This window comes from Chrysemys picta, chromosome 6 (genome assembly GCF_011386835.1).
Source record: "Chrysemys picta bellii isolate R12L10 chromosome 6, ASM1138683v2, whole genome shotgun sequence".
Classification (NCBI taxonomy): Eukaryota; Metazoa; Chordata; order Testudines; family Emydidae; genus Chrysemys; species Chrysemys picta.
In genome coordinates, this window is record NC_088796.1 from 62,359,980 (window position 1) to 62,648,337 (window position 288,358).

Consider the following 288,358-nt stretch of genomic DNA (forward strand, 5'->3'; position numbering starts at 1 on the left):
TAACACCTCTTGACTGCTCCTCATTTCAAAGTGAAGAAGTCAACTGCTATCTGTTTTCCCCCTTACTTTACCAGTCCTGACAAGTAAAAGAAAAAGACATAGAACCTATTCGCATGAATGAGTCACCTTTAAAAACTGCTTTTAGTTTCAAACTCTATTGAAAAATGAATAAATCAACTCTACAATGTCATACATAAGCCACTCTTTATGCTAAAGTAGCTGCTCAACTGTTTCATTATGGGGGAAAACGATTCTAGATGGAAATGAAGCAAACGTTTTCTTTAACGTTGGTTTCTAAACCTGATTTAACCTCCAGGGGTTTTCCCTCCAAGCTCTCTATATAGCAGCATCACAGTATCAATGATATAGTTATGGTTCAGGGAGCATTTTCATTACATGTCCTTGTTCTCAGGCCTTTACAACTTTCATTAAAAAGAAATCCTTTGGGTTGAAATCTCTCATGTTTGTTTTCAACCCATAGATTTATAAAAATACATACAAAGTGCTATCATTATGTTTAGTTATATTGGTAAGTAACCAGCAGAAAGAAAATACTTTCATGCTTGGATAAAACAATCCTTTCCCCCTCTTCCCACCACCCCCAAAACATACCTTCTTCTCTTTAATACATTTTTCACCTTGAAATGGTTCAACTTTAAATCTGAGCAAGTGTGCACAGAACTGTGGAAACACTAAAGTTGAAAATTATTGGTTATAAAATGAAAAGGTTATGAATGAATTGAAATAGCCTTATGTTCATGCACAGTGAATTATTGTGCTGACTGCTTTAAATGTGCGCAGATGGTGAAATTCACCTATAAGCACAAGAGCTGTGCCAGACCTCCTCTCTGGTACCTTTGGGCAGAAAGGATCATAGGCAGGGTGGTGGCATAAGGGAAATGTGATGGGGTGGCCTGCCCTTAAAGCAGTAGTGTCTAGTGGACAGCCCTCCTGACCAGATGACATGTCCCTTTAAGGATTTTGAAAGGCCCAGTAAAGATATACAAGAACCTAAGGAGGGCTAGGTATAGAGAAGAAATAGTCCCAGGAATAAGTTAGGAGAAAGATAGACATTATTTCTTTAAAGGTGTGGGACCAGGAACATGGGCAGAGGCTCCCCTTTCCCCCAACCAAACAGGGGATAAACTGGGAGGATGAGGCCAGCATAAAGGCAGCTGATTCTTCCCTTACAGGGAAGGAAAATACTGATGGGGAAAGGTTGCTGAACCCTCTAGATTGGAAGGCTAATTGGAAAGGGTTTTCAGCTGAGGGAACTGGCAAAAGGCTTGCAGCTGACTATTCCAAGGCACAAGGCCTGAGAGACAAACCCCAGCTCCAGGAAGAGGGCGGAGGGAGAACTGCTGGCTGAAGGAGGAAGATATTGCTTGGGACTGTTTGGAGTACAACCCCCAGGCCCAGAGGGAGGGCAGAGGCGAGCTTCTGTTCAGATGAAGGAGATACTGACTGCTTTAAAGGTGAGAGACAGATGCAGGTTATACATCCTAGCTGTCACAAAGAAGTGGTGGGAGTGGCCTGAGAGGAAAGCACCCCTTCAGAACTGCCTAAGGAGAAGCTGTGACTGAGAAACCAAAGATCCAGGCAGGGATAGCAGAGTCCAGAGATCTGGTGAAGTTGTTGGCAAACAGGGTGAAGGTAGGAGCGGCTTAGATGAGTGGGGGGGGAATGGAAGAAACAGTCCTTAGCTGCCCAAAACAGGGTCCCTGGGCTGGATCCCAGAAGTCAGGATGAGTGTGGATTCCCCTGCTCTCCCCCACACCAAGAGGGAAGATACAAGCACTGGAAATGGAAGAAGCTGAGAAATTCAAGCCCCAGATAGGGGTTGAAGGCTGGGTTTAAAAGGACCCTGGAGTTTGGGGTTTGTTTATTTATTTTAGACTTCTGTGTTAACCCCAAAAGAGTCATGAACTGAGAGAGACCCTAGTTGGAGGGCTAGGCCAGAGAAAACAAGAGGTCACTGTGCAACCAGAATGGCTAAAGGGGGGTACTAAACTGGTGGGTGATGGGGGTGGAGGGCAGGAACCCGGTAGTACTACACCAGAGCTTGTGATACAAGATGGAAATGAGAGGATCATCTACAAGGAATATTTGAATGCTGATGAGGTAGTCCCTGCACCACTACTGAATATGCCAGAGTGCAGTGGGAACAGGATATTGGATAATGCTAATGGTGATGTGGAGGGCATAATGGGAGTGGAGTATTAGTGGCCTCTATTTCCATAGGCTGGAGTAGTGGTCATGGAGGGAAAGTGCAAGACTGGACTGCAGCTGCTTACCTCCCTGTAAGCCTGGGTATGGTAAGAGAAATAATCAGAATAAGGGTGGAAGGTAGGAATGAAAAGAACAAATGAAGGCATTGAAGGAAGCTGGAGGTACAATAAATGACAGCCACATGACGGATTAGGGAAAAGAAAAGTAGGATAGCTTTCATTTCCAAGGAGAATTAGGAGGAGGCAGCTGGGCTGCTGGAATTGATGAGGGTGAAAGAAGGAGTAACTAGGATATGAATAATGTTGCTTAGAGCAGATGCAGTGGGTAATAGTAAAGATGGAAAAGAGGAGGAGGAGGAGAGGATTGTGCTCATCTGGATAGAAATCCCAGCATGGTATTCTGCTCAACATTGCAGCTAGTTCAAATGTTTAAACAGTTTCTAGCTATAACAATGGGACACTTTCCAAATAGTTGAGAATCTATATGAGTGGTGTCCAGATTTTCAGTTTGTGGGCCAAACAACAAGGGGTTACAATCAGTACTTTGAGGCAAATTCTCTGCCTTGGTTCCACTCTTCTTCTGCAAAGGGAACAGAAACTATCTTTTTAAACCCCCTTCAGAGAATTCTCCCTGCATCAAGGAGACATCAGAGGGTGCTGAGCTGGCATAGCTGGTGCAGGGCATATGTCAGGTTTGGGGAGAGCGAGTGTTTGGAGTGTGTTGTGCTCCATTTATTACCAAATGGCACATGGTTCCTGGGGAGCATGAGCAGCCTGAAAGCTGCTCTAATCTGGGATAGTGCAGAAATTCAGGAAGCTGTAACTCATTGGTTCTCAGTAAGGCTGGTCCAAAAATTTCAGTGAAACATTTTCCTGTAATAAAATGACATTAATCCTTGCATTTGCCTGAGCCACTGTAGTGCATCATGGCACTTGTAGCTCCTGGTCCCTCATTCCCTCCATAGGCTGGTCTGATACACAGAATAAAAAGCCAAAATGAAATGTTTTGATTCAGGAATGTCAAACTTTTCCTTTTGATTGAAAATGTCAAAACATTTCCATGTTTCCAAACTGAAGTTTTTTTGAACTTTTATTTCATGGAAACTTTTTTGATATTTTGACTTTTTTGTGGTGACAAATGTCAGAGATTCTCATGGGACAAAACTTCCATTTTTTGATCAGCTCTACTTCGCTTCTTGCCTGTCTCCTGGGCTGCCTGAGTGACTGCGTAGGTAAGGGTAACTATTCTTTGCTAGGTGCGCCTCTGGGCTCAGCCTATCCTGATCTCCTTAGGATTCCCACAGCTTGGTAGGGAACCCCCTAAAGTTCTTTCCATAATGACAGGGCTGGTTCAAACACTCTAGCTTAAAAATTGCCTAGCAGCAATTAGAGAATACATTTTTCCAGTTGGTAAAAAAGTGCTATTTTTTTCTTACTATAGTCACTCTCAAGGGCACAGGTTGGACACCACTGATTTAAATAGCCTCAAGGAAATAGTTTTAATGGAGGAATGCAAAAGTCTAGTAATTCTCTGCTTTCTCCAGGTGTTTACTACAGCAATTTGTGCCATTATATCCAAGTGCATTTTTAAAGAGCTCATTTTAGTGAGTTCAGATGGTCTGGAAATTATATTGTTAGCTTATTTAAGGGAGTGGGTATAGAGGCCTGATTCATCATTTCTTCTCCAGTAAAAGGGCAGACTAAATTAGTTCTGTACCATTTAAAACAGTTTTTGTATATAAAAAATAAACCCAGATGTAGAGCTGTCGTAAATCCTCTGATGGAACATTTTTTCTGTTGGAGAAGGCTGAATCACCAAAATTGAAACTTTTTGTGGAGGCTTTCTTTGTCAAATTGTGATTGAACCCAGGCAGGTTCCGTAGGTTTCCATCCAAAACCTGCCTGGTTTCCAGCCAGCGTACCTGCCTGGATGCTTGGCAGCCTGGACTCCTAGGCTCCCTGCTCTGACAGCACACCTGGCAGACCAATGGGGAGCTCAAAGATTGGCAACCCTAAGCTCCCAGACTGTCATCTCCCCTGCAGCGCTCCTGGTGAGCTGCTGCAGAAGGGGGCTTTCAAGGCATCCAGGTTAATTCCTCCACCAGGTGGGCTCAGAGGAAACTGGAAGCCCTGGGAGTGCCAGCTCCTTAGCTTCCAGGCTCATAGCCCCTCAGCAACCTGGACTTCCAGAGTCTGCAGATCTGGGGAAATCTATGAGGGCTCCATGCCCTTTCACTTAAAATTCTAAAAGTGTGTGTGTGTGGTCCAAATCAGTATGAAATGTCGATGAACTTTTCTACAAACAGCTCTACTCATATGTTGTTTTAGAGACACTTCCACTCTGTCAAAATAGAGTTGAGTTATTTATCAGAGGGTGACATTTAAGTGTTTACCTAAAATATCTGGGATTTTTTTTATTTATTTGTGCTGTCAACATACTTTGATTTAGTGAATGCCACAGTGACTTTTTAAATCTTCTTGTACCAATATTAGTTTCTCCACATCTGTCTCTGCCAGTAGAGACAATAGACTTCAATGTTTCAACCGTGTTTTTCTGGATACATTTTCCCAAACATTAGCTAGACAAAGCAAAAGCTCCTATCTATCCTTATGGAATTGTAGAAAGTGTGAATGAGGAGTTAATAGGACACAGTAGAACATTCACACTTAAAGGCAACACAAAAACAGAGAACAAAGAGCTAAAATTCAAAAACTGCAGTGTTCTGGTTTGTTCTGGCTGAGGGTAAGTCAGAATGACTTTGCACAGTGAATCTTCAAACTGATCTGACCTTTGAAAAATTCAGCTGTCTCCCACCCACAGCTTGGACTGTTATTAACAGCAAATAACAAAGCTGCAGAAGAAGCATGAAGCAACGCTGAAACATGGAGAGAAACTCTATAGGCAATGTTTATAAATCAGTGCTCTGAATGTAAGTTTGAATGTACAGGAAAATTAATAGGACAGTCAGGCAGTCAAAGGAGAGCTCCTCAGTTAGATTCAGGTCTAGCAGTTCCTAAACTACTCAAGAGATAATTCAGTCCCTATACTCCCTGGGGCAATGGAACAACAGAACGGGGGTGAAAAGAGACAGGAGGAGGTAGGGCTGGGATATAAAAGCTGGGGGAGGAAAAAGTGTTGCCTTTTCTGTTATGTAGTAGCAGGTGCATGTGAAGGGAAATTCTTCCCAGAGGCAGAATCTTTCCATGAGCTAATGCGACTCAGTTCTTTCTCAACATGAACCAGTGCCTCTAAGACATGACTGAGCCCATAGTAAATAAACAGAAGGGGCTTGTTTCTCTACTGCCTTGCACCATTTATAGTCATGTAGGGCCTGATTCAGCAAAGCACTCAGTCATTTTCTCCTACATTTTCATTCATTCTCCTTCATTCATTTTTCCTTCATTTTCTATAGGACTGTTCTATAGGGTACATAAATGGTTGCCTATGGGGTGTGGGAGCCTAACCCTAACTGGCAGCCACACTCTTTTGAGACTAAAATGTGCCATCTGGGCAAGAGCTGATCCACTCAGCTACTCTGCTTTAGGGTTGAGTGAGGAATAATCTGTGTCCTCCTTCCCCACCAATACAGTAGATGACAGGATTTTACCAAATGCTAGTGAAGTGCTCTTATGATGAAAAACAATACTGTGAATCTGTTCTAAATATAATCAACATGTCTCTGTAGGTTCCAAAACATGGGAAGCAGTAACACTGCTTTCTCCAGGAGATGTTGTACTGCGAAACATTAAGTTGTTCTCTAACCTCTCTTTCCACAGTATATTATTTCCTAGCATGTGTTTCTCAGTTGCAAAACAATATTGTTTATGAGGTACTTTATTTTAATTTCTTTTCAGGCTTTATTTTAGACTGCCATAAAAACTGAATTAAAAATAACTCCATTTTATTTAATGTGACAATTTAATGCCTCACAAGAAAAGATAAAATCTGTTTTCAACAAAATGTAATATGTACACAATCATCTGAAACAAAATAATGCTAATTTAATGGATGCACCTGATACTGGCCCCGTAGAACTGAATGGTAAAATGTTCATTAATTTCAGTACAATAAAATCAATATTGTTAATCCACATTTTCTATGGGTATAACTCAGTTGACTTCGATAGAGTAATGCCATCAGAGAATCTCACCCATTTTTTCCCTACATCATTCCAAGCTGCAAATCTTTCCTCAGCACTAGTAAGGCCTCAATTCAAGTATTGTGTCCAGTTCTGGCATTGCACGTCTGGAAAGATGTGGAGAAATTGGAGAAAGTCCAGAGGAGAGCAATAAAAATGATTCAAGGTCTAGAAAACATCACCTACAAGGAAAGATTGAAAAAAATGGGTTTGTTTAATCTGGAGAAGAGAAGACTGAGTGGGGACATAATAGTCTTCAAGTACATAAAAGGCTGTTATAAAGACGAGAATGATAAATTGTCCTCCTTAACCACTGAGGACAGGGCAAGAAGTATGGGTTTAACTTGCAGCAAGGGAGATTTAAGTTAGACATTAGGAAAAGCTTCCTAAAAGGGTAGTTAAGTACTGAAACAAATTACCTAGGGAGGTTGTGGAATCTCTGTCACTGGAGGTTTTTAAGAACATGTTAGATAAACACCTGTCCGGGATGGTCTTGATAATACTTAGTCCTGACTCAGTGAAGGGGACTAGACTACATGACCTATTTCTATGATTCTATGTGAGTAATATTTCCTCAGGCCAGTGTTTCTGTTGAAGTCAAAAGGATTAGTTGTGTGAGTAAGCATTACTTACATGAGTAAAGGTTTGCAGGAAAAGGTCCTTTTAATGATCAATTTATAAACCTCTCAAGGAAAGAAAAATCTTCATTTTTTTTTTGTAGTTCGTTTTGTTTTTAGAATTGCAGTGAGACCAAATTAAATCTTCTTTGCAAACCAAACAGCATGATCTGAGGATGCTTTTTTTTCTCTCTGTAGGGAAGCAATTATTATACTGTATGGCATGTATCTTAAAACTAGTGACCAATAGCAGGCAAAATTGAATTTATTTTTTTAAAATAATATTGCGAACAACTAAAACAGAATAAGCAAAATGCAAAGAATTTCTGCTTCACATTCCTTGATAATCTATAATTGCAGCATACAGGAGAGTGGCATTCATTTATCAGGCTTTCACTTACTGCAAACTGAAGTGGGAGAACACACACACCAACAGACATTTGACAAGTTAAATGGACAGAGAAGTGCACCTGAATATAAAGCAGCAAAAAGAAAATATTCCACAACACTTCATCATTTCATAAGTCTAATGGTGCAAGAGCAGCCATCCAGCACTTGTTTCTGTTCCACACAGACTTCCTTGACTGTCAGAAAAAATGATGCTATAAGGGTAAATTGAGATCCATTTTCATAAGACCTCAATTCCAATGAGCATTAAATATATTTTGCTTCTCATAGACCATGAACTAGTTCATAATCTAATAACCAATTTTACTGAAAACTCAGCCTCAGAATATTGTCATATTAAATTTGGTTAAAAAATCCTCACCGTTTTAGGTAAAGTTAAAATGATCTTTTACATTAGGAATGACTAAATTAAGTTTGTTTTTATATTGTTACACTTTGAGATGAATAATGAAGAACCAAGTAACATGAAACAAAACAAGACTGACTAATGATGGCTTATGCCTATTTGCCCTGAAATCCAATTAATTTCTCAAACATTTCTGTTCTGATTGCAGTTGTAGGTTTCTTTGTTATTTTTCCCCCCATTAGGGACTGAATCTTACAAGGTGTTGAACATTCTGATCCTACAAAGCACTTGAGCACATGCTTAACTTTAAGCATGTGAGTAGTCCCACTGACTTCAATAAGACTAATCACATGCTTAAAACTAAGCATATGTTACAATGCTTTGTGAGACTGGGGCCAAAGTTCTTAGCATCTTTCAAGATTGAGCCCAACACCTGTTAAACTAAAGACTAAGGTTTTATTTAAATATCTGTTGTAGAAAATGCAGTTTGAAGGAATCTCTAACAGAGAATATAGAATGTAAAGACTCGAGAGAGTACTGAGCTTCTGGAAACACTTTAAAAAAAATCTTATAAGAGATGATTTAACCCTTAGGCTGCTGCTATTTTTCTCTCTTGCCAGCAAATTAAATGCAACACAAAGTCATCTATAAGTGTCAGCAATTGCCTGAGGCCAAAAGACAGTAAAACTACTTCCATTAAGGAAAGATAGGAACACCAAAGAGAGATTTTTCTTTCTCACTTCCAAATGTGAGACAGATTTCTCATAAATCTTCACACACTATTTCATTCACATTTTTAGATAACCTTTACGTATTTCTAGCCTCTCGGTAAGTAGATTGATGAGAGAACCCATCACTCTGTTACTCATAGTAATATTAGCATTTCATATAGCACCAATGCACAGAGAAAGGGAAAGCATTTTTGGACACCATCCATTTCACATTACTTATGACTATGATAATAGGTCACCTCTGCCCCATCTCTTAGTTTAGATTTATTTTCAATATCCTCAATTTCTCATTGCATTTTTTCAGTCATTTCAATGTTTTGGATTAAGTGATCTAATTTGTGTCCCCTCTAGTTGCTCTTTCCTCATTTTTATAGTATTTCAACTGAGATGTTTCCGCCCCCATCCTACCATAGTCCCTGTCATTATTGAGTTTGTTGTTGAAAATTGAGAAATATTTGTTATTAACTCAGATTTGGAGTCCTCTCTCAAACCCTAACTTTTTGGGGGGAGGGGAAGGAAAGCTCCTTTCGTCATAAAATTCTTATCTGTACTCCCTGCCCAGATATTTTCTTTGGTACCTATTTAGGTATTTTTAGATCAGGGCTGTGTGTATCTTGACTGACTATCAGATCCAGACGATAGTTTTCATGCATGGGAAATTCAGCTTCAAAGCTGAACTTTACAACGTGACCTCCTTTCAGAAAAATGGAAAATCATTTGAGGGATGACATTTTTCACTATTTCAGGCTTTTTCTTTGGTGGTGCATATCTCAGCATATTAATCACATATTGAACTAAAGTGTGAATGGAATGAAACAGTATAACACACAATGGCACACAAATACAAAAAACAGTTAATAAGGATGAACTTCTTGATGTCTCCTTTGGGACAGGTTAGCCTCTCACGTTACTCTAACCAGAAGACTTTATTTAACAGTATTAATGTTTTCTTCTGCTTTATACCACCTTCTTCTTGATAAACTTGTGCCTCATTGTACATGAGGCAAGCCAGTGTTTTTTATCTCCATCTGTCTAGTGCTATGTTTCTTGCTCCATTGTAGTCTGGTTCCATGACAGCAACCTCTTTCTCAATGGCTTTCTTATATCATTTATTATCTTCCTATTGCCTGTCTTCCACCAGGTGGTATTCAGTCTAGGACTTGTGTAGGATATAGCTTTTTGACATCTGTATAACCTGCCCTAACAATTTCAGCCTGCTTTCTTAAATCATTCTCTCTCTCTACAGTCAGTTGGCCAGGTCTCTGTAAAACATCCGTGTGTGTTAGTTTATTCTGTCAGTGGACCACCAAGTATTCTTTGCAACCTTCTCTGATGGAATGCATTAAGTTTCCTGTTGTATGCTTCTAGCATTTGCCAATTTTCAGAAGCATATAGCAATGTAGGGATCACAATTACATTGTATAAATTTATCTTAGTTCTTGTGTGAATCTTCTTATTTTTCCAAATATTTACCAGTCTCGAAAAAGCTCTCCTTTTTCTTCTGAATTCTTGATTCCACCTTCTTGTGGAGCTGGCCATCAACACTGATTGTGTTCAAGATGTACAGACTTGTTAACCAGGCTGTATTCTTCACTGTCAATCATATATGTATCACCATTGCTGACTCCATTTCATTTTCAGTGATCATGACTTCAGAGTTTTTCTTTTGGCTGATTCTTAATGCTATTTTGACCTCATGTTTGATATTGATATTGGTCTTATCCATGGTATGGTCATCTGTGTCCAACAGAACAATGTCACCTGCAAGGTTGAGATCTTGAAGTTTTCCTCTACTCCAGATAACTGTTGTTTTCCTTTTGTTGCTCTTCACATCATGTAATCTATCACAACACAGACAAGAGGTGTTAAGATGCAGTCCACTGATGATCTCAAACTAATCAACCTCTCTACTTTCTGTCCTTACACAGCATTTTGACTCTTCAGACAACAACTTGACTGCTGACTCACTTTCTAGGAAGCCCATATTTTTGCAAGATTTTTCCATAGTTACTCTCTGAGAATAGAGTCAAAAGCTTTGGTGAAATCTATGAAGTTCAAGATTAATCTTTATTGGCAGCTAAGCCCTTTCTCAATCAGTTGTCTCAGGGTAAAGATGTGATCTATATACAGTCTTTTCACTTTAAAGCCTGTTTGCTCACTGCACAGATTTTCATCTATGGCTAGTCTGATTCTGTAAAATAGTATACTGCAAAACACTTCTCCAGGTATGGAAAATAATGTTCTGTCTTGCCAGTTAGGCAAGCTGGGTGTCCAATTTCTTTGGTAATTTACAGATCACATCTTTCTTCCAGTCCTCTGGGTCAAGTTCTTTCTCCCAAAATGTATTATAAAGTTTATGTATTTCATGTACTACTACATTCTCACCAGCTTTAAGCCCTTCGGCAGTGATCATATCTTCACCAGGAGCTTTGCCAATTTTTAGCTGCTTAATTGCTTTCTCTATTTCTGCTTCTGAAATTTTTAGCAGTTAATGTTTAATTCTTCACACTCCTCAATTAGAATTGTTGGCTCTGGCTGGTTGAGTTCTTATTTAAAATGTTCTTGCCATCATTCCTTTTGTTATGCTTCTATTGTTAAGTCTTCCATCTTTTGCTTTTATAATACCACTGTGAATCTGGAGAAGATGTCAATTCCTTACATGCCTGAAATAGTTTGTCACTCTCACTTTTATGCATCTTTAGCTTTTCTTGCTTATCTTTCCCATATAACTTATTTATTTCTTTGTCTTTCTCTACATACTTTCATTGCAGAGTATATTATTCATCTTGTTGTGCCACCTGTACTTGCCTCTTTGAGGAAAGAAAAGACAAACAATTACCATATGTGTGTCTGTAGCCATTCTTTCCTTGGTCCTTTTAGTCCAAGGGAAGTTGTGGCAACCTTCTGGCACCCATCTCTAAAGCAAACCCATTATTTCTCTATCATAATACATTATTAGCCACTGCTCTTGAAATCCATTTGAGAGCTGGCCTTTAAAGTCTCTCCGGATTCCTGGGTCAAACTATGGAAGAGCTTGCAAAAATATGGGCTTCCTCAAATATCACATTTTTTCGTGTTATATTGTCTTTTTAGCTTTATTCTAACTGTTCTGATGACCAAATAGTGGTCACTTCCAACATCAGCACTTGTAAAATATTGTGTCTCCAGCAATGAATTTCTCTACCGTCTGCTTATGGCAATGTAATCCAATTGTTTCTCAGTAATTCAATCATTTGACTTCCATATTAGTTTTGTTTCCTTGGAAGGAAGAGTATCTTCCCCCCCCCCCCCCCCGATACACAGGTTTTACATGTTGCACAGCTCAATGAATCTTTTACCATTGTCCATCAGCCCCTCAATACTCATATCCAAAATTGTTACCAACTTAGGCATTCATGTTACACATAACCAGAATGATATCCTAAGCATAAATCAGGTTTACTAGTTTTTAACTTATCGTAGAATGCATCTTTTTCTTGTTTCTCATGATTATTTGTAGGAGTGTAACACCGAAAAAATTATTTTAACATGATTTGTAACAGTACCTGCTCTTATAATTTGTGGGTCAACTGGTTCCCATTCCTGTAAAGCTTCTGTTGCCTTTTTGTCAAGTAGTATTTCAACTCCTCCTACATGAGAATCCTCTTGCTTTCCTGAACAGACTAGAGTGAGTCTTCCACATTCAGTCCATCTCATTTTGCTCACTCCAAGTCATTTCTCTGACTAGACTCAGTTTTCTATTGTCCCACATTGTATTCACATTCCAGGATCTAATTTTAGTTTTTGGTTTTAGCTACTAAGATCTTTTGTTTCAACTGATTAACTCCATCCTGGGTTTGGTCCAGCACCTTCATCAAAAGTAATTTAATAGAATCATAGAAGATTAGGGTTGGAAGAGCCCCCAGGAGGTCATCTAGTCCAACCCCCTGCTCAAAGCAGGACCAACCCCAACTAAATCATCCCAGCCAGGGCTTTGTCAAGCTGGGCCTTAAAAACCTGTTGACTCATGGATTCCCAAAGGCCATAGAATCATGGAAATGTAGGACTGCAAGATATCTCAATAGGTCATCTAGTCCAGTCCCCTGCACTGAGGCAGGACTAAGTATTATCTAGACCATCCTCGACAGGTGTTTGTCTAACCTGTTCTTAAAAACCTTTTTGTTCTTAAAAACCTCCAGGGTTGGAGATTCCCCACCTAGTTAATTGTTCCAGAGCTTGACTACCCTGACAGGAAGATTTTTCCTAATGTTTAACCTAAATTATCCTTGCTGCAATTTAAGCCCATTGCTTCTTGTCCTATCCTCAAAGGTTAATACAATTTTTTCACCCTCCTCCTTGTAACAACTTTTTACATATTTGAAAATTATTATCTTGTTCACCCCTCAATCTTCTCTTCTCCAGGCTTAACAACCCAATTTTTTTTTTTTTCAATCTTTCCTCATAGGTCATGTTTTCTAGACCTTTAGTCATTTTTGTTGCTCTCCTCTGCACTTTCTCCAATTTGTCCTCATCTTTCCCAGAGTGTGGTGTCCAGAACTGGACACACGGCCTCAACTGGAGTACTGTCAGTGCTGAGCAAAGTGAAAGAATGTGTGTCTTGTTTACAATATTTCTCCTAATATATCCCAGAATGATGCTCACTTATTTTGCAACAGTATTACATTGTTGACTCACATTTAGCCTGTGATGCACTATATCTCCCATCTCCTTTTCTTCAGTATTCCTTCCTAGGCAGTCATTTCCCATTTTGTATTTTTGCAATTGATTATTCCTTCCTAAGGAGAGTACTTTGCATTTATCCTAATTGAATTTCATCCTATCTATTTCAGGTCACTTCTCCAGTTTGTCAAGAACATTTTGAATTTAATCCTGTCCTCTAACATGTTTGCAACCTAACCCAGCTTGGTGTTGTGTACAGACTTTGTATAAAAATACTTTCTATCCACATCATTTATGCAGATATTGAATAGAACCTGACCCAGGACATAACCACTTCCAATTTGATTGTAAACCACTGATAACTTCTATGCATACAGTTTTCCAACCAGTTATGTACCCACCTTATAATAGTTCATCTAGGCTATATTTCCCTAGTTTGCTTATGGGAAGGTCATGGAACACAATATCAAAAGCCTGACTTTAAAGTAAAGATACATCAGACCTACAGCTTCCCCTCCATCCACAAAACTTGTTACCTGCCAACAGGGGCGGCTCTATGTATTTTGCTGCCCCAAGCATGGCAGTCAGGCAGCTTTCGGTGGCACACCTGCGGGAGGTCTGCTGGTAACGCGGATTCAGCAGCATGCCTGCGGGAGGTGGTATGCCAGTCCCGCACCTTCGGCATACCCGCCACTGAAACCGCAGGACCGGCGGACCTCCCGCAGGCATGCCACCGAAGGCAGCCTGACTGCCTCCCTCATGGCGACAGGCAGGCCGCCCCCCGCGGCTTGCTGCCCCAGGCATGTGCTTGGTTTGCTGTTGCCTGGAGCCGCCCCTGCGTGCCAAAGAAGGATATTACATTGGTTTGACATGATTAGTTCCTGACAAATCCATGTTGACTATTTCTCATCACCTTACTATTTTATTATCCATGACCTCCTTTAGGCTGGCTAACTAACTGAGATACCCTTGTATCTGAATTGTTTCAAGAACTAACTTTTTTTTTTTTTTTATGAGGACATGTAATTAGCCTGACTCTCAACCACAGGTCCAGGGCTCCTTATTCAATATTTTGAAGCAACCCGTACCATGCATAGAATCATACCTTGTAGATTAGCATGCTATTAGGTATTTTAAGATTCCAATTATTACCTTACATTTAGAGCTGGTCAAAACTCAGAAATCCTGTTCTACAATAAATTCTGACATTTAAAAATCATTTTTGGTCTGATTCAGACCAATTTTTTTTTTTTTTTAAATCAAAATTGCAAGCGAAATAACATTTTGAATAAAATCATTGTGGGATTAATTGAAATGTTCCATTTTGATAAAATCCAGGTTTTTTTTTTTTTTACTTTTTAATATTCATATAATAGCAAATGCAATATATATCAAAACAAAGTTGCATTAAAATAAAACATCAATGTTCCAGAATGTTATACCTTATTGAAATGCTTTTCATTTAAAAAAAAAAAATCGTCAATCAACATGTTCCCACAGAAAGTTTCACTTTTGATAAAACAGCATTTCTGACAGCAAAATGTTCTGTTGATTTTTTTTTTTCCAGTAAGCTGTTTGTTACAAAATAGATGCTGCTGTAATGCTCCAGAATAGACAAAGCAATAAGTATACTACAGCGGTTCTCAAACTGTGTGTGTTGGGACCCCAAAGTGGGTCATGACCCAATTTTAATGAGGTCACCAGGGCCAACATTAGACTTGCTGGGACCCAGGGCTGAAGCTGAAGCCCTAGCTCCAGCTCCAACTGGGATGGTAGGGCTCAGGCTCTGGCCCCCTCTTCTGTCTACCTGGGCTGGCGGGGCTCGGGCTCCGCCCCCATCCCGGGGTCATGTAGTAACTTCGTTGTCAGAAGGAGGTCACAATGCAATGAAGTTTGAGAACCCCATGTATATTATATCGATCTTCACTAATGTATGCAATTAGTCTGTTAACATGAACAGGCTCCACTTAGCTAATTTTTTGACCTTTTTTCTTTTCTTGTCACATTTCAATCTCTACTCTCATTTCTCATTCTGGAGCTGTAATTCATTATTTGACTGTATGTGTTAGGAATCAAGACTCTGTCTTGATTAGGACTTTTTCATAAGTTCCCTAACACATTGATCCTATTTTCTTTTCTCCCTAGTAAAGGTGCACACTAAAAGCAGGACTGGGAAGCACCAAGCTATAACAACCTTGATTTAGAACCCATATTTAAGAGTCAAGTTAAAAAGCCCTCCAAGATTATTTTACCCTCAGGTAAATCTTAATTCCTTTTCCATCTCCTATCTCAAGTGCTGTTGCTAATTACAGGAAATGTTCTGATTCCCAACACTGGAAAAAAAAATTCTAACAAAAAGTGGCACTGACAAGTCAGAGGGTGTCCTCTTTGGCTATGTGTCCTTGTCCCCATTTTGTCTGCTTCTTTGCTAATTGCGACCCTAATTTATTAGTTCAGTAGGTGCAGACAATAATCAAGAAGATGGCTAATTGGGAAAGGGAAAAAACATGAAGACTGACAGAGAAATTTCCTAATCTGCCACCTCATTTATTACATTTCCTGGAAAGCAATGGGATGTGACAAATTCAATAAAGCTGGAGGTAAATGCCATTCAGTGGCTTTGACTCTGACATTCCTTTCACACATTATCACAAAGCATAAATGCATTAGAGTATTGTTTTTAAAATTATTTGATCATATAATTTGTATCCATTTTTCAACAAGATGAACATAATAAAACATTAAGAATGTAGACATTGATAACATTTGGTATAAAAGCCAGATGCAAAGCAGATCTGTTCTACGGTATAGAAATGTATATTTAAATGTAGTGGATTCTCCCTTTGTACTGATTTTTAACTAACCAGACACTTCTACAAAATGTGCTGTAGCTCACAGAACATTAAAGAAACATGCATCACTTTTGAGAGCGAGAACTAACATAGTTAAGGCTGCTGCATCATAGTGTGTGAGTGTGAGAGAGAGAAATTTGTAGCATTACCAGAAAAACCTACTAATACAACTAAAGAATTTTTCCAAGCAAACAATTAGGTACTCATCACTAGTAAACAAACTCCTGTGCATCTAGGCATCAGAATACTTCGTTGTCAATGTTTTCAAGTTTTGTCAGAAGTTAGGAAAGCAACCTCAATTCTAACTTCTAATATGTGGTTTGTCATCATGTGTGAAATTTATTTATTACCAATTTGCTTGTTTCTACATTATTTAAACCTGAATTTAGTGCTTATGAGTTTAGTGCTTGATAGCTATGGAATATGCTTTCTGCCTGCATTATCCACAGAACAGGTATGGCACAGGCAGTGGCAGCCTAAGCTTGCTCACAGCCCTGTACTAATGTACTCAGTCCTTACCAGGAAAAGGATTATTACCTCTAGGAAGGAGGAGCCAGCTTCTTCTGATATACAGGGTCTTATTTTCAGCCTGGCCTTTGAGCCTCCCCCTTATTTTCATCTACACATCTATGGGCAGTTATTTCCAAAGACAGATTGCAAATGCAAAAAAGACTGTTTTGTACAGCACCTAGCAAAATGGGGTCCTGGTCTGTGACTGTCCCTCAACTGCTACCACAATATGTATAATTAATAATCTGCTGAAAATCTGCCTCATAATACGTTTGCTGGCTCAGAGAATGAGAAAAATAATGAGGTAAAGGCTAAATCAGCTCAGGCAATGATAGTCAGGAATAATCAGCCTCATAGGAACAAACTTTTCTCTATGAGGCTGGAAGAAGCTTCTTCAGCCTACGTCAGCTGGTTGCTAGATAATTCTAAATGCATTTCTGAATGTGAAACTGGTCAGTGCCTGTATGTTCTCCTTCTCACAAAACATCTGTCATTGCAAACATGTCTTTTTAAAGTGGATAGGAAAAAAACAATCTGGCTTTTCAGTTATGACAGTGAACAATAAAACATACCACCAGAATGAATTAAAATCCCTTGGCCAGCTAGGAGTTTGCAAGCTATCTTTTACTATTTCTTATTTCTCAAATGTTGTCACTTTGAGAGGAACCAGGGAAGTCAACGTCTGGAAGTCCATTGATGTGTTTGGTTCAATGTGATCCTAATCCTGCAGTAGCATTCCATAGCAAAAGTACTATTGACTTTGGAGGGAGTATGATTGGGCTCTAAATGCATTTGTTTCCATGAAACACGCAGAAGCTAATAACCATACCTCCCATTCTTGTTTTGTTTTTAATGCCTGTCTTGGTCCATGTGTTAAGTCTGTAAACTCTTCAGGATAAGGGATATTTTTTCTGCTTGGTGGTAGTTGTGAACTATAGAGCAATGGTTCTCAACCTGAGATGTGTGTACCCCTGTGGGTACACAGAGGCCTTCCAAGGAGTACATCAATTCATCTAGATATTTGCCTAGTTTTGCAATAGGCTACATAAAAAGCACTAGTGAAGTCAGTACAAACTAAAATTTCATACAGACAAAATGAGAAATTAAGCAATTTTTTAGTAATAGTGTGCTGTGACACTTTTTTGTATTTTTATGTCTGATTTTTGTAAACAAATAGGTTTTAAGTGAGGTGAAACTTGGGGATATGCAAGATAAATCTGACTCCTGAATGGGGTACAGTAGTCCGGAAAGGTTGAGCACCACACATTTATAATGCCATAAAAATAATTAATAGTTTTTACATAAAATCAGTTTGCAATTTAGTGCAGCTGTTGTTTGTGTCTTATAGGCCATGAAATATGGAGAAAGATTATGTTCAAAACCCCGCTATTATAGTATAATTTAAAGATGTCAGAACTAGACTCCTATAAAATGTTTAACTATGCCTAACGTAAGATAAGCAAATTCTCCATAAAACCTGAAGAACAATCTGACAATTTAAATTTGTGCAAGTATGAGCCCATACTACATTGTCTAGATCAGTGGTTTTTCAACCTTTTTTCATATGGACCCCTAAAAATTTTCAAATGGAGATGAGGACTTGTTTGGAAATCTTAGACATAGTTTGTGAACCCCCCAGGGGTCTGCGGACCATAGGTCGATCCATGCTGTCTCACTTATTGTCTCACTTTCTTCCTTGCTTTCATAATGCACACTTTCCCCTGGCCCTAAATGGTTAATTCATGCCACTCATTTTCAGCTTCTTAGAAAAGATCAAAGAACAAAATCAACCCACTATTTGAAAAAAATACAACTAGATCTACGGTACAAGCTGTCTTCACAAAGCATCCTTGTGCAGATTATAATTTGGGTTTGGGAGAGCTTAAAAAAACCACTTTCCTCTCTCCATCTCTCTAGGTGCACTTCCTGTTTAGTTTAATTTTGTCAATATGTTTTTTTTCCATTGACAAGTTAACTGTCCTTTCATACATCCTAGTAGAATTTCTTCATTTTCCTAACATCAAAACAGCAAAGAGAAGTTTTGGGGAGGCGGATAATATGTACTGTAGACCTGTATAAATTATTCATTACAAGGGAAACTCTGTATTTATAACTTTTTAGTGAATAAAGATGCTTTTGATTTGCTACATGTCTTAATTTGTCATTTGGAATTCTAATTATATATATCACAACAAAACCCAAAACAAAACCCCTATATTAAAGGTTCTTTGAATGTTGCAGACTGAAACACTCAAAAGCTAGAATCCTCAGTCTGCCTCACCTCTTGCAGCAAAGTCTTCAGTGTCCATTTTATCTCACCAGACAATCCCTCTGGGAGTTGAGCCACGAGCACTTAGGACCTTGGAGCAGAGTCCTGGCTGTTTAGGAATGAACTCTTCTTTGCCACTGGTAGAAGTTCTTCCCTCTGTGGGAGTCCACTTTCCCCCAGAATTCAAGCTCATGTACAATTATGGTGACTCCCCAAGTATTACTAGAGAAATGGTGGCCTATGCAAATGAATCTGTCTATGGCAGTAATTTTCCCTTTTAATCAATAGAGCTTTCTCTACTCTTTCGTCTCTTAGAATTTTTGGCCATATTGCTTACATCTATCATGTTACTATAGACAGGAAAGATAACCTAAAATTGAAGGTGGATGTGGCAGATATTTACATGTTCATGGATTTATTTTGGGAATCTCTCATGAAACATTTCTATTCACTTGAGTGAGAGAGGCAATGCTAAGCAAATGCCTTATTTTTTTTAACTCCAGAGGAAATTAGGTTGGGTGAAGTGCATTAAAGATAGATTGCACTGTTTGCACAGCACCTTGGACAATGGGATCCTGGTTCATGACTGGGGCTTCTAGGCACTGCAAAAATATAAATCAATAATAAGGCCATTCTAGAGAGAGTTCTGCTAGTCACTCAATTGCTGGTCAGTATTGGATCCAGTCAAATAAATAAAACCATATTTGAATTGAAATAATTCCACGTAGGCTTACAGTGATGTCAGCTGAAATTAGTAGGTTCCTAAGCTCCTGTTCTGCAACTCTACTAGCTGGAGGAGCACTGGGTAGAGCCAGCCAGTAGGGAATGTGGCTGAGCAGGCACACACCTTTAGAGGTAACCCTGGTGGGGAATACAGTGATTCGTTGTTTGTACTCCATTTGAAAAAGAAAAAAAAAAGTTTCCCATAATAAGTGAAAAGTTTCATATTCTTTGGCTTTCAATTTTAAAAATATAACCTGCATTAAGTATTTTAGCATGTTTAAACACTGAATGCAATTATATTTATTCAGCCATGAACAAAACCAAAGACTCTATACAATTTATTTGGTTAATAAATCAGGAAGGTACCTAATTATGATCAGCCATTCACTTTGGGCATTCTTGATGCAAAGAGCTAGACAGTTGACACTTTAATAAAGAATGCCCTCTTCCTATTCTATAAAGTAAATGCATGTTGACAGGATAACTTATTTATGAAATGTTCAGTGTGGTCTAGCCTTGACATAAAAATGCAGGAGTATAAAGACTAAATAGAACCATTCACTTATTTCTCAATAGGAACATAATGTGAAAGCCTTGTTTGATTTTGTTTCAGAACAGTAATGAATTGTGAAGGGGAGGAATTGTGTACCTTTTGTGCTGGCATTGCATAAGAAGCAATTTCTCCATTCACCTGCTAGTGCAGAGGATTTATAGAGGTGACTTCTTCTTAGAGTAAAGTGGATATATTCTAAGAAAACTTCTCACAATCACTCCGTCCCTTCTATGGAATTAAAATAAGATTGATACACATTCCCTTTTACATTTCTTTTTATCCTATAACACAGCATATGCCTTCCTGAACTCTGATATGAGTTAGAGAAAATAGCTTTGCTTTGCTCTGAAGTGAATGGAGACAGCAATGTTTTCAACCTGTGGGTCATGGCTTGCAGCAGGCCACTAGCAGTTATTATATTTGTTTATGAATTATTTTTAAACATGAACCATGGGGTGAAAACTACACAACACAAAAGTAAGGCTGTGCTTTCCCCAAAAAGCTTGCAGGCTAAAGCCACAGACCTGCAGTTTGTTGTGTGTGGATCGACCCTTCCACCCACATGGAGCTACCACTCAAGTCAATGTGACTCAACGCAGGTGGACTCCTGCCTGAGTGGCTGATCCAATGCTCGTGGAAGTTATTGGGTTGGAGAGGCAAACATAGAGGACAGAACACAATGGGAAGCTCATGGGAGGGAATAGCTTTGTACGTTTTCAAGTTATTAACATGATTATTAACTCACTTCTGTTGGAATTCCCTTTGAGAGCTTTTCCACTCATCTTATCCAGAACACCTTGTCCATTACTGGGAGAACACTTCATCCAGTTCTCTGGGATTCAAAAAACTCAGTTCAACTCCAGATTTCAACACTCAGGTTTCTTTATTTGGCATACAGCAAAACTACACTGAGTTGATCAGACTCATAAAAATGGTAATATTGGGTCAGACCAATGGTCCATCTAGCCCAGTATCCTGTCTTCTGACAGTGGACAATGCCAGGTGCTTCAGAGGGAATGAACAGAACAGGGAATCATTGAATGATCCATCCTCTGTTGTCCACCCCTGCTTCTGGCAATCAGAAGCTAGGGACACCCACAGCATGGGATTGCATCCCTCCCCACCTTGGCTAATAGCATCTGATGGACCTATCCTCCATAAACATATGTAATTCTTTTTTGAACTGGGTTATAGTTTTGGCCTTCAAAAAATCATCTGGTAATGTGTTACCCAGGTTGCTGCCCCTCCCATTATTCCAAATATGTTTATAATCAGATAAAAACATAGGGCTAGAATGGTTTGCCTTGGTAGGCTTATGCATTTAAAAAAGATAACAGAGGGTCCTGTGGCACCTTTGAGACTAACAGAAGTATAGGGAGCACAAGCTTGCATCTGAAGAAGTGAGGCTCTTACCCATGAAAGCTTATGCTCCCTATACTTCTGTTAGTCTCAAAGGTGTCACAGGACCCTCTGTTGCTTTTTACAGATTCAGACTAACACGGCTACCCCTCTGATACTAAAAAAGATATACTTTTTTGTCCATAAAGTCCTTTCAATATTTGTAACCACTTTTGACCAACCTTCCGTGATTGCAGATTGGTGAAATCCAACAATGCTTGGCACATTAATAAACTAAACACTATGAAACAATATTTCCTTAATAGATATAACCCTTAGACATTAGTTGGTTTGTTTCAAATCTAGGGCATTTCAATTTTTTATACAATTGCTTAGTTTTAATACAATTTTTCTTTTTCCATTTACAAAACACTACCATATATGTTTTTGCTTCCTAATAATATTTACTTCACAAAACAGTTAAATGGAATTTTTGGATCACATGTTAATGGTTAAGCTCTATTTCTTATATTCACTGATCTTTCTTGCTGCTGGGTTGGTTTCTGCTTCCCAAGCATACAGCTATCTGAAAAATAATTCACAGCCTATTGCAGGTCCTCTTTGGACCCTCTATAGCAGTGGTGGGCAATCTGCGGCCCATCTGGGTAATCCACCGGCGGGCCCCAAGACAGTTTGTTTACATTGACCGTCCGCAGGCATGGCCACCCGCAGCTTCCGTTTCGCCATTCCTGGCCAATGGGAACTGTGGGAAGCGGCGGCCAGCACGTCCCTGCGGCCCGTGCCGCTTCCCGCAACTCCCATTGGCCGTGAATGGTGAACCGCAGTCACTGGAAGCTGTGGGCGGCCGTACTTGCAGATGGTCAATGTAAACAAACTGTCTCATGGCCCGCCAGTGGATTACCGTGACGGGGCGCAGGTTGCCCACCACTGCTTTATAGGATTTTAATTAAATAGCATGTCTTTACATTTATTTTACCCCCTTTACAATATACACTATATGTTCCTAGGAATGTACCATCCTTCCATAGTAAAATCCTTACCCTCTGTCATAAAATTGTTAGTTGTACTAATTTTCAGATGAAGTGTAACTGTTTGTTTTTTGAGCTTAAAGAGTTCCCATGTACCCTTATCAAAGAGATGGTCTGATCACTCAGCCATATTAAGGCTCAGTGTTCCTAACAATGCTAGTCTTGTGACTGACCCGCCCTTTGCTGTTACTCCAGAGGTGCACTGTCTTTTATTTTTCATTCTCATCCTGCAGTTCTTTCAGATGCTGTATCATTACTACAAAAGGATCCAGAATTTCTTCCTACTATCCTGGTTCTGGCCATCCCTGCCATAGCCACAACCATGCCATCTAGGGCCTTATTTAAAAAGATGTTGAAAATCATAAAAACATTGCCTTAAGAAAGCCAGATAACATCAGCTACTTGGGTTTAGCTTGAGAATTTAGCAAAGACTGCCAGGAAACATTGGCAGCTGCTCAAAAAGTATCTGTCAGTTTTTGCAACTTTGAATGCAAGATTCAAATAGATTTTTAGTTGAATCTTTTAAAGTCAATTAATTTTAGACATACAGAATAGGTTTTTTGCAAGCCAAGCATATTTGTTTAGGTTCTTAAAATCGTGCATAGTTACACAAATGTATTTCCATTTATTTTAAAAATTTTGCTCAGCATCCCTTGCACTATTTTAATTATTTGTTACACAACTGTACCCAGATTACATTCCCTACTTTCACATTCAGAGGTAGCCAAGTTAAAATGTAAACCCCTTATTTCCTTTCAGTAATTTTGACTAAATTGTCCATAGTCAACTCATTCAAATCATATTGTCTCTGCTACACAGGTTTACAAATTTACAATTGATTATTTACAGACCATTCTTTTGGGGAAAGGGCCCATTTGCCTTCAGAATGGCTGGCTGTGAAGATTCCTGGGAACAAAACGATAGCGGTAGTAGTTGTCACCGCCAGATCTCCCCTTGCATAATTTGTTTGACTGCCAGGGTCCACCTGGGTGAGACTGCACTGGGCTGTACCGCCATAACCAGGGTTTATTACCAAACACACATTCTTTTCCCCTTCTTACTGAGGGCTAGTCTGCACTGGCAACACTAAAGCGCTGCTGTGGTAGAGCTTTAACGTGGCTTGTGTGGTCGCGGCAGAGCACTGAGAGAGAGCTCTCCCAGCGCTCTAAAAAACCCACCTCCCCAAGAGGCATAGCTACCAGCACTGGGAGCACAGTTACCAGCGCTGGTGCACTGTCTACACTGGTGCTGAAACTTGCTGCGCTCAGGGGGGTGTCTTTTTCACACCCCTGAGCAAGAAAGTTGCGGCACTGTAAATTGCCAGTGTAGACAAGCTCTGAATGTTACATCCAATACTTTTATTACACCATCCTCCTTAATCCCTTTAGCAGTTTTTAACATCTGCATAAGTGCTCCCTTTTACTCCTCGCTCTTTTCTTAAATCACTTATCTCCTAAAGTGACACATTTCTCAGCTAATTTATCTCAGTGGCTCTAAGCTTATCTTTGTACTTTTTTGCCCTCATTCTTTAGCTATAATTACTCTTCTCTCATGGTCACTCAGAATTTCAGTTTCATTTAACAGACCTTTGCTGTGCTTTGCCAAGCATTACTTTACATAAGTAATCAAAGTTCCTCCCTCTATCCCCCTTATATTACTGAATTTCTTTTTAGGAGAGACTTCTATACTAGAATTTAATAACATGGTTTTCTCTTTCATTTTCTTGCTTTTCTTGTCCAATAATATTTCCTGGAGTTCCTTTTCAGCCCAGTTCCAGTCTCCCCCTATCATTTCTCTGGGGAGACTATAGGGACCGCCTTTTGATCTAACTCCTCTCCTCCAGCACCCTGGGAACTGCCTCAAATCTATACCCTTCTAATGCCATTGCTAAATTGCTGGGTTGTAATCCTTGACAGTAAAGCTACATGTATAATAAACTATACATGATCTGCTCCAGATGAATGGATCCAGGTCAAATCATGGCACCACTAATATTGGAAGTCCCTCTCTCCCCAGGCCTTTTCCAATTGGGTTATCCAGAACACCTCATCCAGTTCTTCCATAAGAACACTTTGTCCTGTTCTTTGGGATCCAGAAAATTCAGTTCAACTCTTGATTTCATCACTCAGGTTCCTTTGACATACAGGAAAGCTATGCAGAGTAGGAGGTGGGTATAAGGCGTATCACACATCCAAAGTTACACAAAAACTCTCCTTTCGTATACATTTATACATTACCGTGCATTTACTATACATTGCATCACATGTTTTTGGATTGGCTTGGTTACTTTGCAGGAATCAATCCCTGTGCAGGATGCTCTGTCCATGCATTGTTCACACTCAACCTATTCTTTATTTCAATTCTATAATCCTAATTTATCTGGCCCACTGTTAGTAAATGGGTGTCCTTTCTCATCTTAGCTAGCTCAGACACTGTCTTTTTAGCCTACTGAGCTATTTGCTTATCTTATTTAGCACAAACATTCTGTTTTCAACCTAATGATCTGTTTACCTCCCTAATTCTGTCCTCCAAGAAATGAGACATCCCTCCACATGTTAATTACTCATGTCAGCAAGGCCTCAGCTTCAACTTCTTGTGACATTTTCTTCTGAAATGAATTTTGAGGAGTGATTTGAATGAGGAGAGGAAGTTGTCTTGCTATACTGGGATTGGGAAGCAACCTGGGGAAAGGCAAGATTGTCTAAGAGGTCATGAGCCTGATGACGTTCTCTCATACCTCCCAATATTTCAAGAGTCTAAAGCCAGACACAGCACCACTTAGGTTTGGCCCATCCTCCCCTCTGTTGATTGAGAGACAAATGGGCCAAGATTGATTGATTGGTTTTGCGATCTAGTGCACAGGGTCAGAATGCCACTTGTTTGGGAGGGCCATATCAAACGGGGCCCAGGGCAAACTGCCCTTTTACTGGGATAGGAAGTTCTGGAGGTCAAAGTGGTTCAGTCGTGCAAAATTTAGGACTATTGGGAAGTCTGATCTGTGGTCTTCCACTGAAGTAAATTATCTCCATCCCTTGCACCTCATGCTCTGTAGATGCCAGCTGTGTGTCTCAAAATATTGTACTTATTTCTGTCAAAACTCCTTTGAACTGGTGAAGCACCTCTTTTGAAGCACCCTGGGAACCAATGCAAAGAATTTTGGGGTGGTTATGGAAAGGAGCAGTTGTTAGTCATTTACTGTGGAATAAAAATATAAATAGTGTGAGAACCTATTGGCATAGGGGCTTATTCTTTTGAAACAGTCTTGCTTCGTTGTTTCATTGCAGTTTTCTAAGTACAGCCTCACTCAAATTTCTGGTGATACATTGATTAGTATTCTTGATGACCATTAACCATAAGGTTTAATCATACTGCACACTTAAGCTTGGCAGGTAGACACTACTATACATAGCGCACAGAGCATTTCAGATTAAAAGGTGGAAATTGATTCCATCTTTTGTTGATATCTCAGAGCTGTAGTATCTGCTAATGCTTTTGATTATTAAGCTTTATTTATTTCTGAATTATTTGAAAGATGCTAAGATAATACTATGATCTCAATACTAAAACAAACCCCTAAAATACTAATTTGCATTTTCAAACTAATTTGTTTTGACCAGGCTTGTGCCCTGATTGTAATCACTTTCCATGAACATTCATATGATCACATTTTACTAGCGTAAAATGCCTACAAAAAGCAAACTTTAAGCTTTCATGCTTGAATGCTCATTGAAAAAAGTTGTTTTTCCATAAACATTCACAACACAAAACTTACTACGAGTTTTATGGTCATCCAGTCAGAAAAGAGAAGTAATTCCATGTACCTTGTGACCAAAGCAACACATCCCACATTTGATTTTTCAGTAGCAGATCAAATTTGCAAAATATTTTGGTGAATGAATACTCCTAAGAATGTCATGATCTTTGTCTCATTTTCTATCTACAAAATATCACAAAATTCCTAGAATAAACACTTCATTATGAGTTGTTTGTTCAACTATATAAACTGTTTTAATCAGGCATCAAAGAATATATAGAATAATACTATCCATGAAGAGGCACTGGTGTTGCCTATAACAATTAATAAAGAAGTGGGGTGGATCACTCCCTCCATAGTCAAAGTTTGACTAGAGTTACTTCCTAATCATTCCATTTGGGTGGGCTGAGTTGATTTCAGTGGCACTATTTATGTAGTAAAGTACAACTTAACGAGAGTAAGAGAGGATAATTGGACTAAATGTTATGAGAGAAACAATGCAGCAATTTTAGAAGATATTTAAATGGCTTCGCAGAATAAAAAGTCCACACTAAACAGTTTTGAAATACAAATGTTTAAAAAAAATAGATGACATGCTTTATCTCTTATCACAACAGCACAGCCATGCACCATAGGGACCAATTATACAAATGGCTTCTTGTGCCATTAAATAGCTCAAAATAGTATTTAAAATGCTTTATGAAATGTTGTAAATTCTAAATGAAATAATAAGCATTTGTCAGGAATTGAAATGTTTTATGTGATTTTTAGGTCACTGAGTTTATCTACCAGATTCATATTAGACATCATAACCTTGAGCAATCAAAATATCATTTTAAGCTATAGTACAGACTTATAGGCATTTCTCTCTATTTTTAAGAGCATTTTTTCTCTCTCCCTATTTTGTGATTTCTCTCATTGTATTTCTTGTTTCTATAGCAGATAGTTCTTTCAATTACTAATACACCATAAATGTTTCAATAATGTAAGCTCAAATGGATTCTGAAAAAAAAAATGGATAGCAGTAATAGCTACTCTGTCCCCTGCCACAATCTAAGAATGTTCCATTTTGCTTAAACATCCCTCTTGGTGCAGTATACTTTGGCATAAAAGATTGAAAAATATCTCAATTGATTCAGACTCTGCATTTTTATATACATTAGTGAAATTACACTAATGCTACAACAAGGCTTTTTGTTTTACAGAAATGACATCAATGACGTGAAATCTGAAGTCCCTTTCTTATCTATTCAGTTTGCTCTGTTTATTTTTATAGGGTGCACTCTCTGGGTTTCTCCACTACCATTTAATTTCTATTGTACATAAGGGCACAGATGATTCTAACTTATTAGACTTGTCTCAACCTCTCTGTTGAAATATCCACAGTTCTTTCACCTTTGATTCCTTGTCATTCTTTATCTTGATTATAGTAATGCTTTCCCACTGTTCTAGTAAAGGTTATGTCAGCACTTCTATTATAAACGTTAATGTTAAAGGGTTTATAACTTGGTCATAAAAAAAATTTCTGTCTGAGCTAAAGCTTGATATGTAAGGTCCCTTCTGAGGCTGAATGGATCTTTGGCTATTTGGGGAATTTAGTTTCATCAGTTTGCTTTATCTGATTCCTTCTATTCATCATTTTAAAACCTAAATAGCCCCAGGTTGCAATATGTGGGCCCTTTTAAAATATTTTGTAAACTTCTTCTTCCATACAACACACACCCTTTTAAAATTTTGCCTGATTATACTGGTATAAATCCATAATAAATCATTTGAAACCAATGGAGTTATGCCAACATAAATGAGGGGAGAATCAAGCTCTTTGTGTATAGTTCCGTCTTTCCCTCTTTATCATAAATATAAAAACTGAGAGGCAAGTTACACAGTGAAAAAGAAACAAAGTGAGTCCATATTTAAAAAGGAGCTTGGGGTGAGTAGATGTTAGGGATTTGCTTAATGAAACATCAGTACCAGAGCTGAGTTAAAGCAAATGAATTAGAGGTGAATGACCAACAGAGAAGGAGGTTAAAAACAAACTAACAAATATGAAATTTACTCTAATTTTAGAGCTTAGTAAAGTGCATAGGAAACTAAGCCCCTGAGTTAGATTTCAAGCTAATGAATTGAGGTGGAGATAGGCAAAACTTAGTAGAGGCAGAATACATGGAAGCAAAATGTTATATATAACATATGTTATCTGTACCCTTTTTAGTTCCAGAAAACTTTCGTTTGGTTAAAACTTTGAGTGAGTTCTTGTGTGTTACCCACTCCTATATAGGCTGAATATTATGGGCTTGAGTTCGTGGCATTTAGCCATTGTTCTGCACCAACTCCATGCAGAAGTGCTCTTCCCCAGCAGAACTAACAAATGAAGAATATCAAAGAGGGCAAAGTAGGGAAGGAACATGGAATTACTGCACCACCTTTGAAGTGTTGCATCATCCACTCTTATCTGCATCCTTCTCTGCCCCTTTGGGAAAGGGTAATGCCAACAGCCCAGCAGAGCCCTTGTTCTCTCTGAGCACAGGGACTCTTAACAAGCCTGGTCCCTGAGCAGTGGGGACACATTAATTGTATGCCATTCCTCTCTGCACACCCACCCAGGGGCCAGGACTAATCTGGACCCAGGTGTCTGAATAATATGGGTCTGGAAACTTCTTTAACAGCAAGACATACAGGGAGACCTTTCTTGCAGGGTAATGAGGTTTCAGATGGATGCCTGCTGTTTCACTCATGCACAGAGAGTCATAGATGGTTGGGTGGATCTTCTAGAGAATAGCCTTTAGTGCAGACAAATCAAGCAAAAATCTTGTGGGGACAAAATCAGATTAGCCTGAACTTGATTAAAAAGCTCTCCAAAGCAAAAGGGATAATAGGCCAGTGGGCAGAAGCACCAGCTCAGGACATTAATTAAACTGTTTTCAGTGGCGGAGTCTCAATCCCTTGCCAGAAGGCTTTCCTTCATTGAGTCAGAAACAAACAAACAAAAAACAAGCCACTGTGAACACTGGGTCCCAAATGCCACCAAGTTTTCCAGCGTCTTAGCCAGCTGGGAGGGGATAGGACACATTCTCTTTCCACCTGGCCTCCAAAGTAGCCACCACTCACCAGAGCTATTTCCCCTCTCTGATCACCCCACCGCTGAACACCTATGTGATAGACAGAACTCTAGGTTGGTGTCTAATGGGTTGGGGTTTAGAATTCCTTCTCACAGGGATCTTGTGGAAGGGGTAATATTGTTAACAGCACTTTAAGTCTCTAGTGAATCATTCAGTGGAAATCATACTTGAATAGCCATCAATGTCGTTTTGTATATTACCTCTTTCATTTAAAGCCAGGAATTAATTGCAAAGCAAATCTTACCCTTTTGCAGTAAATCGCACAAAAATGTGGTGCGCTGATGTTTACTGGTACTTTAGTCAACCAAAAACAATTTTCACACCTCACTGATACAAATAAATGAGAGGTAAAATGAAGTCGTTGGCAAGTCGTAGTAATTCTCTAGACTTTGTGATCACTCATTATATGTGGGATTTTTTTTTTTTAAGGGAGCACATTAGTTTTCCTGTTTTTATCACATGGAAGAACTCAACATTGTTCAAGGCTGCTATATTACAGATATTACTTGAATATAGTGAATCTTTTCTGTTCAGGTATTCCAACTATTTGTCTGAAAACCCTTTATGTGAATTACAATAATTTTACCCTGAGGAGAGATTGATCTTTTAGGGACTTACTGTGTTAGGAGAGGCTGACTTTAGAACCAAAGTGGTGGTTTTCCCTTATGTAATATTAAATGAGCTGGTTCCATATTAATTTTTCAAATCCTACATGAGATTAGATTGTACAACCTAAACTCTGTATTGGGGGGCTTTGTAAGGCCATGCTGCCCCAGAGGATCAACAGAAGCATTCTATGCATACATATAAACAAGCTTATCATATTTAGCAAATCATAACTTTCCCACTGATACCTTACATGGCATATCTTTTAAAAGTTTCATTGCAATTTTGTAATATTGGTATCAATAATATTATTAATGGTCACCCATATTCCATACAGCATCTCAGGGGAGTTGTGTGTCAGGGGAGGTGGAGGTTAGTATAGTGATTTGCACATGTGTGGGTGGTGGTGGTGGTGAGGGTGAGAGGTGTGGTGTGTGTGTAAAAAGAACAGGAGTACTTGTGGCACCTTAGAGACTAACAAATTTATTAGAGCATAAGCTTTCGTGGACTACAGCCCACTTCTTCGGATGCATATAGAATGGAACATATATTGAGGAGATATATATATATATACACACATACAGAGAGCATAAACAGGTGGGAGTTGTCTTACCAACTCTGAGAGGCCAATTAATTAAGAGGAAAAAAAACTTTTGAAGTGATAATCAAGCTAGCCCAGTACAGACAGTTTGACAATAAGTGTGAGAATACTTACAAGGGGAGATAGAGTCAATGTTTGTAATGGCTCAGCCATTCCCAGTCCTTATTCAAACTGGAGTTGATTGTGTCTAATTTGCATATCAATTGTAGCTCAGCAGTCTCTCGTTGGAGTCTGTTTTTGAAGTTTTTCTGTTGTAATATAGCCACCCGCAGGTCTGTCACTGAATGACCAGACAGGTTAGAGTGTTCTCCCACTGGTTTTTGAGTATTTTGATTCCTGATGTCAGATTTGTGTCCATTAATTCTTTTGCGTAGAGACTGTCCGGTTTGGCCAATGTACATGGCAGAGGGGCATTGCTGGCACATGATGGCATATATCACATTGGTAGATGTGCAGGTGAACGAGCCCCTGATGGTATGGCTGATGTGATTAGGTCCTATGATGATGTCACTTGAATAGATATGTGGACAGAGTTGGCATCGGGGTTTGTTACAAGGATAGGTTCCTGGGTTAGTGGTTTTGTTCAGTAATGTGTGGTTGCTGGTGAGTATTTGCTTTAGGTTGGGGGGTTGTCTGTAAGCGAGGACAGGTCTGTCTCCCAAGATCTGTGAGAGTAAAGGATCATCTTTCAGGATAGGTTGTAGATCTCTGATGATGCGCTGGAGAGGTTTTAGTTGGGGGCTGAAGGTGACAGCTAGTGGTGTTCTGTTATTTTCTTTGTTGGGCCTGTCTTGTAGGAGGTGACTTCTGGGTACTCGTCTGGCTCTGTCAATCTGTTTTTTCACTTCAGCAGGTGGGTATTGTAGTTTTAAGACTGCTTGATAGAGATCTTGTAGGTGCTTGTCTCTATCCGAGGGATTGGAGCAAATGCGGTTATATCTTAGAGCTTGGCTGTAGACAATGGATCGTGTGGTGTGTCCTGGATGGAAGCTGGAGGCATGTAGGTAAGTGTAGCGGTCAGTAGGTTTCCGGTATAGGGTGGTATTGATGTGACCATCGTTTATTAGCACAGTAGTGTCCAGGAAATGGACCGCTTGTGTGGATTGATCTAGGCTGAGGTTGATGGTGGGATGGAAATTATTGAAATCATGGTGGAATTCCTCAAGGGCTTCTTTTCCATGGGTCCAGATGATGAAGATGTCATCAATGTAGCGCAAGTAGAGTAGGGGCGTTAGGGGACGAGAGCTAAGGAAGCGTTGTTCTAAGTCAGCCATAAAAAATGTTGGCATATTGTGGGGCCATGCGGGTACCCATAGCAGTGCTGCTGACTTGAAGGTATATATTGTCCCCAAATGTGAAATAGTTGTGGGTGAGGACAAAATCACAAAGTTCAGCCACCAGGTTAGCTGTGCCATTATCAGGGATACTGTTCCTGATAGCTTGTAGTCCATCTTTGTGTGGAATATTGGTGTAGAGGGCTTCTACGTCCATAGTGGCCAGGATGGTGTTTTCTGGAAGATCACCGATGGATTGTAGTTTCCTCAGGAAGTCAGTGGTGTCTCGAAGATAGCTGGGAGTGCTGGTAGCGTAGGGTCTGAGGAGAGAGTCTACATAACCAGACAAGCCTGATGTTAGGGTGCCAATGCCTGAGATGATGGGGCGTCCAGGATATCCAGGTTTATGGATCTTGGGTAGCAAATAGAATACCCCTGGTCGGGGTTCTAGGCATGTGTCTATACGGATTTGTTCCTGTGCTTTGTCAGGGAGTTTTTTTAGCAGATGGTGTAGTTTCTTTAGGTAATCCTCAGTGGGATCAGAGGATAATGGCCTGTAGAATGTGGTGTTAGAGAGCTGTCTAGCAGCCTCCTGGTCATATTCCAATTTATTCATGATGACGACAGCACCTCCTTTGTCAGCCTTTTTGATTATGATGTCAGGGTTGTTTCTGAGGCTGTAGATGGCGTTGTGTTCAGCATGGCTGAGGTTATGTGGCAAGTGATGTGTGTGTGTGTGTGTGTGTGTGTGTGTGTGTGTGTGTGGCTGAATGAGGAGGAAGGATTGCATGTGGGTGGGTGGATGGGAGGGATTATATCAATCCTGTAGAAGACTCTGCAAGCATGGATTAGTACTTGACATATATCAGGGGGCAGCCGTGTTAGTCTGTATCTACAAAAACAACAAGGAGTCTGGTGGCACCTTAAAGACTAACAGATTTATTTGGGCATAAGCTTTCGTGGGTAAAAACCTCACTTCTTCAGATGCATAGAGTGAAAGTTACAGATGCAGGCATTATATACTGACACATGGAGAGCAACACTGGTTCTCCACTTGCGAAGTAACTCCCTGCTCTCCATGTGTCAGTATATAATGCCTGCATCTGTAACTTTCACTCTATGCATCTGAAGAAGTGAGGTTTTTACCCACGAAAGCTTATGCCCAAATAAATCTGTTAGTCTTTAAGGTGCCACCAGACTCCTTGTTGTACTTGACATATGTGATTATGATTTTGCCTCCGTTTTGCAAAGCTTTTTTCTCATCCTGTTCACCTGAGAGTGGATGTACTAATGGGTGGAAAACCAAGCAGGGACAGTTGCCATCTGAATAATTGTCAGTGATGTAGACTATAAATTTGAACACACCATCTTGGCAGAGGACATGCCTTATGAATATTACTCCAAACCACATTAATGCTAATCTGTAAAATGGCTGCCTATAGACTCCTTGCAACTTCTGCTTTATGACCAAGGTGAATTAAGCAAGGAGGGAGTACTCTAAGGATAAGGTAGACTCCAAGTAGAAAGGGTTGCACATGTATGGGATTGAGGGGCTGTATGGGGGTTTGTGCAGGGGGGGGGGGCACCACCCCAGTGTGGCTCCTCCCCAGTATCACACACAAGTCCCTGCACCTGTCCCTGCCATTGGCAGCCATAGGAGCCCAACCAGGAGTCTGTTCAGAGGTGTGTGTCAGACTACACCTTCCCCAGGCTCCGGGTGCTCCCAGGAAGGGGTTCCCCTAGTCACAGTGCTCTCCCCCATTGCCTGTCAGCAGCAACTTTCAACTCCCTGTTAAACCAACTGCCAGGGAGTGCTTTGGCCCCATCTGACCACAGTTTCAGAACCTCTGCAGACCCAGATGGGCAGCACAGAGCCTGGCCAGGTCATTCCCCATTGCTTCTGTACAAGGGGCATCCCATAGACACTGCCTCCTTCCAGCCAGGCTGTGGTGAGCATGTCCTTGAGACCAGAAATGCTACCATACTCCTACCACTGCTAGGAGGTGGGGCCCATATGCACCTTATCATGGGGTGGCAGGATCATAGCAGGATAAACTTAACAGTAACAAGTCATCGGGACCAGATGGCATTCACCCAAGAGTTCTGAAAGAACTCAAATGTGAAATTGCGGAACTATTAACTATGGTTTCTAACCTGTCCTTTAAATCAGCTTCTGTACCCAATGACTGGAAGATAGCTAATGTAACGCCAATAATTAAAAAAGGCTCTAGAGGCAATCCCGGTAATTACAGACCAATAAGTCTAACGTCCGTACCAGGCAGATTAGTTGAAACAATAGTAAAGAATAAAATTGTCAGACACATAGAAGAACATAACTTGTTGGGCAAAAGTCAACATGGTTTCTGTAAAGGGAAATCATGTATTACTAATCTATTAGAGTTCTTTAAAGGGGGTCAGCAAACATGTGGACAAGGGGGATCCAGTGGATATAGTGGATACTTAGATTTCCAGAAAACCTTTAACAAGGTCCCTCACCAAAGGCTCTTACGTAAATTAAGTTGTCATGGGATAAGAGGGAAGATCCTTTCATGGATTGAGAACTGGTTAAAAGACAGGGAACAAAGGGTAGGAATAAATGGTAAATGGAGAGGGGTAACTAGTGGTGTTCCCCAAGGGTCAGTGCTAGGACCAATCCTATTCAATTTATTCATCAATAATCTGGAGAAAGGGGTGAACAGTGAGATGGCAAAGTTTGCAGATGACACTAAACTGCTCTAGATAGTTAAGACCAAAGCAGACTGTGAAGAACTTCAAAAAGATCTCACAAAATTAAGTGATTGGGCAACAAAATGGCAAATGAAATTTAATGTGGATAAATGTAAAGTAATGCACATTGGAAAAAAATAACCCCAACTATACATACAATATGATGGGGGCTAATTTACCTACAACAAATCAGGAAAGAGATCTTGGAGTCGTCATGGATAGTTCTCTGAAGACGTCCATGCAGTGTGCGGCAGCAGTCAAAAAAGCAAACAGGATGTTAAGAATCATTAAAAAAGGGATAGAGAATAAGATGGAGAATATCTTATTGCCCTTATATAAATCCATGATATGCCCACATCTTGAATACTGCATACAGATGTGATCTCCTTATCTCAAAAAAAGATATACTCGCTTTAGAAAAAGTTCAGAAAAGAGCAACTACAATTATTAGGGGTTTGGAATGGATCCCATATGAGGCGATATTAAAGAGGCTAGGACTTTTCAGCTTGGAAAAGAGGAGACTAAGGGGGGATATGATAGAGGTATATAAAATCATGAGTGGTGTGGAGAAAGTGAATAAGGAAAAGTTATTTACTTGTTCCCATAATATAAGAACTAGGGGCCACCAAATGAAATGAATGGGCAGCAGGTTTAAAACAAATAAAAGGAAGTTCTTCTTCACACAGTGCATGGTCAACCTGTGAAACTCCTTGCCTGAGGAGGTTGTGAAGGCTAGGACTAGAACAGGGTTTAAAAGAAAACTAGATAAATTCATGGAGGTTAAATCCATTAATGGCTATTAGCCAGGATGGGTAAGGAATGGTGTCCCTACACTCTGTTTGTCAGACGGTGGAGATGGATGGCAGGAGAGAGATCACTTGATCATCACCTGTTAGGTTCACTTCCTCTGGGGCACCTGGCATTGTCCACTGTCGCTAGACAGGATACTGGGCTGGATGGACCTTTGGTCTGACCCAGTATGGCCATTCTTATGTTCTTTTGATCTTAAATGGCCTTTCTGGGGCCACACAGAGGAGACATGGGTGGGACGTTGCACTCCTTTATTTTTTTATGGAAATATGCTTTTGAGTGTGAATATGATGTAACTGGAATATGCTTTATGCAAAAGGTCTCTTTTAAGGTATCATTACAAAAGTTATAATCTAGTGAGTGTATTCATCCTGTTTGTTTGCATGTATTATGTCTATGTCTGGAGTTAGAAGAATAAGATATAAACTTGTATTACTGATGTAAACACATTAAGTGGAAGCCATTAAGGGTGCTTCAGAATCAATGAACTGTGAAAGAGTTTTATTTAATTGCAAGCCTTCCTGTGTTCATATAAGCCAGCCCAAGAAGAATGGTGGAATCCATCTTAAACCTTGTGCTTTTCCATTTGGAAGGAGGGGTGGGGATCCAGAGAGACAAGAGATTCCCGCCTTGTGGCAAAGCTATACAAGGGGATGGAAGAGAACAAAGTGGGGATCCCAGCCATAAGAGAGCCCCTGCTTTTCACCTAAGATTCCTGCTGGAACTAACAATGACTGTACCAGGGGAAAGGATTGGGCCCAGACTAGGAAGGAGTCTAGTCTGTGAAAGAAGCTTATTGGAACACCTCTGAGGGTGAAATTTACCTGTGTTCAGTTTCTTAAAGTATTAGGCTTAGAATGGCATGTTTTGTTTTATTTTGCTTGGTAACTTGCTTTGTTCTGTCTGTTATTACTTGAAACTACTTAAATCCTACTTTTTATACTTAATTAATAAACAAAAGTGATTTTATTGACCCAGAATAAGTGATTAATAGCTGGGGGAGCAAATAGTTGTGGATATCTCTATCAGTGTTTTGGAGGGTGGACAATTTGAGTTTACCCTGTATAAGCTTTATATGGAGTAAAATGGATTTATTTGGGGTTTGGATCCCATTGGGAACTGGGTGTCTGGGTGCTGGAGATTAGGTGACCTGCTGAGCAGTTTTTGGTTAAAATCTGTAGCTTTGGGGGGTTGGGCCAGACCTGCGTCTGTGTTGCAGCAGGCTAGCATGTCTCGCTCAACAAACAGGGTTCTGGAGTCCAAAGTTGGCAGGGAAAATGAGCTCAGAGGTATTTCCAGCACGTCAGTTGACCGTCCCAAGAGGGTCTCTGGGACCGAACCTGTCACGGTGAGCAGCACAGTTTCTGACCTGCATGGCATATATCAGATTGCTGCATGGCCACACATGCACACAGTTTATAGGGAACATAGCTAGATCATTTCTGACAGGTGTTTGTCTAACCTATTCTGAAAAACCTCTAGGTCAGGGGTTGGCAACCTTTCAGAATTGGTGTGCCGAGTCTTCATTTATTCACTCTAATTTAAGGTTTCGCGTGCCAGTATTACATTTTAACGATTTTAGAAGGTCTCTTTCTATAAGTCTATAATATATAACTAAACTATTGTTGTATGTAAATTAAATAAGGTTTTTAAAATGTTTAAAAAGCTTCATTTAAAATTAAATTAAAATGCAGAGCCCCCCGGCTTGGTGGCCACGACCCGGACAGTGAGGGTATGTCTACACTACGAGAGTAGTTCGATTTTACTTAAATCGAATTTTTGGAATCGATATTGCAAAGTCAAGCGTGTGTGTCCACACTAAGGACAGTAATTCGACTTTGTGAGTCCACAGTAACGGGGAAAGCGTCGACATTGGAAGCGGTGCACTGTGGGCAGCTATCCCACAGTTCCCGCAGTCCCAGCTGCCCATTGGAATTCTGGGTGCAGCCGCAAATGCCTTCTGGGTAAAAAAAATGTGTCCAGGGTGCTTTTGGGTAACTGTCATCATCCGTCCATCACTCCCGCCCTCCCTCCCTGAAAGTGCCGGCGGGAAATCAGTTCGCGCACTTTTCTAGTCAGTGACAGCGCGGACGCCACAGCACTGCGAGCATGGAGCACGCTGCGACCATCGCTGCAGTTGTGGCCGCTCTCAACGCCTTGCAGCTTATCATACACCTTTCCCTGAGGCAGATGCGGACAAGTCAGGCGAGGAGGCTACGGCACCGCGGTGAGGGCCTGAAGTCTGAGAGTAGCACAGACCTCTCAGAAAGCACGGGACCCAGCGCCGAGGACATCACGGTGGCAATGGGTCATGTTGATGCCGTGGAACGGCGATTCTGGGCATGGGAAACAAGCACTGAGTGGTGGGACCGCATAGTGCTGCAGGTCTGGGATGAATCCCAGTGGCTGCGAAACTTTCGCATGCGGAAGGGAACTTTCCTTGAACTTTGTGAGTTGCTGTCCCCTGCCCTGAAGCGCAATGACACCCGGATGCGAGCAGCCCTGACTGTCCAGAAGCGAGTGGCCATAGCCCTCTGGAAGCTTGCAACGCCAGACAGCTACCGGTCAGTCGCGAACCAGTTTGGCGTGGGCAAATCTACCGTGGGGGTTGTTGTGATGCAAGTAGCCAAGGCAATCGTTGATGTACTGCTGCCAAAGGTAGTGACCCTGGGAAACATGGAGGCGATCATAGATGGCTTCGCAGCGATGGGATTCCCAAACTGCGGTGGGGCCATAGATGGAACTCACATCCCTATCCTGGCACCGGACCACCAGGCCAGCCAGTACATTAACAGAAAGGTCTACTTTTCCATGGTGCTGCAAGCACTGGTGGACCACAGGGGACGTTTTACCAACATCTACATCGGATGGCCGGGCAAGGTTCATGACACTCGTGTTTTCAGGAACTCTGGTCTGTTTAGATGGCTGCAGCAAGGTATTTACTTCCCGGACCACAAAATAACTGTTGGGGATGTGGAGATGCCTATAGTCATCCTCAGGGACCCAGCCTACCCGCTAATGCCCTGGCTCATGAAGCCCTATCCTGGCGCCCTGGACAGTGAAAAAGAACTCTTCAACTACCGGCTGAGCAAGTGCAGAATGGTGGTGGAGTGTGCTTTTGGCCGTCTCAAGGGGAGATGGAGAAGCTTACTGACTCGCTGTGATCTCAGCGAAACCAATATCCCCATTGTTATAGCAGCTTGCTGTGTGCTCCACAATCTCTGTGAGAGCAAGGGGGAGACCTTTATGGCAGTGTGGGAGGTTGAGGCAAATAGCCTGGCTTCTGATTACGCACAGCCAGACAGCCGGGCGATTAGAAGAGACCAGCGGGACGCGCTGTGCATCCGGGAGGCTTTGAAAGCTTAGGTTCCTGAGTGAGCAGGGTAACCTGTGACTTTTAAGTTTGCGTACAGAGAAGCTGAACCTGAACATACCCCCTTCACCCCCCTTCCAACACACGTTTAGAAATAAAATCACTTCTACTTTGTTAATGAACACCGTTTTCCTTACTACTGTTTTTGCGGGAATTTTTAAAAACTGGGATGCAGACTGTGGTGGGGAGCGGGTGTAGTGTAGTGACTCAAATGAAGCTTCTAAACTCAAGGGTTGACAGGCTCCGCTGTGGTGGGCTGGTTGTTTCAACGGAGCCTGTCACCCCTCCTGATCGGGACTGTGTGTATGGGGCGGCTATGTGAGTTTGTGGCAGGGGGAAGACGGTTACAGATCACCTGCTGCGTGGCTCTGTGATCCTGCATAAGGACCGCCGCTTAAGATCTGTAACTGCCCTCCCCCCCGCCACAAAGTCAAAGAGCAACCCACCCCCCACCACATAACATGAAAACCACCTCCCAGACTGACCAGGGTAACTAGTCACTGCACTGTGTATGTGCCCTGCTGCTGTACCTGCCCCCGCCTATGTACCCTGCCAAAGGTGACTGTCCTGTCCAATTACCAACCCCCTTTCCCCTCCTCCTCCAAAAGAACATGATGGAAACAGTAGTTAACAGAAACGTATTTTTTATTATCAACTACACATGGAACTGGGAGGTGAAACTTGGACGGGGGCTTGTGTCAGGCGGGAAGGAAAGAACTTGTCAAATTTTGGGGAATGAGAGCCTTCTACTACTAGAGCTCTCTGCAGGGGTGGAGTGAGAGTTAGCACGGACTCTGCCGCCCCTCCTTCTTTGGACTTTGGGTGAGGTGGGTATGGGACTTGGTGGCGGGGGAGGGCGGTTAGAGATAGACTGCAGCGGAGCTCTGCCTTCCTTCCTGCAGAACATCCACAAGGCGCCGGAGCACGTCCGTTTGCTCCCTCAGTAGTCCAAGCAGCGTTTGAGTCGCCTGCTGGTCTTCCTGCCGCCACCTCTCCTCCCGATCCATGTTTGCTTGGTGCATTTGGGACAAGTTCTCCCGCCACTGGGTCTGCTGTGCTGCCTGGGCTCGGGAGCAGGCCATAAGCTCCGAGAACATGTCCTCCCGTGTCCTCTTCTTCCTACGCCTAATCTGCGCTAGCCTCTGGGAGTGTGATGCCAGGCTAGGTTGTGAGACAGTCGCAGATGTGGCTGTGGGAATGGGAAAAAGGGAGTGAATTCCTCAGAAAGATAAATGTAGTTGTGAACAAAGAACATAGTCTTTCTCTGTGAACAAGACCATGCACAGCACCTATCACATGCGCACTCAGCACAAGGTCGAATTCTCGGCCTTCGCATTCAGTGCCTGGGGTCTTGCACAGCACATTTGAGAAGCGGGGCAGGACAATGGAATTTCTGTTGCAGGCAGACATGGTAAGCCGTAGACTTGTGGCAGCTTAAAACTTTAATATTAGAAATGGCCTCCTTTTACATTGAAAGCAATGTCAGTCCCTGCTGCCAGCAATCCGGCAAGCAGGAACTCTGCCCCTGTCCCACCCCCTCTCGGCTGTCCCCGGGAACGATCCCTTTCGGCTGCCCCTCTCCCGCCTCCACCGCGTGGCTGCAAACCAGCGGTTACAGTTCAGTAAAGGAACGGGCAAGCAGTCCCAAAACTAACATTCCCCTACCTAATTCAAAGCAGGTCACCATGAGCGACATCACCCTCATGAGGATCTCTGACAGCGAGAAAGAGAGAATGGTCCGGGAAAGCCTCCAAAGACCAGGGCCGTATGCCGCCCTGCTGTGCAGAGCAATGATTCCCGAGTACTTGATTGTCTCGTGGCGCGGCAACGTGTCATACTACGGAGGACCCAATAAGGCCGCTCTCCCCAGGAACCTGATGCAACAGCTTTCCAATTACCTCCAGGAGAGCTTCATCGAGATGTCCCAGGAGGATTTCTGCTCTATCCCCGGACATATAGACCGCATTTTACTCTAGCTGCAGTAGCAGTGACTAAACAATAGAGCGGCTTGGGCAGGACAATCATGCAAAACCGGACATTGCTAGATTTTTTTTCAATAGTTGCACTGCCCATGACTGAACCGTTAAGCGCCTAGGGCAAACTAATCATGAGAAACCCATTTTTGTTGTTGTTAATATTCCTGTTCTGTTAAAAATAAATGTTTAGATGTTTACAACACTTACTGGCTGATCCTTCCCCAGATTCTGTGTCCGGGGTAACGGCTGGGGATGGTTGGTAGGGGATCTCTGTAAGGGTGATGAAGAGATCCTGGCTGTCGGGGAAATCAGCGTTGTGAGCGCTGTCGACTGCCTCGTCCTCCTCATCTTCCCCGTCCGCTAACATGTCCGAGGAACTGGCCGTGGACAATATCCCATCCTCAGAGTCCACGGTCAGTGGTGGGGTAGTGGTGGCGGCCGCACCTAGGATGGAATGGAGTGCCTCGTAGAAACGGGATGTCTGGGGATGGGATCCGGAGCGTCCGTCTGCCTCTTTGGTCTTCTGGTAGCCTTGTCTCAGCTCCTTGATTTTTCACGCGGCACTGCGTTGCATCCCGGCTGTATCCTCTCTCTGTCATGTCTTTAGAGATCTTCTCGTAGATCTTTGCATTCCGTTTCTTGGAGCGCAGCTCGGAAAGCACGGACTCATCGCCCCACACAGCGATGAGATCCAAGACTTCCCGATCAGTCCATGCTGGGGCCCTCTTTCTATTCTGAGATTGCACGGCCATCACTGCTGGAGAGCTCTGCATCGTTGCCAGTGCTGCTGAGCTCGCCACGATGTCCAGACAGGAAATGAGATTCAAACTGGCCAGACAGGAAAAGGAATTCAAATTCAAATTTTCCCGGGGCTTTTCCTGTGTGGCTGGTCAGAGCATCCGAGCTCGTACTGATGTCCAGAGCATCAACAGAGTGGTGCACTGTGGGATAGCTCCCGGAGCTATTAGTGTCGATTTCCATCCACACCTAGCCTAATTCGACATGGCAATGTCGAATTTAGCGGTACTCCCCTCGTCGGGGAGGAGTACAGAAGTCGAATTAAAGAGACCTCTATGTCGAACTAAATAGCTTCGCGGTGTGGACGGGTGCAGGGTTAATTCGATGTAAAGGCGCTAACTTCGACATAAACGCCTAGTGTAGACCAGGCCTGAGAGTGCCGCTGAAAATCAGCTTGCATGCCGCCTTTGGCATGCGTGCCATAGGTTGCCTACCCCTGTGCTAGGTTAATCAATGGCTATTAGCCAAGATGGGCAGGGATGGTGTCCCTAACCTCTGTTTGCCAGAGGCTGGGAGTGGGTGGTAGGGCATTGATAATTTGGTGATAGCTTGTTCTGTTCATTTCCTCCGGACACCTGGCACTGGCTGTTGTTGGAATACAGGATACTGGGCTAGATGGACCTTTGGTCTGACCCGGTATGTCTGTTCTTATGTTCTGGTCCTCCTAGGTAACCTGTTTCAGTGCTGAACTATCCTTAGCGGTAGAATGTTTTTCCTAATATCTACCTAAACCTCCCTAGCTGCAGATTAAGTGATTACTTCCTGTTCTTCTTTGTTTGCACAGCATGTAGCATATTGTGACCTCAAACCTACCACCATATAAATAATATTACACAATCAGTTCATAGTTTATCTTCCCAAATATAATACAATGTATTTGCTTTTGAGATTTTTGTTTTGGTTTATTGCAAAATATAATATTGACCATAATTGTTTTTCTTGATTTTTTTTTTCTACGTTTATAAAACATTTTCCAATAAATTAATCCCCACTCAAATACTTCAGTGCTGTAACCTATGGGCAATGCCTAGTTACAGCTTGCAAATCCCAAAAAGGGAAACATATTTTCATATACTTGACAGCTACCAAAGTGTAAACAGTGTTACTCAAGAGATGTGGAAAGGTTTTTGATTAATGTTTGGCTACAGTGTATGAGCTGCTTAAAAACTTTATTTTTTCCAGCAAAAAGGAAAATATGTTCAGCATTCAATCTCTCACTAAATAATGAAAGAAATGTCAGATTTCATCAGGCAAAGAAATGCAGTGTAATATCATCCATGTGTTTTTCCTAATCTTTAAAAAATAATACTTAATGGAACTACATTTTGAATGTTTTAAATAAGATATAGCACAATTTTCAACTTGCACAGTGTGAGGGACTCTTAAGAAGTTGTGTTTTTATGAAAGTTTATACTATAGTAGGTCTAACGTTGGCACCAGTGTGGAGAAAAATGTTACGTTAACACATGAGGTAATACAGTAAGTAGACCTCTATTAAGTGCATTACTTTTTCTGCATTAAAAATATTCATTAAACATGTCCATTATTTTAACAATAATATACTTTAAGTAATGTATCATTTAGGAATGAAGAATATGTCAGTCCTACTTGACTATCAGGTGTTGAGGTTGATGCCAGTTGAAAGATAATTTCCCCTTGATTTTCAATTAGTTGTCAAATTCTGCTCTTGGTTTACATGCATGCAATCCCACTGACTTCATTGTGTCCCCAAGACTTCAGTGGTGAGTGCTTGTAGATATCAGAATTTGGCCAATTTGACTGATTTATAACCTCATTGTCACAATAACGTAGCTATACTTAATGCACCCGTTCTTTAAATGCCAACAGTATGCAGATGGGGCACAACTCTATCATTGGCAATTGTGGTAATTTGTCACCCAACAATCCCATTTTCTTGCCAAGATCATTAGATTGATAAGTAAGAACTGTCTGAAGTTAAACTCTAGCATCCAGAGATTATGCTGGTAGGCAGAGGAAAACTGTAGAGACAAAGGCTTTGCCACTGTAATTTACCACAATTCCCCTGACATCAGCAGAGAAGTGCTAATTTACACCTGCAGAAAATTTGGCGTTTGATCTTTGTTTTTCCTGAAGCACAATCTTAACTATCTTGTAGATACAACATTGTAGCAGCTATTATCTGAGTTACAAAGTGCTTGCAATGGTGCTCCTTGTGATCTTCTGATTTATTTGAAAAATTCCTGGAAATACAACTCTAATGAACTTCCGCATTATCCTCTCAGAAAGCAGGAAAATATTGCTCAACAGATTTCCATTGTCTTCTCTCTTGTATTGCAGCATGATACTAAATAAAATGACCAGAATTACAATTTTGTCAGAAAGCTTATCCATTCGTCTTCCTTCAGAAATTACTTCTGGTCTTTAGAGAGACAAGGTGGGTGAGGAAATATCTTTTATTAGACCAACTTCTGTATGTGAGAGAGACAAGCTTTCGAGCTATACAGCACTCTTCTTTGGGTATGGGAAAGGTACTAAGAGTGTCTGGTCTTTCATTATGTTCCCTTAAATCAATTAGTCAAGTTATGCCTGTTTCTGCATTCAATGCTACTATCAGCTTTGTCACAGAGGACCAGATTCTGATTTCACCTGCACTGGTGTAAATCAGAATAGTTCCATTGAGTTGCATCAAAGTGTCCTCCCCACCCCCAAAAAAGGTCAGAATGAGGCCCAATTATTTAAAACTCAGAGACTCCTGGTCAATGAGATAGCACATTAGAATAAACATTTGGTCAGCGTTTTAAACAATATTTATGAAATATGAGGTATTGTTGTTTTTTAAAACAAAGTACATAAGACAGTCCAGTGAGTCTGTTAAGAGTAAAATCCTAAGGATCTGAATTTGGGACTCAATATGGTTACCTCTCACTAGCTAGATGATAACAAAAAATAGCATAACATATTCAAATAATTTCACACATTTCATTAACTGCATTATTCAACAAATATTATTCATCCAGCTCTAAACACCAGAGTAGTAGGAGATGCCCATTCTGCAGAAACTTCTCTGGCAAAACCATAAACAGAACTGATAGAAATACAGCTTACTCTGAAACCTTCCCTTTCAGGTATACAGATGGTTGCCATAAAGCATTTAGGTGGTCCACGGATAGTTCCCTCTAAGGCGCCCGCCTGGGCGGTCGCACACGAGAGAATGAAGGGATACCCACCTAATTAGTGGAGCTGCACAGGGGGTAGGTGGGAGGGGCAGTGGGGTGAGAAGATGGGGTGGGGGGAATTTGGGATGTGCAACGCTGCGTTGGCCAATGAGGCGACTTTCCCCACCTCCAGGGCTGTGGCTGCCGGGGATAGATGGTCCTCCTTCCCAGCACCAGCTCGGGGGCTGCTGCAGCGGGGGAGAGAGGGCACATCCATCACATTAGAAAGGTAAGACAACTGATATTAAAATGAGTTGTGTGCTTTTATTTGTAGAACAAAAAAAGTTTATTAGGTTTTTTTTTTTATATAGCACTTTTTTTTATATAGCACTAAGTGCTTTAGTTAGCTAACGGTACAAACACCATTTGAAAAGATCACTAAGTGGTCCGCCAAGACCCTCAGCAATTTTCAAGTGGTCCGCAAAAAAAAAGTTTGAGAACCACTGCTATAAATATATAACCTGGTTTTCAGTGATACAAATCATTGGGATAAAAACCATCGAAAGACAAATGTGACGGTCCATGTAGAATAAATCCAGGAGATCATTAGTTATTACCGTCTGGTGATTTGGTTTACAGACCTTGAAGAATTGGTCTTTGCATGCTTTTGTTGACCTTGCAAATTTGGCAAGACTGTATGCATCATTGGTTCTAGGGTGTCTCGCCTCTCTAGGCCAATGAAGGGTTGGTTCTCTGCCTCTGGTTGATTTATTTGGGGGGAAATCACAAGGCAATATTTACTCCAGCAGGAGTTCAACTGGAGAAAGTCTGCTTTAAGATTCCATTTGGGCTCCGTAAGGAGTCTTGGCAGTTGGACATTGCATAAGGGTATGCTTATTCAGAGCATGCCTCCTCATTCTGTTTACCCTGGCCAGCATCACATACTTCTGGGGTAGTGATAGTTGTCTGGGAACGCTGCACACCTCAGTGTATACATGGACACCCGGTGCTGCTGACATCCAAGAAGACTTCTTTGTGTTTACAGGGACTTTGCCCCTAGGGGATGTTGACAGAGGCTGGTGGAGGTTTCAGTTCCAGTGTCTTGGAGCAATATGCAGCTGGCTTAAACTAATCATCATGACCCTTCAGTGATATAACCTAGACGCATGATGCTGGATTCCATAAACCTGGCTTATTGGAATCACAGAGACAAACACTGGTGCACCAGATGGGAGTTATTTCAAACACTCATTCTCATGCTGAACTTCAATATCGGGTGGTTTTGTAACTCACATGCTTTATTGGATGTTTTTCCCCCCCTGGGAGGGGGAAAGAAGTGGTGGGAGGAGACGTGGATCTGGTTTGGATACCTGTGTGTCTGCACATTTGCAGAGAACAGGGCAGGGCAACTCAGATCAAAAACGTTCAGAACAGAGTGTGGTAGTTACTAGACCTGTTCGGTAGCTGTTTTGAGGTTATATTGGAAGTTCTCATAGTGTGCAACCCACCTGGCAAGTCATACTCTAGCCAATGCCCTGAGAGCTGAGTGAATCAGAGAGCAAAGAGGGAGGTAATAAATACACGAAGTAAAGATAACCCTGTGGACTCAGCAGCTGATCAACCCAGGTCCAAGAGATGTCTCCTGTGAAGGCTGGGGCCCAATCCCTGTATGACTTTGGATACAGATCTATGCTATTCCAGCTTTACTTACTAGGAAAGCCCTGCATTAGGATAATGTTTGGTCCACCACAGTATGCATTATGGAACTAGAGAGAGCTGTGGGGGAAGCATTTGCCACTCTTAGAGGTCACAGAGACTATGGATCTTACATTTAGCCATCAGCTAACTCCTTTAAACTGAGATGCAGCTTCAGTTATAAAGAGCGAATGGAGCAGCACATAGTGAGGTGAGGGTTTATGAATCTTGCCAGATTTAGCTGGGGGAGAAGATGGTGCCCTAGAGAGTGAGAGTCTTAGAGAGATCCAGGAAATGGATAGTCTATATGCTGATCCTGGCTACAGATTTCTATTTCACCAGCAACTGAGAGGACCAGTCAGCTATTAACCCAAGAGCTGGAGTGATGCTAGCTGCGGAGATTCTGCTGGCAGTTTGTTTGCTGACAGAGTTCTGCAGTGTTTGAAAGGAATGAGATGCTGCCCTTTCTCAAGCTGTGAATAGTGCAGGTCACACACACACACACACACACACACACACACACACATTGTGATCACACTATAAAGACTGAGAAATCATTTCTGAGAGAAGATTGAAGGGAAATATGGTATGCTATGTGTGAAGTATATAAAACCTTATGTTCAAACCTTATATTTGAATATTTGTAACAGAAACAACAGAGGGAAAGCCTGCATAAGGAATGTCTGTAGATTTACTGTCTAATAACTTTTAAATAAAAGTTATTCATGATATTCCAAATACTATTTACAATCTTTTATACTCTTTTCTATGTGTTTTGTATTATTTAAATGTTTGTTTTACTAAGTGCATGGTGCTCTCTCTTTGAAATTAAATAGGACCTATTAGCATCCATTTATCAGGGTCTGGCATATAATAGCCCTGAGGTTTAACTCTGTGTAATGCTTTTAAAAAATCTTAAAAAGACAGAACTCTGGCCTTTGATTCAGCAAAAAGTTAAGCTGAGATGCAGGAAGAAGGTGGGTGGGGTGTAATAGTTATATAGAATGTTGTCGGAACATCTCCTGTTATACTTTCACATTTCAGGATTCATTCAGATGCTGTAGTTTATATTTCTGACAGATTGGTTATATATCTGCAAAATTAGTGAATTGAATCAGCATTCTTTCCAGTTCTGGAATTGATTCATGAGACTGCATTTCCATAATGGCTTTTATTTTCACTAGCTGGAACTTATGCCCACCTCATTATTACAATGTCAGAAAAATGTAGCTGTTTCTGGTGTAACAAGCACTTCTCTTTATTGAGCTGCAGACCCAAAGACTTAATTGTTTTCCGGCTTGCTTGTATTTTTTTATCATACTCCCCTTAGGTCAGCCATATCCTGGGATATCATCCATATAAGCAATGACTCCCTTCAGGCACTCCAATAGCTCTGTTGGTTTTCTCCAGAAGGTCTTTGCGCTAATAATGATAAAGGGGAAATCTGAAGAGATAATATTATCCAAATGGTATAGTAAAAGTAGTTAACTTAGCACTGTATCTGCCAAAAATGACTTGAGAACTTAAAGGGGAAATACCTGGACACCTCCCAATATTGAAAGGATATTATCTAGCGTAGGTAGGTAAGTCTTATTAGTCTCTCTGAACTGCTGGTACAGACTTTTACAGTACTTAACTGCAATTTCTGGGAAAGTTATTGATCCAACACAAAGTTTGTCCCTTAGTGTTCCTGTTGACTCTCCCTCATAATTGTGTTCTACTCCATAAAAAAAAAACTTGTAAATGCTTCTGTTTTCCCAAATGTTTGGTTCATGTGGTAGAAACGTGTCTTAGAATCCATTTGGGAACAGAATATTAATCAAGCATCACCACTATTATTTTCTACTTTCACTCTCAAGTAAGGATTTAAATATATGCCCTCCTTAGGGCTTTTATAAAAGAGCATACTTGTACTTCTCCACTGTCTTCATTCAGCTTCCGCACAATCCTGTAATGGGCACAGCATTGATTCCACTCACACCAGTCCCCTGGATAGATCAAATGTAAAGCCTTTGGTGGATTCAATGCTAGCATCTTTTTACAGTCTCTCTCTCCTCTTTTTCCTCTCTCACAGACACACACCGCCTCACTTCTCCTTATTTTACAGTGTTTACTTCTGACACCATGTAAAGTTGTTGCGCTTCTGCCCATTTCCATACTAACAGGAATGTAATGGCTTGAAAAGGTAATTTCAAATTTTAGGAAATTCCATGCTATTCTTTACTGAAGTACAAAATAGCAGCATAGAATTAAATTAATGCAGTCTCTCCAGCTAGCCAGGAAAACTTCATTATTCTCAAGGTTACTGTCACTGCCATTAAAACTTCTTCTAGCACCCATCAGCAGGGTTCTGTATCTCAGCTCTAATCTGTCCGCTACAGCCTTTGCTGTCTATCTCAACGTGATGACCTAAGAACTAGGTGACTTGATTCTTTTTAGCTTGAACAGATGTTCCTAGACCTATCTACACAACACCCTCACATTGACTGTGGAGGTGAAGATGACCAATCTGGGAGCTATCCAGGACCACCTTTGGCCAGTCTCTTAGCCTATTTTAGCTGAACATGCCCAATCTTAAATTGCTGTGGTTCACTCAATCTTATACCTGTATTTTTTATTTTATTTTAGAAAGCTTTGTTTATTATTGGTTGATCTGTGTTTGATCTCTACTGTACTTTTTTTATGCCTTTCCCTCCATTTTAGGTACTTCCCAAGTGGTAATCCCTGAAGCATCATAGCACTAAGGGCCAGATTTTTTAAAAACACCTCTGTTGAGGTTCCCAAATGGAAGCTAAGTGTCTAGATTTTCAAAAAGCGACAGAGAGTCCTGTGGCACCTTATAGACTAACGACGTATTGGAGCATCCACAAAAGCTTATGCTCCAATACATCTGTTAGTCTGTAAGGTGCCACAGGACTCTTTGTTATTTTTTACAGATCCAGACTAACAAGGCTACCCCTCTGCTACTAGATTTTCAAAGTTGCTCAATACCCAGCATCTCACGCTGTAATACCAATAGAGATCTTTAAAAGAACTGAAAAGCACCCAACATTCACTCACTTATTTTGGTGCCTAAGTGTGAGCTGAGTGCTTTTGAAAATTTTGCTGTAAGAACTTGATTCAAAAGACTATGGAAATTTAATGGAAAGATTCTCACTGACCTCAAGGTCAGAACCAAAGGTTACTCTATAGCTCTTCTTTTTCTGCCCTTAGGATTCTTAGATGGGCTGAATCTGATCCCGGCTTTTGCATCAGTAGGTGCTTGCTGGACAGGCAATGCCACGAGCCACTTCATCTCTTAATCCCATTTATGATGTGGGAACTCCATCTTTGCCAAGTCCATAAATAGGGTTGTTGATGAAGATGTAGACCTGGTCTGAGGAGTGCATTCCTCTGGCACAATGGAACTTTTTACCACAAGGATAAAATTCATGTGTGCAGAAGGCAGAGTTTTCTTGGAGGGTGGGGCGGCAGTCTGAGACTGTGGAGTGAACTCCCACAGGAACCAAGGACCGAGGTGCTGGAACAATGTTTATAGTGGGGGTGGGAGGGGTGAGAGACGTTGAACCAAACTGTAAACCCTCTGTGTAATGGAAACCACTTCAAGTCAGGGGTGCTGCAGCACCCCCCACACTCCTAGTTCCAGTACCTATGCCAAGGACCATTAGCAGCTTCACTTCCTTGTGCTCCAATTGAAAGGTGCATTTCTTTGAACTTGCCTTCTTTAATACTAAGCTGTGAGTGTATGAGAGCTATCCAGAGAATGACAATTCCATTTCACAAGAACTTTTGAGGTTCCTCTCTTTCTATCCTGCACACACAAATACCTTCCAGACAAAAATTCCAACATCTCCATGAAATGTTTAGGCTTCAGTTAAATCATATTTCATCAAAAATGTTCTGAACAGCTGAGCTCTAATATATATATTATATTTAAAAAATCCTAAACTAAATACTCCACTTCACATGCTTCTCCCCTTGGGAGAGGGTGAGGGCTTGTCTTCACTACAATGCTACATCGGTGCAGCTGCGCCAATGTAGCACATCTGGTGAAGACACGCTATGTTGACAGGAGAGTGCTTTCCCGTTGACATAATTACTCCACCTCAATGAGAGGCAGAAGCTATGTCTGCAGACGAGTGTCTCCCCCTGGCATAGCATGGTTGAGACAGCATGTTAAGTCAATGTCACACAGGAGGGTGTTTTTTTTCCCCACTCCTGAGCAACATAAATTACATCGACTTAAGCAGTGGTGTAGACAAGCCCTAAGAGAAGAAACATGTAATGGATGTTTGTTACATTGCTTAATTTAATACTATAAGGCACTCAGATACTATTGTCATGATTGTGGTATAATAACCTACATAGAATAAAATAGGGATAATGGAAGTTATTGGAGAGTCATTAGTAGAAAGTTGCTGCAGTTGCCATGTGGATGTTTCACAATTAATAGTGGGAGGAGAAGTAGTCCAGGAACCAACCTCATTATGGAGAAAAGCTTGAGAACCCCATCCTATTATATTACCACTACCATTACAGAAAGTGGGTCAAATCCTGAAGTCTATACAGCATCAAAACTTCCATTGGTTTCAATGGGCTTGACAGGAGAGAAGTTCTGTGTATAAATGCTATGCTATCCCCTTTTGATGTTTCCAAAAGAGGAGACAGAGGAAAGAAAAATAGATATATGGAAAGAGAAGAGGACAGAGTGAGAGGAAACAGTAGTATAGCATTTTTCAGCATATGACACACACAATGAAAGGTGCAGATATCTGGAAGCAACACCAGCTATAAGTTGTTTTCGTTCTATAGGCATGCTGTCCTTACCAGGGAACTCTTTTTGCTCTGGTATTTGCTGTCATTAGGCACCTGCATCAAATCAGACTTGGTGTGGTTAGTAAATTAACTTTCTAGTGCATTTCAATATACTGTATTTTCTGCAAGGGTGTGATAAATTTGATAGTCTATGGACTGAACTAGTGGAGCCTTAGGAGTTTAGTTGCAAACGTGGAGTCCTTCTGAGGTCTGTAATTTATGTTGTTTAGATGCCTCAGTGCCTGATTTGCAGTACTTAGATGTCCAAATGACACATATTGTGCCCTCAAATACATGCAGGTGCAAAATTGGTATCAGAATTAAAATTAAATTATTGGTAATTGGTAGTTAAGCAGATGGTGGGATTCTTTTATTTTAGTTTTACAAATATTTCTAGTTGTAATATGATGGCATATTGGCTTGGAGAATCCTCCATTTCATAGCTTACCTAAATTGTGCCAAGTTTTATTTGTGGTGGTGATTATTTTTTATTTGTTTTGACCAATTAAACACACAGATCATATTTGGATTTAAGGAGAAAGGAGGAAGTAACATGGTAGCTTGTATATCCAAAGACAGACAAACTGGCCATTCTGATAGTTAATTAAGTGGGGGGAAAACATAGTCAAAATGTGAGTTTGAGGTCTAACAGTGGCTTACTACTAATGAAAATATGCCTAAGGGAAGATTCTTAGGGCAATGGTTCCCAAAGTTGTTCCGCTGTTTGTGCAGGGAAAGCCCCTGGCAGGCCGGGCCGGTTTGTGTACCTGCCGCGTCCGCAGGTTTGGCCAATCGCGGCTCCCAGTGGCTGCGATTCACTGCTCCAGGCCAATGAGAGCTGCTGGAAGCAGCAGCCAGTACGTCCCTCGGCCTGCGCTGCTTCCAGCAGCTGCCATTGGCCTGGAGCAGCGAACCACAGCCACTGGGAGCTGCGATCGGCCGAACCTGCGGACGTGGCAGGTAAACAAACCGGCCCGGCCCGCCAGGGGCTTTCCCTGCACAAGCGGCAGAACAACTTTGGGAACCACTGTCTTAGAGGATGTAAGTGTATTTATTTTTTAAATGACTACATACTGTTACCCATTTTGGCATGAACAGCTATCCAAAAATTTGGAGTCTTGTAGATTATTTCTGTTGGAAGGAGAAATTGGTGATTAAGTCAGATGTTTCTTTAAAGCAATTTTGTTTGTTTACAAAGAACGTACAAAGTCCTGTTTCCCAAACAACAAGAGAGTGTTTCTTTGTTCACAGCCCCAAATAGGCTGACCAGATGTCCCGATTTTATAGGGACAGTCCCGATATTTGGGGCTTTTTCTTATATAGGCGCCTATTACCCCCCACACTCTGTCCTGATTTTTCATACTTGCTGTCTGGGCACCCTAGCCCCAAACCTCTTTTGCCAGTGCCTCAGCCCAAAATCTCTTTATAGGCTTTCCTAAGGGCTGCCTACTATGCTTTGTCAGGCTGTGTTTGCAGCTGCATTCTCTCTCTGTTCTTGTGTGACTCTCTGCTTGTCTCCCATCCAACTCTCTTCAAACAATACCAGGCAAAGCACCTCCACCCACATAGTTTAAATTCCTGAGTGGCCTTGGATGTGCCTTTGTTTTGTGCAGAGACTGCTATTATTTCATAAAGGAGTTTAACTGTTTCTACTGTTTTAAGTGAAGGGCAACAATTACACCCACCAGCTTCAATGAGTTTAATCTCCCCCCATAACAATACTATGTTAGATCAAAAACTAGAATTCAGTTAATGTTATGGCTATTAAAATCCTAGTAATCATGAAAATCCTTCTGTTGCTCAATGGATAGAAATCCTCCTGTCAGAGACCAGTTTATTTTATGTATTATTTATTTTAAAATGAATGCCACATTCCCATTGTTATTCCCATTGCCACATGTGAATGAATTAGGCCAGATCTACACTAGTGTTTCCCAACCAGTGTGCCACAGCACACTGGTGTAGAGTCAGGCTCGAACAGGTTTGCTGCAGAATTTTTTGAAAAACTATGTGTGAGAATAAAAAAAAAACCCTTCCCTTGTATTTTAATTAGTGTCAGAGCCAGATCACATTCTGTACTTTTGCTCTCTGGGATGGGGCCTTTTTCAAATATTATGCATGCGTCACATTCCATTCTCCAAAGTGAGGTTAAGATAGCAAATTTGAGTCCTGCGGGGAGGGGTAAGGAAGGGGAAAAGCAGCTTTCTCACTGGCCATCTGCCTCACCGGCCCACCTCCTCTATGGGCAGAGCAACCAATCAGAGCTCAAACTGTCTCTCCTACCCCATCCCCTCCGGTGAATAATGGATCTCTCCACTCCTCTGTCCCTCTCCCACCCTCCTGCAGCCACTGGCTGGGGGTGGGAGGGAAGAGCCCTTGGATCCACCTCCCCCCCCCCCCCCCAGCCTGGAAGTGGAGTGGGGACCCTGCTGAGCTGCCCTCCCCTCCCATGGTTGGGAGAGGGAAGAACCCCAGGAGAAGCAGAGTTGAGGCGGGGCTGCTGAACTGGGGGTGGAGGTAGGGTGACCAGACAGCAAGTGTGAAAAATCGGGATGGAGGTGGGGGGTAATAGGAGCCTATGTAAGAAAAAGACCCAAAAATCTGAACTGTCCCTATAAAATCAGGACATCTGGTCACCCTAGGTGGAGGGAATGGGAGGGAATTGGGGAGGGGGGGCAGAACTGGTGCGGGTGGGAGAGCTGTGGAGCAGAACTGGTGTGATGGGAGGGCTGGGTGTCACTTTCTCCACTGAGCATGCTTTTGTCCAGAGTATTTATATTTAGCTTTAATGTTCGTTAGTTTCCACTGTTGAAAATGTTAATTCTGGCAAAAAAAGAGATCACAATCTAACATTAGCTGCCATGGTTGTTTTGATTTTAACCCTACTATCCTCCTTTGGATTGACTCATGAATATTCATGAGTTCATTTGGAGACAATATGGTAATGTGCCTCGAAATAATTAAAAGTATCAAGGTGTAATACAAAAAATATCGTATTGCCTCTATATAAATCCATGGTACGCACACACCCTTGAATACTGCGTGCAGATGTGGTCGCCCCATCTCAAAAAAGATATATTGGAATTGGAAAAGGTTCAGAAAAGGGCAACAAAAATTATTAGGGGTATAAAATGGCTTCCATATGAGGAGAGATTAATAAGACTGGGACTTTTCAGCTTGGAAAAGAGGTGACTAAGGGGGATATGATAGAGGTCTATAAAATCATTAGTGGTATAGAGAAAGTAAATAAGGAAGTGTTATTTCTCCTTCTCATAATACAAGAACAAGGGGCCACCAAATGAAATTAATGGGTAGCAGGTTTAAAACAAACATAAGAAAGCATTTTTTCACACAAATACTGAACTCCTTGCCAGAGGGTGTTGTGAATGCCAATACTATAACAGGGTTCAAAAGCGACAGAGTCCTGTGGCACCTTATAGACCAGGGGTCTCAAACACGTGGCCCGCGGAGCTCTTCCCTGCAGCCCGCCAAGCCCCCTGAGCCCCCCCCCAGTTACTTCCTGTTGTCGCCAAATTCCCCTCCCCCCCCCCCGAGTTATTTTATGTGGCAGCTAAGCTCCCCGTGCACTGCTCCCCAATGTTTGGGGCCGGGTCTCTCCCCCAGCCCCACCTGCCGCCCCCACGCACCTCCCCCGAGTGTCCCCCGGCCTCACTTGCTGCCCCTTCACTGCCCCGGAGCCGCTCTGCCGGCTTCCGGCATCACTTCCTGCTGCAGGGTCCTAGTGCCCCCCTTCACTAGGGCCAGGGCAGGCTGCCCTTCCCCTGCCCTAGTCCTGAGCCTCTCCAATGCCCCGAGCATCTCCAATGCCCCAAACCCCTCATACCCAGCCCCACAGCCTTCACCCCTGCACCCCCTCCTATCCCAAAACTCCATCTCAGAGCCTGCACCTCCACTCCCTGCCCCAGCCCGGAGCCTGCACCCAGTACCCAAACTCCATCCCAGAATCTGCACCCCAGACCCCCTTTCCCATCCAAACTTCCTCCCAGAGCCTTAGGCAGGTGGGGGTGGAGTTGGGGGGGGGGGCAGGTTGTGGGCACCACCAAAATTTCTACAAACCTGCCACCCTTGGAAGAGGCAGAGCAGGGGTGGAGTGGTGGTGCAGCCCAGTGCACTGGGGGGGCTTTACTGAGTGTATATATATTATTAAAACCGCTTGGAGGAGGAGGTGGAGAAGAGATGGGGCAGGGGCGGGGCCTCATGGAAGGGATGGAGTGGGGGCGGGGCCAGGGGCAGCGAGGGGGGGTGTATGTGTCAGTGATGCGGCCCTCATGCCAATGCACTAGTCCTTATGTGGCCCTCACGGTCATTTGAGTTTGAGACCCCTGTTATAGACTAAGTATAGATAAGTTTTCGTGGGTGAATACTCACTTCGTCAGACGCATGTGGTGGAAATTTCCAGAGGCAGGTATAAATATGCAGGCAAGAATCAGTCTAGAGATAACGAGGTTAGTTCAGTCAGGGAGGATGAGGCCCTCTTCTAGCAGTTGAGGTGTGAACACCAAGGGAGGAGAAACTGCTTTTGTAGCTGGCTAGCCATTCACAGTGTTTGTTTAATCCTGAGCTGATGGTGTCAAATTTGTAAATGAACTGAAGTTCGGCAATTTCTCTTTGGAGTCTGGTCCTGAAGTTTTTTTGCTGCAGGATGGCTACCTTTAAATCTGCTATTGTGTGTCCAGGGTGGTTGAAGTGTTCTCCTACAGGTTTTTGTATATTGCCATTCCTGATATCTGACTTGTGTCCATTTATCCTTTTACGTAGGGATTGCCCAGTTTGGCCAATGTACATAGCAGAGGGGCATTGCTGGCACATGATGGCCTATATTACATTGGTGGACGTGCAAGTGAATGAACTGGTGATGTTGTGGCTGATCTGGTTAGGTCCTGTGATGGTGTCACTGGTGTAAATATGTGGGCAGAGTTGGCATTGAGGTTTGTTGCATGGATTGGTTCCTGAGTTAGAGTTACTATGATGTGGTGTGGGTTGCTGTGAGAATATGCTTAAGGTTGGCGGAGATAGCTAGTACTCAGACCCTACGCCACCAGCACTCCCAGATATCTCCGTGACACCACTGATTTCCTGAGAAAACTACAATGCATTGGTGATCTTCAAGAAAACATCATCCTAGCCACCATGGATGTGGAGGCTCTCTACACAAACATCCCCCACACAGATGGAATACAACCTGTCGGGCACAGTATCCCTGATGATGCCACAGCACAACTGGTTGCTGAGTTCTGTGACTTTATCCTCATGCACATGACATCTTCATCATCTGGACCCATGGGAAGGAGACTCTGGAAGAATTCCACCATGATTTCAACAGCTTCCACCCCACCATCAACCTCTGCCTGGACTAATCTACACGGGAGGTCCACTTCCTAGACACCATGGTACAAATAAGTGACGGTCACGTTAACACCACCCTATACCAAAAACCGCTATGCCTACTTTCATGCCTCCAGCTTCCATCCCAGACACACCACATGATCCATCGTCTACCGCCAAACGCTGAGGTATAACTGCATTTGCTCCAACCCCTCAGATAGAGACCAACACCTACAAGATCTTCACCAAGCATGCTCAAAATTATGATACCCACATGAGGAAATAAGGAAACAAATCAACAGAGCCAGACATGTACCAAGAAGCCTCCTCCTGCAAGACAAGCCCAAGAAAGAAAACAACGGAACTCCACTGGCCATCACCTACAGTCCTTAGCTAAAACCTCTCCAACGCATCATCAGTGATCTACAACCCATCCTGGACAACGATCCCTTGCTTTCACAGGCCTTGGGAGGCAGACCAGTCCTCGCCCACAGACAACCCGCCAACCTTAAGCACATTCTCATCAGCAACCACACACCGCACCATAGTAACTCTAACTCAGGAACCAATCCATGCATTAAACCTCAATGCCAATTCTGCCCACATATTTAGTCTATAAGGTGCCACAGGACTCTGTCACTTTTTACAGATCCAGACTAACACGGTTACCCCTCTGAGGGTTCAAAAGGGAGCTAGATAGATTCATGGACGATAGGTCCATCAATGGCTATTAGCCAGGATGAGCAGGAATGATGTCCCTAGCTTCTGTTTGCCAGAAGCTGGGATTGGGTGACCGGGCATGGATCACTTGATGATAACCTGTCTATTCATTCCCTTTGGGGCACCTGCGATTGGCCATTGTCAGAGGACAGGATACTGGGGTTGATGGACCTTTGGTCTCACCCAGTATGGCCATTCTTATGTTCTTATGTGTGCCACCACAGATAAAAGGATGGAAACCACTGCTCTAAACTATTCGCAAAAATCAGAAATAGATTAATAGATTCTAGGACTGGAAGGGACCTCAAGAGGTCATCGAGTCCAGTCCCCTGCCCTCATGGCAGGACCAAATACTGTCTAGACCATCCCTGATAGACATTTATCTAACCTACTCTTAAATATCTCCAGAGATGGAGATTCCACAACCTCCCTAGGCAATTTATTCCAGTGTTTAACCACCCTGACAGTTAGGAACTTTTTCCTAATGTCCAACCTAAACCTCCCTTGCTGCAGTTTAAACCCATTGCTTCTTGTTCTATCCTTAAGGTGAACAAGTTTTCTCCCTCCTCCTTATGACACCCTTTTAGATACCTGAAAACTGCTATCATGTCCCATCTCAGTCTTCTCTTTTCCAAACTAAACAAACCCAATTCTTTCAGCCTTCCTTCATAGGTCATGTTCTCAAGACCTTTAATCATTCTTGTTGCTCTCCTCTGGATCCTCTCCAATTTCTCCACATCTTTCTTGAAATGCAGTGCTCAGAACCGGACACAATACTCCAGTTGAGGCCTAACCAGCGCAGAGTACAGCAGAAGAATGACTTCTCGTGTCTTGCTCACAACACACCTGTTAATGCATCCCAGAATCACGTTTGCTTTTTTTGCAACAGCATCACACTGTTGATTCATATGTAGCTTGTGGTCCACTATAACCCCTAGATCCCTTTCTGCCGTAGTCCTTCCTAGACAGTCTCTTCCCATACTGTATGTGTGAAACTGATTTTTCCTTCCTAAGTGGAGCACTTTGCATTTGTCTTTGTTAAACTTCATCCTGTTTAACCTCAGACCATTTCTCTAATTTGTCCAGATCATTTTGAATTATTACCCTGTCCTCCAAAGCAGTTGCAATCCCTCCCAGTTTGGTATCATCTGCAAACTTAATAAGGGTACTTTCTATGCCAATATCTAAGTCATTAATGAAGATATTGAACAGAGCTGGTCCCAAAACAGACCCCTGCGGAACCCCACTTGTTATACCTTTCCAGCAGGATTGGGAACCATTAATAACAACTCTCTGAGTATGGTTATCCAGCCAGTTATGCACCCACCCTATAGTAGCCCCATCTAAATTGTATTTGCCTATTTTATTGATAAGACTATCATGCAAAACCGTATCAAATGCCTTACTAAAGTCTAGGTATACCACATCCACCGCTTCTCCCTTATCCACAAGATTCGTTATCCTATCAAAGAAAGCTATCAGATTGGTTTGACATGATTTGTTCTTACTCATGAATAAATAGCTCATGAATGATATACAAAGCAAAATATAAATTCATCATGTGTTTGTTACAGCTAATGCCTTAGCAGAGCCAACAGGCTTAGCACACTGATTCGGCCATGTCTGGTGCCTGAAATACTGGCACCTTCAAATCCTGCGTTGCAGAAATAACTCTGTCCTGTTGGGCAATGGATTTATACCTCTTGCATAAGTAAGGCGATAAAGTTTATTTCATACCTTTAACATCCTAGTTGGTGATTTGAAATCTAGTTTCTTCCTGGTATGTAATCATCTCAAACATGCTACCCCAGAGGTCCTGCTTATAATATGCTTTTATATTACATGTTATTATCTGGTGTCCCCATACAGCTTATTATTAAAAACAAAAAAACCCAAACCATGCTTACATTTAGTGCCAAATTATCAAATAGTTTTCTGAAGTTGCATATACAAATATTAAAAAATACCCATTTGAGCACACACATGTCTAAAGAAATTGGAAGAAAATGGCATTAGATTCATACTGTTTGGGTGAATGAATACATAATTATGGGCTTTGAATGCACAAAATGGGTACATGGAAAAAAATTGCAATTTAAGAGTGTGTGTGTGTGTGTGTGTGTGTGTGAATATGTTGCCTTTTGTTGTACAGTGGGGACAATGAGGGAGGAGACTTTAATGACTCTATATGCTATTCCTAAAATAGGGGACTCAATTTCCACCTGTCAAATGATTAAAGTGGATTAGGAGGTGGCAAACTTTTTCCTGTTGCTTTTATGGCAGTGAAATACTATAAGGATATACAGTTTTTAGTGTTTTTAAAATGCTGGGATACAGCATATAGGACATGGGAGAATGTAACATGAACTGAGATCTGTGTTCCTCAAACTGGGCATAATAAATAGATTTGCTGTGAGAAAATACAAGAGGAAAGAAATTTATGCACGTGTGTATTGTTTCTTGGAATGTTACTAGTTTCTCAAATATTAAAGAAATTGCTCCATATTGTTCATCCTTGTAAAAATATTATCCCTACACATTGGCTGGTTGTCTGGCTTGTAAATGGCCATGTTGGAATTTAAAGTGCAGTGGTTTGGAAATTGATTTTTGCACAGTCTATTTTAGGCTTGATCCTGAGAAACAGTGAGTATCCTCCGTATCTGTTAGTGTTGGGATCTGTACATAGTTGTCAACTTTTGGGACAATATTTCAAGGGACAGTTGTCCAAATAAGAAGAGGTTTAGGCCCCAAATGGTTTTGTTTACATTTTAGGTACCATTAACACTCACATTGTAGTGTTTTACAAACATTACCTAATTACTCATCACAATATCTCTGTTAGGGTATTATATTATTATCCCCATTCAGGGACCGGTATAGAATACAAAAGTCCTTCTTGCTTTCAACATGTGCCTAGCTGTCTAGACTATGTTGCTTCTCAGATTATTAAACAGTGCCCCTGGTGGCCAGAGGCCACACTGACTGTGTAAGCAGAGTAGAGAGCTCATTTGCAGGCTACCATCTCAGAGGGAGTTTATAGCAGCAGCTCAGTTAGTATCTTGTCTGCAATTCCCAAAAAATCAGACACATGATCGTGATTATAAATTACATGGCCCATGCACAGTTAATGAGGTGGTGGTGGTGAGATCGTGGATAATCTGGAATCTGTAGCAATCCGTTAATAACAGCTTAAGACTTCCAAGGACATCTTTTAAGGGAATAGGCAAAGTATGAAAGACAAAATTGTCCTTAACATTTAAGTGTCTGCAAATTTGAGGGGAGGGGGAACATGGGACTGGAACTATAGCTTTCAGGAGCCAAAAAGTTGCCTCTTTTATTGATCTGATAAGGCTCTGAGCACCCTTTGGGAAGTGCTGAATGCCCTCCATTCCCATTGACTTGAACTTTCGCACCGTACCTCACAGGGTATTGTGCTGATAAATTAGTTAATATTTGCTAATTACTATTTGCTAGTTACTATTGAAAGGTTAGGACTCTCCAGAAGGCACTCAGAATCTTTTATTGGCTGGGGGGTTCATGTATAGATGATTTTGTTCCCACACTGTATAAATGTGTTCACAATTTGGCACCCACTTTGTTATATTCACTAGTGCAGACTGGAAATAAATTCTTCTTTCATATGAATCTTATAAGGAGGCTGGGGCCAAAAGATACTAACTGGAGGCAAACTTGCAGGGAGGCTCCACAACAACTGGAATAAACTGTCTGTTTTTAATGGAACTTTGGTTTTTAAGGAACTTTTTGATACTTTACTCTGAGAGACCTTGTCAGTGTGTGAAATTGGGACTGTTCATTGCCATTCTCTGTTGCTTTAGATTGAATGTTCTGCATTATATTTTATTTTGCTGAAGTTTGCTTCAGTAACACTGCATGACTTATGTTCCCTTAGGACATTCATGAAAATGAGATGTGTAACACACAATGCTATCCTACTTAGTAAAATTTAACATAAATATAATAATCCTTATTACTCTTTCTTAAAACATTTTTAGCCTTCCTTATAAAGCCCAAAAGTGTATGAAGTGGTTTTTGACACAATTTTCTGAAAAGGTCATAAAATATTTTAGCACTAACAGCTCTTGTCAGGATTCCTTTTATAAGAATTACATGAGATAACTGTTATTCATTGTGTTATTGTAACTGTGCTGGTCCGAGGATCTGAGAGAGAGAAGGTGAGTGAGGTAATATCTTTTATTGGACCAACTTCTGTTGGTGAAAGGGACAAGCTTTTGAGTCCCATAGAGCTCTTCTTCAGGTCTGGGAAAGGAAATCAGTGTGTCACAACTAAGGCCTTGGCTACACTCGCGGATTCACAGCGCTGCCGCGGCAGCGCTGTGAAGCGCGAGTGTAGTTGCGCCGCCAGTGCTGCGAGAGAGCTCTCCCAGCGCTGCAAGTACTCCACCTCTCCGAGGGGAGTAGCTTGCAGCGCTGAGAGGGAGCGTGCAGCGCTGCAGGCGCTGATTACACTGGTGCTTTACAGCGCTGCACTCGCTGTGCTTAGGGGGGGTATTTTTTCACACCCCTGAGCGCAACAAGTGCAGTGCTGTGAATTGCCAGTGTAGGCAAGGCCTAAATGCAGTGTGGAACAGATTGTTAAGCAGGAGGAGTTAAACATGTTGCAAGAAACCATTCAACAATCTGTAACTCACTAACTCTTATTTGTCATGTGACTAGAGAGGTGTTAATTGCCCACTTCATTCTGATTTCTTGGCAACACGTTGCCATAACATATTTATGCTAAACAATTTGTTCCACCTTGTATTTAGCCGTGACACCCTGATCACCTTTCCCAAACATGAAGAAGAGTTTTGTGTAGCTCAAAAGCTTGTCTCTTTCACCAACAGAAGTTGGTCCAATAAAAGATATTACCTCACTCACCTTCTCTCTATAATAGTCACTTGAAGATGCCCATATCCCACAGGACTACAGTATATCAGAGACATAAAGTACCATTATTCTAATAGTAATTTCTACAGTATCATTTGATAGACCTTCTTGTAATAAATCATATCAATCAAATCTATGAAAGCAGAGAATTAAAGTTTGTGAATTTTTGCTTCTCAGAGTAACAAACATCTATTGTTAGAGTTTGAAACATATTAAGCCTGAAAGAAAAACCATGAGGTTGGAGAAGTAACCTATTTTTATACCATATCTTGAATAAAATATAAACCATATAAGACCAGTAGCTTCTGAAACCACAGTGACGATTGCACATTTCCATCACATATTATACTCTTTCTCTTCCACTAGATCTAATTGGTCTTATGCTTTCTCTTGACATCCACTCTTCTATTTGATGATCATTTACATAGATAATCCAGGCCAGTGCTGGCTGGGTAACACAAAAGGATAAATTTTCCATAATTCTTACAAAAATACATTTTTTAAAATGTGATTTGTAAAACTACTATAGGTGAGAGGATGTTTTGGAACCTAGAATTCCAAATAATAATGTAGTTGGTATGCTAGCTTTATAACTTTATATCGTGCTACATGCAGCAGTAGGTCATACTTCAGTGGCAGACAGAAATAATGGCCTCGATTCAGCAAGGTAATGAAGCATATTGTCGGGAATGAGGGCCTGCAGCTGCCCCTGCCCAGATGCCAGGCAGCCAATGAATGCAGCTGGGCCATAGCAGAACCACAGCAATCGGGTGGCTTGCTTTAAAGCAACTGCAAAGGCTCCATGACTTTTCAGCACATACATCTGGTGGCATTTCTGCCTCACTGTGCTTGCCTCACTCCAAGCCTTGTTCTTGCCTATATCTGGTCTCGTTACAGTCCTATCCTAACCCTGCTTCAGCCTTCCCTGACTCCAGGTAGTCCAATTCTGATCCTTGGCTCTGATTCCTGGGTTTGACTCTCTCTTTTAGCCCTTGACTCTGGCAGAGGGGGGAGGGATAGCTCAGTGGTTTGAGCATTGGCCTGCTAAACCCAGGGTTGTGAGTTCAATCCTTGAGGGGGCCACTTAGGGATCTGGGGCAAAATCAGTACTTGGTCCTGCTAGTGAAGGCAGGGGGCTGGACTCGATGACCTTTCAAGGTCCCTTCCAGTTCTAGGAGATAGGATATCTCCATTTGGACTCTGACCACTACACCACACTGGCTCCAACCTGGTCTCCTGACATATATGCCTAACTTTAAGTACACAGGAGTCCTACAGAGTTCATGGTACCAATAAGCACACAAAAGACCTTGCATATGAATGCTCTGCATAAGCGCACCCCGTAATTCATATTTGAGAGACTGGCCTTTAATTCAGTGAATGGAAGTGTTTACTGTCCCAAAAACATTAGCAGCTCTGATATGTATTAAACGTAATCACTGTGTTTTATTCCCGTTCAGAATTTTTGACACTCTTCTGTGTGTTTCCCATGTTTAGTAATCATCCCCATTTGATTAATCTACTTCCACTCCTTTGTGTTACACAGAAGCTCACAAAGTGTAGTGTGTGGAACTTTTGGTGTTCATGTGTGGAGAGCTGGCTGGTCACATGATACTGATTTTCCTACTTTCCAGGACAAAGAAACAGAACAGAGTGGAGGGGGAAATTCAACTAAAAGAAAAACAGATGATGGGTGAAATTTATCCTTTCTTCCCTGCCACATTCATAGGGCTGGCCAAAGCCAACACACCACTATAATCCCATTGAAATCCTATTTTTAGGAATTAAATGTGCCTCGAGTGATGGATAAGCCTTGTGCTGTGTGCAAAGGGGTGAATCTCACCCACAGTGATTAACTTCTTTCAAAGCACACAGTGTTTTATCACACTAAAAATACTTTCCTAATATCACTTTTCCAAGACCGTAATTGCTGTAGTTACCACAGGAATGTTATGCCACCATTAAAATATGTTGCACTATGGCCTTGACTACACTTGTGATGGCATAAAGAGTAGGTGTAGCTATATGTCACGGTAAAAGGCAGGCTGCATCCACCCTGGCAGTTGTAGCTATATACAGCAGTAAAAGTCTCTGGCAGGGGGGAGGCAGTGGGGAAAGGCTCTGGCAGCAGGACACCACACTGCTAAAAATAGCAGTATAGACAGGGGATGCACTGCTTACACATGTAGAGAGCTGGGTAGGGTAGGGTAGATACCCTGAGGTTCAGGTGTGTCTGTATTCTACTCACATAAGCAGTGCCTCCCCAGCTACACTGCTGTTTATACCCATGCTAGCTGGGCATTCAATGTCTACATGCCACCACAGACTTACCCTATGAAAGAATTTAAGAACATTTGTATTCAGAAGTTGGTCCAATAAAATAAATGACCTCATCCTCCTTGTCTCTCTGATATCCTGGGACCGACATGGCTACAACAACACTGAATTCAAGTCTGTCCTGGTTTATTATCTGTGATTTAAATTCAAGGAAAAGATCAGACATAAATTCCTTGCTGTGGTTTGTGTGAAAATATTTTTTTTCAGGTTCACTGTGGCACCAACCCTTCAGGGAAATAGAGATCTTCAGGAAAAGCTACATTCAGCAGCCCTGCTTTTAATACTAAGAAGTTACTCAGGGATAGTCTACACTAGAAGTGCTACAGCAGTGAAAACACTCCCATTTCTAAATGGGGAGGAGTCTCTGACTTTGCACAGAGGAAAGGTGGCATTGCCTGGGAACTTTGCAGAGCCATAGTCTCGATGTGTGAAACCATTTTTAGTTAGCTTTCCAGATGTATGGATGACAAAGCAGGGATCTGACCCCATTTGAGGATCCATGGTCTTCCCACCTCTGTTGGCACCATGGCTCTGTATGAGCCGCACTGCCATTTTCTGCCATTGCCCACGTCCTTCAACATTTCCTGTTCCATTTGAAGGTGATTTGATGAGGATTGTGGACAGGTAGCAGCCAACCTTCAATGTGTGGTGTTAGTATAGAGGAGTTTCTTAAGACTCTGGAGACAGCATACCACAGAGATGCTGCTCACAACTCGCATGCTTCCCATTTCTATTCAATTTTTCTCTCCTTCATGTGTAAATGGATGAAAGCACCTGATGAAGTGGGTATTCACCCACGAAAGCTTATGCTCCAATACATCTGTTAGTCTATAAGGTGCCACAGGACTCTTTGTTGCTTTTTACAGATCCAGACTAACACGGCTACCCCTCTGATACTTTAAAATAAAGTTTCCTTTAAAATGCACAATATGCAGAAGCGAACACCAAAAGATTCAGGCACAGAAGTTGTATGCATTATCAGCTGAAGAGGGAAATTTTCCTTAATTGTATTATATAGATATTGGATTCTTTTTCTTAACACTCAAACATGTGGTTTAAGCCATTGATCTGATATAACAGCTCTTGGGTATATAAGTCATAATCCTATTGATCCAATTTCAGATCCAGGGTATAGTAATATTTTGGAGTGATTGCTTCAATAGATGGAATGATTTATAAACAAAATTTAACAATCTGTCAAAGCAGTACAAACACATCCCACCCATGGGGTCCTATGAAGCTGCCAAGGAAACTTAAATCTTCCTGTTCTCTGGGACATGTGGGAGGGTGTTAATGGAGACACAACCTTCAGTGATGAAGCCCCTTGCCCTGAAGGATAAGGATTCTTGGTGGTCCAGGTGTATGTAGTTTGCACAAACAGGAGGCTATTTAACTCTGAAAGTATACAATGCTATGTTTTCTGTGTCCCCGGCGTCAGAGTTCCCCTTTTACTAATCTGATACCAAAATGCTCATTTTTGTATATTGATGATAAAGAATGGAAAAGGATTTTGTTTTATTTCAAGATAAAATCTCTAATTTTTCAGAGTGATTTTAGTATCTTCTTTTTCCAGCTTTACACATGGGTTAGCTAATTGATCACTACCAAAATTAGAATTGGTCTATAGAGTTTCATTTTTTTCTTTGTCTTCTGTATAACATTTTCCCCCAGGCCTTTCAAAAATATGCTTGGTACTTCTGTGGGCAGAAGGGATGAAATAGAGCAGTACATTATAGGAAGCAAGCTTGTTTGGACCACTGCTACCTTTTCTGATCCATAAAAAACACACTTCCAATATGCAGGAGAACTAAACAGCACGATAGTTGAGTGCAATCCTTTATTTGTTGTGACATCAGAGGAAGATAACTCACAATTTATCAAGGTTGGATATTGTAATAATTCCCGAGTATAACACACACTGAGGTGCCATTTAAGCATGGAATTTTCCAAAGTACTTTAGTGACATAGGCGCAAAAGGACTATTGACTTTAAATGGGCTTTGTGCTCATAGGCCATGTAGGTGCTTTTGAAAATCCCTCCCTAAATGACTAGATTGTGTGAACTCAGTCATGGCATTGGCTTGTGTATGTGGCAGCACATTGTTTTACTATCCCAAGAGCAGCTTGAGAGTAGACTGTGACTTTGGCCTGGTCTACACTAGGAGGTTATGTCGAATTTAGTAGTGTTAAATCAAATTAACCCTGCACCCATCCACACAACGAAGCTATTTAGTTCGACATAGATGTCTCTTAAATTCGATTTCTGTACTCCTCCCCAGTGAGGGGAGTAGCACTAAATTCGACATGGCCATGTCGAATTATGGTAGGTGTGGATGGAAATCGATGCTAATAGCTCCGGGAGCTATTCCACAGTGCACCACTCTGTTGATGCTCTGGACAGCAGTCCGAGCTCGGATGCTCTGACCAGCCACACAGGAAAAGCCCCGGGAAAATTTGAATTCCTTTTCCTGTCTGGGCAGTTTGAATCCCATTTCCTGTTTGGACATCGTGGCGAGCTCAGCAGCACTGGCAACGATGCAGAGTTCTCCAGCAGAGGTGACCATGCAATCTCAGAATAGAAAGAGGGCCCCAGCATGGACTGATCGCTGTGTGGGGCAATGAGTCCGTGCTTTTGGAGCCGCGATCGAAAAGACAAAATGCAAAGATCTATGAGAAGATATCAAAAGCCATGACAGAGAGAGGATACAGCTGGGATGCAACGCAGTGCCACGTGAAAATCAAGGAGCTGAGACAAGCGTATCAGAAGACCAAAGAGTCAAACGGATGCTCCGGATCCCAGCCCCAGACATGCCGTTTCTACGAGGCACTGCATTCCATTCTGGGTGCGGCCGCCACCACTACCCCACCACTGACCGTGGACTCTGAGGATGGGATATTGTCGACGGCCGCTACCTCGGAGATGTTAGCGGACGGGGAAGATGAGGAAGGTGAGGAGGAGGACGAGGCAATCGACAGCGCTTACAACGCTGATTTCCCAGACAGCCAGGATCTCTTCATCACCCTCACAAAGATCCCCTACCAACCGTCCCCAGGCATTAACCCGGACCCTGAATCAGGGAAGGATCAGTCGGTAAGTGTTTTTAAACATGTAAACATTTATTTTGAACAGAACAGGAATATTAACAATGGGTTTTTCATGATTTGTTTGCCCTAGGCGCTTAACGTTTTAGTCCTTGGCAGTGCAGCTACTGGAAAATAAGGTCTATATGTCCGGGGATAGAGCTGAAATCCTCAAGGGACATCTCCACGAAGCTGTCCTGGAGGTAGTTGGAAAGCCTTTGCATGAGGTTCCTGGGGAGAGCGGCCTTATTGTGTCCTCCGTGGTAGGAAACTTTTCCTCGCCAGGCTATCATCAAGTACTCTGGGATCATTGCCTTGCAGAGCATGGCAGCATACGGCCCTGGTTTTTGCTGGCTTTCACGCAGCATGCATTCTTTCTCGGTCTCTGAAATTCTCAGCAGAGTGATGTCGCTCATGGTGACCTGCTTAGAATTAGGGGAATGTTACTATTGGGACTGCTTGCCTGTTCCTTTACAGAATGGTCACCGGCGGTTTACAGCCACGAGGTGGAGGCGGGAGAGGGGCAGCATACAGGGATCTTTCCCGGGGACAGCCACGAGTGGGTGGGACAGGGGTAGAGTTCATACTTGCCGGCAGCAGGAACTGGCCAACGATAGGAGCATTGCTTTGAACGTGAAAGGAGGGCACTGCTATAATTTAAGTTTTAAGCAGCCAAAAGTCTACGGCTTACCATGTCAGCTTGCTACCCGAATTCCACTGTCCTGCCCCGCTTGTCTGATCTCCACTGCAAGACCCCAGGCACCGAATGCGAAGGCCGAAAATTTGACCTTGTCCTGAGTGCGCATGTGATAGGTGCTGTGCATGGAGCCTGTCAATCCTTGAGTTTAGAAGCTGCATTCGCGTCACTACACCCGCTCCGCACCACAGTCTGCGTCCCAATTTTAAAAAATTCCCGCGAAAACAGTATTAAAGAAAACGGTGTGCATTAACAAAGTAGAACTATTTTTATTTCGAAACGTGTGTTGGAAGGGGGGTGAAGGGGGTATGTAACTGGATAGGATAGTCAACATTAACTGGGTAAAGAAACGGGGGCAGGTTTAGCTTCTCTGTATACAAACAAAGTCACAGGTTACCCTGCTCACTCAGGAACTTTGCTTTCAAAGCCTCCTGAATGCACAGTGCTTCCCACTGGTCTCTTCTAATCGCCTGGCTGTCTGGCTGTGCGTAATCAGCAGCCAGGCTATTTTCCTCAACCTCCCACCCCGCCATAAAGGTCTCCCCCTTGCTCTCACAGAGATTGTGGAGCACACAGCAAGCTGCTATAACAATGGGGATATTGGTTTCGCTGAGATCACAGCGAGTCAGTAAGCTTCTCCATCTCCCCTTGAGACGGCCAAAAGCACACTCCACCACCATTCTGCACTTGCTCAGCCGGTAGTTGAAGAGTTCTTTTTCAGTGTCTAGGGCGCCAGTATAGGGCTTCATGAGCCAGGGCATTAGCGGGTAGGCTGGGTCCCCGAGGATGACTATAGGCATCTCCACATCCCCAACAGTTATTTTGTGGTCCGGGAAGTAAATACCTTGTTGCAGCTGTCTAAACAGACCAGAGTTCCTGAAAACACGAGCGTCATGAACCTTGCCCGGCCATCCCACGTAGATATTGGTAAAACGTCCCCTGTGGTCCACCAGTGCTTGCAGCACCATGGAAAAGTAGCCCTTTTGGTTAATGTACTGGCTGGCCTGGTGGTCCGGTGCCAGGATAGGGATGTGAGTTCCATCTATGGCCCCACTGCAGTTTGGGAATCCCATCACGGCGAAGCCATCTATGATCGCCTCCACGTTTCCCAGGGTCACTACCTTTGGCAGCAGTACATCAACGATTGCCTTGGCTACTTGCATCACAACAACCCCCACGGTAGATTTGCCCACGCCAAAGTGGTTCGCGACTGACCGGTAGCTGTCTGGCGTTGCAAGCTTCCAGAGGGCTATGGCCACTCGCTTCTGTACACTCAGTGCAGCTCGCAACCGGGTGTCACTGCGCTTCAGGGCAGGGGACAGCAACTCACAAAGTTCCAGGAAAGTTCCCTTCCGCATGCGAAAGTTTCGCAGCCACTGGGATTCATCCCAGACCTGCAGCACTATGCGGTCCCACCACTCAGTGCTTGTTTCCCGTGCCCAGAGTCGCCGTTCCACGGCATCAACATGACCCATTGCCACCGTGATGTCCTCGGCGCTGGGTCCCCTGCTTTCTGAGAGGTCTGTGCTACTCTCAGACTTCAGGACATCACCGCGGTGCCGTAGCCTCCTCGCCTGACTTTTCTGCATCTGCCTCAGGGAAACCTGTATGATAAGCTGCGAGGCGTTGAGAGCGGCCACAACTGCAGCGATGGTCGCAGCGTGCTCCATGCTCGCAGTGCTGTGGCGTCCGCGCTGTCAATGACTGGAAAAGTGCGCGAACTGATTTCCCGCCGGCGCTTTCAGGGAGGGAGGGCGGGAGTGATGGACGGATGACGACAGTTACCCAAAAGCACCCTCGACACATTTTGTTACCCAGAAGGCATTGCCGGCTACACCCAGAATTCCAATGGGCAGAGGGGACTGCGGGAACTGTGGGATAGCTGACCACAGTGCACCGCTTCGAAAGTCGACGCTTTCACCGTTAGTGTGGACGCACAAAGTCGAATTACTGTCCTTAGTGTGGACACACACGTTCGACTTTGCAATATCGATTCCAAAAATTCGATGCAAGTAAAATCGAACTACTCTCGTAGTGTAGACAAGGCCTTACTGTGAGCGTGCTTACGGGATCAGACACACAGATTGCCGAAGCGTATAAACAAATGTTAGATAGAAACAAACCAAGGAGGAGTTGAAAGAGGCAACGAGCAATATGAAGGGAAGGGAAGTTTGCTGCTCTCAGCACTTCAAGTCACATGGACAGAGCTACCGTTTAAAAAAAGAAGCTATTATATTGATCACCCCAGATGGAGATGGTACTTCATAGTGAAATTTTTATAGACCTATATTGCTTTAAACTATGATGTTCATATATTGCTGCCTAGGCCATTAGCAATCAGATAGAAAAAAAACCCCTTCTGAGATGGCATGAGCAATTTACATAGGGCCAGACTGTGGCACCCAGGGTAGTATTTGAATGTAAGTTGCACTTTTGGTCCCTGTGCCAGTTACTCACACAGAGTGGGAGGCAGGGGAGCAGCCCTTGCAGAATTGCTGTTCCCCCTCCTGCCCAGGAGAGCAGGGAGTCAGTATCTGCACAGGGGGATGAATGCAGCCTAAACTCTGCTCCCTTCACAGTGCGCTAGGTGATGCAGCGGTGCTGGCACAACAGGGGACGTACACTCTGCCAGTGTCCTGATGCAGTGTAAATCCCCCTGGAGCAGGCAGATGCCAGGAGGCAGACTGTGATTCAAAGGGTATGTCTACACTATGAGATTTGTTCGATTGTACTTAAATCGAATATGTGGAATCGATATTACAAAGTTGAACGTGTGTATCCACACTAAGGACAGTAATTCGACTTTGTGAGTCCACACTAATGGGGCAAGCGTCGACATTGGAAGCGGTGCACCGTGGGCAGCTATCCCACAGTTCCCGCAGTCCCCGCTGTCCATTGGAATTCTGGGTCGAGCCCCCAATGCCTGCTGGGGAAAAAAAAATGTGCCGAGTGTGGTTTTGGGTAACTGTCATCATCCAACCGTCACTCCCGCCCTCCCTCCCAGAAAGCGCTGGCGGGCAATCAGTTCGCGCACTTTTCTGGTGAGTGACAGCGCGGACGCCACAGCACTGCAAGCATGGAGCCCGCTGCGACCATTGCTGCAGTTATGGCCGTTGTCAACACCTTGCACCTTATCATCCACCTTTTCCAGAGGCAGATGCTGAGAAATCGGGCGAGGAAGCTACGGCAGCGCGGTGAGGACATGAAGTCTGAGAGTGGCACAGACCTCTCACAAAGCACGGGACCCTGCGCCGTGAACATCATGGTGGGTCATGTTGATGCTGTGGAATGGTGATTCTGGGCCCAGGAAACAAGCACGGACTGGTGGGACCGCATAGTGCTGCAGGTCTGGGATGAATCACAGTGGCTGCGAAACTTTTGCATGCGGAAGGGAACTTTCCTGGAACTTTGTGAGTTGCTGTCCCCTGCCCTGAAGCGCAAGGACACCCGGATGCGAGCAGCCCTGACTGTAAAGAAGCGAGTGGCGATAGCCCTCTGGAAGCTTGCAGCACCAGACAGCTACCAGTCAGTCGCGAATCACTTTGGCGTCGGCAAATCTACCATGGGGGTTGTTGTGATGCAAGTAGCCAACACAATCATTGAGCTACTGCTGTCAAAGGTAGTGACCCTGGGAAACGTCAGGTCATCATAGATGGCTTCGCCGTGATGGGATTCCCAAACTGCGGTGGGGCTATAGATGGAACTCACATCCCTATCCTGGGACCGGACCACCAGACCAGCCAGTACATTAACAGAAAGGGCTACTTTTCCATGGTGCTGCAAGCACTGGTGGACCACAGGGGACGTTTTACCAACATCTACGTCGGATGGCTGGGCAAGGTTCATGACACTCGTGTTTTCAGGAACTCTGGTCCGTTTAGATGGCTGCAGGAAGGTATTTACTTCCCAGACCAGAAAATAACTGTTGGGGATGTGGAGATGCCTATAGTGATCCTGGGGGACCGAGCCTACCCGCTAATGCCCTGGCTCATGAAGCCCTATACAGGCGCCCTGGACACTGAAAAAGAACTCTTCAACTACCATCTGAGCAAGTGCAGAATGGTGGTGGAGTGTGCTTTTGGACGTCTCGAGGGGAGATGGAGAAGCTTACTGACTCGCTCTGATCTCAGCAAAACCAATATCCCCATTGTTATTTAAGCTTGCTGTGTGCTCCACAATCTCTGTGAGAGCAAGGGGGAGACCTTTATGGCGGGGTGGGAGGTTGAGGAAAATAGCCTGGCTGCTGATTACGCACAGCCAGACAGCCGGGCGATTAGAAGAGACCAGCGGGAAGCGCTGTGCATCCGGGAGGCTTTGAAAGCAAAGTTCCTGAGTGAGCAGGGTAACCTGTGACTTTAAAGTTTGTGTACAGAGAAGCTAAACCTGCCCCCGTTTCTTTACCCAGTTAATGTTGACTATCCTATCCAGTTACATACCCCCTTCACCCGCCTTCCAACACACGTTTCGAAATAAAAATAGTTCTACTTTGTTAATGCACACCGTTTTCTTTAATACTGTTTTCGCAGGAATTTTTTAAAACTGGGACGCAGACTGTGGTGCGGAGCGGGTGTAGTGTAGTGACGCGAATGCAGCTTCTAAACTCAAGGATTGACAGGCTCCGCTGCGGTGGGATGGTTGTCCCCGCCTATGTATCCTGCCAAAGGTGACTGTCCTGTCCAATTACCAACCCCCTTTCCCCTCCTCCTCCAAAAGAACATGATGGAAACAGTAGTTAACAGAAACGTATTTTTTATTATCAACTACACATGGAACTGGGAGGTGAAACTTGGACGGGGCTTGTGTCAGGCGGGAAGGAAAGAACTTTTCAAATTTTGGGGAATGAGAGCCTTCTGCTACTAGAGCTCTCTGCAGGGGTGGAGTGAGAGTTAGCAGGGACTCTGCCGCCTCTCCTTCTTTGCACTTTGGGTGAGGTGGGTATGGGACTTGGTGGCGGGGGAGGGCGGTTAGAGATGGACTGCAGCGGGGCTCTGTCCTCCTGCCTCCGTTCCTGCAGAACATCCACAGGGCGCCGGAGCGTGTCTGTTTGCTCCCTCAGTAGTCCAAGCAGCGTTTGAGTCGCCTGCCGGTCTTCCTGCCGCCACCTCTCCTCCCGATCCATGTTTGTTTGGTGCATTCGGGTCAAGTTCTCCCGCCACTGGGTCTGCTGTGCTGCCTGGGCTTGGGAACAGGCCATAAGCTCCGAGAACATGTCCTCCCGTGTCCTCTTCTTCCTACGCCTAATCCGCGCTAGCCTCTGGGAGTGTGATGCCAGGCTAGGTTGTGAGACAGTCGCAGATCGGGCTGTGGAAATGGGAAAAAGGGAGTGAATTCCTCAGAAAGATAAATGTAGTTGTGAACAAAGAACATAGTCTTTCTCTGTGAACAAGACCATGCACAGCACCTATCATATGCGCACTCAGCACAAGGTCGAATTCTCGGCCTTCGCATTCAGTGCCTGGGGTCTTGCACAGCACATTTGAGAAGCGGGGCAGCACAACGGAATTTCTGTTGCAGGCAGACATGGTAAGCCGTAGACTTGTGGCAGTTTAAAACTTTTATATTACCACTGGCCTCATTTCACATTTAAAGCAATGTCAGTTCCTGCTGCCAGCAATCCGGCAAGCGGGAACTCTGCCCCGTCCCACCCCCTCGCGGCTGTCCCCGGGAACGATCCCTTTCGGCTGCCCCTCTCCCGCCTCCACCGCGTGGCTACAGACCAGCGGTTACAGTTCTGTAAAGGAACGGGCAAGCAGTCCCAACACTAACATTCCCCTACCTAATTCAAAGCAGGTCACCATGGGCGACATCACCCTGATGAGGATCTCTGAGAGCGAGAGAGAGAGAATGCTCCGGGAAAGCCTCCAAAGACCAGGGCCGTATGCCGCCCTGCTGTGCAGAGCAATGATTCCCGAGTACTTGATAGTCTCGTGGCGCGGCAACGTGTCGTACTTCGGAGGACCCAATAAGGCCGCTTTCCCCAGGAACCTCATGCAACGGCTTTCCAATTACCTCCAGGAGAGCTTCATCGAGATGTCCCAGGAGGATTACTGCTCTATCCCCGGACATATAGACCGCATTTTACTGTAGCTGCAGTAGCAGGGAATAAACAGTAGAGCGGCTTGTGCAGGACAATCACGGAAAACCGGACATTGCTAGATTTTTTTTTCAAAACTTGCACTGCCCATGACTAAACCGTTAAGCGCCTAGGGCACAGTAATCATGAACAACCCATTCTTTTAATTGTTAATATTCCTGTTCTGTTAAAAATAAATGTTTAGATGTTTACAACACTTACTGGCTGATCCTTCCCCAGATTCTGTGTCCGGGGTAACGGCTGGGGACGCTTCGTAGGGGATCTCTGTAAGGGTGATGAAGAGATCCTGGCTGTCGGGGAAATCAGCGTTGTGAGCGCTGCCGACTGCCTCGCCCTCCTCATCTCCTTCCTCATCTTCCCCGTCCCCTAACATGTCCGAGGAACCGGCCGTGGACACTATCCCATCCTCAGAGTCCACGGTCACTGGTGGGGTAGTGGTGGCGGCCGCACCGAGGATGGAATGCAGTGCCTCGTAGAAACGGGATGTCTGGGGATGGGATCTGGAACGTCCGTTTGCCTCTTTGGTCTTCTGGTAGCCTTGTCTCAGCTCCTTGATTTTCACGCGGCACTGCGTTGCATCCCGGCTGTATCCTCTCTCTGACATGTCTTTAGAGATCTTCTCGTAGATCTTTGCATTCCGTTTCTTGGAGCGCAGCTCGGAAAGCACGGACTCATCGCCCCACACAGCGATGAGATCCAAGACTTCCCGATCAGCCCATGCTGGGGCCCTCTTTCTATTCACAGACTGCACGGCCATCACTGCTGGAGAGCTCTGCATCGTTGCCAGTGCTGCTGTGCTCGCCACGATGTCCAGACAGGAAATGAGATTCAAACTGGCCAGACAGGAAAAGGAATTCAAATTCAAATTTTTCCGGGGCTTTTCCTGTGTGGCTGGTCAGAGCATCCGAGCTCGCACTGCTGTCCAGAGCGTCAAAAGAGTGGTGCACTGTGGGATAGCTCCCGGAGCTATTAGCGTCGATTTCCATCCACACCTAGCCTAAATCGACATGGCCATGTCGAATTTAGCGCTACTCCCCTCGTCGGGGAGGAGTACAGAAGTCAAATTAAAGAGACCTCTATGTCGAACTAAATAGCATCGCAGTGTGGACGGGTGCAGGGTTAATTCGATGTAACGGCGCTAACTTCGACATAAACGCCTAGTGTAGACCAGGCCTAAGAGTTTACAAGATTTGTCTCAACAGCACTTTATCACACATTATTTTTCAGATTATTTTAGGTGCCTATCCAATGCTCTAAGAATTTAGGAATATGCAGAGGAAACTATTTTTCAGGCTAATCTCTTGCAGATCACTTTGGTACATATGTACTGTATTTTCTGGCGTATAAGACTACTTTTTAACCCAGGAAAATCTTCTCAAAAGTCGGGGGTCGTCTTATACGCCGGGTGTCGTCTTATAGGGCGGGTGCTGAAACTTCCGATCCGGACTGGAGAATCTGCGGTCGCTGCATATGGTGGGGGGAGCTCAAAAACAGCCGCGGCCGCATCCCCGCCCGATGACGAGGTGAGGGGGCGCCTCACCGGGAAGGTGTAAGTGAAGGGCGGAGCAAGCTGCAGGCGTCCGGGACGCCCGGGGTATGGAAAAAAGAGAGAGAGTGGCGCTGTGCCCAGAAAAACACGCCTCTTTCACCCGTCTGGCCCGCCCTTGTATCCTATTACCGTACCTCCTTCTCTGCCTCTCAGATCTCGCTCCTGAGGACTGCAGTGAAGCGACGCAGGCGCGCATGTGCGAGATCTGAGAGGCAGAGAAGGAGGTAATAGGATATAAGGGCGGGCCAGACGGGTGAAAGAGGCGTGTTTGCGCTACCGCTCTGATAGTCTTGGAGACAGGGAGGGCTGGGCAGGCAGGGAGAGCTGACCAATCCAAGCAGGCTTTGTATACAATAACCAGCCAATCGCCGGTAAGGTACATCGCTTGCCGTGATTGGCTGGTTGTTGTATACTGGGTACCACATACAGTACAGCACCAGTATCTGTACCTGTTCATACAGTATAGCACCAGTACATACAGTACAGTATACAAATGTCCAACAGTCAAAACCCCATCATGGCTCCACCAGCAAGAAGAAAGAAATATGAAGCCAGTTTCAAACTTAAAGTTGTAAACTTTGCCATGGAACATAATAACTGCGCTGCTGCAAGACAATATGGAGTAACAGAAAAGATGGTTCGGGACTGGAAAGCAAATGAAAAAGCATTAAAGAGTATGCCAAGGGGTAAGTGTGCATTAAGAAGAGGCACTCCACATTGGCCAGAACTCGAAAAACATATAGCAGACATGGTGAATGAGCATCGCCAAAACGGTTATGTAGTGACACGAAATAAAATCCATTTGTTTGCACTTCAGTGGGCCAAATCTAACCCAGATCACAGCAACAGATTTAAGGCCACTGTATCCTGGTGTACTAGATTCATGGGAAGGCATAATATGGTACTGAGGCAAAAGATGAAAATTGCCCCAAAATTACCTGCAGATCTTGATAGCAAAGTAAATAGTTTCCATCGATACGTAATACAACAGCGCACTAAACATGGCTATGCGTTAAGTAGTATTGGAAATATGGATGAAACTCCAATGAATTTTGATATGGTTGGAAATAAAACTGTCCATCAAAAAGGTGAAAAAACAATTTTAATTAAAACAACAGGACATGAGAAGTCCAGTTTTACAGTGGTACTAGGATGCACAGCTGATGGCGCCAAACTGAGACCAATGATTATTTTTAAAAGAAAAACAATGCCGAAATTCAAGTTCCCTGTTGGTTGTTTTGTACATGTGAATGAAAAAGGCTGGATGGATGAAGAAGGGGTAAAGCTATGGCTTGATAATGTATGGAGCAGGCGACCAGGTGGACTTATTCAAAAATGTAGTCTACTGGTGTGGGATATGTTCAGTGCTCATTTAACTCCCAGCACCAAGCAAATGCTTGCAAGACTAAACACAGATGCGGCAGTTATTCCTGCAGGATTGACATCGTTGGTACAGCCACTGGATGTGTGCCTAAACAAGCCATTTAAAGATTGCATTCAAGAACAGTGGAATGAATGGATGGTTAGCGGCGAAAAGTCATTCACAAAAGGAGGAAACATGCGTGCTCCACAGTTGGATGTTTTGTGCAAGTTTGTCATAAAAGCCTGGAATGATATTGATGCAGAAACAGTAATCAAGTCTTTCAAGAAGTGTGGCATATCAAATTCATTAGATCGTATGGAGGACGACTACTTGTGGCAAGATGAAGAGGAAGCCGAAGCTGAGACCACACCATCTGATACGGAATTCGATCCATACAATGACTGCCTTACAAATGTATCACAAGATGTCATTGATGTACTTATGATATCAGATGACGAACAGGAGGATTTTGAAGGCTTTTAAAGGGAAACTGTCACGCCAGCAAAACCTGTAAAAATACCATAGCTTGCAGTTATGATGGGCGTTGCTAACTCGCCAGGGACTTGCCCGGCACTTGCTCTCTCTCTCTTGTTTGTTATCTTCCTCCTATCATCATCAGTTCCAGTTTGGTTGACAGCTTAGAAAACAAACAGCATGGCAGCTCCCATGGGTTTATTGTCTTATCCTTCCTTTCAGCTTTAGAGTGAATTAGGAAAAGTTTAATCCACTTGCACTGTTTTATGTTTACATGTTTGATGACAAACAGCCTTATGTTTATAAGTGACAGTTTTCCTGCTAAGTACCTGCATGTCATAAGCATTTGAATTAAAATTACCATATTGAAATCAAATCTGATGTTTTTTTAAATTTTTTTTGGTGTGCGTTGGAAGAGGGGTAGTCTTATACGGCGAGTATATCCCAAACTCTATATTTTAACTGGAAAAGTTGGGGGTCGTCTTATACGCCCAGTCGTCTTATACGCCAGAAAATACGGTAATATAAACAGAAATCATGTTAAAGAACATTATTAAGGTTGCAAAGTCAAATATTCAAAAGTTAGGAAATGTCAGAATTATGGTTGCCTGTACAATCTTCATTTGGCCCCTTTGTGCATATGCATTGTGACTGTCTTTACATACAACATTTTTTCCACAGGGTGGACAATGCTCAATGAATAATCAGTTATTAATTACACTGGTCTACAATTTTTGAGAAGTCGTCTGCTTCAGAGATAAAATGTGCTATTTATTATGTATTTTGATGTGCTGAATTCAAATATGACAATTAAAACAACTGATTGGCTACTGTTTCTAAGATATTTAAGTTTTTACATTTTATGTCTATGTATATTGTGTAGATAGTAGAGTTTTAACCATAAATTGTAAACCTAGGTCTTTTCATGTGTTTATGGTTGCTTTACATGATAATATTTCACCTGTCCTGTTTATGTAACACTTTAAAATCAGCAAAAGGGTTATATAAATAAAATTTATTATGAAACAAAAGGCAAAAAACTATTATGTACATAGTTTAGTCCTATTCAGTGTCTACTCGGTGTTTCTTGGCTTGTCTCTTGTATTCATTAAATGGAGCATCTCTTGTCACTGTCCAGCAATAGTCTGCAAGCATTGATGGGCTCCATTTGCCCTGATAGCGTTTCTCCATTGTTGCAATGTCCTGGTGAAATCGCTCGCCGTGCTCGTCGCTCACTGCTCCGCAGTTCGGTGGAAAATAATCTAGATGAGAGTGCAAAAAATGTATCTTTAGTGACATGTTGCAACCAAGGCTTTTGTATGCCTTGAGGAGGTTTTCCACCAACAACCTGTAGTTGTCTGCCTTGTTGTTTCCGAGAAAATTTATTGCCACTAACTGGAAGGCTTTCCATGCCATCTTTTCCTTGCCACGCAGTGCATGGTCAAATGCATCATCTCAAAGAAGTTCACGAATCTCTGGACCAACAAAGACACCTTCCTTTATCTTAGCTTCACTTAACTTTGGAAATTTTCCACGGAGGTACTCGAAAGCTGCTTGTGTTTTGTCAATGGCCTTGACCAAGTTCTTCATCAGACCCAGCTTGATGTGTAAGGGTGGTAACAAAATCTTCCTTGATTCAACAAGTGGTGGATGCTGAACACTTTTCCTCCCAGGCTCCAATGACTGTCGGAGTGGCCAATCTTTCTTGATGTAGTGGGAATCTCTTGCACGACTATCCCATTCGCAGAGAAAACAGCAGTACTCTGTGTATCCAGTCTGCAGACCAAGCAAGAGAGCAACAACCTTCAAATCGCCACAAAGCTGCCGCTGATGTTGGTCATAGTTTATGCACCTCAAAAGTTGTTTCATGTTGTCATAGGTTTCCTTCATATGGACTGCATGACCAACTGGAATTGATGGCAAAACATTGCCATTATGCAGTAAAACAGCTTTAAGACTAGTCTTCGATGAATCAATGAACAGTCTCCACTCATCTGGATCGTGAACGATGTTGAGGGCTGCCATCACGATGTTGTTGCAGGCTACAAGATCACCTTCCACGAAGAAGAATGGGACAAGATCCTTTTGACTCTTGGGTAATTCCAAATCCCTGACAAGGTCATTCATCTCACCTTGTGTTATGAGGTGTGGTTCAGAGGAAGAGGATGGGAGAAAATGTGGGTCCTGTGACATTGATGGTTCAGGACCAGAAGTTTCATCCTCTTCCTCTTCCTCTTCCTTGTGGACTCAAGTGAGAATGATTCTGGTGCATCAGGAACCGGCAGTCCTTCTCCGTGGGGTACTGGGCGTATCGCTGATGGAATGTTTGGATAATGCACAGTCCACTTTTTCTTCTTTGACACACCTTTCCCAACTGGAGGCACAATGCAGAAGTAACAATTGCTGGTATGATCTGTTGGCTCTCTCCAAATCATTGGCACTGCAAAAGGCATAGATTTCCTTTTCCTGTTCAACCACTGGCGAAGATTTGTTGCACAAGTGTTGTAGCATATGTGTGGGGCCCACCTCTTGTCCTGATCTCCAATTTTGCAGCCAAAATAAAGGTGAAAGGCTTTCTTAACCATAGTGATTATACTGCGCTTTTGTGATGCAAAAGTCACTTCACCACACACATAGCAGAAGTTATCTGCACTGTTCACACAAGTACGAGGCATCTCTGCTCATTTTGGCTAAACAGAAATGTGTCCCTTTGCAAAATCAAACACTGACAAATAAGAGAGCATTACACTGTATGATTTCTAGAGCTGATATAGGGCAATTTGTTCAGCAGAGTGATGTAAGCTTCGTTATGATTGCATCATCCATGACTTCTAGGAATAACATGATGCAATTCATATCATGTATGATGCAATACCAGCTTCAGATTGCATCATTCATTGTTTTGCCTAAAAGCAAGTACTGTCCAAGCCCAGTCATAGATTTATTCACAGATCCAGTCAAAGATGTATTTTAGTCATTTCTGGTTTAAATTGAGATCCCTTCTCTTTATAACTCACTTATTCTCTGCCATTCCCAAGTCAAGGGTCGTATATACTGACCCAATAGCATATCTTGAAAACTAGAGCCAATCAACAGTTTTAAACATCATTTTCGTTCTCAGTGACCCAGAATTAGTAAAGTTTGACTACATTTATTTCAGAAGCATTTTGGCTGCAGAGCAGTGTTGTTTTGTTTTCTCCTCTTTGGGTCTTGTAGAAAAAATAGTATGTGATCTTTTAATTAAAGACTACATTGCAATTAGAACTGAACCCATAATTGATTTTTGGTTCAGTAGCTGAACTGATTAATAATACTTAAAAATAAAAAGTTGGTTTTGAACCAAAACTTAATTTTTTGGTTTCTTGCTGAAACAAAATTGTTTGGGTTGATTGAAACATTTTGAATTTTGATTAGAAATATTTTCTAAATGAAATGGCAACTTGAAATAGACATTTCATTTAAAAAATGTCATTACAAATGAAATGTCAAAAAATTAATCTAGTTCTCAAAATTTGTTGTCATTTTTTTCAACCAAAAAATAGAAATTCTGTCATATTGACACCACATGTTTTGATTCACCACACAGACCTCTGCCACTTGAGCTATTCGAGAATCGCTGATAACAATAGTGGGTTGCCATCCTCTGTGTGAATCAGAAATACAGGGGGATAGGACACTTTGCCAGTGGGTTTCACAAATATTTTTGACAGCAGAGGAATGGGTTTCATTCCATGCTCTGGAGAGGAGTGTTCTCTAGTGGGCATAGCCTCTTCTGTCTATTCCCTCCCTTCAAGGATGACCCTTTCTGTCTGTTGCAGGGTGGTCACCCACTCCGGCCCTGAAGGGGTTAAAACAGCCCCAGGAAAGGGCTGCCCTAGGGAGCCAATACGCTAGTCTGATTGGGGAGGCAGCCACAACTGGGGACATGCCCCAATCAGGCTGCAGCTGGCCTTATAAAAGGGCTGCTAGCCAGGAACTCAGGCAGACTCTCTCTCCAGCCTTGGAGGTTGAAGGACCAGGCTGCCTGGGAGCTCAGGGTGCAGGCAACAGAGCAGGGCTGGGGAAAAGCAGAAGGAGCTGGGGAGCTCCAGCCTGGCAACTCCCCAGGCTGCAGGCCTTGTGCAAGGCCAAAGCTGGTACAGGGGTTGCAGAGGTGCAGCCCGGGCTCAGGCGAAGGCAGCAGGTCCAAACCCCCCTTGCCAATGATGAGTGGCCTTTACAGACTGCAGTCTGCCCCAGTGAGCGGGGGCTAGATGGTGACTAGCAGTAGCCACTGAGGCAAGGTGGGGATAGAGGGTTGGGGGTTCCCCTGGGTGGGGCCAGAACCCTAATGTAAAGGGCACCAGGATCCGGGAGGGACACGGGGGGCCAGCGGCAGGTGAGACACCAGCCTTCAGAGGGTGCTCTGGTCTGGAAGAGCTTATTCCCGAGACAACCAGCAGGAGGTGCCATGCTGGTGAGTTGTTGCCTCACTACACTGTCCCATCCCCTCGAACCTGTCCCTGTCCCAGTCCTATCTCTCCCCCAACTTCTGGTTCCATGGTCCCAGTCTTGCCCTTCTCACCTTGCCAGTCCTGGTCTCTACTTCACAGGATTCTCATCCCTATCCCAGTCTTCTATTATTTCACAGTAAGCTCTAGTCTCACCCCTCTGGACAGCCAGTCCCAGTCTCAGTGCCTTTCACTCCTTGTTCCCATCTCTTTACCCAGCCAGTCCCAATTCCCTCCTTGTACCTTGGCTCCTTTTCAGATCTGTCTCCTCTGCTTCATCCAACCTGTTCCACTGAGTTTCTACCCAGTCTCCTTGCCCAGCAATCTCAGTCTCTCCCCCCCCCCCCAGCCCTGGCTCTTCATCTAATGTCAGTCTCCCAGCCTACTGGCTCCCATTTCTTTCCCTGTTTCCCTCCCTGACCCACTTCCAGTCTATGTTGCCCCAACTCCCTGTTCCAGGTTGTCTCTCCCCTGCTTATACTATATCTGATCTATGAAAGATTAAAAGTGTTGGCAGGCAGTTTGAATACATATGGCAGAAATGTTCTGCTCTGATTTTGATCAACTGTAGCGGAGTTTTAGGTTCTTTCCTTTGGCTGTTGTGGTGCCCGAAAAGGGTTTTCTTCTCCTCCACTTTATGTGCAAATCCTTGACCAGGAAGACTGTTCTGGGTGGTTGACAGCCTAGTGAATCCTGTTGGCCTCTGCTCTGAAACATTTAGGCTTTTCCTGGAATAAGAAATTTTCTATCTTGGGTTAGATCCATATCTGATGGACACAAATGAGGTCTTACGATTTTGGCTAGTTTCCCTCACTGAAGTTCTGAGGGAAACTTTGCTCATAGGAAGTTGTACTCATGCTGCTCATGGCTAGTGAAGAAGTTTAGTGCCACTCTCAAGACTGTTAATGCTTCCATATGGGAAAACAGGGTGCCAGCTTTCTTCACTTGAATTGTGGTTAAATCCTTGACCAAGAAACCATCTATTGATGCTGGTAATCTTCCCAATGATCACCATATCTCAATTATCCCTTTTGGGGGGAAGATTATTTAGAAGATGGGAGTAGCTCAAAAGTTGCCTTGTCATCTGAAATGTCTTTCGTTTGTGCTTTCAGCCTATGTATGATACTAAACTACATAAGTCTAGATTTTTAATAATTCCTCCTAACTGGGCCAAATGGGGTATCCTTGCTTATTTTATTAGATTTGACAGCAGTCTTGCATACCATTGGCCATTAAGTTTTGTTGCCTTGTTTGTGGCCTCTAGCTGTGGTAGATAATACTGATTTAAAAGTTTATTCTCTCTAAGAAGTCCCAGTTTGGGGAAATTGATTAGGGCTCAAAAAGGTTCTACTTTATCTCCCTCTTATTCAACATGTATGTATGGCTGCTGAGGGAAAATGAGAAGATTCAGGCTCTGATGCCATCGGTATGCTGCTGGTGTGGAGTTTTAATTAATTTGCATCAGATGGCGCAGTGTCCATGTCACTAGGACTTGTTCAAGGGCAAGTTGGCTGAAGATTTAAAACCAGACAAGACAGAGGAACTATAAGTAGGTTACAGCAATGATCTTAAGAGTAAGAAGGGTTCAAGTCATTAACATGACTCTCAATATCTTAGCCTTCAGCCTCATATTTGCCAAAGCACACAATAATTATCTAGAAATGCAGTGCCTCTAGTTTTATTGTATAAGTGAAGAGTGGGCAATTGTGGCCTAATGGATATATATGTAGCCTAAACAGTTAATAATATAGATAAGATGGTTTTTAACTCCAAAAGAAGAGAGAGTAAACTGCAAGGCTAAATTAAAAACATGTCAGTGGTAAGTTAGACTTTTGTTGCTAATTCCATGACACTACTGCTACTTTTTTTTTTTAAATGTCCACTAAATAATTTTCCCTGGCCACAAACCAAATTGGCATAAACAGATTAAGCAAAGTTCAAACATGCTAAATTTGAGTGGGAAAAGGTCACTTCTCTAACTAATGACTGTGTACATTCACCAATTTAAAATAGATAGATTAGTGTTTTGGAAATCTGAGCAATTATTGTGTTCTGCTAAGAACTGATAAGATGTTATTGCTGATCTTTACACTACAGCAGATTCTATAAGGTACAATGTATGTTTCAGAGCACAGAATCTACTTTCCATCTACAGGCTTCAAAACTGCATAGGCTGCTGATATATTTTCTAGGGTCAATTTTCCTGGAAGAATGGGAATCCTCAAACTATGCATTGAATTTATTTTTCTGCCCAAAGCATTATTATTATGCATCATATTACATATTTCTTTCCTCAGGATTCAGAATGTATCAAATATCCAAGAAATTAGGTCAAGTAAATATTGTACTACCGTATGTGATGTGAACTTTCATTAACCAATGAACTCCAGAAATTTTGGCAAAAAAAGTGCTCCTCTTCTTAGTGATCCCTTGCAAGCTTAGCAGAATACTTTTACAATGCAGCAGAAACATTTTTTTCCCCTTGGGTTTGAATAATCCCCAATAAGATGTCTGTATCTTTAGGTAAAGCAGATTAAAACTGGCAACCATGGTAAATATATTAACTACTGAATGGATTTTTAGTTTCTCATGAATATTGCCTGTTGAAGACCTGCCAGTATGCCATTCTCTGAGAGACAGTGGTCTTCAGCTTGTCTCAGTCTGATCCATACATACCAGACATTGCAGCTGCTCTGATTAGGAAAAGGTCATCAGCCACAGTTTAAGTGAATAACAGGCCCTGACATCATGTTATGACACATGCATTTTATAGTGTTCTTTGCTATAAGGTTTCTATTTATGAGACAGGGTGAGCAGAAGTGATAGATCTATCTTCTTTCTATCACTCATTATTATGTATACCTTTAACGTGTAGAAATGAAAGGAGACAAATAATGCTGACTACTTTACTACCTTAGTACCCCTACAGAAAACCAGGCTTGCTCCATTTACTACTGCATGTGCTGGGTCCTTGTACACAGTAAATTATACTTGTGAACAATATTATATATTGCTATACAGCACAGAACAAACTATGCCAGCAAAAGTGCAGTTTTTCCAGTATAAGCTGTAACCACACTAAGGGTACATCTTCACTACCCACCGTATTGGCAGATAGCAATCGATTTATCCTGGATCGATATATTGCATCTCGTTAAGACATGATATATCGATCCCCGAACGCGCTCACCGTTGACTCTGGAACTCCACCAGAGCAAGCGGCGGAAGCGCAGTCGACGGGGGAGCCGCGGCCGTCGATCCCACACCGTGTGAACCCCAGGTAATTCGATCTAAGATGCTTTGACTTCAGCTACGCTATTCGCATAGCTGAAGTTGCGTATCTTAGATCGATTTCCCCCCCCCTCTGTGTAGACCAGCCCTAAGACCGCTTTACTGGTGTAGTATAACTACACTGGCAAAGCCTTCCAAATGTAGACCTGGCCTAAGACAAGTATGCTTCCTGTACAAGTAGAGCTTGTCAAAAGTCTTCAAATGGGGGGAAATCGTGGGGGGAAAATAGCTTTTTTTTTTTTTTTTAAATGAACCAAATTTTTTGCTTTGTTTTCAGTTTTTGCTTTCCCTCCCCCACTCTTTATTTCTCTTTACAACCCCCTTCCCTTTTCTTTAGCAAAATGGAAGAAGGATAAAAAGGGATAGGGAAAATGAAGGGGGACCCCAAAAATTTCAAATACATGAAAAATCTGTAATTTTCAAAATCATATGAAGTGCATTCTCATTCTCCTCATTTTCTGACTAATCCATTACCCAGAGACTGATTTGAACATTGCAAACCCTACGAACAGCCACAAATGTGTCACCTCCAAAATGCTGTGTTGGAAATAAAAAGAGAATTCTCTCAATAACATTCTGTCCCTGCATCTAAAATATTTGTTGTGTGCCAATAAAATCCATTTTTAATACCACTCCCTTCACTATGGACCTGAAACACGCCTCTTCCATTACAATTATAGGGAGTTGGTAGTGCTCAGTGCACTAGTGCAGAATCAGGCCTTACAATAAAAAAAATTGGCTTCATAGAATAGCCTTGTGAAATAGATCACTATTATTGAAGATGGAATTCAATGCCACAAAATAAATGCATCTCTTTGAGCCTCCATGCTACTGAAGTAGTTGATTTCAATTTCATTTGGTTCAGTGTTTGCTACCTTAGACTTTTTTTTTCCATATTCTTGAAAGCTTGGAACACTTTCGATGTGAGAGTACAGTATTGTTCAGAAACGGAAAAAATATGACTGGCTTGGAAGGAAGTTTGAAGACACAAGATAAGAGGATGGCAAACTAACACTTACCTTTTGAAAACTAACAGATGCTGCTGCAATATGCAAGCTTTCTATGTCTTTTACAGCTAACCCAAGCCAAGCAGCTTGGGGATCCCTTGCTTATGCTTAGAAATATTGCCCTCTCCAAATTCCATGCAGCATAGTGATACAGTTCCTTCTGGTCAGGGATTTTTATTCCCTTCCCCCCAGAGTTCAAACTGATGGCACAAGTATTGGCGCCTGTCTCTTCTTCATGGGTTTGTGGGAGGCAATCAACACAATCTTTGTTCTTCAATGTTTCACCATGGCTCATTGGGTTTTAATGGGCCTTATGTGCAGGACCAGCACTTTACAATAATTAATGCTTCTTTCCAGTTTTGTCAGTTACATAGTTACAAAGGTTCACAGAACAAACACTCAATATAATGTTGTAGCATGGACTACAGATGTTATAAATGAGATCAATACATGCAGTATTCAACAAGCATTTCATCAAGTCTAGACACTAAACATATTCTTTCAAATTGTATCATTGGTTTTAATGATATTCACACAGATGAACCAGACTGGTTTCCAGCTATGCATTTCTCAGTGAGACCTAGGAGCCTTGGCATGAGCTGCCACCTGCTCTGACAGCATCACATGTGCACTGAAGATTTCTGCCTGAACAGCTAGTCTGGCAAAGTTATAAGCAACTGAAATGGGCTCATAATGGGAGTCCTTAATTAGAGCTGGCACTACCAACTCCACCTGTGTTAATCCTTGTGTAACAACCCCCTCCTCCCCTTCCCTCCACCACCATGGGTTGTCAGGGATGTTAGAACCTAAGGACCTTCATTATGAAAAGCACAGGTGCAGTGGTCAGGTGCTCTATGACTTGCAATAACTAGCATTAGCCGGTAGTGGTATGAGGCTCCTACCCACTATGTGAACTAGCCACTAGAACAGGGGTCAGCAACCTTTCAGAAGTGGTGTGCCGAGTCTTCATTTATTCACTCTGATTTAAGGTTTCGTGTGCCAGTAATACATTTTAACATTTTTAGAAGGTCTCTTTATAAGTCTATAATATATAAGTAAATTATTGTTGTAAAAGTAAATAAGGTTTTTAAAATGTTTAAGAAGCTTAATTTAAAATTAAATTAAAATGCAGAGCCCCCTGGACCGGGGGCCAGGACCTGGGCAGTGTGAGTGCCACTGAAAATCAGCTTGCATGCCGCCTTTGGCACACGTCCATAGGTTGCCTACCCCTGCACTAGAAAGAGACAAAATGCACTTAAGCACCTTATTCTATTTAGATCATAGAATCATAAAAATAGAGCACTGGAAGGGACCTCAAGAGATCATCTAGTCCAGTCACCTGCCCTCAAGACAGGACTAGGTAATAGCTAGACCATTCCTAACAGGTATTTGAACCTGTTCCTAAAAACCTCAAATGATGGAGATTCCACAACCTCCCTAGGCAATTTGTTCCAGTGCTTAACTACCCTGTCAGTCAGAAAGTTTTTTTCCTAATGTCCAACCTAAACCTCCCTTGCTGCAATTTAAGCCCATTGCTTCTTGTCCTATCCTCAGAGATTAAGAAAAACAATTTTTCTCCCTCCTTGTAACAATCTTTTATGTACTTGAAAACTGTTATGTCCTCCCTCAGTCTTCTCTCTCCAGATTAAACTTAACCCAATGTTTTTCAATCTTCCCTTATAGGTCATGTTTTCTAGACCTTTCATCATTTTTGCTGTTCTCCTCTGGAATTTCTCTAATCTGTCCACATCACTTGCTGGAAGATTCTCTGCACCTTGAAGTGTTTAAACCATGATTTGAGGACTTCAATGGCTCAGACACAGGTTTGATACAGGACTGGGTGGGTGAGATTCTGTAGCCTGCGTTGTGCAGGAGGTCAGACTAGATGATCATAATGGTCTCTTCTGACCTTAAAGTCTATGATCTTTCCTGAAATGTGGCACCCAGAACTTGACACAATACTCCAGATGAGGCCCTGTCAACGTGGAGTAGTGCAGAAGAATTACTACTTGTGTCTTGCTTCCAATACTCCTGCTGATACGTCCCAGAATGTTCACTTTTTTTTTGCGATGTTGACTCTCATTTAGTGTGTGATCCAGTTTAATGCCCAAATCCCTTTCCGCAACACTCCTTACTAGTCAGTCATTTCCCATTTTGCATGTATTGATTCATTCCTTCTTAAGTGGAATACTTTGCATTTGTCCTTATTGAATTTCATCCTATTTACTTCAGATGATTTCTCCAGTTTGTCCAGATCATTTTGAATTTTAATCCTATCCTCCAAAGCACTTGCAACCCCTCCCAGCTTGGTATTGTCTGCAAACTTTATAAGTGTACACTCAATGCCATTATCTAAATTAGTGGTGGACAGCCTGCGGCCGCATACAGCCCATCAGGGTAATCTGATTGCGGGCCGCAAGACATTTTGCTGATGTTGACTGTCCACCGGCACAGCCCCCCGCAGCTCCCAGTGGCTGCGGTTCACCATTCCTGGCCAATGGGAGCTGTGTGAAGCGGCGGGCCACATGGACGTGTTGGGAGCTAGTTTGTTTATGAGAAGGTCATGTGAGACATAGTAAGGCTTCTGATAAAGTCAAAATATACCACATCTACCACTTCTCATCCACAAGGCTTGTTACCTTGTCAAAGAAAGCTATGAGGTTGGTTTGCCACAATTTGTTCTTGAGAAATCCATATTGACTGTTACTTATCACCTTATCATCATCTAGGTGTTTGCAAATTGATTGCTTGATTATTTGCTCTGTTACTTTTCTGGGTACTGAAGTTAAGCTGACTGGTCTGCAATTCCCTGGGTTGTCCTTATTCTCCTTTCTATGGATTGGCACTATATTTGCCTTCTTTCAGTCCTCTGGAATCTCTCCCATTTTCCATTTCTTTTCAAAGAAAATCGCTAATGGCTCACATCTCCTCAGTCAGTGACTTGAGTATTTTAGGATGCAATTCATCAGGACCTGGAGACTTGAAGACATTTAAGTTGTCTAAGTAATTTAACTTGTTCTTTCCCAATTGTAGCCTCAGATCCTATCTCATTTTCACGGGCGTTCGTTATGTCAGATGTCCAATCGCTACTAAACTTTTTGGAAAAAACTAACAAAAAAGTCATTTAACACTCCTGCCATTTCCACATTTTTTGTTCTTGTTTCACCCTCTCTTTCTTGAGTAACAGGTCTACCCTGCCCTTGGTCTTCCTCTTGCTTCTAATGTATTTGTAGAATGTTTTCTTGTTAGTCTTTATCTCTGGCTAGTTTAATCTCATTTTGTGCCTTGGCCTTTTTATTTTGTCCCTACATGTTATGTTTGTTTATATTAATTCTTTGTAATTTGACATAGTTTCCACTTTTTGTAGGACTCTTTTTTGAGTTTCAAATCATTGAAGATCTCCTGGTTAAGCCAGGGTGGTCTCTTGCTGAACTTCCTATCTTTCCTATGCAGTGGGATAGTTTGCTCTTATGACCTTTGAAAAATTGAAAACTCTAAGTGTTTTCCCCCTTAGGTAAGATCCCATAGGAAGCAAATCTATCAACTCCTTGAGTTTGCTAAAGTCTGCCTTCTTGAAATCCATTATCTTTATTGTGCTGTTTTCCCTCCTAACGTTCCTTAGAATCATGAATTCAGTATTTCATGATCACTTTCACCCAAGCTGTCTTCCCATTTCAAATTCTCAATCAGTTCCTCCCTATTTGTCAAAATCAAATCTAGAACAGCCTCTCCCTTAGGGATTTTTCCACCTTCTGGAAAAAAAAAATGCATTCAAAGAACTTGTTGGAGAATCTGTGCCTGGATCCATGCTGTGGGCTGACTTCTGGTTCCTGCTCTGTTCCCTGCAATGCTATCTTTCCTCTTCCTGATAGTGTCATACTTTCCCTTCCACCATACTGTAATCCCTTCCTGTTGCAGTGTCTCTTACTTTTCTTTCCTGTTAATACACTCTGCTTTGCTCCAAACTCTCCTCCTGCTTTCTTTGATCCTCATTTCCTTCCTAATGTAGTGGGAGCTCTGCAGAAATGATTCTTGCCTCCTCCTTCAGTGGGATCAGACTTTGCTTCTGGAGTATTTTCCCCCCTGCTTCATTAAGGTAGGGAAGAAGAATGCTGGCAAATTCACGCATGATGCTTCTGTCCTTATGGATGGCATGTTCTTGGCACTCCCATCCACATCCAGTGTTCTAAATAAGCTTTACTTTCAAGATTACTTCTCTGTAGTTAGGGATTAGTGATAACCCCCCAAGAAAAATCTATTATCAGCACCCTAAATTATATTAATCTTGTCATTCAAAATGTTTGTTTATATAATCCATGGACCTGACAATAGAATCTGGTTTGCAGGAGATTTACATATTTTCCTACAGTAAATGGCTGATGGGGAATAAATGTATTCTCTCTTGTATCCCTTTCTTGCTACTTTATAAGCTTCACTGTCCCCATTTATTATGAAGTCAAAACTCTCAACTCTGACAACTGGCTTCTTTTTCCCCTATGAGGAAAAAGCCACTTGACAGTCATACCTCAGCTGTATGACTAGTCTCCTACCTCCTTAGTTGTAAACATATTCATGATTATTTCAGTCTGTTGCTGTTCCTCTGAATTAGAGGTTGGATAATGAATCCTCTTGAGCAATGATTTTCTTTTAAATGCTGCCTTTGCTGTGTACTTTAGATGGGTACAGCACCTATGTATTTAACAATTGCACAGGTTCAACTTGGGATGAATTTACTATAGACACAAACTTCTCCCATATTCCTTCTCTGTAAATGAGTGAGCTTTAGCTTTTTCCTTTTATCTTATGCATGCAAGGTACAATAGCAAACAAATCTACCACTTTGAGGGAATACAGTTTCAAGAGACCACCTAATGAAGGACATGGAAAGCTCTCTAATGTGGACTACTGCAAATAGGACATATTGGGCTTGCTCATGGTCTTGCCAATGAAATATAAGTGCTGTCTACAAAATTAGCTGGACCTGGTAATAATTTTAACTGGCATTCTCAGACATTCTAATTTTTAATGGGTCAGTCTTAATATTTAAAGGACTGCCCCAGATGCTTTCAATTCCCTTTTAATTTCTCTTTTGACTGTTTCCACTTCCCAATACTAGCACTAATGGGATAACTGCAGAAGTGTCCTAATTAAATTTTTATCTTATGATATATGTGATGGAGAGGCTGCTACCTTTATACTGATGTAAATTTGTCAGGAGTGGCTGACTTCCCCAGTCTGAAATATGCAATACTGGCTCTTGGGGCTGTAAATCTGACATTATTAGCATCAAGGTCCAGTATTGATTCTTTATTTTATCAATATTTTAATACAACCTGTACTGCAGTTCTGAAGACACAAGAGAAACAGACAGGATAGCTCTTTGGTACTAAATGTATTTGAGCTACATACTATACAGTAGCTAAAATGAATAAATTGAATGAAAGGAAATGCAGATAACATGGCTTATTTTCCACAGAGCAATGCTCCTCCAACCCATATCCCCTGTGTTTATATCAGTTTCTATCAAACTGCATGCAAAGTTAGTGTAAGGGTAGAATACAGCAACAATAGGCTGCTAAATATTATCAGGAGAAAATTCAGTGGCCTAGGAAAGACTGGTAATTTAAGTGTATTGATTTTAAGTGAAAATGACTTTAAACCAAGGGAGACTAATACGAACAGTAAGCCTAATTGTGGATGCCCCGGTACATTATGCAGATAAATTCTCTATTATCCACCTGGAGGAGTTATCGAGAGAACAGAAGATTACTTTCTTTTGCCACAATGAAAATTAATCAATATTGCATCTTATCTTCCAATCCTCTGACTGAATTAGAAATGATCCTATGCTTCCAGGTTTTATTAATTCCACTAAAATAATTGTCTATGAACAGTTTCTTAATTTATTTGGATTAAAATTAAAAGGCTCTAGTCCACCTAAAAATACACAAAATGATGGAAAAATGCTACCAGGAAATTCTGATCATGAACACTTGTGATTTGATATGCCTTAATCATCAGCATTCATTGTGTCTAAAATGACTGGTGAAAGGCATGAATATATATGAAATAATTAAAACTTATCTTACAGAGTGCAAATCAAACATAACTTGTTTTGAATCTTGGATACACAAAAACTTAGCTATTCTGTGTCATTAAAGCATCAAGATTTCAGTGATATGTTGTAATTACATAATGCCTTCCATACAAACTTCTCCAGGCATTTTAGAGTTACTTAATTTAGCTTGAGAAGCTCTCCTTTTACAGGTGAGAAACTGACGCATAAGTGTTTAAATGAATTTTCCAAGATCACAAAGGAATTGTGCAAACTAGGAATAGAACAGGACTTAGGACTCATGTATTTTTCCCCTCTATGGTTTCCGGACTTTACCTCCTCCTTTCTACTGTGGTAGTATACAGCCTCAGGCTTACACTGGGATCTTCTTTACTCTTGGCCACAAAGATTGCAACAATATTGAGGCCCACCTTGTACCATCTCCAGGCAGGCTGGAGACAGCATCCTTTCTTCTTCCACTTTGATTCATGACTATAGCAATTTAGAAACTTTCTGAAAACAGATTTTTATTGGAAAAATACTGATTTGAAATTGAAACTTTGTGGAGATGTATCTATTTTGACAAATCTTATCAGTCAAGTTGATCAGATCTAGGATGGAATTTGTGATTGAGACAGTGAACCATCTGCTCCAGAACAGCTGGTAGACTGGTGGCTAGAGCACTCACTTTGAACTTGGGGCACTATATCCTGGGCAAATGCCCTAACCACCAGGCTGTTGGTTGGTGTGTTTCTCTCAATCTTTTCTCTTAGACCTGTTCCACTTTGTATAACTAGTCACTGGGCCAGCCTGAAAGAGTGACTGACAATAGCCCAGTGGTTAGGGCATATACCTGTAGAGGAGTGATGCAGGTCAAGGACTTGAACCTGCAACTGACAAAGCAGAGACTTGAACCAGAATCTCTTGCACCTCAGGTGACTGGCCTTACCATGCGACTATGCTGTGGGTGATGAGAAGTTTTTTCTTCTCAATTTCCCCTCCCCCCTCCAAAAAAAAAATAGGAAATGTCTCAGGTTCATCTGATGCAGAATGGGAAAAACATTTCCCAACCAGAGTATCCATTATTTTGTCCACTCCAGATTAGGCTATTGGAACTCATTTCATAGTTAGATGAATGTGAGTGCCACACGTAAATTGCAACAAGCAGCAGTATGCTTCCTAAGCAACAAAGGCTAATATAGACATCACTCTAGTACTCCACTGGATTCCCCTTTTCTTTGAGTATGAATACAAAGTCCTGATCCTAATCTATGGGGCTCTAAATGGATAAAGACCTGGCTTTCTCAGACACCCTCGTCCTCCATGACCCATTAAAAGAACTGAGCTCTATAGGGAGGTTGCAATTTGAGAAGTTCAAGGTCAAAGGGAGCAGAGCATTCTCCAGGCATGTTACCCTACCTATGAAATTCCTTTCTGAAGGAGATTAGGCTGAGCACTATCTAAATAAGACTGAGAGCAAGATGCAAGACCCAACTTTTTGCAAAAATCTTTCCCCAATAATGTTTACTTTTATATGACCTGTCTGCAACAACAGGAATGGTAAACTGCAGATACACACCTCTTGGGTGACTCTATAGGCAGCACCTAATAGGGTCAGGACATGCACCTCTGTTTATACTTAAGGCCTGATATTGGGTATCTGAGTCTTTAAAAAAAAAAAAAAAAAGTGTGGGGAGGCGGGAGGTACTATGGGGAGGCGGGACCAAATCTTCCATCTGACTGTAGGGACTGCAAGATGTATCCAGAGGGAGAGTCCAAACGAGTCCAACTACCTCAAACTTTTCCACCTTATTTATACATTAGTAATAGAATGACATGTCCCTTAAAGAGAACTTGTTAATTAAGCAGTTTCAATGGTCAAGCAAGAGGTTCCTTCTGCTTATTGATTAACCAGGTGTGGGTTTTTCCAGAGTTTGCAGCCTTGAGGCCCCAATAGACATTCCTGGGGCACATCCTGCTCTTCTAAAATGCATGTATTAACTTCAACACAATTCTTATCAGGAAGAATGTGGGGACAAGCTGCCCTTTCTGTGGCACCCAACCCCCCCTCCCCTCCTGCCTTGGTTAAGCTAAGCCTGCTGACTAGGCTGGTTTTTTGTTGTTGTTTTTTTTGCAAAAAGCCATAGTGGCTTCAGGCACTTTACGAAAATCTCCCCGTACACTGGTTCCTGTCACAGTTCCAGTGTTAACTGTATCCCTGTCCTCTCTGTGGCCCCTTCATGGTACCTCTTCAAGTACCAGGCTTCCAACCATCCCTTTCCCTCTAGACTTGGAAGTTAGGCTTGTAGACCCCTTGCAATTCACTGTGTTTATCATTGCAGGTCTGACTTTGGTACAGCGTCTGATACCCTGCTCTCCCTCAGGGGCAAAGACAGGATTACCAATGATCAGCCAGCTTTCATAGAGCACTGAGAACAAAGCATTACAAAGAAAATATAAAACAAACTATCTACACACATGTTAGGTTACTAGATGTCACCTTTCTTCCACATCAAGACCCTAATAGGTTTCCAGTCCTTAAAACCCTTCCAATGAGGTTTTGTTATCTTTGATATAGTTTTTGGATCAAAAACCAGAAGTTTCCCGGCCAGTTCTTGGGCTTCTTGAACCCAGTTTGAACCAGTAGATGGAGTTCCCCTCAGGGGATAGTACTCTTCTGGAGATGATTACTTAGCCAGTAAGTAAGTACTCTTTCATTGATTTTTTTTTAAACTTATTGGGAGAAGTTTTCAGGTGCCTATGATGTCCAGCACATTTCAATATAACAGTCTTGTGAAACCTTGGATGTGTGGAAACTTCAAATCTGCCATAGTACCTCGAACTGGGTCTCTTCTGAAACACAACCTTATTCCTCCAGTTCCATTCAGAATACTATAACATTCTATATAGTAATGTATTTCTTATTGTTTTAATGTTTGGCTTTATATACCATTCAGAGTATCTCAATACGCTGAACATAAACTCTAAAAAACAATTAGAGAATTTCCACATAAGAAGTGAGCAACTAAGAGCTGAGGGGATGTGTAACTAAAAATTCAAAAATGAACAAAAAAAAGCAAGGTCACAGGGATTTACTGGTCAACTAAATTACCATAGTCAGATAAGAGGATTTTCAGTACTCTTTTCACACCTAATAGATCTCTTCAATATATTGCCTTTTTTTTTTTTATCAAGTGGTTTATGTGAGTGAAACAAACTAGTAATTGGGCATGATTGGTCTTCCTAGTTGAATATAGTACAGTTTAAAAATGGGAATAGAGCAACTTCTTTGCAATATTCTGAAAATGGTAAGATAGGGAAAGTTATCATTTACTGAATCCAATGCTATTATATAGTTTAACTATGGGGTCAACAACCTGTCTGATTTGTATTAAGAGGTGTGGACAAACTGCTTAGTGTCACTTTTAATCTGTCAGATCTTAGGGGGAAAAAAAATCTAGTTTCCTTGCTACAATATGAGAGTTTCTTTCAACTACTGAGGTCAAAATAATAGGAAAATGTAATTTACTTTTATTCCTTGTTATACTTAAGAATGCCTTCCTCACAGTCTCTCCTATTGGCTTGAACCTCCCAGCAGCAGATCAACTTGCTTGATTCAGAAAATGATTTGTTTAATCACTTTCTGGGCCGTATGACTCTCCAAAACAGAGGATATGGTTATTTGTCAAAATATATGTCATGCTGCTCCATTGATAATATAATTCAATTAAAAATTTCTCTTACCCGCAAGTCACTTATACCTGCTCTACCAGTTATCCAATTACCTAATAATCCTATTTTTAAATCCCAGAAATATTTTGAGATCAAAACTATGCTTCAGTAGTACTGCAATTCAGGGTGTGGGCTCAGGGCACACCAACAGGGAAAATACATTTAGGAACCTTAGGAATGAATTCTAGTTAGACCATTATGCTTTGACTTATCAAATGAAAGGCATCCACACATTTCATACAACTCTGGGTGCTTTTACAAAATTAAAAATACAGTCAAATATTTAATATCATATTGCCAATTTCATGTAAATAGGATATTCCTCAAACTTACCACTATCAGAGGCAACTAGCACAACCAATAGCCACAGCCATTTTTAAAGATAAATTATTCTTCCCCACCAACCAAGCCTGAGAAAACAGGCTTTCCAATTGCACCTCTGGGCTCTGTTGGCCCAATAGAGGAAGATCTTGTAACTAATAGATTAATAAGATTTTATACCTATCAGGTATTAATAGCTTAAGGTTTAAAGCTGAAATGCAAGAAACATGCAGGCTTAGGCCTATAAGATAGCTAGTATAGCCAAATTGGGCCTTCGAATAAGTTAGCAATATTATAAAGTAAGCGAATAATAAACCTGCTGAGCTTGTCTGTTTGACATGCTGATGTTTTGAAAATAACTGCTGAGTTTGGTTAATAATGTCTGAGAGATCAATAGATACCATGAGATGATTGTTGGTATCCAGGGTGAAATGTTAGACTTCCTTAAGGTAACCACCTCTTACAATGGTCATAAGTTAACCTAAATGTTGAGTATAAGGTGGAACTAATGAGTTACTTTATGAAAAATGGCGCAACCAAAAGTAGCATGGTGTGGAAGTTCAAATAAGGGAAAAGGGGTGAAAACTTCATAAATATGTATGGAGTCACATGACACATGATAAAAGCTGTATCCTGGCCTGCATGGCTGGGGAAATGCCAGGATGACAACTACTGGTTGCAGTGGTGGTGAAGATAAGGATGACTAACACAACAGGTTTTTCTGCAAGGCATGGTGTGAGTAATACACATACTGTGTTTTGTATTGGCCCCTCTCTCCTCTACCAGATTGCAAGGTGTGTATTCTTTGGTTGGCTAATAAAAGTAGTTATTACAATGAGAGCACTGTGTTGTCCTTGTTGTGCACTGCAGGTCCCCCATTCTAAAGGAAGTTGTTCTTCACACAGCGTGGATTCAACTTGTGGAACTCCTTGCCTGAGGAGGTTGTGAAGGCTAGGGCTATAAAAGGGTTTAAAAGAGAACTAGATAAATTCATGGAGATTAAGTCCATTAATGGGTATTAGCCAGGATGGGTAAAGAATGGTGTCCCTAGCCTCTGTCAGAGGGTGGTGATGGATGGCAGGAGAGAGAGTGATCACTTGATCACCACCTGTTAGGTTCACTCCCTTTAGGGCACCTGGCATTGGCCACTGTCTGTAGACAGGATACTGGACTGGATGGACCTTTGGTCTGACCCAGTATGGCCATTCTTATGTTCTTATTGATAACCTCTCTATTGTAGTCAGATTTGGGGCTGAACTCTCACTGATTAAAGACTGGGTAAACCCTCACCTTGGGGTGGGTAACTTGGTAAGTAACCCATAACTATATATAAGGCTATAGGGCTTTTCACTGAGAACACTCTGCCTGACGCACCTGGCAGATTTAAGTCTAGAGATTATTATTGAGAACTCAGCAGCTAACATCAACTACCTTGATGGTAGATGGGGACAAAGGCATTGTGTTATGGAACAAGGACCTAAATAAGGGCTTTCTATCTGAATATCAATATCAGTATGTAAGTGAATAAGGAGACACTGTTGTCTATGCTGCACTGATGTAATGTGTTCCCCTTAGGCCAAACTTACTATCCCATTGGACTGTTGAATTCTGTACCACTGGCTGCTTTCAAGTTGTCATCAGAGTAGCCACATTGCAGTAATCCAGTCTGGGGATCAAAGGGATGGTTAAATGTCAACATCTGAAAAAAAATTACTTTCAAGTTTTCTTAATGGGATGGGAAAAGACACTGTTAGCCTCAAAACAACATAGGGAAATCCACAAGCAAATCAGGATGCAAAATACTTCAAAACTTCAAATTTTCTGAATGAAGTGTGGACAAATAGCCTGAATAATGTAACTATGTACTATCTCTGCTATAGTATCAAGATGACTTTTCTAGCCAGCCACCATCACTTCCATTTTGAACAGATTAAACCTCATCTAGCCATCACTCATTCAGGTCCTTATCTTGACCAGGCCCTGGAAATGCCAAGGTACTGCATCATTTGTGTCTAAGGAAAAAGATATGTGGAAGTGTATATCAAACATACTGATATCCCTGCTATCCAAACAATCTCATTATTGCCACAATAGACTTACATATTGGGCAGGAAGGAAGCAGGATGGAGCCCTTCAGAAACCCTGTGTCTGTGTGATGAGCAATTTCCCAACACCACACTTTATCTCTCGGAGAGGAAAGAATGGAACCCTTCAAGGAATCAGATCTAACCTTGCCAGTATGTGGAGCTGAATCAACAAAAACTCATTGCTGACCGTATCAAAGGCTGGTGAAAGACTGAAAAGAATTAGCATGGAAAGCTTCATTTTATCCATTGCTAGCAGATTAACCAATGAAATTAGAGCAGTTTCTCCTTGATGCCAAATGACAAGGTTTTGATCAGATAATATACAATCTGAAATACGAATATTGCCTCTAATAGTTATGTATACAGCTTCTCTCTATTCTTTAGAAGTTTCCCATTATCTTTTACACTTTTCTCCCCTTCCCTCTGTATTTGTCTAAATTAGATATTACTCCACCTAAGATTACTTCTCCTCTCCCCCCCTTACTAATGACTCTCAACTCTTTCCCCTTCATCTTCCCGAGCAAGAGTATGCTGATAATGAAATTGGAGTGGTGTCATTGTGCAAAATACAAGATGACTGGATTTCCATGGTATTTTTGAATGCCTGGTGTTCAAGAAATACCACAGCATGAGCAATCATGAGATTTTTGCCAATTCACAGGAGTCATAGAATAACATTCTTTTATATAAAAATTAATCAAAGAGCTGCATTTGGGACAATTGTATTGGGATCATAAAATGGTGTGTATGATCCCCCTACAAATAATACAACATTGATCTGGTCTTCCATGGTACTGCATAATTTTTATGAGATTATGATAGGGTATTGAGGGCATGCAATATCTCATAAGAAGTTACATATTTTGGTAGCTATCCCTCATTGTGAAATCAAGTCAAGCCAAAATGCATAAAATTGTGTCTATTTCAATGTTTTAAAATTTCTTGTTTTTCTGTTGGTAATTTTGTTTAACACCAGGCCTAATAAGCCATTTCTATTCAGAAATAGACAGTATCTCCCCAAATTTGAGTCAGCCTAACTGAATGGACACTGCTTGTGTGTCTGAAGAAATTAGACCACAGTGAGGTTATCCAAGCACAGGATGAATGGCAACAGAACTGATCTTTTCCTAAAGTAGAATGATTGTGTTTACTTTTATTTAGTTTAAAGACAGTGTTTTAATCATTTGGTTGGAAGTTAAGGTTTGCACTGAAAACTCCTCTCTTGAGAGAGAGATTTTAAATCCACAGTAGTAGGTCATTGTACTTCAGCATTCATGTTTCTACAGCTGATTTTGGAGGGTCTGTCAGAATGTAACATACTATCACTAAAACTAATTAAAATTGTTTTGAAATTGTCTGCTGTGCAAAATTAATAAAAAGTCAACAGGGGTTAGATACTGCAGCATGTGCAACTTCTTTCTAAAAATGTGAGAAATACACTAAAAGCATTTTTTAAAAAATGCTTATTAGCTATGCTTCAATTAGCCATTCTCCAGGATCTGCAGATTACAATAGACTTCTGATATAATTCAATCTCAGTAGGAACCATGTACAAGATTGGCTGACTGCCAAAGCAGAAGCATAATGCATTGAGAGCCAGTCAAAATAATGCTCATTTGACAGTGCAATCACAAATTCTTGGATAATGAGACTAATTAGCTTCTCTTCTTGATGCTATGCTGCTCCTGGAGGCATTCTTACATGTTTACCAGGCAGAAGGACCAAACAGTTGCAGCTCTTGTAAAGTCCTAGGTGCTAAAAGGGTAGCACTGAATCTTTCAGAAATCAAGACTGATTAGATGGTTCTACATTATTGGCATATACTGTATGTATTATAGCTAAGACCAATATATTAGTCTAGAACAACTTCTATCTTATTTAAAAAAAAGATTTGGAGATAGGTTGAATAATTTAGTTGAAGTCTGAGAAATTCCAAATATTGGGGAAAGATTCAATAAATGTAAAAAGTCTGTAGAAAATAATCCCTTGAAATAAGGATTTCTGTTTCCTTTATTCAGACCTCAGAATACCTGACATCTTTAGCCACCTCTCTCTGAAAAGTCTCATCATTTTACATCTGGTTTTATCACAATATGTTACTTTGGATCAACTCAATCATGTAGTGTTATGCCATTTTCATGTAACATAATAAAGAACAGCTGATGCAACTTGGCATGAAACAAGTTATTTGGGAGTCAGACAAACCAGGAGTTTGGCTGGTTTAAGAGGGGGAAATTCCATTTACAATACATAACAAAATATTATACTCACTACTGTTAGAAAGTCTACATATCTAGATACTACAGTTATCTCCTGTCAAGATTAAGGAAAATACTGTGCAATTTCAAGTACTATAGTGTGGTATATGTGTAAAAATAATTGCTGACACTTTGATGCCACTTAGAGAGAGAAATCAAATTATTTGCTTATTGGTTGTAATGCTAGAAATATTTGTAATGAGGAATGGTTTATAATCCCACCCAGGTAGACTGCAGAAGGCTTGTGTCTATCAGAAATCTCAAATCTGTCACATTTCTTTCTGTTCTCCACATTGTGAGAGGATTAGTCAAAGGAAGTAATACCATTTAGATTCTCATAAGCATGTAATACAAATGACAGTTTGCAGGTTAAAATTATTAGCTGTTAACTAATTTGAAATATAAGAACAGATTTTGAAACAAATTCATGTGTTAAACAAGACAAAGACCCCTGTACAATGCAAGATATTAAAGTCATCTTTGCTATACCTCAGTTAGTCAATGGAGTTACACTAGGGATGATTTAATATTTTAAATAAAATAAGCATACATACAGCAGCACATAGAATAATTATAAATGCTAGTATGAACAGGAGGCAGACAGACAGTATTGCACATGATGATGAAGTAATTTATCTACAGGCCATGTCAATTTTGCCAGAATTTATTCTTTCATTTAACAAGAAGATTTAATTTTCTAGCCCTTCTGGCTGTGAAGAATCCCTTTCAAAGAGAATTCACTCTATGCTGACTGAATTTTCAGACAGACACAGTTAATGGGCTAAGCCCTGCCTGGTAACTTCAGTGGATTTACAGTAGAGGTAGATTTGACTCAGTAATAGTGACATGCAGGTAGCACTTGGACCTAAACCTCATTTTCATCAAACCTGGATGATGAGGTCTCTATGCTCTTCTGGTGACTAACAGTGGTGGGGAAGCAAATGCAAATGAACTGGCTGAAGACAGAAATCTGGATAAATGAAATGATGCTGATGGGTAGAGAAACATTTGGATGAATGGACTAATGGTGTGAGAATGCTTCCTGAGTTGATGTAAACGTCTCTGCTAGACTGAAGTACCCATTATAAAATAGATACTTATGAACTGTAATCAAGTCACCCTTAACCTTCTTTGTTAACCTAACTAGACTGAGCTCCTTGAGTCTATCACTATAAGGCATGTTTTCTATTTCTTTAATCATTCTTGTGGCTCTTCTCTGAACCCTCACCAATTTATCAACATTCTTCTTGAATTGTGGGCCCCAGAACTGGGCACAGTATTCAACCATGGGTCCCATCAGTACCTAATACAAAGGTAAAATAACCTCTCTACTCCTACTCAAGATTCTCCCATTTATGCATCCCAGGATCACATTAGCTCTTCTGGCCCCTGTGCCACACTGGGATCTCATGTTCAGGTGATGATGCATCAGCACCCCCAAATCTTTTTCAGAGTCATTTCTTCTCATGGTAGAGCCCCCCATCCTGCAAGTATTCTTTGTTCCTAGATGTATATATTTACATTTAGCTGTATTAAAAACATTGTTTGCTTGCACCCAGATTACCAAGTGATCCAGTTCTTTGAATCAGTGAATTGTCCCCTTCATTCATAGAATATCAGGTTGGAAGGGAACTCAGAAGGTCATCTAGTCCAACCCCCTGCTGAAAGCAGGACTAACCCCAACTAAATCATCCCAGCCAGGGCTTTGTCAAGCCTGACCTTAAAAACCCCTAAGGAAGGGAATTCCAACACATCCCTAGGTAACCCACAGTGCTTCACCACCCTCCTTGTGAAAATATCCAACCTAAACCTCCCCAACTGCAACTTGAGACCATTACTCCTTGTTCTGTCATCAGGTACCATTGAGAACAGTCTAGATCCATCCTCTTTGGAACCCCCTTTCAGGTAGTTGAAAGCAGCTATCAAACCCCCCCTCATTCTTCTCTTCTGCAGACTAAATAAGCCCAGGTCCATCAGCCTCTTCTCATAAGTCGTATGTTCCAGCCCCCTAATCATTTTTGTTGCCCTCTGCTGGACTCTTTCCAATTTTTCCACATCCTTCTTGTAGTGTGGGGCCCAAAACTGGACACAGTACTCCAGATAAGGCCTCACCAGTGTCAAATAGAGGGGAATGATAATGTCCCTCGATCTGCTGGCAATGTCCCTTGTAAGAGGTCAGACTCACCCCTGAGGCAGCGCCTGCTGGTCATCCAGGGAATTAGCTCACCAGCCTCTGGAGTGCCCTCTGCAGGCCAGTGATCCACCTTGTCATCTGCACTGGCCCCCCATGTCCCTCCCAGGACCCCAGTGCCCCTTGCTCTTGGTGCTGCCGCCTGGCAGTACCCACACTCACTGGGTCTCCCCTCCCAGGGGAACCCCCACCCACTAACCCCACCTCACCTCAGAATAAGGCTACTGCTAGTCACCATCTAGCCCCACACCCAGGGGCAGACTGCAGTATCAGCTACTCATCACAGGCAAGGTTGGGTTTGGACCTGCTGCCTTCCTACCCAGGGGCTTCCCTCTGCAACCCCCAGTACTCCTTGGCCTCCTACTAGGCTGCAGCCTGGGGCTATCCAAGTTGGGGCTGGGCTTGCTGCACCCAGACCCTCTTCTCTCTCACTCTCTAAGTGCAGGGAGAGAGAGACTGTCTGAGTGCCTGGCTCCCCAGCCTTTATAGTGCCAGCTGGGGCATGGCCCAGCTGCAGCTGTTTCCCCAATCAGCCCAGTAGCTGCTTCTCCCTGGAACAGCCTTCTTCCAGGGCTGTTCCAAACCCCTCAGGGCAGGAGCGGGTGTCCACCCCACCAAACCCCTACTTATACAGCCTGAAATGCCATTAGCCTTCTTGGCAACAAGGGCACACTGTTGACTCATATCCAGCTTCTCGTCCACTGTAACCCCTAAGTCCTTTTCTGCAGAACTGCTTCCTGCTTATTTACCGCTACCTTAATTTTTGTGTCGGTGATGATTTTATGTTTTCTTACAGGTCATTCATAAAAATATTAAATAGCAGTGGGCCATGAATTGATCCCTGCAGAACGCCACTGGAAACACATAGACTTGATGATGATTCCCCATTTACAATTACATCTTTAGACCTCTCAATTAGCCAGTTTTAATCCTTTTAATGTGTGCCATCTTAATTTTATATCATTGTAGGGTTTTTTTAATTCAAATATTGTGCAATACCAAGTAAAAGGCTTTACAGAAGTACAAAAAGTGTGGCAGTGTGACACAGTCCCATGGAGTTTATTATCTATTATCTCATTGGTATTTGTAAAAACTTTTCACTTGAGTGAACAAACAAAAACCTGAGCAAATGCAGAGACAGACCCCTAATAGTGGAGTGCTAAATGGCACAAGTGTCTAGTCTAAGTACATATCCATCTAACACAATATCATTCATACCTCAAGGCATAAGATAGAAAAATTATATTTAAAACACTTCAGAGCTTGGATTCAGTTTTTCTTTTTTAGGGAAGGAGAAGGGGTGTATATGAGAGAGAGAGAGAGAACGAGCCTTGACACTGAGCATTTTATTAAATTCTCATATTTCACAAAGAGGCTTTCCTAACCACTCGCAGCCTGATCCTGCACCATTGAAATTAATGGGAGCATTACCATAGACTTCAATGAGCAGAGGATCAACCCTTCAAAGTATAATTCAAAAACCAAATTAAGGACCTGATTTAGCAAGTTGCTTAAGCATGTGCCTAATCATAGATGTAAGCAGGGTCTACATGAACTGAACGAATTCTCCCCTGACAGCTAGCTGGGAGTGGGAGAGACTGTATTTACATGAACATATCCAGCAGATAGAATGGCGTTGCTCAAAATAATCAACTTTGGCTGGCATTGGGTTACAAATCACTTTAGTACTGAATGCAGGGGTAGTGAAATGCAGTTACCAATGTTGTTGGCATTATTGTATGAATACAGGGAATCAGGACTGTGCTTAATGTGTCCCAAATGAGGGAACAGGTGTCTCAGCCAGGAGATGTGGACTGTCCCCCCTGGTATGGTTTAACTTGTTCCTCCCCACTGTTTAAAGAAAGGGCTAAATAGGTTTCATTAGGAGCCTCTTTGTTACTTTAAATGCTCAATCGGAGCTGAAATCACTTATATTGGGACCGAGTTTCTGACCTGCCTGCTAAGAGCTAAAAATCACGAAGAGATTGACCTGCAGATGTCACAGCAGAGAGGTAGGTGAGCAGGTGTCTGGTAGTTGCAGCTGGCAGGAGCAGCAAGCAGGCAGCCAATGGTGGGAGTGGCCGGCAAGAGCCCGGACAGCTGAGAGAGCATGGTGGCTTTTACCCCTTCAACCCCTCGCACACTTATGGCGGGAGGAGAATAAATGCAGATGCACCTCTGAACTCTGGGTCTGCACTGACCAGGGACAACTGTGAGTGGGGTGTTAAGGGGGCAGGTACATTACAGGAACTTTGGTGTTGGTCTCAAGAAACTGATGAAAAAGACACTGCCCCACACACTTTGGGGTGAGTGTCCTGCTCACAGTGTCATGCTTATGAATCCTGCTTGTGGCATTTTCCCTGGTTAATGTCAGGTGACTTCCCTTCTTTCATTAAACATTTCTTTTCTACACTCAGACTCTGTGCTTGTGTAACCCACAACCTTCTGGGTGTGTTGTTCTGTCCCATCTATTGGCACTCAGACCACTTAGAGAGAGAGATTAATGAGTTTGCTCTACAGACTTCACTAACAGCCTGTGGCTTTTAGCTCATGCAGTAGAGGCTCATGCACTAAGCTCTAGAGGTCCCAGGTTCAATCCCGCCTGCTGACGACCGGGGTCAGTCAGTGTCACCCTTGTGAGTGGGGAAGTATTGCCTCTCAGAGGTGCCCAGGGGTGGTGTGTAATTTTCCCAGGTTACTGGATGGGGGCTTGAGCCGGTTCTGTGTTATATTGTTGAAAAGGAACCCCTAGATATTGAACCCAGCCCTGATTGCTGCCGGCTCCACCTGGCAGAAGGGTTACACAAACAAAAAAGTAATCTCAATGACTTCAGTAGAACTATTCATGTGTGTGAGGTTAGGCATGTGCTTATGTATATCTTGCTGAATTGGGCCTAAAACAGTTGAGACCAATCTAACTGGTTGTTCCTATTCCATATTCAGGATTTACCCTCTAAAAATGTTGTATTTATATTTTTCAGCATCACAATTCAAGTGTCACTGCTCTTCTACCTGAACTCAAGTGATCAGTTTTAACTTGTACAGGTAAGTGATTTCTCTGGTATGAAAACATAGCGAATTTTAGAATCATTCTGTATTCTGTGAAGCATTCCTGCTAGAATGCTCTCCCTCTATTTTGTTTGTGTTTGTGACTACAGACTGTATAGTTTTGACAACCTTGGATATTTGTCACATTTCATCTATTGTTTAGTGTTGTGTACATGCACTGTGCTGCATAAATAATACTAGTCTCCTCACTCCATGCACTGCAGGTGGTTTTTCAGTCAGTCATTGTACACATTCATCAGCAGGTATTTCAGCAATCGGAGTTAACCAGAATCTGAATTACTTGTGAAATATTCACTTCACAGCAAATCTGGGTGCCACCAGCATGGGCACAGAAAATGCAGAATGCAACAGTGCAAAATCATTTTTTCTGTGAAGGGGGGGAGAAAATGATGTAGCAATCCCTTGATGGAGGAATGAATCCCTTTGTTTCCTGTGGAACACAATTCTGTGGGGTTCCCTGAACCTCCATTAAGAGATGTGCTCTGGGGACAGGATGTGGGAAGAGCAAGGGCAATGGATATCCTTTGGGATTCACCAGATAACCAGGTTGCCCAGTTCCACCCTCCACTCCCATGGGTGAGCAGCAGCTACAAGGTTCACTGTAGCAGTGAGACAGTGAGGTATCAGAAGTGGCTGCTGAGTGTTTCACTTTCAGGGCCAGCTCCAGGCACCAGGCAACCAAGCACATGCTTGGGGCGGCACCTGGTAAGGGGTGGCCAATCTTGGGGTGGCGAGGGGCAGCGCGGTGCTCGGCGGGGGTGGGGGTTCTGGTGGCGCAGCACTCTGCAGGGAGGGGTTTGGCAGCGCGGCACTCAGTGGGGAGTGTTTGGCAGCGCAGTGCTCCGTGGGGGATGGGGAGTGTTTGACGGTTCTCGCGCGGGGGGCTTCAGCAGTGCAGCACTCTGCGGGGGGTGGAGGTGTTCAGTGGTGCGGCGCTCAGCGGGGTTTCAGCGGCGCGGCGCTCCACGGGGGGTGGGGGTGTTCAGCAGTGCGGCGGGGGGGCGGGGGCTGTTTGGCAATGCGGCGCTTGGTGGGGGTTTTGGCGGCGCGGCGCGCGGCGGGGGGCAGGGGTGTTCGGCAGTGCGGCGGGGTGCAGGGGCTGTTTGGTGGCACTCGGCGGGGGGTGTTCAGCAGCGCTCCACTTGGCGGGGGATGTTCGGCGGTGCTCCGCGTGGGGGGGTTCAGCAGTGCGGGTAGGGGGTGTTCGGCAGCGCGGCGGGGGGCAGCGGGGGGTTCGGCAGCGTGGCGCTTGGTGGGGGGTGTTACGGCGGGGTGGCGCTTTTTTTTGTTGCTTGGGGCCGCAAAAAAGTTAGAGCTGGGCCTGCTTACTTTGTAACTGGGGACGAAAGGGTTCCATTCGCTTTTACCTTTATGGACTTCTAAGTTCTCAACCCCTTAGGTTGTGTTCTTGGGCCAAGTTTTGTCCCTTCATTATTGCCTAAACATTGAACTTGGTTTTGTTATTGAGGCAGTACACAGAGGAACAGTTGTTGTTCTCATTTTTAGCTTGTGCATTTCTCTGTCATAGTAGACGTGGGTTTTTTTTTTTACAATTTTCCCATCACTAAAATTGTTCAGAAATATTATTTCCAGGAAATAGATGCATAATGCTGTGTAGATATGTTCTGCTTAACTCCATTGTCTTCAGTAGTGTGTTTTGAAAAAGAGAGAAAATAAATCAAATACAGATTCACAACCTCTGTGATCTCCCTGAGCCATCCATTCTCTTTGTCCTTGGTTCTTACGCAGAGAGATAATTGTAAAGAGTCTGTAAACACTCCCTCATCCCCGTCAGCCTTCTCTCCTCTGGGTCACCTCCCACCTTTGCTTCCACAGAAGGATTCCTTTCTAACAATGAAGCATTGTTGCTACTGCACAGCTAAGTGCTGCCGAAGGAACCAGGGGGACTTCTTGGGACTATTATAAATATGTCTGGAGTGTGGTTAGGCAAACAAAGTGCTTCCAACATACCGTATCACTGGTCCCTAAATTGCTGGAGTGCTGCTGTGATTTACTTAAGTCAATGGAGTACTAAAAGGGAGCTCCCAGTCCTCCAAAGGATATAAATAGACTTTCTCAGAGTCAATGTGTTACCTAGGGCTGGAGATAGCTTGATGGTCTTGGCCTTCAGAGGTTTGAGAAACCTGAAAGGCCTTAATTCACATTCTGTCAGATACAGCATCCACATAGGCCAAAAATACATTTGTCCAATCAAAGGGACCACCTGATGTAGCATTTTTTTTTTTTTTAATAGAGATATCCCATCTCCTAGAACTGGAAGGGACCTTGAAAGGTCATCGAGTCCAGCCCCCTGCCTTCACTAGCAGGACCAATTACTGATTTTGCCCCAGATCCCCAAGTGGACCCCTCAAGGATTGAACTTGCAACCCTGGGTTTAGCAGGCCAATGCTCAAACCACTGAGCTATCCCTCCCCCCATTTTAGGACCATTAATGTGCTTCACGGAGGCTTGCACTTCCATAGGAGTGAGTGCCAGCGTGATACTGAGAAACTATTAAGGACCTTTCTCATAGAGACTTCTTGATGCAGGGCTGGCCCAGCCATGGATTGTTGAGAGACTTCTAAATGTATGGATTCTTTGCAACTCCAATAACCTAAGAACCTTGGTCACTATAAATAATAAAGAGTATATCAGTCTGAGCTGTGTAGTTTTCTTAGAGTATAAGGCCAGAAGGGAGCACTGTGATCATCTACTCTGATTTCCTGTATATCTCAGGACTTAAGACTTCCCTGAACTAATTTCTTTTTGATCTACAACATGTCTTTTTGTCTAATGTCAAGATTGGAAGTTTTTCTTTTTCAGTGATGCAGAATCCACTACAGCCCTTGGTGAGTTGTTCAATGGTTAATTACCCTCCCTGTTAAAACGTTGAACCTTATTTCTAATCTTAACCTGTTCAGCTTCAGCTTCCAGCCATTAGATCTTGATACTTTTGTCAGCTAAACTGAAGAGCCCTCTTTTAGCTTTTCTGAACACTGCTGGTCTTTTTTCTGTTCATCTGACTGATAACACTAAGAACTGAAGGAGCTGAAGGGAGATACTTTGGAGGCACATGGCTACATACATACACACTCAGAACAACAAAATCAGCCTTCAGTTCAACCAACTTTAATCCAGTCTGCTGTTTGGCAGTTATGTAGTCAAACATATGTTACTTTGCTTCTTCATAGTCAAAAATAAGTCTACACAAAAGACACTGCACTATTTTTATAGGGAAAACAGTAAAACCATCTATATTGCAAGTGCTATTAAATTCACAAAGTAAGTAAACTGAAATAATAGAGATTTTTTCCCCCTGTAACCTTATGTGTTACTTAGAAGAATAGCTGGTGCAATAATTCAGACAGAAATGTGCCCTTAAAGTTAACATGTTGTGAAGGAGCAGAGAAACTACTGCCTGGCACAGCAGGGGTTAAGAAAAACCTGTGGGTTCAGCTAGCCCCACCCCACTATACCTGCAGCCAATACCAGGCCTCGAGGGGGGAGAAAAGAAGGGAGCCTGGCTCAGTTAGGGGCCGACTGGTGAGGAAACAGGACCTATCTGTTTGTCTGCCTGAAAGTATGGACTGGCAACCTGCCAGCCAACGCAACCACTGGAGGCAAGTAAATCTTCCCCTGCAAAGGGGAGCCTGTGGGTACACCTGGACTGTGGGGTAACTGGCCCAATGGGGCCCTACCCCAAACTAAAAGGACTTTCATAGGAAGCAGCCCAGAAAAACAGCTCCTGACCCCCACCCCCTGGCTGGAGAAAGATCCATCTCCCCTGTTTAGAGGTTTGAATGACACAGGACCCTGGGCCAGAACCTGGTGGAGAGGGAGGGGTCAAGTCCCTTTACAGCCCCCTCTCCCCACCAATGATCCAACCACTAGGCCGCCTGGCTACTGAAGGCTTTATCACAAGTGGTGGAGAATGTGGGCATCACCCTAGTCCCTGCTGTAGGGAATTTAATTAAACAAAAACAATAAACAAGAGGACAAACCCTAGAAGGGAGATGGAACAGCTGCTGAAATGGATGGCCGAACAAAATGCCCACCATCAACAGCAACAGCAGCAACTCCTGCAGCAGCTGGCCATGCAGCAGCAGCAGTTAATTTGTGAATTGGCAGCCAGCAGCAGCAGCTGGTCCAGCAGGTGGCCTCCATATTGCGACCTGCTGCTCAAGCAGAGCTGCCTACCCCCACCCCATCAGGTTTGCCAAGATGGGGCCTGATGATGATCTGGAGGGTTTCTTAGAGATTTTTGAGTGGGTGGCCATGATAGCTCGGTGGCCCTAAGACCAATGGGCTGCGGTGCTGGCCCCATACTTAACTGGGGTAGTACAGACCACATATCATGCCTTAGACTCCACTACCACCCAGGAATATGCCCAGATCAAGGCAGCATTCTCAATGCCCTAGATATCTTGGAGGAGACATTCTGACAATGCTTCCAGGGGGGAGCAGTACCTGCTGGGGCCTGACACTGCCTGGCCACCCAGTAATTGTGGGACTCATGCTGGAAATGGCTCAGACCAGAAGCAAAGGTGGGGGCACAGGTCACTGAGCTGGTCCTACTAGAGCAGTTTGTCCAGATCCTTCCCTCTGGGGAAAGAGAGTAGGTAGCGGCATCATCCTGAAACCATGACAGACACCATCCAGCCTATTGAGAATTACCTAGCTGCCAAGTTCCCTGGGATGACACCTTGCCCCCAAGGGGTCGGCAGGGACCAAGAGCCCCATGTCCTTAAAGGACAGAACCATCCATGGACCCCAGGCCCTTGGGGAGTGTAGACAGGCTCCCCAATTACCAGAGCACTGGAGGGCTCAAGGACCAAGAGGCACCAGGGTCCCTAATCCAGAGGCCCAGAACCGTTTACTTGCACCCCAGTTCAGGACACCACAGGCCGGCCTGAAGCTGCAACCATTGTGGGTGTGGGGGAGAGGTGGCTGACCCTGGTGAAGGGACATCTCAGTCCTCAGCGCCAAACTAGCGAAACCAGGCCCTCTCCCAGCCAGAAGGGGAGCCCTCCTCCCCCATTACCTGAATTGGAAATCCTGACTCGCCCTTCTGACTTTGTGGAGGAGCAATGGGCTGATGACACACTGAGTCGAACATACACCGAAGTGGCAGCAGTGAATGGGGAGACTGTCGAACCTCATCAAATGGGACGGTTCCCACGCTTTGAGATTCAGGGTGACTGTCTGTACCACATAGAGAAAGACCAGCTGACCAAAGAGGTTTGACATCAGCTCTTGGTGCCCTGCCCCTACTGGAAAGAGGTTATGCGACTCGCCTATGCCATACCTGCTGCTGGGCACATTGGAAGGGAAAACATGCTAGCCTGGATTTTGGCCCAGTTCTTTTGGCCAAGGGCTTACAGAGACATGGCATATTTCTGTGCCTCATGCCCAAAGCGCCAGCTCACCACACCTCAGCCAGCTGAGAGAGACCCATTGATTCCCCTCCCGCTTGTAAGTGTACCCTTTGAGTGAATTGGAGTCAACATAGTTGGCCTTCTTGAGAAAAGTGTTGCTGAATACCGGTTCATTCTTGCAGTGGACAATGCGACCCGGTACCCTGAAGCAGTGTTGTTACACTCCATACATGCCAAAGGGGTGGCTACGGAACTTATGAATATTTTCACAAAAGTCACGGTGCCCTGGGAAATCTTGACATATCAAGGAACAAACTTTATGTCCCAGATGATCAAGCAACTCTGCCGTTTACTAAAAATCAAGACTCTACAAACCTCTGTATACCACCCCCAAATGAATGGTCTTTAACAGAACCCTAAAAATAATGATCTGAAGTTTTATCCTGATGGATGTCCGACACTGGGACCAGCTACTCCCACCCCTCTTGTTCACGGTCCAGGAAGTACCCCAGTCTTCCACTGGTTTCTCAACATTTGAGCTTGTATATGGGAAGCAACTGAGGGATTTTAGACCTCATTTGAGAAATGTCAGAGGAGCAACCATCCCGAGCTGACAACGAGGTCTTAAACGTGCAGGAGAAACTTGAGGCTCTAGGCTCATTTGCCAGAGAAAACCTCCTACATGCCCAAAATACCCAAGAAGTGGCTTACAATAAACAGGTGAGTCTCTGGGAGATTCAGCCCATTGACCAAGTGCTATTGTTGTTGCCCAGTTCGAAGCTCCTAGCTTGCTGGCAAGGACTTTGAGGTGATCCAATTGTGGGGAAGGTGAATTATGAAATCAAGCAATCTGACAACTGCACGGTATGACAAATCTACCATGTGAAACTTTTAAAACTGTGGAAAGCCCAGTAAAGCTTACTAATAGCTCCCCACGCACAAAAGCCTGAACTAGGCCGGCAGGCTGAAAAGGCTTCAACTCCAGGGATGGTCAATATTGGGGACAATCTTACCCCAGAGCAGAGAAGTCAGGCACAACAACTGATCATTGCCTTCTCTTTCATTTTCTCAATCTGACCAGGGTGAACTCACCTGATAACTCATCATATTAAGAAGGAACAGGTCATTACAGTCAGGAAAAAACTCCAGTCCCCTGCCCCGAAACTAAGAGAGACCATGAAACAGGAACTCCACTCAATGCTAACATTGGGGGTGATTGAGTAGTCCTTTTAGTGACTGAAAGCCCTGTGGTACTAGTCCCTAAACCCAATGGAAGTTCTGTTGGGTAGAAAAGGTTCAATTTATTAAGTGTACATAGTCACCATATTGGGTTGGTAAAAGGACGACTTGTCCTCCATCTTGGCACCCCTTCTCTTTCAGCTCTTTTGGCACTCTTTTTCAAGCATAGTGGCAAAGCAGAGGGAAAGGCGGGAAAGATAGTGTCACATGGTAGTGAAATCTGTCCAACAACAGGGAACATATATAAGGGTGTGTTTGACCCCTGGGGGGTGGGGTTCTTTCTGTGTCTCTGGATGCTGTAAAAGCAGGTCATCCCAGTGATAAATAGAAGCCGTCCCACAGCACCGGTCTTGCTGTTAGCTGGAGCTCCAAGGGAATAAGACCTAAGGTGGACCAATAACACCTAATAAGGTTCCTTTGGACATACCCTCACTCACCTGTTAACTATCACACAGTGTAGTGTCCAAATTCAGTATGCAGGACATCGAGGTCAAGAGTAGAAGGCAGAAGACATCCCGCTGAAGACCTACTTACCCGTCGCAGAGGTTCCTGAACTACAATTCCTGTTGTGATCCTGATCATTCCTTGAGGTCTTGGTTCCCGTCTGTGTTCCTGTTCCTGTTCTTCTATCCAGTTGTCTGCAAGACATGGTATAGTCCTTCTCTGTTGTTCTTGTAAAACCCCACTGTGTAAGGGTTTGGGCTCTGGGGTTCAGCCCCATTGTCGGTTCCACACCATTATACCATCTGTGTTAACAACCAAGCAGTTATTCTTTGTGTTATCTTAAGAGCCCTAGTTTGTTGTTGTGTATCCTAATAAACACCATTGGTTTTGGTGTCCTAATTACACTCAAACTGGTGTCATAACTACACTAAAACACCATTGATAGATGGGGGCGGGGGGATAGAATACTGTAGATAGCCCATCTTCTGTGAAATAAAACCTAGTCTTAGCTGTCCCGGGCTAACAGATCCTGCTTTTGCATCGACTTCCGCAAGATGAATGTAGTATCAAAGTTCAGTGCCTACCTGATGCCGCATATTGATGAGCTGCTTGACCAGATAGGAAAGGCGGAGTACATCACCACTCTAGACTTAACAAAGGGATATTGGCAGATCCCCTCTCACACCTGAGTCCAGGAAAAAGACCGCTTTCTCCACTCCTTTTGGGCTTTTCCAGTTCCAGACCAGGCCCTTCAGTTTGCATGGGGCCCTGGACACATTTCAGTGGCTAATGGACCAAATTCTCCAGCTGCATACCTAGATGACCTGGTGATCTATAGTCGTGACTGGCAGAACCATTTGAAACATGTGACCACAGTGCTACCATTCCTAAGGGGCCAGCCTGATGGCAAACCCTGCTAAATGTCACCTCGGGAAGGATGAGACCATCTACCTTGGGTACACGCTGGGAAAGGACATGGTCCGACCTTTGATTAGCAAAGTCCAGGCCCTCGAGCTGTGCCCCCCTCTATCCTCAAAGAAACAAGTACATCAATTGGTAGGACTGGCCGGGTACTACTGCCAGTTTATCTCAAAGCACATGTTTTGTCTATTAATTATGATACTTGGTGAATTTATTCCTCTAAATTGTGAAGTCTGTTCTAAATTAACATCAGTGTTAAAAACAAGTTCTAGAAAAGGCAGAGCAAGCTAGACAACTAACATCTTCTAAAGTAGGGGTTCTCAAACGGGGTCGTGACTCCTCAGGCAGGGGGTTGCAAGATTAATATGTGGGGGGTTGTGAGATGTCAGCCTCTACTCCAAACCCTGCTTCACTTCCAGCATTTATAATAGTCCTAAATTAAAAAAAAAAGTTTTTAATTTATAAGGAGGGTCGCACCCAGAGGATTACTGTATGAAAGGGGTCACCAATACAAAAGTTTGAGAACCACTCCTCTAAAGTCCCTGGGCCTGATCCTGCAATGGCCAAATGATTGAGGAAATGCACATCTGAAGAAGAAGCCTATATTGGAAAGCATTTGAAGAGTTAATACTGTAGGTCTCACTATACCCAAAAGTAGTGCTAACTCTCCTGGATCACTTATGGGTTTTAAATAACAAAGCATGACCTCTGTTGTAAACACATATGCCTCTCTGCACTATTTCTCTCCTGCCTCCACAACTATAAACATTCAAATCCCCTTTGATAGCCTGATCAATTCAAACGCCTGAAGTCCCACCGCTATACTATTGTGACGGTACCTCCCATAAGACTTAACTGGAATACGTTTTGTGCTGCCTGTGCCATGTAACATATCTCTGTATGGTCTACTATATCTATTCATCCTATTTCTACACATATATCATTTTGTACTTGAGGTTAAGAATATTGGCTGTATACTTGCTTGATTTCTAAGTAAGCTTTGTGAGGCATTTGGTCAGCTTCTTTAGGAAGGAATTCACAAGGTTAAGTACCCGATCAGGAAGCACTTGGGGAACAATGCATCTTGGAATGCTCCAATCCACATAAGAAATCTTCCTGGAGACATACAAGATACCATGTGTACAATGGCTTCTGCCTGTAAAGACTGCGAGTCATGCATGGACATGTGCCTTGCCCAGGTGACTCCAGAACTCCATCTTGGAGCTGGACTTTGCATAGGAGTGAGGAGGGGGGGTCTCCACCCACAAGAGAAAGTCTATTTAAACCCATGGGAGACCCCTCTATTTTGTCTTCAGCTGACTAAAGAGGGAGCCTCTCCACCCAGTAGTATAGCTAGTGGGGTGCAGGGGAAGCAGCCGCTTCCCCTCAGCACGTTTTCAAAAAGCGGCGTGCCTGAGCTGACCTCCTGCAGGCAAGGGGGGGGCAGCATGGCCGGAGGAGCCATGGAGAGGGGGCGGCATGAGCGGAGGAGCGGGGGGGGGGCGCAGCAGGGCGGCCTGCAGCACGGCCGGCAGCCAATGGGGTAGCGGCAGGCGCGGCCAGAGGAGGCGGGGGGGGGGGGGACGCAGCATGGCGGCCCGCACAGCATGGCCGGCAGCCACGGCCGGAGGAGCGAGAGGGGGCACAGCAAGGCGGCCTGCAGTGTGGCTGGCAGCCGTGGCCAGAGGAGTGAGGGGGGGCGTAGCAGGGCGGCCCACACATCGCGGCCAGCAGCCCCTGCTGGAGGAGCAAGGGGGGGGCGCAGCAGGGTGGCCCGTAGCGCGAGCCGCAGCCAATGGGCTGGTGCGGCGGGCGCGGCCGGAGGAGGCAAAGCGAGGTGGGGGGTGCAGTAAGGCGGCCTGCAGCGCGGCCGGCAGCCATGGCCGGAGGAGCAAGGGGGGGCGCAGCATGGCAGCCGGCAGCCAATGGGTGGGGCGGCACAGCGGGAGGAGCCAGCCAACGGGGAGGGCACGAAGCAGCCAGAGGGGGAGCCAAGGGGGGGCATGGCCAGAGGAGGAGCCAAGGGGGGCATTTTTTTAGGTTTGCTCCTCCTGGTCTTAGATCCTGGCTACGCCACTGTCTCCACCCCTCAGGATACTTGGAAGAAACTGGAACAAAGGGGTGTTAGTGATTGCTGGACTCAGACTAAAAGGAGACTAGTCTGTAAAAGGCAGCATTCTGGAACTGGTGAGGATCTTATCTGTATTCAGTTTGATTAGACATAGATTTGCGCATTTTATTTTATTTTGCTTGGTGACTTACTTTGTTCTGTCTGTTACTACTTGGAACCACTTAAATCCTACTTTCTGTATTTAATAATATCACTTTTTACTTATTAATTAACTCAGAGTATGTATTAATACCTGGGGGAGCAAACAACTGTGCATATCTCTCTATCAGTGTTATAGAGGGCGAACAATTTGAGTTTACCCTGCATAAGCTTTATACAGGGTAAAACAGATTTATTTGGGTTTAGACCCCATTGGGAGTTGGGCATCTGAGCGGTAAAGACAAGCACACTTCTGTGAGCTGTTTTCAGGTAAACCTGCAGCTTTGGGGCAAGTAATTCAGACCCTGGGTCTTTGTTGGAGCAGATGGGAGTATCTGACTCAGCAAGACGGGGTGCTGGAGTCCTGAGCTGTCAGGGAAAGGAGGAGCAGAAGTAGTCTTGGCACATCGGGTGGCAGCTCCCAGGGGGTTTCTATGTTCCAACCTATCACAACTATATCTATAGATATAGATATATATACACACACAAACACCATTATCCATACCATATAACCAGGGCAGCCAAGAGCGGATTCGGGCGGATCAGCTAAACAGGGCCGACGAGAAGAGGGGGAAGCTCGGCTCCCTTCCGGACCGCTGGGCCCCGGTAATTTGTACCAGTTTCCCCCCCTTTCTCGTCGGCCCTGCGTATAACCCGGATGTATGATCTTAGTAGAGTGAGATCTGACAAGAATTACTTGAATGGAAAATTTCTAAGGAACACCAGTGTGCTAAAGGAACTGAAGTTGATGTTTAAGTGGCTAGCATTCTCCTCTCCTAGCCAGTATTGAATCAATGTAGTATGAAGGGTCACTGTATTGTAGCAGGATCACAGGTTCTAGGAACCTGCACTAAAATGGAGAGCTACTCTGCTGACCAACTTGGCAGCCAGATAGGGTGACCAGAGGTCCCGATAAAATCAGGACTGTCCCGATATTCAGCTGTTTGTCCTGTGTCCCGACGGATGTATTGTCGGGACGCCATTTATCACAATATTTGGCTTCGGCAGCGCTCAACTTTTTTTTTTTTTTTGCTTTGGCGGCGCCCTGCTGCCCCATGTGTCCCCATATTTTGTTTTTGTCATCTGGTCACCCTACAGCCAGACAAGGAGATCCTATTATCTCCAAAGCAGGGCTTGCACTTCTTTGAGGCACAGGGCAATTAGAAGGAAGGACAAAGTAGTCATGAAGAGAACAAACTTAGAAAACAAGCTCAGGTTGAAATTTATGTTTGTTATTTAAGACAATAAAAGGAAATCCCAGGAAAGTGGTAATTTTGGTCCATAGTGTATGTGTGTTAGTGCAAGAATGCTATTTCCAATCTTCAGTGCCATCTTTCAGATGAGACATAAAATGAAACTTCTGGCCATTGGTAATCATTGAATATCCTCTCATCCTTTCCATGTTATTAGTTTTAAATAGCTGTTTATTTTGAATGAACATATCATAAATGTTTTATTACTGTATACACTTGACAATGCATCAGCTCTGAAGAACTGACTGATTCATAAATTTTAAGGCCAGAAGAGAGATCATATTGTCCCTTCATCTAGATCATTTAGTCTAACCAGCATAACAGAGGCCATACGACTTCCCTGAATTAGTTCAGTCTGCAGTCTTTCATATAAAAAATCCTTGTACTAAACAGTTGCTATGGATGCAATGATATGATATCCTAACCTCACTGAATAACTCATATATCCATTTTTTAAAATGTTGCTTTAGATAGCTTTACTTAACAGAACATAACTTTAGAGTCTATGGGGAAATTAATCCACATTTTAATATCACTTCTGTATTCATTTTAAACAGTTTATAAATTCAGTCGGGGTATTGATCCTAGTTGAGTGATAATAGAATAGCATTACTATTATTTCTACCTACATAGGACCAAAATTGATGTAGACTCAAATGTATTGTCATGAGAATAAATATTAAAACATTATTCATTTTGTGTCTAGAGAGTAATTTATTCTTGCATTGTATACAAATCCATTAATAAGTCTGCTATTTATTGAAAGATTTTCCTTCTTTGGGGCTAGACATTTTTCTTTATACACTTTTTTTTTCTGAATTTGCACAAAATATTCCTTGTATGTATAGACCAATATGAACTAGGGAGCACTTTCAACTCAATAACCTTTACATACAGTTGTTAAAAAGTTAATTTTCTTTCTAGTATTCAAATTGACCAATGGAAGGAGACCATTTCATTAATATATTGGAAATAAAACTCAGATGGGATAAAACAGAGCTAATGTTGATATGTCAGGGGAAATGAGGGAAGCAGAACATGTGATAGTTGCCCCTTGAATGAATGGATTTGCTTACCTTTTGTTACTCGTGACCAGGGGTGAAAGTAAGTCCAGTGACTTACTGGTACGCTGGGGCCAGCTTTGGCCCCCGGAAGGGGCGGGGCCTAGGACGGAAGGGCTGGGGCTGAGGAGGTCAGAGCCAGCCCCAGCCCACCCTGTAAGGTGAGTGCCCTCCCCCTCCTCCTCTCCCACCGCGGTAGCAGCAGCCCGTGGCTCCGGGGGCTATTTAAAGGGGCCGGGGCTCCCCTGCTTCTACTGTCCCAGCCCTTTAAATAGCCAGCGGAGCCTTGGAGTAGTGGCTGTGAGGCTCCGGCCGCTATTTAAAGAGCCAGGGCGGTAGAAGCAGCGGGAGCCCCAGACTTTTTAAATAGCCCCCAGAGCCCTGCAGCCCTACCTCAGGGCTCCAGCAGTGGGGCTCTGGTGGCAATTTAAAGGGCCTGGGGCCCCAGCCCCTGCTGGGAGCCGCAGGCCCTTTAAATTGCTGCCAGGGGAAGCTTATCTGCCCTGGTACGGTGCATCGGCGAGTACTGGCTTACTTTCACCTCTGCTCATGACCACAGTTTAGCAATCTTGATTGATCAGCACCTGCTTCTGGATGTTAAGATTGCAGGGATGTCCTAAGGACTAGCTGGGTAAAGAGACTCAGACAAGGAGTCAGGGTAGGGGCACTCAGACTTGACAAGGAGCCTGGGGAGAGAGATTGTCCTACCAAGAGTCTCCTTTGCTACACAACCCTGATTCATCTCCAGAACATGGGGTGGGGTAGGGGCCCCGGGGAAAAATAATATCTGACTATGTAATTAAATAAAGACTTTATCATCATCATGCATACACAAAAGGGAGCCAAAATGAGGTTACACAGGCATCTGTAATGCTGCCATTTTCTAAATGTTAAATGCTTGTCTTTGCAACCTTAATCATGTTCATTTTAACACAATTGTTGTACATGTAATATACAAATACTTTAACATAAACATTGACTGTGGATTCACTTCTAGGGAGTTCCCAATTCCATAAAGTGGACAGTGATTTACAACTATTGAAAGTATAAATAGGTTTAGGATTAGTCAATTTCTTAAGGCGTAGCTGGAGATAGTAGGCAGAATCCTCCATTCCTATTCTGGGATTTCTTGGAAGTTTGGGGAGTTTTTAAAATACATACCCATTGTTTTTATGTGTGTAAAAGATGACAATTTTCTCCAGTTAATTCTATTTGTCATGCAATAATATGCTTCATCTAACTGAAGCATTTCAGTAATTCCTTCTGATGAAGAAACAAAGCATATGAAGACCCCATTTTAAAAAGTCAAGGCCTTTAGTAGTTGGGTGTCTTAAGGATTCAAAAGGAATAGAATAAAACTCACTCCTTTCAGAGAGTTCTCTGGTCACTAAGGTATGGGTTATTCACATGTGGGGCTCCCTCAATCTTTCCTATTAAAGCTGTTTCAGTGTGGATCAATAATTAAAGAATCATTAGAGCAGGGGGCAGGGGAGGGGGGACTGAACCCTGAGTCTCCCACCTCTGGCCCAATGACTCTATATGTTTATCCAAAATGGAACAGCTTCAACAGGAGAAAATGAGGACCCTGCCATCTAAGAATATCCCATATCTCAGTGGTTAAAGCACCTACCTGAGAGATGTAGGAGACTGCTGTTCAAATCCTTCTGCCCACCTCCTCTTTCTCTGCCCCAAGCCAAGGGAGGAATTGAATCTGGGGATCTCACATCTGAAGTAAATGCTCTTACCACTGGATTAAAGGTGACTTCTTTCTGTGGCTATTTTGTGTGGAGTGAGACAGGCATTTAACTCAGTCTCACAAGAAATGACTTAACCATCTGGGTCCAGGATGGTTAGTCCTAGCTGTGGATTGCAAGGAACAATAGGCGCTTCCCTGCAGCCTAGATCTAGGTGCCTCTGTCTGAGAGAGAAAGGGCTTTAGCACACATCCCTCTTGTCGGCCTCTTCCATTGGCTAGCTTAGGCAGCACCTCACCTAGCATGCTGCCTTATTGTGGATTGAATTCTTAGGCCTGGTCTACACTACGGGGTTAGGTTGAATTTAGCCGTGTTAGGTCAATTTTAAAATGACTGTCCACACAACCAACCCCATTCCGTCAACCTAAAGGGCTCTTAAAATCGACTTCTGTACTCCTCCCCGACGAGGGGAGTAGTGCTAAAATCGACCTTGCTGGGTCAAATTTGGAGTAGTGCGGACACAAATCGACGGTATTGGCCTCCTGGAGCTATCCCAGAGTGCTCCTTTGTGATCACTATGGACAGCACTTTGAACTCCGATGCACTAGCCAGGTACACAGGAAAAGCCCCGGGAACTTTTGAATTTCATCTCTTGTTTGGCAAGTGTGGTGAGCTCAGCAGCACAGGTGACCATGCAGTCCCCCCAGAATTGCAAACAAACTCCAGCATGGACCGAAAGGGAGACACTGGATCTGATTGCTGTTTGGGGAGAAGCATCTGGGCAGGCCGAACTCCGATCAAAAAGAAGAAATGAAAATATATTTGCCAAAATCTCACAGGACATGTTGGACAGAGGCTACAACAGGGACACACAGCAGTGCCGCGTGAAAGTTAAGGAGCTCAGGCAAGCCTACCAAAGGAGGCAAACGGTCGCTCCAGGTCAGCGCCCCATACATGCTGCTTCTATGATCAGCTGTATGGCATTCAAGGGGGAGACCCTACCACTATCCTACCACTGTCTGTGGACACCTGCAAGGGGGGCGTCTCACGCAACAGGGAGGAGGATTTTGTGGATGAGGAAGAGGAGGAGAATGCGCAGCAGGCAAGTGGTGAATTTGTTCTCCCTGGCAGCCAGGACCTTTTCATCACCCTGGAGCCAATACCCTCCCAAGGCGGGATCCCCGACCCTGAAGCCGGAGAAGGCACCTCTGGAGAGTGCACATTTGTAACTACAGTACAGGGTTTAAAAGCAATAGTGTTTAAAGTTTGATTTGCCCTGAAGAATTGGGATGCATTTGCGGCCAGTACCTGAGGTTATCACAGATTAGAAGGCGAAAAATATGCACTCACGATGACATGTTTTCCGAGCTCATGCAGTCCTACCGCACTGATAGGGCACAGCTTAATGCATGGAGGCATTCAGTGGTAGAGGCCAGGAAAGAATTGAGTGAGCGCGAAGAGCGGAGGCAGGACACGATGCTGAGGCTAATGGGGGAGCAAATGGACATGATGAAGCATCTGTTGGAGCTGCAGGAAAGCCAACAAGAGCAGAGACCCCCGCTGCATCCACTGTATAACTGCATGCCTTCCTCCCCAAGTTCCATAGCCGCCTCACCCAGACGCCGAAGAACATGGGGAAGGGGGAGGAGGCTCCAGGCACCCAGTCACTCCATTCCAGAGGATGGCTCAAGCAACAGAAGGCTGTCATTCAACAGTTTGACTTTTAGTGTGGCTACAATAAACAATGTGGCCTTGTCCTTCCCTCCTCCCCCACCCCACCCGGGCTACCTTGTCCATTATCTCATTTTTTTTATTAATAAAAAAAGAATGCATGGTTTCAAAACAATAGTTACTTTATTTCGAAGTGGGGAGGGTGGTTGGCTTACAGGGAATTAAAATCAACAAAGGGTGTGGGTTTGCATCAAGGAGAAACACACACAACTGTCACACCAAAGCTTAGCCAATCATGAAACTGGTTTTCAAAGCCTCTCTGATACTCAGCGTGCCTTACTGTGCTCTTCTAATCGCCCTGTTGTCTGGCTGCTCAAAATCGGACGCCAGGCAATTTACCTCAACCTCCCACCCCACCATAAAAGTCTCCCCCTTACTCTCACAGATATTGATGCTTGCTGTGTGCTCCATAATAACAATGGGAATGCTGGTTGCACTGAGGTCTGACCTAGTCAGCAAGCAGCACCAGCGAGCTTTTAAATGTCCAAAGGCACATTCTACCACCATTCTGTACTTGCTCAGCCTATAGTTGAACTGCTCCTTACTACTGTCCAGGCTGCCTGTGTATGGCTTTATGAGTCATGGGAGCAAGGGGTAGGCTGGGTCACCAAGGATAACTATTGGCATTTCAACATCCCCAACTGTCTGGGAAGTAAGTCCCTTCTTGCAGCTGCTTGAACAGCCCGGAGTTCCTAAATATGCGAACGTCATGCACCTTTCCCGACCATACCATGTTGATGTTGGCGAAACATCACTTGTGATCCACCCTTGCAGCACCATTGAGAAGTACCCCTTGTTCATGTACTGGTTGGCAAGGTGGTCCAGTGCCAAGATGGGGATATGCGTTCCATCTATTGCCCCACCACAGTTAGGGAATCTCATTGCAGCAAAGCCATCCAGAATGACCTGCACATTTCCCAGTCACTACCCTTGATAACAGAACGTCAATGATTGCATTGGCTACTTGGATCACAGCAGTAGACACAGTAGACTTGCCCACTCCAAATTGATTCCCGACTGACCGGTAGCAGTCAGGCATTGCAAGCTTCCACAGGGCTATCACCACTTGCTTCTCAACTGTCAGGGCAGCTCTCATCTTGGTATTCCTGCGCTTTAGGGTGGGGTAAAGCAATTCACAGAGTTCCAGGAAAGTGGCCTTACGCATGCGAAAGTTTCGCAGCCACTGTGAATCATCCCATACCTGCAACACTATGCGGTCCTACCAGTCTGTACTTGTTTGCCTGGCCCAGAATCAACGTTCCACTGTATCAACCAGCCCCACTGCCGCCATGATGTCCCAACTGCCACATCCTCTGCTTTCAGGAATGTCTGTGTCCATGTCCTCATCAAAATCCTCCTCGTGCTGGTGTCTCTTAGCCTGGTTCTGCATATACTCCAGAATAATGTGCAAGGTGTTTACAATGCTCACAACAGCAGCGGTGACAGTGAGCGGTATGGCGTCTGCATGGGTAACCAGGAAAAAGGCGTGAAACTATTGTCTGCCATTGCGTTCACGGAGGGAGGGGCGACTGACGACATGTACCGAAAACCACCAGTGACAATGTTTTTGCCCCATCAGGTATTGGGAGCTTAGCCCAGAATTCCAATGGGCAGCAGAGACTGCGGAACTGTGGGATAGCTACCCACAGTGCACCGCTCTGTAAGTCGATGCTAGCCATGGTAGTGAGGACGCACTCCGCCGGCTTAATGCGCTTAGTGGGGGCATACTCAATTGACTGTATAAAATCGATTTCTAAAAATTGACTTCTATAAAATCGACCTAATTTCGTAGAGTAGACATACCCTTATGCACCTATATCTCCACTTGCATTGTCTCGGGAGCCTGGGCACTTAACTGAGGCTTTGTGGATTGGAGTGCTGTTTCTGTGATTTTCTAGGTGTCTAAAAGTTAGGTATTTCAATGCTTAAATCCCTTTGTGAATCCAGGCCTAGCTGATGTGTCTCTAGAGTGCTCAGGCAGAAGACTTGGAAGAGAGACCTGTTGGAGGAATTGTAGCCTGTGCATCATCTTCCTGGCTCCCTATGCTTCTTTCTAGCTCTGTGCTGTTCTCTGGGTAGCTCTGCTGGCTCAGTGTGCTCCCTGGCTGCAAACTGGACTTCAGTGTTGGTTCCCTGATCCCCTCATGCCATGGAACAGCGCAGAGAGCATGCACTATAATCCAATTAATTCTCCTCGGGTGGGGGAGGGGGAAAGAGTAGAAACTGGAGAGCAAGAGGCAGCTGCAGGCAGCTCCTCATAGGTCAGGGAGAAAAAGAACTTCTTGGGTGGTTGGCTGGCTGCAATAACATCATGGACCCCTATGGCAGAAATGCTGTATTCCATGGTATTTGGGGAAAATGCCAAATTCGGCGGTCAAAGAATCACAGTATCCCTGGGACCCATTCAGAACTATTGTTTCAATCAATCTGCAGACTCGGGTAGGCATCATTGTATTGGCTACACTCTATTCATGCTTTTTAGGTTATCTTTGTAAATATAAGTGTTACAAATATGATATCTTTCAATGAAACCTGAGATTTGGAGCACAAATCTAGAGCAAGGGGTAAATTACACACTCATGGAATTAATAGGCCCTTTGTAATAATGAATGCTAAATAAGATTTTTCTTTATGTTGTCTATCTTTTTAACCTTCCACAGCCTCAAGCACACCCTTTGTCTGGTAGAAATATGTTTTTTGCCTCTGCCTTGCACACAGACTTTAAAACATTTTCAGTACATATGCACAACTCCTTCAATATCATTTGTATGTACATCTCACAACAATTATGAGGATCAGTATGAAATAAGCTTTCATTCGACGCCTCACGTGACATAATTTATGGATTAATATCATGAAAGGTGTGTGGTAGGTGTATGAGTTTGTCAGGCCTGGTAGGAGTTGCTGTTACAGAACAGTGAACCCTTTACCAGCTGGCACCAATGGGGCTCTATATCACTGGGACGGTTTTCCCTGAATGGATAATTCAGGTGCTTCTTAGTCCATTCTCCTGTACCGGCAAGGCTCTGTCCAGGGCTGGACTATATCTCTCATGATCCATCACATAGATTGGTAAGAGGGGGGACCATGATGCATCATGGCATGTCTGGTCACAGTCAGTCCCCTGGAGGTTGGGGACATGACCCACCTGATCTACAACTGCCATGAGACACATGGCACCATAGGCAGATGCAGTTTAATTTGGACCTGACCCAAAATGAAACAGTTACTTCAGTTCAACAAACAGAAATATTTAAATTCCAGTCAAACCAATCCAAAACAAAATATTGTCTTTTGATTTTTCCCAACTGGAAGTTTTGGTAACATCAAAATTTTTCCAGGAAAAATTAATTTTACAGAAACTACATTGCCCATCAAAAAAATCATTTTTACAGAAAATTCCCAACCAGCTCTAGTGTTTAATCATTAACAACACAGTAGTCCCTAAGTATTCCTTGGTTATCTCCCATATAAGAGCTCAGTTTTGCCCTATCACTATAGTCAGTGGAAATTGCACACATTTAACTAAGCTCTAAGGGCCAACTTCTTTGTTACACCAGTGCAATAACATTTGTTTCAGTTGGGTTTCGCTGGTAGAAATTAGAGGAATATTTGTTCCTTATTTATCTAGCCCAGTTTAGACTGTGCACTCTGATGTGATGGGATCACAGTACAATGAGATATGGCTGTAGAACATCAGTGTTTTCTAGTCTATGAATAGGGTAGATCCCTTTTGTTGAGATTTATTTGATATTGAAGCCATAGGGCCAAATCCTTGGCTGGTGGAAATTAGCATTAGAATTTGGCCCATAATTTATTGTTGAGTTAAAATGGATTGATTTGTGTGTGTGAACAAAGCAGAGAGAACATTAATAAAAGCTTATATAATGCTGCACCAGTGTTTGCAAACAGCTAATGACTGTAGATAGGTTTTATCAGTAAGTATTTTAATGTGTTTACTTGGGCAACTGGACAGGCAGCATAGTGCCTACTGCATGCTTATTTGGGGCTAAATTTAATTTTAAAATGAATGATCTGCTAGAGGTTGAACTAAACAATAGACATTTTTACTGCATTTCCAGGGGGCCTTAAGAATGTTAAAGAGTTCACATTTAAAGCTGCTGCTGTTGTGCCCAGACTGACTAGTGTAGTGCCAATGTCTTCTGGCTACCAAAGTCAGCCCATATTTATCATATCTATTTCTGTCTCTTTGACCCTGCCCTAGCAGCTGCACTACAGTAGCTGCAGGCTAGAAAATTAGCCAAGAGATCCATGTCTCTGTCCTTGTCTGTGTCTCTCACTTCATTAGGCCTGTAAGAATGTTTAACTAAAATTCTTTCTCTGTTAGTTTCCCATGTCAAAGTCTAGTAGTACATTGTAAGGACACATTGTGAGAGAACTGAACAGTAATGACTTGCTCAGACACTTCTCATTAGCTCTACAGCAACATTTTACTTTCATTTTTCTCCTCTTGGCTATTACAGATGTGTTGCAATATACTTGCATTCTCACATTGATTTGTGGGTACCACCATGTATGAATTATATTGTGAAGGTGCATATAACTCCATTGTCTATTGAATAATGGAAATCATAATCTAGGTGTCATTTATTGTTCTCTCTTGGGGGGGGGGGAATCATAGACTTACCTTTGGAACGAAATCTCAGGGTCATAGATCTGTTGGCTGACATATTGATAATACAGTAAGGTGACAGACTGAAAGAATCAGCTCTGTTTTTTTAATATAATGAATAGCTTATGAATATTACATTTAGAACCAGAGGGGCCCCTTGAATATCAAATTTCTGTCTGAAAATATTGTACTTGGTATAGTTACAAGTAACACCTAAGATTATTATCAATGGAAAGTTAGAATAACAAGCACTGGATTTTTTCTGTTCATTTATTTTGTAAGTTTGACAGCACTTTCAGAATGGGCAGCATTCCTGTTTTCCCTGAATGGATAATTCAGTTCTGATCCTACATGAGGATCCTGTGGGCCTGTGCAGATTTCCACTAAATTCAGTGAAGTTCTGTATGAGAGAACAAATCTACACTAGATGATTCCAAAGCAGAATTGGAACTTTAGCTCGTTTGTTTCTCTCTCTCTCCCTCTCCTTCCCCACAAAAAAGGTTCTGCTCTATACAGTCTCATAATCCCCTCATGGCTGTAGTATCTGAACACTTTCCAGTAGTGCATTCAGCAATGTGACTAACATCTGCTATGTGTGGTTTGCTCTTCCTCATCCTTACCCAGGGATAGAATTGCGAGTTCAGTCTAATGTTTCGTTTTGGTACTTTAAAAAAAATGTACATGCTGTGGGTTTATATTGGTGAAGGGAAGGTCAAAGAAATGCACCTTGTACTTAGAGTGGAAGGTGGTATGGTTTATGATGTTTCCTACTTCTTCTGAGAGTTTGTTCCACAGTCTTGGTCCAGCCTCCAAGAAAGCCCAGTTTCCTGCACAGATGAGCTTTACCCTTGTGGTACAAAGGTACCCATTGTACATGTGGAGCAGAATTTCTGGTCATGATCCATATGATCCTGGAGGTTTAGGCAATCTTTTGGATATCCTGGCCACAGGCCATCAAGCAATGATGATGAGGAGGACCGAGATCCTGAGCTTGACTTGATATTCTATGAGAAGCCAGTGTAGGGAGGAAATGACAGGTTGGAGATATTTATGGTAACCCATGTTGCTGAGGAGATGTGCTGCAGTGTTCTGAACTAGCTAGGGTTTCCTGAGTGCTGATGGCTTCATGCTTTATTTGATAAATATCAAAGGTGAAGGATAATAGCCCAACAGCATCAAAAGCAAACATGATTCTGGGATGCACTAACAGGTGTGTTGTGAGCAAGACACGAGAAGTCATTCTTCCACTCTACTCTGCACTGGTTAGGCCTCAACTGGAGTATTTGTGTCCATTTCTGGGCACCGCATTTCAAGAAAGATGTGGAGAAACTGGAGAGGGTCCAGAGAAGAGCAACAAGAATGATTAAAGGTCTTGAGACCATGTCCTATGAAGGAAGACTGAAAGAATTGGGTTTGTTTAGTTTGGAAAAGAGAAGACTGAGATGGGACATGATAGCAGTTTTCAGGTATCTAAAAGGGTGTCATAAGGAGGAGGGAGAAAACTTGTTCACCTTCGCCTCTAAGGATAGAACAAGAAGCAATGGGCTTAAACTGCAGCAAGGGAGGTTTAGGTTGGACATTAGGAAAAAGTTCCTAACGGTCAGGGTGGTTAACCACTGGAATAAACTGCCTAGGGAGGTTGTGGAATCTCCATTTCTGGAGATATTGAAGAGTAGGTTAGATAAATGTCTATCAGGGATGGTCTAGACAGTATTTGGTCCTGCCATTAGGGCAGGTGACTGGTCTCGATGACCTCTCAAGGTCCTTTCCAGTCCTAGAATCTATGAATCCATTTTTAAATAATTTTTTTTAAGAGGCAGAATATACTATTTCAAAAGCACAGGAAATACTCTGTTTGACAATATATTATCATAACAAGTTTGTGGATTTTTTTTAAAGTCAATAAAAATCGAAAACCCACAAGTATATATCTCAAAAATGATACAAAATACCAGGTTTTATATCATACTGAATTAAGTGCTTTACAGATACATGCCTGAGATCCAGGCCACATATTCAACTCATCCCTATTGCTATACTGAAACACTTGGAGACTTGGAAGCAGTAGAACAGAACTAGCAACATTTTCAGTTTGCTGTTGAGACAGAATCATTGTTGCCAAAGATAGCAAAACGTTTACAAATTCATTGATAAAAAGAGGATAGAGATTTCTTTTAACTTAGAAGCTGGCCAAATGTATTCCACTTCAAATATTTCTTTCACAAATAGACTTCTCCAGTCTAGCACTTATTTTATTGCAAGGCCTTTTGTATTTATTTGCTGCCTACAGACAGCCACCACTAAAACAAAGTGAAAATAAAATTAGGAATGATTGCAAAGAAACAAGGTCTTTTTTCAGCTTTGAAACTATATAGCAGTTATTATTTATGGTCCTGCAGGGAATTACTTTTTTACCATTTTCCCCTCATTTCTGTCATTCTCCATGCTGAACTCAATGGACGCAAACTAGATTAATCTAGCATACCACATTTCTTGCTCCCCACCCCCATTCAAAATAGTTTCTAGTGAATTTGAAAATTCTATTTGCATGTCAAACAAATTGAACAGTGTTTTCATTTGGGATGTGTTTGGCAGACAGTATGCAAAGTATGTAAATCAGTGATATTCATCTCAAAAAATCAAAAATTAAGCAGGGTGGAATCATTAGAGAGGATTTGGCAAATTCACAGTTTTGTTATGTTGCATTCACATTCATAGAGCTATTAAAAGCAAAGATGTTTTGAAGTGTCCAATCTTTACTGGGCCAGCTTGATATGTACATGAGACCTCTGCACCTACCTACATCTAGGGGAATTCTATCCAACCCATCTACTGTTCACAAATTGGGTAGCCTTGGAGCTGCCTGAACCAACACAGGGGAGATATCCCACAAGAAGCTTGTAAAGAGTTCATATTGTATCAAAAGCTTCTTAATCTGTCATGCAATCTCTCTAGTTTCCATAACTTCCCAGCATTTCAGTTTATCTCTGTGAGACAGGCACCACCTCATCCATAGCATCTAACTGGGGGGAAAATACATGCATAGTGTCAGATTAGGAAAAGTTGCATTTTAAATATAGTGGTCCAAATCAAATCCTGAAATCCTTATTCATGGCCAGCTCACTCCCTCCCATTGAAAATGCCTTGGGACAGGGCCCTGAGGAAGGATGTTTCAGGGAGGAGTCCTTGGCAGAGATCCCCCTTGTCCCATCAGAGGGGCAGGGTTTGCTCTCCCAGGGCCCTTTCCCATGGGGTTTTTTGCTGCTGGGGCCTGGTGCTGTATTACGTCTTCTGATTATTTCCTATAATGTGTCTCTCTCTGCCTGACCATTGTGTACCCCAAACCACAGAAAGGTCCCCCAGGAGATTCTCATGTAAAGGTGATACTCCATGCACAGATCTGGAGGGGACAATCTGGACTCAATTGTTAATATGTGCTCCTGATTTAGACAACTAAGAAAAAATAACAATTTAGCCCTTTCTTGATATGTCAGACTATTTTCCTCTCCTGTCAGATAATACTTGCACTGGAGGACAGCCTGGTTCTCAGCTGTGTACTTACTATGCAAACTAGAGATGTTCTCAAACTAACCACCCAACTGCATATTCAATATTTGTTCTCATTTATCAATATTACAACACACCTGTTTTGAGGAAGTATCAAGTCTTATATGGAATATTGGGACAAAATGTGTCCTACCTCTATGCTGTGCTTCTTCCATCTCCCTGGCAACCTCCTGTGCAGGACCCAGCCACAACTTCAGTCCCCTGATTGTGAGTCTTCAGCTTTTTCTCATGTATGCCGCTAGGAACAGTAGCTACTCAAAAACAGAAGGAGAGGTGGCAGGGCTAACACTTACAACTCACCTGTGAAACAGTCAGCAGAGGGAACATAAATTGCACCCCCTAAAAAGGTGCAGCAGTAGGTATGTATCCCTGGATGTTGGGGTTCTGGAATGCAATATGAAGAATGCAGCTCTGCCCCATCACCAATGCAGGTCAACATCTTCAAGGCACAACTGAGGCCATACAGATGCTGGGTATTTCCTCATACGGACAGCTGCAAAGTTTCCAGGTGACAACAACAAGGCTAGTAGTTCAAATAGGTGATGTTTCAACTTCCATCAGGCGTGTCAGAAGCAATGAGCAGTATTTAGGTGGCAACTTAAATAACTCATGAAAGATTACTTAATTTCTAGAGTAAAGGTAATTTCTCGAGTAATGGTATATAGTCTGGGACATGCCCATACATAGCATTGCAAGTCAACAACAAAGGAGTTAACAGTGTTTTTTACTGAAACTTGTTTTTATGGAGGAGATTGCAGGAAAGAGTGTTCTCTGTCCCTTGACTCTGGAAAGCTTGACGTTAGCTTGATCCCCAGCTTGACCTCAGCTCTGGTTAACCTGCTGGGGGCATAGCTTGGTTGGAAAAAATACAAAAGAAAAGATTTGTAACTGTTCAGTACATTTCTTGACTGGATGAGCATTTTCTGGCTGTCACAGAGCTTAGTATTACAACAGATACAGAAAATGCTAATCATTATTGAGCTATTTGGGGGGAGGGGGCATGGCATGAGCAGGGATTTTTTTATTTCATGCATCATTAACAGCTTGCTGAGGGATTCCAGAAAGAAAATGCTATCTCTAATAAACAGAAAGGAAGAAAGATTAACATATTCTTCTTATACAAATAGGCACTGTGAAAGGAGGAGTCTCATTTTATGTTGAACTCTGTAAGGTATCTAATCTGATTGCATGGAGCAGACTTCATTATCCAGCTGAAAGTAAAAAAAATGTTATAAAAGAAAAGAGCTTAGTTCAGAATTCTTTGTTATATTAGTTACTTGTGCTTCTCATTTGCTTAAAGATAAATAAGTTTGCATGGAGTGGCTGTGTTGTCTGGTGAACTACATATGGGAATTTCTAAATTCTAGTCCCAGCTCTGCCACTTACTTGTGGGGTGGACTTAAGCAAATCACTTAAGATAACATTTTCAAACTTGGATGCGCCTAAAATTAAATATCTACATCCACATTAGGCATCTAATGAAGTGATCTGATTTTCAGCGATACGGAGCCTCCACAAACTTTGACTTGAACCACTCAGTTTGTCTTCCTTCCCCTCACTCCCATGTAGAGAAGCAATAATGAAACTTTGCATTTTCCCTTGGTTAAACAACTTAGTATGAGCTGTGTGGCTGGATAAGAAAGGCATATTAGAGACGTTATGCAAAAAAGAATTGGCAAGATATAGACATAGCCTCGGTGTGAAGACCACGAGAAGGGTCTGAGTCAAAGATGACACCCCAGTTATTGGCCTGAGTCAGACAGGAGGATGATGTGGTCCACAGGAGATGGCAGGGATGTCTTGGGGGGAGATTAAGAGCTTTGCTTCAAGCATGCTGAGCTTGACCTGATGGTTAGACATCCATGAGGAGATGTCAAAGAGAGAGGCTGAGGTTTTACTTAGGTCTAGGGTAGAGATGTAGATCTGTGAGTTGCCAGCATAGAGATGGTAGTTAAATTTGTGTTTGCACATGAGATTGCCCAGAGATAAGGTATAGAAGGAGAAGAGAATGGGACCAAGGACAGAGCCCTGTGGAACACCAATAGAAGGTTGGAATGGGAATGAGAAGGATCCTCCAGAGAACACACTGAAGGAGTGATTAGAGAGGTAGGAGGAGAACCAGGAGAGGAGAGTGTCAAAGAAGTCTAAAAAGGACAAGATTTCAAGAAGTGCATGATTGACAGTGTCCAAGGCAGCTAGCAACTCTAGGAAGATGAGGCTGAAGTATTGGTTCTGAGATTTGATGGGAACAACAGTTAGGTGGAGAGAAAGGAACAGTCATAGGAGGGACAGTTAATGTGAAACTATTCAGAAGCAATGATAAATCAGCTGGTTTTGAGGAGACCACTGTTAGTTAGGTTGTTAATATGGGAGCTATATAAATGTATTTGCATGTATTCACTACACCCATCCCATGCTCTACGCCTATTATATACCTAAACAAAAAACAATTTCACAAAGCTAACCAGTAGAAGAAATAAAATCTTTGAAGGCTCACATAGTTTGTATAATATATATATATATGGATGTTAATAAACATGATTATTAATGATAGTGCTTAAGGACCAATCAAGATAAGGGACCCATTGTGCTAGGCACTGTAGGCAGTCCCTGCCTTGCAAAGCTAACAGAGAAAGTTAAAGAGTGACTTGATTACAGCCTATAAGTACCTACACAGTGAACAAATATTTGGTAATGGGTTCTTCAGTGTAGCCAAGAAAGTTATAACACTGTCCAGAGGCTGGAAGTTGAAGCTAGACAAGTTCAGTCTGGAAATAAGGCAGAAACTTTTAATGAGGGTAATTAACCATGTGAACAATTTGCCAAGGGTCACGGTGGATTCGCCATCATTAGCAAGTTTTTAAAACAAAATTGGATTTTTTTTCTAAAGATCTGCTCTAGGAATTATTTGGAGAAGTTCCATGGCCTGTGTTGTTCAGGAGTCAGACTAGATGATCACAATGGTCTCTTCTGGAATGGTTTTGGAATCTATGAATCTATAAATAAACAAACCAGATCCATGGGGGGGCGGAGAGGGAAGGGGGAAAACACACAAGAAGAGTGAACTATATGATGATGGCAAACATCATGTGAGTGCCAGGGGCGGAAAGAGGCGGGGCCAGAGCGAGGGGGCAAGCGAGCACCCACCGGGCAGAGGGGAAGTTGGCGCCTATGTTTGCGAGGGGAATTATATGGACTCTGGCCATTAGGCTACACTGTTCCAACACTGGGAGCGATTTATATGGACCCTGGCCAGGCCACCCTGGCCATTGGGTCACACTGCCCAGATGTTTGGGACGACTTACATGGACTCCGGCCGCTAGGCCGCACTACCCAATCTGTGAGGGGGGGATTATATGGACTCTGGCCATTGGACCGCACTGCTCTGACTGCATGGAGAAAGGCCATTAGGCCACATTGAGCCACCCACAGAGAGGCGAGCACGCAAACTTGGGAGTGGTGAGGTTCCGACACCCCATCTCCCCTCTCCCTGCCCCAAAGGGCCAGTGAGGTGCCAGGCCCGCCACACTGCCCATAGCTGCTTCTCCTAAAATCACATGGGGGAGGGCACTTCATTGGTCCTAGTACCGGCAGGGGAGGGGGGAGTCTCCCCTGCAAAGTTCTGCCCCAAGAGGTGATAGGGGGGGGGGGGGGAAGAGTGGCCCCTGCTGGATCCTATTTTATCTCCCCCATCTGCTACTGTTTTGGGTGAACAATAGAAATATTTCATTCATAAAATATATGGGATGTTGTCTGAATCTTTCCAACTGTTTTGTGGTTCACATTATATTTGAAACTGACTAGCCTAGGGTAATTTGATACAGATACACCTGCACTTTCAGGAAAATTATATATTTCCCTTTAAAAAAATCTCCTTCCCTGTACATGTCGGACATCAGCACAACTTTCCTCCAGGCCAGCTTAAAAAGTGAGAGGCTGTTAATACTGTAGCCAGTTAAGTTTCACACATTTTCTCTCTTTCTGTGTGTCCCTTGGGTCTCAGCTCAGCCAGTGACCAGCCTACTGCTCCGGGCTATGTCTGCACAGTTTATGCTCAAAAGTGCAAAACCAAATGTAAAAGTAAAATTGCACACCATCAAATTGAAGAAAATGAAGCACCAGTTTATAAACTGCTGCCAACCTCGGTCCTCTAGCAGGTTAGTCATAATCTAAATCTGAGTTATTGGATCATTCTGCCACTACTGTTTCTCAATCCTATTTCTGTGAACTACCATCCAAGAACATGTGAATGATAAACACCCAGTGATTGCAGAGAGTGTAGCAAAACATGCTAGATTAAGTATATAAAGAATGCCTCAAAGCCCATTCTCCCTGCCCTTTTCACCAAGAAAACAAATGAAAAGAAAATCTCTGGTGAGCGAAACTTTAAAAAAATATGTGAAACTGCAGGTGTTATGCTAAATGCTGTTGTCATACAGGTGCACACTTAAATCTAGCAAAAGTACTCTCTCACTTGTAGAAAAAGATAAAAGAAATCTACAACGGTACTTATAAAAATAATGATTTGGCATTAGAGTTGCTCAAACAAAATATCATATTTTTTCTTAAACTGTTTCTTGTTGGACACATTATTTTATGGAAAAGAGTTTGTTTCTCTTAAAACTTCTATGACTAATCTCACTTTATTTCCTGGCCATATTTCTAATCTGTCTATGTCCCTGTGTGTATTTAATGTTATCAGCTCCCAGTTTAGCATCCTCTAAGAATTTTTGACACATTTGTGTTCTAGATGAAGAGAACACTCTCGTATGGTTTCTGGGAGTTACTAGAGCAGAAGGGTTGAAAATATATTGATGAATGCAAGGAAATGCATATTAACTGTGTAGTCCATCTGGAAACAAATGAAAACAGTAATTGTATTTCCTCTCCGTGTTTTTTGTTTGCCTATTTACTTGTCTAAAACTAAGAGTATTAGTAATAATTTAGAAACATTTCCCTCTTTTTATAATAACCTCTTGGAAGCTAGAAACTAAAAGCTCTTTCCTTAAAAGTGTTGCTCCATTGTTTATCAACACTATTTTTATGCATTGTTGTCCGTTTGTTTTGGCATGCATTTCTTTTTTTTTAAAAAGTTCTTAATTATTTGGTATGGACAATAAAACTGTACATACAAACAAATGCACAAACTTTGCAAATAGGCATAAGGAAAAGAAGATAGACCAAATTCTGGGATTACAAAACTCTGTGAGTGTCCCTTTACGTGATTCTTCTATTAAATAAATTGGAAACTTTAAATAGCTGCATTTTTTTCTTCCTAAATCAAATCAATTCAATTCAAATGCAAAACAGAAATGTACAGTCTGCTGTCAGATAGCTCTTTAACCAGTGCAATTTGAATCTGATCTTGAAGTACATAGTCACACAGGCTTTGACAAACTAAACCAGACAAGTAGAATCTGGTGTGTGTTTCTCTTTATATGTAAAATTCTTTAGTAAGAAACCTCAAATATTAAACAACACTAAAGAAACAATGAGACACTTAAGGACTCAATCACTAAATGAAAAAAATATATTTATCTTCGTGTGGGGATTCTTAATAAGATAGCACATTCAAGCTTCTACAAGTAAACAGCTTCTATACCTATTTCTCAGACACTAAAATTTCCTCTTTCAATAACAATTCACTTGCTGTCTCTTTATCCTTATTCCGTCTAGACACTTTTACTGCACCCACCACAATGAAATTCAAGATACAATAGCAGATGGTGACCTGTGTGCTCTCCTTCGTTTCAGAGATTCAAAGGCCAGGAAGGACCATCATGAATATCTAGTCTGGCCTCTTGTATAACACAGGCCATAGAACTTCCCCAAAATAATTCCTAAAGCAGAACTTTTAGAAAAAAAATCTTTTTTTTAAACTGTCAGTGATGGAGAATCCACCAAGATCCTGGATAAATTGTTCAAAGGTTTAATTCTGAATACATTGTTCAAAAGTTTAATTACTCTCACTGTTAAAAATTGACGTCTGAATTTATCCAGCTTCAACTTCCAGCTATTGGTTTGTATTAATCTTTCTCTACTAGACCGAAGAGCTATTATCAAATATTTATTCCCCATGTAGATACTTATAGATTGTAAGCAAGTCACCCCTTAACCTTCTTTATGTGATGCTAAATAAATTGAACTCCTTGAGTCTATCACTATATGGCAGGTTTTCTAATCCTTTAATCATTCTCATGAGTCTTCTTCTATACAGGAGGTCAAACTAGATTATCACAATGGTCCCTTCTGACCTTAGAGTCTATGAACCTTGACTCTGTTTCAGTCAAACTTGAACTGATTTGTAAATATGGGAATGTGACTCTAGGCAAATTAGAATATTTGTATGCATGTATCTGACAACTTTCACACAAAATATTGGGATAAAGGTACTAGACTGAATTTAAAATCAAGCTAGTAAATTAGCAAAAAGAAGAACAGGAGTACTTGTGGCACCTTAGAGACTAACAAATTTATTAGAGCATAAGCTTATTAGAGCATAAGCTTATGCTCTAATAAATTTGTTAGTCTCTAAGGTGCCACGAGTACTCCTGTTCTTCTTTTTGCGGATACAGACTAACACGGCTGCTACTCTGAAACTAGTAAATTAGGCATCTCATATGGACATTACTCTTTCCTCCTTCAAAACCCTTCTACAAACTTTCATCTGCCATGATACCTAAAAGTAATTAGCTAATATTTTAATAAAAATTGAAGGAAGCAGTTGGGCAAGACTAGGTTAGGGTATGTCAATACATATTTACTGATGTAATAACAAAAAGAAGAAGAGAGTACCTATGTATAAGACTGTAAATGATTGATTGCATTTCTCTCCCTAGTCTTTGCATGTTGCTTGTTTTCTTTGGGACAGATACTGTGCTGTGGATTCTCTGATAAAAGCTAATTTAGTATGAGGGGTGGGAAGAATTGCTGAAAATCCAAAGCAGAGGACACAGCATATGGCTTCTTGGAATAACAGCAGATAAAGAAATGCCCGATCCCATGAAATATGAGATAGTTTCTGAACAGATTATTCAAGTTGCTTACTACAGAATTCTTCCCAGATCTGCCCTGGGCATAATTCCTAGGATCTTTCATGACTGTGGTACAGTAACCACCTGTGACCCAGAGGAACTGACAAAGCTGTGGGGTAGAATTTTATGAGGTATATTGTTGGGCCTAATTTGAGTGGAGTAATAGGATGCCTTAGCTCACCTGTGGGCTGTTTGACCTCTGCTTGCAATTATAAAAACTCTCTCTTTGAGCACTCACAGACAATTAGGAGGACTTTGGTCTGGAGAGGTGTTCCCCAGATGTAGTTTCTCTAAGACCTGTTTTTGTTTACACAGGAATGGCCTAAAGGCCTTTTGACCAACTAGAGGGACTTATTTACAATGTAGTAATTTTCTGTTTTAAAAATATATTCTATTTTTTATGATTTGTGACTGGATATTTTTTCATGAAATAAACACTTCAGCATGGAATGGTTGTAGCCTTGCTACTGCCTGTTTGACCCCATGCTATGATTACCAGAAAGAAAGGGACAGACTACAAGAAAGAAAGGAGAACAAAATAAGGTCTCTGATTTGATGGCATTTTCAGACCTATGTACATGTCTTGTGGGAACACTAGTGCAATTACTATTAGAATAACAATTTATAAAGATAAAAACTCCAGCAGGAAGAAGTAGAGATTTTTAATTATTATGTTCAGGCCATACACAGCAAGAAAACCTCTCTCTTCTGGGGAAAGCAAATTTCTAAAATGCTCCCTGAGTAAGATGCATGATAACTTAAATATTGATCAGGTTATGAAGAACCAAGTTAGGAACTATACCAGTTACCCCAATTAAGGAAATGTCTGCTATATACCAGAGAAACTATATTTAATAACTTTCAGAAATTGCTGACAATGGTTTTGTTTTGGTCTAACTTAACAAAGGCTCTATCATAAAAGTGTTTGAGAGTCTAAGCCTTTTAAATTATGTTTTCAGTATTTAGGATGCATCTCAGTAAGACGGGTTTGTCTATAAATAACTGAAGTAAAAGGGAAAAATGTAATGTTTGCTAAAAGGGACAAGCTTAATAAAGTTTCTAATACTTGAGAATTAGTGGCAATTGGATAAGAACATTGATTAAATATTTATGCTTTTACCTTAGGGTATTTGATGATGTTGTTGTTGTATAAGCAGTCAACAAAAGCAGTCTCGGTAAATCTTATTAAAAAGTCTACCATGATAATAGTAATATACTGCTCTCTTCAAACCCCAACCCTCCCACAAACAGTGAATGTGCAAGAACAAAGGATCTAGACCAGGACTATCATAAGTGGCTTGGTGTATAAAAATAAATTAATCCTTTATCCTTATAACAAAGACATGGATGGACTTCGGGCCATATCCTTGCCCCTTTCTGGCTCCAAGCCACTCACTTTTCACATAGGGATGTGGCCAGAGCAAAGCTGTACTCCGGCAATTCCTGGATGGTATAACCCTTTGGGGGTTACTGGTTTTCAGAAGTACCAGCAGCTCTAAGACATAAAGTCACCTTTGCTCCTGCTCATTACAGGTCCTGCACTGTGCCCAATTCTGCTGGACCTTAGCCTAGAAATCTTGTTGGCATGTACTTTTGAATCCATTATTTGTGCAGCAGAAATAATGACCTATTGTAATCTATGGTGTATAACATTTTTTAAAAAAAAATCCAAATAGTTTAAATAATTGCTGTGCTAATATATGTTCACCATCCGACTTCAAATAAGTGTGATTAAAATGCAGAGTTTTCCTTGATGTAGCCAGTGGAATAGATGTTTTCCACAGCATAGGGTTTAGCCTACCTTGAATCGAAATCTCAAACTGCAACATTATCTTTCCATATGAGTTTAATATATTTTATGCTACTTCTAAAATAGTTTTAAAGACAATGAATGAATATGGAATATCAGGCCCCTGAATGCTAAGACTCAATGCACCTACATCTCAAGTGATTAGCTGCCTGCAGAAGGCAGGGGCATTAAACTTGTCATGTTGTACTGTCATTTCTGGAGATGCTGCTCCAACCAACACACTGAAAAACTTGCTTTTGTTAGTGCAAACAATTGCATCAGTTAATTTACCTGGACTTGTTACAGCTGTAAAGAGAAACTTTGATTTTAAAAGAGTGATCCCAAAGGATGTATCAGCATGGAGATGGGCTGATGGCATTTTTGTTGTGTTTTTTACTCTAGATTAATGGATAGACAACTATTGCCTTTGAATTGTAGTGTAAGAGAATGATAGATCACTATTAATAGCCATGGTTGTGTCTTGAATGGAAATTAAAAATGAACACAATCATTATCATCTATGTTAAAAATGAGACATCAGGTTCTAGTGTCCACATTGGCTATAATGAAGAATCCGAAGGTATTGTCCTAATGTTACTAAGCACTAAAACTTTGTGGTTTTGCACAGACACAATTCTAATATCACATTTTTTAAAAAGGGAAAAAGAGAAGAAAAGGGAAAAATGTTATAGCTGTAAGTTGATGAAGAAATGTGCAAATGCAACATAGGAAAATTCTGCACAGTTGTTTTTAAGCTATATCATGGAAGATTATTTTTAAAAATAAAAGTTTCACCCACACAAACAGTAGTTATTTTTCTTCGTGGTGTAACACGGTCATGCTGAGTACACGGGGGACTAGGTGGGTAGATAAGGAAGCTGTTAGACAGCATCTACCATCATGTTACTGTGTTTCTGTAGTTGTCATGAGCAAGCTGAGCTCTTTAGGATGGGGGGAGTGAGTCAGACATCCAGAGAAGGGAAGGAATAAAGTAGTATCTGGTTCCCCACAAGCTCTATAAGATTGTCCATACACAGAAAAGTTTGTTAAGAAAGAAAACATGCTCCCTGAAAAAGTGGACTAATGCTGTATTTCATGCATTAGCTAATATATCTAGGATTAGTGTGCAGCAGGTGTGAGATAGATAGGCAAGCACTGGAGAAACCGCAGTGAGGTGGGCAGGGCAGGTGGACCCTGAAGTGTTGCTGGCTGTCTTGACTATATCTAGCAGCTACAGCTGTGTTGTCTATCTTAGGGTATGTCTACACTACCCGCCGGATCGGCGGGCAGCGATCAATCCAGCGGGAGTCGATTCATGGCATCTAGTCTAAACACCATAAATCGACCCCCGAGCACTCTCCATCGAGAGGCGCAGGCAGAGTCAATGAGAGAGTGGCAGCAGTCGACTCACCGCAGTGTCTTCACTGTGAAGACACTGCGGTGAGTAGGTGTAAGTATGTCGACTTCAGCTATGTTATTCATGTAGCTGAAGTTGCGTAACTTAGATCGATTTCTCCCCTCCCTCCCCCCGCCAGTGTAGACCAGGCCTTAGAGAAGTAGCTGAAGTTGCATGCCAGTCTTTCACAACAGAGAAGTGGAATTCTGACTGGTGTAAGGGAAGTGAAGGGGGAAGTGTGGGGGAAGCAGCAAGGTGGAGTTTAGGGAGAGGAGCTGTAGTGATAACCAAAGAGAAAAGACTTGTGTTAACGATTCCAATGTGTTTGGAGTGCTCAGTTAACTGAACTCAGAGCTTTTCCTGTGATACTGCTCTAGGTGTTCATCTGTACTAAGGGGTTGCGAATTAAGTGTGTGGAGTGAGTGAGCCACAAAAGCACGGGGACTGTATTATAGGGTAGGCATCATGGTTCAGATCCAGAAAGGCACTTGGTGCCTAAAACCCAGAATTTGGTGCCTACGCCTTAGGTTTAGGTGCCTGTGCCCCAATTTAGTCTCCACAGAGATCTATAAAACTCCTGCTGAGCCTTTAGGTGCCTAAACTCACTAGCTATCAAAATTTCAAGGTAGAAATTCCTTGGTGCCTGGTTCTGCCTCTGATGGTGTGTACTGCTGCCTCCCTCTAGTTGTCCAGCAGCTTATCTCCCACAGAAACTCCAGAGTGATTCATGAAGAGAGGGAAGATGGGAATTTGGTCATATAAATTGTGGGCGGAGCCCAATCTGGTAGGCATGCTCAAAGGTCGCCTAACAGATCAGATCCTTCAAAATCTGGGAGTCAGAGATGTGGTGTACACCTTTCAACTTTTAACCCGGTGGTTAGAGCAGTTGCTTGGGATGTAAGACCCACATTCAATTCTCCTCTCTCTTCCAAAGGGGGAGAAAGGATTTGAATAGGTGACCCTGTCCTCTGCCACACACAGCTGGCGAGGGGTTGTAGCTCCTCCCAGGGCCAGTTGTCATACCTTCCGCTGTTAGATGCATGTAAACTGACCAGGAACTTCTCAAGGTCTTCTGCACACCTGTTTCCCTTGCTAGCCTGGCTGCCTCTCCAAAACAGTAATACACAACTGCTTACCCTAAGACTTGTGCTTTGGAGATTCAAGTGCTTATTTACAATGTGAAGCTGTATAGTGTTCCTGCAAAACTGCAGTCTTGTTTCCCTTTACAGGAAACTTCCCTTTCATGATTCTTGCCAACACTAGACTGACCTCCCAGATGGGACAGCATGGCTGGTTAGGGAAACGGGAAAAGTTGCAGAAAAATCAAATTAAAACCTCTTTTCTGCATGTTTTCATGTCAGAATGTGAAGCTGTGGGCTACTGCTCAGAGCCCAGGAGCTTGGGGATGCCTCAGTTGCAGGATGACCCCTCCCACCTTTGTTTCAAAGCATACCAGTCTGCTCTGTTTGTGGCCTGCATGAGGTCAGTTCCCAGTGGGAAGTCCACTCTGAATTTGGCATTTGTTTGTTTTTTATTTCTCGGGTACCTACATACAGGGCTGGAACAACCCAATCAGTAATCACTCAAGGAGGTTGGTTGGAAAGAAGGCACAACTCTTGTATTAACTGCATAAGTACTCAACTCAGACCAAGTATATTCAGGCTTCTGGAAATACTTTGTTCATCATAGGCATGCTCAGAGTCTCAGCAACTATTAGCAATGTCACTGTATATAATACAGGAACATGGGGTAGGATCCACGAAGGGACTTAAATGTTGCAATGCTGAGCATCACTTTTAGATGCCCAACTTTTAGATGCCCATAAAAATCACAGGAACAACACTGGCATCCACAAAGCCTGAGTTAGGTGCTCAGACTCACTATACAATGAGTGAGAAAAGAGAGGCACCTGAGAATGCAATCCACAATGCCAGCATGCTAGTTAGGGAGCTGCCAAAGCTAGCCAATGGGAGATACTTACCAAAGTCGTGTGTGTGCCTCCCTTAGAGATAAACGCATATCACTGCTTGGTGATTTACGAAGGGGAACCAACCATTATTGGCACCTTAGTAGTTTCTTGCAGGAATGAGTTAGGCATCTGCCTTGCTCCACAGACAATGACAGGAAGAAGAGATGGTGATGCTACTGCCCACTTACAATTTTTATCCCAGTGGTTAGAGCACTCACCTCAGATATAAGAGACCCAAGTTCAGTTCCCCTGAGTTCTCTAAACATTGCACTATGGGATATTTTGATGTGGTTCCCCTTCATCTCTCCTGTTGAAGCTGTTCCATTTTGGATGAATAATGAAAGAGGGATTGGAGCAGGGGGGGACTGAACCTGGGGATATTAGAGAGCCTCTCGAAAACTTTTCTCTCTGATCAAAAGATGTTGGTCCAATAAATGATATCACCTCACCCACCTTGCCTCTCTGATATCCTAAGATCAACATAGCTACAACAATACTGCGTATTCAAGTATTTTTCCATAGTGGAATAATAACTGGACCAAGAAAGACTCTGTAACCCAGTGGTTAGGGAACCCATCAGGAAGGAGGAGACCCCAGGTCCCGTCCCCCCTGCTCTTTCAGAACTCTATGTAGACACACAAGCTTGTCTCACCCATCAACAGAAGTTGATCCAATAAAAGATATTTCTTCACCCACCTTGCCTTTCAAATACTTGAATAGTCATTGAGAGAGAGAGTGTAGTCCAGTAGTTAGGGCACACATCTCAGAGGGAGAGACCCAGGGTCCAATCCCCCTGCTCTAATTACCCTCTAATTATTAATCAACAGTGGAATAGATGCAACAGGAGAGACTGAGGGAACCTCTCATCAAAGTATTTCAGAGGTCAATGGTCAGGTGCTGGAAAAGGAAATGGTTTGGAAAGGTGTGTTGGAGGTGGACCTCCAGAGCAGGCTGAAGAGAGCAGATGTGTTAAAAGAATGCATTGAACTGTGGTGATGTGACACTGATGGGTTTAACTATTTAAGTTGGTGCTCAAAATTTTAAACCCTCTGGGTGTTTATTAGTATGTTCTCACTCTGCACATATCTCTATACTTTAGCAGCTTGTAGCTCTGTGGAAAGCTGTATACAATTCTATGCACTTAGTTGGAAAGGTACCAAACTGATGTTCCAATGATTTTTTTTTTTAAATCATAAGGGCTGCAAAACATTTAGTAGAACTTGAAGTTATTTTGTTATTAGCAGGAACCAAAAATATTTGAAGAAAAAAAACAGTTTGTGCAGGTGGGAAACAGGCTTTTTATGTATTATCATTTTTTTTTTAAATCCATGAGTGACAAACAAGTAGTCATACTGTACCTGATTGTTTGGAGCTTTTATACAAAGCTATCACATCATGAATTCTATTGCCTAGAATTAAGTTAAGATGTTTCTCTAATGCACCAGGCTTTCAGAGAATAGTCTTAGATGGATTGAAATGGAGCCATAATGGTTTTTGAAGTTAATGTTTGCTGTGGGAAAATTGTTTTATCTCAGTTGGCTGACCTAGGTTACAGATACAACACTTCAGCATTTTACATCCACAGCTGCTTCCCAAGTAGAAAGATTAAACTAGCTGAAGAGTCTTTCAGATGATTCTTTCAGGTGTCATTTTGTGAAGTCAGCTCTAAAGTTTAGCGGATCATTTGAGTTGCTGTAACAAGCAAAAGCATTTTCAATAAGGTCTTCCAGCCCACTGTGAATTTAGCAGTAGACTATTTGAGTTCTGCTGATTAAACTAAATAAGGATGTCTCAATTGTAAGAGAGCTCCAGCTATTATGAAGATTTTATGATAGTGGATGCCCTACAGCATTGCAGGTCCTCTTTGCTAGCTCATTTGTCTCAAACAGGAGTTTTGCAAGGGAGGTCCGCAGGTGAAGGAGGAGCACCCCAACATGATCCTTGGGGTGAGTTTGTTGTCTGTTAATTTGTTTGTTGTTGTGTGCTTGCTTGTTTGCTTGCCATGTGCCTCCATGACTGAATTTTATTGTGTGCTTGGGGGGCTGTATGCTGAGCCTAGTGGCATGCTAGGCAAGGCTGAGATCTTCCTAATAAGGCTCTACCCTGCAATCCTTTGAGCCCCAATCCCTTTAGAATCCCTTGACAAGAGGCTGGAGTTAATGGGGGGAGGGATAGCTCAGTGGTTTGAGCATTGGTTCACTAAACCCAGGGTTGTGAGTTCAATCCTTGAGGGGACCGCTTGGGGTTCTTGCGCAAAATCAGTAGTTAGTCCTGCTAGTGAAGGCGGGGGGCTGGACTTGATGACCTTTCAAGGTCCCTTCCAGTTCTAGGAGATAAAAATTAATGGAGATATCCTTTTTTTAAAAAAACAACAACAACAGGGGTTTAAAAAGCCAGCTCCTAAGCAACCAGAGGAGCAGCAAACAGGGAGTGTTGCAAGGGAGATTAGAGAGGGAGCACGAGAACCAAACACATCTAATAAACATTCTCTCAACTTAGGCCAATATCGTCCCCCAGGGAAAAAAAACACAACAAACAAAACAAATACAAATAATAATATAGGCAGAAGTCCATCATCAGAATGGGGGCTATTCAGTTTATTGTACTGAATATAGCATGGATGATTACCTGCCTCAGGGACAGGTAGCATATGTGTGCATTCGGTGCAAGCAACTTATGGGATTCGGAGACCAAGTATAGGCTCTTGAGACCAGAATGGCTGAACTGGAAGAGTTAAGGGCAATAGAGAGCTACATAGACAAGACTTTCCAGTACATAGTAGAGCAGTCTGACCTCCAGCCTGACAGCCACTGTGCTGCTGAGGAGGATGAATGTCTCGGGGAAGGAGAACAACAAGCTGAGTGGAGGGTGTGACTTTGCACTCCATATGCTTTATGGGAATATCCTTAGGAATATGACATAGCTGGAATATGCTTTACACTAAATACCCCTTGTATGGTATCATTAGAAAGCTTGTTATCTACTGAGTGTGTTCATCTTATTTGTTTGCATGTATTATTTCTATGTCTGGAGTTAGGAGAGTAAGATATAAACTTGTATTACTAAACATTAAGTGGAAGCCATTAAGGGTGCCTCAGAATCAGTGAACTGTAAATGGCTCTGTTTACTTGCAAACCTTCCTGTGTACCTGTGGGCCAGCCCAGGAAGAATGGAGGCTGGGGTCTCACAGGACATGTGACCATGTCACATGATGCTGGAATCCATCTTAAATCTGGTACTTTTCCATTTAGAAGGAGGGTTGGGGACCCAGAGAGACAAAAGAGTCCCCCTGGGGGGTCAAAGCTATAAAAGAGGAACAAGACAAAGGGGGCTGCCAGTCATGAGAAAATGCCTAGTTACAATCTGAGATGGCTGCTGGAACTAACAAGGACTGTACCAGGGGAAAGAATTGGGCCCAGATTAGAAAGGAGTCTAGACTGTGAAAGAAGTTTATTAGAACATCTCTGAGGGTGAGATATTACCGGTAATCATTTTTTTTTAATGTATTAGGCTTAGACTTGCATGTTTTTTGCTTTATTTTGCTTGGTAATTTACTTTGTTCTGACTGTTATTACTTGGAACCACTTAAATCCTAATTTTTATACTTAATAAAATCACTTTTGTTTATTAGTAAACCCAGAGTAAATGACTAATACCTGGGGGAGCAAACAGCTGTGCATATCTCTCTATCAGTGTTATAGAGGGTGGACAATTTGAGTTTACCCTGTATAAGCTTTATACAGAGTAAAATGGATTTATTTGGGTTTGGATCCCATTGGGAACTGGGTGTTTGGCTGTTGGAGAAAGATGACCTGCTGAGCAGTTTCTGGTTAAAGTCTGCAGCTTTGGGGTCGTGGCCTGGACTCTGGGTCTGTGTTGCATCAGGCTAGTGTGTCTGGCTCAACAAGACAGGGTTCTGGAAGTCCCAAGCTGGCAGGGAAAATGGGCTCAGATGTAATCTCAGCACATCAGGTGACAGTCCCAAGGGGATCTCTGTGACCAAACCCATCACAGAGGGAAATGATCCCATGGTTGGGGCCCTCCTTCCAGATGATGTCATGATATCCTTTCACATTGAGGATGTGGTCTCCAGAAGGGAACCCCCATTATTAGGAAGAGAAAGGTAATAGTAATGGGGGATTTGATTATTAGAAATATAGATAGGTTTGTAATAACTGAGAGAACCTTATGGTGAATTGCCTGTAGGGTGCGAAGGTTGTGGACCTTTCAAAACATCTAGACAGACTTATGTACAGTTTTGGGGAGGAGGCCATGGTCATGGTAGATACCAATGACATAGGGAAGGATAGGACAGAGATCCTGGAGGCTAAATTTAGGCTACTGGGTAAGAGATTAAAATCCAGGACCTCCATGGTATCATTCTTTGAAATAGTTCCGGTTCCACAGGCAAAACTCCCGGGTCTCAACTTGTGGATGAGATGATGGTGTTCAGAGGAGGGTTTTAGGTTTATTAGGAATTGGGGAACCTTTTGGAAAGGAGGAGCCTATTCTGGAAGGATGGGCTCCTCCTAAACTGAAACAGAGACAGATTGCTGGCATGTAAAATTAAAGACATCATAGAGAGACCTTAAACTAAGGGCTAGGGGAAAGCTGACAGGTGTGGCGGAGCACACATTTCAGACAGAGATGTGCCTGGGGGAGGATTTATTAAATGGGATAATCTATAGCCTATTAAAGAGGAGAGAATAGAAATTGATGAAGTATAGGCAGGAACTGAAGAGAATCAGTCAAACAAAAAAGAGTCCCATTCAATTACATCACATGAAGGCAGACAACTAAATATTGACAAAATGTATAAATGTTTGTATATAAATGCTAGAATCTAAATACTAAGATGGATGAAATTGAGTACCAGGATTAAATGAGGATATTGATACAATAGGCATTACAGAAACTCGATGGAACAGTGATAATCAAGGAGAAAAGGTAATACCAGGTATCCTGGTTTTGCAATATATGCCTTTATAAAATAAAAACTATATATTTTATGAATTTTGAAATGTACATATTTCCATGGCAAACAGTTTGGAAAGTAAAACATTAGTTATTTCACAGAGCTCTAGTAATAAGGGAACTGCTCTGAACAGAAGCATATTTGAAGAGGACCAATTCTGTTCAGATATTCTTTTTTGTGCGTGATCTAGTACAGTATATAGGATCCAATCCTGCATGGGAGTAACTCATTCAAATCAGTGGAGTCCCATTGACTTTACGATTTGCATGTGTAAATGTAATTACATGCAGAAGTGTCTGCAGAATTGGGTTCTAAAAATTGTCTGTCTATAACAATCCACAGTATACATTCTCAGTCAAATTTTCTAGTAAAACCAAGTGCATTTTTTGACAGTGAGACTTTCGTATCTTTCAGCAAACTATGCTTTCAGTAAGTGCAAAGATATGCATGACCAACGGCCTGGTCTGTGAGCTGCCAAGCGCCCACAAATACCATTGCTGTCACTGGGAGCTGAGAGTATGCACTTAGCACTTTGCAGGATCAGGACTCTTCATTGCTTTACATCACTCACTTAGGAGGAAGTGGTAGAATATTAGAGAATGGGAGAGTTGGATCTAATAAAGAGAGGCTCAATTTGTCCTCCTGATTACACCAGTTCAAGTCCACAGACTTAAATAGAGGAGTGAGAGGAGAATTTGGCCCATGGTGGAAGACTTCTTAGCAGATAGTTTTAACTAGGCACAACTGCAAAGCCAGCCAGGATGTGAGCAGCTTCACGTCAGCAGCAGTGGCTACTCTATAGCCTGGTAGGAAAATTCATTTTCCTCAGGCTCCAGGTGAGACATTTAAGGGCCATTCCTGCAACATGCCAAGCACTTCTGAGTAATACTGAGTGCCCTCATCTCGCATTGTAGGATCCAGCTCCAATTTCACAGCCCAGTGTTTCAGCTGTGAGCAGGGTGGGAGGATTTGTGCCTTAAAATAAAAGAACATACAAGGAAAAGTGATATCTGATACATCATTTCCCACCTATACTTAGACTGTGAAATATATAACAGTGGTAACTGTAGACAAAATTCCTCTCTAATACAGTCATGAGCAGATTGTAGAATACATTTTTCAGAAATGCCATGAAATCCTTTTAAATAAATGTGTATGAAAAATAATACACGGGGGAAAGAGAAATGTGAAGATAAAAATTAATGAAACAGTTGTTCGTCTCCACTCTACATATTGTCTCTTATTTGATACTTAGTTTTTAATCTTGTCCAGGCAGGGGCTGTCTTTTTGCTGTGTGCTTGTAAGAAACCTAGTACTACGGGCCCCTGCTAGAGTCTCTAGGCACTACTAGAATACAAATAATACTGTTTTTTCGAAGGTGGGACCAAACTATTGCATGCACCCTGCCTATTACCTTCAGGCTTGGGCTTTCTCCTGTGTCATTAAGGCTCTGTGGACTTTTTGGGAAACGTAAAACCTAAGATTGGAGAAACTCTGCAGCAGCTGCTGGGTATAGCATGCTACTCTCATAATCCCACAAATTACTAGGTAAATCAAGATGGAAGTTAGTGATACTCCTAGAAGCAAGTGGTATTAGTCCTTTTCTATGTGTGAAAGTTACAGTGGCTTAATTTAAATAGTTTTTTTTTATCTGCTTTAGTTACATCAGTACAAATCCCTGATAGGGAACTATTTTGGTGAAAAAGAATATTATGTCAAGTCAGTTTAACCCAACTCCTAATTGACTTAAGCAAAACCAAAATAATGCTGGTTTAAACTGAAATAAGAGTGTTAAATAAGTTTGTATCAATTTGACTAAATTGGTTTAAAATCACATCTTTGGTTAAAATAGTGCAATTTAGTTATTTAGACAAGGCTTTAGCCTCCTGTCACACTATTTTCTATCAAATAGGCTTATAATGCTCTGATAAACACTTGTTCCAGAGGCAAATGAATAAAGAAAAGAAGAGCTAATCTGGGGCCAAGGGGAAAAATTAAAACAAAAACTATGCTCTGGTCCTTAAGAAAAAGAAAAAGGTTCAGTGAGAATTAAAGTAATTTAAAATACATTACACTTAGTCCAATAAAAATCTCACAGGATAAGGTATTACAGAATCTGAGCAATGAGACCTCCGTTACATCCTATACTTGAAACAGAAAGCATATTAACGACACTGATTAATCTAATCCAGTTTGATAGAGGATTGGGTTCTTTTGGTAAAATAAAGATACAGAATTTCCTGTAAGCTCCTTAACCTTAGTGCACAGGAAGTATTTTTTTTTCTTTTAAGATTTTTTCCTTTAGCTGGTATTTCCTTAAGAGGGCCCCATTGTATTGTTCACTAAGATATGACTTGCTGCAGAGAGAAAGAACCTTGTTGTTCTGGCATTGTAATCTTTTCAGAGATATTTATTTACAATAAGATCCCCTGTAGTCTCCCATCCACCCCATGCTATTCAGTGCATCTGTGTCAGACTGCTGTAGTGCATAGTTCCAGTGTGTGGTCTGTAATTATAGTACTGTAAAATGGAGGCCCACTGCAGTCCCAGTGCACTCAGTAGAAATCTGTGTTTTTGTTGTGGTGGTGTATCAATATTGAAAAGGAAATTTACAGTTATGTATATTGTTTTGAACAAAGAAAAAAATAATCAACCCACAAAACCAAGCAACTATTTATTTATTGTAGTCATTTTGAAGCACTAAAGTATGGTGGTTACTGTGTGTTGTGTGAAGAAGTACTTCCTTTTTTAAAAAAAAAAAATCCCCTGCCTATTAATTTCATCAGATGATCTGATAGTTCATGTGTTTCTATGCAAAGGGGTAATAACACTTCCCTGTTCACTTTCTCCACACATTCATGAATTTATAGACCACTGTCATATCCTCTATGCTGAACCGTCTTTTTAATCAAACCTCTTATGGAAGCTGTTCCATACCCCTAATAATTTTTGTTGCCCTTCTCTGTACCTTTTCCAATTGTAATATATATTTTTTTGAGATCGGGCTACCAGAACACACTATTCAAGATGTGGGCATATCATGGATTTATATAGTGGCATTATAGTGGCATTATCTATCCCTTGTCTAATGGTTCCTAACATTGTTACCTTCTTTGACTGCCACTGCACATTGAGTAGCTCTTTCGAGAGACCTATCCACAATTACTTCAAGATTTCTTTCTTGAGTGGTAACAGCTGATTTTAGACCAAATCATTTTCTATGTATAGATGGGATTATTTTTTCCAGGGTGCATTATTTTGAGATTATCAACATTGAATTTCATCTGCCATTTTTGTCACCCAGTTTTGTTAGATCCCTTTGTAATTCTTCACAGTCAGCTTTTGACTTAATTGTCTTCAGTAATTAAGTATAGTCTGCAATTTTTGCCACCTTGCAGTTTACCCCCTTTTCCAGATAATTTATGTATATGTTGAACAGCACAGGTCCCACCGTTGGGATACTCCACTATATTTCAGTCTCCATTATGAATACTGACCATTTATTCTTATCCTTTGACCATCTGACCCAGGAAAGGATCTTTCCTCTTATTCTATAATTGCTTAGTTTGCTTAAGAGCCTTTGGTGATGCAACTTGGCAAAAGCTTTCTGAAAGTCCAAGTACACTATATTGACTGGATCATCCTTGTTCACATGCATGTTAACATCTCAAAGAATTATAATAGATTAGTAAGGCATGATTTCCCTTTGCAAAAGCAGTTATACCCAGAATAAGCACGACAAACACAGCATGCCCTGCTTCTCAAAGTGAATCATGCATAATCAAAGATTAATAGTTGCACTAGATTTAGTAAATTGGATTTATTATGTAAATTGAAACCCTTGGGGACAGAACTGACAAATGCAACTACTTTTAATGAGCAACTTGAGTGGGATGAAACCACAGTTTTGGAGGTGACAAGTGTTATATTAACTGTCTCACCTGAGTTGTATATTACTGTATAATTTCTTGAAATAAATAGCACACTGTTCATATGTTCAAACTGCAAAAAATATGAAAATCCTTGGTTATTTCAGTCATCTTTAAGTATCCAAAGCCTTACTATGCTACCATATATATTTTTGTGACAATTGCAAATAAATGATGAAGTCCTTTGAAAGGATATTACTTCAGTAGAAACCAATTGTTTAGATGTTGTAATTTGTTTAGAAGTTATATTTGAACTCTGATTGTGGTCCCTCTCCCACCCCCCAAAACTATCTTTTGTTTGGTCCCTATCAAGTGCATTCACCTCTGCTCAGCCGCAAGTGAAGCTACTTTCTGTCCGATCTGCTCTAATGGACACACTTTGGCAAGTGTTTTTCAACAAGCTTGACCTTATTCCTTCAGAAATCACGCATTCTCTGAGGAAGGCTCTGGCCAGTAAATCAACTGCAGTGTTAATCAATAAAAGTAATCAGCCTCTGAGGATAACCTGTCTATTACAATATGTTAACAACAAAGTATTTGCTAGTCTTTAAAACATTGTTTAAAGAGTAAACAAAAGGACACTGCTCCAATTTTTCTCCTGCTTTGGCTTGGCAACATTTGAATTTTAAATGAAGATGAAGTTTAAATACCTATGAGTGTGTGCACATAAAAGAAAAGTACTGCAAGAAATGTATCAAATAAGAGCAAACTGATCAATAGATTCAATATTTTTGCTGTGCATCCTTGAGCAGATTTGCTGCATGATTCAGTTTCAAAATGTGTAATCATAAGAGATGTTGGCTGTATATCCAGAAAATGTATTCCTTATCCAAATAAGATTAGATGTATTTCTAACTGGTGTTCATTTAGGGGTATTTATGGTATTATTATAGTGAAACGTTTGTGACCCTGTTATTCAGTTTCTTTCATTGTAAGCCCCTACGCTGAGAATCTTTTAACTATGTGCTCAATTACTACTGTTAAACTGCATCTTGATATTATAAGATGGCTATTCAAGTATTTTATACAAGTGTAACGGCTTCAACAGCAGAGTTTAAGAGAAACACATCTGAGTACCCTATAACCCAGTACATAGGGTACTCTCCCTGGATGTGGGAGATCTAGAGTCAGGTCCCTGCTCCAGAGAGGGAACTCAAACTTGCATCTCCTACATCCCAGTGAGTGTCCTAATCACTGGACTGTTTGGTGCCAGGGGTCTGCTTCTGCCCCCTCCTCCTTGGCTTTTGTGAATCTGGAGCATCGTGTCCTTTGCTTTTGTTAAAAATGGCAGAGATATTTTTATCCAAAATATTTTTTTTCTTTTTTTGATTTGCCAAAAATTCTGAAAAAATTGATTTGTCTGACCTGAATTATTTTTTTTCAAATTCTTGGAACTGCCAGTGAACTGAAAAAACAGTTATTTCATCCAGTTCTTCTCATGACACAATGTAAGAACTAAGAACTCCAAGCTTTCAATTTACCTACAGATTACTCATGGATTCAACTAGGAATGGCAGGGAAAGTCTGAGATATTCTTCCAAGGTCTGCTCCCAAACCAAGGTCGGCCCACAAATAAGCTCTGCCCACTTAAAATGCCAAAATAAGAAACCACTTACCTAGATCGTGCAGGTGTTCAAAATGTGAACCAATGGTTATATCCCTGACCCCTCTCTCATGCTGATGTAGTGTGTCTCAAGGGTGGTTGCATTAAATTCCTCTCATCCCTATTTAGTTACTTAGGCTTCAATCCTGGGGGGAGCTGATTGCCTCTTGCAAGGAATAGTGGCCCTAATTCTGGCTGAAAATGATGTGAGTTGAGGGTGAACAATACTATGCCCAGCCCTGTAAGGTGCCCAGTTCTTTTCAGTTTCCACTGATGACAAAAGGAACTGAGGGCACAAAGCAACTCACTATGAGATGTCAAATATGAAACAAGTTCATTCTCAAATGTAACAAATATAGCAAATAATCTATTGATTGGCGAAAAAATGCATGGTGCTTCTTTCCCAAGTATCATCCATTTGTGGCACCAAAATGAGCTGTTACTCAAAGTAGTATGTGCAAGACATATTCAGATTGGGCTAGATAAATCCAGACTGGAATTAAGGTGTAAATTTTTAACTGAGAGTAAAAAGCAACAGAGGGTCCTGAGGCACCTTTAAGACTAAGAAGTATTGGAGCATAAGCTTTCGTGGGTAAAAACCTCACTTCTTCAGCTGCAAGTCAGAAGCTTGCATCTGAAGAAGTGAGGTTTTTACTCACGAAAGCTTATGCTCCAATACTTCTGTTAGTCTTAAAGGTGCCACAGGACCCTCTGTTGCTTTTTACAGATTCAGACTAACACAGGTACTCCTCTGATACTTAACTGAGAGTAATTAACAATTGGAACAATTTACAATGGGTCATGGTGGAGTCTCCATCACTGACAATATTTAAATGAAGATTGGATGTTGTTCTAAAAGATCTGCTCTAGGAATTATATTGGGGAAGTTCTATGGCCTGTGTTATACAGGAGGTCAGACTAGATGATCCTAAAGATTCCTTCTGGCCTTAGAATCTACAAATCTATGAAGAACTTCATATAAAAATGTATACATCCCACAGTGATTCCCCCCACCCACCCAAAGTGGGTTTTCTTTATTGTTTTGCCACTATGTTAAGTCTTCTGTAGTTGAGACTAAGATGAAAATCTTCCATTTTTGCTTGCCTGTAATGAAATGGTATAAAATGTCTATGTGCTTTTTGTAATGATTGCTGACATAATTAATCTAAATAAATGAATATATAAATTTAGTTTCTATGACCCATAAGTGGCAATGGAGGTCTGGCATAAAATACCATTTGGAGTATGTTAATGTTCCAAGGAGCAATTTTTCTGCATTGCAGCCAAGATCATAAATTATTTCTGCCACTTATCTGAGACCTGCCCTGCAAATCTGATAAGTGGATTTAGCCCTTAATACATCCTGTGGAGCATAAATATTGGAGGTCAGCCTTATCGGTGAACTTCCTTGGGTTTTTAATTATTTGTATTCCAATTTCTCTCTCTCTCTCTCACACGCACACAACGAAAGAAGAACAAACAAAATCAAATAAAATAGAAATAGCTATTTTATATACATATTGTGTATCCTTCAGTACGTGCTAACAGAGGGCTAGACTGTGACTTTAGACAAAGGCCTGAGCCAGGGATGATGTGCAAATTGTACCACTCAGGAGTGTAACAGTTTTAAGCGAGAGACTGAAAGAGCCCCACCCCAGAATACCCTATAGACCCATGGTTAGGCCCTCACTTGTAATTTGGGATATCCAAATTGAAATCCCTGCTTTTAATCAGTCAGAAGGGGAACTTGAATGTGGGTCTCCCACATCCCAGAGGAGTGCGCTAAGCACTGGCCTAGAGGGTCAGGTACCACCCTCCTGTGGTTTTGTTAATGGCATTTCCAAAATCCCCCCAAATTAAACATTTTGTTTGGCCAGTGAACAGACAAATTGATCATTTGCACAGCTCTAGTACTCATTCCATTATCCAAATACAGTTAATGCTACCCGGATTTCATACAGTTATGAAATGCTACCCTTACATATCAGGAATGATATTGCAGGGTTGGAAATACTGACTGGATGTTTGTGAAATGTCAATCTTGGTAATCCAGCTTCTAGAAATTTTATTCAGCCTGAAATCACGTTGGGACTAGGACCAAAGAATGTTAGTTCATCACACCAAGATAACAGCAGGTAGCAGGTTTCTGGACAGGTGCACATTTCTAATTAATCTATTTTGCTCCAGTGTGCAGAAAAAGTTACTATTTTAAAGGGTCACTTAAACCAAACAGACAAACAAAAACCCTCCTTCACCATTACTCTATCAGGCCACTTCTAAAAAGAGGCTAATAGTCTTGCTTCACACTCTACTGAAGTGATTATAAACTCCCATGTAGTAATAAGCATTTCATTTTACTCAAACGCTTGCTATATTGTAACACCCTGACCTTCAATAGTGTCATGCAATGTATGAGGTGCAATGAGTAATTATTATAATTACCTTTTCTGAAATCTTACTCTTATGGCCTACCTACTGAGCATTTGCTTTTATATATTTGAATGCACTCTTTTAAACTCTGGTAGTGTTTTTTTGTTTAAATGGCCCCAACAAATATCACTCATAATATCTTCAAAACATTAATTAGCACTAGTAATTACACAATAATTGAATATCAAATATTTCCATTGTGTAACTCCACAATTAGTGTTCCAGCAAACGCTAGCAACAACCTTTTCTACTTCCTTAGTTATTAGATTAGACTGGAGTAGAGCTCATTAGAGCTGGTCAGGAATTCTTGATTTTTTTCATGTTGGAAAATGCTGATATGTTGAAACCAAAACTTTTCACAGAGCCATATCAGTTTCAACAAAACTCTTGTTGAAGGTTTCTTGGGTCCAGGATGGAAGTTCTGGTTAAAACAAGAGACCAACCAGCCAACAATAGTCAGTTGGTTAGGGCACTCACTCACAACATGGGAGAGGAGGTTTAAGTCTCTACCCCACCTGGTTCAAACCAGGGACTTGAAGTTGAGTCTCGCATATCCCAGGGAATTGCCATAACCAGACTATTGCTGAATCCTTCTCTGGCTTTTTGTGAAAATTTTCAAAAGGCCTTGGTTTTGTCCCCATGCAGTATGAAACCAAATGCTGAAACGATGACATTTTTCATAAAATGGAATTCCCAGCTAGCCCTACTGCTGATGTGGTAACCTCTCCACAGTTACAGATAAAAATTACTTTTAAGCCTAATTTTTGACCATTCTAAAATTCTAAACAAACAAACAAAACACCCCAAACACCCCCCTCTCCACTGCAGATTTTAAATGTGTTAAGTATGTCTGTTTTTGTTTTGTTTTCCCTAAATTTGAGGTCATTTGAACAAATTTGGCAATAGATGTAAATGTTATCAACCTTTTTTTGGAGTGGAGGGGTTGTGACATTGAGGCCCTTGGCAAAGGGTTCGTTGTTCTTTGCAAACAACTCTCACCTCAGACTTGGCACACTCACTTACACAAAATACATGTCTTACAGGATATTTATCCAAGTAAAGTAACATGTAAGGCAGGGATCGGCAATCTTTGGCACATGGCCCGCCAGGGTAAGCACCCTGGCAGGCTGGGCCGGTTTGTTTACCTGCCGCATCCGCAGGTTTGGCCGATTGCAGCTCCCACTGGCCGTGGTTCGCCGTCCCAGGCCAATGGGGGCTGCAGAAAGTGGCGCTGGCCGATGGATGTGCTGGCCGCTGCTTCCCGCAGCCCCCATTGGCCTGGAGCAGCGAACCGCGGCCAGTGGAAGCCGCGATCGGCCGAACCTGCGGACGTGGCAGGTAAACAAACTGGCCTGGCCCACTAGGGTGCTTACCTTGGCGGGCCGCCTGCCAAAGGTTGCCAATCCCTGATGTAAGCTATCTACAGAGAGCTCATTAACTTGTCAAGATTCATAATCATTGTGAGATGTGTATACATGAAATCTTTCATGAGTAGTGCATTTATATTGAAAGTATGCTTTATGACTTTGAAGTAAAAATTAGTCACCAAGAGATAGTGTATTGGTGATGGCCCATTCAGGCAGGAGAGAATTATCACTCCATCCTGTATAGCTGGTGATGCAGGCTCAATTGTTAGTCTTGCACAATACTAATACTTTCACTGGAAAACCATCAGAGGCAACTGCAAACAATCAAACCCACTTGACATTAAAAAAGGAACTCTGCAACAAAACAGAGGTTCATCCCGTCTGTAAATAGAAACAAAAGGCTGTTTTCAGTTTAACAGAGAGGAGGGAGAAGCACTCTGTAACCATTCTCTGAGAAAACCCATTGTGGAGCGGGGGTGTTTTCATGAATGTTTGGCTCCTGGTTCCTGTGAAACTACTCATCTCTGAAACACGCTGAACTTTGGGAGCAGGGACTTAGTTTATTAGATAGGAAAGGAAATGACTGATATGTGTTAGACCCAGGTTCTCATTTAATGATTTTGTTTTGTATTCATGTGTTTCCATCACTTTCTCTTATTTCTAGTTATATCTTTACCCTTTCTTAAATCTACTTTTATTTTATTATAAGTGCTCACAAATGCGGTGTGATTTACGGGAGCATTGGTTTAAAGTAAAATTAGTAAACTGGGGTACACTGCACCTTCAGGAGCAGAGGATCTGGGATTTCTGTGAGTAGCCATATCAGAGGCTGACTATCACAGGCAGAATGATTCAAAGGGGCTCCAGGATTGGTGTGAATCTACTGTTAACCTGCAAGGCAAAGTTAGGGCTGGCATAGCCCAGAGGAAAGTGTTTGAGTGACTGAAAGGCTGGTGGTGGTAGGGAGTGACACCCAGACAGGCACACACAAGGCTCCATCATGCTGGAGGTAGGGGGTAACAAGGTGACTTATAGTCTTGGGTTTCCCAAGAACTATCACAGGGGTGTACTACATCTTATCAAAAACTGCCACAAAGTAGAAGTGATCAAAACCTGTCTAAATTTGGAATTTTCGAATGGGGAAAAAAAGGGACCATTTTTTCCTGAAAAAATTCACAAAAAGTCCTGTATTTTCAACAGCTCTACCCAAAAACTTTTAAGGAATTTTTAACGACCATAAACAATCCACATGAAAACAGGTCCTCTATGAATTTTTGATTTACAAACAATAGCATACTGAAAGCAGACGTTCTCCACTCTTCATTACAATTCCAGGTGTATATCAATGTGACAATTGTCACCACACACACAGTAGAGTATGTATTCATTCAAACTAGAACTGGTTGGAAAACATTTTTCTCCCAGCAGAAATTTTCCAGAAACATGGGAGGAAATGCTGGGGGTGTGTGTGTGTGTGTGGGGGGGGGGGGGGTTGAATTTTTTCCATGGACAATTTTGACTTTTTGATAAAAAAATCAAACATGAAACATTTTGAGCTGAAAACTTTGATTCATAAATACCACTAAGTGTCTCATGGGAGTTGTAGTTTGGGTGCCTCAAATCCCTTTTTACTCTATAGGATTGGTTCCCAAGTCAAACTGCATCACCCATGATGCACCATGGTTTCCCCTTTTGCTGACCCCTCAGGGTGCATCATAGGACTCTCTCTTGCTCCAGTGTGTAATGGGAGATGTAGTCTGTCTGGGAACACAGTTCATACAGAAAAATGGGGCCATGATGCACCATAGTATTTTTGAATAATTTTTTTCTGGGTTTTGGGTGAAAACTGAAAACTTTTCAGATTTTGGGTGTTTTTAGATGAGAAGTCAATTTTTTAAGCAGAAAAGTTACTTTTCATGAAAAATTGTGTCAATCTTTTTAAATAAAAAAAGTCTTAATGGAAAATTTTTGACCACTCCTAATACAAACCTCAGAGATCCTAGACTCTTGTCGGGGCTTCTTTGTTACTTCCTACATCATAATGCCTGCATAAATCCTGTCTATGGGCTTTCTCTGGCCTAGGCAGACCTTGCTAGCTGTGAAGGCAGAAAGGCTGCTTCTCCAGATTATCCACTATCTCCTCACTTCCACAGATTTCATATATTGATACTTTTTCCCAATCCCACATGAGCCTCCTTCAGATGCTTAAAATCTTCTGAAGCTCCTTGGTTCTTGCTGACCTACTAAGGACCACTGAAAGTGCTGTTGAAGTTGTAAGGTCTGGAGGGAAGCAAAACTGGAAGTGGAGAGTAGGAATCAATGCCTGGAGTCTGGGGGGCTGACTTGCAGAGGCCAGGGGCCAGGAAAATGCAAATATCTGAGTTCTTTGGGGCAGGAACCATCATTTTGTTATGTTGATGTGGTTCCTATGCCAAGCGCAGTGGGGCCTGAGTGCCACATGGTTCCATGCACTTCCCTTCCCATGCCCTTCTTGGTGCCAATACTCTGCAGAGTTTCCCAACTACCCTGGTCCAAATGAACTGTAGCGCTTTGTTGAGACTAAAGGTAAAGTTAAGAGGCAATTTTAGCAGGGTAAAGACAAACTTCTAAGAATGCTGTAGTTCTAAAATAACCAATTCTTGGAAACCCAGAAGAGTCAGAAATAATGTTGTGGGTTTCTTTTGTCTGAGAATTCATATATTAAGTGTGTGTTTATAACTGTGTTAGGGTGGATGATGTGTTTATTTTCTATTTTTATTTGCTTAACTGATTGATATGCCCCAACTGAGCTTCTGTGAAGGCTGAAATAAGGGTGTTTATATCGAGTTTTAAAATCTCTAACAACATTGTAAAAAAGCCGTAAAATGAGACTTCGTCAGCATACAAATCTATTTTGTGTTTTAATCCAGAAGACATTTTGATGCCGTTTACCAAAGTGCTTTTTCTCACATTTATTGCAAATAGCTCCATTGCCTAAGTGAACATGGGCGGTGGTTGTGGGGAAAACAGGGGGCAAGTGGAAAAATTGTCTCAGACACCCTAGACAAATTAAAAGGAGAGGATTAACAACCATTAATCAAAACATGCTCTTGAGGATGAACAGATAGGGCCAATATGTCCATAGAAAACTGATTTATCAAAAACAAACATTACCAAAATCTGTCTGGATCCAGAAGCTGATTAAAAAATGTAGAAAAAAGGACTTTGGAATTTGGCCAAGTATTGGACTTCAAAATAACCTGAAATAAATTTGAAACTTTAGGCATTAATATTCCCAAAAAGGTAAAAACAAATTATTGTTGGCTACATAAATGTAACTGGTAAAGAAATTTTTAAATTATTTGGGAATAAATATTGTGGAGAAACAAAAATCTTTTTAAAGCAAATTATCCTCCACACTGGAATAAAATATTAAGACTTGGAGGAATGGAACAAATATGAAATTTCTTGGCTAGGTAGGGTAACCTCATTAAAGATGTATGTCTTTCCAATGTTGTTGTTTTTGTTTCAGTGCATCCCTGTTGGTATCTCTGACATGACCATAAAAATTCCTATGGAAACATAAAACACAAAGGGTGAGTTCTACAGTTCTGTGTAAGCCTACAAAGTGGGGTGGACTAGTTTTCTCTATTTTGGTTTGTTACTATTATGCATCACAATTAAAAGATATGCTCAGTAGAGTTAACAATAGATCATCCAAACTCTGAGTAAAACTTGAACTAGACTGGAGCCCAAATAAAGCTATTTATATTAATTGTTGGGTTAAAAAGTATTTTAGGGCACCAAAAAAAAAAAAAAAAGACTACTTTGGACCTTTTTTAAAATTTCTGTTGCTGAGGCCCTCTTGTTTACCTTCTTTCATTAATAATCAGGAATTTATCCCTAGGAAATATGAAAGTGACTATTAATTGTAGGTAATAGCTAAGATTACTCAATTCAGACAGCTGTTCCTGGGTCCTAATATGAAATCATACCAAGAGAAATATAATAATGTCAATAATATAAAGACCCTATGTTTTCCATATTTATAAGTCAAACATTTTATTGTGAAATCAGGATATAAAACAGCTCTATCTAGACCTTTAACCATGTTTGAGGAGTTGATCCAGGAGCAAGCTGGAACAAAAATGTTTAATTTCTAAGATAGATACACACACCCATAATTTTGATTGAAAAAGACATAAGAAAAAGGGGATTTGGAGAAAGAAATTGATCTGGATTAGAGGGAAAAGGATTACCATCTTCAATTTGTGTAGATCAGAAGTAATTTTTTTTATAAATTACAGTATAGATGGCATTTGACTCCAGTTAAGTTCCATCGTGTTTTTGGTACTAGGGGGGTGCTCTGTTGGATGGGTTGCAAAAAAAGGGGAACATACTTGTACGTTTGGTAGTTGTGGTAGACGGTTTTGGGAGGAAATTATTAAAGAGATTGATTTTATGACAAAATCCCAGGTTCTCAGAGATCCCCTGACCCACTTATTTAATGTTCCAGAAAAGGATCTACAAATGACAAATTAATTACTTTTTAATGTTAGCAGAAAGACTTTCTATTACACATTATTGGAAAAATGTGTTTCCTCCTATGAAATTGTGGTAGAGTAAAACAGAGACTGTTCTTGTAATGGAAAAGCTTTCAGACCAAGTACTTACACAAGAGAAGCACCAAAAAAAAAAGAGGATAGGTATTCAGAAATTTGGTCACTCTTTTTAGTGTACTCCGGGGAGGACGACTCCCCAACCAGCAAGCAGGAATCTTTAGCCAGTTTCTTTGAATATAAACCTGATCCTGAATAAGTAATGTTAGATGTAGTATGTTAACTATTAATTGTAACTTTGCCTTAAGTTTTTTTTTTTTTTAAACCCTTAAGACAGTGATTAATCTCTGCATGTGTAATTGGGCCAATTTACAATGGCAACGTGTACAGTCCTCTAAGGCTATAGCCTATCTCTTGCACATTATAATTCACAGCACTCTTCCAAACATCTCAGCACATGAAATGTATCTGGGGAAAACCTCTAAATAATTTAAATCCCAGCCTGAGTTTGTGAAGCAGGATTTACTCATCTAATTCTCTTGGTTTTGTATTTGTTTGCTGAAAAGAAATGGAAACCAGTGGAAAACTTTAGCAAAATCTGAGACTTCAGCATTACATCTGTTTTATCAAAATCTGGTTTTGAAACATAAAGTGGGATAAATATTTGTTTTTGCTTGTGTGAATACTTGGGCAAATTTCAGGACATGTGTTTTTAATAATGCAACACATTAGTGCACACTTTAAGCCATCTAATATTTAACTGTCCCCAAAAAATAGCATTTGCACCCCTGCAGCCAGTGGTTTTTCTGGGTGCAAATGCTAATGCACATGTTAATCTATTGAAAGTTAAGGAATTCCTAGCTCTGCCATAGACCTCCAATGTTTTCCTGTGCCAGGATAAACATTTCAAAAACATCTATGTGATTTAGGAGCCTAAATCCCATTAAAGGCCAGTGGGATTAAGGCTTCTAAATAGATTAAGTGCTTTAGAAAATTTTACCCTTGATCATTGTGCCTCAGTTCTCCATCCATAAAAGGGGGATAATACTTCCTTTCTCTGACTGCCTTATCTATTCAGTTGTAAGCTTTTGGTGCAAGAACTGTCTTTTACTGTATGGATTGTGCAATGCCTAGCACAATGGGGCTCAAATCTCAGTTGAGATCTCAAAGTATTACTGTAATGCATAGAATAATAAGTGAATGCATAGGCGTCTGCAGGTTTATGAGTGTGTGTGCATAAATTAGTGTTTTCACACATAGAAGTTGGGGTCTAAAAATGTACCTCTCTATATTAGCCAGGTCAATCAACTCTGATAGACCAACATATATATTTAGGACATAACCTAGTTCCGTTGAAGTCAATGGCAAGTTGCATTGATTTCAAGGAACCAGTACATGGCCCATAATGAGAAATCCAAACTGTGGGACCCAGCCCAAGTATTTCAGCTGGGTACTGAGGAAATCTATGGGAGAAAACAATGAGGGGTTTTCCCTTCTGAGGCCTGAATCGTAGCAAAATTGATCTGAGGAGGCTACTCTAATTGTCTCTAACAACTTTTTTGAGCCTCACCTCTGAGCAGTTGCACAGCAAACCCCCATCAAATGTGACTGTACTCCACATATGTATCCCCTGCACAAATCTTCACCTGAGTCCTAGATCCTTGTGTGAAATTGGACAATATTAATTCCACTAGCAGGGGGACTCCGTACTCATGAATGTAAGTGAAGGATTTGCTAGTAGGTGAAATCTCCATACCCCTTTGGCCTGGCAATGGAAAAAAAATGGAGTGGAATTTTATTACTTTTTAAATTATTGTGAGTGTTTCCTCTAGATTCCCCCCCCCCCAACACACACACACACACACTCCTGAAGCTTCTATTTCTCATTCCTTCTCTTTCTTATCTCTCATGAGAGAGCTTTAGAAGTTTGCCCATCTCTCTCTTGTACAGAACTTGAACAAAACAAGGATGATTTCATTTTGTAAAACTAAAGCCAGAGGTGGCACAAATCCAGGTTACAATTCTACCTGACAGAGGTTGGGGGTCAAGGGATGTGTAGATAAATGGTTCAAATTTTGGCCCATTTATCTTTTACAATTTCTATGGAATAAACCTTTGCAGTAAATGTCAATATCATATATCCCAGCGGTTCTCAAACTTCATTGCACTGCAATCCTCTTCTGACAATAAAAATTACTACATGACCCCAGGAGAGGGACCAAAGCCTGAGTCACCCAATCCCTGCCACTCCAGGCTGGAGGCCGAAGCCCAAGCCTCACTATCCCACGGCCAGGGGGGAGCGATGGGGAAATCCGAAGCCCAGGGTTTTCAGTCCCAGGTAGGGGGCCTGTAACTTGAGTCCCACTGTCCAGGACTGAAGCCCTTGAGCTTCGGTGCCAACTGCGGGCGGTGGGGCTCAGGCTTTGGCGCCGGCCCCAGGCCCCAGCAAGTCTAACGTTAGTCTTGGTGACCGCATTAAAATGGGGTTGCAATCCACTTTGGGGTCCCAACTCACAGTTTGAGAGCTGCTGATATATATTTATAAGTGAACAAGAATAATCTCTGAAAGATTTCAATAGGGCCAAAGGTTTACTTTGTATTTATAACAAGGAGCAACTGAAAACACAGTGGAAAGGTACTATGCATGCACAGGCAAAAGCAAAATCTACTCTCAGCTCCCTTGAAATTCTTCAGTAATTCCAATAGAATGCTGAGGTCTTCTGAAGAAATCCTTGCCACTTTCTATTTTCTGAATCAGTGCCTTTCTTGCTCTCCCACAGTGCTTTACAAAGGAATAAGTTACAAACTAACAGTGACTGTAGGGAAAAGTGGCAGCTCACACACAGCCTTGGAAAATAGAACCTGTTTTACTGAGAAGGGGAAATGTCAAGAAACTGGGGTTATCTCCAAGCATTTTTAAAGAGTACTATGAATTCTTTAACTTCAACCTTGACAGCCTTCAGAGACAAGGAAAATGGACAGCTTTAAAGTCTTATCTTTTTTTTTTTTTTTTTTTGCCTGTTTCAGTTGTCAGTATTATATGCCTTAAGAATATATAAGGATAAAATATTTTAGACATGTCCAAAGTATGTCTTTCTTTTCATAGGAAAAGATTCTCCCTGCCCCTTGCCTTGGCATGCAGAGTGCAGCTGGAGGATTCTTGGAGCTTGCCTTCTTCCCCTCCCGCACATGCCCTCCTCCCTCCAAAGGCCAGGGACTTTTGAAAGGGGAGTGCAGGGACTGATCCTATGTGTTCATATATGGACCAAATTGCCCTCCTGTGGGAGAGTGTTGTGTTTTTTGCTCTTTACGAAGAAACCGCACAGGCACAGTTGGGTCCCCAAATTACCATATTTACTAAATATACAGAAACAATGCATGGCCTACCTATATGCTACTGCTGCTCTGACTGTTTTCTGATAGCTTTTAAAACATAGAATCCAGTGAGCACCACTGGGGGGCTCACAAACTCTTTAAAGGGATGCTACCCATTCCTGTGTTCAACAAAAGGGGCAGATTGCTGCTTTACTACATTATATTTTGTGCAAATGTCAGAACATTAAGGATTCCTGTTTGGCTAATAAGGTTAGAAAAACTGTACAACAAGGAAATGCAAAGTCTGCAAAACAAAATGGGTATGATTTACAATTAATACATACAATTGGTGTCTTGGTTTGGTGTAATTGTACCCTCCATCTTTGAAGTAAACCCTGATGTAAAGTCACCATTGGAGATGATCTAATAGGTATTTTAAAGTGTATTAATTAAGGGTGAAGATCACCCCTGTGCAGAAGGTCTATCTAGGGCCTAAGTCACCACTTAAGTCCCAAAGCTGTAAGGGGTGAATTTCACCCTTAGTGCCCATTTCTATTCCCATTGCCATAAATAGTCCTTTTGCCACTGACTTCAGTGGGAGTAAGCTTGAGTCCTTATAGCACCAAGTGCTCCCTGTTCAGGCAGATCTTCAAGCGGTGGCCACCAGTTTCACAGGTACAAATAAATAAAGGCACAATTAAGGACACGACCTAAATTATGGGCATAAATAACTGCAAAATTGTGCCAGAAATTATTTGCCTTCTGATTTTTTACCTGGAAGTCCAGTTAAATCAAGCTAAAACTTAAGCCTTCAGTCTCTTTTTCCTCTTCCTGGCACAGCTCAGTGGGAGTTAGTTCAATGTAGCTCTCAATTAACTTGAGGATTAATCAGGTGCATTGAATGCACCTCAAAGATTCAGCCACGCAGTGAGAATAACAGCAGAGGTCTTTTTTCCCCCTCTCTAAACTGATATTCTTAAATTCATCTCAATTTCTTCTAAGTGTGACTATAGCAAGAGTTTTTTCAGACATTTTAAAATGCTGATTGCAAAGCCACTAAGTTGGAACCACATCAACATAAAGTGGAAAACATACCATTTGACTTGTATTAATCGCACACTGACCCATTGTCCAGTAAAATGGACAAAAGCAAATTATCTCTATAGTACTGTTTGTGGAAATCAAGCTACTTACTTGTGAGAGATGTAATATTTAATGCAGACATGCAGGGTACCTATGAAGTAACTCACCTACTTGGTGGAATGTATGCATGTTCTGCCACATGGATTAGAATTTAAATAGAGTACACATGGGATTTTCAAGGTAATTTAAGGATGAACGTTTTAGCATCACTTGGCTGGAATAAAACTGCTTGGAGGGTTTTATTTGGATCTGGGAGCTGCACTAGAAAATTGGCTGCTTATTTCAAGTGACCGAGTTGACAATAAAAGATAGAAGAAAAAGGTGAGAGAGCTTGATTCAAAATTGTATTCATTAGGTAAGGATGATCTCTAACCTAGGAATGGAGTGAAATTTGGGAAGACCTGAAAATAAGATTCCCCCGTGGCCCCTCCCCCTGCCCCACACACACACTTTGGGTCAATTCTGTGCTGTGCTGTGTGCCATCAGCTTCCTTTAACTTTAGTGAGCAGAACCTAACAGGACTGGTCTCATTGTGCTGTTTATAATTCTAAAGGCCTAGTCATATTGGACATCCTCAACTCTCATTGTCTCCAGAGGGAGTTGAGAACATGCTGCAATTTGTTAGGAGGCATTCAGACCGCACAGGGATCCAGCCCTAATTATTTAAATAGGGATAGAGAGAGACACACCTCAGAATACCCTATAATCTGGTGGTTAGGGTATTCACTTGAGAGGTGGGAGACTCAGGTAATGTCTACAAGAAGAGGTCTGTGTAAGCTCGAAAGCTTGTATCTCTCACCAAGAGGTGTTGGTCCAATAAAAGATATTGCCTTACCCACCTTGTCTCTCTAATACACTGTAAGGGGTAATTTCCAGCTCAAGTAGACATACCTGCACTAGGTCTTAATGAGCTAGCATGTTTAAAATAGAAGTATAGCAGTGGGAGGGGATAACTGCACCATGCCTGATCCTGTCTGGAACCCTACGTACATATTTGGAGCAGCTAGCTCCTTCTGCTGCTCATGCTGCCACGGCTACACTTCAATTTCTAGTGCAGTAGCTCAACCACCACTTGTGTGGGTACATCTCCTCAAGCTGGAAATTACACCTTCCAGCTCTGGTGTAGCCATACACTTAGATTTGAATCCCTGTGTTGCGCTTGGTATAAGGGGAAGAACATCTTCTACGTCCTCCTCCTCCTGCTTTGTGATTTTAATCCTTAATTTTCTTTGTTTTTATTAAACTTTTAAAAATACCAGGAAATTAAACATTTTGTTTGAGGTCAAACAAAACACCTTGTTCAACGTGGTATGAAACTTTTGTAAACTTTTTTGATTAATCAAAAACTCCAAAAAAGTTTGGGTTTGGTCATGTCAAACCATTTTTTTTTCCATTTTGGGGGGAACTGCTAACTAATTTAAAAATCAGTAATCCATCCAAGTCTGCTTGAAACATTCAACTTTAGAGGTAATCCTGAGCTCTGAGAAAATAGATAAACAAAACAGCAATCATTTAGTGAAAGTATAATTCTTTTCTGTTTTCTCTGTAAGAGTAAGATATCAGATGTCTGTTTTGTAATCAGTTTTTTGGACCTCCATGATCTTGTCTTGAGGCATAGATGTAGCTTTATTTTACACAATTTTTCTACAAAACAATTGCTTGTGATGCACAGTTGTCACTATAGCACTGGTATTTCAGTACAAGAGACAAACAAAAATGTTATCTGAACACCATTTGTAGAGTATTTGTAATGTTAACTTGGACAAAAATTTGAATTATGAACAGAACCTCCCCCCTCTTCTCTTTGGCTTTAGGCATAGTTTCCTCCTCACACATAATTACAACACTTGTATAGAGTGAATGAATAGTAGAAGTATTTTCAGTTATTTCTGCTGTAACTCTGGCATGATTCCATTGACTTCACTGTTAGGCATAACATTGCTTATGGTACATTCTTATTTAGTGTTTATGGTTTTTTGTATCATCATCATCTATTATTAAATGTTGTAAAACAATTCACACATTCACAGTGCAAAATCACTTAAACACTTATAATAGTGTAATTTTAGGGAAAGGATTTCTATTAATTCCATTCGTTAGTGTATTGTTCAAAAATATATTGTACAAAAAGTATATTTAAAACTGCTAGGGCCTGCTACAGCTAGGGCTTTATTCTGAGAACTTTATTTTAGTAGAGAAGTTGCTGAAGAAACAAATAATGTTATGACCTACAAAAAGAAATAAAAGCTGCTACTCACACAGAATCCGCTATTTATTTCAGTTGGGACCTGCATGGGTACAAGTGTCTGCCGATGTGGAGCAGCTACCAAGATAGAAACCTAATTATTTAGATGATCACTGAACTTTGACAGATGCTCTGTGACATACAGAGTCCAAAAGAGATAAGTATGAAAAATCCAACATTCCATAAATACTATATGATGCTACACTGGGAATTCAGTCGCGAAAGCCCTGTATGCCAATGCGATGGCCACAAAATATGGAGCAAGATAACATTTGTGTCTGATGTTCAAACAAAGCCCTTATTTGCATAAAACACTGAAGAAACTCTTCAAGAGGAAGAATAGTCATCCATGTGGAAATATTGTACCCATAATGTTGTCAAAGTCAGTGTCTACATGGGTTATTATCATCTGCCTTGTAAATGCCAGTCAGGTTTTGTAAGTTACAGTTGTCTGAGGAGAGCTAGAATTGTTTCCAGCTATTTCGGGGAAGATTCTCTTTTATCTCCACAGGCTAGCATGATTTTCTCTGATATGTTTCCCACTTTTTCAACATTCTTGGACACCTTTCAGGCATTTACACCTATTAGTAAAACCTGACAGGCATCCTGCTGGATAATGAATAATTCAGTTTGATGAATACAAGTTTTATGTAAGTTACTAGTGCACAGAATAATCATGATGGGGGACTTTGGAAATTGCAAACCCCTACACCAAGTCATTCCACAGAACTCTTTGCATCCATCTGGCACTTTGCCAACTATCTCTGCTCACAGCTTGCCAGTGCTGCTATTGTGTCCAGCACTGATTGGATGGAAAATAAACAAACAAACAATAAGGTAGTTGATCTCCCCAGATCATCTCTTTCTCACCTCTCTATTGACTCCCTAGCCCTGTGGTTTAATGACATTAATGGTATCATTCTACTCCAAACTGTAAACTCCTTGGAGAAGGGCCTCTTGTTTTTCAAAGCAAACAAGAGGATTTATACGAGTTGTGTGCTAAATCCCCTAGTTGACTTTGAAAATCTCAACCTTTAGGTTTCTTTGTGTCTGTTCTGTATCACACAGCACTGGTGTTGTACAAATAATACATACTGATGCTAATTACTCTGTAAGATTACATAACTCTGGACAATGGAACATGCCTCTTGGCAAATATTTTTTATGAATATAGATTAAGTATATTTTATTCACTATGAAATATTACTTTGTATTTACATATTTATTAATGTAAAATTATATTTACTTAGGAATGACCCATTGAAATGAATGGAATGTACTTGCAGAAGGATTATATAAAGTGATACGACAGTGTTATATAATATCAGTAAAATTCATAACAAAACAGTAAAATGGTACCATATCTGATGTGTATGCTCTGATTCTGAGAGATGCCACAGGAGTAGATCCGCCCTAAAAATTATACTAATGGGCAGCATGATATATATCTTTAATGTGGGGAATGAAAGGAAAAAATGCAGTGATAATTTATTGTGAATCAGACAAGAATGCATAAAATTCAGTATATGGCTTGAACTAATAAGCAACAGTTTTAAATTACTTCTCTTTGCTTACTGCTTAAGAGCAACAATTCTGTGTGCTATTGCTCACCTAATCATCCCAGTTTCACTTTTGTTAGTTTGCTAACAACTTTTGAGATAACGTTGATAATTGCTCGTAATATTGTGCACTAACTCTAGAATAACCATCCAGGAAATGCTCTGAAACTCACAAGCTTATCAGACAGCATTCAACTATTAAAAAAAAAAAAGTTATGTTTTTATGTCTGCACTGGAGCTATCAAACACTTCTAAAGCCAGAACACACACATGCTCCAATGTAGAACTTTCCTGTGAATCTCCTAGTGAGGGTTTCACTGTCTGCCCTTATGCTGGTGAACATTAACTCAGATGAACTGTCCCTTTGGCTATGTCTCCCCTATAATCTAGGGCTGTGATTACCCTGCTCATGTACACGTACTCACACTATTTTGAGTATAAGAAGCAGTGTAGCATGGTATCACGGGTAGCAGAGGCATGGCTGAGTTGTGCCGAGTACATACCTACTGGTTTCAGAGGTACACAAATCAGAGCCAGATGATGTAAACGCATAGAAGAATATCAAGAATTTGGGAGATTTGTAGCAGTTTGCCACAGTTAAAGGCAAGAGGTTGGTTATATGCAAGTAGATATCAGGTTTCCAATGTGGTATCCTAACAGTACTCAAATACACTTGTAGGCCAGCATAGCTTTGCTCATGTAACTACTCTCATCCCCTGCTCTTACCTCTTAATCTGTTTCCCCTTTCATTCACTTCAATGGCAATTCAGAGGCTGTACTTTCATGTTTGTAATTTGGGATGGTTAGGAGGGCATTGCACAAGATGCATTTGAAAATCCTGTTTCTAGACACTGTGAAAATTCAGCATCCACATGATTGGGCCATGAGTGTAAAATTTGGCTGTGATTTTTATTTAAGTGTATAAAATATACATATATATATATTTGTAAAACTATGGACAACCATCTGTGTGCACCTATGACAACCTAGACATTTAGCTACAGGTCTTTGAAAATTCCAGCCACAGTGCCCAAACCTGTAGTGGATGCTTCACAAACCTATGATGGGTGCTTCTAATTGCGATGAGAAAACTGGAAAGTTTTTGAGGATGCCCACTGTAATATACTAATTCAGCTCTGAGAAAGGACTGCTGATGCCTCATCATTACTGACTGTTCTAAAAGTGAACTATTGGATCCAGTCTTACTCCTGGTTAAATCAACCAGATTGTTTCCCTATTAACTTTAAAACAGAAAGATCACCCCCTGAGTCCTGGGCTCTTTGCAGGTTTTTTTGTTCTTAGCTTGGATGTCTTCCCTGTCCAGAAAACCTCTAGGAGAAACTCACCCCTGTGTGGATAGCCGGAACAAGACCAGTGCACCTTTTTAAGTCCTACATTTGCACTCTCAGCTTCAGCCCATCCTTCCCAGATGCCGGCATACCTGGGTGACAATGGAGTTTGTGTGTGATGTGAAGTCAAAAAAGTTGAGTGTCATTTGCACATTGTTGGCGTTTGAACCTAGGGAATCTCTCAATTTCTGTTTGAAATTGTAGTGTTGTCATTAAGGGATAGAAGAAAACAATATTTAATTCAGTGACTTCAAATGTTAAAGCAGCACCATTTGAATGCCTTTCAAAAGGCTTTGAAAGAACATCTTCTCTCCTATCCCTGACTACTGTTTTAATCCCAGTTTTATGATCTATCTAGCACTTCTTTGCTTGCTAGTACTTCTGCAAACCAGTCAGAGAAGGAGTATATATTAGACATTCAAACAGAGTAGTTCATCTTATCTTGTTGGTACCAATAGGGCACAACAGGTCAAGACTCCAGATAGAAAATGAACTTGAGAAGAACTTTTCTTCCTGTAGGAATAGTTTATTTTACCTTTGTAAATTATCCCTTAATAGAGAGTGTCAGGGTTCCTTCCCCACTCTAAACTCTAGAGTACAGATCTGGGGACCCGCATGAAAGGCACCCTAAGCTTATTTTTACCAGCTTAGTTAAAAACTTTCCCAAGGCACAAATTCCACCTTGTCCTTGAACAGTATGCGCCACCACCAAGTGAGTTAGACAAAGATTCAGGAAAAGGACCACTTGGAGTTCCTGTTTCCCCAAAATATCCCCCCAAGCCCTTCACCTCCTTTCCTGGGGAGGCTTGAGAAAACTCTACCAACCAGATAGGTAACAAGGTGAGCACAGACCAGACCCTTGGGTTTTAGGACACTAAAACCCAATCAGATTCTAAAAAAACAGACTTTATTATAAAGAAAGAAAAAGTAAAAGAATCACCTCTGTAAAATCAGGATGGTAAGTACTTTACAGAATAACAAAAGATTCAAAAACAAAGAGGATTTCCCCTCTAGGCAAAACTTTAAAGTTACAAAAGCAGGGATAAACCTCCCTCTTAGCACAGGGAAAATTCACAAGCTAAAACAAAAGATAATCTAACACATTTATTTGCTATTACTTACTATTTCTGCAATACTAGATGCTTAGTCCAGATATGCTTAAGGAGATGTATTTTTCCTGCCCTGGTTCCTTGCTGACTCGAAGAGACCAAAACAAAGACACAAACAAGAACCTTCTCCCACAGATTTGAAAGTATCTTCTCCCCTTATTGGTCCTTTTGGTCAGGTGCCAACCAGGTTATCTGAGCTTCTTAACCCTTTACAGGTAAAAGAGGAATTCACCCTTTACAGGGTAAAGAGGGATTTTATACTACCCTTAGCTGTATGTTTATGACAGAGAGCTATCACAACAATTTTATGCCTTTTTCTTCTCTAGGTAATTCTAAACGTACAAATGCACTTTTTTCTCTTGCATTTCCCACAGCACAACTGAATGCTAGATTCCATCTATCTTACACTGAATTTCTTATGGTCATCTTAGCAGAAATAGGCTCCTCAAACTTCTTTGATCCATTGAACTAGGTCAAATAAAGCAAAGTGAATTGGGGAAGTGGGGATATTTTTAATAAAAATAGTTGGGTTGGTTTGCTGTTATTTGTGAGGATCATATTATTCATTGTTGTAAGCATTCAACAACTGCCTTCATAAAATGTTTGAGAATCCTGAAAGTTTCATGAATTTTAGCACAATAATTAACAGTTCCTCCAAAAAATGTGTACAAAGTTTCAGTCATCTAATCAGGGAGCAGAAACAGTACTGTTTGTCTTAGGTGACTGGTCACTACAGCAAACAGGAAACAGTCAAAATGAGCAGCTAGCAAAAAATCCATAGGCTAAAAATTGTTTACATAAGCTAATAGCTGAAAACTTACCAATAATGAATCAACTTGCAAAAGTCAGGAGTGGCTCACAAATTTCATGAACAGAAAATGGAGCTTCATTTGTAATGAGTGTTACTTGCATTGCATAATTTTGTGGCGTAGTCTCACCACAATATGCTGACCATTAAAGAACCCTAAACTGGTACAACTGTCCTCAGAAGCTTTATAAGCAGGACATTGCTTCCTTGGGAAGTTTCACTTCAGCTTTTCATATAAAATCTTGGCAGAAGAAAATCATGGACATTTGGTGCCCTTTTTGTGTATTTTATTTTATTGTAAATCAAGATACACTTTTTTGATGATTTAAGCATATGTGATTTATGATGGATCATTTTCAATTAACGCTGCTGGGTGGTTTAGATTTGGATTTTCCTTTTCTCTACTTGTTCATAGACTCATAGATTTAAGGCTGAAAAGTTCCTCTGGTCTCTGAAGCATAACTTGTATCTGACTGAAGACTATCTTACATATTCAGTAGTTAATAAACTTTACTGCTAAAAATGTGTGACCTACTTCTAATTTGAATTTGTCTGGCTTCAGCTCCCGGTCATTGGTTTTTGTTCAGTCTTTCTCCACTAAAATAAAGAGCCCTTTAGTACCCAGTATTTTCTCTGCACCAAGGTACTTACAATATAATCAAGTCACCTCTCAGTCTTCTTGATAAGCTAAACAGGATGAGATCTTGAAGTGTCTCATTACAAGGCATTTTCTCCAGCCCTTGAATAATTTTTGAGGCTATTTTCTGCCAGCCTCTCCAATTTTCCAGCATCTTCTTAAAAATTGGACACCAGAACTGGATGCAGTAGTCCAGTACTGGACTCACCAGTGCTGTATACAGAGGTAAAACCACCTTCCCTAGTCCTACTCACATTTTAAATGTCCAAGAACATTAGCCTTTTTTGTCACAACACCACACTGGAAGCTCATGTTGAGTTACTTATCAACTGTGACCCTTAAATCCTTTTCAGACTCAGTGTTTTCCTGGATATAGTCCACCCCGCCCCCCCATTCTATAGGAACAACCTGTATTTCTTGTTCCTAGATGTTTAATTTTGCATTTTAATACAGCCAAATACATTTTGTTTGTATGGACTCAGCTTACCAAGTGATACAGATTACTCTGTATGACAGCCCTGTCCTTTTCATTATCTACTACTTTGCTAATCTTTGCGTCATTGCAGATTTTATCAGCAGTGATTTTATATTTACTTCCAGATCATTGATGAAAATGTTGAATAGTGTTGTGCCGCCTACCAAACTCTGAAGAACCCACTTAGAAATAACCCTATTCCATGATGATTTCCTATTGACAACTACTTTTTGAGATCTGTCAGTTAGTTTGTAATTAATTTAATGTGAATATTATTAATAGAGTTTATTGCTAATATTTTTATCTGCTGTTATGTGACACCACATTAAATGCCTTACAAAAGTCTAAATATATTATATCTATGCAGTTAACTTTATCAATTAAACTCGTAATCTCATCAAAGAATGAAATCAGGCTTGTTTGACAAGATCTATTTTTCATAAGCCATGTTGACTTGGTATATTTCTGTCCTTTTAATTTTGTATTAATTGAATCCTACATCAGCTTTTCCATTATTTTGCCCAGGATTGGTGTCAGGCTGACTGGCTTGTACTTACCTGAGTCATCCTGCTTGCCCTTTTTGAATATTGGCATATCTTTAGCATGCTTCCTGTCTTCTGGAATTTTTCCTGGTATTCTATGATTTATTGAAAATTAGCATCAGTGAGATCTCCTTTGCTAATTGTTTTATCGCTCTTGGGAGCAAGTTCTCCAGGCCTGCTAACTTAAACATGTTTATCACTAGTAGATGTTTAACATCATCCTTCGCTATTAGTGGACTGGAAAGTAATACTTCATCCTTTTAATATGCATATATCCTCCTCCTTTACATATAAAAAAAATAGGTATTTATTGAACCCTTTTCTGATTTATTTTTTTTTGATTTCTTCATTTAGTAATGGGCCTTTTGTTCCTAATGTACTTTCAAAAATCCTTTATTGACCTTAGCACTTGCAGCCCTGGGTTTTTCCCTGATGTTCTTTAGTTTCCTTTATCAATTTTCTTCACTATGTTACTTCTAATTTATATTGCTTTTCATAGAATCATAGAATATCAGAGTTGGAAGGGACCTCAAGAGGTCATCTAGTCCAACCCCCTGCTCAAAGCAGGACCAATTCCCAGCTAAATCATCCCAGCCAGGGCTTTGTCAAGCTGGGCCTTAAAAACCTCCAAGGAAGGAGACTCCACCACCTCCCTAGGTAACGCATTCCAGTGTTTCACCACCCTCCTAGTGAAATAGTTTTTCCTGATATCCAACCTGGACCTCCCCCACTGCAACTTGAGACCATTGCTCCTTGTTCTGTCATCTGCCACCACTGAGAACAGCCGAGCTCCATCCTCTTTGAAACCCCCCTTCAAGTAGTTGAAGGCTGCTATCAAATCCCCCCTCATTCTTCTCTTCTGGAGACTAAACAATCCCAGTTCCCTCAGCCTCTCCTCATAAGTCATGTGCTCCAGACCCCTAATCATTTTTGTTGCCCTCCGCTGGACTCTTTCCAATTTTTCCACATCCTTCTTGTAGTGTGGGGCCCAAAACTGGACACAGTATTCCAGATGAGGCCTCACCAATGTCGAATAAAAGGGAACGATCACGTTCCTCGATCTGCTGGCAATGCCCCTACTTATACAGCCCAAAATGCCGTTAGCCTTCTTTTGTCTCTTTCCCATTTTGATATGTTGCTCTTTTATTTCTAATTGCTGCCTTCACTACACTACTGACTCAGGATGGACTTTTAGTCAAAGTTGTCCTCTTTCTTGATTGTAGAATGGTGGCTTTTGGGCTCTTTTTCAAGAACACCCAATTTTCAGTTTCATATTTCTATCTAAATTCTTCCTTCTGATATTGTTCATAATTTTCCTCAGCTTTAGGAAATTAACCTGGCAGAGCAATATATATATATATATATATATTACTGGTTGGCACTCTACTCTGTTTGACCATATTGAATGTACTCAGATCATGATCTCTGGTCTCTAGGCAATCACTAACTTTGAGTCCAGTAATTAATTCAAATGTTGAGTGCTACAGTTCTCTTAATAATATATAGTAGTAATATTTCTAGAGATATTATTAGGGCAGTAAGACTCACAAAAGAAGAGGTAGAAAAAAAAGAACTAAAAGAAAGTAAAATACAGCTTCTTAATTGTGTCATAGACTTTCTCTCTAATTGTAGCTCTAGTTGATGCCATTTAATTAGGTCAAATAGTAGAAGATGTCTGAAATTCTAAAATGGAACTGCAATTATGCATCAGTAGGAACATTATTTTAAAAAGGTTTATAATGGGCATGCATATTACACATGTAAAATGCATTAGAAAAGTAATATCAAAAGCAATCTTTTCAAAAGGGAAATTTTGCAAGATTAAAAAATAATACAAAAAAGTGTCTAAAATGGTGGGAAGAACAAATGGGGTGTGATAAAGCTCTAATATACCCAAATTAAAGCACCACTATTATTCATGAAGTATCTTTTAGGATAAAATGTCTTTTAATAAGAAGGCTAGAGAAAGGCATTTATATACATCATAGTCAGATCTGTGATCAAATGGCTGTGATTTAAAGACACCTATTGATGGAGACAGAAATTATTGGCAACTACAGCTGCAAGAGTTTAGGATTTTCCCACTCTGCTAGCCATTGCCAAATGCTACAGGTGTACATAATGGACCAAACTTTGATGACTGTACTCTGTTTTCACTCACTCCTTAGTTGGTGAAGTCAATGGCAATTTTGGATGAGGGAAGATAGATTAAAAAACTAGGCCTGATCACCCCTTCTTTGGAAAAGACTGAGGGAATGTAACCTGATCTATAGATTATGAATAAAAATTCCCAGTTATAACTTTGAGGGTTGAGAGGTTCTTGTCCCAAGATCAGGCCCAGTATTATTAAAATTATTATGTAGCTGGGAACCCCAATGTGTTCAGGTGCAACACTCACTCTATAGGAACTGTTTTATATTTACAAATAAATAATTTATTAATACATTTAGCAAAGTCACACACACTCTAACTCAGTAAGGTAGATAGAGATAATACAAAAACTACATCTGAACATCTATACTCACACCATCCCTTGCAGAACAATCTGAAATGTTAGTCATCATCTTCCTCATGATTGTCACCTTCCTCATCTTCACCAGTGGCCATCATTCCAACCCCTCCCAAGGGCTACATCTTTCTTCTACTGCCTTGGGATGCTACTTTTATACTATGTTATGCTGACGTTACGATGTCTAACGCACATTCAATAGGGATTTCTTCCCTCTTCCTTATTTGTATTTCCTCCCCTTATCAATGTTAAGGTGCTTTTCTTTTAGAGGTTAGTGTATTTATGATTTCACCCTATTATCATATACGTCAATTAGTTGCCATGGCACTCTGGTGGTGGGATGTTCCGTCCAAAACCTTCCAGAAGCTGGTGTCAACTCATGTTCTGTGGTTGTGTTTGGCTGATGTCATTATGGACAAACTTCCCCACTCTGCTTCCAGTACCCCAAAACTTATGAGTTACCTAAGTTTATCTAAGCCAAAGTTCATAGGCCTCAAACCTCATGCTAACTGCTGAAGCCAGTGTTTTACAGGATACAAGCCTGTAGGGTCCTTGCATTACTGCTGAATATAATAAAGCAGAATATAATGCAAAGCAGTGAATATAATAGAGGTAAGCTGGCCCACTGGGCTACGGGAGGAAGCAGTGGGTGGAGATAAGAAAAGGAAAATTTCTCAGTTTTCCTTGAAGAGTTCCCCTGTGATTATTCTGTTGAGGGAAGGCAAGGATTGATCTACTCTGGAATGGATATCCTATGAACAAGTCCTTTGAATATTACAGAAAATTATATCCCTGCTCTACAATTCTATAGGGAGTCTCAAAAACCTACAGAGATTAAATATATTTCCCTGTTAACTAATAGATTTTAAAAAGAACAGGAGTACTTGTGGCACCTTAGAGACTAACAAATTTATTAGAGCATAAGCTTTCGTGGACTACGGCCCACTTCTTCGGATGCATATAGAGTGGAATAAATATTGAGGAGATATATATACACACATACAGAGAGCATAAACAGGTGGGAGTTGTCTTACCAATTCTGAGAGGCCAATTAAGTAAGAGAAAAAAAATGTTTGAAGTGATAATCAAGATAGCCCAGTACAGACAGTTTGATAAGAAGTGTGAGAATACTTACAAGGGGAGATAGATTCAATGTTTGTAATGGCTCAGCCATTCCCAGTCCTTATTCAATCCTGAGTTGATTGTGTCTAGTTTGCATATCAATTCCAGCTCAGCAGTCTCTCGTTGGAGTCTGTTTTTGAAGTTTTTCTGTTGTAATATAGCCACCCGCAGGTCTGTCATTGAATGACCAGACAGGTTAAAGTGTTCTCCCACTGGTTTTTGAGTATTATGATTCCTGATGTCAGATTTGTGTCCATTAATTCTTTTGCGTAGAGACTGTCCGGTTTGGCCAATGTACATGGCAGAGGGGCATTGCTGGCACATGATGGCATATATCACATTGGTAGATGTGCAGGTGAACGAGCCCCTGATGGTATGGCTGATGTGATTAGGTCCTATGATGATGTCACTTGAATAGATATGTGGACAGAGTTGGCCTCGGGCTTTGTTACAAGGATAGGTTCCTGGGTCAGTGTTTTTGTTCAGTGATGTGTGGTTGCTGGTGAGTATTTGCTTTAGGTTGGGGGGTTGTCTGTAAGCAAGGACAGGTCTGTCTCCCAAGATCTGTGAGAGTAAAGGATCATCTTTCAGGATAGGTTGTAGATCTCTGATGATGCGCTGGAGAGGTTTTAGTTGGGGGCTGAAGGTGACAGCTAGTGGTGTTCTGTTATTTTCTTTGTTGGGCCTGTCTTGTAGGAGGTGACTTCTGGGTACTCGTCTGGCTCTGTCAATCTGTTTTTCACTTCAGCAGGTGGGTATTGTAGTTTTAAGAATGCTTGATAGAGATCTTGTAGGTGCTTGTCTCTATCTGAGGGATTGGAGCAAATGCAGTTATATCTTAGAGCTTGGCTGTAGACAATGGATCGTGTGGTGTGTCCTGGATGGAAGCTGGAGGCATGTAGGTAAGTGTAGCGGTCAGTAGGTTTCCGGTATAGGGTGGTATTTATGTGACCATCGCTTATTAGCACAGTAGTGTCCAGGAAATGGACCGCTTGTGTGGATTGATCTAGGCTGAGGTTGATGTTGGGATGGAAATTATTGAAATCATGGTGAAATTCCTCAAGGGCTTCTTTTCCATGGGTCCAGATGATGAAGATGTCATCAATGTAGCGCAAGTAGAGTAGGGGCGTTAGGGGACGAGACGTTGTTCTAAGTCAGCCATAAAAATGTTGGCATATTGTGGGGCCATGCGGGTACCCATAGCAGTGGGGTACCTGTTTATGCTCTCTGTATGTGTGTATATATATCTCCTCAATATTTATTCCACTCTATATGCATCCGAAGAAGTGGGCCGTAGTCCATGAAAGCTTATGCTCTAATAAATTTGTTAGTCTCTAAGGTGCCACAAGTATTCCTGTTCTTTTTGTGGATACAGACTAACACGGCTGCTACTCTGAAATAGATTTTAATAATTTCAATAGACAGGACACGCACACACCCCTCAAGTTCCAGGCAGACTCTGGTCAGAAAATTTTTGTGCAGATCACACCTTGAGGAAAAATGTAGCTGAGAGCATTAGTGACTTCTTTTTCTCCCAGTTTCTAATGAGCTCTATTCCCACTGAAGTTAATGCTATCAGAGAATGCTTGGCACCTTGGAGCATAAAGTTCCATGCAAAAGCAAACCTACCATATTTATTAGCTTTCATCCCTATCTTGGAACAGATTCTAATTAGCAATTGAAAGGCAGCAGGTGGGGAAAAATGCACATTAATTGGAAAGGAAATGGCCTTTTTACCTACATAAAATAAAAACTCACTTACATTCTGCTTTTGCTGCTGCTGCTCCATGTGATTTAGGCTTAGCAGGCATAAAAACTGACAAGTTCTCCTACTACCTAGGCATTAAATCATGAGAGAATCCATGACTGACAGATTATTTTTTTTGTGTGTGGAAAGGGTAGTGTCTTTTCAACAAGTGTGATCATCCACAAAGAAACCCACAGCACTGAGTTTGACAGGATGGTACAGCCACTTTTCAGAATCACTAAGGCAGAAAGTGTATGCCAATCTTCAAATTTAAATGCTAAAAAGAGATTAGTCTGTAGTGCACATCAGGCAAACTCCACAAGCAGTTATTGAAGCATTCTTTATTGTGCCCTCACGTATTATAACAGGGCAGTATATGAGGAGGGGAAATAATAACCAAAAGTATCAATATTTTCATTGTCATTTTTCTCATGGCAATACATAAAATAATACATTTTGTGATGACTTTCAATGGATTTATCCCAGCTTAGCATTGCGCTCACTACTAATTAGTGTCTAAACTTTGGAAAACATTAACGTTTTCCCTCCTCCACCTCTCCTAAAAAAAGTACTTATTCCTGAGCTGTTATTGCTCACATTTTCATTTGTTAAAGCCACCATGGGAGTCCTGTGTTCAGAGAGATTTGTGTCCTTTCATGCAACTTCTACCATGTTGACATTTGATTTTTAATTTTTAATAAGAGTTTGCAGTAACTCAGTTTGATAATCTGCTGAAATCAACATTCTTGCAAGGCAAGACTTCCATTAATTCAGTGGAAAGCCTAATGATTTCAATACATTCTAACAAAGTCAGATTTTCCTATTTGTCTACAAAACAAACCCAGAAAAGGTCACACTGAATTTATTATAGTAGATGGGTTCCAGTAGTCATATATTACTAAAATGATAAAATGCAGTCTTTAAACTATTTTCTGGTCTGCCAAGAAGGGCATTCAGAAAAGTTAATTATGGCTAAAGCAATGACTGCTGTTTGATAACACTGCTCTACAGCCAAATTGCTTCTGAAATAAATGTAGTCAAACTTTACTAATTCTGGGTCACTGAGAATGAAAATGGTGCTTAAAATTGTTGATTGGCTCTAGTTTTCAAGATATGCTATTGGGTCAGTATATATGACCCTTGACTTGGGAATGGCAGAGGATAAGTGAGTTATAAAGGGAAGGGATCTCAATTTAAACCAGAAATGACTAAAATACATCTTTGACTGGATCTATGAATAAATCTATGACTGGGTTTGGACAGTACTTGCTTTTTAGGCAAAACAATGAATCATGCAATCTGAACCTGGTATTGCGTCATACATGATATGAATTGCATCATGTTATTCCTAGAAGTCATGGATGATGCAATCATAATGAAGCTTACATCACTCTGCTGAACAAATTGCCCTATATCAGCTCTAGAAATCATACAGTGTCGTGCTCTCTTATTTGTCAGTGTTTGATTTTTGCAAAGGGACACATTTCTGTTTAGCCAAAGTGAGCAGAGATGCCTCGTATTTGTGTGAACAGTGCAGATAACTTCTGCTATGTTTGTGGTGAAGTGACTTTTGTATCACAAAAGCGCAGTATAACCACTATGGTTAAGAAAGCCTATCACCTTTATTTTGGCTGCAAAATTGGAGATCAGGACAAGAGGTGGGCCCCACACATATGCTGCAACACTTGTGCAACAAATCTTCGCCAGTGGTTGAACAGAAAAAGGAAATCTATGCCTTTTGCAGTGCCAATGATTTGGAGAGAGCCAACGGATCATACCAGCAATTGTTACTTCTGCATGGTGCCTCCAGTTGGGAAAGGTGTGTCAAAGAAGAAAAAGTGGACTGTGCATTATCCAAACATTCCATCAGCTATACGCCCAGTACCCCACGGAGAAGGACTGCCGGTTCCTGATGTACCAGAATCATTCTCACTTGAGTCAGATGAGGAAAAGGATGAAACTTCTGGTCCTGAACCATCAATGTCACAGGACCCACATTTTCTCCCATCCTCCTCCTCTGAACCACACCTCATAAAACAAGGTGAACCGAATGACCTTTTCAGGGATTTGGAACTACCCAAGAGTAAGGCAGAGCTGTTGGGCTCCAGACTACAGCAGTGGAATCTCCTGGCAAGTGATGTTAGGGTTTCCATGTTCCATGACCGTCAAAAGGATCTTGTCCCATTCTTCTTCATGGAAGGTGATCTTGTAGCCTGCAACAACATCAATGGTGTGATGGCAGTCCTCAACATCATTCACGATCCAGATGAGTGGAGACTGTTCATTGATTTATCGAAGACGAGGCTTAAAGCTGTTTTACTGCATAATGGCAATGTTTTGCCATCAATTCCAGTTGGTCATGCAGTCCATATGAAGGAAACCTATGACAACATGAAACAAATTTTGAGGTGCATAAACTATGACCTCAGTGGCAGCTTTGTGGCGATTTGAAGGTTGTTGCTCTCTTGCTTGGTCTGCAGACTGGATACACAAAGTACTGCTGTTTTTTCTGTGAATGGGATACTCATGCAAGAGATTCCCACTACATCAAGAAAGATTGGCCACTCCGACAGTCATTGGAGTCTGGGAGGAAAAGTGTTCAGCATCCACCACTTGTTGAATCAAGGAAGATTTTGTTACCACCCTTACACATCAAGCTGGGTCTGATGAAGAACTTGGTCGAGGCCATTTACAAAATACAAGCAGCTTTCAAGTACCTCCGTGGAAAATTTCCAAGGTTAAGTGAAGCTAAAATAAAGGAAGGTGTCTTTGTTGGTCCTCAGATTCGTGAACTTCTTCGAGATGATGCATTTGACCATGCACTGCGTGGCAAGGAAAAGACGGCATGGAAAGCCTTCCAGTTAGTGGCAATAAATTTTCTCAGAAACAACAAGGCAGACAACTACAGGTTGTTGGTGGAAAACCTCCTCAAGGCATACAAAAGCCTTGGTTGCAACATGTCACTAAAGATATATTTTTTGCACTCTCATCTAGATTTTTTCCCATCGAACTGCGGAGCAGTGAGCGACGAGCACGGCGAGCGATTTCACCAGGACATTGCAACTATGGAGAAACGCTATCAGGGCAAATGGAGCCTATCAATGCTTGCAGACTATTGCTGGACAGTGACAAGAGATGCTCCATTTAATGAATACAAGAGACAAGCCAAGAAGCGCCGAGTAGACACTGAATAGGACTAAACTATGTACATAATAGTTTTTTGCCTTTTGTTTCATAATAAATTTTATTTATATAACCCTTTTGCTGATTTTTAAAGTGTTACATAAACAGGACAGGTGAAATATTATCATGTAAAGGACCATAAACACATGAAAAGACCTAGGTTTACAATTTATGATTAAAACTCTACGATCTACACAATATACATAGACATCAAATGTAAAAACTTAAATGTCTTAGAAACAGTAGCCAATCAGTTGTTTTAATTGTCATATTTGAATTCAGCACATCAAAATACATAATAAATAGTACATTTTATTTCTGAAGCAGACAACTTCTCAAAAATTGTAGACCAGTGTAATGGACCCTAGGGACTGATGTCCTGATTTAGCAAGGCACTTAAGCACATTCCTAACCTTAAGCACATGAGTAATTTTGTTGACTTCATGTCCCCACTGCTGAACCAAGAAATTAATTTATTCATAATAAAATACAGTCAATAAGTCTGTAAATACAAAATATTAGGTATTTTGCTCAAATGGGAAACTGTGTTCTGAAATCTTTGTCTTTCTAACAGCAACTTTTTTGAACAAGTTGTTTTGTGTTTTTAGTCCATACTAGTAGAATTAATAGATGACACCTACATTTCATTTAATTTGTTGAGATTTTTATATGAGTAATTGTTTATTAGAATATAAATACAGATCTCAGAGTATGGGGATAACCTACAAGTGATTTCCTAATTAGTTTGCAAATTACTTGCAAAGGGTTCTTTTTAGTATTATGTGTGGTGCACAAATCAAAATTTCTGCTGTTCACAAATGAATGATTTTTATTTGTTTCAATCAGAGAAACAGAATACCTTGAATCTTTTTAACACAGTCCAGTACATTGCAACTCTTGTCCACTTGTGATGAGCATACCTCACACTTCCTATCTTCTAGCACATAGGGACTGAATCTATAAGGTGCCTAGTACCTCCTGAAAGGTCCTGTGTGCCATTGACAACCATGGATGTTAGTGGGTGTTAATAGCTTTCAGCACCTTGCAGGACTGACCTTTATTGATATGCAGCTAGGCACTTTAATTGCATATATAATACAATATTTATGACAGGAGGCGTAAGACATAAAATTAAACTTACCAATACTGTGATTGTAACGATTCACGCAGTGGCCTAGCTCTTACAAGTGACCAGAGTGAAAACAAATCAAAAATCAAATTAACCAACAATAAAACATTCCCAGATATCCTTACCTATCATAGTGAGGTTTAGTATCTCAGCCCCTCTGAGATAATGGGGTCCCTGAGCAGTGCTAACTTTAAAGCCTATCCCTTACACTCTGTCTTGCATCCAGAAGTCCTAATTTTCATTTCAGAGGGAGCTCTGGTTATCAAGAGTACCAAAGAGATTGAAAAACCCTGAGGATAATTCCAAGTCCCCCATTATTCACTGGTTCTCAGCCTGACTACTTTGTGCACATTTCTGTTCTTCTGTGATCATGAACTGAACTTCTTATTGAAAGTGCGGTGTGGATTATCTTTAGCAAAGAGGTGAGGCATGAAAGCCTTTGAAAGCCTCAAGACGAGACCAGGTAGAGCATTTTTAAAGGGTACTGAACACCAATGTTTACATATAAAGATAAATCTAGTCTGCTAGTCAATAATATAAACAGATTAGCAGTCATTATAATCCATTACTGTTTAAAGTGAAGATCACAGTCTAAGTATATAGCACTAACTGCTGTTTGTTATTTATATTGAAACTGGTAGGAAGCCTCTGCCCAAAGACTTTACTATGTAAGGCCCCAATTTAGCAAAGTGCTTAAATATGTGTGTAAATTTAAGCACATGTCCCAATGAATCTGGATTTTAAAAGGCAATGAAGAAACAATGGAAAATAAGAAGCAACAACAACAAGAAAAAAGATAAAGCAGTGATGTCTTAAGCACATCTTGTTAGTACCTTGTTATATTCTGTTGTTTTTGTAGTAATATTTTTACTTGTTATTGCTGTTTAGAGGAGAGGAATAGATTTGTATGTCTTTTAGATGAAGTGTTATTTCAGGAGAGAAATGAATCTAACAAGAGTGCAAAGGAAAAATAGAATAGATTGGAAGAGAAGAGACTTGTGCAGTAAAAATTATCTGTCAAAGATTTATCTGAGTTCAGTTGAACCACACACATCATAATTCAAGTAAATACAACTAAAGACATGAAAAATAAAATGAAATTGTATTGAATGAAAATCAGCAGAAGTAACATAAATATTAGTCACTTCAGGTAAATAGTTATATGGATTTATGCTACATTTCTTTTAGAGTAAAAGACAGAAGCTAGAGTATACCTTGTGTGCTAAATGGTGATTGTGAAATTCTTTATATGTATATCTAGGTTTTGGGTTAAAATCTAAATTGCAGGAGTGTCATGTTTGAGGGAGCTAGCTTTGCCTTTAGTTTACCATATTGTTAAACAACACACAGATTTTAACAATACTGGCTCTCTCTTCAAAATATCCTTTGAGCTCAGTATGGAGATTTGAAAGCCAGCTATTCTCTCACTAAAGAAATGGGTGGTTCCTGGCAGAAATGAGGTGACTTGGCACAGCAGTTTGAGGGCCATGCATTATGCATGCCCACACTGTGCTGCCCTAAGTAAACAGAGGATTTGAGTCTCTAGTGCTTCCAGGCTCATTTTAAATTTTGAATTCTGTTCAAAATGTAAAAAAAAAAAAAAGAAAAAAAGAAAAGAAAGCTTAGATTAATTAAAAGCCTATTTCCTGTTGTTTATTTAAGCTTCACTTTTCAATTGTGTTTCTGTTCCCTGTGGCCACTTTGTTTTCTTGAAAGGATCTTCTGCTATGTGGCAGTGGTTATACTGAGGTGAACACAATTTACTTATCCCCATATCCTGTAGCTGGTGTGTCTGAATGGCTTCTGCGTTAAAGGACATCTTCTTCATCCACATTCTTCATTAGGTCATTTCCCCACCAGTGAAACATTGGATGCTCATATAGTCCTAGATCATCGCTCTCAAATCCACACAAGGAGGAGAGTCTCCACATTTGCATTGTCTCCTTCCTATACTGTCTGTAGCTCTGTCCTTTCCTTCTCTGAGCCCCACACTTTGTAGATCTGATGTTCAAACAGTGAGAGGAGGAGGAGGAGACTAAGCAGGCCATGTGGGAGGACTGGATAGGCTGGGGGATGCACACTGATCCTCTTCCAGTGCCTTCAAAGATTAAACAGAAAATATAATGCCACCTCGGTCTCCAGTATCTTTTGAATTAAGCTCACTGCTTATGATCCTCATGACCCTTTCCCATAGTCTGGGGAGCCATGTTGACAAGGACGTAAGGGGTCACTGAGGCCAGAGCTAGTGCAGAGTCACAGTGCCTCTGTGCAGATGTCTTGATCCCCCCTGTGGATCACCCAGAATCTGCCAGGTTTGGGGGTGGATTCTGTGGTCTATCCTCTGGCTTACTGTGTAGTCCTTTGGTAGAACAATAGGGTGAATCTTTACAATGTATTTTTTAGATACTTCCTCCTCCTGAGCCCCACCCATGCTATGACTATAGGAGGGGATGATCTAGGCTATTATATTTCCAAGTGAATTGCTATGGGACAAACAGTTTTGGTAATCCTGAGGATGTGTTGCCATTTACGTCAATGATTTAGTTTGGGGGGCTGATTCTTACTGTTCTGCTCCTTGTGAAGCCATCTGCACCATTCTAGAGTCACAGATTCCAAGACCAGAAGGGACCATTGAGATCACCTAGTCTGACCTCCTGTATAACACAGGCCATAGAACTTCCCTATATTAATTCCTAGCCAGTTTTTAGAAAAACATCCAATCTTGATTTTAAAATTGCCAGTGACATAAATTCTATCACAACCCTTGGTAGATTATATTAATGGTTAATTACCCTCACTGTTAAAAATCTACTACTTGTTTCCAGTCTGAATTTGTCTAACTTCAACTTCCAGTTAGTGGATTGTGTTATACCTTTCTCTGCTAGATTGATTGAGCCCATTATTAAATATTTATCCCCCATGAATGTATTCATATACTGTGATCATGTCACCCCTTTACATTCTCTTTGTTGAACTGAATAGATTCATCTCCTTGGGCATATCACAATAAGGCTTGTCTCTCTCCAATTTATCAACATTCTTTTTGAATTGTGGGCTCCAGAACTGGCCCTGGTATTGCTGCAGCAGCAGCCAAATACAGAAGTAAAATAATATCTCAACTTCTCCTCAAGATTTCCCAGGTTATGCATTCCAGGATCACATTAGCCCTTTTGGCCACAGTCTTGCACTGGGAGTGCATGCTCAGCTGATTAGCCACCATAATCCCTAAATCATTTTCAGTCCCTGCTTCCCAGGATAGAGTCCCTCATCCAGTAAGTATGGCCTACATTTTTTGTTCCCATATGTATACATTTACATTTAGCCATGTAAAACAAACATTGTTTGCTTGCACCCAGTTTACCAAGTGATCCAGATCACTCTGAATCAGTGACCTTTCTCCTCTACAGTATTTACCACTCCCCCATTTTCTGTGTCATCTACAAACTTTGTCAGTGATGATTTTATTCTGATTTGGTAACATTTTATACCCACATTGCATTTGTTGTACACAGTTGTAAATGGCTGCAAAAACAAAAAGCAGGGTATTGTTCTTGTTAATCATTTGTATCACAGTTATATGTAGGTTTAATTTGTGTCATGTTGTCTACTTATCAGACCACTGCACATAGGGGACAGGAAAGCCTGATTCCTTTCTAGCCACAGATTCTAATTGATTAAGCATCAGGCAGACATTCAAGGTGACATTCAAAGGAAAAAGGTGGTTTTTTTTTTCCATTTATGATGTATAAATCAGGGTTGAAGTTTTGGGGTGTTTTAGGGCTCTTACCCTATTCTATGTAAAGCTGTAGGCTATGGAGCAGAATCATTAGCCTGGAACAAATGTATTTGTACTGTTTAATATTTTTTTAAACCCTGCAGAATAATAATATAGAAAGTATAGCTTCCAATCTATGGCAGCAACCAAGGACCCCAATTGTATTGCAAGCATAGCCTAGTATTAGAATGACACCAGAAATTCTAGGATCTAAAAAGTATTAATGAAAGTCTGTAGAAAACTACATTTAAAGATCAATCCATAAAACCAGGTAACCCACTGTCCAAATGCATTGTGTCACACTTATAGATTGTGCTTTCTTTGTTTTCTTAAATTATTTGTGTCACAGTAGCAATTAGAAAAGAGAAACATGATCAGGGCACCATTGTACTGTGTGTTCTACAAACATATAGAAAGTGATAGAGATGACCCTGAACCATCACTGAATTTGGGGAACCCAGAATCTGGATCCAGATCCTAATTTTGTGGCTGCCAAACCAATGCTACAGTTCAGAACAGCCAACTTTTGGAGGGTTTAAAATCCTGATCTGAGGTTTGCAGCCCCAGATCATCTTCAATAAATAGTGAAACTACCATATGTCAAAGCCCATTCTATATTTGTTATCCACCCACCTTCTTTAGAAAAGAAAATTATCTCACTTCAAAGGCATCTACATTTGTTAATCCCTATCTGACTACAAATCATGTGCATTAATAGAAAAATTCTAAAACTGCTTTCTTGCTTTTGGAAAAGTAGGCCCATTGTTGACTGCAGTTAGTTTTCAGAAAGCAACTTTTGCTATTCTATAGAGACAATTCCATTTGTAAAATGAATTGATTTCACTGTTAAAACATTGATTGTTCATTCAAGACTATAGCAGCAAGAGGAAGCAAGGCATGGCTGTGTGATCAGCCCTAGATGTGTTGCTGCCCACAATAAATCCAAGTGAATTGGAAGTGGTGATCATTGCAGTTGCACAAAATGCAACCCCTGCAATCTCAAAGGCAGTATGTGTGTATGGGGAGAGGGGCTTCGTCTGTCTGGTGGGGAAAAAATGGTTAGTGGCCTTTCAAGGATCCATCTTCACTTTGGGACTGGGAGGGAGGTGGCCAGCGAGGGAGGGAAGGATAAGAGAGGGAGGCATCGCTTCAGCTGATGGGTGAGCCAGTGGGGTTCAGGTAAGCCATTGACCGACTATGCACCCCTGGTAGGTTATATAAACCTTATCCCTCCAGCCTGAGCTATCCCTTCCCCCCCCCCCCCCACACACACACAGTTTAACAAGTCCCCCTACTCCCAGGATTAACGTAGCACCAGGTTTTTTGGTTTTCTGTGGGCATTGTAGTAGTTGCCTTTTTTGGGACTGGGAAGGATTTTTCCCTCAGCACCAGGTCAGCTGAGGTGGGGTGAGTTTTTTTTTCACCTGCTCCACTACATCTTGGGAGCCTGGTGGAGTCAGGAGGTATGGCTGAAGTTGTGCAATTTAGCAGGTGGCAGGTGTCCAGTGCAGGTACTTATTAGGGGTCAAGTTCTTTAATATTCCAGAATTGGAAGTGTATTTAGTGGAAGACTTCACCTAAAAAAGCTGGAGAATGTGGCTGGGGTTCCTAATGTCTGGTACTGCAAGGAGATAATTCCCTTTCTCAGTCCTTTAGCCCTCATATGAAAGTACTGTACTAGTTGTTGACGGACAGTTCCCAGATGAGTTAAGTTTAAAAAGTTAGAGCCTAATGAAATCATATCCCTCATATCTGGTCTTTCTTCCTGTGAGGCTGGGACAATCTCTTTCTATGAAAAAGTGAAGTAGTAAATTTAGTGGTGACAAGAAAGAAGAATTTGAAGGAATTAGATATTAGAATTAGCAAGGGAGAACAAGAGGATCGTATAACTTCAGTAAAGTTACACCAACAGAGAATTTCCCAGAATAATTTTCCTCATATGTCCAATTCAAGTCTTACTCGCTGCAGCTTCAGAAGATGAGCTCACATACTCCTTAAAAAAAGCTGCATAAATCCTACCGTACCATACCAAGAAATCAGAGCAAATATTTGGTTCAGTTCTGAAAATGTTTCCATTTGTAAGCAAACCAGAAAAATACAGTCAGCTTCAGAAAACTGTCTGTGTCCATGTCCCTATAACTTTTATTCCACTGGTTAGGCACTTGCTTGAGATGTGGGAGACACAGGTTTGAATCTCTGCTATGTCTGGAGCAAGGACTTTAAACCAGTGCTCCCACTCCCAGGCAAGCATCCTAAATACCTGGCAATAGGCTATTCTGAGGGGTTGCTCTCAATCTCTCCAGCTGAAGCCATCCCAAAATAGTTTTTAAATACTTAAAAACTCATTAGAGCAGGAAATGGAAATGAATTTTCCCATCCCCGGTGAGTGCCCTTTACCACCAGGCTATAGACTATTATACTCTCACCATCTCTTACCGAAGCTGTTTCACTTTTTAAAATACTTAAATATTCATTGGACCAGAGAGAGACACAGAGAATGATTCACTAGCCCAGCAATGCTGAAACTCACCTGAGAGATAAGAGATGTGGATTCAAACCCCTCCTCTGAATCAGGCAGAGAGACAATTTGAAACCACATCTCCTACCTCTAAGGTATCCAATCTACTCATCAAATGAACATGGATCAGATACATAGAATAATGCAGAAGAGGGAGGTAAAGGTGGAGACCTATGAGCTGTATGTTCAAATAAATAGCCATTCTTCTGATAATGGTAAAATAGCATCAGAGCGAGTAAGACAGTGGAGCAGAAAAAGCAAGACAGTGAATTATGGCAAGTGAATGATGGAGGGGAAAAAGAACAAAACAAAGGGAAGAAACTGTCAGATCATCCAAAAAATGACAACCACCCCCCCATACAAAACCACTAAGTCAATGATTCTGTGGAATCTTGGGGAAATAATGTATATATTTACTCAGTTTTTCTTTCTCCTATACAGATCTTTTGTCATCACTTGATGTTGTGAGTCACATATTAACTCCAGTACAGGGTGAAAAAAATGGCACATCAATTTCACGCAATCCTGGTTACTGTGTTTCTCTGTATGCTTTGTTGTACATAAAATAAAATTGTCTATAACATTTTATAGATCTATAATTGGTATTTGTTAAGGGGGCTCTACTGTATAACTTTTCAAAAGTTATTTGTACTCTGGTTTTCCTGCTTGCTTTATAAAAGGTACAGCCTGGTGATGGCCTCTCTTTAAAGTTCATGTCTTTTGCCCCAGTCCACAGCTGGGGGCACAGCTCCTCCTTTCTGAGGTCTGTCTTCCCTGCAGAGTTCCAACACTCTTCTGCTTCAGTTGTAAACTGAGCACATCGCTTCCTTCCTGTTCTCTCAGCACCTCTTGCCTGCAGGTCAGCCTTCTCCTCTGGTGTCTTTCCCCTCTTCATTTAGGGCCCTGCAGGATCCTCCTTACTCTCTGTACTGTCTGCAAGACTTACCTGAAGCCATCTCGCTCTTATAAGGCTCAGGGGCCTTCTCTTAATCCCAGCTGGGCAGCAAGTAGTCAGTCCATGTTCACTAAACTGACTCCCTCTTAAAGGGGCCAGTCACCCTGCGACAGTGAGTCATAGTAGGATTCCTGTTTTTTTTTTTTTTTCTGTACAAAGTGCCACTTTGGAATGTATCTTGATGAGATCTGCTGCAGTATCACTAGCTTTGACCATCTTCACTCTTTTGTATGAATCAGGTTTATCTGATTGGCTGATGTTGTTGCTATCATTTTATATTGCAGTAGTTCACAAACTAAGTTAAGTGTTGTCCAAACACAATGGAAGACTCATTTCTTGCCCCAACGAGTTTATAATCTAATGTAAAGGAGTCCTTGGCCAATTGCATTTTCATTTTTTCCTGCACCATTCTTCTGTCTGAAATATAAATTATTTACTGATTTTAGCATTTTGGGTCTTTATAGGGTTTGTTCAGTATCTCTTGCAATTCAGAAATAAATGGTCTCTTTTATACATGCTCATTCACACACTCCTCCATACACACATAGTCCTTGATGGAATGCCTCCTAAATCTGCTCTGTTTACGTCCGTTGCTGCTGCAACTTGAGTGAAACATTTAAGCAAAGGAAAGCCAAGAAAATTGAGGTTATGTACTGTAGATATATAATCACATATAACAAAAGTGCAGAACAGACTCAATATTTTATAATTTTATATCAGGTGCTCCGACTGGAATATGGTCAATAGGAAATTATGATAACATTTCTAGAATGGTGTATTAGATTCATGTAATACTTTCTGCCACTGACCACTTATTTGTGAGAACTGGCAAGATGTACCTTTTTTCTGACAGTAATCCTTGCTATTGATCTCAAACTTCTGCTTCAACTGAAGTAAATTGACATTTATATCACTAGCACAGTAAGAATAAAATTTGAGGGAGTTTACAGCCGTGCCCTCAAGGGCTACAATATCAAATAATCTGAACTTTAATCTTGCTTCCAAAATGGGGTGGGGGCTAGGGCAGAGGGAAAGCCCACAGTAAATAATTATTTTACTTTACCACATGTCAATTCCATTGCACAAGGTATTGTCATATTTTTCTTGTGGCTGATTTACGAAATTAAATTTATACTAATTCCTGAAGAAAATATAATCCAGCAAACAACAGTGATTAATAGGGCAGAAGGAAGAACAGCAATACCAAATTAAGTGACACTAAACTAATTGAAATATAAGTTCTAAACTTTCACAATAAAACCTAACTAAATGTAACTTAGAGAGTCTGAAGACACTGGATAGAAGATAACGGTGCATCATTTTTAGAAGCCAGAGAAAATGCTAGGACCATCTAACATTGCTTTCCTAGAATATTAATAGTCATACACTTCTACCTCGATATAATGCTGTCCTTGGGAGCCAAAAAGTCTTACCGCGTTATAGGTGAAACCGCGTTATATCGAATTTGCTTTGATCCATCAGAGTGCGCAACCCCAGCCCCCCGGAGGGTATAATGCTTTACCGCATTATATCCAAATTTGTGTTATATCGGGTCACGTTATATCGGGGTAGAGGTGTATTTAGTACTGTGCTGGTGAGTGATTCATACCTACACATATTGTATTTGTTTTTCACTGACTTCGATACAATCTTATACTTGGTATTTTTCCATTCTATTTTTAGGCATATATTTGTTATCTCCTTCTCCTGTCACTTTCTACCTTATTATTATAATGTTGATCTTTTTTAAAGTAATGGTTTTCCACCTTTCAGTCTTTTAGATTTGGGTCCCATATTTATCAAGTTAGAGACAGATTTAGAACCCCTCACTTAGACTGATGAGGAACTAAGGCCTAATCCATTTGAAGTCAATGGAAGGCCTCTCACTGATTTAATTGGACTTTGGATCCAAATGAAATTAATGGGCAGCAGGTTTAAAACAAATAAAAGGAAGTTCTTCTTCACACAGTGCACAGACAACTTGTGAAACTCCTTGCCTGAGGAGGTTGTGAAGGCTAGGACTATAACAGTGTTTACAAGAGAACTGGATAAATTCATGGAGGTTAAGTCCATTAATGGCTATTAGCCAGGATGGGTTAGGAATGGTGTCCCTAGACTCTGTTTGTCAGATGGTGGAGATGGATGGCAGGAGAGAGATCACTTGATCATTACCTGTTAGGTCCACTCCCTCTGGGGCACCTGGCATTGGCCACTGTCAGTAGACAGAATGCTGGGCTAGATGGACCTTTGGTCTGATCCAGTATGGCCGTTCTTATGGATCAGACCTTTAGGATATATCTACAGTTGAATAAAAGACCCATGGCATGGCCACAGCTGGTCCAGCTCAGCTGACTCGGGCTCACGGGGCTCAGGCTGTAGGGCTAAAAGTTGGTGTGTAGACATTTGGGCTCGGGCTCCCCTCCTCTAGGATCCCAGAGTCCAGGCTCCAGCCTGAGTCCAAACATCTACATGGCAATTAAACAGTCCCATAACTTGCGCCCCGGAAGCCCAAGTCAGCAGACCTTGGCCAGTTGTGGGTCTTTTATTCCAGTGTAGATGTACCCTTACTCATCTGAGCACTCCCACTGTTTTCAGTGGGACAACTCAGGTGAATAAATCCTCCTTAACAATGTGAGTGAAAGGTTCACAAATTGGCCCTTATTGTCTTCCCCCAGCCTGCTTTAAATTAGATTTAGATCCAATTTAAAATTGGATAAATTAGTATCCAACCTCAAGCTCCTCCCCCCATTAAAAGGTTGTGGGGAAACAGGAGGCTTTTGGGAAAGGCAAAGCAGGGAAGTAATGGAGAAGTAGTGAGTCACAATGATGGTCACATAAGAGGAAGAAGTAAGGTCCTTACCCAAACCTTTACGCAACCTTTATATGTATATATTTGCTATGAAAGAAGGTCCAGGTTGGCTCTGTATTTCCAAACAGGTTTGTCCATTGCTCTGTGTTTCATATCTATTATTAAACTCCCTATAATTTCTAAAGAGTTTTTTTTTTCAACTAGTTACAGCTGGTGAATCAAACAAAAGCATTTATGTGTGTTTGTCAATAAAACCTTAGGGCAATCTGACATGCTTCAGATTACTGTGATTTAAAGAGAGAACGAAACATCATTCTTGAATACAAATTTGTCCTGGCTTTATTCAACAAACTAAACGAACACACTAAAATTGATTACAATATATGCCGCGTATTGCCCCGGAGCTCTGTGGCTCATTTCTTGGTTGCACTTGATGTAACAAATACACTGAATAGCAAGCAAGGGGCCATTATCTGTAATAGTTCCCCAGACAGACACATTTTGGAAGAGCAGTTTGAGTATCCTATTAAGGTCTAACATACCAGTTGCACTAGCTACTATTACAGAAGTTTAATTATTGGAGAATCGGTTTTCTTTAATTATTGTAGCCAGAAGTGGCTAGAGAGGCTGGAATAATGAAGAGAAAATAGTGATGAAAGCATTCATTGAAAAAATGTGGCTTAGTGACATTTTCATGCTATGTGACATATGGCTTCATCAGGAGAACCTCATATAAGAGACAGTTTGAGCAATAAGGTAGGATGTCATCATGCAAACTATGGTACATAGACTAATAGAAACAATGTGGGGCAAATATACAGAGCAAAAATCTTGGGGAAGGAGGAATGCCCCTCTCTTGATAAAGTAATACGTGGTGCAGGATATGGAGGTTGCTAACATCTCAGTGCATTAGTTATTTGTTCCATAAAGACTGGTAATGGGATGTGTGTAAACCCATAAATGTTTTGTGTTATATAATACACATAATTCATGTACGGGACTGGAGAGCTACTACTTTCAAACAAAGAATATTTCAATTAGATTTGATGATGAATTAGATTCTTATTTTAATGTCATGGATCAGATTACTTACAGTCTGAGAATATTCAAAATAATCTTTCTGATGAGCAGGACAGCTCTGTAATCAACAAGAAGAAAGGGCTGGGGAATCTTTAAAACAAAAGGTGTTGCAAGATCTATGAGACTAACTAAATGCCCCAATTTTTCTGTCAAAAATAATTTACTTGACATCTGGAATCTGTCAAGCTTCCTTTGTGTCCATATAATTTGATCCAATAGTCATTCAGAAAACATGGAAAGAAGGATTAAAAGGGATAAAGTTAGCAGAAATATGTGGTACACAAAGACACGTTAAATAGATATGCCTTTCCAAAGCTTGGTGAAGAGTGCTATTTTCAAAGGTTCACATTGCTTATGAAAAAAATATTAAGTTAATCCTAATAATTATTTGTCAATAATAAATTGGTATATTCTGTAATAATAATGAATGGTGACTATCATGTTGTTATGTCTATTGGTTTTATTTAAGTTCAGTAAAAGTATTGAATTTACATTAGAGTTGTATAGGTATGTGTGATGGGATTCCCTTGGGTGCAATCTGGAACTGCTGAGGACTCTGTGCCACTAACCTTGGCTCCCTCTCACACTGTGATGCTGTGATAAGCCACAAACCTTTGGCAGGTACTGCACTTACACAGACATCCATAGTCAGGGACACACCCAACTGAGTTTCATTAATGCTTTTGCCAGCCATTCATGAACTAACAATAGAGAGGCTGCAGCCAATTCCCCCCAGCTCACCAGCCTAGGACTCCAGAGCTGTATTGTCTTGCCATGGTCAGACACCTGCCCAGTGTAAGTTTTACCCAGTCCACCCCTCACTCAGTGTGGAGAGAATATGCTCCAATTTTTGTTCCTGAGCAGATTTCCCAAGCTCTTCAAGCAAAACACAGTTTTAGGTAAAACATAAAACAAGTTTATTAACTAGGTTTTAAGTGATTATAAGTTGTAGGCATAAAGGATAGAGGGTTACCAAAGAAAATAAAAATAAGCACACAATCTAAGTTCTATAAACAGAATTTTAATCAAGCAGTGTTTCACCCTGACCGATAGTACAAGCAGGTCACAGATCTTCGATACACAGGCTAGAACTCTCCTTCAGCCTGGGACCACCTCACCAGTGCAGTCTTTTTACTCCAAACGTGTTTCCAGGTGTTGAGTTGTGGGGGGAGTGAGGACAAGTGATGATGTCACTTACCTTCTTTTATAGTTTCTTCCAACTTTCTGGAAAGATCCTTTGCAGTCTCCATTGACTACATGCATCTTTAAGAAGTCTCTACTGTATACAGTTCCTGGGATAGGCCTTGGGAGTGTGGATTTCTTTAATGGATAATCAGCACATCTGGCTCCTCCACGGTTGCATTTGAACAGGGCCGCCCGGGGAGGGGGGGGGCAAGTGGGGCAATTTTCCCCAGGCCCCACAGGGGCCCCCATGAGAGTTTTTTGGGGCCCCTGGAGCGGGGTCCTTCACTCACTCCGGGGGCCCCGGAAAACTCTCACGGAGCCCGGGCCCCCGGAGCTTCTTCCGCTCCGGGTCTTTGGCAGCAGTTCGGCAGCGGGGGGTTCTTCCGCCCCGGGACTCGCCGCCGAAGTGCCAGGTCTTCGGCAGCAATTTGGCGGCAGGGACCCACTGCCGCTGAAGTCTCCAGGCCCCCTGAATCCTCTGAGCGGCCCTGCATTTGAAAGGCTGGTCATGGGAGTTCCCAACCTTATAACATATTTCAGTAGCTCACACATAGCAAAACTTCGTAACTTCACATATCCTGTTGGATTGTAATGGTGTAAAAAAAAATATATGGCATAAACACAATTCCTGTTCTTGAGATGCCAGTGCACTAAAAGAAATTTGTTCAAGCAGAGGTAAACCATTTGGTGATGCCCCTAAAAAGCAATCCAATTATAAAACAAACACATTGTTAACTAAGGTAGTCATATATTGATTTATCCAAGTTTAAGGATCGCTAGCCATTAGACTTTTCATATGGTATTCCTAACTAAAGGCTCATTCACTCTACCAGCACAACCATGTATTATAACCAGTTCATTTGCTCATGCAAAAATAGGATTTGGGGGGGGGGGTTTGTGTTTGTTTTAATACCAAGTTTGGAAATCCTTAATACTGGTCTGCCTCATTTTGTAAAAGGAAGAAAATATGCAAACTCAAAATAGTAAACCAAAAGATTAAAAACACTTCTTTGGATGTGATTCATATGATGCAGTCAGTATAACAAAGAAGGTATCTGCAGGAACAGGGAGCTGAAAGCGGAGTGGATGGGTTTCTGGAACTCTTTGTTATTAAATACATTGAAAGGAGTTTTATTTAAACATAGAAAGTATGGATTATTCTAAATCTAAGCTACTACACAGATATTAATAGTAGAACCAGTTCCATGTACAAAATAACTAAGCACCCTGTCAAGTCCATGCTGCCTCAGCTTCACTGCTATTGGTAGAGGAGCTAGCTAAATTAAAGCTAGCTCAGATATATCTAAATATGCTGCAATTACATATCTGATTTCAGTGAAGATGGTCCCGTAGTGATATATAGGAGTAATGGCCAAAATGGATAGCTGTTTACTTTGGTTATATTTCAAGTGACTTTTGCAGTCTAAAATACACTCATCTAATGGTCTGAAAGAATCTTAGTCTTAAATTATTTATGGTCACTCAAGTTCTTTTTTCCTCCAAAAACAGTAGATCAGAATAGATAATATACCCTGAATATAGACATTATATAATTTATACACAGTGGATATTAAGCATTTAATAAGAAATGGGAGATTTTTACCATACACTGAGAATATGAATGTTATCAAAAGGTCCTCTCATTACTGAACTGGACCCCACAGGGTGCAATCACATATTTAGTTTTATTATATGCTCTAAAAAACAGGGAGAAAGCGTGAACCTCTAGCTGAGATTTTAGAACAATTAATATTTATAATTATAATGTTAAATATGTTCAGAATGCTCATGTTTTCACCTTACTTTACAAAAAATTAACATAAGTAGTATTTCTATATTACTTTTAGCAAATAACAAGAAAAAAATACTTGTGAGGGAAGGATTCAGTATTTTATTGTTCATACACCACCACCAATCGCTTAAAAAAATTGTAGTGGATCATAGAGTACTTTGTTTAAATGGTTCTCTGTTTATTTTTGCAGCAAAAAGATTGTTATAACATACATCGTCATTTCTTAGCAGATTGTGGAGTAAAAATATGAGTGCAATTCATTCAAGAAAATAAATGGCATTTTTAGAAACTTGTTTAGCACTTTATGCATTTAAAGTATGAATTTCACTAATATCCAAATAAAATATTCTTTTTGTCTTCCATAGAAGTATGCATATCTTTTTTTATGAAGGCTAATCTAATGAGAGGGAGGGACTTAAATCATAGAGAGCTGCTGTGTGGGATGGATTTGGAAGCTCAGTACAGGTAGGGATTAGGAATAGGGCAGAAGGACAACTCAATGGAAAAGGAATTAAGAAGACCTCAAAAGTTTTGGATAACTTATTGGTACTTAGTCCTAAAGAGATGGAGAGTGACAGACTGAATGGAATCAAAGATAAAATAGTCACAAAGGGCACAAACTTCCCCGCCTCCAGATCATACTAAGAGGGGACCTGCCATGTGTAAAGCTCCCCTCTGTCCTCATGAAATCAGTGGGGGTTTTATCAATAGCATATGAGCTCCCTTCTTGGGACTTCCTTATGGATTCCAGGATCTGCACATGAGGAGAGCAGGGCAGGCCTATGGTGGAGTAGTGTCTGCCTTTCAGCCTCACAAGGAATAATCAGGCAAGTGAATAGTCGTGTGGTGGGGACTCTGTTGCTGGTGAGGTCGATTGGGGGGATTCTTGAAGTTTGGGGACAAACCATGCCCTAAACTCCATCTGCTCAAGCACTATGAGCTCCACCCAAATAGAAAAATTCAGAGCCTTTTTTGGGAGGAGAACCTCAGAGTTCTACTTCTTCTCTCCTCCTTTCCTCCCAACATGGTTTTTTGTTTTTTTTTTTTGGCCAAAGAGTGCATTCTGCGCTAAGATGACACTGTGAAATGGGGAGTGTGATGAGGGGGAATCAGAAAATAAAGTATTTGGCTTCAGCTGTGAGTGTATATTACTTTGGAAAAAGGTCTAGTCAATCCAAATAATTGTCAGAGAATTGCTTGGCCCTAAGGTCAGCATGAAGTTGGCCATTCAGAAGGACCTCTATGTTCTGTAACAAACTGAGTGTTATCTAACAGTACCCATTGACATCCTGGGTTAAATTCTGTCCTTAATTACACCAGAGTTTGTCTAGAGTAACTCTATTGACTTCAGTGTAAGTGAAAGCAGAGTTTGTCCTCATAAATAGAATTCATGCCCACTTTTGCATTCAATGGCCTAAGGGGTATAGACAGTTGAATACAATAAATTCCATTTTCACCCACATTTTGTCAACATTTATTTTGGTATATTGTCTCCCTTTTGCAATTTTTTTTCCACCTGAAGTTTTTTGTTTTAATTTCTATTTTTTTCCATTCTGTTTTCTTTCTCTCTTCTAAGGCTTGTGCTCTCCCAGGTAATTTCGCCTTGAACTTTCATTGGTGCTTTTGTTTCCAGTTTCAGAGGAGGAAATAACAACAACTGATTAAAACTCTAAATTCAGACGCCCTTATAATGATGAGCCAGGTTATGTCAGAAAAAGCAAGCAGGCCTCACAGCAGAAACCAGTCATGACCCTAGGAAGAGTAATAAACTGAAGAACAAAGGCACTGAAATCTCCACTTTGGAAGATCTGAAATTGGTTTTTACCTGTTCTCTCTAAATTATAGCAGTAGTGCTGTTAGCAGCTGGTGTTAGAGAAATCACTATATAATTGAGAGAGAGTAGAGCATGCCTATAGGGGTGTGTGTGTGTGTGTATATATATATATATATATATGAAAGTAATTTCTTTCTGAAGTGGGCTGTGAAAGGGAGTTTCTCTCCTGGGACTGTGCTCTGTGCATTCTGACTCATTTCCACCTTGGCAATTCCTAAGGAAATTTGATTAGGGATAACAATGACATTATTTGCATTTATAATGTAATGTACATTTATGGGTGGAGCTCATAGTGCTTTTCATAGTGAAGGTTATATAACATTTTCCACCCAAATGTCCTATTGTCATCTACCCTCATGAAATAATAAGGGCTTGTTTATATGGACAGTTAGTGTACAGTAAGCTGGGGTGTAAATCTCCAGCGTGCTAGCCTGTAGTGCACCATCTGGTTATGTGGACCCTGACACTGGGCACTAAAAATTCTGTAGTTTCCAAAACATTTACCTTTCAGGGCTAGATGTCTCATGCATGCTGCTTGCCAAAATGTGTTCTACACTTTTCCCATCATTTAAATAAAAATATAGCCACATTTTTCCAGGCACTGCTGCAGATGGGAACTTGACATGGTCATGGGGACCACTTTACCAATCACACCAGTCTTCTGACCACACTTTTATGAGAGAGGCACTCATTTACAGCAGGGCTATATTTTCCCCAGAGTTCTCTTTAAGGACTAGTGATTTGCTTAATTTAGAGAGAAAGAAAATAAAAAATGCAAAAGTTATACGTAATTGAAAAATCGCTTGAGCATACCTACTTTACTAAACATCTGCCAAGCTGTTAGTAGGGCTTAATGAGTCACCACCCCCTTTCTGACTTTACTATAGTTGCTTTATGCCTGGCTTGATGGACCATGGGCTCTAGGATTGCTGTTGGCTTCATTTGCCTAAGAGAGATTGAAAATCCCTCTTTGAAATACACACAGTATAATCCTCCAAAGAACTGCTTTATCAGTAACAGAAGAAAATCAACAGTGTGAAAGAAATCACTTTTCCAATGGGAAGCTTCTGTATTAAGCTATGACAAAGATATCTGGTGCCCACAATGTAAGCCAATACACAGCTGTCCTAGCGAGTAAGTTTTGCAAAAAATTCTCTGCAGCCAAACAATAACAACAACATAATGGAATGTGAAATTTACTCTTCATGCAGGGCCAGATTTTGGCTCTTCATGAGCAGGTGGACAAGGTACGGGGAGAGAGTTCAGGCAGCATCCAAGGTACTAGTTTTGTGTGAGAAAGGCATAGCAACACCAATAGTGTTAGACAACTTAACAAGGCATGAGACAGGTCATGAGTATAGCCACATTCTCTTCCACAACTACTGGTGGTCTGAAACCAGCTGTGTGGGAGCACACCCTACACTTCCAAAACATTAGCACCACTGCTGAGTGCACTCTTTCAATCCTGTGAAGGCTTTCTGCATGAGTCTGTATGCAGTTCCAGAGACCCTCCTCACCACCCAGCACAGCTGTGGATACTGCATCTAAGCCTCCGTGTGGTGGGATATACAAGACTATGATATTTACTATGTAAATAACAAATGTTAAGCACAGACTAGTTCTCCCCCATCCTTTTTTTTTAAAGCCCACTCTTTTCTTCCTGTTGAGTAATTTTCAAGAGGACAAAATAGTCAGTTGGGAATTTCATGAATGGAGATGTATGGAGTTCCTTGAGCAGAGAAAAGGAAGGGATTTTCTAACCTCATGCTTGTGGGATGGGGACACAGATTGCAAACAAGGCTTCAACCCTGCAGGTGTGTTTGTAGCTGGGATCTTCTTCCTGTTGGAAGCACATCTTACTGCTTCCCAATAATAATATGTAACTCTCTCAACTGATACTGATCTAATTCGCCTGTTATTGTAGGTTCCATTTAAACATCAAGTCAAATCTGAAGATGACCTGCACTGCATTTTAATTTAATGCACGTACAATCCATTCAGGTTTTCAGAATATTTTCCATTAGAACCTATTCACTGACAAATAATTTATTATGATAGAGACCATATTTTAGGCCCTGAATAGCACACACATAAGTGTGTGCCTAAGTTTAAGTATGTGAGTAATGCCAGTGAAGTCAAGAAAAATAAGCATGTGCCTAATTTTAAGCATGTTAATGAGTGTCTTGAGTTGGGGCTTAATGTATAAAAGCAAATGTACAGAATCAAATTCTGTATTTCTTGACTTAAGTGTGAACTCTTCCTTGATGATTTTTGCACCTAGAAAATATGTGGGTTAGGCAGCAAAATGGGTAGATTACAAGAGAATTTTAAACACTGGATGAGCTGTGTGTGTACACGTATGCAGAGGAAATATAGTGTTAAACATTCCCTGTGAGATTTCAGGTATGTATGTAGCATATATGTAAATCTTTCAGGAATATTTTTCTTTTTCTTTGCTTTCATCAGAACATTCTCAAAAGTCAGAATAGGAAAGATCAATAAAATTAAGGAATTCATAGATTTAATTATTCTAAATATCTGTTCCAAAAACATCCATTTACACTGGATAACTTAAATTAATAAGTATTTTGAATGTTTTAAATCTTGATGTGAAAAGCATTGATACAGCAGTGCTTTGAGCAAAGCTGTCGGTGATGGTGAAAATGATTGAATTGCTTAGGTTAAAATTGCTTGCATGAATCTGTCTTATTATCAATATCACACACAATTATTAATAATGCAAATATTCTCTTACACATTTCAGTCACTCATTTGTAAGTGAGTTTTTACATGATGACATTTAATTAGACTTCAACTGGCGATGAATTATATCTAATTATCCAGTAAACTTTTGCCTTTCACAAATGCTGCCATTGGGCTAGATTCTTATTATGTATATATTCTTCAGTCATATGCAATTCAGCCACTAAATGCCAATCTTTAAACAATCTTAAAGATGGAAAGAAATGACTTATGATTTTTCATTTCATTATATAATAAATGTATTGTTTGTCCCTGATAATATATAGCTGTCTTTCACCTGGAACATGGAGACTTCTCTTTGACTGTGGGCCATTTTGCATTCTTGTATTAATCCATTGAGGTTGTAAGGGGTTGCCTATTTTCTGACTAAATTTATGAGCATTTCAAAGTATAGCTTGATTAGTTCAATTAAATGGGATTATTAATTACAGATGAAATTTTGCTCTGTAAATTTCATAAAGATTTAAATTGTCTTTCAGTTATTATTACTATGTATTCCACTAGTCATTATCTCTTTATTTATGAATACTAATTTGCTACTATTGATTAAAGTTGCTTTCCCATGCAAATTGGAGTATTTCATTTTCATTCTTATCTTTCATCAGCATTGAGGCATTTTTGTAATATTTTACATCAGTTATTTCCAAAATGTTGTTTGAGAGAGATCTAGAAGTGCTTGAACTCTAACTACTATGTGCTGTATCATAACCAAACTAGTTTAGAGTTTATCTTTGGGTTAAATGTTTCTCGTCATCTCTTGTGTCTTGACTTTTGTAATCTAATTAATTAACTTTCACAAAGACAGGAAACAATACACCATAAAGCACTGCAAAGCACTAGTAATAAATCTGGCATGACAAAATAAAAGTAAAGGATGGGTTTCAACATAGTCATAAGCAATTTGTTTAATATATGTGCTGTGATACTCCACCTTTAACAGAGGGCCAGGTCTTCAACTGGTGTAAAATAGCATAGTTCCATTTGAAGTCAGTTAGGCCAATTTATACAAACTGAGGCTCTGTTGCATGTCCTAAATTTTCTAATAGAAGAGAATGACATAGTCATAGGCACCGAGTATACAATTATGAACCTGATGGGGTTGTGGGTACAAACAGAATGTGGGATTGAGTCACAACTGGGTAAAAGGAGAAGCCTCAAGTGTACTGCATCACTAGCTGCCACACTTTCAGTGTCTTACTGTTATTTTATATGAAGGGTCTATCTTTAAGCCAAAAGCTGTTCTAAACCTTGTCCTTAACTATAGTGGAGTTGGCACTCCACTCTATATTATTGAGTTCTGTATTCTTTTTGTTTTTGCTTGTAGATTAGGCAGCTGTTTCTCCAGCTGTCTGCAAATCGGCAAACATAATCCAAGTGTCTGGTGGAGAGCTGTGTAACTCTTCATAGAAGCATTTATTCACCTAGTGCTGTCAATATAATAGCTTTGTTCATTTTTTTCAGATATGCTTTTTAGTAGCATTTTTATGGATAACTGTTTCATGTATATCCCACAAAAATATAGTCACAAGCTATTATTATAACTAAAATAAATGTATGTGTCATCTTTCAATCCTCATCATAAACCACTCACATGGAGTTCCATGATATTGGAATAATTGAAGGAAACAGGTATAACTAAAAAAGGAGACCATAGGTAATGTTACATTTTTTATTATATACAAAATTATGCTTTTGAAAGTGGTCATTAAAAATACCCATATATTTGCATCATTTATCAAGTTCAAGCTGGCACAAGTGAGAACTGGAAAGTCATAGGCAGCAAAATCAACCTTAAAAGATGAGGTGAGTAATGGAACTCATTGGGAATTTAATGTTGCTAAAATTATTTTCAACCTATGAGTTTTGGACTTTTCATTTAGTGAGATTTAATTACAAGGAAATTTAGTTTGAAAATTTCAATCTCATTAGAAAACATAATGTAATGTGTCAGCCTTCAGGAAGACACACAAAGATTTAAGCAAAGGCCAGTTTTATTGTCCAGGTATTTCTTTAACAGTATGCAGGTTTCATATCAATCCAAGTTAAAATGCAGAGAAAATGAGCTAAGGTATGTGTTGCATTAGGCAAAACTTTAAGATTAAAAAAAAATGTAACCCTGGCAGTGGACAGGCTTAAGAACAGCACTGCTGCCATGGCAAATTAAATGTTAAACCTAGATATATCATTGAGAACTCTGCATGTACTGCTAGAAGAAGGGGTGATCGTTGACTATTGGGCTTGTGCTGGATTAATTTCTAATGTGTATATATACTTACTTATTGTCTGAGAACTATCAGAAGTTTGGTATCAACTTCAGTGCTATTCCTGGGAAAAGAACTGAATGAAACAGGAAAAAAAAAGTCAGTCACAGGATCCAGATTTGTTACCAGAGGAAAGAGCAAAGGCTTGAGAGGACTCTTGAAGAGGCCAATTAAGAAATTAAAGAGGGTTAGTCTATAAAACATACTACCTTCAAGAACGAAGCTATTTTAGGGGAATATTGATTAGTGCCTGCAGACTATTGATCTTTTCTCTGTGTGCAGCCGACCAAACTATTCATAATGGGAAAAAATATTCAATGAATTTAAACCCTTTATTCTGTTTGTGAATTGTCTGTGACACTGGATGTCAATTTTGTACAAATCTGTTTGCTATTTGTGAACAATCCTGGGCTCAATTGTGTTGATAAAAAAAATCTGAAAATGATTACAAACTTTTTGTTGTAAGCATTCAGTTGATTATTCAGCATTTAGAATTCACTATTTGAACTTTGTGACTGGTTGTCTAAGTCACACTATGTTGTTTCTGTTCTCTGATTGGATGGTTTAATTATTATCAATTATTCCTGCTTTCAAGTGAAATGAACTTCATTTTATTAATAATATGAATCTCTGTCTGAAATTCACTTCCTGTGATCATTCAGAAAATTAGGACATAAGATCTTTAGAGCAGGGATTGCCCCTTACATAGTTTGTGCTATGTTCAGCACACTGGGACCCTAACTGTGAATAGGGACTCTGGCCGCTATTGTAATACCAATAATATCTATGCAGTTAACAATTTGGCTATGTGAATGTTCACAAACAGAAAATAATAAAGGCTTATAACAAGCTGTATTGATACTTGGTTTTTAGCTCACTGCTTTGCTTAAATATACGATCAACTTTAGCAACAGCTTTGTCTGAATCTCCATCCCAAATATATTTTACAACGTATGGGTGTCAGATATACACAAATGTACTGTTTAGGGCTGGTTGAATAATTTTCACCTCAACAGTTTTCAATGGAAATTTGAGGTTTTGCCTGAAGGAAATTTTTCACAAAAGAGGTATATTTTCCACAGAATTTTTTAATTTTTCACCAAAAACCTGACAAAAAGGTTTTGAGGGTTTTGGCTGAAAACCCAAACCTTTCAGCTTTTCAACCAAAAATTGAAATTTTCATTATTTTTAATAAACATTTTTTTTCATTTTGTCAAAATTTTCCATGGGGAGGAGGAAGAAGCATCCCATTTTCCAACCATCTCTAGTATTTTTGCCTTTGCTGATTGATCACTAGAACACATGATATGCTGCTTCCCAGTGGAGGAGAAATGTGTGACAAGGAGTGTGGGTATACTCTAAGGATATATCTGCACTGCAATGTTAGCCAAGGATTCAAACTCAGGCTCAAGTCTAAATTCCCTTTTGCCTACACAAAAAACATGTTAATCCAGGGGACCCAGGGTCCTAGGACTCCACAGAGGGTGACGGGGAGAGCACACAGGATCCAAGCCTGAGTCAAGCCAAGACCCAAGGTCTTCAAGCCCTATTGCTTACATGTCCCACTGGACTCATGCTCTTGGAGTCTGCCAAAAATATCCCACAAACCCATGGGCCAACTTTCTTTATCTTCGGAACAATCAAGTTTGGTGGACAGTCAAGTTTTCCCATGCTGCACCACGAACAAAGGGCTAGAGCAGCCACATTTGGGGAGGGCTAGAGAAAGTCTGGGATATGGGTGGTTGTACTCCAACCCTCCTAGTGAAGTGTAGAGGCTGGTGCCTCAGGTTAGGATCCAGGGTTCAACAATTCCTAATCTGCAGTTACAAATGAGTGTTGATGCTTACGCCCCAGGTTAATAAACCCAGGGACTGATAACTTGAGTGCTACTAACCCTGGGTTTACATCACAGTATAGACATACCCCTAGACGGTACCTAGGGTATGTCTACACTGCTGCTAGGAGGTGAAATTCCCAACTTGAGTAAACATACATGCACTAGCTCTAATCAAGCTAACATGCTAAAAATAGCACTGTGGCCATGTTGGCACAGGCAGCAGCTCAAGCTAGTTGTCTGAGAACATACCTGGTATCTAAGAGATGACTCTATTCAGACAGCTAGCCTGAGCCTCTATCCATGCCACTCTGGTCACATTGCTATTTTTAGTACACTAGCTTGATCAGAGCTAGCTCATGTCTGTCTACTAAGCTGGAAGTTGTACCTCCTAGCTGCAGTGTATATGGACCCTACAGTAACTCAGTTTATTTACACATAGACACCAGCTCTGAAATGAGATGCTCAAACAGCTTGCTGGGCACATCCTTCTTCCTGGAATCTTAACCCAGAAATGCCTGATTCCCAGAGAGCAACTCCATCTCAAGAATTTACTCCAATCAGAGAGCAAACTCTTCCACAATCCCTACTCTCCCCTAGCTGCCCTACAGAGAATGTTTTGTAATGCCAAACCTACAACACAGCATGACTTTCTAAGAGTCTCCAAACTTGCTTGCAAGCTTAGAAAAAGTAATTGGCAGACTATATCTGTGCCACCTGATGATGCCTGACATAAGACTGTATTACCCAGCATGAGTGGCTGAACTTAAAAAATATGGGGTTATATCATGACATATTCCTTACTTAGGCAAAACTATCCAATGAAGTCAATGTGAGTTTTGCTAGCATAAGAACTTCAAGATTTGTCCCATGTGTTTTAAGTTAATATTCTGCACCACCACAGGTTTTCCTATGTCCATCTCTGTGGAAAGCTATAGCCAATGGAGGAGCATCTTTCTATCTACTGTGCTTCATTTCACAGTTCAATCCTCTTGTTTAAAAAAATTGCTCTTTCAACTCTGTGTTTGTTATCCCCAAATGCCCCAGTAAACTTTTGTGTCAAATTTTTAGCTTTGACACATTTAGTCCTCCCTCCTTTTGTGGCCCTTAGATAGGCTTTGTAAATGTAAATTGCAATATACGGTAAGTTCTATAGAGCAGTGTTGCTATGATAGTAATTCCATAACTCTCATTGATCACCATGCACACTGATGACAGAATAGATTCCTTCCAAAGTTTTGTTTTTTCTTTTATATGAAATAAATTTAAAAAGTAAATATAAAGTAAATAACATATACATAAAACCAGAGCTTCCTGTATTTGTAACTAATGGAGTGTGTTTTTTACAAAACCTGACACAAAGCTGTCACATTAAAGTCACATTTTGAAAAATCATTATAAGTGATTTGTGGTAATTTCAGTTTGAAGATGAAAAAGAATGAATTACTGGACTAATGTATTTTAGCAGCTTATGTTTATTTTATAAACTATCACTCCATCTGTGGCTAACTTCACTAGGGCTAAGATGGTTATGTGGTGTACAATGAATCTATGGTGGCTAGCTCCAACTGCTGTCAGTATTATATGTCAAAGAGACACAACATACCTCAAAAAGGATATAGCAATTACATGCAATACTGTAAAAGTTGAAGCACAGCTAGGGGGCAATTTCTGAAATGAAAATCCAAAGTAATTACACTGACTTTGATGAAGTGACTCCAGATTTAAACCCATCGAAATGAGAGCAGAATTTAGACCCAAGGAGGTTAATTTTCTTTACACATAAACCAGTGCACTAGAGGGGAAGCTGTTCTTGACTTGATTTTAACAAATAGGGAGGAACTTGTTGAGAATTTGAAAGTAGAAGGCAGCCAGCTTGGGTGAAAGTGATCATGAAATCATAGAGTTCATAATTCTAAGGAAGGGTAGAAGGGAGAACAGCAAAATAGAGACAATGGATTTTAGGAAGGCAGATTTTGGTAAGCTCAGAGAGCTGATAGGTAAGGTCCCATGGGAATCAAGACTGAAAGGAAAAACAACTGAGGAGAGTTGGCAGTTTTTCAAAGGGACACTATTAAGGGCCCAAAAGCAAGCTATTCCACTGGGTAGGAAAGATAGAAAATGTGGCAAAAGACCTTGGCTTAACCACGAGATCTTGCATGATATAAAAAATAAAAAGGAGTCATATAAAAAATGGAAACTAGGACAGATTACAAAGGATGAATATAGGCAAACAACACAGGAATGCAGGGGCAAGATTAGAAAGGCAAAGGCACAAAATGAGCTCAAACTAGACACAGGAATAAAGGGAAACAAGAAGACTTTTTATCAATACATTAGAAGCAAGAGGAAGACCAAGGACAGGATAGGCCCACTGCTTAGTGAAGAGGGAGAAACAGTAACAGGAAACTTGGAAATGGCAGAGATGCTTAATGACTTCTTTGTTTCGGTCTTCACCGAGAAGTCTGAAGGAATGCCTAACATAGTGAATGCTAATGGGAAGGGGGTAGGTTTAGAAGATAAAATAAAAAAAGAACAAGTTAAAAATCACTTAGAAAAGTTAGATGCCTGCAAGTCACCAGGGCCTGTTGAAATGCATCCTAGAATACTCAAGGAGCTAATAGAGGAGGTATCTGAGCCTCTAGCTATTATCTTTGGAAAATCATGGGAGACGGGAGAGATTCCAGAAGACTGGAAAATGGCAAATATAGTCCCCATCTATAAAAAGGGAAATAAAAACAACCCAGGAAACTACAGACCACTTAGTTTAACTTCTGTGCCAGGGAAGATAATGGAGCAAGTAATTAAGGAAATCATCTGTAAACACTTGGAAGGTGGTAAGGTGATAGGGAACAGCCAGCATGGATTTGTGAAGGACAAATCATGTCAAACCAATCTGATAGCTTTCTTTGATAGGATAACGAGCCTTGTGGATAAGGGTGAAGCGGTGGATGTGGTATACCTAGACTTTAGTAAGGCATTTGATACGGTCTCGCATTATATTCTTATCGATAAACTAGGCAAATACAATTTAGATGGGGCTACTGCAAGGTGGGTGCATAACTGGCTGGATAACCGTACTCAGAGAGTTGTTATTAATGGTTCCCAATCCTGCTGGAAAGGCATAACAAATGGGGTTCCACAGGGGTCTGTTTTGGGACTGGCCCAGTTCAATATCTTCATTAACGACTTGGATATTGGCATAGAAAGTATGCTTATTAAGTTTGCGGATGATACCAAACTGGGAGGGATTGCAACTGCTTTGGAGGACAGGGTCATAATTCAAAATGATCTGGACAAATTGGAGAAATGGTCTGAGTTAAACAGGATGAAGTTTAACAAAGACAAATGCAAAGTGCTCCACTTAGGAAGGAAAAATCAGTTTCACACATACAGAATGGGAAGAGACTGTCTAGGAAGGAGTACGGCAGAAAGGGATCTAGGGGTTATAGTGGACCACAAGCTAAATATGAGTCAACAGCGTGATGATTTTGCAAAAAAAGCAAACATGATTCTGGGATGTATTAACAGGTGTGTTGTGAGCAAGACATGAGAAGTCATTCTTCCGCTCTACTCTGCACTGGTTAGGCCTCAACTGGAGTATTGTGTCCAGTTCTGGGCACCGCATTTCAAGAAAGATGTGGAGAAATTGGAGAGAGTCCAGAGAAGAGCAACAAGAATGATTAAAGGTCTTGAGAACATGACCTATGAAGGAAGGCTGAAATAATTGGGTTTGTTTAGTTTGGAAAAGAGAAGACTGAGAGGGGACATGACAGCAGTTTTCAGGTATCTAAAAGGGTGTCATAAGGAGGAGGGAGAAAACTTGTTCACCTTAGCCTCTAAGGATAGAACAAGAAGCAATGGGCTTAAACTGCAGCAAGGGAGGTCTAGGTTGGACATTAGGAAAAAGTTCCTAACTGTCAGGGTGGTTAAACACTGGAATAAATTGCCTAGGGAGGTTGTGGAATCTCCATCTCTGGAGATATTGAAGAGTAGGTTAGATAAATGTCTATCAGGGATGGTCTAAACAGTATTTGGTCCTGCTATGAGGGCAGGGGATTGGACTCAATGACCTCTCAAGGTCCTTTCCAGTCCTAGAATCTATGAATCTATTAAATCAAGAGTAATTTAGGGTATGCCTAGATTATAAATGCTACAGTGGCACAATCTTCTCTCCACTTCAGAATCTGGAGAGACTCTTCCCTAGATTTGTGCTCCCAGGGTGCAGGTGGTGGTGGTGGAGAAACAGAGCTGGTGCAAAAGCACAGGACCTTCATATGTGTCCTCTGGGATGTGCCAAAGCCATTGAGCCTTTTCTGTGGCAAGGGAAACCCTGGCTCACCAAAGGGACAATGAAGGGGGATGTCAATATGGGAATCCTTACAGAGATTTTCTGCCTCTGAGATGCCTTCTTTCTTCCATCTCACAGGAGGAAGTGATCTCAGTCTAGACAATTATATTTCATTATACCTATATAAAAAGAAATAAGTTGTATAAAAGCTATTTGAAGGACATATAAAATGTCCTCAATGAAAACCATGAATGGAATTATTTCCCTGGAACGTGCTTATGCTTCTGAAAGAAAGTCAGCCTATTTCTTTAAATTCCATACTATTTAATTGATGTATTTTCCCTCCCCCATTCCCATTATGCTTTGGAGAAAGTACCCATAAAAGATGTCCTGGGTTTCCTGTGAGAGTTCTTCAACTACTATATAGTTTCTCAGCATTTACACTTGAGAGAATTTGCTGGCTGCAGACAAATAGGCTATATTTCATGTCCTCTAAGAATCTCATGACAACATGAGCAAAATAACAAAGGAATACTGCTCTGAAAGGACTGGTTTAGGGATAAAAGCAATAGTCTGCTTCAGGAGAGTATTCATACTTTGATTTGGCAGTGTGTCTGCACAACCACCTCTCCTATTAGAGAACAGCAAGCGTGTGCTGCAGGGAATCACCAACCCTAACCCTGCCCTTATTGTATGACCTACTTTAAGCTTCATTTTGCAAACAGGAGTAATTGCATGAAAGGACTTTATCCCCCCCAATATGTCTGTTTTCAAACTGAATTGCTGGTTATTCCAGGATCCATCAGTGACCCCTGATCAGTGACTATCTGTGGTAGAAAGAAAAAATATTTTACCCCCTGAATGTACCAGAAATAGTTATTGCTAAGAACAACTTTTGTATAAGGATAACTACCTGTAATATATGTTGTCATGATGATCTGAGAGATGATGCCATAAAGCAAGATGAAGCATCTTTTTTTCCCCTTGAGATTAGAGGAGAGACTCTCTTCAAAGATTTTAATCATTAGGAATTCTCAACAATTTCAAAGGTTTTCTCTGTTAGAATTCTGCTTGATTCTATGTTCAAATGCTTGCCATTAAATCAGTGTATTACACCTCCCTTGAATTTTCAAAAGCGGGTTATCAGGCAGAATTTCAAAATGATCTGGTGATGTGTTGGGGGCACGTGTTTTCTGGCATCAGCAACCAAAACAAAAGAAAAAGGGCATTTCAGTTATCTGTCAAAAGTCAGAAAACAGCAAGAAAGATTATCAAAGGTAGTGCTGTAATAGAATGGTCAAGCTACCCTGCCTAATCCTGAAGGTGTTGACTGACTGTGATGAAATACAACCCTGTATTCACAGCCCACACATTATTGCAATAATCCTAGTACAAAGAATGCCTTGTAAGGTAGCATTTGAAAATTCATAATGTTCTGGTCAGTATTGTCCTGCTAAAATACATGTGGTAACATATAAGATTTCCCCGTATGATATTATTAGCACATGTTCCATACCTCACAGCCCTGCCTAGGCAGAAGTCAGGTTGTCCTAAACAAAGGAAGGAATGTGTGGTTGCCTTAATTTACATTTAAGCGATAAACAGAGTCATCAAGCAGGGAGGAAAAACAAAGGACGTTCAAACAGGTGGAAAAAAATCAGCAGGATATCCTCTCCCATATACCCTTTTTTGCCTCTGTTTCAGCTGGAACTGTTTTTAAAGAGGGGGACTGAAACTATAAAAAAGGATAGACAAACCTCAGAAGGCACACACACCCCTCTCCCTGCCCACCTCATTCTCCACACCTGAGAAGACAAAAAGAAACAGCTGTTGGATTTTGGGTAGGGGCTGATCTGAGAGTTTGGTACTAATCTGCTGGAGCATCTGGTGAGAAACTGTTTGAATCTAACATAGTTGGTTAAATTAGGTATGAGTAAATATTTTGTCTTTAATTTTCTTGTAAGTATTTCTAACTTGTATGCCTCATAACTTTAATTCACATAAAATCTATCTCTTTTTAGTTAATAAACTTGTTTTATTGTTTCATATAATCCAGTGTGCTTAAATTGAAGTGTTTGGGCAGCTATTTAAGGTGATAAAGTGGTATATTTTTTCCTTAAAGGACTAATGGACTTAATATATTTGTATTGCCCAGGAGAGGGCTGGACAGTACAGGACATACATTTCTGGGAGAAGATCCAGGACAAGGGGTTTGTTGAGGTCATGCTGCAATATAACCAAAGCTGGTGAGAGCCAGGTTGTAGCTGGCAGGTTGAAGTTACACAGAAACACTCGGTGTGGTTTGTATACTGGAAAGCTGTTTGTGAGTATCCCAGGTGGGAGCTCCTGCAGCCAGGCCATTGTAAGGCACCCAAGGTTGCAGGGCAGGGATGACACAGCTCCCTACTAATTTGGATTGTGCTCCCATATATCTCCCTGCTCTTAACTCTCACTGAAGTCATAGGAGACAAAATCAACAGTATTCAAAGTAGGTGCTGAGCATCTCCCAAGCAATCAGCAGGGAGATGCTCAGCACTCACCTCAAGTCCCCAGGGACCCTTATATTCTGACCTACTGAGAATAACTTGGAGAACTAAGTATCACTGTTTGAAGAGTGGAACTTGAAGAAGACCTTGTGCATCTAGAGCCCCCAGTTCTGTTATCTGTTTGAAATCCAAATAATCGGGATGCATCTGTGTTCTCTTCAGTTTATTTAGTTGTTTATTTTTAATAGATTAATCACATTTTTACAACAATACTTTAAAAAAAATCAGTCTCTTATTGACAATTAACATAGGGAGACTCAGTCCTTGGTATCATTAGTGGTTTCATACCATGCTATATCCGAGCATAGCAATGTAAATCCCTAAATGTATATCATTAGATAATTCTTCTTGGCATAGTAATTTTAGGACGAAATATGTCTTGTCCTTTTATATTTGAGAAATACAAAATCCAGCCACAATCATTGTTAATCATGTCTCTTTCTAGCATGTAGTCTATTTTGTTAAATCCAAAGACTTATCATTTTGGGGAAAAAATATTTTCCCCACTCGGGGATATGAAATAATCCTTTCATATACTTTAAAAGCATTTGTCTGGAAATAATGTTGGTTCGAAAATAACTTTGGATATATTAATAAAGATTAATATAATCGAGAGAAGTTTAGGTCTCAAAGGAAATTAAAGCCCACATGTTTTTTTTCTCTCTCTCTCTCTCACTGATCTCTTATTCAGATACTAGGTATTATGGGTATATCAAAGCTATATCATTTGTATTGCTTAGTCCTGGACACTCATGCTGTAAATGTCAAGAGTTCATGTCAAAGGTTAGCCCTTTGGTATGGTTCTTGTCCCATCTTTTATGTTCAAAGGAGAGCTCACTTCTCTCTATCTTTTTGCATTGAGAGAATGAACTGGAAAATATATGAATTGTAAATTTAATGAACTCGAATGGTTAAAGATTTGTAGGTATATAAAATATTCTACTCCCTACTGCCTGAGTAAGATCTCTCCGAGGTAAGCTAATTAATGGAAGTTACTTTATTCCCTTAAAAAATACATGAAGCCAGTCTGACAGAGACTGATAAATGTTGGAAATGTAATTCTGAATCATTCCTGTTAATAAATAATTGATCATTATTGTCAGTCTTCCTTCCCTATTTATATCCTGTAAACTTTGTATATTTATTAAACATTATATCTTTTGCATAATGGTACTACAATTTTGTTTTGTCTTTTGCTTTTTTACAATCAAGTTAATATTGTTGATTATTTCATATCCTTGATTATTGTAATATTGTTTGCCGTACTTTGATTATATATATTTAGTTGAGATTTCAAAAGTACTCAGCACTGTCTTAATCCTCCTCCCCCCAAAATTAATGTTCAGAAGCCCTCATTGCTGATCTAACTGTTTCTCATGTGAGTTTTTCTTCAGTAGGAGTAAAGTTAGAACAATGCTAAGGGTTTTTGAAAACCCTACCCTTAACCAATATTGCAGCATACAGGCCCATTGTGGTAGGAGATATGTAAACGAAAAAAAGATGAAGAATATTATTACTTACCCAAATTACACACAGGACTAGAGCTGTTTTGTTTGTTTGTTTTGTTTTGTTTTAAACAGCAACCGTTTTTGATGTAAGATGTCAATTTTGACAACATTTTGTTTTGAAAAAATAAAACAAATGAAACATTTAGATAATTTGCAAATGTCCCATTTCAACATTTTTAGAAGAGAAAGTTTTGACTCTTTTTTGTTTTGAAATGACCTTTTGAAACAAAATTCATTTATATAATATAAATCATTTAAAAACATTCTAAAAGATCAAAATTGGGGGAAAACGTTTCAATTTTATCAAAATTCAAATTTGATTTTATTCTATTCCAGAATAGGAGAAAATTCAAAATAGTAGATTTTCCCACAAAATGGAAAATCTGGTTCCAATACAGCTCTATTCAGGGCTTTATTGTGATATGTGCTCTACAAACACAATGGTAGGCATAGTTCTCATCCCCAAAAGCTTAACATATATGCACACAGAAAAGATAAATGTCTTCCTCACTACAGCAAAAGTACACTTTATCTTTTTGACACAGGAAAAATTATAGGCAGCATGCCCGATGAAAGATTAAATGTACATTTCCCACATTCATATTTTTGTATTTCTAAATCTAATACACCCAAGGATTGTGAGGGCCACTAAGGATCATTGAAGGAAAGATCAGCATTGTAGGAATAATTTGTTACACTTTGTGTGGAGGCCCTGTATGCACAGTTTAGTTGGAGAAACATTTTTGTGACCATGAAAACTCTGACATTAAGAAAGATGAATAAAAATTTCGGAAGTGCCTTATTTTGATTGTACTCTGTTTGGGCAGGGGACAACTTTTTGTTCTGTGTGTACAGCACTTGGCACAATGGGGACTTGATCCATGACTGGTTTCCTGGGCACTGTTAGATAATGAATAATAGTAATGAGAAGCCCTTTATCTAATATTCAAAAATGACTTAGGGTCAGATTTCTAAAAGTACCTAAATATGAAGATCGGCACCTAGTGGGATGTACAGAAATGACTAAGGCTTTGTCTACACTGGCAAATGAAAGACAAAACTCTGTCGTTCAGAGGTATTAAAAAAACACACGCACACACCCCGAAAGACAAAAGTTTTGCTGACGACAAGTGCCCATGTTAACAGTGCTTTATCAGCAAGAGCGCTCTCCTGCCGACAATGCTAACACCGCTCGTGGGGGGTGGAAGTTTTTTTTGTCGGCAGGAGAGATCTCTCCTGCCAACAAACAGAGGCTACACTGTGCGCCTTTTAGTGGCATGGCTGTAACGGCACAGTCATGTTGCTAAAAGCTGTGTAGTGTAGACATATCCTAAGTGATTTAGGTGACTAGCTCACATTGACATTCAATGGGAGTTAGGTTCCTAACCTGCTTAGGTGCTTTTGAAAATGGAACTTAGTCCTCGGTTTTGTAAACACTTTTTTGAAAACTTTTACCTAATGACTCAGTTTCCTACTATCTGACAATATATACATTGTTAATCTGAGAGAGTGTGTATGTGAGAGAGAGACACACACACACACACACACACACACACATACACACAAAATATGTGATCGCATCTTAGAATCTCTTTGATTTCCCTCATCCAGTTATGAAATTTTTGTTCCCCAATCAAGAACAATATTGTGTGAATTAGGGGGTCAGAAATTATTCCCCAGAGATAATGATTAATCTTATAGTTGGAGCAAATAACTCATGAGCAATCCATAATCTGAAATAATGTAGCAGAAAATATCTGATGAAGAAATATGAATAACAAACACATTTGTGGATACTTCACTCTGAATATTGAAGCAGAAAATAGACCCAATGTTTTCTTGTAGTTCATGTTGGATACTGTCATGCTGAGTTTAGTTCAGGGGGGGAAAATAGTGTAAAGAGATCCATATTACCCAGCAGAAAGAGCTAAAGCCAATTCCCAGCCCATCACAGCGGGGCAGGGGAGAACTGGCTCAGAAGGAGTATGGCCAATTCCTGGGAGGGAGAAGAGAGGGGGGGACAGTTCATTCTTAGGCCTTGGCTACACTGGCGCTGTACAGCGCTGCAACTTGCTGCGCTTAGGGGTGTGAAAATGCCCTCCCCACCCCCCCTCCGAGCACAGCGAGTGCAGCTCTGTAAAGCACCAGTGTAATCAGCGCCTGCAGCGCTGCACGCTCGCTCGCAGCACTGCAAGCTACTCCCTTCAGAGAGGTGGAGTACATGCAGCGCTGCGAGAGCTCTCTCGCAGCGCTGGCGGTGCGACTACACTCGTGCTTCACAGTGCTGCCGCAGCAGCGTTGTGAATTCCCAAGTGTAGCCAAGGCCTCAGACATGCTGGAGCTAAACCCCTTTGTGTGCCTCAAAGTCCTTGTCAGAGTTGCCTCAGGGAGGGAGGGAGGGAGGGAGAGGCCCTGCACTGGACTCAGTTAAGTGCCTGATATGTGAGAGGGACAGTGCCTCTCCCCAGGGTTAAGTTAATAAAAATGCACTGGAGCCTGCTGCTTAAATCCATCCCTGTGTCTCTTTCACTCATCTGTGTGTCCTGGCGAATCAGGATGTTCATAAGTCAAAGGAATTCTACTGCAAGAGGTAAAGCAGCCAGCTATGAACCTGTCTGCAGACAGGTATGGAAATTAAGCCTCCAGAAGCCTCTCTTCAGACATCAAGGCATAACAACATTTTGTGACACGCTGTCACTTGAGGTGTATTTTGTTAAACAGGACAACTGGGAGCTTGCTAAATAATTGACACTGGTTCTTCTTATAAAGTAAAACTACAGAGCACTCAGAACCTAGACTCCTTATACAAGTGTTATGATGTTTCATTGATTATTGAGGGCAGTCATTTCATATTGTAGATCTACTTGATGGGAAGGGGGAATGGTATACAAAATAGACACAGTAGGAATGTATTGGAGGGTTAGGTGGAACCAACTTAGTTGATTAGAAATAAAAGATACAATGTTTTGTTTTTGTTTTGTTTTTAAATACAAATTACCTATTTTTTTGTAAAAATAATAATAAAAAAATCAACTTGTCAGCTGTTTGAAGCTGACAGGACTGAGTGGAAGTTTTTGTATGTATTCCCAGTGTGGACATTAGGCATATTAAAACCCAGCTAGCTGCAATTTTAAATCCCCAAACTTTTCGGAGCAGTAACATTTTCATGTGTTTCTATCTGCCCTCATTACTGACATTGCTCACAACAGCTAAATGGGAACACATCCTCTGGCAATGAAAATTCAGGTAGCTCTACTTGTTGCTATGACTACTTACAACTATAGAACTTTCTGTAGGTGGCACTTAAAGCTCAATTCTAGCATATGCCCAGTATAGATCAACAGAACTGTTAACAAGGCAAAATAAAAGTTGAAGAGCAAAACATCTTATTTTTGGATCTTTGTTTTTCATTACCTCTACAATGGTACTTATTGATTTATCTGGTGTTTGTTTGTTTGTTTTGTTTTTTTCCTAGGGTAGATTTCTATAAAATCAAATCATGTTTAAATTGGATTCAGATAAATCTTCAGATTAACTCAGTGAAAACCAAGTAAATAATATTTACTCTTGTAATACATATTTGTATCAACATTTTATTAAACATGACCAAGAACAGAAACTGTGAATCTGAAAAAAATCAGATAACATTGTGGAAAAATTCATTATTTCAAGTTAGTCTCTTGATTCACAGTGTGAAGGATGGATTATACACCCAACTGATTTCTATTTATTTACAGCAAATTTACTATTTTGTTTTGCTACCAGCAAAGTCTAAAACCACATTTAACAGGACACATTTCAAACAATTTTCTTCTGCTAGCAATGTCAAACAAAATGCGTTGAAGAAAATTAACCTTTTCATCGCAACTATTTATTCATTTATGTAATCCCAAAATAGAGCAACTTGGAAGCAACTCCTGTGCTCCCCTGGGGCCTTGGCTACACTGGCGCTGTACAGCGCTGCAACTTGCTGCGCTCAGGGGTGTGAAAACGCCCCCCCCCCCCCGAGTGCAACGAGTGCAGTGCTGTAAAGCGCCAGTGTAATCAGAGCCTGCAGCGCTGCACGCTTGCTCGCAGCGCTGCAAGCTACTCCCCTCGGAGAGGTGGAGTACATACAGCGCTGCGAGAACTCTCTGGCAGTGCTGGTGGCAGACTACAGTCGTTTGGAGTTTACACTGTTTCCAAACTGTTTATCAGCGCTGTGAATTCCCGAGTGTAGCCGAGGCCTGGGTTCAGGAATAGCAATTCTGGGTAGCCTTTATTTGGGCTATGCAATAGGATGGAGACAGTGATTTCCCTACACCCCCTCTCCCCCTGAATTTTCCCAACACCCCTCCCAGTTTTGTGTACTAGTTACATGCCAATTTAGTGACTGTTTGGAAATTTGAATTGAAATTGAAACATTAATACACACTTTAAAAGCATATACAGTGTATAATAAAATACATGTATCTGAAATAGATTTGAAAAGTATGAATAGAATATTATTTATTTCAAATAATAGATTTGAAAAGTATGAACATAGACTAGCTTCCTTATAGAGCTCTTGTTTTTTATCACCATGTCAGTGTATTCATTTTGGTGATGTTGGCCAACCTAATAATTTCAAATGATGATTTGTAAGCAAAGTCTAAATGAGCTCTCCCTGACAGCTAGTGATGAGCTGGGGCTGGAGGGAAAGGCTTCAGGACCAGATTGTATTTACATTCACACCTAATCTACCTAGGTACCCAGCAAACAGAGCTGTGTTGCCTAAATGATAGATTTTGGTTGGGGTTGGGTTACAAATCACTTGAATGCAGGAGGGGGGGGGGGATGAAATGTTGTTGTTGTTCTTATTGAATGAGTAAAGGGCAGTAGAACTATACTTAGTCTGTGCTGATTGAGGGCATCAAGAGAGAGGCTGTCCCTCTCCACTGTTTAAAGATAGAGCTGATTAGGCTTCATAGATAGTCTTTTGTTCTGTTAAGTGACCACTGCAGCTGAAATCACTGATAATCAGGCCTAAGTGCTTAGTCCTGCTGTGGGGACAGTGTTTCTGTGGAAGAGACAGCCTAGACTGCACTAGCAGGGAGGTAACACCCCTTCCCCCTCCTCTTCTCCCCCCCCCCCCCCCCCAGCTCAGCTGCAATCACTGAGTGCTGTGTGGAACCTCAAGAGACCAACTCGCAGAGGTCACAGTGGCAGGTGGCAGCAGAAGGTGACTGCGCAGGGCCATTGGCAACAAAGTGGTGGAGTGAACGGTGGTACAACAAACAGCAGTGGCCAGAGCGAACAGTGAACAGCTGGAGGAACGAGCAAGGTGCCTTCTTGCCCCCCACCTGGGAGGTGTACTCACGTGAAAGCACCTCTGAACTCTGAGCCTCCACTGACCAAGGACAACACCGGTGAGTGGGGTGCGGTGGAGGGAAATGTGAAGGGCACATTAAATAAACGTTTGTTTGTTGGACTATATTTTAGTGACTTTGCTCCAGAATTATAGATTTGTGACTGGGAATGGAAACTTATATGTTTCCTAGGCCAAGATTTTTAAAATGCATTATTTGCCAATTTGTTATCTCACATCATTGCTATCTTGAGAGGTCATTCTGTTGAGGAGTTTCATTTTTATTATTATAATTAATTTTTACATAAGAATGGTCATACTGGGTCAGACCAATGGTCCATATAGTCCAGTATCCTGTCTTCTGACAGTGGTCAAGGCCAGGTGCTTCAGAGGGAATGAACAGAACAGGGAATCATTACATGATCCATCCCGTTACCCATTCCCAGCTTCTGGCAAATAGGCTAGGGACACTCAGAGCATGGTGTTGCATCCCTCCCCATCCAGGCTAATAGTCACTGATGGACCTATTCTCCAGGAATTTATCTAGTTCTTTTTTTAATCCTGTTATAGTTTTGGTCTTCACCACATTCCCTGGCAAAGAGTTCCACAGGTTGACTTATGTTGTGTGAAGAAGTACTTCCTTTCGTTTTTTTAAAACCTGCTGCCTATTAATTTCATTGGGTGACTGCTAGTTCTTGTGTTATGTGAAGGATTAAATAACATTTCCTTATTCACTTTCTTCACACCAGTCAAGATTTTATAGACCTCTATCCTATCCCCCCTTAGTCGTCTCTTTTCTAAGCTGAAAATTCCCAGTCATTTTAATCTCTCCTCCTGTTTCATACCCCAATCATTTTAATTGCCCATCTCTGTACCTTTTCTAATTCCAATATATCTTTTTTGGGGTGGGGTGACCAGAGCTGCACACAGTATTCAAGGTGTGCACGTACCATGGATTTACATAGAGGCAATATGATATTTTCTTATTATCTATCCCTTTCTTAATGATTCCCAACATTCTGTTTGCTTTTTTGACTGCCGCTGCACATTGAGTGGGTGTTTTCAGAGAACTATCCACAATGACTTCAAGATCTCTTTCTTGAGTGTTAACAGCTAATTCAGACTCCATCATTTTGTATGTATAGTTGAGATTGTTTTCCAATGTGCATTACTTTGCATTTATCAACACTGAATTTCATCTGCCATTTTGTTGCCCAGTCACCCAGTTTTGTGAGATCCCTTTGTAACTCTTCGCAGTCTGCCTGGGACTTAACTATCTTGAATAGTTTTGTATAATCTGCAAATTTTGCCACCTCACTGTTTACCCATTTTTCCAGATAATTTATGAATATGTTGAACAGTAATGGTCCCAGTACTGAAAACTGATAATTTATTCCTACCCTTTGTTTCCCATCTTTTAACCAGTTACTGATCTATGAGAGGACTTCCCTCATATCCCATGAGGGTTTACTTTTCAAAAGTCAATTTAAATTGAATACATTTAAAAATTTATATATATATAAATTATATATATTAGAAGTCTAGACCTGTTATGTGTTTTGGTGTAACTTGCATTATCCTTATGTTAAATTTGCATTATCCTAACAAAACATTTACTTTATTCATATCTCTTTTATATGTTGCAGGTCAAAGTGAAAATGAAAAGATGACAAACAATACAATAATGTTTCCACTCAAAGGCCTCAAAAACTAACCAAGGTGAAGAACACATCAAGAACCAAGAATATATCAACATGTCATCTGAAGGTTCAAGTAGTATGTCTACATCTGACCAGCCCGAAGCACAAATACAGCTACCTACTGAAGAAACAGTGTCTCCAAAACCTAAAGGCAGTTCCCGATGTTTGTCAAAGTGTTCCCATTTATTGAAGTTAGAAAAGATGGCTACTGGTGCACCTCTTGCAAAAAAGCTTACAAAGAAGGAAAGCTGCCCAATGCTATAACTGGTAAAAGTGGAGGAGCTTGGTTTGTCAAACTGATCAGTAAAGCCAATGCTGACAAACTACGTGAAAAGGCTGCAAAACACCAGGCCTCTGGAGTGTATCAACATGCAGAAAGCCTTATAAGCCCACTTTCAAAGCCAATTTTAGAAGTACTTAATGAGGCTGTTAAGAATGCTGGAGATACAACACAGTTCATGAGAACAAACATGGCTGTGGCATCCTACTTTCTATTTAAGCAAGAGATATGACACACTACAAACTGGAGGCCAATGTTAAGTGCATTGTCACTTGTTCATCCTGAAGTTGAACACTGGTTCCGAACAAGACCAGCAAATGCTCACTATCTTTCTGCAAGAAACTCAACTGACTGGTTAGAAGCATGCGGTGCAACAGTGAAAGACTCAACAGTTGAAAAAGTGAAGAACTCTCTCACCACATTCAAAAAATTTGCATACATGGCTGATGAATGCACCGATGTAAATGGGCATCAAGTATTTAGTCATTGTGTACGGTATCTAGATGTCAGGGGTAGGCCAGTAGATGCATTTCTAGATGTTCAAGTTATAGAAGACATATCGGCTGCATCTGTGACAACCCACATCTTAGAAGAGTTAAATGCTTGTCAATTGGACCTCAAACAGATGGCTTCTTGTGCATTTGATGGAGCTGCAAACTTCTCTGGAAGTCATGGTGGAGTACAAGCTTTGCTCAGAGGAAAGTGTAATTCTAATCTCTCCTATACACACTGCAGAGGCCATCTACTCCAACTAGCACTAGTACGAGCTGCAGAATCTTCAAAAGTCATTTTAAAAGCTATAAATGTAATGTCTTCATTATATTCTTTTTTCAGCAAGAGTCCAAAAAGACTGAATATCTTGGAAAATATAGAAGATCAAATTAGTCCAACTGGGGAAAACCCACTGGCTTTCTCATGAGCGATCCTTGGTTGTTGTCTTAAAATTACTCCAGCTGTTATTACTGGCTTTGGAAAGTATCTACCAAGATGGGATAGTTCTAAGTAGTGAGGCTGGTGGATTACTTTTGCTACTACGTTCAGAGAAGACTATTGCCATTCTCTCTCTCGTAAGTCTACTGTTGAAACCACTTGGGTCATCGTAGCAGATGCCTGGATGGCATTGTTTAACAGTAGTAGATCTTTGTCCAGCAATAGAAGCTACATTTGGATCAATCAGAGATCTATCCATTGAAAAAGTACTGGAAGAAGCAAAGACTTCAGTCCAGAAGTTGACTAATGAAGGCATTTATATTGAATCTTTAAGTGAAGGAGTGTTTGTTAAGACAACTGAAAAAGTACATAGACTTGATTCTTTAAAATTTACAACAGTGACTTCTAGATTTTACTCAACCTCTACATAGATTTTACAGATGCCTGTCCTATAAAACAACAGTTGAGTGGAGTGAGGCACTACCAGCAATGGGGCTGTGTAGTGGGGCGGCTGCCCCACTCCCTGAGATTATGGGCTACAGCAGGCCAGTGGGCCTGCGCAGACGAACAGCCAATAGGAGAAGAGCTTATTGAGAGCCAATCAGGGCCAGGCTCAGCCCTATAAGACGGCTGCTCAGAGAGAGGAGAGTCAGTCTGTCCTAGGTCTTCGAAAGGGGAAGGTCTGTCTCCAGAGCAGGGAGACTAGCACCGCAGACAGCACAGTGCTGGCCAGGCTCAGGGAGCAGAGAAGAGCTGTAGCCTGAGGTCTGCCAGGGTGCAGGCCCTCAAGGGAAGCGGCCCAGAGAAGCAGACAGACGAGGGGAGAGAAGGAAGTCAGTGAGGCTGCCGCCAGAGGGTCCCTGGGCCGGGACCCAGAGTAGTGGGTGGGCCCGGGTCCCCCTCTTCCCCCCCTTGCAGTACACCCAGTCATTGGCCGTAGGGAGCGGACGAATGAATGAAGATTCGACTTCAACTTCTTTTTTATCATCACTAGTGGCTTGACCCTATCTTTGTGTTCTCTTTCCTGGGATGAAGGAAGTAGGAATTCATCTCTTGCGACTCCCAGTCACAACAGCTACAGTTGAGCATTCTTTTTCATCATTGAATAGAATTTTGTGTTCTGAAAGAAGTCACCTTCTGCCTGATCATGTGAATGAACTAACGAGCATATCAACTGAAAGAATGGAAGTACCGGACACATGAGAAGCCACCAAAGATGAAAACATTGCATTCAAGAAGTTCATTAATAGAGTTGTGCAAAATTATAACAAGAAAACAAGAAGGATGTAGACGTAGTGCTTCATAGAAGGCTTGAGTAGCCAACTTTAATTTGTGTGATGATTTTAAAACATTAGTTAAATCTAATAAAATGGTCATGAAACATTTTTCAGTTTTTACTATGGTGCCATACAGCCCACCTTCATCCTCAGTCTCACCCCTCATCGGCCCTGACACACACCCCCTATAAATTCGAACACCCCTCCCCCCCCCCCATTTCAATTCCTGGGGAAGCCACTGGATGGAGACACTCCTTACTCACCCCCACACACACACACTCAAGTCCTTTCTTCTTCCCACAGCTTCATAAGGGCTAGCTACAATCTAGCCCTTAATGATCATTTCTGCTGCAGTTTTCAAATCCTGCAGGACTTGCTCCAGCCTTCCTCAAGACTTTCTCTTCCTGCTCTTCTCACTGAGTTCCTTTTATACCACTACTGGTATAAAAACTGTCTCAGAAGCTACTGCCATGTGAAACAGACTTCTGTACTATTTAACCGTGAAGTATTTGGAACACAAATTTGCATGAAATATGCTATACAAGATCAAGTTGTATTTTGTTGTCTGTACATTTTCCTCAAGGAACTCATTTCCTGCAGCACATAAATGTATGATAGCCACTACCCACATCCCTTCACAACACTTAGGCTGAGGTTAAAAAAAAAAATCATTGACACTTTAACACATCCCTCTCCCTGCTGAAAAATCTTTCTGCTACCTAAAAAGTGAAGCTAAAATAACCAGTATCCAGTCAACACCTATAAAAATCTCCCATTGAGATGAAAGATGCTATTCTGTTCAATGGGGAGGGAAAGAAACCACATATTCTTCAGTTCTCATCACTTTTATTCCCGCTAAACACCTCTTCCCATTCCCACTTTATGCCTGCAACATCAAAACCCCATGTTAAATTTTATTTTTCTTGAATCTTTACTAAGAAAAGCCATTCTCATGATGACTTGAGCATATCTATAGTATAACAGTATATGCACGCCTTGGGATAAAATATGTGTGTATATATAAAATGATTTTACATTTGCATTTATGTGCATATGCACAGCAAGCAGTATGCTGCACATGAGACACATCAATATTCATTTCTTGTACATAACTGCTCAACTGGTAAAATAAAGTAAAATATTAGCAGAACTTCCTGTTATAAGACACTGTTTGAGGTTTATGCAAATAGGCCGAACTTTAACTGTTTGTGCTGAAATTTTACATGCAAGATGTCTGCCTCAGACTAATTTATTTTTATTTGGGGAGGGGGGAAGTTGCTGGTGTAATTTTGACCAAGACAGTTCAGTTTTGGATGTAAGGCAGTTTACATCAACCTAATTATGTCTGTGTACACACTACAGCTGTGCTCCCACCGCACCGATGTAAGTGCACTACTACACCGGCATAATAACTCCACCTCCACGCAATGCATAGGGCTTATGTTGGTGTAGTTCAGGTGATGCAGCATCCCTATAGACACTGTATTGCTTACATCTATTGGCTGTCATTCTTGTCAATTTCTGTATCCCGGCTCCCCAGTCGGGCTGCTGCCCGGTCTCTGCTCCAAGCTGGCTCCCAGTTCATGCCGCTGCCCCTGGCACTTGGCTCCATACTCCCCACCAGGAATGGGGCAGCTGACCAGACACCAGGTGTGCATCTCCCTGCCATGAGCCCAGCTGCCCCCATCCCTACTGGAAGCACAGATGTGCCCGGGGGGATCTGTGTGTCCATAGTTCAGTCAGTTGCCATGGTCCCAGCGGGGGTGTGGAGCAGCTGGGCTCCGGGCAGGGAGATCCGCACCAGGTGTCCCAGCGGGAAATGGGGTGCAGAGAAGTCAAGTACAGCTGCCCCATTCCCTGTGGGGAGCCAAAGTGGAAGGCAATCGGGCTCCCGGTGGGGAGCAGGGAGCTGTGGATGGAGCTCAGAGCCCGGGCTCTCAGCCCCCTATACTCCCACCCCCCCACTGCCCCTCTTAAGTCGATGGAAGCGCTCCTGGTGAGGACACGCACCGCCAACAGAAGGGCAGTGTGGACATGTGGTGGTTGTAAGTCGACCTAACATAGGTCGACTTAAGTTTATAGTATAGACATACCCTTACATTGGTGTAGATTCCCGTCGATCTATCTACCACCTCTCATAGAGATGGATTACCTACACTGATGAGAGAATCATTCCCATCAGCATAGATAGTGTCTACACTGAAGCACTAGAGTGGCTCAGCAGCAGTGCTGCTATAGCATTTTAAATGTAGACCTAATCTGAGAGAGAGAGCGCCTAAAGGAACAGCTGAAATCATGGTAGGTGACCCTGAAAGAAATCTGGGGAGTGATTTTTGGGTCAGGGTGCAGACTTGAGTGCTCTTGGTGCAGCAAGCAAAAGAAGCTATGTCCAGCTATTTGATTCCTTCTGCATTCAGAGACACAGGACTTTCTACGTTCTTTGTAAATAAACAAAGCCACATCAAAGAAATACATATCACAGACTTTTACTCCCAAATGGAACACCTAAAGGGCCCCAAACTTCGACTGGCCATTCAGGTGAAAACTGGCAACACTATGTTAATAACCTCTTGAGTCCTTTCCTTTGAGAAACACTAAAGCCCCCATGCTTTGGAGCAGGGACTTGAAATTTGACAGCGGGGTGGCGTTTGTATTAAGGGTGTGTCCAGCTCTCACTGAGTGGCAGGATGGGTTAGCCACCCCAAGTACAAGCCTAGGGTCTTTGATTACGTACTCAGGGTGGCTAGTCATCCCGCAGCTCACACTGCCACAGCTACATTCTATTTTTAGTGTGCTGACTCAATCATAACTAGTGCTAAGATGTCTCCTTGAGCTGGGAATCATACCATCAGCTCAAAGAGTAGACATACCCCAACTGAGCGCTGTCCACCATGTACATGGAATGAGGGAGGAGTCCTGTAGGGAAAAAATACTCTGTAATTATGTTGTTAAAGATTGTATCATAATATACACACATAAGACGACTGAATTTAGGTTGTATTGGCAGAATGCCAGAATTAAGGCATTTCCTTGATTACTTGACTTTTTACCCTTAATACTGTTATTTTAATACTGTTATTTTAAAATAGGGTATATGTATGTATGGCCTAGAAAATGTTTGCCTTAAGAACTTAGAACTACCATCTTTTTCCTAAATAATAGTTTAGTGTGCTTGCTCCAGTATTGTCCACTTGTGATATATTAACACTTTGCACTTGGTTACTGTGACAGGGACCCCAAGAACAAAGCTAACCTTGCAAGAACAATTTTTTCCACTCTTTGACATGCACTGTGCTTCTTAAATACATAGACAAGACTGCACGTAGCCAAATAATGAAGACAGTTTAAAAAAAAAAAAAGAAGAAGAAAAACTAACCGGGAGCCAAAAGCAGCCATGGATAGTAAACAGCCGTGGATCCAGCCGGGGGAGGCATGGAAGAGGGTGATGTGCTGGCTCCATATCAAGCACTTTACTTTCCCTCAGTCTCCCAGTAGGTCTTCTGTGTATTCTTCACAAGTGGGGAGAATTTGGGCCAGAGCCACAGGTGAGGGAATACATATTTGCCTGTGCATTGTCCCCCGGACATACACAATTCCCCATTGGGGTATCATGAAGTAAGTTTACTCACGTGCACTCCCCCTCCATGTTTTAACCCAACTCCTCCCTGAGTGAAGGCTAGGGCAGCATGGCTGCTGTACAGCACCATGGGAGAAAAGCTCCTATATTGCATCCTTAGTATTATGGGGATGGAGAGCACATAAAGTGGGGCAGAATAATGAGGCCCATTAACTATAACTCCAGGTACCACAGTAATAACAATACACTTTCCACCATAGCTGTCATAAAGTAGTGCAATATTCAGACTGAGAAACTCAGACCTACTGTTGGTATAGACAATAAAAGTGGAACATGTCTTCCATAATTCTGGCTAGAAAACACACAGGGAAAGAAAGTGCACCTACCAGCATATCCAGACCTGTTTCTTTACACAAATCACACAGCAACAATGCTGAGAGTTGAAACAGTCTTCTGGATACTGACAATGAAATGTTATCTTGGGCAGGAAATATAAGTATCAGGCTTTCTGGATTCTATTCCTAAATCTGCCATTGCTATGCTGGGGTCTATGATCCATTTTACAAATGAGAAAACAATCACACATGATTTAACCTTGCAAGGGTGTGGCAAGGCTTAATTAAAGTCTCTAAACTATTTTGAGACTTTGTGGTGAAAGGTGCTATAGTCATTATAATATTTATGATTACACTGCTCTGCAGCCAAAATGCTTCTGAAATAATGTAGTCAAACTTTACTAATTCTAGGTCACTGAGAACGAAAATGATGCTTAAAATTGTTGATTGGCTCTAGTTTTCAAGATATGCTATTGGGTCAGTATATACGACCCTTGACTTGGGAATGGCGGAGGATAAGTGAGTTATAAAGGGAAGGGATCTCAATTTAAACCAGAAATGACTAAAATACATCTTTGACTGGATCTATGAATAAATCTGTGACTGGGTTTGGACAGTACTTGCTTTTTAGGCAAAACAATGAATGATGCAATCTGAAGCTGGTATTGCGTCATACATGATATGAATTGAATCATGTTATGCCTAGAAGTCATGGATGATGCAATCATAACGAAGCTTACATCATTCTGTTGAACAAATTGCCCTATATCAGCTCTAGAAATCATACAGTGTAATGCTCTCTTATTTGTCAGTGTTTGATTTTGCAAAGGGACACATTTCTGTTTAGCCAAAGTGAGCAGAGATGCCTTGTACTTGTGTGAACAGTGCAGATAACTTCTGCTATGTTTGTGGTGAAGTGACTTTTGCATCACAAAAGCGCAGTATAATCACTATGGTTAAGAAAGCCTTTCACCTTTATTTTGGCTGCAAAATTGGAGATCAGGACAAGAGGTGGGCCCCACACATATTCTGCAACACTTGTGCAACAAATCTTCGCCAGTGGTTGAACAGGAAAAAGAAATCCATGCCTTTTGCAGTGCCAATGATTTGGAGAGAGCCAACAGATCATACCAACAATTGTTACTTCTGCATGGTGCCTCCAGTTGGGAAAGGTGTGTCAAAGAAGAAAAAGTGGACAGTGCATTATCCAAACATTCCATCAGCTATACGCCCAGTACCCCACGGAGAAGGACTGCCGGGTCCTGATGCACCAGAATCATTCTCACTTGAGTCAGATGAGGAAGAGGAAGAGGATGAAACTTCTGGTTCTGAACCATCAATGTCACAGGACCCACATTTTCTCCCATCCTCCTCCTCTGAACCACACCTCATAACACAAGGTGAGCTGAATGACCTTGTCAGGGATTTGGAACTACCCAAGAGTAAGGCAGAGCTGTTGGGCTCCAGACTACAGCAGTGGAATCTCCTGGCAGGTGGTGTTAGGGTTTCCATGTTCCATGACCGTCAAAAGGATCTTGTCCCATTCTTCTTCATGGAAGGTGATCTTGTAGCCTGCAACAACATCGATGGTGTGATGGCAGCCCTCAACATCATTCATGATCCAGATGAGTGGAGACTGTTCGTGGGTAAGAACCTCACTTCTTCAGATGCAAGTAATGGAAATTTCCAGAGGCAGGTATAAATCGGTATAGAGATAACGAGGTTAGTTCAATCAGGGAAGGTGAGGTGCTCTGCTAGCAGTTGAGGTATGAACACCAAGGGAGGAGAAACTGCTTCTGTAGTTGGATAGCCATTCACAGTCTTTGTTTAATCCTGATCTGATGGTGTTAAATTTGCAAATTTGCATCTGCTCCAACCCCTCAGACAGAAACCAACACCTACAAGATCTTCACCAAGCATTCTCAAAACTACGATACCCACACAAGGAAATAAAGAAACAAATCAACAGAGCCAGACGTGTACCCAGAAACCTCCTGCTACAAGACAGGCCCAAAAAAGAAACCAACAGAACTCCACTGGCCATCACCTACAGTCCTCAGCTTAAACCTCTCCAACGCATCATTAGTGATCTACAACCCATCCTGGACAATGATCCCTCACTTTCACAGACCTTGGGAGGCAGGCCAGTCCTCGCCCACAGACAACCCGCCAACCTTAAGCATATTCTCACCAGCAACCACACACTGCACCATAACAACTCTAACTCAGGAACCAACCCAGGCAACAAACCTCGATGCCAACTCTGCCCACATATCTACACCAGCAACACCATCACAGGACCTAACCAGATCAGCTACAACATCACCGGCTCATTCACCTGCATGTCCACCAATGTTATATATGCCATCATGTGCCAGCAATGCCCCTCTGCTATGTACATTGGCCAAATTGGAAAGTCACTACGCAAGAGGATAAATGGACACAAGTCAGATATCAGGAATAGCAATATACAAAAACCTGTAGGAGAATACTTCAACCTCCCTGGCCACACAATAGCAGATGTAAAGGTAGCCATCTTACAGCAAAAAAAATTCAAGACCAGACTCCAAAGAGAAACTGCTGAGTTCCAGTTCATTTGCAAATCTGACACCATCAGATCAGGATTAAACAAAGACTGTGAATGGCTATCCAACTACAGAAGCAGTTTCTCCTCCCTTGGTGTTCACACCTCAACTGCTAGCAGAGCACCTCACCCTCCCTGATTGAACTAACCTCATTATCTCCATACTGATTTATACCTGCCTCTGGAAATTTCCATTACTTGCATCTGAAGAAGTGAGGTTCTTACCCACGAAAGCTCATGCTCCCAATACTTCTGTTAATTTTGTTTGTGTTATTGTTATTGTTGTCATTTTTGCTTTTGGTAGTTTTCAGGGAAGAGTGGCAAATAGTTGCCACAGCAACAGATTGATTTCTATAAATACATTTTTACTTTGATCGGATGTTCAGTTTGACAGTAACGTTCTTCTCTTTGATTGTGTGACATTACAAAGCCACAGCTAATTGCAAAACTTATGATGATTCTCTTCTGCTGTCCTGAAGGGTAATATAAAAACTTGGACAACTGTAGAATTTGTCTATGTATATAGAAAGAGTTCTTTTGGACCACTGGAGAAAATTACATTTTCAAACTAAAATTATTAATTTTTAAAATCATTTGTAGGTGTTAGATTTTTAAAGTAACTCTGTGTGAACCAGGATAAACTGTATTTGTTCTTCTGTTCTGTTCTTCTTTCCCCCTTCAACCAACATTTCTCAAAGGATACCCAAGAACTAAAATATTATATTAGCATTCAGAGTTTTCTTTTCAACCAAAGAGAGTAGAATTCCTTTTTTTGTTTGTTTTTTTTGTTTTGGGGGGGAGAGGGGGCAATTAGATAACACCTACATGCAATAGACCAGTGATCAGCAACCTTTGGCCCACGGTTTGTTTACCGTTTGTTTACATGCCGTGTCCGTAGGTTCAGCCGATCGTGGCTCCCACTGGCTGTGGTTCGCTGCTCCAGGCCAATGGGGGCTGTGGGAAGCAGCGGCCAGCACATCCTTCGGCCTGTGCCACTTCCTGCAGCCCCCGTTGGCCTGGGACAGCGAACTGCGGCCAGTGGGAGCCACGATCAGCTGAACCTGCGGACGCGGCAGGTAAACAAACCAGCCCGGCCCGCCAGGGTGCCTACCCTGGCGGGCCACGTGCCAAGGGTTGCCGATCCCTGCAACAGACTGTGATAATCACAATTTTTCAGTCTATGCATTCAGGCAGCAACTGTTGAAGAATATCGGGCCAGATACTCAGCAGATGTAAGCTAGCATATCTCCACCAATATATGGCAAATGAGGTTTTTAGATTCCTAGAGACCACTGTACAATAAATTGGTTGGAATTGGTTATATTACACATGATTTATTGGGTTTTCAGGCTGGATTACATCTCCAAATATGCAACATAGTTGGGAACTCCCATAATGCATCACCTTCCCTTTACAAGAGGTGAGACCATGATGTAGTTTGACCAGGGAGCCCACTGTGTAGAAGAGAATGGAAGTATGAATTATTTAAATTGCAGATATCATGAGGCACTGTGGCAACATTTCTGAGTCAAAATATTTCATTTTTTGCCCAGAATATTTTGTTTTTCAAATTTTTGCCAAAAAATCAAAATATTCCATGAAAATTTTAAATTATTATTTTTAATTTTCATCAAATTATTCCATGGGGAGGAAAAACCCTATTTTTTATGAGCGCTTGTTGCATCCCTATTAAATTCTACTAATTTCAAATGGGGGGCTTCCAGAAGCAATGTGAGTCTTCTGGCAAGGATTGGGCAGGATCTGTGAAGCTTGCACAAGGAAGTGGGGGCCAAGCCAATGGATTCACTAATCACTGCTCCTGCAGAACATCAAGGGGTTCTGTAGCATCAGTTATGCTTTACAAGCAGTAGAACGTCTGTCTTGCTGCTGTGTAGTCAGAGGTGGGAGCATTCCTCTGTTCCAGGCCCAGAGGAAGCTTCTGCATCAAGCCAGATTACCGAGGCTAAGGTTAAGGGGCAGTGGAAGGTTTTGGACTTTAGTGTGTAGTGTTTGTTGAAGATAATATTAAAACAAAAATAATCATTTCTTCATTTCAGGCAGCTATGAAACAGAACACACATCTGACTATAGATAGAAGTTATAATCTTTTTATTCATTACTGATCTGTAACTATCCTCACAACCTGAAATGGAATGCACTGTTCTAAACAAAATATGTATCTCTTGGAAACACCTGCCTTACATTTTCTTCACTTTTGTTTTGTTGTTCATGTATTATTCAAAGAGTCTAAAAGGGTCAACTCTGTAATAGTGTTTACAACATTGCCAGTTTAAGCCAAGTGATGATTTATATTACTCTGGACTCCAATGTATCACCGTTTTCCATTTGTGACAGTCCTAATGCAAGCTGCATCCGTATCAGCCCCAGAACTATACCCAGAGATTCCAGCAATAATCCAATGTGAATATGGTATCGCACACAGCCATGGTGAATTTAGTAAAATTCATGGGTTTAGTGACTGCTCTGTGATTCTTTGGTTAAAAAATTCCCTGACAAATGAGGGGACACCAATCAGCTGCTGCAGCACTTTCTGCACCGGCACCACAACCGTAACCCAAACTTGGGTGCAGAGGAGAGGTGGGACAGAGGGAGCGCATGGGAGTGGACAGTAAGATCACGTCATGAAGCAGCAGCTCCTGTGGGGCCAGGCCCAGCTCCCCAGTCTGGGCTTTGCAACCTGGCATGCTAGGTCACAGCAACACTCAGGTTTGGTCTTCCCCCTGTCATGACGGAGGGGCAGTTGGGCCAAATCTGAGAGGCACTGTGACCCCATATGCCTGATCACACAACATCTGGAGTGGGGATCTGGACCCAGCCCCTTGGGGTAGGAGCTGCCACTGCAGGATGAGTCACAGACACACATAAAAATATAGACAATTGGGAAAATCATACTGTCCCTGAGTTTTTTCCCACCATGGCAAACCTGAAGCAGTAGTGATTATTAAAATATTTCCCCAATAACATAACACTGTGTAGTCTTAAATTTGTATAAATCTATTTGCATGAGGGTAACCCATGATCACTGTGTATTTTATATATATATATATATATATGTGTGTTACTCAGTGTCCACAGAGGACTGAGGATTCATGGAGTGGGTTTGTTATAGCTTTACGCTGCAGAAATTCTCTTTTTGATCAAGCTCTGGATGTCTGCTGTTCAATCCTTGTTGTCACAGTAATAGTATGTGGCTCTATCAAATTTGAACAGAATTCAAATCCATATTGTTCTCGATTTGCTAGATTTTTCATGTGCTTTTCACATTGACACTTAAAGAATTCCTCAAGCAATATATTTTCCAATGAAGTGTATACTGCCAGTTTTGATCATTCCAGTTCATTAGCTGCTGTCTAGAAACAAAAAGAACAAAGGAGAAAGACAGCCTACCAATATATGGTTGTTGGAGGCTTGACAATGCACAATTAGCAATCCTTATTGAAAATGTTTAAGTATCATTAGTGAAGAAGAATGGGAAACTGTTTAATGGTCATTCTTCTCTGGTCTTTAGGGGGATTGATTGTGCATGAGACAGTCTAAAGCTACAATACCTAGCAATTTAGGGCATAAGATAGTTAAAAGTAAATAGTGCCTAGCAACATGTTTTATTTTACATGTTTCTGAATCTTTTATACAATACATATGTACATTTTCACTTATACAATCAGATCTATTCGTAAAAAGCTTGTGTTTTCTTAGCTCTCTGCAAGGAAGGGAGGCTAAACATACAAACACTTTCTTGTAATTATAATTAATCTTTGGATGTATGTTTCCCCATACACATTCACTTTTATTTTATTGGCAAATGTTCCTGTTCTTACTTAATATTAATACATTTTGGATGATTGAATAGTATTATGATTTTTCAAATGATGTGTATCGGGGATGTCCTACAATGGCATATGGCAGTGCATCTGTAAGGGTTTGTTTGATTCTTGTTATAATGTCAGGATTTTTTTAAATTCATATTTAAATCCTAATAGTGCAACTGACATCTTGCAGATGGACTGCTTCACTTGTGAAGAGCCCAGTTAAGTCAACAGTGTTTGGTGCAGGCAGAGCAGGCCATCTGCATGCTATGGAGTGAAGAATCAGGGTCTTAATTTTCTCAAGATGTTGACATGGAAAGTTGTTCATCTATTTCTGTAAAAAATGTATTGCTCTATGGAAGCAAGTTATCCAGAGGTGGTACTTCCCCCTCAGCTAGCAAATTGACAAGAGCAAGAATTTGGAATGTGATGCTGTAGCTGGTCACATGCACTCACATCATCTCCTGGCAAAACTACTTAAGATGAAGAAGCCCCATAGCAATCATCACTTAGCTCCTTCCATCCTTAGGCCCTGCTGAGAAATTGTTAGATTTTATCTGAAGGGTCTGTGTAAACCAGGGTCTGAATAAGCTCTCCCTTGCCATCTACTGTTGAGCTGAGGGAAAAGATTTTAGGAGCAGACCATATTTGCATAAACACACCTACTTTGCCTGGTAATCAACAGACAGACCTGCTTTTCCAAAGTGATCCATTTTGCCTGGTTTGGGTTAAAATTCACTTTAGTCTTGAACTAGGGTGTCCAGACAGCAAATGTGAAAAATCGGGACAGGGGGTGGGGGGTAATAGGAGTCTATATAAGAAAAAGACCCAAAAATCGGGACTGTCTCTATAAAATTGGGACATCTGGTCACCCTAGTCTTGAACTCAGGGGTAACAAAATGTTATTTTCCTTATTGTATGATGAAAGGGCAGTAGAACTTCACTTAACGTGCCCTAATGGAAGAGGTCATCCTAAATCTACTTGGTAGTGATGCCAAATCCAAGTGAAAGTCAGAGGAGGTGGGGACAGGTGTTTTTACACGCATGCATGTATTTTGTTTAAAGAGTTCTAGATACTGTTTGACCTTCCCCCTCCAGTGTTTAAAGACAGAGCTGATCTGAAGACAAAGACTGAACTGAGCATCTTTGTTTCTGATCAGTGGTCACTAGAGCTGAAATCACTGATGAACAGGTCTATGGAGCTGAACCTTAAACCTGGTGTGAAGACAGTGATCCAGTGAAAGACAATGCAGAGGGTGCAGCAGCAGTAAGGTTCCCGACTGAAATCATTAAAAACTGGGCTAAATGGTGTGACCTCAGAACACAGCATCATAACTAGAAGCAAAGGTGGCACCAAGCAGCAGCAGGGACAATCAGGGAACATCATCAAAAGCATTAGTGAGAAGCAAGTGGCAACAGCAAAAGTGGCATAGAGAGTGGTAAGCTGCACCAGAGAGAACAGTAGCAGTAGTGACCAGCAGCAGAAGCATTGCTCAATTTCCCCCCACGCCTGCCACACACATCCTTAAGAGTGGGAGGGGAACCCACGTGAAAGCATCTCTGGACTTCACTGACTTTGGACAACCAACTGTGAGTGGGGCAGCAGGGGGAAAGGGGAGTGGTGTATTAAAGGGACTTTTGTTCATGGGACTGTCATATTGCAGGATGGGAAACTGAGGCAAAGGACACTGCCCAAGATACTGTGGGGCAGAGGTTTACTTATGGTTTGCATACTTCTGAATCATTGTGGTCTTGTTTTCCTAAATTAATGCTGACTTCTCTCTCCATTTCAATGAAAGTTTTCTTTTGTTACACACAGACTCAGGGTGTGTGAGTGGGAAAGTATTTACCTTTTAAATGCACCCGGGGTAGCATTTAGTTTTCCCAGATTTCTGGGTGAGGAGCTCAAGTCGGTTCTGTTTTGTAATGTTGAGAGGAACCCCTAGATATTGAACCTGGCTCTTAGTGCTGCTGGCACCACCTGGCAGATGGACTTCATGAGACAAATGAGGCAGAACAAGTTCTGATATATTTTGTAAGAATATAAAGACAAGTCATTTCTCATTTGTAATATTTTCTGTTGCCCTATCTTATTTAAAGTAAAAACAATGTGTATTTAAAGCATGAAAGGGTAATGTGGAGTAATGTGGAGGTAATTAATAATAATAATTAATTATTATTATTATTTTATTATAGGTAATTACCAAGCTCACTTATTGGACATTAGGGAAAGAAGACAGGGAACATTTGTTCACAGGGTACAGGGGAGGCTGAGTAGTCCAGCAGCCAGGGCACTAGATTAGGATTAAGGATGCCAATGTTCTGTTCCTGTCTCTGCCATTGACTAGTTGTGTGAGTACCTCCTCTCTGACCCATTTTTGGTCTTGTCTAGTTAAATTGTAAGAGTTTCAGGGTAGGCTCCATTTCTTACTATGCATCTATATGCCTAGCACACCAGTGCCCAGTTTTAGCTGGGGCCCCTAGGTGATACTGTAACACAAATAGTATTTTAGGCATTCACATACCCATTAATTCTCCAAGTATGATCAGCAGTTGACAGTTTTCCCTTCCCTTGATCCAGGAAGCCACGTATCATTTCTACTGGCAAAGTCAGAACTCAGCCTAGGTATGAGACTGCCAAAATGCGAGACAGCTTTGTGAGATTCAAGAAGGTGACGATCTAATTTTAAGGGGTATATGTACTTACTATTTGTTTGTAACAAGCTTGCTTTAACAGAACTGCAGCTTTCACTACCGCCACCACACCAAATAAACAAACAAATCAATAAATCAATCATATTTTTATTCATGTGTGGCTTGGGGCAATATTTCTCTAAAAATAAGGTGTGTGTGTGTGTGTGTGTGTGTGTGTAAATAAAAAAAAAGACTATAGCGGGTTCTTTATTCTACATTGTATTTTACCTGCCTTGATATATAATATGTATATATGGTGATCTCAAACTGATTTGAACTCTTAGTTCTAAAGAGCCTGATCCAAAGAACGTTGAAGTCAATGAGAATCTTTCTCTTGACTTTAATGGAGTTTGGATCAGACCCAGAATGAATATATATTTTCATTTTCTGTCCCAAATACTGACAACTGTTGCATCTTTTTTGGCATGTCTCAAAAACTCTTCCTCTGTGAATTAGATCTATTAAGAAACCTACATAAAGAAGATATTTAGTATTTTTTAACATAGACAGAAACATGGCTATATATGCTAATAAAATCAAAATAAATTATGTATTCAGTGATGGATAATTTCAAGAGCTTTGGAGGTTTAGCTTGGGTAAGCACTCAAACATTTGGACTGCCAAATATAATCCAAATTGTCCAAATCTGCACAAATTGGGTTTGAAACCTCATGCTAGCATGCATGAAATTTCTACTGCTTCCCATTTCACACTGGACAAGAACTACTGTAAGAACAATCTGTCTTGTGGTATTTAGTCATTGCCACTGCTGGATGTGTCTGAAATGAGGAAACACAAAGTGAGGACTAATGGAAAAGTAGGCAGGTGGATAATCAGCACCTAGCATAATAGTAAAGATGTAGGGCAGAACCTCAGCTGATGTAAATCAATGTAGCTCCATTTAAGTCAATGGAGTTATGCTGATTAACAACAGCTGAGGAGCTGGCCTGCAAGGTTACAGTTGCCTCTAAAGGGTCTGAGTAGCTTCATAGCACTTTTGTTGGATTATTGAGGGAAAGGGGCAAAAGCAAAGTCTTTGCCTAACCCTAGCTTCAGAATACAAATATAAATATTTTAATTTTGTGAACAAATGCCCTGCTTGACTGTGCTTTACTTCCAAATTGTCTGAGTCACCACTTAGCAGCTGACCATAAGTGCATTGATGAGGAAAGAAAGTATCAAGTGGTCTCATGCATAGCAGGTAGATCTAATTCAGGGATCAGCAACCTTTGGCACGTGGCCCGCCAGGGTAAGCACCCTGGTGGGCTAGGCCAGTTTGTTTACCTGCCATGTCCGCAGGTTCAGCTGATTGCCGCTCCAGGCCAGTGGGGGCTGCGGGAAGTGGCGCGGGCCGAGGGTTGTACTGGCCACCACTTCCCACAGCCTCCATTGGCCTGGAGCAGTGAACTGCAGCCAGTGGGAGCCGCGATCAGCCGAACCTGCGGACACGGCAGGTAAACAAACCGGCCCGGTCCGCCAGGGTAAACAACCTGTCGGGCCGCGGGCCAAAAGTTGCTGGTCCCTGCTTGAAGCATGGGTGCTATGCCTGCTAGTAGGATCTGCATTATTTGCTGAGCCTGTTCCCTGAGCATGAATAGAAATACAGCAACAGCAGAAGGTAGGAATGCTTTCATGGTACAATCAGGAATGCTTTCATGGTACAATCATAGTTTCAGTCACTTTTTAATTTCTGTGCTGTGTGAAATCTGTATGCTCTAAGTATGGGCACACAATAATGCTTCTCTTGCAGTAAATGGCATGAATGACTGTCTTAGGTAGCATTTCCACAGTCCCAGATGAATATTGCCAGTGGCAGGGCTTTACCTAAATGACTAATGAGAGACAGCTGCCTTTGGACATGATGAACAGTTGATGGGCTAGCAGCAGCCATACAAAAGGTTTTTATTTTATTGTGTCATGTATTTAATTGGACTTTCTTTCCCACGCCCCAAAACAAAACACGTAAGCCACCCCTATTTCCTGTAAGATAAGTTTTGCCTAATTCACACCTTTCCCTTCCCACAACACAATACAGAGTGCACAGAACACATCTCTCAGCAGTAGCGGGCTGTGATTTGTAACTGGCAGTTTCGTAATTAAGATCATATTCTAGCTGATGCTCCTTTTTTGGCTGAATTGTACATATTTAAATTTGTGAATGTATTTATCTGAACAAATGATACAGTATTTGTCTTTCCTATATTTTTAGCACATTTACCAATACAGCATTAGTGGTATTTTAACTAATGACTATGAGGAATTGTTCTAACTGATGTTGATTAAACTTTTACCAGTTGTTTTATCACATTGAAAATTACCTTCCTGGGTTTTTGCCAAATACCTGCACAATTTGTATCTGATTATTTCCTGCTAGCAAGGGAGCCAATATGGAACAAAGTAACCACATTAACTTGATCAATGTGTCACAAGGGAACAACTGAACTTTGCAGGAACCCCAAAGCAGCTCCCAAATGATAAGAAAGATGCATAATTTTTAACTCAATTCATTGTGTGATAGTTGTAGTTTAATAAAAGAGAAATTCATTACTGTTGTTTGGATTACACACAGATGTTCTTGCTAATTATACCTTTATAAGTCATTCTGTTTGAAGGAGACAATCAGTCGGTCCCTGCTATGTGTACAGAACACTTTTGTTTTGCCAAGGGCAAACAATACAGAACTTTAAAAAAAATCAATTATAAAATAATATATCAAGGTTCTGGATGGCCCAGGGGAGATCACTGGTTCAATTCTTTGCCAGTCCATATCAATAGAGACATTTTAAACAATTTGATGCCTAATCAGGGGCCTAACCATGTAAGGGGGTCATGACCACACTGCACTCCCTTAAATGAGAAGAAGGTTTCAGCTAGATGGGAGGGAGGTCATGGTATGGAAAACATTGAGAACCACTGGTGTAAGTGAAATGAGCTGGTCATTTCATTCTAGTTCCTTTTTAGATAGGTGTCCATATCTTAGAACAAGCATCAGTGTCTACAGAAAAGGTACATCCCCATGCTGGAAATCAGAAAGTGATAAACTATTAAGGCAGTGGTTCCCAAACTTGTTCCACCGCTTGTTCAGGGAAAACCCCTGGTGGGCCGGGCCGCTTTGTTTACCTGCCACATCTGCAGGTTCGGCTGATCGCTGCTCCCAGTGGCCGTGGTTCGCTGCTCCAGGCCAATGTGTGGGCTGAGGGACATACTGGCCGCCGCTTCCAGCAGCTCCCATAGGCCTGGAGTGGCGAACCGCGGCCACTGGGAGCCGCGATTGGCCGAACTTGCTGACACGGCAGGTAAACAAACCGTCCTGGTCTGCCAGGGGTTTTCCCTGCACAAGCGGCGGAACACGTTTGGGAACCACTGTATTAAGGAGTACTAAACATATTGTGACCCAAACTCTGTAACATCCCTGCAAGAGTCACTGAATTTAGTATGCTGTCAAAGATGAATCAAGAATAAAGCTCTGGGTTTTACTTAGTCCAGATGTAAAACTTAGCTATGATTGCATGAGCTTTGGGTTGCAAAACCAATGAAACATCAAAATCCTGAAGTCTCAGCAGATTGCAAGGATGCAGCTTATGAGCTCAAAAGCACTACGGGGCAAGTCTACTAAGCACAAAGTGCGAAGAGAGCTCTGACAAATAGTCCGTTCATTACTTCCCTCATCACCCCATCATTGTCTTTGACTATGGAGGAGGTAAACTATTCCCTCTCTCTCCAAAAAGTCAGGAAAGACACAGAACCTGAGGGCATCTTTCCAGAATTTCTTTAACATCTCAGAGGCAAAGGAGGGAACTGTCTGGTAGCTCTGACTAGATGCTGTTCTCTAATATCCATTCCCAAGGATTTGGTGCAAGGCTGTGGTAATAGCCATTGCCAAGCCCGGGAAGCCAACCAGTAATCCTTCATCATATTGGCCCATATCACTCCTCTGCACATTGTACAAACTCGTGGAGAGACTGTTACTGGCAAGGATTATGCTATTGTAGAAGCAATGTTATTGAATGAACAAGTGGGTTTTCAACTCAGCAGCAACAGCAGCTGTATCAACCAAGTATTAGATTTAATACTACACATTGAGGCAAGATGCCACCAAAAACTCAAGACTGGGGCAGCTTTCTCTGGCCTGGTCTACACTACGACTTTAATTCGGATTTATCAGCTTTAATTCGAATTAACCCTGTAACCGTCCACACAACGACGCTATTTAATTCGATGTAAAGGGCCCTTTAAATCGATTTCTGTACTCCACCCCAACGAGCGGAGTAGTGCCAAAATCGATTTTAGCAATTCGAATTAGGGTTAGTGTGGCCGCAATTCAATGGTATTGGCCTCCGGGAGCTATCCCACAGTGCATCATTGTGACCGCTCTGGACAGCAATCTGAACTCGGATGCACTGGCCAGGTAGACAGGAAAAGCCCCGCGAACATTTGAACTTCATTTCCTGTTTGCCCAGCGTGGAGAGCACAGGTGACCACAGATACCTCATCAGCACAGGTAACCATGCAGGCTGATAATCGAAAAAGAGCACCAGCATGGACCGTGAGGGAGGTACTGGATCTGATCGCTGTATGGGGAGAGGATTCAGTGCTTGCAGAACTTCGTTCTAAAAGACGAAATGCAAAAACTTTTGAAAAAATCTCCAAGGGCATGATGGAGAGAGGCCACAATAGGGACTCTGAGCAGTGCCGCGTGAAAGTCAAGGAGCTCAGACAAGCCTATCAGAAAACAAAGGAGGCAAACGGTCGCTCCGGGTCAGAGCCGCGGACATGCCGCTACTACGCCGAGCTGCATGCAATTCTAGGGGGGGCTGCCACCACTACCCCACCTTTGTTCGTGGATTCTGGGTCGGGGATAGTCTCGACGCCTGAGGATTCTGCCGATGGGGTAGAGGAGGAGGAGGAGGAGGAGGAGGAGGATGAGCTTGCAGAGAGCACACAGCACTCCCTTCTCCCCAACAGCCAGGATCTTTTTATCACCCCGACTGAAGTACCCTCCCAAACCTCCCAAGCCAGTACCCAAGACTCTGACCCCATGGAAGGGACCTCAGGTGAGTTTACCTTTTAAAATATAAAACTTGTTTTAAAAGCAAACGGTTTTTAATGATTACTTAAAACTTGTTTTAAAAGCAAACGGTTTTTAATTATTACTTTGCCTGACTTTGCATTCGCGGTCAGTTCAGCTACTGGAAAAGTCTGTAGCTACTGGAAAAGTCTGTTAACGTGTCTGGGGATGGAGCGGAAATCCTCCAGGGACATCTCAATGAAGCTCTCCTGGAGGTACTCCGAAAGCCTTGCCAGAAGGTTTCTGGGCAGTGCATCTTTATTCCCTCCTCCATGGTAGGACACTTGACCACGCCATGCTTGCAGCAAGTAATCTGGTATCATTGCCTGACAAAGCCTGGCAGCGTATGGTCCCGGTGTTTGCTGGCATTCAAGCAACATCCGTTCTTTATCTTGTTGTGTAATCCTCAGGAGAGTGATATCACTCCTGGTAACCTGGATGAAATACGGGAACTTAATTAAGGGGACAGAGGTGGCCGTTCCTACTGGGCTGTTTGCCTGTGGCGGAAAATAAATCCTTCCCTGCAGTTAGCCAAGCGCAGATGGGAAATTGGCCCTGAGTTTTTCGCGTTTGGCTAGCAGGGATCTTCCCTGTTACCAGCCACGCGGTGGGGGGAGGGTACCGTGATCATCCCAGAGAATTCATGGCGAGGGGGGGGGGGGGGGCGGGCGGCGGCGGGGGGGGGGGTAGTTTGGTGCCTGCAGGGATCTTCCCTGATACCAGCCACGCGGTGGGGGGGAGGGGTACAGCGATCATCCCAGAGAATTCATGGCGAGAGGGGGGGGGGTCGGCGGCGGGGGGGGGGGGGGTTAGTTTGGTGCCTGCAGGGATCTTCCCTGATACCAGCCACGTGGTGGGGGGGAGGGGTACAGCGATCATCCCAGAGAATTCATGGCGAGAGGGGGGGGGGGTTAGTTTGTTTTCTGGTGCTGCTGAATGTTAACAGAAAAACCGCAGCACTCTACTTGCCTGAAGGGGCCCAGACAAGCCCCACCACACTGCCCCCCCCCAACTGGCTGAGATTAGCCAGGCTTCTGCAGCACTATACAAGCTATGCTTGGTATGTGGGAAAGGAGGGCGCAGAAGCTTACCATGGCCGCATGCAAGCCGAATTCTGTTGCCCAGACCTGTGATCTCTAGCAGCAAAGCCACAGGCACTCAGCATTAAGAGGCAAAATGCGACCTTGCACAGAAATCACATGTGCTATGTAATGTGAACAGTGTTGGTCACCGTGAAAGAGTATAAGCATTGTTCTGCAAAATGTAGCTTTTAAAACAATTCTCTCTTTTTTCCCCTCCCTACAGCAGCTGCAAATTCCTCAAGCCTCCCTCCTCCATCCCGAAGGTTATCACAGATAAGGCGTCGTAAGAAGAAGACGCGAGACGAGATGTTTTCGGAAATTATGCAATCCAGCAGGAGTGACAGAGCTCATCTGAATGAGTGGAAGGAAACAGTTTCAAAGTATAGGAAAGAAATCAGTGAACGTGAGGACAGGAGGGACCAACGTGAGGAGAGGAGAGACGATCGAGATGAGAGATGGCAGCAGGAAGACCAGAGGATGAAGAATGCAATGCTGGGGCTGCTCCGGCGTCTGGTGGAGGTTCAGGAACGGCTGCTGGAAAACAGACTGCCGCTTCAGCCCCTGTTCCACCCTCCCCCCTCCCCATGTTCCGTATCCTCCTCACCCAGACGTGTAAGAACGCGGGGGGGGAGGCTCCGTACACCTTCCCATTCCACCCCAGTAGACAGCCCAAGCAAAAGGCTGTCATTTTTTTAACCTTTTCTTTGTGGCTTTTTCCTTCCCAGCAATCCTCCTCCCAAATACCACCCGGGTTCCCTCCCTCTTTTTCTAATCTATTAATAAAGAATAAATGATTTTTAAATGATAGTGACTTTATTTGGTTTGAAAGAAAGCTGGGGGAAGGGGCAGGGTGAGTTCCTTACAGAAAATCAGTCAATAAAGGGGGCGGGTTTTCATGAAGGAGAAACAAACAGATATTTCACACCGTAGCCTGGCCAGTCATGAAACTGGTTTTTAAAGCTTCTCTGATGCACACCGCTTCCTGGTGTGCTCTTCTAATCGCCCTGGTGTCTGGCTGCGCGTAATCAGCAGCCAGGCGATTTGCCTCAGCCTCCCACCCCGCCATAAAGGTCTCCCCCTTACTTTCACAGAGATTGTGGAGCACACAGCAAGCAGAAATAACAATGGGGAGATTTCTTTGGCTGAGGTCAGAGCGAGTCAATAATGATCTCCAGCGGCCTTTTAAACGGCCAAATGCACATTCTACCACCATTCTGCACTTGCTTAGCCTGTAGTTAAACAGCTCCTGACTCCTGTCCAGGCTGCCTGTGTATGGCTTCATGAGCAATGGCATTAAGGGGTAGGCTGGGTCCCCAAGAATAACTATGGGCATTTCAACATCCCCAACGGTTATTTTCTGGTCCAGAAAGTAAGTCCCTTGCTGCAGCCCTTTAAACAGAGTAGTGTTCCTGAAGACGCGAGCGTCATGAACCCTTCCCGTCCAGCCCGCGTTGATGTTGGTGAAACGTCCCTAGTGATCCACAAGTGCTTGCAGCACCATTGAAAAGTACCCCTTGCGGTTTATGTACTCGGTGGCTTGGTGCTCCGGTGCCAAGATAGGGATATGGGTTCCGTCTATTGCCCCACCACAGTTAGGGAATCCCATTGCAGCAAAACCATCCACTATAGCCTGCACATTTCCCAGAGTCACTAACTTTCGTAGCAGCACCTGAGTGATTGCTTTGGCTACTTGCATCACAGCAGCCCCCACAGTAGATTTGCCCACTCCAAATTGATTCCCAACTGACCGGTAGCTGTCTGGCGTTGCAAGCTTCCACAGGGCTATCGCCACGCGCTTCTCAACTGTGAGGGCTGCTCTCATCTTGGTATTCTGGCGTTTCAGGGCAGGGGACAGCAAGTCACAAAGTTCCATGAAAGTGCCCTTACGCATGCGAAAGTTCCGCAGCCACTGGGAATCGTCCCAGACCTGCAACACTATGAGGTCCCACCAGTCTGTGCTTGTTTCCCTTGCCCAGAATCGGCGTTCCATGGATAGAATCTGCCCCATTAACAACATGATCTCCAAAGCACCGGGGCCTGTGGTTTCACTGAATTCTGTGTCCGTGTCCGTGTCCATGTCCTCATCATGCTTGTCGCTGCGCTGCCGCCGCCGCTGCCTCCTCTCCTCGTTTTTCTGGTCCTGGCTGAGCATAAACTCCACGAGAACGCGCGAGGTGTTTACAATATTCATGAGTGCTGTCTTGACCTCAGCGGGCTCCATGCTTGCCGTGGTATGGAGTCTGCAGTGTTCACCCACCCAGGAAAAAAGGCGTGAAAATGGTTGTCTGCCGTCCGTTGCTTTCATGCAGGGAGGGAGGGAGGGAGGAAGTGAGGCTGTACCCAGAACCACCTGCGACGATGTTTTTTGTCCCATCAGGCACTGGGATCTTAACCCACAATCCCAATGGGCGCGGGAGACTGCGGGAACTATGGGATTGTGACGGGTTGGATCACAGAAACCCCCTTGGGAGCTGCCACCCGATGTGCAAAGACTACCCCTGCTTCTGTTTTCCCTGCCAGCTCAGGACTCCAGCACCCTGTCTTGCTGAGCCAGACACTCCTGTTTGGCTCCACACACAGATCCAGGGTCTGAATCTCCTGTCCCAAAGCTGCAAGTTTACCTGAAAACAGCTCGCAGTAGTGTGCTTGTCTTTAGCACTCAGATGCCCAACTCCCAATGGGGTCTAAACCCAGATAAATCCATTTTACCCTGCATAAAGTTTATGCAGGGCAAACTCATAAATTGTTCGCCCTCTATAACACTGATAGAGAGATATGCACAGTTGTTTGCTCCCCCAGGTATTAATACATACTCTGAGTGAAATACTAAATAGAAAGTGATTTTATTAAATACAGACAGTAGGATTTAAGTGGTTCAAAGTAGTAACAGACAGAACAAAGTAAGTCACCAAGCAAAATAAAATAAAATGCGCAGATCTATGCCTAATCAAACTGAATACAGATAATTTCCTCACCAGTTCCAGAGTGCTCCCTTTTACAGGCTAATCTCCTTTTAGCCTGGGTCCAGCTATCACTCACACCCCCTGCAGTTACTGTCCTTTGTTTCAGCCTCCTTCAAGTATCCTGGGGGGGGGTGGAGAGGCTCCTTCTTTAGCCAGCTGAAGACAAAATGGAGGGGTCTCCCACAGGTTTAAGTAGACTCTCTCTTGTGGGTGGAGACCTCCCTCCTATGCAAAGCCCAGCTCCAAGATGGAGTTTTGGAGTCACCTGGGCAAGTCACATGCCCCTGCATGACTCAGTCTTTGCATTGTCCACATGGCATCTTGCATGTCTCCAGGAAGACTTCTCATGTGGATTGGAGCATTCCAAGATGCATTGTTCCCTAAGTGTCTCCTGATCAGGTACTTAACCTGGCAAATTCCTTCCTAAAGAAGCTGACCAAATGCCTCACAAAGCTTACTTAGAAATCAGGCAAGCATACAGCCCATATTCTTAAGCTCGAGTAGAAAATGATATATACGTACAAATAGGATGAATAGATATAGTAGATCACAACCCTTACGGAGATATGTTACATGGCACAGGCAGCACAAAACATATTCCAGTTATGTCATACATACATTTATAAGCACCCCCTCCCCATAAAGTCTTATGGGGTACACTGTCACAGGGATAGCTATGGAATTGCTACCCACAGTGCAACGGTGCAGAAATCGACGCTAGCCCCGGTACTTGGACGCACACCACCGAATTAATGTGCTAGTGTGGCCGCACTCATTTCGACTTTATACAACCTGTTTCTCAAATCCGAATTATCTAAATTCGGATTAATCCCGTAGTGTAGACATACCCTCTGACTTATCTGCCACCTATGATACCATATGGAGGAATGGACTTCTCCTGAAAGATAACAAACTTATCCCATGCAATGCAGCAGTGGAATTCTTTCAAGACATTCTGACAATCGTGGGTTTTTCATTTTCCTTGGTGATCAAGTGAGCAGGCCACACGCTCCCAGCAATGGTCTACCACAGGGCTCAGTCGTAGCACCAATCTTCTTTTGTATTTATACCACCAACCTTCCCCAAACATCATCATGGATATTTGTCTATGCTGATGACATTGCTCTGACTACACAGGCATGGAATTAACCTCTCTTAGAACAAACCCTAACCAGGGACCTTTAAACCACAGAAGAATATTTCTTATATTGGTAGCTAAAACCAAACCCCACCAAGACTGTTGTGTTAGTACTCTACTAAATCATTCTTTCCTTCCACAGGCAACAGTCACACAGCAGCTTTTGTAAGGACTGAAGTAGTTACCATGTAATAGATAAAAAGTAAAGTGAGGTACTGTTTTGATCCCTTTGATAAATGGGTATGCATGTTGTGTAACGAACTAGTCACTGTGTATGGGTACCACTTCCCATTAGCAGCAAATAAAAACTGCTTAGCTTCATTTCATAAATCCTGTACTGCTACTAACTAGTGGAGATTCCTCTTTACTTCAAATGATAGAGAGCTGTAGTTTTAAAGCAGGACAATCTGGGATCTATTGCTTCTGTAGCCATCAAGTTCCAAGTGGACCTATTATGCCTCATTGTATAAACTATAGGTTCCTAAGTTGCCACAGAATTGATACAATGGTTTTAAATTAAATTCACTTTCTGTGTTTTTGAGGCAACCGGTTTGAAGGGTCTGCTTTATGAGCCATATAAACACACATCCTTCCAAAAAGGGTGGGTATAAATTTAGAAGCCATCTTTTAAAAGTTTTCCCTAACATTATAACAGCAGAACAAGATATGCATGTTACACTGATCCACCTACCCTTCAAGAGTCAAGTAATGGACTGTTCCATTGCCCAGCTCATTGTCAGTGGAACTTTGGATCAAGAATAAGCAGTCAGACTTGATCTCTGCCTACAGCTCAGAGTCTAGGCCTTTCTGGAGGTGCCTGGGCCCTTCTGAACTGCTTCAGTGCATCTGTATTTACAATATTAACACAGATTCTCTAGTTTAGTGTTCCCAGTAGAAACTATTCATATTTGATTTCTGCTAAATTGCAAATGTGACTAGAATACTGATAATCACCTGGATATTTACCTGAAGTAAAACAATTCTCACTGTTTCCCAAAATCAATGATTTATAGTCTTATTATCAGTATAATACTTTTCTTTTACAAGGCAATATTTTAATTCTGGCAGATTCTATATGAACCAATTCCCAGATTATAATGAATGCAGTCAAATCACTTGTATTTACAGCACAAATTAAAAACCTTTATTTTTCCTATAAGAACTACTTGAAATTTCTTTCACACTCAATTGAATGAACAATTGAGCAATTTCCTTTGGTAATAGGCTTAATTAATCAAAGAAAGTATGTCTGCCAATGTGTCAACCTGAATAGGTTTCCGAGAGTTTAGTCTATTCTGTAGGGAGTATTTGAGACTAATACAATTTGCTTTGGTTTTCATCAGTGTGGTTCAAAATATGAAGAATGTTTCATAGAATCAGGCTATTTAAAGCATCTTCTTTTTCAGGTTACCACATTTGTTTTTAATCATAAGTGGAAGGAAATTGCATATTTCATTCAGGGCAAAGTTCTTTCCAAGAAAAGTCTGCATCCTGTGCTGCCTAGCAGTGAAAAGAATGCAGCTTAAATATTTGTTGATGAAAGAGAGTCACCTTGCATAAAGGTTAAGCTAACCTCATTTGCATCCCCCATCTCTTCTTGAAATCATTTTAGTTCTATATATTTTAATGTATGCTTAGGCACTTGGATTGTGGTAATTGCTGCAGTATGTCCATGTGTGATGACCTGGGAAATATCTGTATTGTTTTTTATTAATATGGCCTAGGTCTTTGTGTGTTTGGTTATGACAGTTTACTTCGAATGGAGTCAGATCAAATGAAGTTGTTAAAGTAGGAAAGGTAAAATAATGACTCAGATAAGAGCTCCTTGAGGAAACAATGGCTGGGCAATCAATGGGAAGAAATTACCTGTCTAATTCGGTCCTGGCTAGAACTGTTTACTCTTCCCAAGGCGAAGGGATCAAAGGGTATTTAAAGCTTCAGAGACCCTGGAAAAGGGAGGGAGTTTGGGTGAGCTAGAAGGGGCTGCTCAATTTGTGTCAGTGAAAAGCTGACAGGCTCACAAATGCACACATTGGAAGGGAGGGAAGGGAGAAAGTTCATCAGGAGCAGTCTGTTTCTCCCTGCCAAAGATGCTGCTTCTGTGTCATTGCAAATTTATATTGTGACAGGCTCCCAGAGGAAACCCTTACATGTGCCAAAACTGAGTTGGGGATGTGTCATTAACACAGCTGGGAATCAGGGGGCTGCAGCCCAGAAATCCAGTCTGAGAGTGGTTGTACCACGCGGTTCCACTCCAAGTGAGATGCAGAAAGGTAAGGCTGTCAGGTAAGGGGTACACTTGAGAGGTTTTGTAGTGGTCCCTCCCTTTGGGGTCTGGAGGGAGGCCACTCATCCTTAGTACAGCTGCTACCAATAGTCTGTGCTCTGACCCCTGGGCCGGGCAGAGCAATCAAATGTGGTCTGTGTCTCTCAGCCTCCTGGGTGGAGCAGTAATCACAATTTGTGGTCTGGCCCTTTGGTGGGCAGACCAATCAAAGCAGTCTATAGCCCACTGGGGCAGACAGCAGTTGGACAGTCTGTGGGCTCGGGCATGGCAGAGCAACAGTCTTTGGCCCTTAGCCTCCTGGAAGTTTTGTATTTTATTAGGAAAATTTTGCAAATCTTTTCTTTGGACCATACTGTGATTTTCTTACTTATGAGATTCCGGCAGGGTTTGTCAGTAGCACAGTATAATAATTGAGTTATATTTTACTCACTTTTTTCTAAATATTAAAATTAATTTGTAAACAATGGAATGTATATACTTTCCACCAAGAATTATACATTTAAATAGATACATAAAATTCTATTTAATTATGTATATGTTCTCGTGTGTTGAAATAATATGGAGACTATTTTCAAAAATTTAGGAACCCAACTGTGTATGCAAAATATGAGCACAACTTCATGCTTAAATTGTATATACAATCACACTAGCTGTACACACATGTCAGATATCTTCAAATACAAATGACCAACTGGACACACAGCTGGCAGTTTGGATGTACAAATATTCAACTGGTCAGTAGAAGCACAGGAACTGTGTACAAATTAAGCAAAATGTGCATATGTGTACATACAACTGCACCTGGTGTTTGTGAAATTAGGCCTTTCACATTTAAGTATTCCTGTATTCAGTCACCCACCCCAACTCCCCCCAAAATGAAGAAGCAACATACTTAACTCACATTTGTTATTGTGGTGGGGCGATTGCCCACACTCAGAGAGGGTAGGCTGCAGCAGGTCTAGGCGCCTGCGCAGCCGCCCAACCAATCAGGAGAGGGCTTACTGGGAGCCAATCAGAGTGCAGATTGGAGCCAGCCAATCAGAGCCCGGCGTAGCCATATAAAAGGCTGCCCAGAGCAGGAGCAGTCAGTCTGTCCCAGGCCTTCAGAGGGGAAGGTCTGTCTCCAGAGCTGGGAGGCCAGCACCACGGACAGCGCAGTGCAGGCCAGCCTGAGCGAGTGGGAGAAGGCCCTACTCCATAGCCTGCTAGGCGGCAGGCCTGGGAGGAGGAGGCCTAGCGTAGCGAAGGGCTGTTGGGGAAGCGGTCCAGAGGGATAGTCAGAGGAGGAAGGAGAAGGAAGACAGTGAGACTGTCACACGAGGGCCTCTGGACCGGGACTCAGAGTAGTGGGTGGGCCTGAGTCCCCCCCCCCCCCTTTTCCCCCTTTGTTTGCTGTGCCACGCACAGCCACAGGCCGCAGGGAGCGGCCGGTCAGAACCACACCAAATCCTAGACCGTGAGGATTGGACTTGAAGGTGTGGGGCTGTTGTTTACCCCCCACCCCCGGAAGGGGGTGTGATTGGACAAAGGGACACTGTCGGAGGGCAGTGCTCCGGAAGAGGACGCCGACGTCGGGAGCAACGCAAGTCCGTGCACCCCACAGAGGCGAGACGACAGGCGGAACGCCACCCAAAGAGGACGCTCTACTGGCGCAACCCTAATTCCCCGAAGCGGCCAGGAGGAGGCGCCACAGCGGTGAGCTACCGACGCTGTCACACGTGGTGGAGAATGCGGGCATAGCGGTCCGCCCCTGATACGAGGGGCCAGCGCCAAGACTGCGGACTATTGCCAGAGCAGTGTCTTGCGCAGACAGACGGTCGACCCAGATTGTGGGTACAGACCCGGACCCACCAAAGGGGTCCAGAGTGAGGGGATTGAACCGGGAGTAACCCGCTGAACCCCAACATGGAGGCTGAGAAGTTATTAAAATGGCTGCTAGAGAAGCAGCAAGAGCAGTCGGCCCAGCAGCACCAGCAGCAGATGCAAATGCTGCAGCAGATGACCACTCAACAGCAGCTGCTGATGACTCAGCACCAAGAGAATCAGCAGCAGCTCCTCTGAGAGTTGGCCACCCAGCAGCGGGTGCAGCAGGAACATTTGGTGCAACAGATGGCCGCACTGTTACGGCCGGCAGGAGGCACCCCTGCCGCCCCCATGGGAACCGGACTGGGGGATACCCCAGGGGCCCTACCGATACGCCTCACCAAGATGGGGCCCGAGGATGACCCAGAGGCCTATCTGGTCACATTTGAGCGGGTGGCGACTGCTGCCCGGTGGCCCTCAGAACATTGGTCCACGTTACTAGCCCCTTATTTGACGGGGCAGGCTCAGGCCGCATATCGGAGCCTCGACCCCCGGGAAGCGCTCGAGTACGCCCGAGTCAAGGCGGCCATCCTAGACCATACCGGCATTAGCCCAGAGACCTACCGACAGCGTCTCCGCAAGGAACAATATCCTCCGGGGGCCCGACCCCGCGCTGTGGCCCAACGCATCCGAGACCACTGCTGGAGATGGTTGAACCCAGAGGGCCTGACGGGACCCCAGGTCGCGGAGATGGTAGCCTTAGAGCAGTTCACCCAGATCCTACCCCCGGGAGGGAGGGCCTGGGTACGACGGCATCGCCCGGCCACCCTCTCCGCAGCAGTGGCCTTAACGGAGGATTACTTGTCGGCAGAGGGGGCGGAGCCACCACCCCGAGCGACTGGAAGACTTGGTCGCAAGGGCGGCGCAGAGAAGGTAAATTCTCGTGGGGCGGGAACCTCCGAACCACTGGCAGGCCACAGCCATGGGCGTCTGAGGCCCCCCAACCCTGAACCCCGACCCAAGTTACTACCAGGGACGACTTGGAGGGAGCGACAGTCCCCAGAGCGAACAGGCCCCCCCGGAGGAGGCACAAGCCCAGCCGAGTCCCGAGAGAGGTGCTGGGACTGCGGTCAAGAAGGACATTTCCGGCGAGATTGCCCTTTTATGGACTGCAGCTACGGGCAGGCCTGGACGGCCGGACAACGGGCCCGGAAGAGAGGGGCAGGAAAGTTGATAGTCCCGGTCTGGGTTGAAGGGAACCCCACCAATGCCCTCGTAGATTCGGGGTGTAATCAGACCCTCATACGAGAGGGGCTCGTCCCAAATCTCAATCTTTCGGGGCCCCCGATCTACCTACAGTGTGTGCATGGGGACATCTGCCAGTATCCCACAGCCTGGGTCAAGATGGGAGTAGGCTGCCGAGAAGAGGGTCTCCGGGTAGGAGTGGCCCCTAGGCTGGCCTACCCAGTGGTGTTGGGACGAGATTGGCCCGGCTTCAGAGAGATCCTCCTGAGATACCAGCCGCCCAAGCCCCGACCAGCCAAGACCATAACACCGGGGACGGGGCTGCTTGGGAGCAGGCTAAGGGATGACCCCGGCGAGGGGACCTCCTCGACGGCGGAGACCCCTGCGAATTGTCACTTAGGCCAAGAAGTGACCTACCTGGGATACACGGTAGGAGGGGGGAAACTAACACCCCTGATTAGCAAGGTACAAGCCCTCAGAGATGTACCCACCCCCACGACGAAGAAACAAGTGCGTCAGTTCTTGGGATTAGCTGGGTACTATCGTCGTTTCATACCAGACTTTGCATCTATAGCCGCCCCCCTGTCAGACCTAACTAAGAACTCCCGACCTCGACAGGTACGGTGGACTACGCAATGCGAGCGAGCCTTTAACACACTCAAGGAACGGCTCACTCAAGAACCAGTACTACGACACCCCGACTTCGCAAAAGAGTTTATACTCCAAACAGACGCTTCGGAAGTCGGCCTAGGCGCAGTACTCTCCCAGGAAGTAGACGGGGAGGAACACCCGGTACTGTATTTAAGTCGGAAGCTGTTCCCCCGAGAAAGACACTTCTCAACAATAGAGAAAGAGGCCCTGGCAGTACGGTGGGCTATCGACGCCCTCCGTTACTATCTGCTAGGGAATAGTTTTAAATTAATCACAGATCACGCCCCTTTGCGATGGATCCACAGCATGAAAGACACGAATGCTAGAATTATGCGGTGGTACCTCGCCCTTCAGCCTTACGACTTCCAGGTGCTCCACCGACCGGGTAAGGCCCATACTAATGCCGATTTCTTCTCCAGGCTAGGGGAGGAGGGCGAAGAATCGGATCAGGGAGGGGGATCTGTAGCGAAGGGGGTGGTCTGCGAGGGGGCAGCCAAGCCCCCATCCAACTGCCGAGGTCCTAGACAGTCAGCCCTGACGGCAGAGGATCCGTCACGGTCGCACGGGGTGTGTCCCAAATGCACGGAGAGCGTGAAAAGAGGGAGCATACCCCAGCCTAGGCAGACGGTCGTGGGAGAAGAACCCTTGCGGGAAGCCCCGGTGGAGGACCAGCACACACTCCTGGAACCGCCGGGGACTGTGACTTCTCCAGATCGAGAGGGAGCCTCGCTGTGGGGAGGACCAGCCGAGGCGGTGGACCACGAGACCCGTGGAGAATCAGGGGACCCGTGGGACACTCCGGCAGCTGAACGGATAGGAGGCAGCTTCAGGGAATCGACAGGCTGGTACGTCAGACCTGGTAAGCCTCAGCGTGTTTCGGTGGGATCCCCCCGCTGAGGCGGCGGATAAGCCGGGTTGCCTGGTAGCAAAGACTAATTTCCGTGACTTTGGGGGCCAGTAGGCCATGGGGTCCCGCGACAAGGGCTATGTTTCTGGACTGTGAGCCGGTAAGCCGAGCCACTGTGGGATAAAGGCTAAGTTCCGAGCTCCTGAACATTAGGCCGATTAGGATATCCCCCCCCCCCGGGAAGGTTCTTAAGGGGGAGGGTGTGTGGTGGGGCGATTGCCCACACTCAGAGAGGGTAGGCTGCAGCAGGTCTAGGCGCCTGCGCAGCCGCCCAACCAATCAGGAGAGGGCTTACTGGGAGCCAATCAGAGTGCAGATTGGAGCCAGCCAATCAGAGCCCGGCGTAGCCATATAAAAGGCTGCCCAGAGCAGGAGCAGTCAGTCTGTCCCAGGCCTTCAGAGGGGAAGGTCTGTCTCCAGAGCTGGGAGGCCAGCACCACGGACAGCGCAGTGCAGGCCAGCCTGAGCGAGTGGGAGAAGGCCCTACTCCATAGCCTGCTAGGCGGCAGGCCTGGGAGGAGGAGGCCTAGCGTAGCGAAGGGCTGTTGGGGAAGCGGTCCAGAGGGATAGTCAGAGGAGGAAGGAGAAGGAAGACAGTGAGACTGTCACACGAGGGCCTCTGGACCGGGACTCAGAGTAGTGGGTGGGCCTGAGTCCCCCCCCCCCCCTTTTCCCCCTTTGTTTGCTGTGCCACGCACAGCCACAGGCCGCAGGGAGCGGCCGGTCAGAACCACACCAAATCCTAGACCGTGAGGATTGGACTTGAAGGTGTGGGGCTGTTGTTTACCCCCACCCCCGGAAGGGGGTGTGATTGGACAAAGGGACACTGTCGGAGGGCAGTGCTCCGGAAGAGGACGCCGACGTCGGGAGCAACGCAAGTCCGTGCACCCCACAGAGGCGAGACGACAGGCGGAACGCCACCCAAAGAGGACGCTCTACTGGCGCAACCCTAATTCCCCGAAGCAGCCAGGAGGAGGCGCCACAGCGGTGAGCTACCGACGCTGTCACAGTTATCTATAAAAGAAAGATGTAATTGAATGTGCTAGTAATAAAATCTGAATACAAATGTATAGCTAGTTGTATTATTCAATTAAAAGTATAACTTATAACTTCTCCTTGAGGCACAAGGAAAATGTTTCAAAATCTCTTAAATCTGAGTCTTTTTTAAAACTCAAAACATCTGCATATACCATGTTGTCATTATACTGACATGAAACGTTGTCGTCATATTGAAATAACTTTTTTGTTCAAAATTGTAGAAAGTGATTGTCAAGGCTGTATCCCCACTTTGAACTTTAGGGTACAAAATGTGGGGGCCTGCATGAAGACTTCTAAGCTTAACTACCAGCTTAGCTCTGGTCCGCTGCCACCATCTCAAGCTAATTCCCTTCCCTGGGAAGCCTTGAGAAACCTTCACCAATTCCCTCGTGAATACAGATCCAAACCCCTTGGATCTTAAAACAAGGAGAAATTAACCATCCCCCCTTCTTTCTCCCACCAACTCCTGGTGAATACAGATCCAACCCCCTTGGATCTAAAACAAGGAGAAATTAACCATTCCCCCTCCTTCCTTTCACCAACTCCTGGTGAATACAGATCCAACCCCCTTGGATCTAAAACAAGGAGAAATTAACCATTCCCCCTCCTTCCTTTCACCAACTCCTGGTGAATACAGATCCAACCCCCTTGGATCTAAAAACAAGGAAAAATCAATCAGGTTCTTAAAAAGAAGGCTTTTAATTAAAGAAAAAGGTAAAAATCATCTCTGTAAAATCAGTATGGAAAATAACTTTACAGGGTAATCAAACTTAAAGAGCTCAGAGGACTCCCCTCTAGTCTTAGGTTCAAAGTACAGCAAACAAAGATAAACACTCTAGTAAAAGGTACATTTACAAGTTGAGAAAAACAAAGTAAAACTAAGACGCCTTGCCTGGCTTTTTACTTACAAGTTTGAAATATGAGAGACTTGTTTAGAAAGATGGGGAGCACCTGGATTGATGTCTGGTCCCTCTCAGTCCCTAGAGCGAACAACTCCCAAACAAAGAGCACAAACAAAAGCCTCCCCCCTCCACCCCCCCAAGATTTGAAAGTATCTTGTCCCCTTATTGGTCCTTTGGGTCAGATGCCAGCCAGGTTACCTGAGCTTCTTAGGGAAGCTTTACAGGGAAAAGGATTTTGGAGTCTCTGGCCAGGAGGGATTTTATAGTACTGTACACAGGACAGCTGTTACCCTTTCCTTTACAGTTATGATAGTGATGCTCTAGAATAAAATTAGGAGGAACATACATATCCTTCTGTGTTCAGGTGGATAAAGCTAAAATCCTGTAGATTGTTGTTAAAATATATTTTATTGGAAGAAATGATTTCATTTTCTATCCTGAAAACTATTACATATTTTTGTTGGGTTAATAATTGAGTGGCATCACTTTTTTTTATTTTCAGTTTCCTCTTTTTGTTTGGTTCTGCCTTCCCCCATGCCCAAAGTGGGAACCATTACTTCAGGGGAAGGAAATACTGCTTTGAAAGCTAGTTCTACAGAACTTTTCCAGTGCTACTGTTGGGAACAGATTTAGTTTACTGCTCTTTATAATAATACCTTGTCTGACATGTCAAGATATGGACACTTATTGCTAATTAATGTGGCTGAGGACCACAATTCAATTGATGATGCCAGGAATTGAACTCCAGAGAAGTAGGAGTCATTGTGTCATTCTATGTTCTATAATCCCTGACTGATTACAAACCTTCTTATCCACATGTTGCTTTACCTGATAATAGCTAAATGCACTATGAGAGCTCTGTTTTATAATTGCAGTAATGATTATGAAGCTCTGCATTCCTGTAATAACAATATCTCTAAAGAAAGTTCAAAGTTTCATCTTCATTACTGAGAAAAGTGTTAGGTTTGATCCATTGAAATCATATGCCTGCATACAAAATAAGGTGGTCTTAATCTGTAAGGGATTTAGACACATTATTGTGGAACATTGCCTTTCTAACTGTATTAACTCTTTCCAGAGTTAACTAAATGATTTCAACATACCAAAGAACCAGCAGCAAACTGATTTTAGTAGCAGTGAACTTCAAAGCAGATAAGAGAGGATAAAAATAAATATTACTTGCACCCAACAACAATTAACCCTTTGACCCATTGTTAATGGAAGTACTAATGCAGGGCTAGATCATATCATAGAAAGAAAATATCTGAGCTGTTCTAGTGTTTACCTGTAATTTCCTAAAGTATTTTCTTACATTAGGGACTCAGTTCCATAAATAAGTTCCACTTGGGCAACATATTTGTTGTTCTCCAGGGAGATGGTCTGCATGGTTGCTTGTTATTTGTGTTGTGTTATTCTGGCCATGCTCCACTGAATTTAGAGTTGTAACAGGAACTTATATCTTAGTATATTAGGTAAGGCAGGTCAGATGGCCACAAAGGCAACGGCACTAATTCATCTCAGTGGCCCAATCTTGGCATGTTTGTACATTTTCTTGCATTGTGTTACTCGTTAGACATGGCACACAGATTGACCCTGGTCATAATGCTAGTTGGCAGAGTGGAAATAGGATGGTTTGGTTCATGACATGAAAGACGAATGTGATCAGTCCTACTGCTGCTTGTTTGGGAGTAGGTGAAATGCTGCTTTCAGGAATGTGTGTTGAACAGAATACTCTAAACGTTGCCAACAGTCAGTGACCACCCTTCAGTGACCATCTTTGTCTGGAGAATTCCATACTTCAGTTTGCAACATATACAGTTCAGCCAGGAAAATTTCTTTTTGTATTTTAAAACCGTAAAAGTGATCTACAGCAGAATCAGCGTTCATCTCATCACAGCTTGAAAATACCTCTGGACAACAGTAAAACCTTGGCAGAGTGCTGCTGACATCACTTACAGTCCCTGTGACACTAATCCAGCCTAGAGGTAAATTACATTATTAGTTTTGTTATTTTAATCTGCAGATTACTTTGGGTTTGGAGAGAATAGCATGTTGTTTCCTGGGAGCCTTTTTCAATACCTTTCATTACATAAGCACATCTACTGTTCAACACCTTTCACAACCTCTGGCTAGTTCTTCAAGCAGGAAGCCAGGAAATATAGAAGGGACAAAAGTTCATAAATCAGTGTAAATTACCTGATTTTTATTGAGATTATGGAAGAAGTTCTCTTAAATCTACATCACACAGTTTAAACCATGACAAGGTCTGGCCCACAAAAAGTCAGTGTGCTGACTGACAGTATAAATGGACCTGCTGGTGCTGAGAGGCCTTGAACAATGTTTGTGGTATCTTAATAAATACATTAGCTATGGGAATTGGAAAGAATAATGGTCTTTTGATGAAAGGTCTTGGTTCAATTCCCAGCCCTGCACAGACTTCCTATGTGAATTTGGGCAAGTCACTTACCCTCTGTGCCTCCATTCTCCCTCTGTAAAATTGGGATAATAACAATCCCCTATCTCACAAGAGTGTTGACATACATTACTTAATTTATTTTCACAGCTGCTCAGATATTACAGTACTGGGAATAATATATATAAGTGTATAACTTCCTTGGTGTTCATTACAGATTTTATCATATGGACTTACAGAAAAAATCACCTTCTAGTCAGAGATAGGCCTGAGCTGCAGAGATCAAATTTGAATCCAAAGTTTCGCTTCCTGGTTTTTGGGTTGCCTGTTCTCTGCTATTATACGCTGATAAAGTGACTAGAAAATAATTATGAAAACAGATATGGAACTATAACAGGGAGAGTTAACTATCACTACAGAAACTTAGTTCTGACATCATTACAGTAGTTTTTGGTTTTAATTAGCATTCCAGCAGATCCACTGGCATGTGTTTTTTATCTAATTACTTCTGCTATTTTATCTGTCATATCCTTACCTTTTAACAGGGTAAATGAAAATATGTATTGTTTCCTTGGCAGCAAAGAACAAAGCATCCTCTCCTAAGGAGACAATCTATTCTAATTTCATCTTCTCATATATATAAAAGCAGACACAAGGAAAACAATCTTCTGAAACTGTATTCAGTTTTATGAACAAAGCACCATTTTCTGCTGTAAAAGGAACAGGAGTAACCTAGACTCTAAGGTGCCACAAGTACTCCTGTTCTTTTTGCGGATACAGACTAACACGGCTGCTACTCTGAAACCTGCCATTTTCTACTGTGTTTGCTAGTGTTTGAAAAATGGAAACCTTTATATTCAGCGTAACCTAGAGACACACTAATGATCCACCCATCTCTGACCTGTTTCATTTATGCTCTGCTGATTGACTCATTTGCTTGTCCAACTTTAATGTTGCAGTAGTATTTCTATTTTTGTTGTTTAATCATTTTTGTTGCCTTTTGTGGAATTTGTAGCAGTAGGTTCTCAAATACAATACTTCTTAAAGGCTTGAAAACACAAAGTGTCCATAAGTCCCTTTTCTAGAACAGAATGTCTTATTATCCTTGTTCAAAAGATAAGGGGTAAGTTTCAGAGCACTGATGATGACACAACTCAAATAACATTCAGCTTCTGTATTTGGCAATTAGTCATTGATCAAATGGCAGCCTAAATGAGCAAAAAATGTGAACAGTTCCTATGGAAAGTCACAGGCTAAGCAACCAGATTAGTTTGTAAATTGATGCTTCAGAACAAGAAGAGAAGAAATGCTGTCTGATTTTCAAAGTAGGCCTCCTGTTTAGGTGCAGTTGTGCCCCTACAATCATGTCCTTCTGACTTATTCATGCTTTTTCATGATCATTCGTTGTGTGTGCCAGTACATGGGAATTCAAAATCACACTTACGAAACTGGAGGTCCAATTTGAAAGTCAGTCCCCCAAATACATCAATTCACATGTAAACAACCTGATATAAAACTAAAACATTGGGAAATGTTTCCCTCCATTATCTACAAATGATTGATCTCTTTATAGCTAGCACTAGATATATTTTTCCCCCCTAGAACTCAGTACTCTCATCCTCATCCTTGTTTCCTATCTAAATTGTCGATCACATTTCCTAGATTCTACTATAGTTCTTTGTATATAGACATTCCATGCTGACTCAAGTTTCAACTGACTGGAAATTATTGCATCTGTGATCCTAAGAGTGACAATGGGGCTAGATATGACCTAATATCTGCTTGGAATCATCTGGTAGATTCATGCTCTCTGTAAATCTAACAGTTATCTTTCCACTTCAGGTGAGGGGCAAAGAAAAAAATATTTTTTACTTGCATTTTAGTTGTGTGATCCCAATTGTGTCTGTTTGTGCTTAGTTCTGTACAATCATACAAGGAGGTATGGTCTTCAAATTTGGAAGGATGAAAATACCTCCATATTCACCTTCACATAGTACTTATAAACAGGAGTTGTAGCAGTCTGTTCATATGTCTTTGTGAATCTGGCCCATTATATTATCTGTTTGTGATAACAGTCAGAGACAGCCCTCATTCAGACCTCATTCCTAAAACACAGAGAGGAATTTGAATGAGGGTTCATGTTTGTCAAACTTTCTTTTTACATCCCACATGTGAACTTCAAAAGGTTCATTCTTCCTCCAGGAGTGCATAACTTTTTATGATTTTGATTTAAAAAAAGGGTCAGAAATGGGAAATATCACAGAAATCAGAACTAAGTGGACACTTATTCAGCACCTGATCTTACATAATCAGATAAATGTATGGCCAGACTGAATGAATCTAAAGCAGCTTGCAAATTATTTATTTTCCTTTAAAAAATCAAATAATGTCTAGCTCTGACATCTTTCAGGGCCTCGTAAATACAGATAATACAAATACAAGTTAGATAATTGTGCATGAATTCTTTTTGCTTTGCTGGGAAAGGTAAGTCAGTGCTTTGTTCTGATTTTTGAAATACAGAATACAGTTCCTCTCCAAAGTATTGTATACATCTGTCTCCTTTTATTTAGATGCGCGTGCACTCACACACACACAGACATACTTCCAAAAGCTTTATGTTTTAAGTAAAAGTTGTAAATGTTGATGTTCATCAGTATGTAACCAATGTAACGCTTGTCTTCCTTTATGTCCAATGCACTTGTTTCAGATGAACTATCTACAATGTAGGTATTCATAGATGAAGCGTGGCAGGAATATTGACAAGGCCATTATCTCAGTGGTGTAACAACTAAACTGTGATTTCAAAGGATTTCCTGGCAGGTAGATGCAGGTGCTTTGAAAGGCAAAAGCTGAAGTTTTAAATGCATTTCTGTCATCCAAGCATTACAGTTTACTTAGACTTTCCTCTGTTAATGTGAGGTAACCAACTAGCAGCCTCTCACTAATGAGTGTCATTCCTCAGAAACTTCCCATGGTCACAGTGGGACCAATTTCCTTCCCACCCTGTGGAATTATGCATGTAAATCCCACTAGAGACTAGACAAGGAAATATCTTCAGCAATATACCTAAAGCCACTAGGTAGGGGTGTGTGTGTGTGTGTGTGTGTGTGTGTGCGTGCTTGATTTTTGTTTTAAGATGCTGTTGGAATTCAAGGTCAGGCCTGATAAACAGAATCACTCATGACTAGCCAAGGAATATATTAGCACTTGGCTGCTCCTTTTGTTGGCTCTGCTTTGTCTTTACTCTCCTTTCCCTTAAACTCCTTCTTTGTAGCATTTTGATAGACTCTAACTCTTATTGTGTTTGGACTTGATCCTGCCATTCAAAAACTCCCAATTTGCTTAGTAAGCACTGGTCCTAAATAAGCATCTCCAAAATCAGACAAGGAAAGGTAAAAGGGGATGGGATCAAATCAGAGAGCAGTGGAGATTTGGGAAGAGAAGGTAAAGTGTGAGATGAATGAAAGAAAGTGATGAAATGAAAGAGAAGAGGAGGAGCAAGGGCATGAGAGAAGCATGGATAAATGGCAAAGAGAAACAGAACTCTAGTATGTGAGAGAAAAGCAGACCCTTTAAAATATGTTTTTAAAACTCATACCCCATCCCCCCCATAAAAAACCCATTTCCCATAGGCATTTTCAAGCTTTAAGGGGGATTTTGGGGTGTGTGTGGAGGGTTTTTTAAATATAAGAGTTTGAGGACTGGCCATCATGCCATGTGTTGTTGGCTCTGGCCTCTCCCTTCCTACAAGATTAGGGGGTTAGAAGCAGTATGCAGAAGCAGCATGCAGAAGGGCCTGGTTCATATTTACCCTGCAACTTATTTGTGCTGGTAACGCAGATGTATGGCTAGTTTTTGTGCACTTCCAGCCTCCAGTTTGGTTTCTGTCACTCAAAACAGTCTATCCAGATTAAAAGGTCATCTGCTGCTATTAGGAACATGCATAAGTAATAGAATCTGTTTCCATAGCAATGAAAACCTACCGTGTAAGCTCTCTGAAAAGTTCTTTTCCTGTTTTCTCTATATATTTAAGCTAAATGAAAGATAGGTCAGAAAGTTTATTATTTTTTAGAGCTACATTAAATTTAGTAGTAGAAAAGGGTATTTAAAAAAGAAACAAACCAAAAATCAGTCTGTTAAATCAATTAGAAAACCCTGTCAATTTACTTTTGTATTTTGGCTTATCTTTCCACCTTAGCCTATGGTAATCTGATGTCCTGATTTTATAGGGATAGTCCCCATATTCGGGGCTTTTTCTTACATAGGCGCCTCTTACCCCTCCACTCCATCCCCATTTTTCACACTTGCTATCTGGTTTACCTGAGCCCCAGATTAAATAAACAAACTATGATGAGCTTGTTTTATATGGTTTTTAACAGTACACATCACACATCAAATCCGCCAAATACAAAGCTTCTTAAATTAAAGTGATTTTTAAAATATGTTTGCAAGATAACTTCATAAAGGTACCTAGAAGAAGCCTGCTACACACTTTCTCTTCAGTTTCATAAGCTGTTGGTTGAGGCATGCATTTGAAGCATTTCATCCAATTTGTGTTTATTCTTTCCTGTTATAACAGATTGGATAACAGTCAGTGGTATTACATGCTGAGACAATTTTTTTTTATACCTGCAACTAAAATGATGGAAAATATCTGGAACATGGACTGTTGCCAATAAACACTGATGCTGAAAGGTAGGTTAATGAAGGAAACATGATACAATCCAAGAATAAGCCTGGTGTATTAACACCTCCTGTTTTAATGTTTCTTTTTTATTTTCATTATATTTCATTTTTTTTATTTTTGCTTAAGTATATTTTAGATAAGGAACTATCTTTGAACAGCAGTGAATGCAGTTTGGACTGACTCATTGCACTACTGAGTTTGAGTCACACATCAGTTTGCAAAGCATTTATGTTCTTGAACTTACAATAACAAGATGCACTAGAACCCACAAAGTAATTGTCTCATAAAATGGTTGAGCACAGACTTTCCAGTTCCTTCACAACTGTTTGCAGACCCAGAATTCCTGACTCCAGGACCAGATTAAGGCATAGGAAATATAGGCCATGCATAAGACCTTGGCTCCTGGAGTCATGTGATGACAGCAGAATTTCAGCATTAAAAACAAACAAAATAACCAAGTATAACTGCAGTGACACTTGCCTGAGTATGGACAAAGTCTGCAACTATAGTTCTCAGAGAGCCGAACTGCCTTATTCATCTCCGTTGAGAGTTACCACCAAGATCCAATGCTCTGGAGCTCTGCCAATAGCATGCCACTATAAGACTGTGGAAAAGACGAGTGCACTGGACCTGGCTCACCCAACCGTCCAAGCTTCTGGGGTAAATACAGTGATGGCACCCTTACTGTCAGCTTTTTTACTCCTGAGGAGACTGGAATTTACTGCGACTGCCATTCCAATTGGTAGAGTAGCTTAGTCTAGTGCATTCTTATTAAACTGGGTTGCAAACATATTTTTTAAAAACTGAAATATTTTCACCATTCTCTCTGCAGCTGGACATACAGGTCTTTGTGAGCTATACCGACTAAACATGCTACCTGTAAATTGATCATACATTTCTCTCTCCCCCTGCCCTTTCATAAAAGAATGTGCTCTGTATGCGAATCTTCCATCAGAAGCTTTTTGGGACATGGACTGTCTTTGCCTTCTATTTTTGTACAGCACTTAGCATGATAGGGGCCTGCTCCATGACTTGTGCTCCCAGGCACTACTGCAACCAAATAATACATAAATAGAGTGAGCCTGAACTTGGAATTTTTTTGGCTTTTGTCAGTTTGCATCTGATTTAGGGTTATACAAGTACAAAGATAGATCTGGTCTATGGCTTTGTGGGGAGTGAGGGTCAGAGGAAGAGAAGAGTAATAAAATGTAGGCTAAGAAAATGTATGTGACTGCCGCTCCCATTAGCGGCATTTTTTTTTAAATGTAGGGTCCGTTTCATTTTTTATATTAAGGCACCTAAGATGGTTTCTCCATGCATAGAAAAAAGAAATTAGATATTCCACTTTTTCTTTAATTAACTTGGTAGTTCATGCACAAAATAATATTCTAATGAATTCCACAATTAAACATTTTTTTCGTGCGGGAGGTGGTGGTGGTGGGATTGTGCTTTGCTTGTATTTTTGGAGTGCTTCAGTCTGTGTCTCCCCCTCTGCTCAAGTGTTTGATTCTTTTGGCTGGGCATCCATTGTTTTCAGCAACATACTGTATTAGTGGGTTGTTTTTTTTTACATTTTTGTCCCCTTCACACTTGCTAAACTGTTGTTTGAAACAGTTGTATTCTTGCAATTCATTTCATTTCAATATCAGATAATCAGAACGTAGACAAAAAGCTTTACAGCAAATTGTTAATATATTGTCCATTTACTTGTTCACTGTTATTCCTTACCCTTTGCTATTTATAGAGGAATTTGCTACTCATCTCTCTTTTTTTTTTTTTTTTTTTTTTTTTTTTTTTTCTTTTTTTCATTTATCACTGCATCTGCTGTTGTATTTTCCAATTTGGAGAGGGTACACAACTGCATTACCAGAAGAGCTCTGAGTCAGAGTGTGATGCTAATTGTCTAACGTACCTTAGAACATGCTTTGTTGCATTGTTGAAATATGTCAATAGCTGTTTTTTAATGGCAGTTAGATTATTTGAAATATGTCTCATGAAATGTAAAAGGAGATTTGTGTTTGGGAGACAAGCTGCTAACCATCTTATAATGATTGTTCTCCTGTTGAATTTTATGAGAAATTAAGTCACTGGAAATAAGAAATTCCTCAGAACAGGATAAGAAAATAACATGCTTGTTTTAAGCAGACATTTTGCCATGTCTCTTGACATTAGTATATGTAATTGTTAAAGTGTGTCATTTGAAAGTAACTAAATAATAGCTTTAAGGTATGGTAGGTATTTTTGTATGGATATGCATGGGTCTCTTTCTGCTCGGATTCTAAAACAGACTCTCTTCAGCATCTTCTAATTTAAATCATTCTCTGCCATGTTAGCATGAAGAGGTGCTTATACGTACTCTGAATCTGTCACTGACTCTATGAGACTCCATTGTACCTCAGTTTCCTAATTTGTCAGATAGGTATAGTACTTGCATGCCAATAAAACAGGTGTAATGTGATGTTGTCAGGGCCAGTGCTACCATTAAGGCAAATTAGGCAGTAGCCTTGGGCGCCAAGATTTGGGGGTGCCAAAAAGCAGTGCCCCCAATTTTTTTTTTTTACAGCGTTCCTGAGCTGGGCTGCCGGTGGCGCGCTGACATGTGCGGCTCAGACTCCCTCTGCGGCCGCTCCACTTCTCCCGCCTCCCAGGCTTGCGGCGCCAATCAGCTGTTTGGCGCCACAAGCCTGGGAGGGGAGGAGAATTAGAGCTGGGACGGTGTGCTCGGGGAGGAGGAGGAGCAGAGGTGAGCTGGGGTGGGGAGCTACCACACGGCTCCCTGGGCCGGGGGGGGTGGGGGAGCTGCCACGGCGGGAGGGGTGTCTCAGGGCGGGGGAGGGGGGAACTGCCACAGGGCTCCCCACCCCAGCTCACCTCTACTATGCCCCCTCCCCGAGCACGCAGTCGCAACTGCCAGTTTGTAAATAGTGCCCTCACACTGGGCTGGGTGGAGCAGGGCTGCCCCTGCCATTCCCCCTTGCCTCTGGTTGGCCTCTCGCTCTGGAGACTGAACTCCCTGCGTCATGCTCCATTGCCTCCATGGGGGCCCACAAATATGTTGGGCACCAGGCCCACAAAAGGTTAATCCGCCCTGGGAAGAGGGAAGAAAATATTGCTCTCTTCCTCCTTTATTCTTAACTCTTGCAGATGGGCCACATTTTTCCTTTTATGGTAAGACAATACTCCTGTGCTTGGGGAATAAACAAGATTACAAAGGTCATCTCTTGTGTTGTCCAAAGGTTTCCTAATTAAACCTGAAACCATGAGACATTAATCCAGTTTACGTTTCATTACAAACCTGAATCTCAGATCAGGTTCACTGAATTTTGTGAATTTTCTGCAAATCTGGGCCAACTTTTGATCAAAGCTGGACAGTGATTTTTTTCATGCCCAAAAACCAGATAATTCTTAGATCTTTTCCTCTGAGATTCACTTGAAATTATTGTGAGGGGGAGGAGAAGTAGATAAGAGTGGGGAGTAGTCAAAGTGTGCACAAACTCATATGAAGTGAAACTGGAAAAATGTTTGTATTGTGAGTATATCTTTATGACATAGTTCAGAGAATAAGAGCTGCTCCGTGAGTATTCTGGATAGAGGTGATGCATGAGGGGGCATGCGGGGTCACATGCCCCCTCTCCCCATTTTCTGCTTCACTTGTACTGAGCATGCTCACACAAACTGAGCATGCTCAATAACACTGCTGAAGCCAGTTGCCCTCCCTCTGCCCTCCTCCCACTATTGGCAGGCATGGGTCATCTCTGATCATGGACCCTGTGGAACTAAGAAATTCTTCTTGAGTTCATATGGTACAGGCATGAACTTTTAGAGCTGGCATATGTGAGTTTTATGATCCTTACATGCACTGTGAAGTTTTTAGTGACCATGTGTGATGTTCTGAAGGGATGGGACTAGAACATGTCAGGGGACTGGAGCATAAATGGTTGTGCCCAGTGGTTGGAGCCAGAGGCCAGAGCCAATGGTCAGAGTAAATGTCAGGAATTGGAGCCCAGGATCAGAACTGGAGTCAGAGGCCAGAAATAGGAACCAAGGGTCAGAACTGGGTTTCCTCAACTTGGGCCAGGGCAAGAGTTGGGCTGGAAAAAAGCAGGAACAAGACTGGGAACAAGTAGGTGCAGAACCTATTGCATCCAGGAGCGAATACTTTAAGCAGCCCATCTGCTGACTCTTCCAACCAAACGGAGGGAGTGATCCATCAGACAGTCTAGCTGATGCGGTCCCGCTATGCTGACTAGGCTGTCAGGAGACCTGAGGAGGCACAGCTGCAGGGCCTTATTCCTGACAGAACCTGAGTCTGCAGAGTGCAGGACTGCCAACACCTCCACGCCGTTACTCCATAGCCACAATAGGCCCGTAGACATTACCACACTGACTGTGTGGAGATGAACACCACAGGATGTACCATGTCAGAAGGCTGGACTAACAGCTTCCCTTGTTCAGATGCTCGTTTAAAGCTCAGCAGGAGTTCCAGGAAATGTATGTGCAACAAGGTGGATTCCCCTGCCAGCTATAGTGACAGACCTGTATATTGGCTCACTCTCTGACTCCGGCTTGGACCCTTAGCTTCTCCCCTTGAACTCCAGCACCATCCTGACACCTTGCTTCTGTACTTGGACTCTGACACTGACTTTGACCCCAGTTTTGATATTGAGATTCTGGCTTTTGACCTCTGGTTTTGGTACTTGGGCTCTGACTCTGGATATGACCCAGGCTTTGACCCCGGCTTTTGCTGGCTCTGTTTCTGCCCTTTGGCATTTATACTAGGACCCTGAACCCAGTCCCAAACTTAGGTTACCATTTTTAGACTCCAACCCAAGTTTTGACTCCTGATCTTGACACCTCAGTTCTGGCGCCTGACTGTCCAAGCTGCAGGTGACATAAGTGTAAAGTTTCTAGAGGTCCATGAAGCTATCACAGTGAGAACCCCTGATAAACTAGAACCATTGACTATAGTAGTACTGTGTTAATAATGAATTTTCAGTTCACTGGTAATGCCAAAAAATAGTGTTTTTAAACGGACCATGAAAATGGGCAGGATTTTTGGAAAATTGAAAAGTTGAAAAGAAAATTGTTTTGTGTTGAATGGAACATTTCATTAAAATCCAAAATTAAACATTTGATTTCAATTTTGGCCATCTTTATAGGGTTTTTGTGGGGGTGAGGGGCAATTTCAAACCAAAGTCATTTTGAACAACAAAAACAACAACAGCTATTTTCAAAATGAAATGTTGAAACAAAATATTGTTTGTTGGATGCAGACAATTCAGCAAAATAGACTATTTTGCCAAAGCTACATATTTTTTTTTCCAAAATAAATTTCTGACTGAAAAATTTTACCCAGCTCTAGATTGGGGTATATCTCTAGTGCAAAATAAACTGGGCTTTCTAAATGGTGGAGCTCAATCTCTTCTCTTCTCTTCTCTGAAAAGTAATGTTTGACTACCTTCTCCTTTTGCTGCTGCACTATTGAAAATCTTAAGAGTTACACCCCTCTCTCTTACTGTACCAAAGATCTGAAAAACATCAATCAATTTCTGCTTTCTTTGCCAATTGTCCTTGAGTGCAGACATCACAACTACTTCTTGATTGCTGTCTGGACTGCAGAGGAACCAATAAATACAATCCTATTACATTTTTGTGGACCAAAGTGCCAACATGTTGCCCCGATTTCTTCATTTAGTAGCTAATGAGGAACAGCAATGTCATGATCCTATTGGCTTCTTTAATTTTTTTAATCTATACTCTTATCAGACACAATTACAGGGGCAAAAATGTAACATTTACCCCCTGGCCTGAGGAAGGGATAATGCAGAACTGCTGTTCCCCATAGGGAGCTGAAGAAGGGACAGAATGCAGAGAAATTCTGAAGGATGATGCAGCTCATTCTCCCCAGAAAGCCTATTTGATCCATGAGGCTAAGGACCTGCCTTCTCCCTTCTCCCTGTTGGCTCATATGCAACCTGGGTGCAGAGAGAGGGGGCAGACAGTTTAATAATTATACTCTGGCCCAAATTAAATATTGGTACTTGTGATGAGCAAATATCAAAAGGATCAGTGATATCACTTTGGATAAGCATCAAAACCTCTCTGATCTGTATATTAGTCTGGAAATCTCATGAGATGAGATCTCCTATGAGACTTTCAGCACTTTCTGATTTCTGCTAAATATTGCAAGTATAGCCTCTCTTAATGCTTATTTAATATTTTAGCATTTTGGCTAAACACACACACACACACACACACACACACACACAGAGTCTTCTTGTTTAAAAACTTTTCTGAACCTCCAAAAGACTCTGGTGTATGTGTGTGTGTGAGCGGAGGTGGTAAGCTGTGTTTGTTTAGTGTTAAACGAATGTAGGATCAGGCCCTACATCAGGGACCAAATATCTAAGTGCATTTGAGAGAGACTTTTCTTGCCTTTAAATTGAAACTCCTTAAATATAGAAAAGAACAAAAGGGTTTTTGGTTGGTTTATTTTTTGTTTTGTTTTTACAGTTGCATTGAATTCAATTGTCTTTGAAAATATCTTTTTAAAGACTTTTTTTAAACAACAAAAAAGTTTCAGTTGGGGAAAAACAAATCTTTTCTTTTTTTTTTTGCATGGCTGCTTTGAACTTGATTGTGAGTAAGCTTTGATGCTCTGTTATAATCCTTTAAATGAAAATCAACACAATGGTAATCAGTGAAAAATGCACACACCATTTTAAGTATTGTTGCTTGTATGCCTGTTTCTTGTTGGGGTTTTTGAGGGATTTATTTTAAATTCTTTTACTTACATTTTTATTCTTATTCTAATTAATTTTGATAATGCCATCATCATGTCTAAAGATTTTGGCATTTTTCTTCTCCCATAATTCTTTCAGTCCTGCTAAAACATATAATTTTATCTTGTTCGCTGGAAACTGACTTTCTTGTGTTAATGAATACCCCATCAGCTACATGGAATTCAGCCACTTTTTCTTCTGGGTATCTGCAATTTGTCTGTCTGTCTCCCTCTTCCCCCAACCTGCAGATCTCACAGCTCTACTCCTTTTCTACTCTTAATCAAAGATACATCCTGTAAGTATTCTCAAAAATATGTCATACAGATTGATAGGGCTTTATTCTAGCTTTCAAATCGTATACAAAAGATCTGTCTGCTGCTGCTGTGACTTTTGATAACTTATTAGCATTGGAAGATTTTGAAAAGTGGTGTGATTTTTCTTCACTTACAAACTATTTTTCATTTAAGGAGAAGATTACAGCAGGCATTGTCTGTCACTTTTTCTCTTCAACTTTCCATTCCTTCTCTTAACTGATTGGATGAAATTCTACAGAGTTTCCATATATAGCCTACAGTTGCACAAAATATTGCCACCCTGTCCTGAAAGTATGTAATTTAAGTAAACTGCTCACTTTAGAGCATCTCTGAACATTAGAGGATTGCTGCATACCACTGGCACAAAGTATTATTTTTAGAGCTTCATTTTTCCGGTGATCACTAACTGCCCTTAAAAAACAATGGTTAGAAAACTAACTTGTTCTTCAATGTGTAGTTACGTGATTTAAAACAGAATAAGGGGGAGAACACCTGCTGAGGTAAACCTAGAAACACTGAGACATAGACACCATAATGTGATAGAATGTGGATGCCACAACTTTATTTAAAACTATTACAGAATAGGAGTAACCACCCAAAATAGCTGGCAGAATCGTTCCAGTGCAGTTCTAAGTGGGTTCCAATAGTGCAGTAGTTCTCAACCTATTTACCATTGTGGGCTGCATATGCGGCCCACGATGTGTTATCTGGGCCTCATCCAATACTACTTGTATGGCCCTGAAGATGTCACATGGGCAACAGTCCTGTGCTGATTGGGCTGCAAGTTGAGAATCACTGCAATAGTGTCTGAGAGTGGCTATGAAGTCCATGCCAATTCTAGGCCCTCAGGCCTGCCAAGAGACCCTGTCAGGCTCCTGACCTCTCCCTTCTCCCACAACAAAGATAGTTGAAATGAGACAGGATGGAGATGAGGGAAGCCACGAACTATGCCGGACACAGAGGCAGACAATGCTGTGTGAGTGCCCAGGGCAAATGCCCAAGCAGCTCATTGGGCTCTAGGGCCCTCAATCAGACACTTCTTAACCCACCAGCTGCACTATAATCTGCCAAAGTTGGGACATTTTACCTTTTGTGCCCTCTCCTCCCCCACCAACCAGACTCCCTGGATGCCAAGTGGAAGGAGAAATAACTCACCCAGCAGTCTCCTAATTTTACTATATGGGACTAAATCCCTTCCAGATCCCAAAAGGCAGTCGTCTGAATCTCCAGCATCACAGGAAATCCAGCAGACTAGCTTAAAGGTGCAGCTGAAACAGGCAGTCCTCATGCCCAGGAAGCTGCCTATACGCCTCCCTCACCAGACAGGAACCAATCATAGCGCCTTGCACCACCACCCAATGGCGGCAGCAGCAGTGGATGGGACAAGCCCTAGCACCTGGATGTTGCATGGATCCTTCTTTCTTCCACTTGCCCCCTCTCACCACACCACCACAAGGAAAGGAAAAGAAAAGAAAAGGAGGAGGAAATGAAGCATAGTATGGTGTGTATTTAAGAGGGTCATAGAGGATGCTGCTCCCAGCCCAGCAGATTCTCCAAGCAGGAGTGTCAGTGTTGCTTCCAGACCACCTCCCCTGCCCCAGCAAGCAAGATGATATATAATCATTTAAAATAAAACTTTTCAAGGTTTAAAATAATATAAAATATTTTTTAAAAAAACACTACCAATCTTCCTTCTTTTTAGGGGAAAATTAAGCACAGATTATAACTGTAGATAGGAAATTTCCTTTATTAATGAGAGCTGCCTACTTCAATTTCTGTGTACTACACTGATAGCTCTATTAGGATTGATTGAAATTTACGTCTGAATTTCATAGATGTTGAGAAGAATATATTGAATCATTATGAGCTAAATAGAGTATTGGGTACTAGAGGGAGGAGGGATAAGTGGAAGAGAGATGGAATGGAAGACAGATGGTGTTGCCTTCTCATTTTTTGGAAGTGACAAGTCCCAAAATGTATAAGGAAAAGTAGAATGATCATCCATCAGGATGACTGTGATGCTCAGTAAGCAATAATGATACAAGACCACACACATTTCCAATGTGTGTAGTGATAGTTTTCCACCATATACCTCTGTTACATTAATATACATTGTGTATTGACTAACATTAGGGCTTCTATTTTAAGCATTCAAAACTCAAGATGAAAAAGAGATTGTCTTTGCAGAAGTGTTGAAACCTATATGGGGGTGTAGGAGAGATAGTACCTCTGAAAGTCATATTTTTGAGAGATCCTCTTTTGGTGGTTCACATTTTGCATCTAGCTCTTCCTTTGTCTGGTGGGCTAAACCAGGTAGAGGGTAGTCAAGAGGGGAAATTCCTATCCCCAGCATAGTAAGGCAGCTTTAGTGGGCTGGATGAAGGAGACTTCTTGGTCCAACATCTGGAAAGTCAGTGCAACAACGTATTGTGGAATATCTAAGGCTTAGAGGAAAAATTTGATAGCATTACCAATAATATACTGTATTTGAAAAGTGCAATGTATTCAAACAGGCCATCCTTTAAGACTCAGAAGAAACTTTAGGCAAAAATCAAGGATGGCACCAGGACTGATTTGCTGAAAATAATGATGAAATCAAAAAGCTCCTCCAGGAAAAGAACAATGCATTTATGTCTTGGCAAAAAGGACAGTGAATCAGAGACAGATAGATAAATTCAGGTATCTGCAAGCCAAGATCAAACCTAGTTTCATGTTCTACAGGGTAACCGGTGGAAAAGTAAAGCAGAAGAAATACAGCATTATGCTGATACTAACAACATAAAAAATTGTTTTCTGACTCCCTGAAGACTATTTAGTGAGGGTGGTCCTAATTTTTATGGGCCATAGAGTTCAGATGATCTGCCTTAATTAAAGACAAAAGAGGTGTCTCTGAAAGATGGGTGCAGCACTCTACTAAGCTACTCAGCCATACCTCTACTGTCAACTGACAGGTACTAGAGGAACTAACCCCAGCACCTCATACATGACGAAATTGCTGAGTTACCTACCATCGAGAGAGTGCAAAAAGCTATCAAAAATGGTATCAAGTATAACACCAGGCAAAGACAACATATCAGATGAAATCTTTAAACTTGCAGTCCCCCAACCACTGAACTAGGTATACAAAATTATTAGGGATATCTGGGAAACTGAGAGAATTCCTCAGGATTTCAAAGATGCAATCATAGTTATATTATGCAACAAATCTGACTACCCAGTATCTCCTTGCTATCTGTAGATGAGCAAAATATAAGTGAGGATTTTACCAATCTGTTTGTCAAAACAGTGTCTGAAAAGCTTCTATCAGAGGCCCAGTATGGATTTAGATTGTCAGAATACCATAAACATAATTTTCATTGTGAGAAAGATTCAGGAAAAATGCACTAAACAAAATATGGAACTTTGAAGACAAAACCAAGGATAGAACTGAATGGAGAGCAACTATCAATAACAGTTGTAAACAATTTGAGAAAGACTGATGTGAAAAACCAATTGGGGGAAAAAAAGGGCCAAATGTCAAGCCAAGTCTTCAATGAGAACCTATGCATTCCTATGTGATATCTACTCATAACCTTGCTGCTCACAGATGCGACTATACTGACACAAAAGAACACATGAGATGCTGTGATGTCATCATTGGATACAACGGAGAGCCAGACTGCTATCTGTGGTCTGAGTGAAAACTATGTTGGTTATTCAGGTTGAGAATGGAGTCGTGTAGACTGGGAGTGATGGAAGGGAGATAGTTGGGATGCAGAATCACGTAGGAGTTCACTTCCCTCTTCTGTTTTTTGTTGCTCGGATATTCAATCTAGCAAAATGAGCTCAAAGTTAACAAAAAGTGATATTTGAGTATAAGGACATATTTGAAATGCAAAGACCACCACTGTCACCCAAACCCTGTAGTAACAGCTAGGAAATACTAGCCTCCTATAGCAGGCTGCAGCTGGAGATACTGTTCCTTAAGCCCCCAGGTTTATGAGCTCTCTAATAAAAAATAATTTACAAAAATCTGTCCAGAATGACAGTGGAAGACATTTTAAAAAACTTAAATGGTTTTGGGTATAAAATAAGGAAATCAAATGTTATGTACTATTTTACAGAAGTTCTGGTCAAGGGATGGACTTCATTATGCCAGGTGGTGTACAAACAGATGCTCTCTGTCTTCAGACACTTATTGTCTCATCACAATATAAGCTAATGGAGGCAGAGGAAAGGTGGGACTTTTCTCCCTGTCCACACAATTTGTGAAGGACTTTGTTTCATATTTTTCTTTGTTTTCTTCTGAAGCATCAGATTATTGACCATTGCAAGATTTCAAAGGCCAGTGGTGTGATCTTATGTTTTTCCATTCACATAGAGCAAAGCAAATATACTTTCAGCATAAATGACTATTTCAGGGTAAAAAACAAACAAACACCTAAACAAGAGCAACAAAAGTGGAGTCTTCATAAGAAAGAACAGCCTGTTGTCTTGGCCGCCAGTGGCATTGGCTCTGTCTCACAAAATTGCATGTGCTTTACAGCCAAGCAGATTCCTAGAAATTTGTATTTGCAGTACATAAAAACAAAATAATAAATTACAAGCTTTGTACACTCATAACTGGAATGAAATTCCATGTCTTTGTCCACAAACAGAACAATGGTCTCTTTCTTTAAATAAACTAAATTAAAAACTAGTATAATTCAAAGTCACAATCCATCTCTGATATTATTCTACTGATTTCAGTGCAATTATACCAGCATGAATTTGCCCTGAGATGTGTCTCCCTCCCAGATTCCCTCTCTTCCCCGATAAGTCGAATCACTGATGTTTTCATGAACAAAGCTGTCTGTTTCTGTCATTTAAAGAAGCTTATGGTAGCAAAGGCAAAATATCAAAAGGGAGAATTAAAAATGGTGGTGTGATTTACAAGAGAGCAACTATATTCATATTATTGTTCTTCCAAAATTAAGTCCCATTTCTATGCCTCTGGTCTCTAATTCTTCATTTTAATTTTTGAAAGTGATAGAACAGATGTTTTTGATTGTTGTTTTAATATGGTTTTGATATCTCTGGACAGTTTCCAACAGCCAATCAACATCAAAGTGAAATATTTTAATTGGACATAAATATTGCCTTGGTGCATTTCTTATAATTATCTTCAACATTAGAAGATTATTAATGTTTACCAGGTCCCAAAAGTCTCAGCTAGGTTCTTGGTTGTGACTGAAAACTGCACAGCACAGCTCAGGAGCAGTGTGTGCAAAGGTGGCATAGAACTCATCTTTGCACTTCTGTAATCCTTGGTTGACTGTTTGCAGGGCTGGTTCCCACAATAAATCAGAATAGCTAAAAGACTACTTTGTTATACCAGCTACCAAAATCCCCAAAAGGCTAAATGGGAATCAGCTGGGCACCAGGAATCTCTGGCCAGGCCCTCTTCATTCCAGATACAGCACTTGTGCCAGCAGCAGGAATGGAAAGGTTGTGTCAGACCTACCATAGGCACCTCTAAACCACTGGAAAATCCCTGCCTCTTGGGATGAATATCCTGTATCCTGTGGCTGCCTATGCAGTAAGTAAGGTTGTGTGGTGGTGGATTTACTAAATAGGGAATTACAACACTCATCAGCATCCCTCCCCACTGCATATCTCCTTACTCCTGGCCAGGTAAGGGAAAAGATCCTGAACCGACAAGTGGTCGGGCTCTGTCAGGAAGTGGCAGCTGCATGGCTATCTTTAGAGAAACTGGAGGCAGAAAAGATTCCCAAGGAACCATACACCGAGGTGCACGTGAAAAAGATTGTGATTGCAAGATCTTACAGCTGGTTGCAAGTCTGTGTGGGATTTAAGGGGGAGCAGCAATGGCTGGGCAGGGAGCCGGTGCAGAAGGGCACTACTGAGAGACACTGACTGAGCCTAACTAACATTGAGTCAATTCAAAAAATTAAATAGTCTAATTCCAGCCAAACTGACATAAAATGAAATATTTCATTTTGATTTTTTCCAACAGAAAATTTCAGTTTTGTGACAAATTCCCAAACAGCTCTTCTGTATGTGCAGTTTTTCAGAATGTCCAGATCTGAGCTACAGGGTGTGAAGGCCAGGCAGCAATACATACATATTTCATAAGTGCATATACATCAGACTTGCCTTGTGTGCCGCTCCAGGCCTCATGCTTTCAGTTAAGTTAAAAACTAGGAAGTATAGACTTTGGACATCACAATATAAATGTAACCCCTTAAAGCTAATGGGTTTGACAGGAATCACTGGAGACATGATTGAAAGGTAGAGAGGTAGCATAGAATATGGCAGGCAGACTCTGTTACTTGGAGTGATGCATGAGATGGGAAGAAGCCAGCCTTGCCTCTTGAAGCCTAGTGTTTGTGCCCAGGACTGCCAGGAAAAAAGTGCTTTTTATTTAAAAATTCAGCAAATTTGATTTGGAAATCAGTGAGATGCAATGTGTATGGAAATCCCCAGTGCCATTCTATAAAGTCAATTTCTGGGGTACTACCATGCTTTAACTATGAATTTGCCTGTTTTTAAATATTTGAGGCTTGGTTTGTTTTAAGTAGAAACCCTTCTGTATTTGCCAACAGCCCAACAGGGTCACTGGATTATCAAGAATTGACTGATAGTTTTGTAAAGTGCTTTGTACCCTGTTTCTTTCTTTTTCTTTTTCAACTTTTCACTAAAAAGAATCACACAGCATTGCAGGCAAAAAAGCTGAGACAAACAGACTTGGAGCATATATAATCTGGAATCCAATTGTTGTATTTGTAACATAGTAAGCAGTTAAGTGATGGTATTTGCCATTTAGAAACAATTTCATTGCTCAATAAATCATGATAGTGGGTAGTGGGGATACTGTGTGACAGTCACTGAAGGCTTTGCTGATGTCAGCTTAGTATTCCAAGTCCACTACTTTTCTTTTTTACTGCTATTTGTATGAGCATATGAATTCACCTATATAATTTGCATCAGTGAAACACTAAATTTCAGGAAGAGAAAAATACAAGTGTAGGATTGTGCATAAACAAAGAACTAAGGAAAGAGATTGCTGAAGCTCTTAGTGGTCCTATCAGAATTCGCACCCTATAATGTGAGGTGATGTTCAAGCATACAGTAAAAGACAGTCATTTTGCTGAATTAGCTACCTTGTTATTAAGCTGTACCTTGAAATTTACATAAAGAAAAAAATTACATGGGAGGTACAAAAAACCCCAAGGAATGAGTCATGAAACAGTGCCATGGATTAATCTGTATTTTTCTTACTCTGGTACATCAAGGAAGATTTTTAGCCACCTACAATATGATTACTGTTCAAAAATGTATTTTTTTTTAAATATTTCCTTGGTCTATGGTAACTTTGGTGGGATGTCGAGGCCCTACACAGAGATCATGCTGCTGCAATAGGAAGAGGATGGATGCAGTTAATGCTACTTCAGCTCCCTGTTCACCATACGGAGGCTGCTCTTGCAGGTATCATTGAGGAAATCTTTCCATTGAAGTCAGTGATGTCAAGGACTGAATAATCAGGACAAATATGTAGGAATTTGGGGTGAAATCCTGGCCCTAGTGAAGTCAATGGGAGTTTGACTATTGACTTCAGTAGAGCCAGGATATCATTGTTGGTCTCCACTCAACAGTGTAACCTTTGTGTTTTGTTTCTTTTCTGTCTCTGCTATGCAGAATGTGTCTTAAAGTCTAACAGCTCAAAGAGTATCTTTCCTGGGTGTTTGTATAATACAAAATAAAATGAGCCTACTAACAGAGAAGACTCTGTGCACAGATCTCACCCCTCCCGTGTGTAAAAAGAGGTCAGCTACCTATGTGACACTAATCCCATTTACTAGGACCCACTGCATGGCTTTCTGTAGGTATATGCCATGGGGAGAGGTCAGAATGGGGACTGGGTGAGCTGGGGAAGGAGTGAGTGCACCAGGAGGCATGTCATCCTTCCCACTTATTCTAAGGGATTATAGTAAAAATACCTGGACACACACCTCACTATTGTTTTGGAAAGGAGGCTATTCAGAAGTTTTCAAATATTAAAGCAAGACCCACAGCAGCCCCCTAACTGCACAAATTACATTTACCATCAAATATATGGCTGATTCTATTTAAGATTTCTCAGTTACTTTCCCTGTTTGAGCAATTAACACTACTTTCTTACAGTGTGTGTACTGGATACATAGAACTTAAAATCAGAATGCATTACTGTCTTAAAATGTTCTCATAGACTTTAAGGTCAGAAAGGATGATCATGATTATCTAGTCTGACCTCCTGCACATCAGAGGCCATATCACCTCATTCCTGTACCAGACCCATAACCTCTGCCTGAGTTACTGAAGTCCTCAAACCTTAATTTAAGACTTCAAGTTCCGGAGAACCTACCATTTACTCTAGTTCAAACCAGCAAGTCACCCATCTCCCTTGCTGGAGAGGAAGGCCAAACAAAAAATACGGGGTCTCTGCCAGTCTGACCAGGGGGGAAATTTCTTTCCAACCACAAATATGGTGATTAGTTAGGCTCTGAGCATGTTGACAAGACCAACCAGTGGGACACCTGGGAAAGAATTATCTGTATTATCTTAGAGCCTGACCCATCTAGGTCCTTGTGCAGCTCTTGGAGATATTTGCTAATAGCAGTTGCAGATACGCCATATGCCATTATAGGCAACCTCATCATACCATCCTCTCCATAAACTTATCAAACTTAGTCTTGAAACTAGTTAGGTTTTTTGACCCCACTATTACCCTTGGAAGGCTGTTCTTGAGTTTCACTCCTCTGATGGTTAGAAACCTTTGCCTAATTTTACAGCCGAAACTTGTTGATGACCTTTTATATCCATTTGTTCTAGTGTGAACATTGGCCCTTAACTTAAAGAACTCCTCTCCCTCTTTAGTGTTTATCCCTCTGATGTATTTATAAAGAGCAATCATATTTCCCTTCAGCCTTCATTTTGTTAGGCTAAACAAGTCAAGCTCCGTAAGTCTCCTCTTCATAAGGTAGGTTTTCAATTCCTTGGATCACCCTAGTAGCCCTTCTCTGCAACTGTCCCAGATTCATCTTCCTTAAACATGGGAGACCAGAATTGCACACAGTATTTCTGTGAGGTCTCACAGTACCTTGTATAATTGTAATAATACTTCCCTACCTCTACTGGAAATTAATGCATTCGTTCCTGAACTGAAGACAGACTTATTCATAGGCTAAAGGCACTTAACATCCATGCACACATGCATGCACTGCTTCACATTATAGCTAGCTTTCACATCCTGCAGCTTGCCTAGTTAAGGCCTCCATCGAATTCCAACCTAACCTTGCATTGTCAGATTGCATGGCTTTCATGATTCTTCAGAGCATGTTTTACTTAATCAGGCAGTTGGAGATCCATTTTCAGAATAGTGCTTTGACTGTAAAAGCACAAATCCTGTTATTTATTCACAAAATCTGTTTGCTCTACTCCCATGCACTGCTTTGAATGTTCCCCTCAATCTTCCAGCTGGCAAAAGCAAAGTTGGAGCAGTGTTTTAATCCAGCAAAGTGAAAGCAAATTAGATACATCCATGAAACAACCTTGCAAGGGAAGGTGGATAAGTAGAAAACATAGCAAAGCCACTATTCAGTCAGGCAGAACAGAAACAAAAGAGCACAGGTAATCAGAGAGAGTCCCACTGAGATAGTTACCATTCTAGGCAAAACCCAGAGTATAGCAGCCTTTGCATATGTCCTTTAATTCACTTTCCTTAAAATTCAACATAACCAGAATGAAGCAGATTTAAAATCCATCTGTAAATTAGTCAAATCTGAGCAGAATAGATTTTTACACACTAAAAATATGACAAAGTACAGATGCAGGATTCTTATGGAGGTGGTGTCAGAAGGTTTAAATACAGTCAAGCACTCTCTAAATAGAACTTATTTAAAATGTCACACCAATTAGCAGAAGTTTAAAAACCTCAGAGAGAAACACACTCTGAGATCTCTTCTAAACTTGGCAAAACACACCAAGGCACATGCCCAACCTAGAAAACTAGCCAGGGCTATAAGCCAAAGCTCTAACAGTTGAAGTCAGACTGCTATTATGTTGGAAATGTTTCCAACATCTCACCGATCACAATGAATGTAAAGAGAGACAGCTGGACTCAAAACAAATACAGAAGCTGCATTTGTTGTTTATTAAGGGCCAGATGCTCCTCTCTCCTTCAGAGCACAGTTGTGAGACTGCACAGAAAGAAACGGTGGCATGCTGTATGTTCTTTCATTCTATTGAGCCAATGACAGCCCCTACTAGAAACTGGGTGATGGAAAGCCTGGTCAGCTGAAATGGTCAATTGGGGAGCAAGTGTTACAACTTGGCACAGTTCATACTATCACTGATTGGTGGTAAGACCAATCAGTTGGTCTCCTGTGCTTCCAAGACAACTGAGTCTTGGATCTGGGGCCCTAAGGCATAATCATGAGCTCAGACCTCTTATCTGACACTTTTGTGTGGGTGGGATGGGGACATTGCTGCCCTGCTGCCCTAAACCCCCAAATCAGTGTTTGAGACAGAGTCCCCCAGTTGCTTACACCTGATCCTTCATCTAGGCTGTGGGCACTCTGGACTTTTAGTTTAATCCCTTTGATGACGTGGTAGGAAAGCAAGGAACATAGGCATAGCCAACACATTTCTTAACTATATAAACTGTACTCTTAAAAGCATTCATGGGTTACAAATCTTTGAAAACAACAAAAGTCCTGAGTTCCACTCTCCCCTAGTCTGATACCATCCCTTTTGTGAGTCCAGGGTTTCTCTGTATTTCAGGCTGGGGAGAGTCCCTCTTGTCCTTTCTCTGCTGCAGGTCCTCCTTATGTGTGGCAATGGTCAGAACTCTGCTCTTAAAAAGGGTCTCTCTTCTGTGCCAAGTGCTTAACTCAGCCCTGGTCTACACTACAGAATTACTTTGGTATAACTATGTCACTCAGAGGTGTGAATAATCCACACAAGTGACATAGTTATACCGACCTAAGCATTGCTGTAGACAGTGCTATGTTGGCAGAAGAGCTTCTCCTGCCTCTTGTGGAGGTGGAGTTATTAAGGCAATGGGAGAGCTCTCTCCCATCATTTTAGGGCATTTTCACCAGAAGTGCCAGAATTTGTAGTTTGGACTTGTACTGAGAAGCTCCAGCCCTTCTCCCCTTCACCCACTGCCTTTGTTGTGCCTGGCCTACCTGTGGGCCCTCATTTAGGAAAACCATTGTTTTGGGTGGGCCATCATTTGAGAGACAATCAAAGCTGATGGCCCCAGATTACAATCTTGATGGCTGTTCAGTGATGGTCCTTCAAAGAGAAGCCAAGCACTTTTCCTGAACAGGGAAACTGTATATAATGGAGTACAATCGGTTGTCTTTGGGCATGTCCAGTCTTGTGTTCAACATCTAGTACAAAATGGAGTTCCTAATCTGATACAGATTTATCCCACTGTCACGTCAGCCATTCAAATCAGCATGTAACCTTACAAAAGAGAGCTAAAGTGTTCAGTAAGGATGATGGAGTGGATAATGCTCCTTGGAGCAGCATTAATATCCTGACTGTGGCATTAACCCCCTCACAGAGGGAGTTAATAATACACACTTGTAGTGAGGCTAGTCCATCTTCTGTATTTCTAGAACTTCATGTATTACAAATGCTGAATTCCACCCCCACCCCTGGCTTTTTATGGCATCTTTACAACCCTACCTGTCACCAGAGCAGTATACAGGGCCAGGGGCCAGAATAGGACCTTGAGACTCTGAACTGGAAACAAATATTGAGTCAATGTAGGGGGTAGAGCACCAGTGTGATGGGTTTTCAACAGTCTGTCTTGCTTAATAGGTTGGCAGATATATGTTCGCAATGACTATGCAGTGTTGGGGACTGAGCCTTTAAGGGCTGAGCTTCCCAGGCAGAGTCTGGGTGGGTTTCTGTGAAACTCTTGTTGTTTAGCATAGCCAGTTGGAACTGGACATGGAATAAACAGAGTTTTTGCAAGCTCCTTAAGTACTAGGGTGGGATCTACAGATTTAGGCACTTATGTCCCGGTTTTGTCTTGACTGTGACCCACAAAACTCCTGCCCAACCCTATAGGAGCCAAGTGATTTCAGGCATTTAATTTTTAAGGGTAAAAGTTCCATAAGTGCCAGTATTCCTTCTGCCTCTAAGCTGCCTCACTCTAGGCATGGATGCCTATCACCCACCTAAGCCCCAGAGCAATTCACAAACCAAGGAGGAAGATAGACAAATGTCTAGGTCACATACGGGGCCCGATCCAGTAGGTGTGCTCAGAGGCTGCCTATCAGATTGGGGTCCATTCAAAATTGAGGAGGAGAAGATGGAAATGGTGGTGATGCCAACTTTATAACCAGGCCTGGCACAATTCAATTTTTATTTTTGATAATTTCAGTGAATAATATATTTATTTTTAAGCATTTTTTTCTATGTTTATCCATTTAAAGTTGCAGGAAATTATGGGGGGGATAAGAAATAGAGGGCTCAGACAATTATTTAATGACAGTAGATTTTGAGACTCAAAATTTTAAAGCATTACAAACATTAAAATTTAAATTGTCAACATCCTATATCAAAATATACCAAGTAAATATCCTTTAATCAAATCAAAGTTTTCAAGCAGCATTTTCTTTGCCTATGTGTAAATTTCAATTATTATTGATGGAAAAAATGTTTGGTTGGTTTGTGTGTACATTGAGAAATTGATGTTTATTGATATTTGCCAATAGCAATCTAGTCCTTCCTAGCCTACTTGTGACTTTCATTCCAATGGTTAGAATGCTTGCCTGGGATGTGGGAGAACTCCTTCAGTCCCCACTCTCTTCCACAGGGAGAGAGGATTCTCCAACCTCTCAGGAGAGTGCACTAACTACTGAGTTGTGGGACAGTCTGATGTGGGGCTCCCACAATCTCTCCTGTTGAAGCTGTTTCATGTAGATAAATGAAAGAGTGATTGGAGCAGGGGGACTGGATGTGGGGGCCCTAGCCCCTGGACTAGAGTCATTCACTGTATCTCTCTCTGACCTTAAAGTCTATGATTCTATGAAAAAAGAAGAACAGGAGGACTTGTGGCACCTTAGAGACTAACAAATTTATTAGAGCATAAGCTTTCGTGGACTACAGCCCACTTCTGTGGCTGTAGTCCACGAAAGCTTATGCTCTAATAAATTTGTTAGTCTCTAAGGTGCCACAAGTCCTCCTGTTCTTCTTTTTGCGGATACAGACTAACACGGCTGCTACTCTGAAACCTATGATTCTATGATTATTTAAGTACTTATCCACTGTGGAATGGCTTAAACAGGAGAGCTTGAGGAAGCCCTACATCAGAATATCGCATAGCTCAGTGCACTCTTCTGAGAGGTGAGAGCCCCCTGTTCAGATCCTCCTCCACCACCACATCCTCTAGTGGCTCTGTGTGGAATGAGGCAGGCATCTAACACAGAGCTGCAAAAAATACCTTAGGCACCTAAACTGCCTGACTCCAGGCAGCTGGTTCCTGTTCATGGATTGCTAAGCAGAGATATGTGCGTCTCTGCAGCCTGGAATTAAGAGCCTATCTCTGAGGGAGGGGTGTAATATACAGCCCCGTTGTTGGCATCTTCCACTCACTGGGAAGGGGAGCCACCTATCATGCTCGCTTTTGTGGATTGCATTCTAAAAGTGCCTATCTCTCCTATTTTTATAGGAAACCTAGGCACCTAACTCAGGCTTTGTGGATCACAAGGTTGTTCCTTTGATTTTTCTAGGCACCTAAACATTTAGGGCTGTGGCACTCAGCATTGCAACCACATTGTGTTTGGGATCTGGAACAGAAAGCTCTGATAGGGAGTACTGGAAGACCCAGTATTAACCCTTGACAAAGCAATTAGAATTTGCCAAGCAGAGGCAGTCACCCAGTCCAGAATGACACTTGTGTAGGGTAGACAGTGCTCTGTCACTTAAATATGATAAAGAATAAAAAATACTACAAGAAAAGACAGCTGAGGCAGAACGGCAAACTCAGAGTCCAGCAAAAATAATACACAAAACTACATATACTGTGGCAACGAACATAAATCAGGACAATGCCTGGCATACAGAAAAAGATGCAAGGAATGCAATGGATTACATCACTTGGTAAGACTTGGTAAGCGCCAGCAGTATGCCCACAGAATGGACGAAGAGGACAGCAACAGCACCATTCGCTCAGATAACTTCTTCATAGGAGCGATGGACAATGTTGCAGCAGAAGGTGATTGAACTATCAATCTGAAAGCAACTTGGAAATGTTTTACTTTTCATTTGGGCACTGGTCACAAGTCAATATGTTGCTAGAATCTAGTAAGTCTCAAAGAAAAACCATAGATAGGAGGTAAACAGGGAAAATGCAAGGCTTTGAGTGGTGACCTTATCCCCATTTAAAGCCTTATGTGAACTAAATTGATGAGTAAATAACAAACTGGAGAAGATATAATTGGTAATAGTGCCAGGGAAAAGAACACTCATTATTGGGTTAAAAATATATTTCAAGCCTTTCGAGAGACATTAGAAAGGCAGATGACCAAAACAGAAGTCGAGTTTGAGGATGTCTGTTAGGGGATAGAGAGGTGCTCAAATACAGAATAGAGCTCACTGGGGAGCTGTTTGGGAGAGGGGAGGTGGCATAGACGTAGGACTTGGTGTGCGGGGGGTGCTGCAGAACCCCCAGGTTTTAAGTGGGACTCAGCTCCCGGCTCCGCATGATGCAGACAGGTGTGAGGGGGCTGGCTTTCAGTACCCCAACTATTAATGTTCCAGCACCACTGGGAGGTGGGTCTGAGGAGATTTGGTGAGTACCACGTGAAAAATTTCTGGGGGTGCCTCTGATATAAATGCTATTTGGGGGGAAAAAGCAGAAGAGCATAACCAGAGGCTCCAACCAGCTATAGAAAGATCCAGAACTGCTTGGCCAAAGCTAAACAACAAAAAAGTAAATTCTGTGTATTGGAAATTACATACCTGGGAGAGAAGTTAACACAGTACAGTTGAGACCATCAGAAACACATCTGCCTCAACAGACAAGGAAGGGATACAAAGATTCCTTGGAATGGCGAAGTGTGTAGGAAAATTTGTGTTTAATCTATCTGCCTGAAGCAGTGCTACTGTGCAAAGATGTCCAGTGGAAAAGGGATGCAAATCTCAATTAAGAGTTTGAGAAATTGAAGGAGTTAATTAAAGAGGCCCCAGTCCTGAAGTAATGTAACAGCAGCACAAAATAAAACTGATCACTGACACCTCCAAGGACAGACTGGCACAGTCCTCTTATGTATCACAGGTGCTAACAAAAACTGAGTGTTAGAATGCTCAAATAGCGAAAGCGGCTTTGGCTTCTTAATCCATGAATGTAAAAACTACTGTGTTTGTTTATGGGAGGCCTGTGTTAACTGCAACGAACCATAAACCAGTTATTGCCATTGCCAAAAGAGCCCTGGCAGCCTCCTCAAGAATATGGTGATGTTTTTTTTCAGCTACAACTTTATGACTTGCAAATAGAATACAAACCTGGGTGAGATTTGGTGGTTGCAGACACACACTAGAGCATTTGACAAAAGTGCAGTGCTGCAAAGTCCAGAGGTAGATTTTGTACATTTCAAGATGATTAAAGCCTGCCCAGTCTCAGGCAAAATGTGGACTGTGATCGCCAGAGCTACTGCTGAGGATGATACCCTGCAAAACGTGATTAAGGTTATTAGCACAGAGTGGCTGCGATAGCATATTCCCAGGACCTATTATCAACTTAAAAGTGAGCTCTCAGTACTAAATGGGATTTTGTTAAAAGGCACCAGGATGGCAATTTCTAAGGTGTTACAGAAAAATGTTATAAAGGATACATGAAGGTCATTTAGGAATTAAAAGCATCTAAGAGAAAGGTGAAATAAATGAGACAGAGGTCCACTGGAAAAAAATGTGTTCATGTATTTAAAGACTGCATCATAATGCATATGCATAAAAGGCTCAGGTAAGGTTGCACAGGCAACCTTAATTCTGGCATTTTCTAACTACTGAATGCTTGATTTGCAGCCTTAATGTTCTTTTAACTTACTTTTTGTGTGTGTGGCGTTTTACAGGGAATATTACATTTCCAAAGATTTATGTAGTTAAGATACTATGGTTTGCAGATATTTCTTACACACGTAATAAATTGGAATATACTCTGTAAAAATCATAATTGTATTTATTTCACTTAGTTTCTAATTTCTTAATTTTGCTATTTAGGTAGATAGAAATCTACAAAGGAAGCAATATTAGTCATTTAGAAAAATTTATCAAAACTCATTGCATTTCTTTGAGTTCAGTGAACCTAAACGTTAATAAAATTCTCCCTTTCAAATTACATCTACAAGGCAAACATTAGATAAGACCTTGTTATGAAGGATAAAATGAGATTGACTTGCTGGTTTTACACTTACTAATCTGGAACAAAGTTGTAGGTTGATGAAAAAAGGTAAGATGATTCCGTTTAGATAAAGTAAAATAACACTTCATCCAAAGGCATAGTCACCCTTGCACGCATTTGTGTATGCTATTTCTTTCCAGAAGATAACTGTAAATTGTAATACTTGTTTAAAAACGGAAAGTTCACACCAAAAGGATTTTATGTTTTGGGAAACGGATAGAGAATAAGAATAATTTGATAACCGTGATGGACTCAAACCAAGCCCAAAGATTTAAATATCCTTCAATGTTCAGTAAAGTCAGTTTCACACTTTTTCCGCAACTTTATGGCTGAGTCCCATCTCTAGTACTGCACATGGTACTTCAGGAGACTTTTTCCGTTAGTTACTGACTAGAATTTGACTATCCATTTTCCATTGCCAAAAGCTAGGATAACTGTGAAAGTATAGTATACTTGTGTGTGAAGTTATCTTAATGACAAAATATGCAGAAGAGCTAGGGCATAATAGCCCTAATTTAATCCTGGCAGGCCAGGTGAGGCTGATTAGACAGGTTCAGATTCCTTAATCAGAATAGCTCATGTCCAGAGAAAAACTGCTCCTGTGGTTGAGTGGGGGCAGTTTTAAAACACTGGAAGCTTCAGGATGCTGAAACTGAGTGCCGGGTAACTTGAATTGTGACTCTGGGGTTTGTTC

The 288,358-nt window shown here is 41.7% G+C and overlaps 1 protein-coding gene and 1 long non-coding RNA gene across 2 annotated transcripts; both read left to right on the forward strand.

Moving 5' to 3' along the window:
• Nucleotides 1-1,346: 1,346 nt before the first annotated feature.
• Nucleotides 1,347-168,262, forward strand: LOC135972380 (uncharacterized). Its single transcript, XR_010588811.1, has 4 exons — nt 1,347-1,475; nt 106,089-106,152; nt 160,367-160,430; nt 168,133-168,262. It is a non-coding gene; the product is annotated as an uncharacterized LOC135972380 (long non-coding RNA).
• A 73,805-nt stretch (nt 168,263-242,067) lies between these two features.
• On the forward strand, nt 242,068-244,901 carry LOC135984311 (myb/SANT-like DNA-binding domain-containing protein 2). The gene is made up of 2 exons (XM_065599226.1): nt 242,068-243,000; nt 244,320-244,901. The coding sequence occupies exons 1-2, from the start codon at nt 242,454-242,456 to the stop codon at nt 244,790-244,792; spliced, it is 1,020 nt and encodes a 339-aa protein (XP_065455298.1). The 5' UTR covers nt 242,068-242,453; the 3' UTR covers nt 244,793-244,901.
• Nucleotides 244,902-288,358: the final 43,457 nt, after the last annotated feature.

Bases quoted from the DNA above. Each gene is read 5' to 3' on its own strand.
- LOC135984311 (XM_065599226.1), top strand. From the start codon at position 242,454: ATGCAGGCTGATAATCGAAAAAGAGCACCAGCATGGACCGTGAGGGAG. The intron at 243,001-244,319 runs GTGAGTTTACCT...CCCTCCCTACAG, and splicing joins CCCCATGGAAGGGACCTCAG to CAGCTGCAAATTCCTCAAGC.